Genomic DNA, 248,616 nt, shown 5'->3' with positions numbered 1-248,616 from the left:
TACATAAAGTTTAATATGGCCATACTACGAAATACTAGATAACTGTTAAAAGAAATGAAGTAGGTTTATAGAGACATGAGAAACTGACAGGAGAAAAATGTGTATTTGTGGTTACATTTGTATATTTATATAAACGTGTATTGGCATATGTGCATGTAGATGCATAGAAAGAGAACTCAGATCACACCTAACAGGACAGTTGTCAACTGGAAAAGAGTATGTGTTGGTGATTAGAAAGTGAATTTTCAAGTTTTATTGTGTCTACTTACATGTTTTTAAATCTTTAACAGTGAGAATTTATGAAGGTCTTCTGTAGTCTTAAAAAGGACCAAAAATAACTAACTTAATCAAAGATAGTAAACGGCCTCTTGAAAGAGCATTCCCTGAGGCCCTTGAATCTGCAGTAGGTCAAATATTTGAGTGCCCACTAGGTACCAGGTACCATGCTAGATGCAGAGATTATTATGAAAAAACAGACAAGAAAGGTGGGTCCCACCCCTATGGTGCTTGCAGTCTTAGTGGGCATTTTAGAAAGGAAAAAAGAAAGGCAACTTGAAAATGACAGGTAACATCAGTGCCTCACGGTTGGCAGACATTTTTCCTTTTACTTATGTGTGATCATGAGTTTGACTTTGCTGTATTCTTCACATTTGTGTTAATCACTGTAATTAATCTCCCAATAGCTCATTATGATACATTGAAATTACAGGTCAGAGCAATTTGAATCTGCATGTCCACTAATCTATTAAATCAGTGCAAGAGGCAGTGTCATGTAATAATCAAAAACACAAGTTTCTACAGTCAAATTGTGTAGGTCCAAATCATAGCTCTGCCACTTACTAGCCATGGGGTTTTGGGCCAAGTAATTTAACCTCTGCTTCAATTTCCTCATTTGTAAAGTGGGAATAATAATAGTAAACTCCTCATAGGATTGTTATGAGGACTAATTTAGTTCATACATGTAAGAGGCACAGAGCAATGCCAGCCACATACTATAGAAATGTTTGCTGTTCTGACTCATCGTATCCTTAATTTTAAAAGAGGTCTCAGGGATTGCCTCTTTTTTTAACTTTTTATTTTATATTGGAGTATAGTTGATTAACAATGTTGTGATAGTTGCAGGTATACAGCAAAGTGACTCAGTTACACATATACAGGTATCTGTGCTTTTTCTAATTTTTTTCCCATCTAGGCCATTACATATTATTGAGCAGAGTCCCCTGTGCTATACAGTAGGTCCTCAGTTGGTTATCCATTTTAAATATAGCAATGTGGACAGGTCAGGGATTGCCTGTCTTGAACTTACATATCTTTAAATCAAATTCCATGCCTAGAATTTACAAATTTATTAGAGAATTACAAGTTAGATACTAAATCTAAAGCACATTCAGGGACTTCCTTGGTGGTCCAGTGGGTAAGACTCCGTGGGGGGCCTGGGTTCAATCCCTGGTTGGGGAACTAGATCCCACATGCATGCCTCAACTAAGAATTTGCATGTTGCAACTAAAGATCCCACATGCCGCAACGGAGATCCCATGTGCTACAGCTAAGACCCAGCGCAGCCTAAATAAATAAATAATAAAAATAAATATTAAAAACGGTCCACATCCTAAGTAAATAAATAAAGCACATTCACTATAAACTGAAATGTGCTCTCTGAAAGTTATTTATTACAACAGATGTTCTATATTTCCCAGGCCTAGGCTATCAAAGGCAAATAATCATTTTGAAAAATTAAATATCCTTCTTTCTACTTTTCTTCATTCTTAACAGTACTTTCTGAAAGGCAAGCTTGGAACTAGAAGGGGAAGTATTGTGCTATTTTGAGAGCCTCAAAGAACTTTAGAACAGTTCCCTTCAGAATGTGCCTGCCCTCTGGCACCTTGCCGTTAACCCTTATACCCACAACTTAAGTACCAGTTTATTCTGTACCAAAACATAGTGAGTGTGTGTGTGTGTGTGTGTGTGTGTGTATAAAACAGTGCTAAGTTCTTGGTGAACTTGTTTCTTAATATACATTTAAAGTATGTTTCCTACAATAGAAAATCTATGGTAATAATTCACTAAAGGCATTTCTCTTAGTAATCTGTCAGAGTCCTATGTGTATCTGTCAAAAAGATACCTAATATGGTAATTCATATATTTCTTTACAAAATAATCTCTCACCTGGACAGCAGTCTGAGTCTTCCTAAACCTATCATGACAGATCTTTTCTTTGCATTGTCCACACCACTGAGTGAAGTTTCTCAAAACCTATCTGATCAGGGAATGCCCCACTTTAAGTCCATCAATGAATTCCATTGTCCTTGGCATGGAGTTTACACTTCATAGGATGGAATACAAGGCTTTTTCCAATCTGCAACAGAGAACATATGGCCTGCAAAGCCTAGAATGTTTACTGTCTAGTCCTTTACAGAAAAGATTTGCCAACCCCTGGTCTAGAATCATACAGTTATACAAAGTTTATTATGAAAAACAGCAAAGTCTCACCCACCCCCTCCCCCATTTTCCTGTCCCCAAAGGCAACCACTTCTATCTCTCTTAGTTGATTATTTTAATACTTACTTCCGTTTCTCTAAATAGCATAATGACAATATTCTTTAATTTTCAACTTTGGGAATTATATATTGTCTTCCCACTATGGGAGATGAGGATGTAACTATCTTTATCCCCTCACCCCACCATCCATATCTCTGCCATCCCACCCTTTTTCCAATATAGTTATATAATAATTTTGGTAGGTCAATATTCAGTGTTATGACTCTATTAACGCAACTCATAGTTGAGCCATGTAGTAGACTATGATATTTTTTCCATGCAAAGCTTTTTGTTTTTCCTGGCATAATTATTTTGGGTTTTTTTTAATGTTGTTTGCTTAGTTTTGTTTTTACCAATTCAACCTGAAAGTCTTCACCAATTGTCTAAATTTCCTCTCAGGATGTTCAGATGCCTGAGGTGCTCCATTAATTTCATCATCCTACAGACGGCTCCTAGAGCTTTCTAGCTCACTACCATCTGGACATTTTTATTAAGTTCAATATTCATTAAATGTTTTTCTTTGACATAGTAGTTATTTTTATTGTGCTTTTGAATGTGTTTTTCAATTCCCAAATGCATGGGGATTTTTGATTTATCATTCAAAATTGATATCTAACCCAATTTCATATGGTCAGAGATGATGGTCTGTGTGATATCGATTCTTTCAAATATTATGAGACTTCCTTTATATCCTAATTTGTAGCCTAATAAGTGGTGAAATGAGAAAATGGATGTAAGCCTGAAAAAAAAGAGGTGTTCTTTAAGTATTGAATGCAGAGTACTATGTTCATCAAATCAAACTTCTTAATTAGAGATACAATGAAGTTTTGTTTCAGCCTCCTGATTATTCCAAAAATCTGCCATTCAGCTGGGTTTTTGGATTCCTATACTCATGGATGATCAATGATTATGGGATCATGTAGGTTACCATCATACCTGATTCTGTGGATCCCAGGTTGCACTGAGCACTCCAGCCCTGTGCCTCCATAGTATTTATTTTGAAATTGTATGTTTGTATAACTGTATCCCCTGTCAGGCTATGTACTATTTTCCTATTATGGCTGTAATAAATTGCCACAAACTCAGTGGCTTAAAACAGCACGGATTTATTATCTTACAGCTGGGGAGATCAGAAGTCCGACATGAATCTCACCGTGCTAAAATCAAGGTCTTGGCCGGGCTGGTCCCTCCTGGAGACACTGAGGGGAGAATCCACTTTCCTGCCTTTTTTGGCTTCCATGCATTATTCCAGTCTCTTCTGCCATCACATCTACTAGTGACGCTGATTCTCCTGACTTCCCCTTCTAAGGACCCTTGCAATTACACTGGGCCCATTCAGACAATCCACGATAATCTCCCTTTCTCAAGAACCTTAACTTAATCACATCCACAGAGTCCCTTTAAACAGGTAAGGTAACATAATCATAGGTTATCATAAACATAGCTTTGGAAATTAGGACATAGACATATTTGGAAGTCTATTATTCACGTCTGTACATATAGTACATCTTTTCTGATAATTCCGATATCTGGATTTATCTGTATGTCTCTACTCTGTTGTTTGGTATGTGTGTGGGTTTTTTTTTTCCCCCCTCTTGGTTTTCCACCATTTGGTCTTGTTTCCTGATAAGGCTGATAAATTTTTTAGTGCATCCTTGTCTTTAAGTATGAAAACTTACAGAGATAAGTTGAGGATCTGGATGGTGTTATCTTCCTCCAGAGCGGATTACTATCTCTTCTGGAAGGTTATTAGAGTAGGGGCAGACTACTTTAACCCAGTCTAGACTGTTCTGATTCCAAACTGGGTTTTTGTCTTTGTGAGGGCTGGTCTATTTCTGTATCATCTTAATCCCAGGATGTAGCTCTGCAGGGGTACTGGGCAAGTCCTGCCAAACCTCTGCTTAGCTTTTCAACCTCGCAGCTGCTGCTTTCTGGTACTTACAAATCAGCAAATGCCTTGAGGTTCCCCTCTCTGGACCTTCTCTCCTGAATCTCGATTTCTCAAATCCTCACCTACCTAAGTCTCCAATGCCTTCAAAAAGATTTTTAGCGACAAAAGCAAAAATGGACAGATGAGACTACACCGAACTTAAAAGCCTATGCACGTTAAAGGAAACGATCAACAGAGTTAAAAAGCAACTTACGGAATGGGAGAAAATAATTGCAAATCATATCTGATAAGGGGTTAATATCCAGTATATACAAAGAGCTGCTACAATTCTACCATTTAAAAAAAAAAAAAAAGTGGGCTTCCCTGGTGGCACAGTGGTTGAGGGTCTGCCTGCCGATGCAGGGGACGCGGGTTCGTGCCCGGGAAGATCCCACATGCCGCGGAGCGGCTGGGCCCGTGAGCCATGGCCGCTGAGCCTGCGCGTCCAGAGCCTGTGCTCCGCACGGGAGAGGCCACGGCTGTGAGAGGCCCGCGTACCGCAGAAAAAAAAAAAAAAAAAATTCTAGAGATCTGTTACACAGCAATGCGAATATAGTTAACACTGCTTAACTGTACACTTAAAAACGTAAATTTTATGTTATGTGCTTTTTACCACAATTAAAAATTCTCCCCCCGGAAAGATTTTAAAATGTATTTTACCAGCTCTTCTAGTTGTTCTCGGCAAGAGGGTTGTTCTGACATAAGCCAGGCAGTCATAGCCAGAAGCCATGAAGGCTTTTCTATTTTTGTTTTTAATAAAGTTGTTTACTTCCCTGTTGCCATTCTTTTCCCCCTCTAGCTAATTCTTGACTTAGTAGTCAGAGCTTGATTTTTAAAATATAATCAGAGTATTCTACTCCTTTGTTTAAAAAACTATCAGTGGCTTCCAATTGTGCCTACAATAAAATACAGCATCTATAGGAAAAACCTGTCTACCTCGCCAGCATCCTCTCCAGGCTCTTTCTTTTTCACTCATTATGATCCAGCCACATTGGTCTTTTAGTTCCTCCAACAAACTGAGCTCTTTTTCACATGAAGGTCTGTACACATACTGTGCCCTCTTTTTGCCTGGAAAGTTCTACCCCCCACTGGCTATCTTCCAGTTATCTCTGATATCTCAGATTAAATATCACTTCCTTAGTGAGGACATCCCTGAATACACAAGCCCAAATAGGTACTTCTATTACATGAAATTCACTGTATACTTCTTTCCTTTGTAGCTCTCATCAAAACTTTGGATTATTTATTTGGGGGTTACTTGCTTAATCGTTGCTTATCTCTCCCACTAGATTATAAACTCTATAAACATCCATGTCTCTTTGATACAGTTCAATGCCAAGTATAGCGCTTGGTATACTATATATATTTATATATATTTGTTGAAAGAATAAACCAATAATTATTTTTTCAATTGCTCTATAATATTCATTTTACAGGAAAATTATTTCCTCTTAGTCAGGAGGTGGCATTGTTGGTTAAAGAATGTGTAAGTGGAAAAAAAAAATCACTTAATAAAGTGGCTTTTTAAATTAGTCACTTCTTCCACCAGTATTTAATCAGGACCTTCTCTGTTTGATACACCATAGTGACTAAAATCTTCCAAAGAGCCCAGTTGTCTGATAAGATACATTATTAAGATAATTTTAGTTAGGGAGTGGCAAAGTACAGTCAGCAGATCCACTATCTGCTTTTGTAAATAAAGTTTTTTTTGGAACACAGTCATGCCCATTTATTTGCATTTTTGTCTATGGCTACTTCACAATACAATGGCAGGGTTGAGTGGTTGCAACAGTGACCATATGGCCCACAAGCCTAAAATATCTATCTGGCCCTTTAAGAAAAAGTTTGCCAACCCTTGTTTTAACTCCAAAAGAGCAAAATGAACAATATACATATACACACATACATATATATGTTTTTCTACATAAGTTTTAGTTTACAGACTGGGTTGAAATAACCTAATTAAAAAAAATAACTACCTTAGAAAAATCTTACATATTAAATCTTACAAAAATCAACATATTAAAGTAATCCACAAAGATACTTCTGTGTCCTTCTCAAGAGGCACTGGTGGCAGCCTAAAGCAGTCACGTGAACCCACGTGCAGCTAATAACAAAAAGTAGACAAAATATAATAAAGATAACTTTTTAAAGATCTGAAAGACAATGAATTTAGGCAGAAACCACAGAATTTACTCAGCAACTGGTGATAATTATGAATCTGTGGCTTTTTACCTGACAGTGTCCCTCACCCCTTCAAATACAGGAGTGAAACACTGCAGTCTTTTTTTTTATATGTATATATGTTTATTTATTTATTTTTGGCTGTGTTGGGTCTTCGTTGCTGCGCGCGGGCTTTCTCTAGTTGCGGTGAGCAGGGGCTACTCTTCCTTGCGGAGCGTGGGCTTCTCATTGCGGTGGCTTCTCTTGTTATGGAGCATTGGCTCTAGGCACGCAGGCTTCAGTAGTTATGGCATGCGGGCTCAGTAGTTGTGGCTCACGGGCTCAGTAGTTGTGGCTCGCAGGCTCTAGAGCGCAGGCTCGGTAGTTGTGGTGCATGGGATTAGCTGCTCTACGGCATGTGGGATCTTCCCGGACCAGGGATCGAACCCATGTCCCCTGCATTGGCAGGAGAATTCTTAACCACTGCACCACCAGGGAAGTCCCAACACTGAAGTCTTATTGGCTCAAGGTGGTAGCAAACTAAGTTCAAGGTTGTTAGAAGAGAACCTAGAAACTTGGGAGGGAGTCCTGAAACAAAGGACCCACAGAAGGGAAAAGATCCAAAATCCAAATAAAAACTCTGTCAAAATCCTTGGCTGCATTCAACTACATGCACAGGACCTGCTGAAATATAGCAATAGCTGTCAGGAGTCCTTGGAAAACAATAACATTGGGTGAGAGGTGTGTTTGCTGCCCTCTGACAACATATATTCCCCAACAGATGTGCACCTCAGGCAGCAAAAGCTGAAGCCCTGTGGGTTTAAGATAGCAGAGAACAGAGACAGGGCTAGCAGAGAGAGTAGCTTGACATTTAGAAGGGAAAACTGATCATTAGGGGAACAGTGAAGAGGGTGAACCCCATAATCTGAGCAAAAACATTGGCCAAATCTTTGTTTAAATGGAGAACTAAGCAGAAATATAAGCTACTACACTCTACAGGGTTTGAGTCCAGGCAAATTCACTTCTTTCTAAATTAAAGCCACAATAATTTTCTTAAGAATGTAACAGAATCCAGAATGTCAGTGAACTTACTTTTTTTTTTTACAACAAGTGGTAAATTTTAACTGACTAAAATCTGACAGAATTAGAAAGAAAAATAGATAAAATAATTATAGTTGCAAATTTTAACATGTCCCTCTCAGTATTTGATATAACAAGGAGACAGAATATAGAACTGAAAAATACTCTTAACCAGCTTGTCTTGATTGATATTTATAAAACATTTCACCCCAAAACAGCAAAATAGACTTTTTTTCCAAGTATACAAGGAATACCCAGCAAGACAGGCCACATGCTAGGCCATAAAACAAGTCTCAGTACATTTAAATGGATTGAAATGTTACAGTTATATTCTCTGACCACAATGGAAAATTTCTAAATATTAGCATGAATCTCAAGGGCATTATGCTGAATGAAGAAAACCAGTCTAATAACTTACATACTACATGAGTCCATTTATTTGACATTCTTGAAAAGATAAAACAACAGGGATAGAGAACATGTCAGTGGTTATCAGCGTTCAGGGGTGGTTGGTAGACATGACTACAAAGGGATAGGGCAAGAATTTGCGGGGGGGTGTTAGGGGAATGGAACTATTCTGTATCCTGATTGTGGTGTTCCTTATACAAAATCTATACATATGCTAAAACTTATAGAACTGTATACCAAAAATAAAGTCAATTTTACTGTATGTTAATTTTAAAATGTAGTGGTGGGACTGGCCTTCTTGTGCATCTGGTTCTAGGATTCAAATGATGTCAGGTCTTGACTTTTCACTGTTTCTCTTCCATCTCTTGCAGATTTTGCTACATTCTTCAGGTTGCATATGCTAGCCCTTGGCAACTTCAGGCTCATATCAGCACAATGTCACATCTAGCAAAGGAGAGATAAAGAGCATGCTTAACTGATAGCTCAAAGAGAAGTCCCAGAATTGTCTTGTAGGCCTTGACTAGCCTTACTAGGATACTTTGCACATTTTTAACCAATCATTGTAATTAAGAGGGTGAGAGGGATGCCCTGATTGGCTTAGTGTAGATCATGTGCTCCACCCCTGGCTCCAAGGGGGTTTAGGGGAAGAGGTAACTTCATAGAAACCACATGGCCTAAGACAGGAGGAGAAACAGATCCTCACATGAAAACCAGAGTACTGTTATCCCAAGATGAGGGCTTAGATGGCGGGAGGCAAAAGCATTACATGGCCATTACATTAAACAGCCATTTGGTCATTTGCAGTCAAGCAGACCACACTGTCACTATTTGCCAGGTACTAGAGCAAATAATTATTTGATTATTACAGTAGGATGATTTTTTTTAAAAAAGATCACCATTTCAAAATTCCTTTTAGAACAATTTCATTATTTAGATGCTTCTTATGTTTAGGCTCCAGGATAAAAGAGCTTCTAAGATTTTAATAATCTATTACAGGTTCTCAGAGGAATTATGCAATTAACTGTTTTCTCTAATCAAAATGAAGATTATCAAAAGAGAGAAAAAACTGGGGGGGGAATTTGAAAGGTGATCAGTTTGAAGGGTGATGATTTAAACAAGAAATTCTCTTGGCAGGAATATGGTTTGGAGAACCTCAGGAGTGTGAGGGAAAGTTTTCTCTATCACCAAAGTTTGAGATTCACAGTGGTGTTAGGTGTATCCCTCATGATTTTTCTGTAGTCAGATAGATATCTCCACAGGAACTTCCCACAGGCATCTTATCCAATTCAGTTCGCCTACAAGTGAACTCATGAGCTTCCACTCCAAAACCTGCTTCTCATCCTGTATGCAGTCCATGTCTTAGTAAATGGTTTCATTTCCCACAGAAGCCCTCATTCTCCCTCCATCCGTCAGTCACAGGGTTCAGCTGACTTTAACAATGTCTTTCAAATTGATCCCTTCTGTCCTTCCCACTGTAATGGGGATGACTTGTTTGGCCTATTACAGTTTCTCCTAAACGGCCTCCGGTGTCACTTACCACCTTGCATGCTGTTAAGAAAAGCATTTTCCTAAAATGCAATGGAATTTCCTCCCTGTATTGCTTAACTATGCTTCAGTGAGGAAAAACACCCAGATGTTGAGTAGTTATCCTTGAACCGTGGGATTGATGATTTGATGTTTTTGTTCTTATACATTTTGGCATTTTACAATATTTAGTAATGAGCGGAAGAAAAAGATTCAATGCTTTCCATCACCTACTTAGCATGGTATACAGGCCCTATGAGACCCCACACCACCTCTCCATCTTGGCCTACTCCCCCTGACTCCAGTGAATACTCGTTGTAGACCAGTGGCTTACAAAATGAGCTTAATAAAGTCTCTTCCTGGAAGTGCCTTGGAGGTCACAGCAGGGGATTAAGGGCTCTCCTTCTCTCAGAGGATCCCCTTGCCCCTGTCTTTTATTTCTTAATGTATTGGGCTTTTTCATGATATTTCCTTTAAAAAATGTATTTTGCTTCTAAGTAAAGGTTTAAAAGTGGTTATCCCAGTTACCATCAAGAAAGCATTTTCTGATCTTACCGTGCTATTTCTCTCCTTCATAACTTTTACTTGCTGTTTCTTGTACCTCTGATGCTGTTTCCACCTTTATCTTTTGGTAAACTCTTCCCCTTCAAAACTTACCTTTTAGAGTGAGGGGGGTCAGAGTGGGCAGGGTGGTAAATCTTTTGTGAAATCCTCCCTTATGATGTGAAACTGAGCTAGTCACTCCTTTCTCTGTTCCTCAGCCTCTATCCAGTCACTAGATTCATTTATTTCTGTGTTCCATAAACATATATTCCATGTGTCAGGAACTATGCTAAGCTCCCCAATGCTAGGTTTTCCAGCTGTGCTGCTGGGGTCTTCAGGGGAGGGTAAGAAGGAAGCCCTGACTCACCATCTCAGGATCTCTTTTATTTCTTTCATGGATTGAGCCTCTGCCTAAGATTTCCATTCAGAAAGGTTTCTGCCACGAATAATAAGCAAATAAATAGTTTGAAAATCACAAAAAAAAAAAAAAAAAAGAACTATGCTGAGAACTGGGGTGCAAGGTTGATCAGCACACTGACTAGCCCTGAGTTAGGTCCTCCTGCTTTGTGTTTCCATAAAACTCTGTTTCATCTTTTATAGCACTGATCACACTTCGCTTCTTTGCCATTCCCAGCTGGACTATAAAACAGCGTGAGGGAAGCGAATCTTCTGTCTCGTCATCTATCCATGCCCACCAACTACCACAGAACCTAGAACATGGTAGGTGCTCAAAAATTATTTATTGAACCCTTGTCCTTAAAGTCGACACAAATTGGTGGGGGCAGACATGATGGAACAATATATTATTTATTTATTGCACAGAGATTACTGGTGGGAATATGAAAGTGGTGCTGGTCATTTCTACCCTAGCAGTTCTCCTATGATACAGTTTATTTCTTTGGGCCATTTTTCTGGCTGTCCCTGAAGGCTTTTGATTGAATGCAGGAAAATAAACAATTACAGAGGTTCTAGATGATCTTATCTTTCTACAGAAGAGATTGACCTTATTTTTTGGCAGGCAACTAAAGTAGGGCAGATCAGTTCATTACAGTGAGGGCTGAGCTCATGTGAGGCTGGGCTGCAGTCTTACAGCAGTTGCTCTACCTCTAGATTACACTCGGGGGATGCCTTCCAGGAGTATCAGTTGAGAGGGATGAGTTGTTTCCTGGATTACCTCATTCTGGCAGATGTTCAGCTCCAACTTCTGGGTACTGGAAACTCTGCTTTGCTTTTTAGCCATTTTCTGCTTTGTTCTATAGCCTCTAATCCATGTATCTTAAGAATCAGTACATACCTCAAACTGAAATCAAGTGTCAGGGGACTCCCCTGGGGGCACAGTGGTTAAGAATCCACCTGCCAATGCAGGGGACACGGGTTCAATCCCTGGTCCGGAAAGATCCCACATGCCGCGGAGCAACTAAGCCTGTGTGCGCCACAACTACTGAGCCTGTGCTCTAGAGCCTGGAAACCACAACTACTGCACCCACGTGCCACAACTACTGAAGCCCACTTGCCCTAGAGCCTGCACACTGCAACTACTGATCCCATGTGCTCTAGGGCCTGCGTGCCACAACTACTGAGCCCACGTGCCACAACTACTGAGTCCACACACTGCAACTACTGAAGCCCGTGCGCCTAGAGCCCATGCTATGCAAGAAGAAAAGCCACCGCAATGAGAAGCCCGTGCACCACAACGAAGAGTAGCCCCCGCTCGCTGCAACTAGAGAAAGGCTGCACGCAGCAACGAAGACCCAACGCAGCCAAAAAAGAAGCATAAATCAAGTGAGTGTCAGGAGCTAAGTTCACCTCTGTATCTCCCTTATTGCCAAGATCTTGACTCAAGTCCTGGCTGCTCAAACTCCATTTGTTCTCTGTACCGCCATGAGATTGCTGAAATCTGCTGGTTGCTCTGCCTTTTGGCCCCTACTCCAGTTCTTCCTGTTGTAGATTCCTCGGCCAGTGCTCTCAAGTATTTGTTTTATCATGAAGTTATTTTCACTTAAACAATAATCAAACATTAATAATAATACAAGTTCAAGAGTGTGTTAATTAAAATGAGAATTTATAAAGGAAACACCATTCTAAAAATGAATAATGTAGAGTATTCAGTAGAACAAATACAAAATAAATAAATACACACAGCTCTGTTTCCAAGTAGCAAAAATGGCTGCACATCAGTTTGAGTCAAATAAGCAACCAAACAAGAGTATGAAAACTCCTAGAACTTTATTCTAAAATCCTGAAGTTGACTATGAAAGTAAAATTTTTCTATGTTTAAAAAAGTTTATAAATTAGGGCTTCCCTGGTGGCTCACTGGTAAGAATCCGCCTGCCAATGTAGGGGACACGAGTTTGATCCCTGGTCCAGGAAGATCCCACATGCCGCGGAGCAACTAAGCCTATGCACCACAACTACTGAGCCTGCGCTCTAGAGCCTGTGTGCCACAACTGCTGAAGCCCACGCGCCTAGAGCCTGTGTCTTGCAACAAGAGAAGCCATGACAATGAGAAGCCCGCACACCGCAATGAAGAGTAGCTCCGGCTCACTGCAACTAGAGAAAGCCCACACACAGCAACAAAGACCCAATTCAGCCAAAAATAGAAACAAATAAATAAATTTATATTTTAAAATAGTTTATAAATTATATGACTTGCAGTTTCATAAAATTCTGAATGAATGCTCTATCCAGGACAAAATAGATCCCTGAGCAACATATCATATTTGAACAAGGCCCCTGAATGTCACAGATATCAGTCACAAAAGTAAACACTTATCCATGGCAGACTGAGTAAAGATTTCAGTGTGATATTCTAGAAGGTCAAGACTATAAATCACTTTTACTATACACAGCTCTACACACAGAGTTTTTTGTGGGAATTCTTGGGTTTCCACTTTGCACATCATCTATCACCTAATGTGTGAAGTCAGTTCAGACATATGCAAAAAGTTGTACAAGTTACTGTATTTACAAAAATGGCACAAAAGTGAATTCAACAGTCTATGCGTGTACATACTTCATTCACCTCTTCAACAAAAACAAAAAGATATTCTAACACTACAGAAGTGAAAAACACTAGGTACCATGGGCTCTCTTACATAAGCATTAGGGTCACACAAGGTTACACCAGAATAGGCAAATATTGCCCAGGAAAAATTCTATTTTTAAAAATGAAACAAGGTTAAGGCAAATCAAGTTCAGCTACAGGGACACAAGTCTTTCATACCTGCTTGAAATACGTGATGTCTTCTAATCTGTGGTCTTAAACTAATGTTTTACAAAATCCAAAAAGAAAAAGAGTAAAGTAACAATAGAGATTATATGAAATAAGAAAAATATTAAAAGTTTAAAATTAAGTGAAGAAACCCAAAACATTAACATCATAAAATTTGCTTATTACTTGTTAGAACTAGTTCTACACTAGAAAATAGGAAATATATACAGTTGTTTTCAGAAAATTACTTTATACTGCTCTGATGTGTCTTTTTCATTGGTGCATTATTTAATCCAAAAATTATACACATTCAAATTTTAAGATTATACCCCTTCAAGAAACAGCACATCTCACTGCTACCTATCAAGCTGTCCCAATGACATAGTGTATGAAAGGAAACAAATAGCTGAGAAGTAATATATTAAGAAGAAACAATAAAAATGAGAAGATTCCCAATTCAGTTCTTTTACTCAGCCAGACAGTTCACTAGCCACAGCAATGGTCTCTGTTTGGAAGTTCCCGTCGAGTGGGAGACATGGTCTCTAGACACCTATGTCTCATTTGAGGCTACAGTAGAAGTTGCTTGAGGGGCAAGATAGAGGCAGGGGATTAAGAGGTACAAACTACTGTGTACAAAATAAATAAACTACAAGCATATATTGTATGACACAGGGAATGTAGCCAGTAGTTTATAATAACTATAAATGGAGTGTAACCTTTAAAAATTGTGAATCACTTTTTTGTACACCTGAAACATATAATATTGTATATCAACTATACCTTGATAATAATAATAATAAAAGAAATTGCTTGATCTTAATTTTTTCTTTATCCATGTTGTAATTCTCAGAATTTTTTAAAAGGCTTTTTTGCAACTATTTCCTCAAGAGCTCTGCCCCCAGACTTTCTTCTCAGATGAAGATAGCTCGCTTTCAACTTTGCATCTTCATTTTTCTCTAGACTAGGCACTTTTTCTCTCATTTCCTTCATCTCAGCAAAGATGTCGTGGGAATGTCTGCAGATCCAGGGCTCCCTCATACACCTGACACTGGGAAAAGCAAAGAACATGCCATCTCTTCCAGTGACTTCCCCCTATCATTATTTAGAAGTGTATTTCATAATTTCCAAAGAAGTGGCGATTACACTAATTATCTTCTTGTTATTGATTTCTAGCTTCATTCCACTATAGCCAGAGTCAAACTCTATGACTTACATTCTTTATAGGCTAGCATACGGTGAATTTTTGAAAATACTTTGTATGTATTGAGAAAGAATGTGAGGCATCTCTCTCGAATGGTGAATCCTCTGGTTATCGCTGCCATCCTGGCCTTGGCGGTGCTGATTTCGAGACCCTCCGGAGCAGAGTTCCATGCGGGGGGATGTGTCGGAGTCCCTGGCTTGGCGCCCCGTGCTCTCAGGCCTCTGCGGGCCGCAGAGGGGCTCGATGATTGGGAATGGGGCTGGCAGGGGTACAGGCAGCCTGTGGTCGGTGACGACTCTGAAGGTCCAGTGTCTCGCAGTGACCTCTAAAACATGGTTTGCTATTCACTTGACCCAGAAAACACCACAAACTCATGCAAGTCAAGAGATTCAAATCTTCGTGTTCACTCTCAGAACACTTGTGAAACTGCTCAGGCCAGTAAGTGTATGCATATCCGTAAAGCCACCAAGTATCTGCAAGATGTCACTTTAAAGAAGCAATGTGTGCCATTCTGTCGTTACAATGGTGGAGCTGGTAGGTGTGCCCAGGCCAAACAGTGGAGCTGGACTCAGGTCGGTGGCCCAAAGAAAGTGCTGAATTTTTACTGCACATGCTCAAAAATGCAGAGAGTGATGCTGAACTCAAGGGCTTAGATGTAGAGCACATCCAGGTGAACAAAGCCCCCAGGATGCGGCGCAGGACTTAACAGAGCTCATGGTTGGATCAACCCATGCATGAGCTCTCCCTGCCACATTGAGATGATCCTTACTGAAAAAGAAGAGATTGTTCCTAAACCAGAAGAGGAGGTTGCCCAGAAGAAAAAGACATCCCAGAAGAAACAAAAACTTATGGCCTGGGAATAAATGCCGCAAAAAATAAATGCAAATAAAAGTTTAAAAAATAAATAAATAAACAAAAAGAATGCATATTTGGTAATTGGGTGCTTCTAGATGTTTTAATTAGGCCAAATGCATTAATCATCTCATTTAAATATTCTGTATCATTGCTAATATTTTGCCTGTTTCTATCAGTTATTAAGAGAAGTATGTTAAAAATCTTCAAGTATGAAGTAAGTCAAAGAGAAAGACAAATACCAAATGATATCATTTATATGTGGAATCTAAAATATGACACAAATGAACTTTTATGAAACAGAAACAGACTCACAGACATAGAGAACAGACTTGTGATTGCCATGGGGTAGGTGGAGGTGGGAGAGGGATGGAGTGGGAGTTTGGGGTTAGTAGATGCAAACTATTATATAGAGAATGGATAAACAACAAGGTCCTACTGTATAGCACAGGAAACTATGTTCAATATTCTGTGATAAACCATAATAGAAAAGAAAATTTAAAAAAAATATATATATATAAAACTGAATCACTTTGCTATACAGCAGAAATTAACATAACATTGTAAATCAACTATAGTTCAATAAAAAATTATTACAATGTTTAAAAAATCTTCAAGTATGGTTACAGGTTTGTCTATTTTTCCTTGAAGTTCTGTAATTTTTGCTTTATAAAATTTGAGGCTGTGTTATTAAGTGTATACAAACTTAGAATTTTTATCTTCCTGTCAGATTAACATTTTCTTTTGGTTAGTGTTTGAGTGTTTTTTTTAAAAATTGGCATCTTTATATTTTATGAGTGCTTTCGGAATCTTTATATTTTATGAGTCTCTCTCATCAGAGTTTTGTTTTTTAACCAACCCGATGATCTTTGTCTTTTCATTAAAACATTTAGTCCATTTTTGGGCTTCCCTGGTGGTGCAGTGGTTGAGAGTCCGCCTGCCGATGCAGGAAACACGGGTTCGTGCCCCGGTCCGGGCAGATCCCACATGCCGCGGAGCAGCTGGGCCCGTGAGCCATGGCCGCTGAGCCTGCGCGTCTGGAGCCTGTGCTCTGCAACGAGAGGGGCCACAACAGTGAGAGGCCCGCATACCGCAAAAAAACAAAACATTTAGTCCGTTTTCATTTACCGCAATTACTGGCTTAAATCTAACATCTTACTAATTTCCTTCTATTTTTCACGCATGTTCCTTTTTCTCTCCTTTCTTGCCTTCTTTTGGATTGAGTTTTTTATCATTTTATTGTCTTAATAGTTTTACACTCTATTAACTTGGTAGTTACATAGTAATAGTAATACATTGTATTACTACATTGTATTAATGTAGTAATTAATTAATTACTTAATTACTTAATTAATTAAGTAAGTAAGTAATTACTACGTTGTATTAATACATTGTATTACTATCCTTTTAGTGGTTGTACTAGAGATTATAATATGCATCCTTAACTTATTAAGTCTAACATAAATTAGTACTTTTATTATTTCCAAGACAATGCTGCAAGCTTAGAACCTTTAACTTAACCTTTTCTCCCTGAAAATCATATGCTATTGTTGTCATGTATTTTAATTATACATATTTTTGAACTCCATAGAACATTATTAGAAGCATTTTAGACAATATTAATTAAAACTTGTCCTTGTATTTACCCTCTCTAAAGCTCTTTATTCCTTCATTTCTGAGCTTCCATCTAGGATTATTATCTTTCTGCCTAAAGAATATTCCATTCCTCCCAGCCCTCCCAACTATCCAACACTTTTTAAAAATATTTATTTATTTGGCTGCACCAGTATCTTCATTGCAGCGTGTGGGATCTTTACTTGCGGCACGTGAACTCTTAGTTGCGGCATGTGGGATCTAGTTCCCTGACCAGGGATCGAACTTGGGTCCCCTGCATTGGGAGCACGGAGCCTTAGCCACTGGGCCACGAGGGAAGTCCCTATCTGACAATTTTTTATTGCTGTTTGTATATTTTCATGGATATATATATATATATCTTGTGGATATATATGTATCTACAAGATTTTATTATTATTGTTCATATGGTCAATGTTTACTTAAATTCACTCACATATTTGCCTTTTTTGTTGGTCTTTATTCCTTCCTGCATTTCCGGGCTTCCAAGTAGGTAATTTTCCTCCTGCTTGAAGGATACTTTAATATTCCCTTTATTGTATGTCTGCTGATGACAAAGTCTCTCAAGTTTTTGTTTCTGAAGTTTATTTCATCTCCATTTTTGCTAGCAAGAGAAGTCTAGGTTGGCAGGCAATTTTTGGTTTGTCAAACTCTCTAGTTGTATCTGGTCTAACCTCCAATTATCAAGAGGACTACATTTTTGGTTCTTAAAGATGAAAATCTTAGACATCATGCATATTTTCTTATATTTGGGTGAACATAAGCTCATTTTCTAAAGTTGGGAGTTGGAGTATATAACTATGGAATCTTCACTCAGGAAAAACCACAGTCCTTGCCCATCCTCCCTGGTTTAGAACAAATAAAATGAATATCAATATTTGGAAGTTTAAGAGATGCAAGAATTCACAAAAATGCAGTCAGAGAAATGGGGTGAATTGTCAAGGGGCAGTTCCTAAAGCAAAACCCTGGATGTTTGCTGCAATTCTCCAGGCTTTAAGAATGGTTCTTTTTCTAGAATGAATATGTATATATATGCAACTGAGTATAACTGAGTCACTTTGCTGTACAGAAGAAATTAACACAACATTGTAAATCAACTATACTTCAATTAAAAAATTTTTTTAAAGAGTGGTTCTTTTTCTTTCCTTCTTACCTTCTCAACAAGTATTTTCTAAGCTCTGCTTAGTGCTAAGTACTGTAAATCTTGATAAATAAGGCATGGAGTCAGCCTGCAAAGAGCTTCCAGTAGAGAAGATGACTGCTACATAAATAGTAGTAACAGACTGAGGCTTCATAGAGCTGCATAGACAAAAATCCTTCCTGGTTCAGAGGAGTGAAAGGTTACTTTGAGGAAGTAAGGAGCTTAGGGAGGAAAGAATCAGGAAAAATACCTGTAGGAGGCAGCATTTGAGCTATATCTTTAAGAAGAGAAGGAATTTGGTCATGCCTAGATGGTGACAAGTGACAGGTGGCAAGCTTTCCTGGGAAACGTTGTCCAGGAAGGAATAAGCAAGTACTATGGTCACGCTGAATTACACGTGCAAAAGAGCAGCGAGAAATAAGAGTAAGTGCCAAACTACAGACGGTCTTGAATGCCAGGCTAAGGAGTTCTGTTTGAGACAAGTGCTCAGCTAAAGCATGTCTTGAGCGTTTCTTCAGAGAGGTGAGGCAAAAAGCTGTCGGGTGTCTATCATCTATCAACCGATCTATTTGTCTATCATCTATCGGGACCAACTCTGTGCCAAGCCCTTTGCCAGGTGCTTTATACACAATCTCTCATTAAATCTTCTTGTCAGACTACGAGATAGGAATCAGGATACTTACGTCGCGAAGGTGCCCTCACCCGTTTATCTTTCGCGGCTCCACGCACTTGCCTGTTGTCTTCTCAGGACTGTGTTAAGGACATGACCTGGGGTGTCAGACTGACTTTTAAGGCAGATCCTTATGTACTTCAGAGTGTGTGAGTAACTGGGAGAAGATCCCACAGATAGTGAGACTGCACCGAGGCAGCCGCCAGAAGCTGTCGCTCAGGCTGGGCACCAGCGCTGCTCCGGGAGGCTGGAGCACGCCCCGCCCAGTCGTTCGGGATTGGCCGCGGGAGCCCTGACAGATGAGGGGGCGGGGCCGCGAGCTGCGTCCCGGGACTCGCCGGGGACTCCGAGGCCGCAGGCCGCGCCTAGGCTGAGCCGCCCCCGCGTGCCTCCCGCTTGCCTCCCGCGCCGCCCGCACGAGCGCTTCTTTCCAGCATGTTGTGGCAGGGCAACCAGGCACTCCGGCGCTTCTCCACCGGCCAGGTGAGTCCGGCCCCGGCGAGCGTCCCGGCTCTCACCCGGGGGCTGCTTTCCAGATCCGGAGAGGGCGGGCCGGGCAGCGGGGCTGAGGGAGGGCAGTGTTTACTTTGAGCAAAGTGTTTACTTTGCTAAAGGCCAGGACGACGTTTTTAAAACGGGGAGAGTGAAGAGAAGGGTCCGGGGAGGGTCCTGAATGGGGCTTGTCGAGCGAGCCATTGTCTTCTACCGGGACGGGGCTGAGGATGTCTGGCTGGGATTGACAGGGTGGAAACAGTCGCTCGGCAAGAGGGACAGAGTCGGTTCCCTTTCCGTTTTCATTTCAACTGTGAGATCCCTGCCTGGTTACGAGATGGAGCCGAGGTACAGGACCGAGACCACCTCCTGGAGGAGAGTGGTATCAAGTCAACCGGGTCCTCCTCCGCGGCCTGAGAGGTGTGAGCGCTCCCGACTGGCATGCAGGGCCCATTCAGATAATGGCACTCGGAGCCGGTGACCGCAAGCTCATTATTCCTGAGCCGCAGGCGGCAAGATTTCTAGGATCACCAGGCGCTGCAGAAGCAGCCACCCTGGAACATTAGTAAAGTATGGTGCAGAAACCTAGCCCTGGCCCAGCCCCACGCCTTGGAATTGCATCAGCCTCTCCAGAAACGGAACGAGGGAGGACACGTTGCATGGGGCGCTGCCTTCAGCACTTCAGGGGCCTGAGGAGAGATGCCTCCCTGCATCTAGGCAGACTCCAAGCTGTTTAAGGAAGAAAAAGTCCACCCCATGTACATCATCTCTTTTATAGGAAGTGCATGTTTGCTGTGTTAGAAAAGAATTTGCTTTTTGATTCCTCTTCTCTGCCAAAGTCATATGCGCATGTGTACATATCCAGATGTAAAAAACTTGGAGCAGAGAGAAGTCTTGAGTAGCATCAAGAACTGGCCCAAAGTTGCATAAATGGAAAAGCTTTTGTCCCCCAGACAGCCACAAGTGATGAGAATTCACTTTATCCCGTGCAGTCAGTTCTAGTTACTTGGGGAGTATTCACCTTTTTTTAAATAAGCAGAAAGAAACTTGCTCTGGCAGATATTTTGCTTGCTCTCCTATGCAGAGCTCTGGACTCCTCCTTAGCTTTCTCCTGCCACGTGGCACACGGGAATCTGGGTTGGATGGCACAGAGAACAAGGGGCTCGTGCATGTCTGTTTTATTGGCCTCCTCTGTCAACACCTTTCATTTAATTGTCTTTTTTTGGAGAGCAGAAGGGATTCCTGAAGGATGAAAAAAATGCCAATAATGGGGTTATATAAGATTTCAGTAATAAAAGATGAACATCCCAGGTGGCAAGTGGCATAAACAAAAACACTCTTGTGGGGAAGTGCCAGGTATGGTCAGGGGTCAGGGGCCTGAGTCTATCTCCAGGAATACATGTGGGAGAGCAGTGCCACATGGCTGGGAAGGAGGCAGGTTCTTCAATGGCCAAAGGAAGACATGGAATAATAAGTGAAGAATTTGGGACGTTTTACTCCATAGAAAATGGAGATTCATCCTTTGGACCGTGTTCCATAAGAATTGTTCAAAATCAGACATGGCTGGTGGGAGCATAAAATGGTACAGCTGCTTTGGAAAACCGACTTTTTTTTTAATAAAATTAAACATAAACCCATCAAATGACCCAGCAGTTGCCCTCATAGGTATTTACCCAAGAGAAATTAAAACTTATGTTCACACAAATACCTATTTATGGATGTTTACAAAGAGATTATTCATAATCACCAATTTAAATGTCTTTCAGCTGGTGGCAGGATAAGCAAACTGTGGTATATCCATCCATATAGTGGAATCTTACTCAGAAAAAAAAAGGAATGGACTACTGATATATACAACAACATGGATGAAACTCAAATATGTATGCTAAGTGTAAGAAGGCAGACTCAAAGGGCTGCATATGTATATGAGTCCATTTGTCTGACACATTGGAAAGAGTAAACCTAAAGTGATGGAAAAAAAGGCCAGGCTGGAGATAGGGGGAGGGATTGACAGCAAAGGGATGGGAGGGGATTTGGGGGAGTGATGGAACTGTTCTTTATCTTGATTGTAACTGGTTACATGACTGTGTGTTTGTCCAAACTGAAAGAATTTTGCATTGAAAATGGTGTGTTCATTGTATGTAAATTGTACCTTCGTATGAAAAAAATTTTTTTAAATCACACAGCGCTTTTGAGTTTGGTATTAAAGCAGAATGAAAGAGGAATGAAAAAAAAAATCTCTCAGAACTTAACAAAATCCAAGGAGGAAATTAGTTCATAACACTTCCTGATATAATTAATTTTTCCATTCTCTGTCTTAAAGAAATGGACTTAGAAATATTTAATGATCTCAGCTTAATGATATGACTGGATCTTATTAACTAGTGCAACTATATACAGCAATAAGACCCTTTGTCAATTAGTTATTATTGTCCACTTCCAGTATCTTGCCTGGCTCATTACTTCTTAATTTCTCCCGATGGTGGGAGCTACTTAGCCTTAATATTTATTTGGCACTCTGTTCTTTAGCTGTCATTTCCTCTGCCAGTGTCTGGGACAAGCCTGGCTGTTGCTCTGGATTCATAGCTTGGTTCCAGGACTTAAGGTTACTTTATGATCCAATTCAAGAGGCTGGACCCTCCCCTGCTTCTTGAAACCAAGTACTGGCTTTATACCCTAGTTCTAGCAACCAGGTCCTTAACTTGTTTCCTTATTGCCTGACCCTCAGCATTGGCATGTAATTTGATTTAGGACCTTCAGATTCAACTTCAAACCGTATTAAATTGTGTATTATGTACTGAGCACTTCATCTAAATCCTGAAGAAATAATAATAATAATAATAGGTATCATTGATATAAGACTTTGTATGCACCAGGCACTGTTATAAATGCTTTACAAATACTCATTTAGTCTTCATAACATCTCAATGAAGTGGGTACTATTATAATGCCCATTCTACAAATCAGGAAACTGAGACCCAGAGAAGTGACATAATTTTTTTAGAGTCTCACAGCCAAAAAGGATAAAACAATAAACAAGAGATAAATAGTCCCTGCTTTCAAGGAGTCCACAGATTAGTGGGACAAATGATTAAACTTGCCTTTAGGTAAAGGATAATAATGGAAGGGAAATACAAGTGGACAATAAAATATGAAAAGGCACTCAACCAAACTAGGGCAGGGACTACTCTTGTGCCTTCAGCTTAGGGATCCCAAACAACGCCCCCCCCCCACCCCCTGAGGCCAAACAGATAAGACAAAAGTAGCATTTGGGCTGGAAGGAGTGAAAGGCCACGTTCAGAGTTAAAGGGAGCAGCCCCTGCTCAGCTGCAGCCAACCGTTTCCGCATGGGAATGTTAACCATGGTTGACAAACCTCCTGATTTTTAAAGAGAAGTCAGAAATTCAGCCTGCTAATGTGAAACCTCCTAAAAATCTTATCACAGTTCTTCTGCAGATGCTCTGTGGGCCCAATAAAATCCTCTTTGCCAGGCCACTGATTGCAACCCCACCATGCACTGTGCCCAGAGCTTGGCAAATGCTCAAAACATGCTTGGTGAACAGATCTTGCGCACCATCAGGCACGATTTGGGGAACCATGTGCCAAATGGTCCATTAAGAGTTAGGCATCTCAGTGTCTCAGAAAAATTTATTTTGTTTTATTCTTTTGTGGGAAGGTCCTTTCTCCTTTCCAGTTCTCATTGGGAAAACTGCCAGTTCTCACAACTGCTCATGTGGACAGCTTTGACCTTATTTTACATCCTGCTCTGTTGGTTCTATTAAGGTAACATCTGCTTCACAAAAGGGCTTCGGATCAGCACAGACTCTTAGCACTGTGCCTTTAAGTTCTCCAGAGAAGACTGTGTGTATTTTTCTTTAAACCCTTGGAACATAATCAGAGTCCATATTAACTTGCTTCCTGAAGAATTTCACCAGGATGTGGATAGCCTGGGAATGCAATAGTTGATAGCTTAAGAAACAAAAGCTCTATTCCCTGCAAAGGCCTCTTCTAATGCAGAATGTTATCTCTAGAGAACCCCAAGATAACAGCACTTATCACCCGGATTTAGAAATGCTGTGGGTCATTTTATGCCCCCTTCTTCTTTCTCACCAATATAACAAGGCACTGATAGTGCCTTAAAGTATGTTCTCTGGTCATCAGCCTAACCCTTTAATGAATGGTGCTGTCTCCCATGTCAGGACCACCATGATATTCCCTTAGAAAGTCTGATGGAACTATTTCCCGTAACTGACCTGTCAAACTATCGCCAAATTTTCCTTTTAAAAAAGAAGGGGTGGGGGAACCATCAACATAGGAAAGCCATAGAAGCACATCTGCTGAAGTGAAACAGATCTGAGTTTGAATCCTTCCTCTGCCCCTTATTAGCCCTGTCCGTGGACAGGTTACTTAACTTCCCCGAGCCCTATGTTTTCTCATTTGTAAAATGGATCACAGTAAGGCTTAAAGACATATGATAAGGATTTGATACATTTTTTTTAATCAGTGAAAAAGGCTCAATACAGTGCCTGCCTTATGGTACACTCCCAGTAGGAAAGATCCATTATCATCATTTTTATTTACCTGGGCATTACTTGCGGTATAATAATGATACTAGTTGACATTTATTGAGCCTTTGTTATTGCCACACACTGCACTAATGCATTACATGCTTTATCCCACTAAATCCTCCTAACAACCTTATGAGATAGGTACTATTATTATTCAGATTTTAATTGATGAGGCTGAGCTCAAAGTAGCACAGCTGGTGTTACAGAAAAACAATGGCACTGGGGTAATGACTAGATTAGAATCTCAGAGCTGCCACTGAGTAGTGATTTGACTCCAGGCTGTATCTTTTTTTTTAATACCATGCATTTTCTTTCTTTTTTTTTAATAAATTTATTTATTTTATTTATATTTATTTTTGGCTGCGTTGGGTCTTTGCTGCTGCCCACGGGCTTCTCATTGCGGTGGCTTCTCTTGTTGCGGAGCACGGGCTCTAGGTGCGTGGGCTTCAGTAGTTGTGGTATGCTGGCTCAGTAGTTGTGGCACACGGGCTCAGTTGCTCTGCGACACGTGGGATCTTCCCAGACCAGGGCTTGAACCCGCGTCCCCTGCATTGGCAGGCGGATTCTTAACCACTGCGTCACCAGGGAAGCGCTTTCGTTCTTCTTTTTAATTCACTTATTTTATTTTATTTTTGGCTGCATTGGGTCCTCTCAGGGGTCACTCCTTGCCACGGCATGCGGGCCCCTCACTGCGGCGGCCCCTCCCGCTGCAGAGCATGGGCTCCAGGTGCACGGGCTTCAGCGGTTGTGGCGTGTGGTCTCAGTAGTTTTGGTGCACAGGCTTAGTTGCTCCACAGTATGTGGGATCCTCCCGGACCAGGGATGGAACCCGTGTCCCCTGCACTGGCAGGCGGACTCCCAACCACTGCGCCACCAGGGAAGCCCCAGGCTGTATCTTAACCTCTCTTTGTTTTAGTTTCTTCATCTGTAAAGCCATCTGTAAAATGGCTTATTAATGTCTGCCTCTTGGGAGTCATTGGGCAATCAAAATGAGGAAACACATATTAAATACCTGACACATACCAGGGTCTCGTTAAACTGTTTGCTACTACTTCCACCACTTTTTCCTTGACCCAAACTCCCCAGGGCAAAATCTTTTTTGTAGGGGGCGGACACACACTCTGTATAGCAGAGATTCGCAGACTTTAGTGTGCCTGTCAATCAATGGAGAGCTGTTCAAATGCAGCTTCCTGGGCTACTAAACTGCAGAGGCAGGATCCAAACTTCCTCATATGCTTTTGAGTTAGTGCCTGCTTCCTGATGGTCTGACTCAGTAGATCAGGGATGGGGCCCAGGAAACCACATTTTTAACATTTCCTCCCAGCTGATTCTGCCAACACGGGCAGTCAGCCCTCAGATCATACTTGGAAAAATAAGACTAAGGTGAAATATCCCAGTCCAGTTCTTTGGAATGATACTAACTCATTATAAATACTTAAAATCTTAAACTCTGAAATTTTTCTCACTGCTAGAAACTCACCTTTATAGTTTCAGTTTTACCACTAAGCTCAGAAAGTGTTTCAGTGAATGTAGAATTTCCGGAGATACTGACATGGTTTCTTTAAACACTGTCTTTCTGGGGCAGTGTTGACTCTGGAATTGAACTCCCAATAACCAGATGACAGCTGAGAGCACATTACAATTGAGTCAGCTCATCCTCTTGGCTCTTGTATGTTTTAAGACTAATAATTTTAGAAGTCTTAAAATATTTGGTGTTGGTAATGGTATGAGGTGAAGCCAAATTTTGTAAGATAGCCAACACGTCAGGTCAGTTCTATTTCAAGCAACAGCATTAATTATAGGATTTTAAGATAGAATACTTAGAGAACATTTTGATATTTTTGATGAGAGGAAATGAAATAGTCATCCATTATCTGCAGGCAAATTGTGCTGTTCTTACAGAGTTAATCTGTTTGTTTGCAAGAATCTATTAGATGTTGAAGCTCTAGGCTCTTTTGGGATAGAAGCTTTGGCTGGGCATGGAAAAGAATTTTTATACCAAAACCTTAATTGTTTAATTATCAGCTCACAGGGAAGATGTGAACCCCTATGCTTTTTTTTTTTTTTTTTTTTTGGCTGCATTGGGTCTTTGTTGCTGCACGCGGGCTTTTTCTAGTTGTGGCGAGCGGGGGCTACTCTTCATTGCGGTGCGCGGGCTTCTCATTGCGGTGGCTTCTCTTGTTGCGGAGCACGGGCTCTAGGTGCGTGGGCTTCAATAGTTGTGGCTCGTGGGCTTCAGTAGTTGTGGCTCGTGGGCTCTAGAGTGCAGGCTCAGTAGTTGTGGTGCACGGGCTTTGTTGCTCTGCGGCATGTGGGATCTTCCCAGACCAGGGCTTGAACCCATGTCCCCTGCATTGGCAGGCAGATTCTTAACCACTGCGCCACCAGGGAAGTCCCTGAACCTATAGGCTTTTAAGTTTATGCCTAAAAAGGGATGCCATCAATGCCCTTAAGAAAGTGGGAAATAAGGGAAAATTGTTTTCCTCATAGTCAGATTTTAACAGTGAGGCTTTACTAAGTTAGAATGACTTTCTGGAACATTAATGAATTCCATTTAGATTGAAGGAAAAATATTCTAAATCCAAATCCTGTGGAGACGTATTCTAACGTGGAGGAATGAAAGATGGAAAGAACTCTGGGGAGCTGGGGTTGGTTCTTTGCCAAGACGGGAAGCTCATAGGAGGTGGTGACCCTCTGATTACCTCTCCATGCACAATCCTGCAGCTAGCCTGCTTCACCTGGTGGCTCTTCATCACCATCTTAACAATCATCATGTCAACATGTTACCTTAAGCTTTGTGAAAAGGTTTCATCTTGGGAGAATTTACAGAAGGCATAATTGCTTAAAGACAGTCCTTAAAAACTTTAACTCCTTTAGTGCCACTCTTATCTATGTGGTGTTTATATTTATTGACAATCACTGCATTTTTGTGCATCAGTGTTAAAGTTCTAAAAAAGGAGATGGAAGAGATGGGCAGTAGTGGCTCATTTTATTTTTAAGTACCTTCGTGGGTTTTGGAGTCAGATGGCCCTGGATTCAAATCCTACCTCTCCCTTGTTTTGCTAGTATGACCTTGGAGATATACTTGATATTTCTAAGTCTTGGTTTCTTCATTCATAAAATGGCACAAAATGGGGAATAAGAAAACAGGATAGTTGTGAGGATTAAAATAAATGAAATTATGTGCAGCCCTCAATTCCTTATCTGAAATCTATGGGGCCAAATGTGGGGTTCAGAATCATTCACATTTGAGAAGATCAATATGGTATATAGGACCTTACGCACAATTTACAGCAGGGTCTGGGATAGTATCTGTAATGAAGCACATTGACTTTTTTTGTGTGTGTGTTACGTGGGGCTCTCACTGTTCTGGCCTCTCCCGTTGCGGAGCACAGGCTCCGGACGCGCAGGCTCAGCGGTCATGGCTCACGGGCCTAGCCGCTCCGCGGCATGTGGGATCTTCCCGGACCGGGGCATGAACCCGTGTCCCCTGCATCGGCAGACGGACTCTCAACCACTGCGCCACCAGGGAAGCCCCACATTGACTTTTCTGCAGCAAATTACAATATACTATAAGTAAAGACTGTAAGTGGCATTATCAGTGTAGGTCAAGTTTGAAGCCAAATGACTGCATTAACTTATAAGAAACCTACAAGGACTATAAAGAACATTTCATTAGTTCAGTCCACGTCTTAAGACCAAATGAGTTTATGCCACTTACCAAGGACTGTAGAATTCTGGACCGTGTGAAAAAAACACAGAATTGTCTAGTATATAGGAAAGCCTTTAAAACATTATTAAAGCTTTTACTTAAACAGTGCTTTGTGTCAGACACCGCATTAAGCCTAATGCATCTTGTCATCTACCTCAATCAGAATTGTGTGAGTTGGTGTTATTCCAGTTTTACAGATGAGGAGAATAAAAGGCAAATGGAAGTTAGTTACTTGCTAAAGGTCACACAACTAACAAGGGGTGGGTGACCCTAGGTTTGACCTCAGATAGTCTAGGATCTGCTTCTGACCCCTATGTTATACTAGATGTTAGCTCTTGGCATCTTTTGGAGGTGGGCATAAAAAATTGCAGGACATAAAAGCATTGTCAATATTGAAGTAGATCTTGCTCAGAATTACACCCCTTTTAACTATGAAACTTATGCTTGTTTGTTAACATCTGGCCTCATTTCATCAAGGAGTTGAAATGCCTTGTAAAAATATATGCAATCCCAATGATTATAATGAATAATCAAGGGAGTTAGAGCAAAGGGAAAATGAGGAATACTTAGGTGTGAAATTATTTTCACTACTACCTATATAGCATGTAGTCTGAGTTCAGTGTATGTCAATAACTATTTTACTGTGTAGATCTTTGAGCCTTTTGTAATGCCCAAGTCATCTTGTATGATTGAAAAAAAAGAGTGTTTATTATCCATATGTCTTCTATCCATACTAATACCTGTCACTGTTGAATTGCTTCACAGGTTTATTTCAAAAACAAGCTGAAGGTGGCACTTATTGGTCAGAGCCTCTTTGGACAAGAAGTCTACAGCCACCTCTGCAAAGAGGGCCACCGAGTTGTGGGAGTGTTCACAGTTCCAGATAAGGATGGAAAAGCTGACCCACTGGGTGAGTGTATCTTGGAACACCTGGATCAAGGACTGCACTGGCCTCCACTCTGCCTGTTGAAAGCCTTCTTAGGCCAAGTCTATTTGTGTGGCAGATACAGACTCAGAAACTCTCCCTTCTCTGTGGGCCTCAAGACAAAGATGCCGGCCCCTATTTTACTAAGTTTCTCCACTTACCTCCATGGTAATCACCAGGTCCCTCAGAGGAATTTCCAAGCATGTGTTTTTCCTGAATTACACTTGTGACTTTCCAAAGGTGCTATGGGACATCTAGAGTAATGTCTGTTGCAGAGGTGCCGATAGGAATGCAGGGAAGGCCACACCCAACAATAGCAATTGATGTGGGGTCATAAAGAATACATTTATCTCAGAACAAATTATAGCTATGACTGCTTGGTTATTAAGGTAGGTAAAGAAAATAGCCATCCTCAGAGCAAACCGACAGCGTGATTCTGATTTGCATGCTATAGTTATGTTGAGAAAGAGTGCAAGAAACAGTCTACAGGTAGGGAATAAGAACTAGCATCTAGAAATCGTGACTTATGACTTGAATCTTTATAAATCACTGGTATGATGCAATACATTGGTTGGAAAACAATATCTGTGATAACCCTAAAATTTTACTTTTCTTTCTTGGAGGAATCAGCTCTGGGGTTTATTCTAGTTCTTGTTACTGGGGTAGTTGGATGAAGGCAGTCAAAAGGTACAAACTTCCCATTATAAGATAAATAAGGACTAGGGATGTAGTGCATAGCATGATAAATATAATTCACACCGCTGTACGTTATATGTGAAAGTTGTTAAGAAAGTAAATTCCTAGAGTTCTCAGCACAGGGAAAAATTTGTTTCTTTTCCTTTAATTTTATATCTATCTGAGAGGATGAATGTTCACTAAACTTATTGTGATAATCATTTCATGATGTATGTAAGTCAAATCATTATGCTGTACACCTTAAACTTACACAGTGTTGTATATCAATTATATCTCAGTAAAACTGGAAGAAAAAAAAAGAGTCAAGCTAAAACAGAGTTGGGCCAAGAGCACATATGCACATGGATTTAACCACTTGATGTAGAAATTATCCGTGTTTCAGAAAAAGATTATCTCAACCTGGGAAATTCTGAGGGAATCTGCCTCGTGAATTCATACCTGGCTCCAAGGGCAGAAGGGGACAGATTCCCGTCGCTGGGACTACCTGTCTCATCATTATCTATTCCCACCAGCTTTGTGTATGGGATGTTTGGAAGGACTTACATTTGAGGTATCAGATTGGCTGTTGAATCAGGAGGACCTCAAATAATATTAGCTTAAATAAGAGAGAAGTCCCTTTCTCAAGTTTGGATTGACCATCACAGCTGTTGTGGCAGCCAGATATTTATCACAGTGAAGGCTCCTTCAGTTTGTTGTCTTGCCATTATTAACACTGGGCTTCCATCTCATGGTCCAAGGTAGTGGCTTCAGCCCCCACTATCAACTCTGCATTCCAGCAAGCAGAAAGGGCAAGATGGGAAGCAGAGGGCAAGCCTTTATTAAGCATAATCCAGAAGTTTTACATATTACTCCCACTTGTATCCTGTTGGCTAGAACTTAGTCATAGGCCAAATCTATTTGCAGAACAGACTGAGAAATACAGATTTTATTTGGGGTGGCCATGTGTTCAGCTAAAGTAGAGGAATCCTTGGTAAAGGAGGAAAGGGGCAACTAAGAGTCTCTACCATGTACAGTGAACTTCAGAAGAGTTGCAAGCATGTGACTCTTACACCTCCTTTCAGACTGTTTCCTGGGAAATGAACTTTTCCCTGGTGCCTGGTCCCAGCATATGGTTAACAGTGTATGTTCTAGAATCATGAAACTAGTTCTGACTCTGCCACTTGATAGCTGTGTGACCCTGGACAAGTCACTTAAACTCATTAAGCTTAGTTCAGTGATACCCATCTCACATGGATTAAATGAGATAATGTATGTAAACGGCTCAGCACGGCACCTGATTCATAAAAAGGATCAATAATGACAGCGGCGATTTTTGTTGTCAGTATAGTCAACTAGAGCAACAAAAAATAGTCCTGGGGCAGCCAAAAATCAATATGGGGGAGCAACACCTGAATGGCTCAAGTTTGTCTCAGTGGAGTGGATTTTTCAAATGAAGACTTCTAAGTCTCTTCCACCCCATTTTTCTTTCCCAGTCTAACCTTTCACAATTTTCTCCCAATTTCACCACTTTTTTTTTTTTTTTTTTGCGGTACACGGGCCTCTCACTTTTGTGGCCTCTCCCGTTGCAGAGCACAGGCTCCGGACGCGCAGGCTCAGTGGCCATGGCTCACGGGCCCAGCTGCTCCGCGGCATGTGGGATCTTCCCGGACCGGGACACGAACCCGTGTCCCCTGCATCGGCAGGCGGACTCTCAACCACTGCGCCACCAGGGAAGCCCTCACCACATTTTCTTCACCACCATTTACCCATTTTCCTATCATCTGACATTTTGTTTTGTTCACAGCTTTTTGAACATTTTAGGAACATTTACATTTTGTAAACATTATTATACTGGTCTCTCAGATTCTCCCAATTGGATTGACTAAAGCATCACCTTGAAGGCCAGGGCCATTTTAGGACTTGTTAGGCTTTGGCCTTTAGGCTTCATGGAGGCATCATCCCCTGCAGAGTCTATGAATGTTGATGATTAGATGGGGAGAAAGGAAAGGAAGCCCGAACATGCAGGTACAATGCCTTAGTTAAGACTTCTGGATATTGCCGAAAAGGTAGTTTCTTTGTGTTATTGATGGAGAATAAATATATATATACTTAATATATGTAAGGTATATAGTTAATAAAAGTGCTATTTTATTATGGAAAAAATGGGCTTGTGCTGTCTGTACTTTGGAGGGCCATTCCGTTTCACACAGAGGTAGGAAGGAGTCATTCCTTTCAGAAGGGACATTTCCTGAGCAAAGAGTCTGGGATCTGCTTCAGTACGGCAAACCCTTACGGGGAGCATGGATTCTCCACTCTTGGCCTCTCTCCTCCACTAACTTATTTTATGGGCGAATTTAGGAGAAGGAACTAGACAGACGCAGCTCAACTCAGCTACTTTTGAAACCACACTCCTCCTCAGATGGGACTCAAACCCAGCCACACCTCGGACTAGGGCTTGAATCACGATCCCTGACCTAGGAGGGGACTTGAACCCACTGTCTTTTCTTTTCATTGAAACCGCTTACCTAGTGTCAGGACTTACTGAAGCTCAGGTTCTTTTGTCTCAGCACAGAAAGAGTTCAGGGTGAGGCAAAGTGGCAGGCAAAGACTGAGTTTATTAGTATAGGAGGCTTGAGGGATACAAGCAGGCCGGCAAGGGAGTGCGGCCCCAAGAACAAAGAGGGCTACTTTTTTTTTTTTTTAATGTTTATTTATTTATTTGGCAGCACTGCTTGTGGCGCGGGGGATCTTCGTTGCTGAGTATGGGACCTTCGTTGCGGCATGCGGGATCTTTAGTCGTGGCATGCATGCAGGATCTAGTTCCCCTACCAGGGATCGAACCTGGGCCCCCTGCATTGGGAGCACGAGTCTTAACCACTGGACCACCAGGGAAGACCCCAGAGGGCTACGTTTTTATAGTCAAAGAAAAAATGGGAGGGGAGAAGACCACCTTCTTCTTCATTTTGTGTATATGTCAAGGCTTACATCATTAGTTCCTCCTTTGACCCTACATGGTCTAACCGGGACTGTCATGGTGCTATTTCATATGCATATTAGCAAAAGGGTGGTAACATATACTAAAATATGGTAATTTGTCTCAGGTTTGGGTATAATGTCCCCTTCCACCTAGTTTCTTTCCCCTTTCACCTGTTTACCTGTCTTGGCTACATGCAAGAATGCAGTTTTTCTCAGGGTCTGTTATCTCATAGACCTCCCAAGGCCGAATGCAGGCTTATATCTGTTTTTCTGTGGTATTGGCCTAAGTCAGTCTGTTTAGTTTCAAAATGTTCTGATTGTTGCTTAGCTGCCCGATGGTCTGGGCATTTTCTGGTTGGTGTCTAGCTTATGGTGATCTCCTGAAGTCTCTCTCTCTCTATCTTTCCCTAGTGGGATTTTAAGCTGTGTAACTATCTTATTCTATCCCTATCACTTTCTCCATTTATCTTTTGGGATCTGCCTGTTTGGCGGGGAGAGTGTGTTCCAGTCTACAGTTTTCCCTGTGATAAAAGGGACTTCCCCCCCAGGAAACAGGTATGGGAAGGGAATCAAGGTTTTCCATCTGTACCAGAGGCTACGTCTAATTGGGGTGGTGATGTTTTGGCACTTGACTCCAAATCCTAAGAAACAAACAATGTCCTTTAAATAGCTGTATCAGTAATAAATAGCTAATAAATAGTATTATAGCTAATAAATAGTAATAAATAGCTTAAATAGCTGTATCAGTAATAAAGGTACAATTTTTGATCTATAAAAGAAGCAGCTTCAGTTAAAATCTCAAAACGTTGTCTAGCCACAAACTTCTGAGTTGAATCATATTATGCCTTAACTATATAGATAAAAATCACATTAGAAAAATAGATGCATCTTGATAAAATTGTATCATGTCAAATCCTGGTCAGAATCTAAATTGTTCTTTATCATGTTTTATTTGTAAATGTTTCATGAAATTACAATGTGTGGATCCATAGTAATACAAAATTATGGCTAAAACTTTTTTGATGAAAATAATCTTCTCTTTCATGCTCAGCTTTGGCTGCAGAGAAAAATGGGACCCCTGTGTTCAAGTTCCCTAGATGGAGAGTCAAGGGCAAGACCATAAAGGAGGTGGCGGAGGCCTACAGATCTGTGGGTGCTGAGCTAAACGTGCTTCCCTTCTGCACGCAGTTCATCCCCATGGATGTAATTGACAGCCCTAAGCATGGTTCCATCATTTATCACCCATCTATCCTTCCCAGACACAGAGGAGCCTCTGCTATCAACTGGTGAGATTTTTTTAAATAACCAAGATGGGCCCATTCCCATTGCTTGTAATCTTTCTGTGTTTTACCTAGGTGATCAAGCAACTAGGTATGCTTGAACAATTGTCCCGATTGACTGCTACTGTTGCACAAACTCCCCTGAGATCTAGAGGTACTGCATAAGCCAGAACAGTGTTTCCCAAGAATAATCTATGGAGTATTGGCTCTATCAGATGTAACTAGGTATTGAGCAGGCAAAGGTCCTGTGGTTAGACGAGTTTGGTTTATGCTGGATTTCTTTATCTCAGGACTCAGAAATTTTAATATGTGCTTCAATGTGGGCATCATAATCTCCAAGAGGGAATCTGAGTACAAAGTGTTCCCACACTTGGCCGTAGAACTTTTTTTTGCATAGAATATCTCAAGTACATTTCAGGAAATGCTGAATTACCTGAAATTATCTTTCTCATGGTGTGACTTCCCCCATTCTACTTTAAGCCTCTTGAGGGGAAATAGGACTCTGGTCTAACATTTTTACTGCCGTATGTCCCAGTATCAAGAACGCTGCCTGGTATACTGTAGGTGCCCAGTCCTATAGGTATACTATACTGTGGGTCAAGGTGGGCCTTTCCCACCTTCTCTACCTTTTCTTCTTTACCTGCACATCTCCCAGCTGTCTCTTAGTGTCAAGTTATCAGATAGGCAGAAAATCTATACTTAGTTTAAATGTGGTAAAAAAAGCATTTCATTGTATTTTAAGGCCAATTACATGAATTGATTTCTTTTTTGCTCTTGTAAATAGTACTATAGTGGATATCTGTGTACTTAAACATGTATTTTTTCCTCAGTTCACATTGCTTGCACATGCAGAATCATTGGGTCAAAATACATGAATATTTTCAAGGCTCTTAGATAACACAATGCCAATTAATTCCTCAATATTGCTGAAAAGAGTGGTTGATTGACTGGTTGGTTGATTGATTTAGGTCTTGCTTGATTAGTAGCTCAGAGAGGTAAAAATGATTAGATGGAGAGCATGGCTGACCTACCCGTTCATACTCTGTCTATATTAGCCTGCTCTCTGATATTCTCTTATGTATGTATTTCCATATATCTGGCTTATTGTGTGTATTATAAGGTCTGTAGGGCCAGCATTTCCTCTTAGGCTAAACTTATAGAATACAAAATACAAATAGTTGAATTAATCAACCATCTTTTACCACAATTTATAGCTAATCTAGAACTAATTCTAGCTCTAAGTGACACTTGTACCTGAATTACACAACCTAAATTAATAATCAGTTCTCCTTTTCACATTGCACTGATCATCTTCTGTTTTATCTTCCATTATCTTATTCTGCCTAATACAGGGTCAGGTACAATGTAGGAACTGGACATGGGTGGGCAAAATTACTTGATGCTGCAGTAGAAAGCCGACACCTGGGAATCAGTGAGGGGTAGTACTGATGGTCTCTAATGGCTTTTTGAATAGACTATAAGTCATTAGTATGTGTTAACGAGAAAGACTACAGAGATGAGGTTGTATAAAGTAGCAGTACCATTAAGTTCTGCTTTTTTTGAGTGTTTACATCTCCCAGCTCTGCTGTAATTTTCACAATAGTTTCATTCACTGTCTATTTTCCATTGTAAACACCTTGTACTTTAATGTCACTAATTTATCACCTTATGATACAGTTAACCAACATTTTATGTTGAAACTCTTCTTTTCCCAGGACTCTAATCATGGGAGATAAGAAAGCTGGGTTTTCTGTTTTCTGGGCTGATGATGGTTTAGACACAGGACCAATCCTCCTCCAGAGGTCATGTGATGTCGAACCCAATGATACAGTGGATGCACTTTATAATCGATTTCTTTTTCCTGAAGGAATCAAGGCCATGGTCAGTATATTTATGCTATCAAGGAGAATTTAGTAACGCTTTAAAGTTTTTCTTTTATTGAGAATTTGCTCCTGTGAATTTGTACTAAAAATAAAAAGCCCCAAAATAAAATTAGATTTTATATTTGCCAGTAGGATGGTATTTTGAGGGTGGAAATCTGCACTTTAGAATTTCTTAGTCTATGAATCTGACTTGTTCTTCTGAGAACAGTGATCAAGTGGATAAAGTAGTAATCAAACTCCTTCATTCATTTTACCAAATATTTGAATCTCCAACCCTGTTTATAATGACTAATTGTAAAGAAGCGGCAGAATCTTAAGAAATTTTGATATGTAATTTGGGCTTTCTTCAAAAACATTTAAAATCAGTCTATGGGGCTTCCCTGGTGGCGCAGTGGTTGAGAGTCCGCCTGCCAATGCAGGGGACACGGGTTCGTGACCCAGTCCGGGAAGATCCCACATGCCGCGGAGCGGCTGGGCCTGTGAGCCATGGCCGCTGAGCCTGCGCATCCGGAGCCTGTGCTCCGCAATGGGAGAGGCCACAACAGTGAGAGGCCTGCTTACTGCAAAAAAAAAAAAAAAAAAAAAATCAGTCTATGTAAAAGGGTGAAATTTAACACTGCTTTATTTGTTCAGATATGCTCTGGATTAAAGGCTCAAAACATGTGCACCACAAAGAAAAAATACATTAACCTGTAAAAACATTGAAAGATAATTTCCACATCATTTAATGTCTTCTATAGTTTGGTATGGTAGAAGTACAACACAGAGATGGACAGTAAGATGATATAAAGAAGCAGCCATTGATTTAGGAGAGAGGAGAGCAGTGCTTTGTATCATTTAACGATTAAGAGAGTAGTTCTCGTTTTACCACTTATTTGCTGTATAATAGGCAGGTCACTTAGCCTCTTTAGCCTTGGTTTCCTCATCTATAAAATGTGGATAATACTGCCTGACTTACAGGGTTGTTGTGAAAATTAAATGACGTTTGTGTAAAGCATCTGGCACACATAGGTGCTCAAAATGATCATTATAATCAAAATAGTATTTTGTGTGTTCAGTAGCATTCGAGCAAGCCTGGATCCTGTACCTGGTGATATTATAGCCAGAAATAGGTGGAATGAATGAGCTGTAAACTTGGCCCTGTTCTCAGGTGGCTCCCACCACGTGCTCTTGTGGAGGTTGGAGTACTCAGCTGTGAGTACTTAGAGAGAAAACTGAGAACTTGAGCTCACATAGGTCTCCCAGTGAAGGAGAGAGGCTCTCAACTCAAGGTAAACATAAATATGGCATGGAAGGAGATGTAGGACACATCCCAAAGGCAATCAAACTCATGGACAGTTTTAATTGTTTTTTAATTCCAGGTGTCCTAAGCTAGAAAGCCAGTTGAATTCCTTAAATATGACTTTCTAGAATCATCATGATGAGCAGAAATAACCCACAATGACTTATTTTACAATTATATTCCTGAAATTTCCATTGAAACACCAAGGGGAGATTGAAATTTGCTCAAATAAAGGAGTCATTTTAAAAAGTACAGGATGGATATTGGCAGTAGATAGACCTGGATGCGGATCCTGCTTCTACCACCTGCAAGCTATCTCTGTGATCTTGAGCTAGTTGCTTTTCCTCGAGCTAGTAGCTTGAGGCTTTTTGCAGTCCTCAGTTTCCTCCTCTGTAAAACAGGACTAATAATACCCATGTTGTAGGACTGGTATGATGCTGCAAGGGATATTTTACATAAAGTAGCCACCACACTGCCTGGCATAATTATGGATCCAAAGAAATGGTAGTTATTTTTATCAAAGTCTGACTCTCTGGACAGATTGATTTATATGTAGTAATTCTGTTCAACAGAAACTTCAGTTAAACAGGCCATGTCATTGTTGACCACTGGGCTCTAACACAGTTAATATTTTTGGCTTTAGGTGGAAGCTGTCCAGCTCATAGCCGATGGAAAAGCTGCTCGTATGCCCCAGTCAGAAGAAGCTGCAACATATGAAGGTATCCAGAAAAAGGAAAACGCTGAGGTATTTATATCAACTCAGTAACACATCTCAGAGTTTATTGTCGTCCACCTTTAAGCAGTTCTCAGTTTACCATTTCCTACCAAAAGGTAAATCTCCAAGGGAGGCTGCTACCCCATCCCTACTCATGTCCGCCACTGATGGAGAGAAATGTTTCTATTGCCTTTGAGACTTGCAGCATTAGAAGTTCAACCTGTGCTTTGTGCATTTCTAGATCTCTTGGGATCAGTCTGCTGAAGCTTTACATAACTGGATCCGAGGTCATGATAAAGTCCCTGGAGCTTGGACAGAGATAAATGGACAGGTATGTTCTAGGAACCTTTTTCTTTTTTTGCATATAACCTTTGTAAGAGGTATTACACATAAGTCTAGTCTTCCTCTGGTTCTTCCTTTGGTTGTGAGGAGAGTCTGTGTTCTAGGTACACGTGACCAGCTAAAAGAGCTCTAGGTACACGTGACCACCTCCCTCTTTACTCCCCATGTATTGAGCATTTGGTGTGAAGCAGACACTAGGCACAGCCTCTGCTCTCAGGGCGACTGCAGTTTTATGGAGAAGGCAGAGAAGTGAATAAACACGCACAATGAAGTAGACAAATGATGTAACTGAGGCCCAGACTCAGGTGTCTTAGGAAAGGCTTTCTAGAAAAGCTGACTGTTTTGCTTGCACTTCGAGAAGAGGTCAACAGGTAGAGAATGAGTCAAAGAGTTAAAGACCCAGAGGTAGGAGAGCATATTACCTGGACAGGGACTCGCAGTAGAGTTCAGTGAAGTTGTAGCTCCAGGTGTGAGGATCAGGTGTGAGAGGCATGGGGAGGGATGCAGCAGGGGCGGGGGGCGGGGGGTGGGGGGGGCAGGAAAGGCCTTCTAATCCCTGTGGGATCTCCACTCAACTCAGCTTCTCAGGTTTCACCTCTTGTAGGAAGTCTCCTGACCTCACACGCCCAGCCTGGCGGGATTGGGCGTCCCTTCTCTCTGTTCCCGTAATGCCCTGCCTAGCTCTGACACAGCATATTATATACTATAAGCATCTCTTTATGTATCTATCCCTCTTACCCCTGTAGACTGTGAACCCCTCAGGGGCAAGAGCATCATGTTATTGTCTTGATACTCTCAGCACTTACACAGGGTTCTTAGTGCATATTAGGTGTCAGTAAAAGTATGTGGGATCAACGAAGGACCAAGGGAAGAGGTTTAGTGCAGTGCTTAAAGGGTGGGATTGGAGGGCATTATGGTAAGTGAAATAAGTCAGGCAGAGAAAGACAAATACTGTATGATATCACTTATATATGGAATCTAAAAAGTACAACAAACTAGTGAATGTAATATAAAAGAAGCAGACTCACAGATACAGAGAACAAATTAGTGGTTACCAGTGGGGAGAGAGAAAGGGCTGGGGGGCAAGATAGGAGTAGGGGATTAAGAGGTACAAACTATTATTTATAAATTAAGCTACAAGGATATATTGTACAACGCAGGGAATATAGCCAATATTTTATAAATATAAATGGAGTATAACCTTTAAAAATTGTGAGTCACTATATTGTACACCTGTAACTTTATATTATATATCAACTATACTTCAATAAAAAAATAAAGAATGCTACCATGGACATCCTTGCACATGTACCCTTGATCACATGGTTAGTACTGGGTGTATATCTTAGACTAGAGTGACATCATCATAGCATATGAATATATTTCACCACAACTGATAATACCCAGTTTTTCAAAGCAGATATACTCACACAAAAAAGTGTGGGATCTGAAACCAGAATGTTTCCATTAAAATTCTGGCTTTGCAACTATTTGCCATGTAACCTTTGGCAGGTTATTTAACCATTGGGTGCAGGTTATTTAACCAATGGGTGCCTTGGTTTCCTCATTGTAGAATGAGACTAATAATAGTGCCTCCTTTATAGGTTTGGGGTTGTTGTGAAGATGAAATGAGTTAATACACGTTAATTCATCGAAGTACTTAGTCCCTGGCATAGAATGAGTATTCAATAACTATTAAATATTATAGTGCTCAATAAATGATAGCTAATGGCCATAGAATTATAATAATAATTATAACAACAAATCAATTAGTATCCAGTTCTCTTAGTTACAGTCTGGATCCAGTCCTGTTTCCATAAACCGACACACAAAGCACCTGTACCTCCCATCGTACATCCCACTGCAATATAATAGTTTGTTTACTACTCTGCATCTGCCCTCCCTGATACCCCACCGACACCTCCACTTCCCCCACAAACCCTACCTTCAGGCTGCAAAGTCTGTGAGAGCTTTTATCTCATTCACCTTTGTGTCAACGTGCATAAATGATAAATGTATACTCGTGTCACCTGGATGTGCGGCATTTTTTTTAACTCTTCAATCACACATTCACAGACCGTCTCTTGCTTTGTGTCATTTCCATAGATGCTTGATATCATTGGGGGTGGGGGGGTCCCAAATTTTGTCATAGATGAGAATTGCAACTTCAGCTTTTTTGCCAGGACTGCTGCTCGCATACACCCTTGTAACCAGCCTCCACTTCCCCCTTTCAAAATCTGGGTTTGATCTCTTTATTAGGTGGTCACTTTCTACGGCTCATCATTACTGAATAGCTCCATCCCTCCTGGAGAACCACTGGAAATTAAAGGTGCCAGGAAGCCCGGTCTAGTTACCAAAAGCGGCCTTGTTCTTTTTGGTAACGATGGAAAAGCAGTGAGTGTTCAACATGGTTACCTCTAAAATAACTTTTTTGGTTTCCTTTGCTAAACCCAAGCTATTGAGGGACTAGCTTTCACAGGGTAGTCTGGCTTTGCAGTGGGATGTGGGAGCTCAAGGTGTCTGTGCTCCATTTCTCTCTGGGGATGAGCTGGCTCTAGGTACCTTGATGAGAAGAAGGCTTCTCAGGACGGGCCCCGAGGACCTGCACAGCCTGGTTCGTGATACAGTAGAAAGATCTTGGAGTTTAGTCAGGAAACAGGTCGTGAATCCCTGCTCTGCCACTTACTGGTCTTGGGCAGGACGCCTCTCCCCTCGGAGGCTCAGTTTCCGCATCTGTAAAACAGAGAGTAATCTTGTCTGTCTGCCTTCCCACTGGCAGAGTCTGGGAGGATCAGATGGTGTGGCCTTCTTCAGAGGCTCCCCCTTCTGCCTCACCAGGCAGGCGCCCACCCACTCTGCCAGTGCTTGGGAGCGTGGACTCTGGGCCTCTCTGGGCTCTTGGGCAGCTGCCCAGTAAAGAAAGCAAAGGGGCATTTGCAGCTCACAGACACTTTCTGATGGCTTACAGGATAGATCAGTTACTAAGATTGTAGGCTGCAGAGTCCATCTGGTCCTGGGCTGTAACCCCAGCTCTGTTACTCGCTGTGTGGCACTGGGCAAAGTACTTAATCTCATTGAGCCTCCATTTCCTCATCAGTAAAATGGGGATAATAAGGACACCTGCCTCCATCAGGATTTATGGGATTGAATAAGATACTTCAGCATATACGTACTTAGCACAGTGCATGCTGCAGAGTTAAGTGTTCCAAAGATGGCAGTAGTAGTGCTTGTACTAGTAGCAGTGGTAGTTACAGTAGGCTTTAGACCCAATACCTATATCCGAATGTCAATTTTGGGAGGGCTTATCATCCATTTTGAGATATACCTACCCGTAGACGTAACTTCCTCCTTTCTGCTGCCACGGCTGAAACACCATTTCAGTCCTTTTACACATGACGGTGAGTGCTTTTAATCCTTTTTTTTTTTTTTTCGGTACGTGGGCCTCTCACCGCTGTGGCCTCTCCCGTTGCAGAGCACAGGCTCTGGACGCCCAGGCTCAGCGGCCATGGCTCACGGGCCCAGCCGCTCTGCGGCATGTGGGATCTTCCCGGACCGGGGCACGAACCCGTGTCCCCTGCATCGGCAGGCGGACTCTCAACCACTGCGCCACCAGGGAAGCCCTAATCCATATTTTTATACTTGTCAAATAAGCTGCTTCTTATACCCATATAAGACTCCTCCCACCAGTCTCACTTTTGAATTGTCCTAATCCTCAATTCTTCTGCTTGTTTTGTTGTTATTTTATAGCTGATGGTGAGAAATCTGCAGTTTGAAGATGGAAAAATGATTCCTGCCTCTCAGTACTTTTCAGCGGGTGAGACATCAGTGGTGGAACTTACAGCCGAAGAGGTGAAGGTGGCAGAGACCATCAAGGTGAACACGGGAAGTTCTTAATGTTACTCTTATCTTGGAAAACGAAACCATTTTTGTTAACTGGTACCATTAATCCTCAAAGTAGTTGGGATGGAACTTTTATTTCCTCTTTTTCGTATTAGCTGCAAAAGGAAATCAGTGCCAAAATTTATATGCACATTTATTTGTCACTCACATAAATAATCCAAGGCAGTTCTAGGTTGGCCTGGGGGTTAGGGGTGAAGCTGGAACATGAAGGTTAGGGGTGGAGTCAAGCAGGAACCCAGGCTGGGCTATCTTCAAGGTCCTGCTGGGGGTCATCTCCATCCCAGACAGCCAAGAAGAGCACAAGAACACAGAGCACTGTGTCAAGGAGGTTTTTCATGGGACAAGTCTGGGAGTACAGGTCACTTATATTCATATTCACCGGCTAGAAGTCAGTCACACGGCCGCCTCTAACTTGAAGAGATGCTGAGAATTGTAATCAATCCAGGAAAAGAAGTAGGTTTGGTGAGAAGCTAACTAGTCTCTGCCACAGTGTTCTACATGGCAGCTCCCTCATAAAAGTTTCCCTTGTGCAGGTCATCTGGGCTGGAATTTTAAGCAACGTCCCTGTTATTGAAGATTCAACAGACTTCTTTAAATCTGGAGCAAGTTCAATGGATGTTGTCAGGTAAAACCACCACCTTACTGACTCATACCCCTCCACCAGGGATTTTGACTTTGACTTTGAAAATCAAATCAAAATCCTTTGTACTGGTTGTTATCACTCTATTGTACCCATCTACTGTATTTCTCTTTTCTTCATCTTTTTTGGTTTGTTTGTTTCCATGGTCAAATATATGTATTTGTTCCCTTCTCTTCGTTGCTAACCAGGAGTTATTTTCATATTTACTCTACACCTAGAAAGCAACCCTTCTAATTATTTGTTTCATTTAAAAATCTGTCTTCATATTTCTTAGTTGATTCTCCTCCAGTTAGCATTTAGAAGTTCTGAGTGAGAATGTTAAAAGGGATTTCCCTATACAGTCTCACCTAAAAGGATACCTTACACTGATTATGCTTACCCCTAATCTTTTTCTCCTATCTCCCTAAGTTACCCGGTATGATATATCTAGAATGAGGATTGCCAGACTTCTTGCAAGAGTAAGGGTAATCACTCTACAGTCAGAATTTCTCTACAGAGGTTGCAAACAAGTAGAAAGGGCTAGAGGACTAGAAAGCCACCCTCTGTGGCATGAAGAGCAGACCAGGATCCTAACAGTGGCGAGTCTTGCAGAGGTGCTTTTTCTTTGAGGGCCACACTATGGCCATTTACTAAATAAACAAGGTAAACTCCTCTTGACAATCCTTCATGTCGGCAAAGCAAGTGTTCTTGATGAACATTCTGTCTATTTATTTATTTATTCATTCATGTATTTAACAAAATTTATTGAACATTTATGACATCAGGAACAGTTTTTTGCACTGGGGATACAGTCATGAACAAGACAAACTCCCTTCATTCGTGGATCTTTTTTATTCCAATCATCAAAAACAATCCTCTCAAGAGCAAATATCATTACCAGAAGTTAAAAGTTTTGGTTCCTCAAGTTACAGATTTCTCAGCTATGGTTCATGAGTTCCCAGAACCTTCTCATTTGCTCAACTAAAGATTTCAACATTGTACTTTTAACACTAGTTTTTTGCTAACAAGATACTGCTGCAGGAGTTACCCATTTCCTGTTTGAGTGTCTGACTTACCATAATCATCTGATATTATTAGCTTGGACTACCAAGGCACCTCATCTCTCTTAGGGAATAAATGGCTGAGCAACCCCTGTGGTGAGCTTTCTAGTACACCTCTGTCTGGTACACCTTTGCTACTCAAGAAATGTCAAATTAGAGCTATGATTTGAAAAATTAACAGTGAAAAATCAAAGGGTTGAAAAGGACTTTACAAATTATATTAACCTTCCCGATGGTTCTATTTAGTACCTATCTTAGCCATGTAATACAAACAAATGTTTGTTTTATTGTTTCACAGGATCTAGAGAAAATATTCTATGGTATGACTTTGGTTTCTTATAATCGTCATAGTTCAGAAAATTTCCTTATTTCTTATTCCTTGAGTATTTTGAAAGGAAAGAAACTGATTTTATGTGCCCTTTATCATCTTGCTTGCAAGTAATTAAAATGTCTTTGCCTTGATTTCTTGTATTTCTAGTCATGTATAAAAAAAATTGCTGGGACTTCCCTGGCAGTCCAGTGGTTAAGACTACGCACTTCCAATGCAGGGGGTGCAGGTTCGATCCCTGGTCGGGGAACTAAGATCCCACATGCCATGCGATACAGCCAAAAATAAATAAAATTTTTTAAAAATAAATTAAAAGTTTAAAAATTGCCACTGTCCTTCAAGGCAGCTTTAAAATTTTTTTCTCCCAATCTTATCAATTTCTCTGATTATTATCATAGAAGATCTCATGGGATATAAATAGGCATGTGATATACGTCCTACTTCAAAGCACGTTAAATGTAATCACAGTCCCTCTAAACTCTTTTAAAAATGTCAGTAACATGAGCTGGTTCTTCCTTTCAGGCTGGTTGAAGAGATAAGACAGAAATGTGGAGGACTTCAGTTACAGAATGAGGATGTTTATATGGCCACCAAGTTTGAAGACTTCATCCAAAAAGTCGTGAGGAAACTGAGAGGAGAAGATCAAGAAGCGGAGCTAGTGGTGGATTATGTAAGCCTGTCCATGGTGTTGAAAACCTAAATCGTTAAGACCTTCCTACTATAAAAGAATGCTGTACCTTTCATCCATTTGTTTTTACATTTACAACCTTTTTAAAATGACAGTTTTATTGAGATTATAATTCAGGTACCATACATTTCACCCTTTTAAAATGTATAATTCAGGCTTCACTGGTGGCACAGTGGTTGAGTGTCCGCCTGCCAATGCAGGGGACGCGGATTCGTGCCCTGGTCCGGGAGGATCCCACGTGCCGCGGAGCGGCTGGGCCCGTGAGCCATGGCCGCTGAGCCTGAGCATCCGGAGCCTGTGCTCCACAACGGGAGAGGCCACAACAGTGAGAGTCCCGCGTACCGCAAAAAAAAAAAAATAAATAAATAAATAAAATAAAATAAAATGTATAATTCATTGTTTTTTAGTATTTCACCGAGTTGTACAACCATCACCACTAGCTGGTTATGGAACATTTTTATCACCTCCTACAAAGAAACCCTGTATCCCTTGGCAGTCATTCTCTGCTCTCCTCTCTAATTTACTTTCTGTTTCTATGGATTTGCCTATTCTAGACATTTCATATAAATGGAATTAGGTAATAAGTGGCCTCTTGCAGCTGGCTTCTTTCATTTAGCATAACGTGTTCAAGGTTCATCCGTATTGTAGAGTAGATTATCACTTCATCCCTTTTTCCTAGCCAAGTAATAGTCCATTGTGTGGATAAACTACATTTTGTTTATCCTTTCCTCAGTTGATGTACATTTGGACTGTTTCTATTTTGGGGCTATTATAAATAATGCTGTTATGAAAATTCAGGTATAAGTTTTTGTGTGAACATATGTTCTCAGTTCTCTTGGGTAAATATCTAGAAGTGGAATTGATGAGTCATATAGTAACTCTATGTTTAACTTTTTGAGGAACTGCCCATCTGCTTTCCAAAGTGACTACACCATTTTACAATGCCAGTAACAATGTAGGAAGCTTCTAATTTCTTCATGTCCTCACCAACATATGCTATTGTCTGTCTTTTCTCTTTCAGCTGTTCTAGCAGGTGTGAAGTGACATCTTGTTCTGGTTTTGATTTACATTTCCCTAATGACTAATGATAAACATCTTTTCATGTGCTTATTGGCCACTTGTATGTCTTCTTTGGAGAAATACCTATTCAAATATTTCACCTGTTTTGGGGTTTTTTTTTGTCATTGTTGTTGTTTCTTTTGTTTTGGTTTGGTTTGGTTTTTTTGGCCTCACCAAGCAGCTTGTAAGATCTTAGTTCCCTGACCAGGGATGGAACCCAGGCCGCTGGAAGTGAGGACACCCAGTCCTAACCACTGGACCACCAGGGAATTCCCTCAAATCCTTTGCTTCTTTTTTAACTGGGATATTTGTCTTTCTAATTTTTGAGTTGTAGGAGACCTTAGTATATTTTGGATACTAGACCCTAATCAGATTTATTATTTGTAAATATTTTGCCCCTTTCTGTGGGTTTTCTTTTCACTTTTCTGATAGTGTCCTTTCACACACAGAAGTTTTAAAATTTGATTAAGTCCAATTAATCTGTTTGTTCTTTTGCCACTTGGGCTTCTATATGTCTTGTTTTATGCCTTTTTTGCTCCTCTACTCCTTTACTGCTCTCTTTTTTGTTAAATGGATATTGTCTAGTATGCCAGTTTAATCTCTTTTGCTATATATTTTTATTTCCTTAATGGTTGCCTTGAGGATTTCAAGAGACGTTTTTCTTAAAACATCCTAGCTCAGATTAATACCAACTCAATACCAATAGTGTAGAAAAAATTTGCTACAGTATAGCTCTGCTCCCTACCCCCTTATTTGTGCTATTACTGTCATACAAATACATCTTTATACATTATAAACCCACCAACATAGTTTTATAATTATTGCTTTATGCAGTTGTCTTTCAAATCAGATAGAAGAAGAAAAGGGTTTAAAAACAAGAATACATTTATGCTGACTTATATTTACCTTTGTCAGTGTTCTTTATTTCTTCATGTAGATTTAAATTACTGTCTAGTGTCCTTCCATTTCTGCCAGAAGGACACTTTTTAGTACTTTTTGAAAGGCAGTGTGCTAGCAATGTTCATGTGCAAGCAATGTTCATGTGCTAGCAATGTGCTAGTTTCATTCGTTTGAGAATGACTTAATTTCTCCTTTGTTCTTGGAGGGTGTTTTTGCTGTATGTGGAATTTTCGGTTGACAGTCTCTTTCAGCACTATGAATATATCATCCTATTGCTTTCTGGCCTCCGTGGTTTCTGAGGATAAGTCATCTGTTAATTTTATTGAGGATCCCTTTTATGTGATGAGTTGCTCCTCCCTTGCGGCTTTCAAGATTCCCTCTTTGTCTTTGGCTCTTGACCATTTTTATATGACGTGTTTAAGATGGATCTCTGAGATATTTCTACTTGGAGTTTATTGAGCTTCTCGGACGTGCAGACTAATGTTTTTCATCAAATTTGGCACATTTTCAGCCGTTATTTCTTCAAATATTCTTTCTGCCCCTCTCCTCTTCTCCACTCATTCCTGGGACTCTCATTATGCATGTGTTGGTACATTTGATGGTGTCCTGCAGGCTTCTAAGGCTCTATTCATTTTTTAAAAATATTTATTTATTTTTAAAATTTATTTTGGCTGCGCTGGGTCTTCATTGCGGCACATGGGATCTTTAGTTGTGGCATGTGAACTCTTAGTTGCAGCATGCATGTGGGATCTAGCTCCCCAACCAAGGATTGAACCCGGGCCCCCTCCATTGGCAGTGCAGCATCTTACCCACTGGACCACCAGGGAAGTCCCTCTATTCATTTTTTAAATTCTTTTTCCTTCCTATTTTCAGACTGGATATCTCTATTGACCCATTGTCTGGCTTGCTAATTCTTTCTTCTGCCTGCTTGAATCTACTGTTGAACCTCTCCAGTGACTTGTAAAATTTCAGTTATTGCACATTGCTTTTTTATGGCTGAGTAGTATTCCATTGTTTATATGTATATGTATATATATATGCCGCATCTTCTTTATCCATTCATCTGTTGATGGACATTTAGGTTGTTTCCATGTCTTGGCTATGTAAGTAGTGCTGCTATGAACATTGGGGTGCGTGTATCTTCTCAAATTTAGAGTTTTATCTGGATATACGCCCAGGAGTGGGATTGCTGGATCATATGGCAACTCTATTTTTAGTTTTTTAAGGAACCTCCATACCGTTTTCCATAGTGACTGCACCAATATAATTCCCACCAACAGTGGAGGAGGGTTCCCTTTTCTCCACATCCTCTCCAGCATTTGTTATTTGTAGACTGTTTAATGATGGCCATTCTGACCCGTGTGAGGTGGTACCTGATTGTAGTTTTGATTTGTATTTCTCTAATACTTACTGGTGATGAGCAGCAAGCTACCCTCTTGCTATTTTTTGTTTCTTTTCTAGGCATCATCAATTTCTCTATGTAAAATAATTTCTGAAATCATTAAATTTCCTTTTTAATGCCTCATTGATGTGTGATCTTATGCCAATAATGCTCTTTCACATATATAATTTTAATTATGTCTCTTAATAACTGTATGAAGCAGGTATATTATCCCCATTTTATTGTTGAAAAAACTGAGATTTATAGAGGTTAATGGACTAATCTAAATTCACTTGCCAGCTAATAGTAGAGAGTACAATTTAAGCAACACATATGTAAGAGAGGGAAAGTGAAAATGGGGAAGAACACTGGAAAGAAAACTTAAAATGGCACCAGTGTAAAAGGAAACCTATTGACAGGCAATTTCAAAACTTTGAATGACAGTAGTTGGTGCACTCCACAGATGTTGCCACTAGATGGTGGTGTTTCCATTATCTTGAGGTCTTCTGAGTCATATTTCATCTCTATGAGGAAGAAAACAGATCTTTATAAAGCTCCCCCTAGAGTACTTCGGTCATCCCAGAAGCTGACCTCCCGTCTCAATGGCCAATCTAAGCATCATGAGGCCTAAATATTACACATGCTTGTCTCTTCTGGACAGTCAGCACTAGAATCCCATTGACTTAACGCCTCCCTCTGCATTAGTGAATAAGCTTCTTTATTGCTATTTGGTATCAAATGCATACGCACAGAAATCCATTGAATCTATTAATATAATTCTCTCTCTTAGGTTTCAAAGGAGGTCAATGAAATGACAGTAAAAATGCCACATCAGTGCTTCATAAATGGACAGTTCACAGATGCCGATGATGGAAAGACTTATGACACCATCAACCCAACAGATGGATCTGTGAGTAATTTCTTAGCGTGTGTAGTGACCACCGATCATGGATTTTTTTCATTTATACACTGTTATAAAACAGTCTTAAAAAGTTACTTATTCTATTACTCTGACCCTGAGCACTTAATATAAATGTACTTCATGCATTTCTTTCAACTATTCATTTCTGGTACTGGCCGCTGTTAACTACAGTAACCAACTTTAAAGAATGGATATTTATGATGAGTTTAGTTGGATCACTATGCCTATACACATCAGAAGCACAGTTCCACATAAAGCTATATGTGTGAAAAAAAATCTCAGACTTTGCAAGCTCGTGGTGAGAAATTCAGCTTCCCCAAGGCGAGAGAAGAAATACAGTTTCCTAAATGTGTCTTCTCATAGTGTGGTGTGACATGCGAAGTACTAAATTTTAGGCTCATAATTTTCATGTTAAAATTGTTTCTTTTTCTTTACTATATTACTGGAAGTATTGATTTTCCATCATAAAAATTCTTTGAATTTTATAGTATAATAATTAATCCCAAGAAACATAATTGCATATCTCCATATATAGATAACCTAGAACCTATTTTTTCCTACCTTGAAATAGACGATATGCAAAGTATCCTATGCCTCTTTGGTGGATGTTGATAAAGCAGTGGCAGCAGCCAAAGATGCTTTTGAAAATGGTGAATGGGGAAGAATGAATGCACGAGAAAGAGGAATATTGATGTACAGGTACGATTTTTAAGGACACCGCCTGTGGCCTTTGGATACTGACTAGATTGCCAAGATTTTAAGATTTTCTTCAAAACATTCTAGCATGCACCTGTTATATAGCACGTCTTTTGTTCCTTGCATCCTATAAAATCCCATATATATGAGTTCCTGATTTTCGTACTGTTGCTTGTTTCAGTCAGCGTCCCTGTACCAGAAGAAGTTTAGTAAAGGACTATGTATTTGTAAAGATGTGAGCAAAGTCAAGGGAATCTGTCAAAGGATAATGAAGCACCCAGGCAGGGGTAGAACAGGGGGCAGGTGCTCTTACTCCAAGGCCTGAAGGGACAGAGGAAGGAGCTGTTACTAGAATCAGGTAAGATCGATAGCTGTAGGAGAAGACCACACTACAGCGGGTTTGGGTAGAGGGACGCAGCATCTGCTGGTCTACAGCCCATCGCTGAGGCAACTGGAGGATTCATATCCCAGACCATTTTATTCTCCAGTTCGCCAGTCTCTTGGGGGTGCCTCCCACTGGCCCCTCATTAGCTATGCCCAGTGAGAGAGCACGGGAGCCAGTGATGTAGTCTATAAAGGTCATCCTCCAGGGATCACAGAGCAGGGTGGAGACGAGAGCACATGGAGAACATCCAGCACCCTGCTGTTTCCAAAGGGACATTTTAAGTCTACTTCATGTGTAGGGAGTAGAAGCAAGGAGGAAAAACACTAAGGCCTGGAAAGGGTATTATAAATCGGTAGCTGAGTATGCCAAGAGTAATCAGATTCGATCATAAATTCAGTTTTCTACTTACTAAAAGCCAAATAGCTGACTTTGTCCAAAGATTTCTTGGGACAGGATCTGAAAGAAACATTAGGGAGGAGGATTTCAAGCCTGCCTTTGGAATGGTCCAAAAGGAACATCTCAGAACCACTAAAGGAAGGAAGGAAAACAAATGGAAGAGGTGAACACAAAAGATGAACTTGGACTATTTCATAGTCATTAGACAGTCCTGTACTTATCTTCCCAAAGAAACTAGACACCAAACAGAAACCTGTTGCAGTGTTTATCATTCATTCCATGTTTTTCTGTCTTTGTCCTTTTCATCTAGTGTTGGAAATATTTCTGTCCCAACCAGAAATCCTCAAGTGTTCCTGGGTTCTCTAGGAGTGTGGTTTGCCCCCTAACATCTCCCAGTATATTCATGAACTATCCACATTCCCACTGTTTTCTGTCATTGATCTCCTTGGATTACTGTGGCTCAATCACTATTCCATGTTACTGCTTATACATCTATGATGCAAATGATACAGACTTCCAACACCCTCTGCTTCTTCATTATAGCTCTTAAAACAAATCATTAATGAAATTTTTTGTTGAATGTCTGTCTTCCCTACTAGACCATGTTCTCCATGAGGACAGAGACCTGGTTCATTTGTGTTCACCTCTGAGTTCTCAGCCCTTAGGATGACGCATTAAATGCAGTAGAGACTCAATATTTGTTGAATGAATTTCTTTATGCATACAGACTAGCAGACCTACTGGAAGAGAACCAAGAAGAGCTGGCGACCATTGAAGCCCTCGATTCAGGGGCTGTCTACACCTTGGCTCTGAAGACTCACATTGGAATGTCTGTGCAAACATTCAGGTATTTTGCTGGCTGGTGTGACAAAATTCAAGTAAGTGCAAATGTTGTTTGTCTCCATGTAGGTCATTCCAAGAGGAAAAGGGACGAATGTTTATTAGTCTGTAAAGACACTTTGTCAGAACCACCCCTTATGTAGGTTTTCTCATCTTATCCTTATAACAATCATCTGAGGGAGGTGGATGTCTATTAACTCTTATTACAGGTGAGGAAATTGAGGCTTGAGGACAATGAATGACTTACCTATGGTCACATAGCAAGTAAACCATAGAGCTAGGATTTGAACTCAAGATTTTCTGAACCTAAAATCTAATGCTCTTGAGAGCATCTAACAGTCTTGTTGGCATATAGAGAGAAGCCTGGTATCATGGAGGAATTGAAAACTCAAATACCTATAGAGGTCAGAGAGCTAACATAGATGGGCTATGCAGACTGGTTATAAGAACAAGATTTTAAAGACATGAGTTCAATAAAAATTTCCATTTCCTTTTTTCTACAAGAAAATAAATATTACATGTGTGATGATAAATGGCAACTATACGTGGCTTTGGTATTGGGATACAGAAGGGAAATAGGGCTTGCAGCAAACAAAAGAATGCATGCCACTCATAGACTCATGGTAACCATTGAAGCACGAGCCATCACAGCCACATTCCCAGCAGCAAGAAGGAAGTGGGGAAGAGGGAGAAAGGTAAAGGACTTTAAAAAGCATTCCGATCCTCCTATACCTTGTGCTTACATCTCCCACTGGCTGTCTCTGCTGAGGAGACTGGGAAACATAATATTTTATCTGGGCACATTGCCGCCAACACCATTAATACAGAGTCAGAGAGAACTGGTTCCAAGCCTCAGCTTTGACACTTACCAGCTATTGTTGTTAAAGTTATTTACCTCTCTGTGCCTTACTTTCCTCATCTGTAAAATGGTCACAATAATCCATACCTTGCAAGTTATGTTATGAGGATTAGAAACAAGTGTTTATATACTACAGGATTAAAGTCTGCACCATAGTAGGTCTTGCACATAAATGTCGTTTTTATTATTGTTCAGCCACAAAATCATACATATATAAGTATTTAGTAAGAGCAGTTCAAGTCCATCCTTCATCCTCAGTTATGAAATCCAAATTGCTGTGAAACCTGAAAATCGATTTGTTTGATTGGTTCAGACTCCTTTGGCGCCAAAACCTGACCTGAACCAAGATGAGTCTATAATCTCTATTCATATCACTTAGAGTGAATGTTCATATATTTCACTGAATAAATATTAATATGCTTGATTATGGGGGGCTTCCCCAGACCTTATTGGAGGTTATAGATATAATAACATTGTATAAGGTATATACATTATATTATGTTTCTAAAGTCAAAAAATTCTGAAACGCAAAACACACCTGGCCCCAAGGGTTTCAGATAAGAGACTGTACACTTACTTGTGTTAGTAACAGCAATAATATTTTATGTGGCAAAACAGATGTATAGCTTCCGTTAAAAGACTACTGTCATGAATCAGTTGGGATCAAATTTGGCTGCGTATAATAGAAAACCCAACTAAGAAGTTTGTTTTTATCTCACTTTCAAGAGTCCAAAGCAGGCACTCAAGTCCAGTGTGTGAGATAAAGATTCCTGCTCTTTCTTTGCCAGGGCGTCCTTACACCATATGATCTCTACCCTCATGGCTGCCTCTTGGTCTCATGATAACCACTGCAGTGCCAGCCTTTTTAGCAACATTCTGAGAAGGAAGAAGGAAAGAGTGAGAGTGAGGGGGAGAGTAAAAGAGCACTTGTCCAAGCTGAGTCAGCCTACTTTAAAGCGTGTTCCCCTTTCAGTGCTTTGTGCTTACGTCTTCCATTGGCCATCCCTATCTGCTGTGGAAACTGGGGAACGTAGTAGTTTATCTGGGCACGTTGCCATTCCCATTATTAATATAGGGTTTCTGTTACTAAGAACGGAGGGGAGAATGGATATTGCTCAGGCAGTTAACCTTCTCTGCCATGCCAAGAAATTGGGAATGGAGGCGATTAAATTAGAATTATGGTTTTTTTTTCCCTGTGTGTCAGTTCTTTTGAGAAAGACATAGCAGTTCCTTTTTAGGTGTAGATGTATTTCTCATCAATTGAACACTGCTTTTTTAATAGCAGCTAAGAAAAAGCAAGAGAGGCAGACGGAAAATGGATTCGTTAAGTTTACCCACTGAAATTAGTAAAACAGTATCAACCTTTTTCATTCTTCAGGGTTCTACAATTCCCATCAACCAGGCCCGTCCAAATCGCAATCTGACCTTCACCAGGAAGGAGCCACTTGGGTAAGACAAGGAGAGCGCTTCTGAGTGACTTGTGTTAGTTCGAGAGGACTGAGGATGTCTCTTTCTTCCCCGGCAGTGTCTGTGCTATTATCATCCCCTGGAACTACCCGCTGATGATGCTGGCGTGGAAGAGCGCCGCGTGCTTGGCAGCAGGCAACACTTTAGTGCTCAAGCCGGCGCAGGTAAGGCGCGCGGGGCAAGGTACAGCACCTCCTCCTCTCCCGTTTACTTAAAACCAGAGACGTACATTTACAAATATTATGTCTTTAAGCAAAAATGGGATCAAAAATCACAACATCATTTCATATATCATGGGCGTCTTTTCATATTAGTAAATATTCATTTTTAATAGCTACCCAGTGTATCCTATGAGGATTCCAAAATTTAGAACTTCCATGACAGTGGAAGCAGGCATAGTGTATGTCAGTGAAATCCATTAAATTTCTACAAACCAATTCAATTCTTGCAAAATGCCACATGCCCAGTAGTGATTTAGAGTAGCTATGACATATCAAAAGAAAAAGTTTTTTGCAGGCATTCAAATTTTCATTATCAAAAATATTGTAAAGTTATGCAAGATAACTTTACATGCAAAAACTTTACATGCATGCAAAAGAATGCAAAAGAATGTATATAATTGTGGCAGCTGTGTGGAAATATATACATGTGGAAAATGAGGAAATAATTTAAAAAATAATTCAGATGATAAGAGTTCTCAAAAACATCTTTTTAATGCTACAGTAGCTTTTCAAGAAAAAAATATGGTAGCCAACTTAACACCTGGCTGAGCATTTACTCCGGACAGTGCACATTGGTAGACATTCTGAGGTACCCACGTTGTGGAGAAAACTTGGTCTCTATTCAAGAAGAGTTTACAGTTTGTTACTTATGAACTATTCTTTTATTTCTTCTTTTAGGATTTAAAAAAAATACAATTTTGTTTGTCATAACTACATAGTCATGTGACCACAGCCATCTTGTTTTCCTCATTAAAAACAATTTCAGTAAAAAAAACAGGTATACATTCAAAAATTTTTTTAATTCAAAAGATACCAAGAGGTAGATAGTGAAAAGTCTCCATCTTATTCCCCCAGCCCACCAATTTACCTCCCAGAGGCCACCAATGTTATTGTTATTTATTAGTTTCTTAGGTATTACAGAAATATTATCTGTGTATACAAACATATTTTTTAAATTAAATGAATAAATAATTTTAAAAATATATTTTTTAACCAATTAAAAAACACACAGGAGGAGAAGGGGAAATGGGAAATTGCTAATCAACAGGCATAAAGTTTCAATTATGCAAGATGAGTAAGTTCTAGAAATCTGCTACACATCATTTTGCCTGTAGTTAACTATACTGTATTGTATACTTAACAATTTAAGAGGGTAAATGTCATGTTAAGTGTTCTAACCATAATACAATACAAAATTAAAATAAAATAAAATAGTAGCATTCTATACATACTACCAAAGGGGGAAAAATAACTTAAAAAAAAAATTTATTGAGCACTTAGTATGTGCCACATGCTGTGTTAAGCACTTTTTCTTTAATTTTTAAAAATTTTAAAATATGTATGTATGTATTTATGTATTTATTTATTTATGCCGTGCCGGGTCTTAGTTGCAGCATGCGGGATCTTTTATTTGCAGCATGCGGACTCTTAGTTGCGGCATGCATGCAGGGTCTAGTTCCCCAAATACAGATCGAACCCGGGCCCCCTGCATTGGGAGCTCAGAGTCTTACCCACTGGACCACCAGGGAAGTCCCCAAAACTTCTTTTTTTAAAACAGTTTCCAGTGTGTAGATAAACAATATTTTATTTAACCAATACCTAATTAATAGATATTGAGATTTTCCCATCTTTTTGCTGTTATAAACTATGTTGCAGTTAATAACCTTTTAAATATGGCATCATGCACATGTGCAATTATCTTTATAGGGTGGTATGTTCCTAATAGCAGAATCACTTAGTTAAAAGATACATGTGTTCGTGTGATAGCTGCTGGCTCATCCTTCCATGGGAATGGAACAGTTCACCAGCATTCTGTGTAAGTGCTGTTTCTCCCAAGCAGCAACACTCATTAAACAGCAAGAAGCTAGTAAAGTGAAGAGAGAAGGTAGATAACCTAGCCCAGTGGTGCTCAATCCTGGCTGCACATTAGAATCATCTGGAGTTCTCTTTTAAAAATACTGATATCTGGGCCCCATTGGCAGAGATTCTAATTTAATTGGTCTGGGTCAGAGGCCATGCATCGGTATTACTTAAAATCTTCACATTAGTTTCTAAGGTACAGTCAGGGTTGAGAACCACTGTATGGCATCCAGAGAGAGTGCTAAGCATTGGAAAACCCTAGTGATTACATAGAATGTTCAAAATTTACAAACATGTATTGAGTGCCCACTGTTTGCCAGGCATATTATCAGTGACAAAGACATAAAATTTCTGTTCCTGTGGAAATTGGTCTAACTCTATCTGCAATTTAAAACTGATAGTTTAATGATTGATTATAATTTTAATCCTGAGAATGAAAGACCCAAAGTTGCCATTGTTATGTGGGAGATATCTTTTTATTATGATATGAAACCATTGATAGCATTAAGGCCCTGTGGAAATGGCAGGAGGGCTGAATCAGTTGGCTTTCCCCCCTTTACCAGTAAGAAGTACAGATTCCCATGGTCTGAACTGGTCCAGGTCTGTCAGGCTCTAACACCTTTTTTAATTTAATATTTAATAATGACCTACTCGTGCCCAGAACACTGCTAAATGCTTTTGCATATATCATTTAAACCTGTAATCCTGCCATAATATAAACCTATATTCCTGTTGGTTAGCCAAATGGAAGAAAATCAATAAAATGAAAAGGGATGAGATAAAGATGAAACAATTTATTTTATTTATTAATGGCATAAAATCTTTTTATTCTTACTTTAAAAATCTTATCACTAATTTAGGATAGTTTTTAAAAAAGTCTTTCTAATCATGATGGCTTCATACTAAGGCATAATAATATACACTTTGGTCTAGGATTGTCTTTAACTATAGTAGGTATAAATCCACTATTTGAAATATCTTCTTGACAATTTCAAATATTTGGGCATTTGAAATTTCTTGTCAAGTCTAACTAGATTGCCATTTTTTTTAAACCTCACAATCTTATTGTCATGGACCTGTTACTAGAAGGAGGAAAAATGTTAACCCTGCTTTTTCTTGTTGTTTACTTGTATTTGCTCTATTAGTATTATTTATTATGCAGTTTCTATGTAGATTCTTTTTAAGTCACTTGATCATTTTATGAAGTTTGCATTAGTTAAAACAACAACATAGTCTATGAATCCATGCAACCTGGCCTTTAAACGTCAACACACGGCAATATTCTGAAAGCACAGGAGCAAGTGAGGAAACCACTGTTTTTCCCTTGGCCTTGTGAGCTCCTATTCTTTCCTAGGATACCACACGTACCTCTGTGACCAGTGACCATCTGACCTTCATTCAGACGGAGTGAGAGTACCATTATCCAGCCACATAATAAATGTTAGTTATGTTTGATTTATTTCACATCTTCTTCCGTTAAAATATACAAAATAAAATAGCTCTACTATTTTCTATTCACAGCTCAATTTTTGCCCATTCCATTTTTTGAGACCAAGGTAACCGAGTACTAATTTAAGACTTGATCAGCATTGCTTTTTAAGAGTGTAAAAATATGACTTCCATTTTGCTTCTGAGATATGCATTGCTGTAATAGATCTTTAAAATGAGATCCATAACTATACCAATTTTTTTGTAAAAAGAAAGGGAAAATAAGTATGTTTTCATTTGAGCAAAAAGAAACATACGAGGGATAAAGCGGAGACTAATTAGGTTGATTAACTACAAGACTTGGGCAGGATGTGGTGGAAAGGACTGGGGGTGGGAGGTGGTTGGCCAGGAGAACGACACTTCTCTGAATGTGCTCTTGTATAGTCCTCACTTTGGGAAGCATGTTTCCCATACTCAACAAGACAGCAAATGAACAAATAAAGAAAAGAAACACAATCAACGTAGATGAGGCCAAAATCGGATACAAAAAAATCAGTCAAGCCAAATTTCAAATGAACAACATCACCACGCCGAAGGGAGTGAGGAAGCACTCACCCGAGTAACTTGTGAATGACGCTTGCACTCTATGTCCTCAGACTAGAGGCAAAAACACTGAAAATAAGTATTGAAGTTAGTAGGCTTCTTTTTCACAGGGACATGGCTTAATAATTCTCAAATTACTTTCTGTACATTTTAGGATTAAGCAAACAAGTAAATATATTGTGGATATTGGGAGCTATGCTTTTCACTGTTGAAGAGAGTTACAGATATGAACAGGAAGAAGGATAGAATGAGCCCTCAACCCACTGTTGAGAGGTCTTTATGGAAATTTCATTTCATAGGTACGACTGATTCAATCATTGGCTGTCGGTGATTGAACTCAAACTTCAGTCCCTCTCCCCTGGTTTGGGGCTGAAAGTTCCAACTCTCTAACCATGGCCTGATCTTTCTGGCTACAAAAACCCATCCTGAAGCTACCTAAGGGGCTCCCAGCTACCAGCCATTTCATTAACATATGGAAGGCATTTTTCATTTGAGATTCCAAGGTTTTAGGAACTCTGGGCCAGGACCCAGAGACAAAGGCCAAATATATATTTCCCATTATATCACAGTTTTAAAATACTATTCTGCACTAAAAGAAACCTGGGCCTCTTGAAAAAATGGTTGGAACAGGGAAAATACAAGGTGTGCCTGGAACATCTTGTTGGGCCAAAAAGCAAGGAAATGCTCAAAGAATGATCGGGACATGTCAGAAAGGCAGAGGATCCACACAGGATCCATCAGCCAAAGCTGGAACAATTTGAACCTCAAAAAAATTAACAGTAGTAAAAGATTATAACCATTTGAATAAAGTAAGAATCCATGAGTTCACACTGATGTTAATTGATTAAATAGAACGGAAAGCTCTTATAGTGGAAAGCCAACTAATGAATATATGTAGAAGGAATGATGGAATTAGAAAATCACCACTTAGCAACCATCATCATAATGATTGATTCAGGCAGGAATCATCAATGGATACTAAAACTAGTGGAAATTTGAGGAGTAACTGAATATTTAAATAGCCTCAAAGTAGCTCCCTAAAAAATATTTATTAACTACAAAGAGTAAAGCCTCAAAGTAGCTCCCTTTCTTTTTACAGTAACTTACAGTGATAAAACCTGGCAGATCACCCTTACCAAAGGATCAAAGTTAACCTTTCCAACATTGGGACTATTCAACAGCATGTTCCTCTTGATATGATGCACTGAGGAGAATTCAGCATCACTCCTGTGGTGTTCTCGCCAAAAGTGCATAACCTGAATCTAATCACGTGGAAACAGCAAATCCAGACAAAAGGACATTGTACAAAATAACTGGTCTGTTTTTATCGAAAACGTCAGTGTAATGAAATATAAAAGAAAACTCAGAACCTCTTTCAGAGGAAGGGAAACTATAGACGTGGTAACTAAATGCAATGCATGATCTTGGATTTTCTTTTTCTGTAAAGCACATTATTGGGACCATTGGTGAAAACTGAAAAAGGAGTGTAAATTAGGTATTCTAGCAGTTGTTAATTTCCTGATTTTGGTGATTGTATTGTGGTTATGTAAAAGAATCCTTTGTTTTTAAGAAATGTACACAAAAGTATTTAGAGGTAAAGGGACACATCAAATTTTACTTCTTAAACAGTTCAAAAAACATTGGGAGAGAGAAAGAGGATAAAGCAAATGTAGTAAAATGTTAACATTTGAGGAATCTGGGTGATGGATACATAGGAATTGTTTGTACTATTTTTTGCAACTTTGCTGTAAGTCAGAAATTACGTCACAATAAAAGAAAAAATAAAATGAACTCTGGTACGGCCATAGCAGGAAAGCTGGGTGCTGATCTAAAGGACAGGACAGAATCTGAAGTAGGTAATTGCTGTCTGCTTCTGCTCAGGTCACGCCCTTGACTGCTTTGAAGTTTGCAGAGCTCTCTGTTAAAGCAGGCTTTCCAAAGGGGGTAATCAACATCATTCCAGGCTCAGGTAAGCCAGCAAGGACCCACTTTGCTGTAACTAATGAATGGTTCAAGGGTAGCTGAGTTTTCCCACTGGTGTTTTGTCCTGACTTATAACTATATTAAAACTAAATACAGTTTACCAAACAGTTAAGTATAAACATACTTACCATGTGCTAAAATCTGAAAGTGGAAATACAGTGGCAGATGAGTAGGGTGGGAGGGGTGGAAATTGTATGACATTGTAAAACCACCCTACGGTGGCCCATTTCAATTTTTTAAAATGGCTTTGGAAGATTAAAAACTCAAGGCATACCCATCTTTGGGGTACTGACAGTTGCATGGAGGATATTATTCAGATTTTTGTCACTTTGTTATTAGTACAGAAAGTGTAAAACTGAGATTTAAATGAGAGCTTAGAAATCTACTTCAATGAATTCAAAGCCACCTTTACCATAAAAACTCGATAATGTTTTAGTCTCTGTTTTATTCCGTAATTCCACAGGTGGCATAGCAGGACAGCGCCTTTCTGAACATCCTGATATCCGGAAACTCGGTTTCACTGGTTCCACTCTGATTGGCAAACAGATCATGAAGAGGTATTGGTTTTAGTGTGTTGATTTGCTAAAAATCCTGTAAAACCAGGTCTTTGGCTTTGTTTTTGCTTTTTTAAATAAGGTGCTTTTGGAGGGAGAAAAATAACATCGAATTTAGAAGAGAAATCTTACCACAGTAGGGTATTGAAATGTTTGAATACAATAAAATACTTTCCAAAGTGTAAAGCCCAGAGTCACCAAAACCAGAGTTGTACTGAAAGTTCTGATAGCTTTAACAGTCATTAAGCACAAAACATTTTCAGTACTAAAGCTGGAGCCCAAATTGGTTTTGGAGCATAAGTAAGAAATTGAAAAGACATATAAAAGACAAATCAAATCTGGATTATTTATAAAATTAATTCCTAAAAAGCAGTAACATTAGTTCAGAAAAATGCAAACCATCTAAATGTCCAAAATGTGGCAGTGGTTAAAGTTTGTTAATGTAATAGAATACTGTGCAGTCATGTAGAATTTTAATAACATTGGAGTGTTAAACGGTAAATAGAAAGAAAAATAAGGTATAAAATTGTATATATTGGGTAATCCTAACTATGTTAAATAAGACAAAGGCTGTGCTTTGATACAGATCAGAAATAAGTATATCAAAATTGTAAAAAAAAAAAAAAATAGTTGCTATTGAGCCATGGAGTAGAATTTTGTGATTTTTTTCCTTCTTTCTGAATTTTTAAGAGTATTTTTAAAGCACTTTAAATAACAATGCTTTTGCAAACAGGGAGAAATAAACAGTATACTTCTAAAAATTGATTTTTTTCCCCCGATGTGCCAGTAATCTGGTTAAAGGTTAAGTTCTTTGCCAGGTCTTTATGTAACCAAAATTCTTACACCTAAAGAATCTGAATTTACATATGATAATCTCTAATCATTTGACCACAGAATTTAAAAAGAAACCCGTTTCTATTACAAAAGATTTCTAATATTCACAGAGCTTACAGAATAGTGTAATGAACTCCTGTGTGCTCATCACCCAGCTTCAACTGTTATCACCATTCTACCATTCATGTTTTGTCTTTGAATACGTTTCTTAATATTTCTGAGGCTCAGTTATATTTCCCATGCTAAGTAGTAATTTATGGTTGAAGAAACAGAGAGAGAAACTGATAGACAAACTAAATGCTCATATTCCCTTTATTTTTCTCTAGCTGTGCTATGAGCAACTTGAAGAAAGTTTCCCTTGAACTTGGTGGCAAATCCCCACTTATAATATTCAGTGACTGTGAACTTGACAAGGCCGTACGAATGGTAAGAGTAGGTCAAGTCCACCTAACTAGGTGCCCACTTCGGAAACACATTCTACCTCCTTCTCATCAGGAACCTTAGAATGACGCTTGGTTGGGGTGTTTTTTTTTGGTTTTTTTTTTACTTAATTAGTTAATTGATTTTATTTTTGGCTGCGATGAGTCTTCGTTGCTGCACATGGGCTTTCTCTAGTTGCGGTGAGCGCTACTTTCCTTGCGGTGTGCGGGCTTCTCATTGTGGTGGTTTCTCTTGTTGCGGAGCACAGGCTCTAGGTGTGTGGGCTTCAGTAGTTGTGGTGTGCGGGCTCAGTAGTTGTGGCTCGCAGGCTCTATAGCACAGGCTTAGTAGTTGTGGTGCACGGGCCTAGTTGCTCCATGGCATGTGGGATCTTCCTGGACCAGGGCTCGAACCCATGTCCCCAGCATTGGCAGGCAGATTCTCAACCACTGCGCCACCAGGGAAGCCCAACGCTTGGTTCTATCTAATCATAAACAGAAACCATTCTCTTTATGTTTAGATTTGGGACTGCTCAGGGCACTTAATTTAAAAAAATAATGTCATTATAATTAAACGTGTTTTTGAAACTTGGAGGCCAGGTTTTTAAAACTGATGTAGAGATTTATAAAAGCAAAATTTGGGATAGAAATATTACATATAAATGTATAGAATAATCTAAATTTTCTTGCAACACAAAATCTGTTTTTAATCACTATGTCCTTCATGTTATGTACATTTTTTTTTAAGTACTCATGGACCAAAAGGGGGAAAGGAGAAGCAAAATTCCTAAAAATATCAAAACCAAGAACCTCCAAGCAACACTAACTTGGCCAAGGGCTTGTGTTTTTCTCTGTCTTCTCTGTGTTGTCTACTGTCTTCCAATAACATCTAATTCTCAGTGTGTGCAATTTTACCGCAATCTTGACTTCCCAAGCAATAACAGTATTTTCTCTTTTGCTGCCGAAGGGCATGGGAGCAGTATTTTTCAACAAAGGAGAGAACTGTATTGCAGCTGGTCGGTTGTTTGTGGAAGAATCCATCCATGATGAATTTGTGACGAGAGTGGTAAGCGTCTTCAAATTTGTTCTGTGATTTGTATAGAAATTGCCTTTACTTTAAAAGTACTTCTGGGATTATTAATGATAGTTATGATAGTGATGATAGTGCTATGGTTATATTTTTTAAAAAGAACACAATCCTTATCTTTTAGAAGTAGTTTCTGACATATTTACAGATTAGACTATGATATCTGGACTTTGCTTCAAAATAATCCAAAAGGGAAGGAAGTAAGTGGGGGAATAAATTGGTCATGAGTTGGCAGTTGTGGAAGCTGACTGATCGGTATGTGGAGTTTCATTATATTATTTACCTACTTTTATATGTTTATAATTTTTCTTTTAAAAAAAATTTTATTTATTTATTTATTTTTGGCTGCATTGGGTCTTCGTTGCTGCGCGTGGGCTTTCTGTAGTTGCAGTGAGCGGGGGCTACTCTTTGTTGTGGAGCACGGGCTTCTCACTGCGGTGGCTTCTCTTGTTGCAGAGCACAGGCTCTAGAGCGAAGGCTCAGCAGTTGTGGTGCATGGGCTCAGTTGCTCCGCGGCATGTGGGATCTTCCTGGACCAGGGCTCGAACCCGTGTCCCCTGCATTGGCAGGTGGATTCTTAACCACTGAGCCACCAGGGAAGTCCCTATGATTTTTCATAGTAAAAAGTTATAGGTCTATATTAGAAAACTTGATAAGGTATGCTTAAGGGCTATTACTACCTATACCTTGCTCTGCATTTATAGTATATTAGATCCTTGATATTTGTAGAAGATATACTCCTAGATTATTATAAATCCCTAAATTGGCTATGAGAGATTTACCACTAGATTCTTACAAATCCTGAATTTACAGTTAAATGATAGTATATAATTTCCTCCACTAAGATAGATAGACAGATACATATACATACATACGTACATACCCCCTGTAGTTGGGCATGATTCCATAAATATGAGACTAAACGTCATTCATAGAACTATTAAGATGAATTCTGTGGCTAAAATGAACTCTAAACATACTACACAGGGACTTCCACAGTGGCTCAGTGGTTAAGAATCTGCCTACCAATGCAGGGGACACGAGGTCGAGCCCTTGTCCAGGAAGATCCCACATTCCGGGCAACAGCTAAACCCGTGCACCACAACTACTGAGCCTGCGCTCTAGAGCCTGTGAGCCACAACTACTGAGCCCACGTGCCACAACTACTGAACCCTGCGCGCCTAGAGCCTGTGCTCCGCAACAGGAGAAGCCACCGCAATGAGAAGCCCGCGCACCACAGCAAAGAGTAGCACCCGCTCGCCGCAACTAGAGAAAGCCCGTGCACAGCAACGAAGACCCAACGCAGCCAAAAATAAAATTAATTAATTAATTTAAAAAAACCATACTACACTCTATCATTATTATGGTAATAGTAATCACGAATTTGTTTCTATTTAAAAAACCAGCACCCAGCCTTTTTTCCTTCAGAGCCAATTCCCCCATCCCACCCCGCAAGAAGCAAAGGCATCTTTCCTCATGAGAGTGGAAAACAAGGAAGTCATATGGAGAGGCAGATGGAGGGCAGTGGCTGCCTCATGAACATCCCCATAATTCAGTTTTGTGCCTTAGTAAAATGCAAGGTACAGCACTACATGTCATGGGCTTTCACAACAACTTGTTGAAATTTAAAATGCTGAGACCAGAAATGTCAAGGATTTGCTGTATCAGTCCATCAACAAACATGTTTTGCACACATATGAACAGTATTCATTTATTCATTCAGCACATATTTCTTGAGCACTTACTGAGGGATTATTGCCAGACCTAAACTCAAATTCATGGCCCTGTGGGGTCATGGTAACTCCCTTTCTTTCTCCTTAGTAGAATTGGACTTAACATCAGGAAACGCAGAAATAGATTAAGATAACCAAGGAGCACATATCAGTGATGAACATTCTTCGATAAAGATGGTTTTTCATTGGAACATTCTAGTATATCCTCTGGTGTGGCTGTACTGTGAGAATTTCACAAGGGCAGTCTTCCACATTTGGGGAAAGGAAAAAGACAACAATGTGGCCATTTTCGAAATTATTTTGCCATGAAGAGTGTAGGTATGCTGTATTAACAAAAATTCCAGAACATCAGGTTTGCTATTTTAATGAATTAGCATTCGGGATAATTTTAAAACTCAGTGGTTACAAGCTTGGGCTTTCAAGGCAAGAAAACTCTACAGTATTTAGTGGCTGTGTGCCCTTGGGCGAGTCACTTAGCCTTTCTGATCCTCGGTTTCCTCATATAAGATGGAAATAATAAATATCTACCTCCAGTGCTACTGAAGACTAAACGAGGACACATCTTTGAACAGCTTAGTACAACACCTATCACACAGTAGAAACTCGGTCAAGGGTATCCATTCTTATTATTAACAGTCAATTGTGTTTTGTGAACTGGGTGACGTACAGGTGGAAGAAATTAAAAAGATGAAAATTGGTGATCCACTTGACAGATCTACTGATCACGGGCCCCAAAATCATAAGGCCCATCTGGAAAAGCTCCTGCAGTACTGTGAAGCCGGAGTGAAAGAGGGGGCCACCTTGGTGTACGGAGGAAGACAAGTCCAAAGGCCAGGTAAGACCACCTCCATAGGAGGTGTGCTGGGGGCCTGGCTTCTTAAGTCGGAATAAATGGTAACAGTTTTCGTTGCAGCACCATCTTGCCTGAAAAGTAGTGTCATTTACGTTATGATAAGAATTACTTTCTAGATCCTGCTTGGCCACTTATAAGCTGTGACACCTTCAACAACAGTTCTTCTGAGCCTCAGTTGTAAAATGTGATGAAATGTGCATATCCTGCTTTACGAGGCCGTTAAAATCAAATAAAATGGACGTGACAGGCCCTTAGCAGCGTAAGTAAACAAGTGTAATGGATAAGGTGTTATTCAGGCACTGGTGATTTTCATTCCTGGCAACGTGAGATTAAATCTTAGCCAGCTTAGCCTGGGAAGGATTCATTCCTGTTGTCTAAGGTAGTAGTTGTTACAGAAGTATGTGAATGGCTCAATGTCATGATACCCAAAAGGAGAGAAAAACAAACAAACAACAACTGGAAAACCTCATGTTTTACTGTTGTAGGTAGATTGAGCACCAGCAGGACAGCTGGTTATGATGTGCCCCCTGTGGGATCCAGTGTGTAACACAGCATCGTCTATGAAGTATTCTTGCCAAAAATGTTTAACCATGAATTTAATCATGCCTTTAGGTCATATTTTCCATTTACAAGAAATACAGGGGATAGAGGAACAAATTAAATATCATCCCAAGGAAGCAATGACAAATCTGAAATGCATAAAATATTCTGCGGGACAACTGAACCAGTCTGTTTAACAAGTCAATGGCATGAAAAATAAGGGGCAGGGTAAAGGGGAGAAATATTCTAAAGTTAATGGACCCTTAAGCTATCTAACAACCGAATGCAGTATGGAACTTATTTGAATTCTGAATCAAACAAGTCAACTATAAAAAGATATTTTCCAGAAATCAGAAATTGAATACAAGTAGTGAATCATTATGGTGTACAGCTGAAACTAATATGTTCTATGTCATTGCATCTCAATTAAAAAACTGGAACTTAAAAAAAGGAATTGAAATATAAACTATGAATAAGGAATTGGCGTTAATTTTGTTAGGTGTGATAATGTATTGTGGTGTGTAATAACATGTCCTTGTTTTTTACAGGTTTGTACTGAAATACTTGTGGAGTATAAATTGTAATCTCTGGAATTTGCTTTAAGCTATTTCAGCAAGAAAAAAAAGAATCAAATATGGCAAAATATGCATAAAGATTTATTTTACTATTCATTATACTAGTTTCTCTACTTTTACATATGTTTGAAAGTTTTGTAATAAGGACATTAAAAATGTAATAACCTGGGAACGCTAACACCAAACAGGAAAATGAAAGTCTTCTTGGTTTTACTGACCCATAACGGAAGAAAAAAATTTATAATGTAATTAAACGAGAGAACTACTAATTGAAAATTACCCTTCAATTGATGTTATTTTCTTCTGTTTTTCAAATAGGCTTTTTTATGGAACCTACTGTCTTCACAGATGTGGAAGACCACATGTATCTTGCCAAAGAGGAATCCTTCGGGCCTATTATGGTCATTTCTAAATTCCAAAATGGGTATGTTCCTCAGGCATAATTTGACCGGATTGCCTAGATACTTTTCTTTTTTCTGTCATTGTGGTATGTACAGAGCATAAAATCAATGAACATATAATTTTCTACCGTAAGAATAATTGTCTTAATAATTAGAAGAGAATGCTAACCAATGTAGATTGTAATATATTTTTGCTCCTTAGTTTAAACTAATGGCTGACATTATGGGATGTTCGCTAAGTTTTAGTTTTTGTACAGTCAGCATTTGAAATGTCTCTGGAATAAGGTCAGTAACTGAGAATAACAGAACTGGTTTTCGCATTTACATTTCTAGGGAAGGCAGCATCTATGAAATCTGATTTTCCCAAAGAAAGAGTGTTTTCTCCATAGGGGATCATGCCCCCAAAAGCCTAATACTCAACTCTTTGTAGAAATGTCCACAATCACCATATAATCAACCGTGAATGACATACTGGTTTGTTATGGTGCCTGAAACTTTGATATGCTCAGTGTTTAGCATATCAAAGAGGGCCGTATGGTAACTGAGCTCATGTCAGAATATTTAACACAATAGAGACTCATGGTATACTGCACACAATTCTTCAGAATTCTGGCTTTAGTTTTCCTTTAACCAATGAGAAAACAGAATACAGAGTTCAGAAGGACTTCTTGGTCTTGAACAGACATACTGTGAGAGACCTTTGGGGACACTAAGCTGTAGCGAGTAACCTTTTGACATACTGATCCAAGGATGCCCTGTTACCGTCTTTTCCTTATTATAAGTTTCCCCATAGGATGGTCCTTGTGTTAAATATGCAGATATTAGAAGCCAGTTTTAGGGGATGTAAGCCTAGATAAGTCACTGTTCCTGTCCTCAAGGAGGTCACCATCTAATAGGGGAGACAGACAAGGAGACGGACAATTAACCCCAGAGGGCCTAGGTGGGAGGTGTAGTAGGTAGAGTCTGCACTGACCACCTCTGTGGGCTTGGGCCACTTAATTCCTCTATTAAGTTTCTCTATTTGTGCAGTTTATCTATTTGTGAAGTTGGGTTATTAATAGTATCTACCTTTTTGGGTCATTCTAAGTGTTAAATAAGTCAAGTGTTTGCTGTTGGTGACATTGCAGTCATTACGCTCATTATTATTCTAAAAGTGGGCAAGGTGTGCTGTGAAGCTACGTCATCTCAGTAGTCCTCAATGGGCAATGGCATACAGCCGTCTTTCGGCCTTAGTCCAGGCTGTAAGTATTCGCAGTGCAATCAGGTGCAATGCATCAAGTGTGAGAGTTTTAGCAGAGCCTCAGTCCTTTCCAAGTTAGAGTCCACATTTCTCATGAGAGTTGAAGATTGTGTATAGTCAGGATTACCTTTGAAAATCCCTTGGGAAGACACCACATTGAAGCCTATGCTGTCTCTCAAAGAATTCAGCACAACTAATTTTCGCTCCAGTTTTGGAAAAGAAATCGTGTTTCTTTGCCGGAGCCCCAGATAAAATCTTGGCTTACATTTGCTGGCCATGTTGCAGTTCATGCATTTTTTTAACATTAGTATGACACTCACAAAGATGAGATACTCACACTATGGCAGGCATGTTGGAACTGGACCCAACTGAGAGAAGAGCAGGTTCACGTCTGCACTTACTTGGTGTGTACACATACTGAGTCAAAAGGCAGGGAAGTCACCAGACCCATTTAAGGATGATTTACTACCCTTTTATTGGATGGGCATATTAACTGCGTTCACTCTCACGTGATGGTGCAACACCCTAGTATACAGAAAAGCAAGATGTTATCCCTGCCCTCGGGGAGGTTCCAGTCTAGTTGGAGGGTGAACACCAAATACACGAAAAGGTAAACCAAAATACTGAATTGGAGGAATATGTGCTACCCTATTATAGCTAACTTTCATTGAGCATTTCCTGTGCTTCAGACACTATTAGCTCATTTAATCCTCATGACAAGAAGACAGGTGCTATTATTATTATTTCCATTTTTTCACAAGAATAAACAAAAGCAGGGGAGATGAAGTGATTCACCCAAGGTCACCCAGGCAGTCTGGCTGTGGAGCCTTCTCACCGGGCCACTACACTACACTGCCTAAACAGTGGGATCTGGGAAGGCTTCAGGGTGAGGCATCGAGTGAATGAGCCTTGAAATGTGCATGTAAAATCTGAATAGATGGAGGGACACTGCGGGTGCTCTGAGAATATGTCTGTAAATGGAGCTCAAGGGAGAGGAAAACAAATGGGGTAATCATGAAGGAGAAGCAATGAAGAAGGCTGAAAAGATGACTTCAGATTTTAAAAGGTGTTTCATGATATATGTGAAAAATATAATACTAGAGTTGTAATATTTCATTGGGAGTTTCTTTTGGTGTAAGCCTGGAATATTTCATTTATAAAAATGTAAGCACATTGGCAGTAATGTTTTCCTGTTTCTAGCACGGAGGGGAAAAACATTAGAACAGAAAATGAAAGTGTTTTGCTTTTGCATTTAATGAGGTTTTATGTCTTCTAAAAACATCTTGCAGGGACATCGATGGAGTGTTGCAGCGAGCAAATAATACAGAGTACGGCTTGGCCTCAGGGGTTTTTACGAGAGACATAAATAAAGCTATGTATGTGAGTGAAAAGCTAGACGCAGGAACTGTTTTCATTAACACCTACAACAAGACGGATGTGGCAGCCCCTTTTGGTGGAGTTAAGCAATCTGGCTTTGGAAAAGACTTAGGTATGAATATGCCTTACCTTTCTACTGCACATCACAGAACAGTCTGCTTCATGCTTCATGCAACACTCTTGTATTGCTTTAAAGGGCATTTCCTACATGGCAGTTGGATCTGGGCTTTCAAGGGTACTCATTTTTTTCAAAGTTAAACATTTTTATTGAACATAACGTAAATATAGAAAAGTACTCAAATTGTGTGGAAAAGTGTTTCCTTTTAAAAAAGAAGATTCATGTTGAAAAGAAAACCCTGACAATATCTTCTAGCTAAAATATGTTAGGTTTGTTTTTTTTTTAACCTGACATTCAGCATGAACTTGGTTTAGACGTCATGGGACCAAGTGGAACCAAGAAAGGAAAATGGGTAGAAGGCAATAACCGGCTAGCCCCAAGAATAAATCCTGTCTCTGAGCCACCTGGCAGTCTTTCAGAGACAACATTGAAACTGGCAGAGTTTTCTGGGCATCTGGGAGCTCAGATTGAGAGTCTGCAGAGAGCCCAAAATGTAATTCACCGTGGGCAGTAACACTATCACATTTCCAGTTACAGCTTACTTTGAACACTAAATATGTACCAGGCCCTATTCTGATACTCTACCTGTAATAGCACGAGCAGTCCTCACAATAGCCATGGGAGTGTAGGTGCCATTATTATCTTTATTTTACAGACGGGAAAAATGGGGCTCAGAGATTTGGGGTAACTTGCCCAAAGTCAGCCAGACAGCCACTGGCAAAAAGAATGCAAAGCCAGACAGTTGGCTACGCAGCCCATGTTCTCACGCCCCATAGTCAGTCTGGCAGGTTGTTTCAAAAATTGAAATGCTTGTGATTTACTGCAGTTACAGTCTGCTAACATAAATTGGGTTAATTTGGGGTATTTTTACATTTTCTCTTTCCTGAAGACTTTTGGCAGTGTATTTGCAACAATAAAAGTGGCTCTCGTTTTAAATTCCATTGAGTTGAAGGTAAAGTCTTTTTTTTTTTTCATGTCTTCAATCTGGCTTTCATCCCTGGATCCAAAACACATGGGGAGATTTTCTTAGGGAAATTATTTTTATAAAGTGAGACAACAGTGTTCCACTTGTCTTTTGATAGAGAATGATCGACACACTTCATGTCTGTTTTATTATAAAACAGTAGACTTTGTCTAACAGTTTCTTCTCTCCTAATTTGAAACTCCCTCAGCCCAATGGTTCCCAGGTGCACATTGGATTAGAATCACCTGGGAGCTTTTAAAAAAAAGGAAAGATGCTGATCTAATTGGTCTGGGGTATGACCTGGGATCAGGAATTTTAAAAGCTCCCTAAGGTGATTCTAATTTAACATTAAGAAGCCTGGGTTCAGCTCAACTTCCAGAATCATATACTCATTAGTTTCACCTGTGGTATTCATGCCCTTTAACTGTTGTAGAAATCAATGATTGTGGTAGCTCAAAATAGGAACAGAATAGAAGTAGAAAGGCAGACCTATTTATTTTTTCCTGGATATGCCTCTGTGTCTCTAACATACTATGTAAGTCAGGAAAACTGCCTTTCCCTTAACTTTAAAATAAGATGAGACCAAATGATCTCAAACTTTCTTTGCTCTATTCTGCTTCATTTAATGTAATCAGAAGCATTTAATCTAATGCTCTATTCTGCTTCATTTAATGTAATCAGAAGGACAGTATCCTGATCACTTCTGTTCAGCCTAAACGGGCAAGGAATAGACGTGGACATTTGTCATCACGCTGGGAAATAAAGGAAGGGTTTGGGGTAGAAAGTGATAAGCCAACACTCTGGTCCTTAGAAGGCCTGGTAGCTGGTCTAAACCCTCGCTCCTCAAACTGTGCCCCACAAGCCTCAGCATCATCGGGGAGTGGTTAGAAACATATCATCTTGGGGCCTCTGCCGGACCTAATCCAATCAGAATCTACAGTGTCACAAGATCTGCAGGTGATTCACATGAAATTTAAAGCATGAGAAGCACTGCCTCAGCCCCATTCTATTCGCTTAGTGACTGATATGCCTGCACCTGTGTCCAAGATCTAGCGACATCACTTCCACCTGTGAACGTGGTCCATCGGCTGCTTTTCTCTTCCCTAGGTGAGGAAGCTCTAAACGAATATCTCAAAACCAAGACCGTGACGCTGGAATATTAGAGCAGTGGCGTCATCAGGAACCCCGCTCAGACAGCACCGCTCCGCAGCTCTCCACACTGAAGAAGCCGGGCTGTGCTGAGGAAGGAGGTGTCAGCCACCAGCCGAAAAAAACCACAAGGACCACAAAGAGGGTCGGGCCACGTGTCTAAGCATTTACACACGTTCCTGAGTATTTTCTAATACCCCTTTTATACCTTAAAATGATGTGTAGTTGTTGGGTTTTGACTATGTCATATACCACACATATTTCTAAAGTATCAACTGCTTTTGTTCCCCACCAAGACTAACCTCGTCATGGTTGTTCACCTTGCAGACGTCAATATCATGCAGTTATAGTACAGAAAGTGCATTGTTAGGAGCCCTTGTATAATATGTACAGGTTTTAACCTCTGAACCAGGCATATGGGGTTGTTAAAAAGATTTTCTGTAATTTTGCTCTCAAGGAAGAGTATATCCTCTAAGGAATTTGAAGGAAGTTCTTTTTTTTTTTTTTTTTTCTTTTTGGAAATAAGATACATCTTTGTGCCTTTGATGTTCTATTTTTCAACCCACTGTGATGAGTGACCAACCCAGAAACATTTCTTGAGTACCTACCAAGTACCAGGTACTATATTATGTCCTGAGGAGTATACAAAATTTAATGACATGATCTTTGGCCCCAAATAGTTTAAATTCTAGTCAATAGCTTTTAAAGTGCATTTTATAGTATGATGTATTATAAAGTAAATAGCTTTTGGAGGCTGATCTTGGTTCATACCATACCATCTTACTATCTATGTGACTTTGGGAAACTTATGCAACTTCTCAGAGCCTCAGTCTCCTTATATGTAAAATGGGGACAGTAGTGCCTCCCTCGGAAGCCTTAGAATGAAGATTCAATGCAATAATCTTAGTACAGCACCTTGCACTGGGCTTTGTTTGTGGTAAATCCTCAAATACTCAATAAAAGTTAAGTGCTTTCCCCGTCACTATTTTAAAAATATAGTGAGATATATTAGTTCAATGAATTAATTTCCCTACAGCCCTTTCCAGTAGTCATCAATTCCTATGCTGCTTTTCTCCTCCATTGTCCGATCCAGCACCTGATACAGCAGCACTGGAAAATACCATGTAGTGAAAAATGGTACAAGGAAAAGGGTGCTTTTCTTTCTACAGCTCATTCGTCCTTCTAGGACATTTGGTTTCCCATTCTCCTACCAATTGGTTCTGCTGCCCACTAGCTGGGTGATCTTGGGCAAATTAGTTACCTAATATCTCAAAGCCCAGATTTGGCATCTATAACACAGGGATAAAGTCCCTATCTCATTAGGTGTTGTAAGGATCCGGCGGGATAATATACATAACGCACTCAACAAGGTGTCTGGACCATTCTCTGTGCTCAAGAAAGAGGAATTATTACAACCCATGTAGTACTCACGTAATTGCTCATGTCAGACAAGAGTAGGTGGGTAGATTCTACCCATCCATGTATGACTAGAAGAAGGTGAGATCCTGAATTGAGTCTTTGGCAGGTGGTCAGAGCAATTAATTTCCATGAATCCTTTTAAAGTAAAATTTCAGTAAACATCTCTATCTCATTGGCTTTGAAGAAGCCCTTAGGGATTACTTGTTACTTCGGAAACTCAGCAGCTTAACGTCAGAAGAATGTAGGGAATCAGTAATCAATAAACAACAATAACAAAAATCAGGGGCAGAAAACATTCAATAGGAAGAATATCAGGTATGATCCTGGATGGTCAACAGAGCAAATTTTGCCTGTAAGCATTTTGTATTGTACCACAGCTCATTCAGAGCTCGGCACAGGTGAAATTCTAAATGTGGACCCAGCTGGGTTCAAACTGACAGTTCATATTTGAATAAAATGACAATGTTCTTAATAGAAAGGAACCACTTTTTAAATGCAGTGTTTTAACTGATTTCATGTGATTTAAAGTATCACTTTACCAGATATTTTAATGATAGATGAAATGGCAAACAAAAACCTGGCCATTTCTTCTAGAATGACTTTTACCCTCTAATATTACTCTCAGTAGCAGTGCTTTTAATAGTTTTGGGGCCATAAACCTCTTTGAGAATCTGATAAAAGCTAGATCTCCTCTGTCCCAAATTCACACGTACACACCTAGTTCTGCAAATATCTTCAAGAGATTCACAGACCTCCTAAAACCCACGCTTGACCTCCAGATTAAGAACTCCCTTTTCCCATAGCGAGTTCTAAAGTTCTCAGCGGCTTGAGTTTTTATATCCGCCTGCTGACCAGAATCAAAGGCTCCATGGAATTTATAAAATTACCAGTGAATCTGAATTGGAACGGTAACGATGCACAGCCTACTAGGTGATTTAATTAACACACTGAGTAATTAATTTATCACCATTTCTTCAGATCACTGATTTTGCTAATCTAAAGGACAAAGCTGTGATCTGTCCCCCAAACTGGGGAGTTGGGGAGGTGTAGACCCTTTTAAAAGTTGTTTTCCTTCCAAGTCCACTTCCTGATGCCTTTGCTAAAGTAGCCCCCTGCCCCCACCCACCCCCCTAGTCTTTTGCTCAAATACACCCTCCCTGGCCTCTCCTACCCCCCAACTTGGTTGTAAGTGTCTCTCCTCTATCCTCTCACTTGTCTGGAACATAGTACTTACCACTTGGTGCTGGAATTACTGGTCTTCCTAATTAGATATGAGCACCCCTCCCCCACCCCCAGGATTGGCATCTATCAATAACAACAGCTATCATTTATTGAGGGGCTGCTGTGCGCTAGTCACCATGCTAAGCCAACTTAATCTTCACAACATCTGAAAAGATGAATAAATCAAGGTGCTCTTTTTCCTGGCTCCACCACTACCAAGAGGTTATCGCCAGACTCTTGACTGGCTTTCCCGATTCCCCCCTGTGTGGCTCTCTTCAAAGCTTGAGTCAGATGGTGTCACTCCTCTGCTCAAAACCTTCTAATGGCCCCCATTTCACTTAGAATAAAGTCCAGTGTACTTACTGTGCAAAGTCCTATCAGTTCTGTTCCCAGCTACCTCTAACTTCATCTCCTATCAACTACCCTCTCATTCTCTTTAGCCACCCTGGCTGCCTTGATGTTCCTCCAACTGATCAAGCACACTCCTACCTCAGGGCCTTTGCACTTACTGCTCTTTCTTCTTAGTGGTGTGCTGGTAGATATTTAACAAGTGGCTCTCTGAAAGGAAAAGAAAACTCTGATTTGTAGCATTTGCTGATTTCTGTGTACAGATGCTCTCACCAAGGCGGATTTCAAGCTACCAACTTGACTTCACTGAACACAGAGTTGGGATGAGATGCGTGTAATTAGAACAAGTGTGGGCCAGCGCCAGCACACCACTGCCTCTTCCTCAAACTCTTTCCCCACACACCACCCTCAGCTGGTGGCTGCCTTACTTCCTCCAAGTCTCTGCTCAAACATCATCTTAGTAGAGATCCATTTGCTGACCACTCTTCCTAAAATAGCACATAGATCCCCACATTCACACCTCATCTGTCCTCATTCTTTAGTCTCCTTCTCCTGCATTATTATTGTAGCACTTACCACCACCTGGCGTAGTTCTTATCATCGATTTCTTCCCATTAGAACGTAAGCTTCATGAACAGGTGCTTCTTTCATTCAAGGACATATCTCCAGTGTCTTAACACGTAGGAGGAGCTCAATAAATATTTGCTTTCAAATGAAAGAGGTTAAGAAACCTGCCCAGATCACACAGCTATTCAGTGGCAGAACAGGCACTCAAGCAATGAAACTGGTAGTCTTAACCAAGCTAAGATGCTGTTACTGCCGATGCCTGAATCAGGCCCTCAGTAATGAATAGTAGGCAAATGTTAAATATTTGTCAAAGTAAAAAGCTAAGCAGAGTGAACATTAACTGCAAGAGCTTTTGTGGAAATGACTAGAGACAGGGCAAGGAACTAAACTGGTTCCCCCATACCTCCCTTCTAAGACAATAGAAACTATCAAGGGAAACCTGGGCTACAAGTAGATTATCAGACATGAGACATGATGGACAGGGTGGATTATTATTATTATACCTATTATGCAAATAACACCCAAGCGGATTTTTTAAATGATTAATACCTAATTTTGTAAAAATAATAAAATGGGAAGGTAAGATTCAACCATAAACTCTCCACAAATAACCACAGATGATATTTGAGATGTTCCAGATTTTTTCTATGAATACACTTTTTTTTAGAACTAGTATAATACTGTACATAACTTTACCTGCTTTTTTCAATTAACAATATGTAAGCATCTTTCTATGTCAATAAACATACCATTGCATATGTTCAGTGGCTTTAATTCAACTTGTTCTCTACTGTTGGACATTTGTATTTGCTTTCTATTTTAAATGTCACAATCTTAGATAGAAATTTGTGAACAAAACTGTTATTTGCTTAATTAGAATAAATTCCTAGAGGTGGAATCTGATTAAAAGGATATAGCAATCTGTAATCTTACCAACAGTTTCTCCAAAGTTTTGCCACCACTGTGCATTATTCTTTTTAAAAAAAATTTAATTAATTTATTGATTTATTTTTGGCTGCGTTGGGTCTTCGTTGCTGCACGCGGGCTTTCTCTAGTTGCGGTGAGCTGGGGCTACTCTTTGTTGTGGTGTGCGCGGGCTTCTCATTGCAATGGCTTCTCTCTTGTTGCAGAGCACCGGCTCTAGGTGCACGGGCTTCAGTAGTTGTGGCATGCAGGCTTCAGTAGTTGTGGCTCGCAGGCTCTAGAGCGCAGGCTCAGTAGTTGTGGCACACGGGCTTCGTTGCTCCACGGCATGTGGGATCTTCCCGGACCAGGGCTCGAACCCGTGTCCCCTGCACTGGCAGGCAGATTGTGAACCACTGCGCCACCAGGGAAGCCATGTGCATTATTCTTACAGCATCATAATACCTCACACTTACCAAACACTGTTCTAAGCATATGATGAGTATTAACTCATTAATTTCTTACTGAAACCTCATAAGGGAGATACTCTTATCCCCGTTTTACAGATGGAAAGTGGCTGGGCTGGGATCGATCCAGCTTCAGAGCCCATGCTTGTGGCATAGTGACTGGTAGGCCCACAATGGCAGGATGTGGCTGACTGAACTTAAAAGTTGGCTCCACCAGTTACCTATTGTAAGGCTTTAAAAAAATTTGCTTAGTGTCTCCCTTCCACTTTTTTTTTCTTAAATCTGTGAAGTAGGTACAAGAGAATATCTCATAAGATGGTGGCCTTTTTTTTTTTTTTTAACAAAAAGGAAATTTATTGTGTCACAAAACAAGAAATCCAGTGATAGTCTGGTCTAGTTATTTGATGCAGTAATTCAGTGATGTTCCTTGCTTCTCTTTGCTATCCTTGACATGCCGACTGTACCCTCAAGAGCTGGCTCCATTTATGGCCACTAGGCCAGAGTTCCAGGAATCATATCCAGTCACAAGATATCCATGTTCCAAAAGAAAGCAGCCATCCTTTCATGTACCTCTTTTTTAGAATGAGAAATCTTCTTTCCAAAAGCCTACTAACAAGACTTGGCTTGTGCCTCTTTGGGAAGGTTGTCACATGCCCATCCCCAAGCCAATCACTGGCAAGGATCTTCCATGAACATATGGTGAGGAATCAACCACAAAGATTCCACCATTAAACTTCTGGGAAAAGTCTACCAATCAAAAGATAGTAAACCTGTCTTTCTTTCCTCAGGACTGTGAACCACTGATGTTTAAGATGTATTACTTTATTGGCATCAAGAGGAAAAAAAAGTTTCACAAACATTTATCGTACATTCCGAGTGAAAGGCACCATGCCAAGCACTGAGGAAAATACAAATGGAAGACTCAACCTCTTTACTTGTCTTTCCTACCACAGTAGTGGACTCAGGCACAGGAATACGAGCTACTCTGCAAGGCAGTTTGTTTTATAAGTACCATATTTGATGCACAGTTAAAGTATTAGGAGAATAGATAGAGGAGATTCATTAAGAATATTTTTGCTTCAAAGACCATTACACCTAATTTTCTGATTTATGACTGTCAAAGAGCCATAGAAAGATAATACACAAGGTTGAAGAGAACATTTCATCAGCCTTAGCAGGAACAGAATTGTTCTCCAAATGGCGGCCATCACCTCACACCAAAGCATCAGGCAGAGAACCCACAGGGTCAGACCAACCAAAGCACAATGGTGATTTAATTTCCAAGAGACTGTAGAGCACACTGCTTACAAACAAAACAGCTTTTTAATTAAGGTATAACATACATAAAGTGCACCGATGTTAAATGTATAACTCGAGAAATTTTTGTGTGTGAGTGGCAGTAACTCTTAAACATAAAACACTCAGAATAGTGGCTGACACATAAAAAGGGCTCAGTTAAGTACTAGCTGTTGTTTGATCTGCCACTTTGAGAGGTAAAAAATACAACATTGGTTTCATTTGCATTTCTTTGAGAAATGGGACCGAACATTTTTTTCCTGTGAATTACCTGTTCAAGTCCTAAGGCCTTTTCACTATTGAGATACTAGTCTTTTTTTTTTTTACTAATTTGAAAGAGTCCATTATATAACACTCACTCTTGCCTTACAATGAAATTATTTTTCCCAATTTGTCCCTTGACTTTTAAATTTCTTTGCCACCCACTAGTTTTAAATATTTATGAATTTTATGCTTTTTTTTTTAATAATTCTACATTTTTTTTTCAATTTTATTTATTTTTTTTGGCTGCATTGGGTCTTCATTGCTGTGCACGGGCTTTCTCTAGTTAAGCTGAGTGGAGGGCTACTCTTCGTAGCAGTGCACAGGCTTCTCATTGCAATGGCTTCTCTTGTTGTGGAGCACGGACTCTAAGCATACAGGTTTTAGTAGCTGCAGCGCGTGGGCTCAGTAGTTGTGGCTCACAGGCTTAGCTGCTCTGCAACATGTGGTAACTTCCTGGACCAGGGATTGAACCTGTGTCCCCTGCATTGGCAGACGGATTCTTAACCACTGTGCCACTAGGGAAGTCCCTACATTTTTTGGTTTGAGGGCCTGTACCATTTTACATTCCCACCAGCAATTCACAAGGATTCCAATTTCTCCACATCCTAGTCAACAGTTGCTATTTTCTGTTTTGTTTATTTTTATAATAGCCATCCCAATGGATGTGGTAGTATCTCATTGTGGTTTTTATTTGCATTTCTCTAATGTCAATGATATAAAAGCACATCTTTTCATGTGCTTATTGGACATTTGTATTTCTTCTCTGGAGAAATGTCTATTCAAGTCCTTTGCCCATTTTTAAACTGGGTTTTTTGATGAGTTGTGGGAGTTCTTTATATATTCTGGATGTTAACCCCTTATCAGAGATATGATTTACATGATATAAACATTCTTAAATGATACACTAATTTAAAAGGGGGTGGCGGGGTGGGATGAACTGGGAGATTGGGATTGACATATATACACTATGTATAAAATGGATAACTAATAAGAACCTGCCGTACAAAAAATAAACAAATAAAATAAAATTCAACAACAACCAAAAAAGGGCTAGAGGGGACTTACTTCCCTGGCGCTCCAGTGGTTAAGACTCTGCACTCCCAATGCAGGGGGCCTGCGTTCAATCCCTGGTTGGGGAACTAAGATCCCGCATGCCGCACAGTATAGCCATGTTCCAGACAAAGTCACCAGCCTTGTGGAAATTCCATTCTAGTTCATATTTCGGAGCCCCCAAAACTCCAGGCTTTAGTTTAGTGGTATCATTCACTGGGAGGACGAAAACAGGGGATGATCTCTTTTTTTTTTTTTTCTTTAGGGGATGATCTGAAGAGGAAGAAATTGAGTTCCATTCACAGTCTAGTTCAGATGGCAGCCGAATGAATACTCAGTAATGGAAGACTTTAGGGAAACAGTTTCAAAAGCCAAATTGCAGAGGGCTGAAAAGTTAGGAGTTTAAGCAGATGGTATAGACTACTCTAAAGCAGCTTTGGGACAAATGACGGAAACAGATGGGATGGTTGGGGTGTGACAGAATGAGAGGTCTTGGTAGGTCAAGTGAAGTAATATGTTGCCATGAGAGTGTGGTGGAAGTATTCCTGGGATCCGGTGGGTAAAGTGAAGTCAAGAGGACCTAAGACCTAGACCAGTGATTCTCAAACTTGACTCTATGCTCTTTTCCTTTGTAATTTCAAGCTTTGATGTTCTGCTTTAAAAAAAAAAAAAAAAAAAACTTTGCCCAACTATGTTATTAAATATTCACCTATATTTTAGTATGAAACTTATAATTTCTTTATATTTAAACCTTTAAGACATACATAATTTATCTTAGTATCCAACGCTGTTTAAAAACAGCCATCCCTGACTCTGTATATTAAATAATTCAACCATTTTACACTTACTTAAAACGACATCCCTATCACATATTAAATTTTTGTTTTTCCTTTTCCTCCTATGTCATAAGAATGTCCAGAGGAACTGAATTTAGTTGACTTCTTTAACTGTATAGAATACCTAGTTGTATTATAGGAGAAGGTCATGGCAGGAGAGAAATATAATTCTACACACTAGTATATATTTCTAGACTGACTAGTCTCTTTCACTGACCATCAGACTATTTCTACTAGGCTTTGTATTTCCGGTGAAGGTACACTTTCATATCCACATGGATACCATGGCTTAAAATGCCCTGTACAGCCTCAATATACCTGTAAATTCATTTATCTACATCATTCGGTGCCTACTGTGTACCATGCACCAAGCTAAGGAGTGAACCAGACAAATGCAACTCTTCCCACAATGTGGCATAAATATTATCTAGTAGAAGACAATCCTTAAATATTCACACCAATAATTCATCACACCTGTGTTTGGTGCTACAAAGTACAGCATAATACCCTTTGCAGCTGAGAAGTCTCCTTTCCAAATCTGTTCACTTCTGCATACTTTGAGTGCACAGCCAATTTCCAATTCCCAATGAAAAATACCAGAAGGAACTTGGAGAATTATCTTCAGAGTATTTACAAGATGTCGTAGGCTAATGAGAGGAGTAGGAGAAAACAGTTAAAACAAACCCCTATAATATTAGGCAACAAAGTCCCATCAGCTCAATGCGCTTGGAGACAGTCCTTTAAATTCTCAGGTCTATATCCTGAGCAAAGCCAGTCCCATGGCAGATGAGATCCCAAACAAGTTAAATAAGATCAAGAATGTGGCAGAAAGGCAACTCCAATGCAGGATCATTTTGTCTTTTGAAAGAGAAAACCTGTTACTACCTTTTTATGTACTGTGCCCTATTTTCCTGGGGTGTCCCTATTCTCTACAATTAATAGGTTTCAAAACTGTGGGCAACTGGGAGGAATAATTTTAATAGCTGAAACAAACAAAAAAATTCCTTTATGAGAAAAAGAAAAAACAAAACCAAAAAAACCACAAATTTTTCCAACCGGCAAATTCTACATGCATTGAGAGGCTACAGAGTCACTGACAGTGATTAAACCACAGAGCACCAGTTTTCCAGCACAAACTGGAAAGGATTTTTTTTAAATTAAAGTAGATATGTCTGAGGGCATCTAAATATAAGTAATTCTTTTCTTTGTAAAAAATTTCTCCCTCGGGGTGGGATAGGGAGCGTGGAAGGGAGACGCGAGAGGGAGGGGATATGGGTATATATGTATACATATAGCTGATTCACTTTGTTATAGAGCAGAAACTAATACAACATTGTGAAGAAACTATACTCCAATAAAGATGTTAAAAAGTTCCCCCTCACTGGACCCATTTTGATGGTAACAAATAAATGTGACTTTATAATAACCTAAAAAAAAACCCAACCTAGGTTGTTTTATCCAAGAGGCCAATTTTTTTTTTTTTTTTTTTTTGCAGTACACGGGCCTCTCACTGTTGTGGCCTCTCCCGTTGCGGAGCACAGGCTCTGGACGCGCAGGCTCAGCGGCCAAGGCTCACGGGCCCAGCTGCTCCGCGCATGTGGGATCTTCCCAGACCAGGGCATGAACCTGTGTCCTCTGCCTCAGCAGGCGGACTCTCAACCACTGTGCCACCAGGGAAGCCCCAAGAGGCCAATTTAAAACAAAAACAAATGGGTAACTTGTATTTTTACTTTAAAATAAGTTTGAGATTTCTGAAGTCTATGCTGATGAAAGAAGATGCCAACAAATTCACTCATCACCATACATAAAGTTAAGCTTTCTAAACTAAATCTCTTTAGCATGAGATCAAAAACAGTCTGCTCTTAGAAGATGCCCAAATGCTATCTCTTCCAACTCTTTAAAAGCCAGCTTCTGTTTCTCCAAGAAGCAAAATACATTCAATATTGCAAAAAAGCACCACAGGTATCTGAAATGCAAAATAACCGGCAAGCCACATTCTTTTTCACAGAATTAGCAGGCATCTATCACCTGTTTCTCAGATTGTTTATTTCCCTGCTTCTTTTTTCTCACTGGCAGGATGGTCCAGAACCTCTATTTTGCCTTTTCCATCTTCTGAATGAGGAAGCTTAATGGTATCGATGGTAACTTCACCTTCAGAAGAAGTGCTATCATCTTCATCCTCAAATTCTGAACTGTCCTCTGAACAGTCTTGTGAATTCTCTTCTGAACTGTCCTCTTCTTTTGAATCAGACTGATTCATCTCAAACAAGGCCACATCCTGCAAAACACCACCATGTGGGAAATTTATTTCAGGGCAGTTCCCTAAAAAGTTACAGTAACAACTTTGGGAAGGGACCAACCTTTGGCCCAAGAGGCACGCAGGACAGAAAACATTCTTTTTTTTGGCTGTGCCACGTGGCTTGCAAGATCTTAGTTCCTTGACCAGGGCTCAAACCCAGGCCCTCAGCATTGAAAGCATGGGGCCCCAACCCCTGGACCGCTAGGGAATTCCCCCGGACAAGAAAAGTTCTTAATACAATATGGCACTATTATTCTTTCAGTTGCCAGAGTCCACCATAATGATTTATATTTACTGCAAGTCTAAAAAGTCCCCCACAACCGAATTCTATATATCCTGATTATATTCAACACAATTCACTCAACAAATATTAACAAGTATCAACATGAACCAGGTACCACACTAGTGGCTCAACAACAACAAAATCCTGGCCTTTGTGGAACTTATGTTTTTGAGGAGGAGTTGGCAAATCACGGCCTGCAGGGCAGACCCAGCCCACTGCCTGTTTTCGTGCAGCTCTGAGCTAAGAATGGTTTTTACACTTTTCAGTGGTAGAAAAAGCTAATCAAAAGAGTAATATTTCATGAAACATGAAAATTATATGAAATTCAAATTTCGGTGTCCATAAATAAAGCTTATAAAACTTGCCTATTCATTACATATCACCTGCAGCTGCTTAGACAGCGAAATGGCAGAAATGAGTAGTCACAATGGACACAGTAGGGCCCACAAAGCCTAATGTATTCACTATCTGGCCCCCAACAGAAAATGTTTGCTGACTTCTGTTCTAGTTGGGAAAGAAAGACAATAAACAATTACACAGAAAGCATAGTGTAGGGCAGTGAAAATTTAAAAAAATAAAAGCTAATAATAGAGCCACCGAGAAGGCCTCTCAAGGTGACAAGTGATGAGAGATGGAAGGAGTCAAGACGCAGGAATCTGGGGAGGGGCATTCTGCAAGGAGGGAAAAGGCCCGGAGCAAGGAGATGGAGACTGCAGTGCAGTCACTGAGGGTCCTTGGTGGGAGACAAGGTCAACCGAGAGCTGGAGGCAGGATCACACAGGCCCACGAAGGACTCTGAATTAATTAGAAACGTGATGGCAAGCCCCCTGGTTCCCAAACTGCAGGCCACACACACTGGGTGAAGAACAGACTCTGGGAAGAAAGGGTGGAAGCAGGAAGACTGGTTGGGAAATGACCAGGATAATCCAGAGGGGAGACCGTAATCACCTAGAGAAAGGGTGGTGGATGCCATGTGGAAATGGCTGGATTTTGGATGTGTTCTGGAGGTAGAGCTGCCAGATCTGCTGATGAATCAGATATGATTCTCAACAATGGTGTCAGTGCTGTCCAGACATGAGTGTCATACAGGGAATTCCAGTGTAGAAATAAGATATGAGCCTAAATTGAGAGACAGTTTTCACGTGTGGCTTATGTGATCAGTTATTCTGTTATACACATCATTTACTTTTGCATTCTCAATGAATCAGACTATGATTACCTCTTTGGGGCCTTAGATGGGAAAATAAGAAAAAAATCCAGTTAGAACACTTAGTAAATAAATGCTTCAAGATAACAAATGTACTATTTGACTTGAAAAAGGCCTTCCTCTGATGCTGAATTACTAAATTCCTAAACTTCACCCAGGGAAGCTTACTGACCTATGAGATCCTTAATCATCAAATGACCGAGTATCTATGCAGTACTGGAAACATGAGCTGACTTTGAAAGAAGGAAAAAAACACGCAGAATTAAAATTTTAAAGTTCTCTTTTTCAGGTGACGAGGCATACTGGTAATTTTACATTATGAAATGAAAACAAAGCGTAGTTACCATTTGTATAACTTTTCCGACAGTCTCGTCAATATTTTCAATATTGAAATGACCAGGTGGTGCAGCTGCCATTTCCTTCCTTAGCTTTTCATTTGCCTGAGCCATCTGTGGGAGAAAGCTCTGTACTTGGTCCAATACTAAGGAGGGAAAATATAGTTTATCAATATTTATGTTAGTATTTGGCCAAACTTCAAATTTTTAAATCCAGAATTTCCTGTAAAAACACTTCTAAATTTGACAGGAATAACAATAATTATAATAAAATCTTTCAAGTTCCTTCCATTTTACAAACTCCCATCCTCTCCTGAATTCTTAAAACGGTAGGACTACACAATCCTGCAATTATTTCTCAATGTTTTGTGTTTCTCGTATATGCCCAGGACTGGAAATTCCTAGAAGGCTGGCATTCCACAAACAGTAACTGAATAAGTAGGCAGTAGGACTTAATAGTTAAATGCACGAGGCTCCGAGGCTTTGGGGTCACGCCGACGATGATAATAGAACCCCAGTACCACCTCTTACTATCTGAGTTATCTTGGGCATGTTAATGAAGCAATGGCTGTTTTTACCTGCCCAACATCTGCTCCCCTTTCTTCTGATAATGTAACGATGACTTTCCTTTTAAGCTCTGTCACTCTTAGTCACTCTTGTCCCTACCCCATTCATGCCGACGTGTTCCACAACCTTGGCCACTATCATTTGGTTTAACGACACTGTGATCTGTCAGGCCAATCAGAGATCACCCTGGGACTCTGGTTGGAACTGTTGAGAGAAATATCCCTTCTTTCCAAGTAAATGACTAAGTGAGCTGCTGAATGTAAGCCTGGAGCTGCTGATAAACTGGCCCACCTGCCACCCGTCCTGGACGAGCTTGTTCTAGATGAAGTCAACACCTAGGAAAGCAGAACTAAGAGATACAGAGCAGAAGATCCCAGATGATGCCAAGCACCTGGATGCAGATGTACCTGAAATCACTGGGGTATTTTTCCCCAACAAAATGAGCCAACATCGTTTGGCTGAAGGCAATGTGAACTGGGTTTCAGTCATTTACAACCACAGAAGTCTAACTAATACGTTTAGTTTAATCAATCAAAACCTGTTTACTCACCTGTAAAACAGGGATGATAACTGAAAGGCACTATGGTAAGCACAGGGGAGTCAATAAACAAGGAATTTCTAATTTCTTTAGCTCTAAAAAGAGGCCCGGCACATAACTATGCACATCATGGGCTCTCAGAACTCCTTAAGTCACTGACACAACCACAGAACAGCTGACTGAAATGTCCAGAGTACGGAAGAGGAGAAGAAAGTCGAGGTGAAGGTCAAGAAATGGCCTTTAATTGTGAAACAGGACGGCTGGAAGGATTCCAGATGGCATACCCAACTTGGAAAAGAGTTTGGCAATTTTTTTCTTTATTAAAGAATACTTTTCATATGACCCACAAGTTCCACTCAGAGATATGTACCCCCCCAAAATAAAAACCTATGTCCACACAAAAGCTTGGATTTGAACGGGGAGCCGCCATGCAGGCATTTTAGCTGTTGTAGATTTAGTGCATACTATAGTTAAGTTCCCCTCTCGGAATACTCATCATTTCTTAGTTTATAGAAATGATAACTTCATGCATCATTTACATTGTTTTTACTACTTCTTGTCTTTCTTCTTTTTTTTTTTAAACATTCAGAGTGAATTACACAGCACCTGAGTATTACATGAATGCTACCTGAACAAAGTCTGAGTGGTCTACGAGTGTGCAGTACAGCAATATGACACAGTAATTAATGAAGAGAACTAGCCCTGTTATGTTATGAGTAACATTTACTATTTAAGTAATTATGTCCAATTTAATGGGATCTGATAGTGTTTTCCCACACATGAATATTGAATTCGGGACTCAGTAACCTCTAGAAAAATTTCCCATGGAGAGTAACAATAATTGGTTTTGATTTCCAAAAATCCATCCCACAAGGATTTTTTCTGGGCAAGGTTACCCTCTTAAAGCAGGGGAATAATGTATTATCCTTGTGCACTGAATTCACAACGTAATTCCCAAGTAAGACTTGCTCGGCTTCACCCTCTGTGGTTTGATATCTGACAACAAAGGCAGATACTGTCCCATCAAATAAGCGTTTAATTAGGCAGAATTTCACATCACAGAGGGTTCTTGAGAGAGAGAGAAAGGAAGAGAGAGAGAGGGAAGAGTACTTACGGGGACTCCTCTCTATTCGAACTGTTTGAAGAGTGGAATTCTTTCTGGAATTAGGCTTGGAGTTGATGAGCAACCTGTCCCATATACCTGCAAACACACACACTTCGTTTACTATAGCGTAAAGAAACAGGAGCCCATCAGCAAACTTTCCAAGACCACCCTCAAGCCCTCAGGTTTTGACCATTTGTTCCTCACTTCCCAACACATTTTTTAAAAAAAGAAGCACTCCAAGTTCCATTACAACATTTTAGTTCTGCACACAGATCTCCCCTTTCTTAAATCTGTCTCCTACATCTCTGCGTTACCAATGCCTGGTAATAAAAGAACACTGAACTGCACCTTTCTGGGTCAGAAACCCATCGATAACAAATGTGGGTCGGCAATGACAGAACACAAGAAGTGATACAAAGTACCATAAGGGTTAAGTGGAGCCAGAAATTGTTTACCAGCTGCATTATATTGGACAAATTACCTAAGCTTTCTGAGCATGAATTTCTTCATTTATAAAACATGCCTGCCAGATTAGTTCCCAACCTAGACAAAACAGCTCTTTAAACCTCCCCACTCCCAACTCCATCTATTCAGCCTTACATTCACAACTCCTCAAATCAACCCAACTCTCCAGCTCATCAGAGCTCAGAGAACAGGACTTGACTTTCAAAACCCAAGGCTTTGCGCACCGTGTTTCCAACACCTCGAAAATCTCTTCACTCTGGTGTAAAAATCCCGTTCACCCTCAGAGCAGCAGCTCAACATTCCTTGCTTACTACCTTAGACCTGGCAATTGGACTAGTGCAAAGAGCATGGGCTCTGGAGCCAGGCTGACTGGATTCAAATCTCAACTTTGCCACTTCCCAGCCACACCATCTCCAGCAAGTTACTCATCTGTGTGATACACCAGGTCTGAGTTTCCTCATCTATAAATGGCGATAACAAAGCCTTCTACACAGGGTGGTGGTGAGGATTAAATTAGTGAATTAATTCCTGGGTCAAAGCAGGCACTAAGAAAGCTTCGGCTATTATTATGACAACTTCTCTGGATGCTCTGGATTCTCATAGAATGTTTTCTTCAAAATAGTATTTAAGGAGAATATGCCCAAGACCTTAGGTGTATTCTTCTTCTCAGAAAAAAAAAAAAAGAAAAACAAATTCTATAGATACTACTACTTCTATTTTCCCAATGTAAAAACTGAGGCGTTGGGAATGTAAAGAACTCTCCTGAAGTTCCATAGCGAATAACTCGTGGGGCTGGGATTCGAATCCTTGCTTTTTAATTCTCTATTATGATGTCTGAAATCCTGTGCGGATTTCCTGTACCCGTCTTCCTCTAGAGAGAGGCACTAAGGGTGGCTCTGTGGGAATCTGCCGAGGAAGGGTGGTTAATACTCATCCGCTCCCCTTACCAGTCAACTGCTGGGACCCAGAGCCGACCATAAGGCCGTCCCCTTAGGGGAGGTGTCTTGCTGTGGCGCACATCAGTGGGCGCTCACCGCGGTGCGGGATACAGAAACCACGCCCAGGCCCGAGGCCGGGTGCGCGCCCCCAGCCGCCCGGTCCCACACCGAGTCCTGCGGCCACCCCGGGGGTCCCTCGGTGGGGCCGGGCCTGGGCAGGGAGCCGCCGACCGGTCCCCGGCTGCTCCGGCAGCGCCACCCCTGCCGCACGTGCGCGCCCCACGCCGCCGCCACCCGCCCGTCACCTCCGCGGCCGCCGCTGCCCGCCGTCAGCAGCTCCCTGGACACCGAGACCCCGGAGCCGTCCCGGGAAAACGAGGAACAGCTCGCGTCGGGCTGGGATTCTCCGTGGGCCTCCATGCTGCTCGCCCGTCTTCAGAGCAGCCCCTCCAGGTCCGGATGCCGGAAAAAGGCTGGGGAAGGGGGCGGGGCCAGGACTACAATTAGAGGAAAGTCGGAGGGGCGGGGCGAGGGCGGAGCGAGGGTGGCCTGCGGCGAGGGCGGCCCCTAGCGGAGTGAGTAGGCCATTCCTACCGTGGGAAAAGGAAGGAGGAGGGTCTGGGGACCCTGTGATTGGATGAAAGAGCTGGCAAGCCTGGCTTTTTAGCTAAACCGAAAGAGCGCACGGTAGGGTTGCCTTCCTTTTCTTTTTTTTTTGTTTTTAATTGTGGTTAAAAAAAAACACATAACACAGAATGTACCATCTTAACTGTTTTCAGGGGTACAGTTCAGAAGTGTTAACTCTACATTCTTATGTAACAGATCTGTAGAATTTTTTGCAAAACTGAAACTCTATATCCACTGAGCAACCTCCCCATTTCTCCCTGACAATCACCATTTTTTATTTTATTTTATTATTATTTTTTTTGCGGTACGCGGGCCTCTCACTGTTGTGGCCTCTCCCCTTTCAACCACAGCGCCACCAGGGAAACCCTGACAATCACCATTTTAACTTCTGTTTCTATGAGTTTAACTATTTCAGATACTTCATATAAGTGGAATCATACAATATTTGTCTTTTCGCAACTGGCAGATTTCACTTAGTATAATGTTCTCAAAGTTTATCCACGCTGTGGCAAGTAATAGTATTCCCTTCTTTTTAAAAGCTGAATAGGGGCTTCCCTGGTGGCGCAGTGGTTGAGAGTCAGCCTGACGATGGAAGGGACACGGGTTCGTGTCCCGGTCCGAGAAGATCCCACATGCTGCGGAGCGGCTGGGCCCGTGAGCCATGGCCGCGGAGCCTGCGCGTCCGGAGCCTGTGCTCCGCAGCGGGAGAGGCCACAACAGTGAGAGGCCCGCATACCGCAAAAAATGATAATAATAATAAAATAAAATAAAGGCTGAATAATAATCCATTCCATGCACATACCACATTTCCTTTACCCATTCGTCCCTTGATAGCTGGGTTGCTTCCTCCCGGATATTGTGAATAATGCTGCAATGAACATAGGTATGCAAATATATCTTTGAGGTACTGCTTTCAATTCTTTTGGATTTATACCCAGAAGTGTGATTACTGACTATATGGTAATTCTATTTTTAACTTTTTAAGAACTTTTGTACTGGTTTCCATAGTGACTGCACTATCTTATTCCCACCAGTAGGGCATAAGCGTTCCAATTTCTCCACATCCTCACTAATGCTTATTTTCTTTTTCTTTCTTTCTTTCTTCCTTTTTTTTTTTACAGTGGCCATCCTAGTCAGTGCGAGGTGATAACTCATTGTAGTTTTGATTTGCATTTCTCTAATGATGAGTGATGTTGAGCATCTTTTCATGTGTTCACTGATCGTTTGTATATCTACTTTGGAGAACTGTGTATTCACATCCATTGCCCATTTTAACTCAGATTGTATGAGTTATTTACATATTCTTATCAGATATATGATAATGTTTTGGAGACATAGACCATTATGAACATACAAGGACTCAGGAAATATTGTTCCCATACCCCTTTTAAAGAATTTACTAGAGAATACGATTCAGAAAATAATTGGAGAAATTCAACTTAAGTTTTGGTGGTGAGCATTTTACAGTAGAATTGGAGACAAACAGTGAGAATAAGGTTGAAAGAATAGTATTTAATTTATATAGGTTTTGATAATATGGATATAACACAAATATGAAAAATGGGGAGGAAGCAGAGACTATATATGAAGAGAAAAGCTGACTTTTAAAAAACTGGGACTAAAAGGGTAATACTTTAAGTTAGATGCTGGGGGTAAAGGAGAGAAGAGAAAGAGGAGATGACTTGCAAATTACAATATTGTTCATAGTGGGAAGACAATATAAAAAAGGGGGCGTACTGAATGGTATTGAGTAAAGATATTAGAACAAAATAAAAATATTCCTAAATACCCAAATTAATGAGATAGAAAGAGAGAGAGAAAGAAATAAAACAGACTTCATAGGAAAGACTTTATATGATTATGACAAAACTGAAGCAAAGCATATCAATTGTATCAATACATGCAATAGGGCTTAACTGACCTATAAAAAGAAAAGAATTTTCAGATTGGATAAAAAGTCAATATCCAACTCTATGCTGGATAGAAGAGACTTACCTAAAATATAAGATTAAAATGGTAAAAATAAAAGGATGGTGTTTTTAAAAATTTAAGTGTACCTGGTATATCTATAACCATTCTAAATAAAACCTAAATTTAAAAAAGGGTGGGGGGGATCAAAGCCACAATGAGATATCACCTCACACCTGATAGAATGGCTATTATGAAAAAGACAAGAAACAGCAAGTGTTGGAGAGGATGTGGAAAAAAGGGAACACTTGAACACTGTTTATGGAAATAAAAATCGGTGCAGCCACTGTGGAAAACAGTATGGAGGTTCCTCAGAAAATTAAAAATAGAACTATCATATAATCCACCAAGTTCACTTCTGGGTGTTTATCTGAAGGAAATGAAATCACTATCTCAAAAACATATCAGCACCTCCATATTTTGCAGCATTATTTCCAATAGCCAAGACATGGAAACAACCTAAGTGTCTATCAACAGGTGGATGGATAAAGAAAATGTGATACTTATATAAATTCAGCAATATAAAGAAGGAAATCTTCCCATTTGTAACAACGTGCATGGACCTCAAGGTTATTATGCTAAGCAAAATAAGTCAGACAGAGAAAGACAAATACTGTGTGTTCTCACTTATATGTGGAATGTAAAAAAAAAAAAACCAATAGAACACATAGGTACAGATTGGTGGTTGCCAGAGGATAGGCGTGGCAGTGGGTGAAATGGGTGAACTTCTAGTAAGATAACTAATTCCTGGAGATGTAATGTACAGCATGGTGACTATAGTTAACTATACTGTCTTGTATATTTGAAAGTTGCTAAGAGAATAGATCTTAAAAGTTCTCATCACAAGAAAAATAATTTTAGGTGTGTGAGGTGATGGATGTTAACTTATTCTGGTAATCATTTTGCAGTAATACATATATCAAATCATTATGTTCTACACCTAAAACTAATACAATGTTATATACCAATTATATCTCAATTTAAAAAAAGTAAACAGGGTCATGGCTTTATTATTAGACAAGCAAGAATTCAGCCTTGTTCCCCCTAAAGGAAACAAAAAGACACTTTATAATGCTAAATACTGCAATTTGCAAAGAGGAAACTATCATTAATATCCATGTGCCCAATAAAACAGCAACGAGTATTATAAAGCAAACTGAAAAGGAATGCAAAGATAAATAAGCAGAAACTAATAATTGGAAATTTTAACACGCTTTCATAACAGAATAGACCTAACTGGACAAAAAAATGTGTATGGATACAGAAGACCTAAACAAAATTGTAAACAAAGTAGATCTAATAAATGTAAACACTGAATCCTGATAATAGAGATTAAACTTTCTTCTAAATCACATGGAAAATTCACCAAATTGACATATTATAGTCCACAAAGAAAATGTCAATACATTCCAAAAATGTAAATGATATAAGGGGCCTTCTGTGATCACAATTCTATATAACTGGCAAATAATGACATTAAAAAAATCTCTTCCACCTAAAACTGTAAAAACACACTGCTAATCAATCCTTGCATCAAGAGGAACTAGTGAATGAAACTGTGCCCCCCAAAAGCTAAGTACTGAAAAAGTCAAGAAAATGACAAACCACTAGCTAACCTAAACCAAGATAGGGAGTGGAGGAAGGTTTGAAGGTATAAACATATGAAATAAAAGGTAATGGAACAATAACCATAAAATCAGAGGAAATATATAAAAACTTATAAACACTACTTTGCACAACTCTATGCAAATAAAACTGAAAACCTGTATGAAACCATTTGAAATGGTTAATGTTCCATAAATATATAATTTACAAAATTTCCCTAGAATCAATAGCAAGTCTAAAGAGAGCAATTTCTACAGACATTACAGAGAAGGTTTTCAGAGCTCCCACATAAAAACACCATGCCCAGTTGGTTTTACAAGGGGCTTTCTATCAAACTTTTAAAGATTAGATAAATCTAATGCTACTTAAACTATTTCAGAGTATGGGAAATAAAAGGAAATTTCCCAAGTTCTAAGAAATGAATATAGCATTGATACCCAAACTTCACAATGATTGTACAAAAAAGAAAATTAGGGACTTCCCTGGTGGTGCAGTGGTTAAGAATCCGCCTGCCAATGCAGGAGACATGGGTTCTAACCCTGGTCCGGGAAGATCCCACATGCCGTGGAGCAACTAAGCCTGTGCACCACAACTACTGAAGCCCGCGCACCTAGAACCCGTGCTCCGCATCAGGAGAAGCCACTGCAATGAGAAGCCCACGCACCGCAATGAAGAGTAGCCCCCGCTCACCGCAACTAGAGAAAGCCTGTGCACAGCAACGAAGACCCAATGCAGCCAAAAATAAATAAATAAAATAAATAAAGTTTAAAGAAAAGGAGAAGAAAATTATACACCTGGCTTAATTGGGTTTCCCTAGAAAGCCAATATAGAGACGAGGTTCAAGTGCTAGTAGCTTGGGAGTCAGAGGGGGAAAGAGAAACGAGGAAGGAAGGGAACCAATAATGTGTTACTATCAAGCAAATTGTGGCTAAGGGCAACTGGAACTTAATCCTGCTGGGGAATTCCCAGAGTCATCCTGGGTGAGCCTTGGTATTTATCCACCAGCTCATGTTAGTCATTGGTTGAGGGCTGCTCCAACGGGGTGCAAATTTCCCAGCATTTCTGGCCTGCTCCTTGCTCTCTAGTTAAGTGGGCTCCACTGGCCAGAGAAAATCTTCAGGCAAAGAGTTGTAAATGCTGGTCATTGAAAACTGGGCAGGTGTGTACACAAATAGTAAGTGCCAACGTGGTATGGGTGAGGCACTGACAGCCTTTACTCAAGACCAGTCTTAATTATGAATATTGATGCAACAAATTAAATATTAGCAAACAGAATCCAAGAGCACATTAAAAAATAGATGCCATATAAGAGATGCTGATTCCAGGAGCAATTAGTATATTTATTAAAATAGTATAGTCATTAATATAATATATCAGTTTAACAGAATTAAGAAGAAAAGTCACATAATCATCTCTATAGATGTTAAAAAGATATTTGACAAAATTCAACATTCAGTAAGATAAAAATTGATACCCATTATGCATGATAAAATGTGTATACCTCTGCCCCAAAATCAGCATTTAACTTAATGGGGAAATACAGGGCTTTCCTGCTGAAGTCTCCAGACAAAATACAAGGATGTTCAGAGTCTTCACTAGTACCTAAACACTGAATTGGCAATGTTAGCCAAAACAGTTACATAAGAGGAAACAGTGAGAAACAAGAATTCGAAAGCATGAAGTAAGACTATTTCTAGATGCAGATGTTATGATGGTATACCTGGGGGTGGAAGAGGGGGAAGCATCAGAAAAACTGCTACTAACAAGAGAATTTGGTAAAGTAGCAAGAAATAAAATAAACACACAAAAATGCCACCCAGTCTGAAAATATAGTGGAAGGGAAAACCCATTTATAAGAGGAATAAGATAAAATACCTCGTCATAAGCTTAACAAGAAATCTGCAAAAAATGTATGAAGAAAACCATAAAACATTCTGGAAATATAGAAAACAGATTTCAGTAAATGGAACGATATAACATAGATAATCCATGGTCTTGGATAGAAAGATTCAACGTCAAAACATGTCAATCTCCTAAAGTACACTATGAAATTTTCCCAATCCTAATATAAATACCAAAAGATATTTTTTTCTCTTTGAGAGATTATAAAGTTCATACAAAAAGACGAACAAACAGTAGCAGCAGGGAGACTCTGAAAAGGAAAAGCTATAGTGGGAAGGGGGAGCTACCCCTGGTAGATATTAAAAACATAAAGTCTGCATAATAATTAAAAACAGTATTGGTACACAAACAAAAGAGGGGACAAAAAAGAAAACTCAGAAGGAGATCCCAGAGCACTGGGAAATTTGGTGTAGATAAGGGGAGCATCTCAGATCAGTAGGGAGAAATGGGCTTTTTACTAAGTGGCAGTGGAACAAAAGAATAGCCATTTGGAAAAAAAAGGGAAATTTGCATCCATTCCACACGCTATGCAACCAAATAAATTCAAAATGTATTAAAGATTCAAATTTTAAAAATGAAACCTTCAAAGTACAGAGAGAGAGGGAGGGAGGGAGGGAGGGAGAAAACATTTTCTTTATAACTGGAATCAATGGGGAAATTTTTCTTAACTATCATTCAAAATATAGAAGCAGTAAGAGAAAAGATCCATGATCTGACTATATTAAAATTCAAACATAAACTTTATATAACAAAAATCAGCATAAGCAATGTAAAAAGGCAAATGACAAACTTGAAAACAAGATTTCCAACTTATCTCACTGGAAAGGGTCAATACTCATAACATTAAAAGCTTCTAAAACCTGAGAAGAAAAAGACCAATAACTCCACGGAAAAACGGGTTGGAGAAATGAACCAACAATTCACAGAAATAGAAATACAAATAATGCTCAAGCATATTTAAAAGAAAAGGTGCTCAAACTCATATTAAACAAACAAACACACAAGAGAAAATGACACTGGAGAACCATTTCTCATCTATCAGAGAGGCAAGAATAAAAAATTACAACATACCTACTGGCAAAGTTGTGGGGATCCAGGCATTGTCATACACTAATGTTGGGAATGCAAAATGGTCGAGTTGCTATGGGAAGGAATAGGCATTATCTAGTAAAATTACACATATGCATTTACCTTTATACCCAGAAATTCCTATCAATACTCTGGGAAAAAATTCAAGATAACATACACACTGTGGCACTATTTGCAATAGTAAAAATTAAAATAACCCAGATGTCTATCATTGAGGATCTAGTTGAATAAACACAAAATGGAATACTATGCAATGTAAAAGATGAGAAAAATATGTATATCCTGCTATGGAGTGATTTTCTGGGTATATTGATAAGTGAATAAAAAGCAAATTGCAAGAGTGTTTATAATATGCAGCCTTTTGTGTAATAAAATGAGGGAAATACCTATATATGTTTATATACATGCACACATACATACATATGCACATATACTTATGTATTCAAAAAGAAGCAATGGAGGATAAGCCAAAAAAGAATGAAATAGTTACCTATAGGGGAAAGGAAGAAACAGGGAAGGTATTAGACTTCTCCGAATGTGCTGTTTTATAGTTTTGTCTTCGGAATCATGTAAATACTTTATACTTTTAAAAAAATTAAATACAAAAGGAAAGAAAACCCACCCAAAACTGAAAACAGACTGAAATAACTGAATTTAACTATATATCAAGTTTGTGGCCTAACAACACAGAAAAGAATTATTTTAGGCGACTTTAAACCTCAATATTTGGATGGTACATCCTTAGTAAGATGTATCTTAAGGACAATGACAATAGCTACACACCCTCAGAGAAATCTAAAATTGTATTCAATCATCTTAATTTTTCATACTACTATTGGTATGGTTATTTTGAAACTGCTATGTAAATATTTTAGATAGAGCAAATAAGTAATTATATTAACACCATTTGCAGCTTAGATGTTTTGTTCAAGAGAAAAGAAATAAAAGCAAAACCCTCCTGTAATCTTAAATTTGAATTGGCAATATCTGTATAAATTCATGGTTTCCTTTTCTCTTTCTGAAAAACTACTTATTCCCTAGCTTGGTCCACTGGAAGGTCTAGAAACAATAGCAACCCACCATACAAGTATCCCTGAGCCCAGATCGTGCCTGTTAAATACCTTTCCCCACTAAAAGGAATAGAGCTTCTTAGATAAATGACTGATTTCAAGTCTGGGTCAGGAAATATAAACCTGGGACACCTGTGGAGCCAGAAAACAAGGAAGCTCTCAAACACTATTGGGGTCATGTCAAAAGGAATCTGGAACTAACTCCAGAAATTCCCACTAGCCCAAACTGACAAAATCTGGATCTGCCAACCATTCTGACATCACTAAAAGTGTGACCAACCAGTTTGTGCCCTGCTGCCTTAATGCATTAGGAAGTGCGCAGTACCACCTAATATGTTTTGTAAAATAATGACAACTCTTCTAAATCAAGCACCTGGTTCTAACTACCACTTTATAGGAAATATAAGGAAGAGAGGGATAAGTGAAACTACTCAAGGAAGCAATCAGCCTAATCTAGAATATGGGAAATTCTACAGGTTAAATTTCTGTTTTCTTCAAAGGGAAAATCATACAAAAAGAAGATGAACTGTTTTAAATTTTAAGATACTTAAAAGGCATATAAATGTAAGAGACTTGTTGGTTGACCTGCATATAGGTTATAGTTATTATCATGGGCAAAAGCTCTAATCATGAGAGAAGGGAAGCAGCCCCCGATTGCTGATTGGGTGTTACCTTAAAACTTTTCCAAGAAATTGGAATTAAGATTTGCTATCCAAAAGTTAAAATGTAAAACTAAACAACTTGGGTTGTGGGCCCGCCATTGAATTAGCTGAAACAATTAGGATGAGCCTAATTGGTTTAGGCAAATCAGGGCTTACCCCTCCAGCTGGGGGTAGGCGTGGCAATATCACCCAGAAGGCAGAGCTGCTGTTATACGGAGAGGGTGCAAAGGAAATTAGGGAGGCATCCACATGTTTACTGCAGCCAATAATATTTGGGATTTATTATTTTGAGAGTCTTTTCCTAAGAGGTAAATTTTACTCATTTTTTATCTTCAGCAGACTCACCAAACTGATTATTTATGTTGGTAACTTTTCAAGTTGCTATTACCTGACTATCAGGCCCATAGGAACAATTATCTACTTAATTTAATTATCCAGTTTTGCAAATCAAAACTATTTTATCTCTAGAGACATGGATATTTTAATGCTGAAAATTATGGTGTAATTACATTGCAAATAATTCATTTTGGTTAGCCTCATAATTCATCCATTTAATGCTACGGATAAAATCAAACATTTGTGTCAAAGAAATGCTTTATTTTCTAGCAACATAACATGTTCACGCAGGGGGAGGGAGTAGGGAGGCATGGGGAACAGGATTTTATTTCTAGTTCGGAAGAGTAGCCGCCTTAAATAAACTGGCTTAAACCTTGATTCTCTGCCTCACCTGCTGGAATTTAGAAAAGAATATTTTAAGGGTTGAATTTTGTATACAGTGCAAGGTGTCGTTTCTTTGTCAAAGTTCCATCCATAGTATGGAACAAATGAGATCTGTGTTAAATTCTGCTAAATATTAATGAACCAGAACTAACACCCATGAGTTAAATCCTGAGAGAGGACTGGAAGGAAACACTTTTTTTTAAAACATTGGTAAATTGTGTACAGTTTGTACTGTTCCCTTTTTCTCACCCTACACTACCTCTTCCATCTATCTTATGTTAAGAGCACTTTGCAGGTTTAGACATTCTGGTTATAAACTATGACAGGGCCCCCAAGTTGCCATCCATGACAGAGAGATCTCTATTATTTTAAAATGAATACTTTCATTTTCACAGAAGCTGTCTTCCTTTGAAGCTGCCCAAACAGACCACCTACACACTGGCTAGAAGTTCCTGATTTTTTTTTAGCCAAGAATACAGAAGGTATCAAAAGAGGGGTGGCTACAGAGAGCAGAAGCAGAACCAGCACGTTTTTGTATGGCTTTTACCTCTGCACTGGTGGGATGTTACCAAAATAACCCTTTATGTCCCTGTTCCCCCATCTCAATTTTTTGTCGCTTTTTGGGGGATAACATTTCTGATTTATAGACAAGTTGCAACAGTATTATAACCCCTGTAAACCGTTTACCCAGATTCAAAAATGGATATATTTTGTCCCATTTGTTTTTTGCTTTGTCATATTTTTCTCTTTCTCTCCCCACACCATACAACACAATCCTTTTTTTTGAATAATTCAAGAGCAAATTGTAGACTTCTTACTCTGTTTAACCTATAAATACATCAGTATATAAATCCTAAGGATATTTTCTTACATAACCAGAGTACAATGAACAAATCAGACAGTTTAACATGAATATAGTACCATTATGTAACCCCTTGTTTGTATTCAAACTTTAATTTTCTCAATACTGTCCTTTATAACTTTTTTTTTGCCAGTCGAGGATCCAACACAAGATCACGCGCTGCATTCAGTCCTCTCTATCAATCTGTGACAGTTTCTCAGTCATTTTTTCTTTTATGACTTTGACATTTTTGAAGAGGATAGACCAGAGATTTCATAGACTGTCCCTCAATTTGGGTCTCTCTCCTGTTTCTTTGCAATTAGACTCAAATTATATATTTTTCGCAAATAAACCACAGAGGTGATACTAGGTCCTTCTCAGTCCATTATATCAGGCAGCACATCATGTAGTTTTGTCTCATTACTGGTGATGTTAACTTTGATCACTTGGTTAAGGTGTTCGTGAAATTTCTGCACTGTCAAATTACTAGTTATTTATTTTCAATTAACAAGTATTTGTGGGGAGATATGTAAATATATTGTCTCATTAAACTTTCACTCCTTAATTTTTACATCTATTGATGATTTTCTATGTATTAGTTGGTATTCTACTGTGAGAAAGAGCTTTCTCTTCTCCTATTTACTTATCTATTCACTTATGTATACCTGTGTGACTCATGGATTTTTATTCTATTTAATGGGCTTTCATCCATTACTATTATAATTTATTTTAATACTAAAATTGTCCCAGCAGGAGCCCTTTCAATTTGCAAATCTCTCCTTTTTATGTATCCCCATCGTTCTTTGAGCATTTCCTTAATTTCTGGTACAAGTTATTGCAGATTCATTTTGTACTTTCCCTGTCCCAGCCCTGGAATTAACCTTTTCTCCAAGGAGCACTGGCTCCTTTTAATGTTGAGAATGATATTTAGAAAGTAAGATCTGAATGTGTTAGCTAGCTAGGTGTGTTAATTGCTAATTATGTGTCCTAGCTTTTAGGCCTTCCCATTGTAGAGGGCAAGGAAACACACACATACACTCTCTTATCCACAATATATCTATATTTACTTCTCTATTTATGTTTAAAAGCTTCAAGAATGAGAAGCTTGCAGCAACGTGCTGGAACCAGCATGAACCAGCTCAAGAAGGCTGATTACTAGCTATTTGTAATTTTGTGAGCTGGTTGTTGTCTGAAATCATCCAGGAGAGGATTTATACCATTGCAATTGACAAATGCTGCAAATCAAGTTTGTTTTTATTTTACCCCCCACCAAGAGAACCAGTTCAGCAGAGTACCACTGGAAATCTGACTTTCATTATTCTCAATATATTTATTCAAAATGCATTACGTGACAAAAGGGATCTAAGGTTGCTAATCAGCTGACTTTAAAATAGGGAGATAATCCTGGATTGTCTGGGTAGGCCCAATGTACTCACAAGTGTCCTTAAAAGTGGAAGAAGGTGGCAGAAAAGAGTCAAAGAGATGCGAGGATGGAAGGAGGGTCAGAGACATTGTGTACACTGCTGGCTTTGAAGAGATGGAAGGGGGCCACAAGCCAATCAATGAGGTCTGCCTCTAGAAGCTGGAAAAGGATTCTCCCCTAGAAGAGAGCCCCCAGAAGAAATGCAGCCCTGCTGACACCTTACTTTTGGTTCAGTGAGATTCATTTTGGACTTCTAACTTACAGAACTGTAAGATAACAAATGTTTTGTTTTAAGGCACTAAGTTTGTGGTAATTTGTCACAGCAGCAATGGAAAACAAATATGCATAGTATGTATATTTTTTCTGTCAAGGCTCTCTCTCTTTCAGCATAGTGTCAGTGAGATTCATCCATTTTGTTAAGTACATCCATAATTTGTTTCACTTCATTGTGGAGTAATTCTATTATTAACTTAGTTTTTCCATTCTCCTGTGATGAACTTTTGATTATTTCTAGTCTTAGACAACTATGACAAAGCTGCTATGAACAGTTTTTTAAAAAATTTATTTTATTGAAGTATAGTTGATTTACAATGCTGTGTTCATTTCTGCTGTACAGCAAAGTGATTGATTCAGTTATACATATATATTCTTTTTCATATTCTTTTCCATTATGGTTTATCACAGGATATTGAATATAGTTCCCTGTGCTATACAGTAGTATCTTGTTGTTTATCCATTCTATATATAATAGTTTGCATCTGCTAACCCCAGACTCCCACTCCATCCCTCCCTTACCCCACCTCCCCCTTGGCAACCACAAGTCAGTTCTCTAGATCTGTGAGTCCGTTTCTATGAATGGTTTTATACAGTCTTTTCGGGGTGGGGGAGATATATGAACATCCATTTAAGGGAATGGTCACAAATATTGGGTTTGGACTTCCCTGGTGGCACAGTGGTTAAGCATCCGCCTGCCAATGCAGGGGACACAGTTCGAGCCCTGGTCTGGGAAGATCTGACATGCCACAGAGCAACTAAGCCCATGCACCACAACTACTGAGCCTGCGTTCTAGAGCCCACAAGTCACAACTACTGAGCCTTCATGCCACAACTACTGAAGCTCGTGCACCTAGAGCCCGTGCTCCGCAACAAAAGAAGCCACCACAATGAGAAGCCCGCATACCACGATGAAGAGTAGCCTCCACTCGCTGCAACTAGAGAAGGCCCACGCGCAGCAATGAAGACCCAACACAGCCATAAATAAATAAATTAATAAAACAAACACAAATATTGGGTTTGCCAGGTCCTTAAACCAAACAGTATCAGCAAGGCCACATCCTCATCCCCAGAAGAGTAGTCAATACCCAGATGTCCCTGAAAAATATCTCAGCCATCAGCATCCAGTGTTACAGAAAACCTGTCTCCCAACAAAATCCGAAAAGTCAGATTCAAGAAGCCAGAATAACGCCATATATAATTACATTTTTAAATCTATTAAGGGACTTCCCTGGTGGCGCAGTTGTTAAGAATCCGCCTGCCAATGCAGGGTACATGGGTTCGAGCCCCGGTCTGGGAAGATCCCACATTCCTGGAGCAACTAAGCCCATACGTCACAACTATTGAGCCTGCACGCTAGAGCCCGCAAGCCACAACTACTGAGCCTGCGTGCCACAACTACTGAAGACCACGCGCCTAGAGCCTGTGCTCTGCAACAAGAGCCCGCACACTGCAATGAAGAGTAGCCCCCACTTGCTGCAACTAGAGAAAGCCCGTGCACAGCAATGAAGACCCAACACAGCCAAAAATAAATAAATAAATTTATTTTAAAAATTAAAAAAAATAAAATCTATTAATATTTCTGCTGGGAGTGGAACTGGAACAGAAAATCAAAATGCTGGTAGCAGCACCACTAAAAGTAAAGGAAGGTCAATTAAAATGTATTTATTTATTCACTTCAGGGTGAAAATTATTGAGTATCTGTTCAAGGCTAACAACAGTGTGCTAGTCTGAGATTTAAAAGCCCTGCTGACAACCTAGTAGAACGATGGACAGATAAGTAAACATTTCCAACGTGGTATTTTAATTAAGTGCCATGATCATGCCCTTCACTGGCCATCATGGAAGCGAAGAGCGAAGACCCTGAGTTCAGCTGGTGGGCGAAGACCCTGAGTTCAGCTGGTGGGTGCAGACTCGGGAAGGCTTATGGGAGAATGGAGTGTCCTAGTTAATGAGAACACCAAGCCCCGAAGCTGGGAGGCAGGAACCCATGGGCATGGTTGAGGAACGACAGGGCCCTGATGAGTATTCAAGGATAGCCGACCTCTGCTTTCTCAGAGACACGTTCTAAAGACACCAGGAATAGGGAACCCTTGAAACATTACCATGAGTTCTTGGAGGAAAACTCTCAATAGGGACCAATCAACAAGGTGTTCTAAAGGAGATACAAATGTCACACTGAAATTCTTCAATTCCTTAAAATCCCTGTCCCCCCTCTTTTTTGCATAAGTAGTTCCGTCTGCCTGGGATACTCTCCTTCCTTTCCTATCCTACCTCCTAAAATGGCTTTTAGTTGAACTATTGATCCTTTAGATTTCAGCTCACTATCACTTCTTCTTGTAAGTCTTCCCTGACTCCTGCCTGTCTTCCCTCCCCACAAACTTTGGAAGATACTGCTGCTTTGTACAACTGCAGCCCCTCAGACTCTCCCTCACAGCCCCAGATATTGTTGTAATTGTTTATTGAGTTGTGTGTCTTCCCTGACAAACAGTGGTAAACTCGGGAGTCTTATCATCCCCATTTTACAGCTGTGGAATCTGAGGCACACTGTAATGGCTCAGTTACTCACCCATAAAGTGGGAATAACAGCAGTACTTAACGTAGAGAGTTGTCACGAAGACTGGGTGAGTTCACTCCGACAAGGCGATTAGAACAGCGAGACCTCAACAGGTGACCTCATTCCTGTCTCCTGACTTTCTTCTCAGAGTCTCATTCAGTCCTCCACCGGGGATCCCGTTGAACCCTAAACCACTTCTCTGCTCAGAGCCCTTCAGTGGCTCCTGTCTCACCCAGAGTGAAAGCCAAAGACCTCACCATGGCCTACAAGCCTCGTGACCTGCCTCCAGCCACTGCTCTGCCTGCACCTGGGACCACTCTTCCCTTGATCACATCACTCCAGCCACACAGGACTCTGCTGTCTCTTGAACACAACAAACACACTTCTGTCTCAGGACCTTTGTGCTTGCTGTACTTCCCAGATAGCAGAGCTCTTCCCTCACTCCTTTCTGTTCAGACCTGCAAGACCTCCCTGGATCACCCTATAGACAGAAAGTCTCCCTTTCTGTCTGCACATCCCCACAACCTGCCCCCAAACTCTCCAACTCCTATGTTTTCTTTGTCTTCATAGTAGTTACCACCATATGGGATATACATTTGTCTATCAATATACATATACAAGCATATGTCTTTGTTTGTTGTCTTTCTCCACTTGAATGTGAACTCTGTAAGGCAGGAATTTGTTTATTTTGGTCACTGCTCTATTCCCAGAACACAGAACAGAGAGAGCATGGCATTAGGTAAGTGCTCAGTAAATATTTGTAAATGAATGAATGACTACTATTATTATTATTTGGCACATAGTAGGTCTACCATGACTACTTGTTGATTGAATGAACAAATGAATGTTCTAGAGATTCCTGGGAGGAGTGTTAATATTGTAGGATGCGGGGGAGGGGGAAGAAATGGGACATATGTCTGCAAACATGGGCTGCATGGGCTGCATGTCCTCTGAATCATGCTTTCCTCTAATCCTCTTTTCTTTATGAGTGTTTTATATGGTTTGTGGGACCACTTTTAAACAGTCCACAGGGTGGTTCTTGAACCTCAGTGATCATCAAAACTACCCGCAGAGATTCTTATTTAATTGGGGATTTAAGTAATTTTGAGCAAGGATTTAACCCTTAGTTTCCTCATCTGAAAAACGGCATTATAACACCGCCCTCACAGGGGGTGAGGATTAAATAAAATAACCTCTGTGAAGCATCTCACAAGTAGTAAATTTAGATTCCCTTTGCTTCTACTCATCTTCTCTAGAGGTTCAATTCTTACAAACAAGTCATATTCCCTGTTCTCTTAAAATTTAGCTTTATCTTCAGTCCAGATCTCTACTTTGAGTTCCAGATTTATTTTCCAAATATATACTCAGCATCTTCACTTGGATAGCTCATAGAGGCTGCAAACCCAGCATGTCCAAAGTAACTCAAAATGGTCCCCTTTAGCCTTCCTCCTCCAGATTCTCCCTCTCAGCAAGTAGGATAAGCTCAAGCCAGAAACCTGGGACTCATTTTTGGACACTTTTCTCTCCTTCACCTTCCACACACAGTCAAAGACCAAGCCTTTGCAGTTCTAACCCTGATCTACTTCTTTGACCCACTACCTCCTAAATCCCCATTGCCCACAAACGGGCCTTCACGCCTCCTCCATTGCTCCCTTCCTATTCCTGGTCCACACATATGACCAGCAATGTCTTTCATAAAGACAAATCTGACCATGTCCAAATGGACCCTCTCCAACTCTTCAGTGGCTTCCTTTTGTCTTTAGGAATAAATCCAAAGTCCTCAGCGCGGTCCTCAAGGCTCCTGCCGGCTTCTCCTGCAGAACGAGCCATCTCACTCTGGCCACAGTGGCCCTGACCCAAGGCCTCCACAGGTGAAACCCCTTCCTACCAAAGGGCTTTCAAATCCGCAGTTTCTGTAGCTTCAAGGGCACACTCCCCACCCCACCCCCTTCCCTTTGTTGCCAGGCCTCCTCCTCTTTATTCTTCAAGGCTCAGATTAAATGTCACTTCCTCAAAGAGATCTTTCTTATCCGCCAGAACAGACAGGTTCCTTTGTTACACACTTTCATAACTCCCAGCCTTTTCTCTAGCAATCATCCAACAGTGATTACTACATATCCTCAACTCTAAGTCACTTGCTTCACATTTAGGGTTGCCAGCTGTCAGGTAGAAGATGAACTAGTAATGTGGTGTTGCCTGCACACATCGGGACCTAACTTTTCAGAAGGGGGTAGCTCTTCGCCAGCTTCCACCCTGAGCTATTTTCAGGGTTGAAACTTAAATTTGGATTCCAACTCGAAGCTTAAAATAACTAAAAAAATATACTCTATGTTGTGGCATACAGAACGAAGGGTGCTGTATAAGCAGAAGGTTGCTACATACATGGCGACTAATGAAATTCAGGGCAATGGAAGCCATCAGCTCTCTGAGAAGAAATGTTGGTAGAATTTTCAAAGCCGGTAGAGGGTGGCCTCTCCTATGTATGCTTTGCGCAGAAATCTTGAAAGACTGCAGGACCCAGAGGAGGAACACATCCGTTTGGAACTTTTACTTCTGGCAAACTTTCAACAGCAGCTAATTACCTCTGAGTGATATGCAATTCAAAGCATTAAGAACAGAAACCACTTGAAAAGGCAGTCAAAACACTGTTTTTCCATATTCCTTCCAATTATACTTTCTTTCCTAATAATGATGTTCAGGGGTGAAGAACACTTGCATGGGCCATTATAAAAAGCATTACCCCAGATGGCCAAGACTGGTACAGAAGCACCCTGAAGGTGAAGGTCAAAACTCTGATGGCAAAGCAAAAGAAACAAACGGGATAAATGTACTCTCTGATATCCTTTAGCACCTGAAAATCTGCTACTAATTCATTGGAGTGACTTAGAGTTGGTGGAAGCTTTGATTTGAGGAAGTGTCATTTGCTGTGTAATTTTTTTAAATGACAGTCTCTCTTTTAGAAGAAGAGCCTGAGGACGGAAACCTTTGTTTGGGTCACTGGAATACCTTCGCGGCGTTGCCCATTACCTGCAAAAGATGCTCAGAAGATAGTTGTTAAATAAAATACACGAGTTCTCGGCTTTACGTTGCAAACTGTGGCTCACTTTTATATAGACTACAAAACAAACACGGGCAAGCTTGAAAAGTGTGGCATTCCAGACACCTCCACAGGGCCCATGCACTTTGCCTGTACACCTCTCTCCCACTGCTGGGAGCTGCCCTAAATCTCATTCTCCTGGGGGTCGCTCCCCTTCTCTCCTACCTCGGATCAAGCATGGCCCATTCTGCACTGCTCTTAAGAAAGGCTTACACAGTTTTAACCCCGGTCTGTGAGAAGGAAGTACGAAGACGGCCAGCAGGAGGTCCCTGGTCTGAGAACAGAAATCATGAGTCATAGATTTGGGGGCTCGGACCGAGGAGCAGCCAGCGATGTGGATGTGCGTGGGTCGGTGGGGATGGAGGGGGCTGACGAACAAGGAAGTCCACAGCCCTTCTCTGCTGAGTAGCATCCCTTGAAATATTCCCCTTTTGCTCTGCCCTATCGGGTTCTCGGCCCGGGTTCTCGGCCAGCGTTCGTCAGGTTGCGGCCAAAGGTCCGGGAGAAGGCGGCGCTCGCGCTCCCGATCGCCAACCCAGCGGCCACATCACCAGGCTCTCGCTTCCCCCGGGGCGGTGGCGCGGCTGCGCCTGCGCTGGGCGGCCGCGCGGGGGCGGGGCGGGCGGCTGGAAGCCCGCGGAGGGAGGGCGCCGGCTCCGGGGCTGTCACCGTGGGGCTGCGACGGCGCGAGGAGGCGCGCCAGAGGAAGGAGCCACGGCCGCTGGGCAGCCGCCGCCGCCGCCGCCGCGGGGGAACTAGGTGAATGCCCCTTCCGTCCCCTGCCACGGTGCCTCGGTCGCGTCTGAGGAGGCGGGGTCCCCTCTCCTCGCACCGCTTTCCGGGCAGGTTATAATGGAGGGAAAGTCTCGGCTTTGGCAGCGGCGCGGGGTTCGGGCGCATCCCAGGTACTGGAGGGAGGCTTGAGACCCGGCGGCCGGGGCGTAGGGAGGCCAGGGCAGGGGGAGCGGCCGAGCGGCGGGGCCCGCCCGAGCCGCCGTGTCCCCTCCGGGCCCGCAGGCAGCGCCCGAGCCCGGCCCGCCGCGGCAGCCCCACCTCGGGCGGGAGGGCTGGCCGGCCCTGGGGCGCCCGCAGCGGAGCCGGGCGGCCGTGGTGGGTTGTGCCCGGCCCTGACAGTGGACCGGACAGCGGGTGGTGGCTGAGTGATGGGTGGAAGGTGAGCACGGATGGAGACCCTGCGAGTCAGGCTGGGGCACACCCCAGATCCAAGGCTTCAGGGCTCACAATTGCTCCGTGTCACCGTGCTCTTTCATTCCTTTCTTTATATATGTGATATATATCTCAACTAAAAAACACCCCAAACGTTGATTCATAGAAAGAGAATACGTATATGTATGTAATACATTTGTAGGTATATTACATGTCTATGTAATTTCTTTCTGTAAATGAAGAATTTTTTTTAAAAATTGAGAAATAGTTCACATACCACAAAATTCATCCTTTTAAAGCGCGGCCTTTAGTGTTTTCACCGAGTTTTGCAACTATCACCACTATCACCACCATGCAGAACATTTTCATCACCCCAGAATGAAACCCTATACCCATTAAAAGTCACTCCTCATTCCCCCGTTATCCCACCCCCTGGCAACCACTAATCCCCTTTCCGTCTCTATGGATTTGCCTATTCTGTAAGTTTCATATAAGTGGAATCATACATTATGTGGCTTTTAGTGTCTGGCTTCCTTCACACAGCATAATGTTTTCAAGGTTTATCCATGTGTAGCATGTATCAGTACTTATTTTTTATGGCTGGATAGTATTCCATTGTATTGATGTACTACAATATCACATTTTGTTTATCCATTTTCAGTTGATGGACATTAAGGATGTTTCTACTTTTTGGCCATTGTGAATAATGCTGCTATGAACATTTGTGTACAAGTTTTTATGTGGGCATATGATTCCCATTCTTTTGGGTCTGTATATTTAACTTTTTCAGGAACTGTCAGACTTTTCCAAAGTAGTTGCACCATTTTACATTCTCATCAGTGTAGGAGGGTTCCAGGTTCTTCACATTCTCACCAACACTTGTTATTGACTATTTGCTAGTTTTTATTACATTCTGGTGAGTATGAAGTAGTGTTGATTTGCATTTCTTTATGACTAATTATGTTGAGCATCTTTTCATGTGCTTATTGGCCACTTGTGTATCTGCTTTGGAGAAATGTCTATTCAGATCTTTTGCCCATATTTTAATAGGGTTGTCTTTTTATTGTTGAATTATATTTTAAAAATTCTAGGTTTGGGGGACGAGTACTGACCGAAAAACCCAACCAACCTGATACCAAGCAACATAATGCTTCTACCTGGGGGAAGTGAATAAGTGCCGTTTAAGTCTGTCGGAATATGCTAACTGTCATTTCTTGGGTGCCTTACTGCCCCTTTACCTTTCTGGTATTTTGAGAAAAGCCACAAAAAGTGTGTTCATGACCAAAGTCAAGAGAGAACACACACAGCATTTCCATGTATTCTATGCTTGGTTTGGAAAGTCCCAGTCATCACTTTAATTACAAATAATTTATTTTGGTGGCTAGCTAAGCAAACTAATAAAAAAATAGCAAACACCAATTACTCAATTAAAATTTCATATACTTCTCAGGCAAAGTGGAAGATCTTATCATCCTAAGTGTGTGTAGTCTTTATTACAGCTATATTCATATTTGGGCGGCAAATAAGTATCTTTTATGGCGCTGAAGTTAAGAGCCACTTGCAGCTGAATGAATGCTACTTTGCCTATTCCGTGCTTAATTTCTGAGCGCACACGAATTCAGCATCAGCCTCAGGTCTTTCATACAAAAACCACTGAAAAAGACATGATGTTTACCTCCCAGGAATTCAAGCTCATTTTTCTTTTACTCTAATATGACTGTTCTAAAGTACACTACCAAATTTCAGAAACGTTATGGAAAATAAAATTAGAGATTTTCAAGTGGAATTAATGGATAAACAACTGATTCAAAGTGGGTGAAGAGCCGTCCAGTCCTGCTCTTCAACTACTAAACTTTAAACAATGGAAATGTTATTTAACCCCTTTATGCCTCATTGACCTCATTAGTAGAATGAGGTAATAATTGCAATATATAACCTGAGTATATGTTTTACCTAATAGAATGATTGTCAAACATACTGAAATTATAACCTATCCAACCTAATATTGATTGTAACTGACTTACCCAATGGATGACTAAATATCCTGTAGTTACAAATGCTTTCCCAAGTTGGCTTTCTCTGCCCCCTGGGGTTTTTAGTGTCACTTAAGGGCTGAAAGTTGGGGAAAATGTGGGAACAACTTTGGGGATGTGATCCCTGGGAAATGCTGATCAGAGCGGACCTGCCTCCTTTATGGGAGATTTTTAGGCACCCCTCATCTTTTCTCTGAAATTACTGTAGTTAGATTTCTATAGCTTAAAAATGTCTGTGTGTGTGTGTATAAAATAAAAAATATGTGTATCTCTAGTAGGCTGGCTAGACTGTCAGCCAGTTGTTTTATCTTAATGTGAACGAATTTAATCAGATTGCTTTCCTCCAGATCAGCTGCACTGAGGAAATGGGAGTTTTGACATGAGGAGGGATAGGAGACGTTAGTGGTATGGGATCATGGAACATTTTGGAGGTTTGGGGAAAACCTGGTCTATTTCTACAAGTGTGGGTGTTGAAAATGGAGATCTATGGGCAGCATAAAAGGTCTGGAAGATGAGAAAAGAGAAGCAAGAATGAGAAACAATTTGGAGGGGAAGGTTGTAGGACACAAAGATAGGTTCAACTTCTTTAGACATTTTTGCCCAAGAAAAATTCAAACGAGGAAAAGTGAAAGAAACCCTTTCCTCCTTCATTTCATTCCCTTCCCTTTTGTTCCACCTTGTTGCTCTGTGCTACTCTTCTCCTCAGACCCAGAAATCAGACTGGGATGACTGTTACTCCTCTTGGAGCTTTTCAGTTTGCTGATTACATCTCCTCTCTCCAGATTCTGCAAATTGAGATCAGATTCAAGAAGCCAGATGAGGATTATAGTACTATTAAAATATAATTTAATTTTCATTTCTGGTAAAGCTGGATTGGAGAATTTAGCTTAGACCCACACTTCCTCTGTTCCTTCTTAATTTATCTACCCACGTGATTCTATAGCACCTAAAAAACTGCAGGTCTCCCCTGCAGGCAGGGAAAGCCCTGTCTTGGGGAAATTTCCTCATGCGAGTCGGAAGGGAAAGGAGAACCTTCTCTTCTTGAAGACAGATAAATCCAAGAGCCAGTGAGAGCTCAGGGCTGGGGCCTGTCTGGAATATTGACCTTTAGTCTTATCTCAGCCATTAGATAAGTCACTTTGCTCTAGGAGGAACTGATAGAGTAGGGAGGAAGCAAGGTGTCCCTTTAATCCTGTTTTCTCCTACTTAGAGGAGTGAAAGTTCTCCTGTCCTTGCAGAGAGGCAAATAAGCAGCCATCCGCTCATCAGTTAAGTGCTTGTGGGTAATAGCGTTTTATAGGCTAGCTTAGGAACTTAATCACCATTTATATAATTGGAACTGAGAATATATTTTCCTTTGAACTGGCTAAACCTCTTAACAGTTTTTAAGTGGGTGCTCATTTCATTGTGCGGTTAAATATATAGATTATTCAAGTCCATTTCCTTACTTGCTTTACTCCTCATTGACTGAGTGCCTAATAAGTAACAGGCACTGGGCTAGGCTCTCAGGATTCAGCAGAGACCAAGAATGGGTCCTGATGCTTATGGAGTTTACAGCCTAGAAAGACAATTAGCACACATACAATTACAGTAAAGCTTAATGAATGTTAGAAAGCATAGAGTACTTCAGGAACACAGAGGAGGGGGAACTAATCTAAGAGGGTCAGGGAAGTGATGTTTAAGAGCTCAGGTCACAAAGTAGCATAGGAAGTAGCCAGAAAAAGGCAAGAAGGAGGATGAGCAAGAATGTTTCCGGCAAAAAGAATGTGTGGAAAGGCCAAGAAGTGAGAGAGAGAGAGTGTGGTATATACCAAGGTGGTATTTTTCAAGCTGCAGGCACCTAGGCACCTACCAGGAGATTGTAAAATTAATTTAGTGGTTGTGAACTGCATGTTTTTAAAAAGAAATAAAATAGAAAATAAGCGTGTCACACATAGATACTTTACTAGATTGTGATGTATAAAGTTTGAAAATCCCTACAATAAAGGAAACAGAGAAAAAGAACAGTATGACCACAGCCAAAGATCTTGGGTAGGTGGGAATGGTGATGCAAGATTTAGTTACCCTTTTTAAACATTTTGGCTTTATCTTAGAGGAAATGAGAAGCCATTGAAAAGGTTTAATCAGAGCCTGATTAGATTAATATTTTCTAAGGATCCCTTTGAATGCCTCGTTTTCCTCTACTCAAATATAAACTTTGCATTCCTCGGCCCAGTGTTACAGGTATTCCAAAGTCTGGTTCCGGTCTCTTTCTTCTAAAGAATATTTCTATTTTTGGTACTGGAACTTCTCGTTTCATAAAGATTCATGGTTTGCCAAAGTGCCTTTGCACCAAGAGGGAAAGATCTATGAGAGCAGGCCTTGCTTCTGTCTTGTTCACACTGAACGCCTGGCGTTTAGCATGGTGCCCCATGCCCAGTAGGCACTAGGCAAATCTTTGCTGATAGAGTCTAAATACCCTGACTATTAGAACTGTTACATAGTAGTAGAAGTGACCTTGATGTTTCTAGACTTGCTTTTGGAAAAAGAAAAAGGTTTTTTTTTGTTGTTGTTGTTTTACTTTTTATTTATTTACTTATTTATTTATTTTATTTTATTTTTGGATGTGTTGGGTCTTCGTTGCTGTACGCGGGCTTTCTCTAGTCGCGGTGAGTGGGGGCTACTCTTCGTTGCGGTGCGCAGGCTTCTCATTGTGGTGGCTTCTCTTGTTGTGGAGCACAGGCTCTAGGTGCACAGGCTTCAGTAGTTGTGGCACATGGGCTCAGTAGTTGTGGCTCGTGGGCTCTAGAGCGCAGGCTCAGTAGTTGTGGTGCACAGGCTTAGTTGCTCCGCGGCATGTGGGATCTTCCGGGCCAGGGCTCGAACCCGTGTCCCCCACATTGGCAGGTGGATTCCTAACCACTGCGCCACCAGGGAAGCCGGAAAAAGGTTTTTATTAGAAATTCTTTTTGCCCAGTTGGATTCATTAGTGATAGAACTCCATTCACTTATTTAACAAAAAGTTAATTTAACAAAAAGTACTTTTGTTATACTAAAACAGTAGTAGAGATAAGAAAAAGAACAACAGACTTTCTGACTCTTGGGTTTCTGCTTTCAAGAAGTACAGAACATTGCAGGCTGTTCACAGGAGGAGGCAATCGGGCAGCCATTTATATTTTGTTTGAACAGATAGGCATTCTCTGAGCACTCACCAAAAGGCAGTTTTATAAAGATGGCTGGGGACAAAGAGAATACATTGATTAAAATGTATCAATCATCTGCAGCCAATCCAGCCAACTGTGCTCTTTTCCCCATGGGGGCCTGGTGCGCAATGGTTGCAAACAGCAGCCTCCTCGGTAGTGTATGCAGCCTGTTGCCTGTATAGGTTGCCCTAAGGGGCCTCGAAGACAGCCCTTTCCAGTGGACATTAATGACTGGCATGCTGTCCCCAGTCTAGGCTCCAGACAGGTATGGGTGGTGCCTTTGGAAAGCCCCAGGGCACAGGGGTCAGGGTCCACATTGGCCACGTCATGATGTCCATCTGCACCAAGCTGCAGAACAAGGAACATGTGATTGAGGCCCACAGCAGGGCCAAGTTCAAGTTCCCTGGCCCCAGAAGATCCACATCTGCAAGAAGTGGGGATTTACAAAGTTTAATGCGGACAAATTTGAAAACATGGTGGCAGAAAAGCGGCTTCTCCCGGATGGCTGTGGAGTCGAATGCATCCCTCGTTGTGGCCCCCTGGATAGACGGCGGGCCCTGCACTCGCGAGAGCCTTGGCGCTGTCCCCTCCTTACTCACGCCCACCAATAAATCCTACTTTCTTGTCCAAGAAAAAAAAAATGTATCAATCATATGAGCTTAATGGAGAGGCAACAGAAAATAGATTTTGATCTTAGAAGTAAAAATAGAACATCCATATACCCAACAGAACTTACCATTAAGAATTTAGTGATGTCAGTTTGTTGCCAGAGAATGATTGTACTGTCACAGTACTGTGACTTCACAGAATTGGATAGTGAAACCCAACTGTGAAGGAAAATTGTTTCAGTGTATGGTTTTGATAAGTGGCAAGAGAAGTTATGAGAAATTCATGAAAGGTAGAGAGGCTTCAAGTTCTGTTTCAGATTTTTCTTTAATACATTTTTTGAGATATGGAAACTTTGCTAATTTGTTTTGTAAATTAGATTTTATATATCTTTTTTTTTTTTTTTTTTTTTTTTTTGCAGTATGAGGGCCTCTCACTGTTGTGGCCTCTCCCGTTGTGGAGCACAGGCTCCGGATGCGCAGGCTTAGCTGCCATGGCTCACGGGCTTATCTGCTCCATGGCATGTGGGATCTTCCCGGACCGGGGCACGAACCCGTGTCCCCTGCATCGGCAGGCGGACTCTCAACCACTGCACCACCAGGGAAGCCCTAGATTTTATATATCTTAAACATGCATGCTAGGATCAAATCTTGCTACTATAGGATGGCTTTTTAAAAACATTTATTTATTTATTTATTTTTGGCTGTGTTGGTTCTTGGTTGCTGCACACGGATTTTCTCTAGTTGTGGCGAGCGGGGGCTACTCTTTGTTGCGGTGCTCAGGCTTCTCATTGCGGTGGCTTCTCTTGCTGCGGAGCACGGGCTCTAGGCACGCGGGCTTCAGTAGTTGTGGCTCACGGGCTCCAGAGCACAGGCTCAGTAGTTGTGGCGGCCAGACTTAGTTGCTCCGCGGCATGTGGGATCTTCCCCGACCAGGGCTCGAACCTGTGTCCCCTGCATTGGCAGGCGGATTCTTAACGACTGCACCACCAGGGAAGTCCCTATAGGATGACTTTTAAAAAATACTAATTGAACTTAAATGGGAACCATTAACTTGTATAAATTTATCCTAAGAAAATCATTCTAAATATGAGAAAGTCTTATGCACAAAGATGTTCATTTTCATTGCAGTATAATTTAGTCAAGAAAATATCCTGCTATAAGGAAATGATTCATTAAAATGTGGCAATTCTCGGGGCATCCCTGGTGGCGCAGTGGTTGGGAGTCTGCCTGCTAATACGGGGGACACTGGTTTGAGCCCTGGTCTGGGAGGATCCCGCATGCCGCGGAGCAGCTGGGCCCGTGGGCCACAACTACTGAGCCTGCGCATCTGGAGCCTGTGCTCTGCAACAAGAGAGGCCGCGATAGTGAGAGGCCCGCGCACCGCGATGAATGGTGGCCCCCGCTTGCCACAACTAGAGAAAGCCCTGGCACAGAAACGAAGACCCAAAACTCAGTAAATTTTTTTTTTTTTTTTTTTTTTTTTTTTTTTTTTGCGTTACGCGGGCCTCTCACTGTTGTGGCCTCTCCCGTTGCGGAGCACAGGCTCCAGACGCGCAGGCTCAGCGGCCATGGCTCACGGGCCCAGCCGCTCCTCGGCATGTGGGATCTTCCCGGACCGGGGCACGAACCTGTGTCCCCTGCATCAGCAGGCGGACTCAACTACTGCGCCACCAGGGAAGCCCCATAAATAAATAATTTAATAAACTCCTACCCCCAACATCTTCTTTAAAAAAATAAATAAATGTGGCAATTCTCGTGAAGAAATTTAACCATTAAAAATGCTTTTTTAGATCAATGGTATCTTATTTCTTTTGAAATTAAAAAGTAAAAAGTGCTCAATATAAACAGAAGTTCAAATAATATAAAAAAAGGCAGGATTTAAAAAGTGAAAATAGTATTTCAAGTCCTTCCTTACCCTGCTCCCTCAACCTAGGCCAACCCAGTTCTCCAGAAGTCAGTGCTCTGAGCACTTTGGTATCTGTCCTTCCAGACCTTTTTCTAACCCAGTGGTTTTCAAACTGTGCTCCAAAGAGGGGCTTTGGGGGCTTCTCAATTAGGTAAGATGGGGACTGAGTGGGGCTTCAACCGGTACGGCTTTGCTTTTACCTGTTTTCTATATTGGGGTTTCGAGTAGGGTTTAATTTAAACAAAGCATTCCCCTGCATTAAAAATAAATGTTCAGAAACCTTTGGCCTAATTTAGAAAATGAAGTCCTAACCCTGCAGTCAGGAATTCCAGATCTTCCAGTTTACCGTTTTTTTGCTGCTTGGTGATACGGATCTTCTACTCAGACCTGCCTATCCATTTCCCCAGCAGTCGTCTGCCTGGTTGCCAGCCACCTCATTAGGACGTACTTCCCCTTCTTTTTCTCCATCTCTCTAAATGTTGTTATTTAAGGTTCAACTCGTCAATGTTTCGTTCACTCCTTTCAACATTTTTAGTGGACACCACCTACATTTTGACTAATACTGAGTGGGGAATATGCAGAATTTTGTATCAAAAGCTCACAGACTAGTAAAGAGCAACCTTCATGTAAATAAGTGCAATTATGTATTATAAAACAAGAGCGTTTGAGGGGCAGATACTAAAGATATAAGTGGTCTCTTCCTTCTACACCACATTATATGGCACTTATAAAAAGGGCAATTTATGGTATGGTTACATTTCTGGATCTTCAGTAAATAATTGCTCATTTATTTATTAACAGAAGATAAGGCAGAAGATAATTCACCTGTGAATTAGGGGGTGAGACTTGGGAGGGAGCTGTTTCCGTTCTTGAGCAATCAACTGTGTTCAAAAATAACTTGAATCCAACCTGCTAGATTCCGGTGTAGCGCATGGAGTTGGGAGGGAGCACTGAAGGACTTGTTCTGTAATCCTCGTCTCCGTGGCCACTCACACTGGTGTACAGGGAATGCCTGTCATTTCTGCTTTATCATTAGCTGGTAAGAAAGTTGTGAATTTGAGTCCTGTGTCTTTATTTTACTGACTTTGTAACTTGAGCATATTACTTAACCTCTCTGAGACTCAGTTTCCTGAACTGTAGTGTATGAACATGTCTACCTCCTAGGTTTTCAGAAAAGATTATACAAGTACATACAAGCAAAGTCTATTCTTTTTGCTTTCAGTGGTTTTGATGTTCTGTAGAATGGGTGATTGTTCTCCTTTCTTTGGGGTTTAAGTTTTTAAATATTTGGGAGGACTTATGGATTAGACTCTAGTTCTTTTTTTTTTTTTTGGCCACACCACATGGCTTGCAGGATCTTAGTTCCCCGACCAAGTATCAAACCCATGCCCCCTGCATTGGAAGCATGGAGCCCTAACCACTGGACATCCAGGGAATTCCCTAGACTTTAGTTTTTTGAAGAAGTGGGTTTTTTTTATTCTGAGAGTGGCTTTTTGATAAGCTATTCACATTCCTGGTAAGGTATGAATAAACAATATAGGAAAGTAATCAGGCCAAAGAACATTTAGTGGGGAAATAAATCTTTTTCATTATTAACCAGTATATTCTCCTGAGATTTAAAGCAGACTGTTATATCTATGATCAAGAAAGCAAAATTAATAGGTAGGCCCAGAGTCCAAAGCCTGGCCTATTTTCTTCATTTTATCTGCCACTTTCCTCTATCCTTTACATAACAAACAGTAAAGAATTTTTATGGTAATGTTCTAGTACTCTTTGGAAAAAAAAAAAAAAGTCAGAGAACTCTTGTCTGTCATTTCTGGATTATAGGTTTCAGAATAACCCCAGGCAAACTCATGATGGATTCTATCTGTAATATTTCTCGTTCTGGTTGAGCAGACTTAGTTCTCTAGTCTAGAATAAACCTTACACTAATGGTTTAAGGTAGTCTGTTTTACTTGTAAATTGTAAAAATGTTATTTAGATACCTTTTTAAAAGTAAAAAAGTACATTAGATATGATATTTAAATTTAACAGCAGTATTAGAGCTACTTCCTATTCCAGCTTTCATCTTCTTTTTTCCTTTTAAAACATTGTGGTTTCCTGAAGACCTGTGGTGTTCAGTATATATAGGTACCATTTGTTCTGTGTATATACTGGTCATTATAGATATACAGTATTTTATAGCATGCTAGCAGTTAAATGAAAAATAGGATGAGTGCAGTGTATACAATGTAAATATTAAACTTCAGTGTATTTTTTAAAGAAAGTAGGAACAAAACAGTTGATCTGAAAATTATAAGGTAGGGGTTTAATACAGCACTGTATAACATTTCTGTGATTCTGTGGTCTAGTCTGTTCCTTAGTAAGGGGAGAAAGAGGTGGAAAGTAGGTTTTGAGCCTTTTACAAAAATATATAATAATGAATAAGGATGATGGTAACTAGCTAATATTTATTGAAGGCTCAATACACTGTTCTAAGCACCTTACATGTATTAAGTCATTTAATTCTCACAGTAACCCAATGGAGGAGATATTTTTTCATGAGGAATCTAAAGTATAGAGGCATACGTCCCATAGCTAGTGAAAGTCAGAATTTAAGCCAAAGCAGTTTGACTTTAGAACCCAGCCTGTAAACTACTGTCAGTATCATTAGTGTGTTGACACTTCTTCACATTTAATTTTTTGGAAGCAAATCGTCTCTTTTAATTGAAGTGTGGAGATTTGCTGAATAAGTCACTTGAAATTCCCCCGTAAAACCACTCAATGCAAATCATGTTATCCATTTATTCATATAATGAAAGCATTGCATATATCTCGGGAAGCTTTGTACAGTTTCAAACACAGCATAAAGCATTTGCCAGTGATTCCACATGAATAATACAACTTTGAACAAGCAGTTAATATTCTCCGTTTCAAAATGTGTTTGACTGAAATCTGTGTGCTCAAGTCTGGGATTTTGATTGTGCATAGATTTTATCATCTGAGTTTAAACTCATATTATTCCTTGGAACAAAACCTATTCTTTTCTCAATCCCAGGAGGCAGTGCTTAATAGACAATGTAAGCATGTGTTTGAGCATTAGCAAGGGGGCACCAAAAGAGAGAAAAAAAATTAAATAATATTTTGAAATTTTTTTCAGTTTTTTTAAATATATATATTTCAGATTATTTTCCATTATGGGTTATTACAAGATATTGAATATAGTTCCCTGTGCTAAACAGTAAATCCTGTTGCTTATCTCTTTTATGTATAGTGGTTTGTATCTGTTAATCCCGTACTTCTAATTTATCCCTTCCCCTCCCTCCCTTTGCCCTTTGGTAACCATAATTTTGTTTTCTATGTCTGTGAGTCTGTTTCTATTTTGTATATAGATTCATTTGTATTATTTTTTAAGATTCCACATATAAGTGATATCATGTAATATTTGTCTTTCTCTGTCTGACTTAGTTTGATAATCTCTAGGTCCGTCCATGTTGCTGCAAATATTTCATTTGTTTTTATGGCTGAGTAATATTCCATTGTATATATATACCACTTTTTTATCCATTCATCTGTCAGTGGACATTTAGGTTGTTTCTATGTCTTGGCTCTTGTAAATAGTGCTGCTGTGAACACTGAGGTGAACTAGAGTTTTCATATTTTCTGGATATATGCTCAGGAGTGGTATTGCTGGGTCATATGGTGGTTCTGTTTTTAGTTTTTTAAAGGAACCTCCATAGTGTTTTCCATAGTGGCTGCACTAATTTACATTCCCACAAAAAAACACTGTAGGAGGGCTCCCTTTTCTCCACACCCTCTCCAGCCTTTATTATTTGTAGACTTTTTGGTTATGGCTGTTCTGACCAGTGTGAAATGATACCTCATTGTGGTTTTGATTTGCATTTCTCTAATATGTTGTTGAGCATTTTTTCATGTGCCTGTTGGCCATCTGTTAATGTTTTGTGACTTTTAAAGAAACAATGAAATAGTCTTTCTAGGAAAAGTTGTACCTTGTTGTGCCTCTTATTTTGTTTGGAGTTATTTTGAATTATATGTCATGGCTCATGGGGGAGAAACACTGTAGACTTGATGGCAGCCTGGCCCTTCCTTGGGACTTGGTGGCACAGATACAGTTGTTTATTCATGATCATCTAACAATATAAAATATAAATGAAATAATTGCTGTGAATACAGTGGAATGTTAGTTTTCTGGAAGTGTTTAGGATGTATTAATTGAATGAATGTTGCCTTTTAGTTGTGTTCCTACTGGGAAACCGTGGAGGGGGAGAAGTAGGAAAGAAGAAATTTTAGAGCCCCTGGGAGTTTTAGAAAGAGGAAATTTTAAGTAGCCATTAAAAATAACTTTGTAGGATACTGATAAGACACTCTTTTTTGATACTTTATGAAATGCAAAAAGCAGGATGCCAAACTGTGTGTAATATGAACCAATTTTTGTTTTAAACATAGATATAGAAAAAATATATCAACAATAAAGTTATCATATGCACTAATATATCATCAGTGATTATCTCTGGATGGTGGGTTTCCAGAATAAACAACTTTGTTTGTCCTTGATTTATTTGTTTATTTTGCATCGAACACATATCACTTCTGTGAAAAATAGAAAATAGAAATAAGAAAAAGAGAAAAAAGAGAAAAAAGAGAAAAACTCTATGCCAGTGGATGTTAGAAGCACCATTTCCAAATGAGCTGGGAAAGAAAGGTAGTCAGGATATTTTTATGAGCAAAGGCCAGTATGTGGCAACTAAGTTGTTTTGGGGTGACTTTGAGGGTAGTTTTAGTTTGAACTTCAAGTTGGACCTAGAGCCCTTGGGCTCCTTTTTTTTTTTTTTTTAACTGGTGTTTGAATTAAAAAGTACGTAGCTCTGACCAAAGGGTAGAGGAGAGACTTGATTGCAGAGAGTAAAGATACTGAAAGAGTTAGATCATTCTTTCAGTTTGATGCCAAAATAGTTGAGTAAGGTAACGCTGTGTACCTGTGGTTCACCTAATCTAATAGAGCCTCTTGCTGTGAGTTTGTGCACTTGCCCTGCCTTCACAGCTCTGTGTACCAGGGAGCAGTATTGAGGGAAAGTACAGTTTGGGAAGGGGGAAGATTGGTGTCATCTCCCTGGGTGGTACCATTGTGAAGGTGTCCCAGCGAGGGAAGGTGATGGTAGGCCACCACCTGAGGAAGACCTCCCTGGGTTTGGGAGCGGTCCTGTTTCGTCACCTAGTAGAAGGTAGTGTAATTCTATGTGGCCTGCTCAGCAGGGGGTAGCGTGCTGCTTCAACCTCAGGGATAGGGGAGGGAGAAGGGCCCCTGGAGGGGTAGAATGGCTCTGAGTAAATATTTGGAATGGGATCACCATGAAAATTATGGGGCACTCTTGGTCTTCAAATGTAGAAGAAAAATGTTAACCTTACACGTGGCAAATCATTTTTCCCTTTTCCTTTTCTTAGAAAGAAGATTTTTACTTTGACACGTGGTTATCCATTCTACACTTTACAATTCTGGAAGATTTTATATTCAGTTTTCACTTTAATTGTACGAAGAATAAAGTGTATATTTTAAGTTGGCGCTAGAAGTGCGTTTGCGTTTTAAAAATGGAATTCCCTTTAAGAGTATAAGGATGTATTAAGGCTAAAAGTATGAAAGTATACTTTTTGGTGAGTTCTGAATAATAATTTCTCTTCATTTGAAATGCTGAACTCCAGTTACCTAGTCTCTAAATTTAGGTATTTCAGATTTATAAGTGCCAGGGAAAACCAGTAAGGAAATGTATTATTTATGTTTTATTCTCATGTATACTACCTTTTACACAAAGGTGTTGAGTCACTTTATAAAAAATAACATTTACAAGAAATATTGGGTTTTAAAAAAATTATGAAACCACTACCAGAGAAAATAAAACTAGGAGTGTAACGTGAAGATGAATAAATTGATCATAGATGTGAGTTTCAGATGTAGCTGTAAGTTTCCTTGTTGCTGAAGTAAAATAAAAGGGTCGCTCAATCTTCAGTAAAGAAAAAGAAAAATACCAGTTTTCAGTAGCAAGGCTTTCTGTAGCTATAATTTCTAAGTAAAGTTTCATGTGACTCTATCTAGGGTGATTGATAAGGTGGTGATGTTCTCAGCAGTAGTTTGCAGGAAATTAAGGAATGTCAGTTGCAAGTTAATTGCAAGAGTGTGGTTAAGTAGTTTTTTTGAATAAGATCCATGTAAGAAATGTTTTAAAATGGGAGAAATATACTCTTTTGTCGTTTAAAAGCAGTTTCTCGGCTTCAAAACAGAGTTCTCTGATTTAGCTCCTTTGCTACCAACTATTCACCGAGTTGTTTCAAACAGTAGTACTAAGTGATATTTCTGGTCATTGTTTACTACCTGTATTATAAATCTGTATTGCTCTTAATCTAATCAGAATCTAGTTAAATGATTGGGTTTTTTTTTCAGTTGATTTGATAGGGGATAAATATAATCAAAGTTCATTCTACCAAGTATCAGTCAGTGCACTTGGTAGAATGAACTGTACTTTGTTTATGCAATACACTTAGTTCTTTGGACACACACTATATTTATTCTGTCAACATTTTCTCAATAAGCAGAAATGTTTCAATTGCGGATTTTGTTTTAGTTGATTCATTGGCTTGTCTTCGGTGTATCCTTCTTCCAAATAAATCATTCTTTTTAAAAAATTATGTTTTTAAGTGGGGTTGAGGGTTGTGATTCTGAAAACAAATCAGTTGTCTGGTTCTGGTTTCCTCTGGAACATTATTTGAGATGTATTGAGGATTTATTATACTGAAGATTTATTATACCCACTGATTCTTTCTCTGGGCTCAAACAAATTCTTTACAAATGTTTGGCTGTCTTTTAGGCCTATAGAAACTTTAGGATTGATAAATTTTATGATGTTACTCTGTTCTATCAGTGGGCAATCTTAGAAATGAGTGATTGTTTTATGGAGTCCTTTAGCTTTGGGATATCAGGAGCTGAATCATGCCCATGATTTCTCAAGCTTCTGTGTTTGTTAGAGAATATCAGGACTACCAAATCAAGAAAGCTTGACATCACTACCTAAATTACCTAAATGTTACCTAAATGAAACCTGTGTAAGTGCTTGAATTCAGTTTAATTAGACAGTTTCCAGTTTAAGCCAAAAAGTCAGCATTTTTTTTTCTAGGAGCTAACTCTATGCATTTCAACCAAAGCAAAAAAAGTGTGTGTGTGGGGGGGGGGGGGGATACGTTGATTCCACTTTAGAGGTGAGCCTTTTAATCGGGGAGGACAGTATTTGTGAGGTAGCAGTTATTTGGGTTTTTTTTGCGGTACGCAGGCCTCTCACTGTTGTGGCCTCTCCCGTTGCGGAGCACAGGCTCCGGACGCGCAGGCTCAGCGGCCATGGCTCATGGGCCCAGCCGCTTTGCGGCATGTGGGATCTTCCTGGACCGGGGCACGAACCCATGTCCCCTGCATCGGCAGGCGGATTCTCAACCACTGCGCCACCAGGGAAGCCCAAGTTTCATTCTTTAAATGAACGTAGTGGAAGAAAACTGAGCGGCCGTAAAGGCAGCCTGCGGTTTGAGTGCTGTAAAAAGCAAATTAAATAGACATAATCCTTCTGTGTGAACCTGCTATTCAATTAAGTACTTACTGGATATTATTCAAAAGAATGTACCAAAATTTTTTATAAAACAAGAAAATAATTTGTGCAATATTGGCTAAGGTCTAGCTAGTTTTGGCTGGCATGACCTCTCTGAAATCTGATTTAACTGACCACATAACACATCCTGTTTGGTGACTATCTACATCTTCATAACAAACAGAAACAGAAGACATATATTCAGAGGAAATGAAAGAAGCAGAATGGGGACTTCCCTGGTGGCACAGTGGTTAAGAATCCACCTGCCAATGCAGGGGACACGGGTTGAGCCCTGGGCCGGGAAGATACCACATGCTGCGGAGCAACTAAGCCCGTGTGCCACAACTACTGAAGCCCGCACGCCTAGAGCCCATGCTCCACAAGAGAAGTCACTGCAATGAGAAGCCCACGCACCGCAATGAAGAGTAGCTCCCACTTGCCGCAACTAGAGAAAGCCCACGCGCAGCAAAGAAGACCCAACGCAGCCAAAAATAAATAAACAAAATAAATAAATAAATTTTAAAAAAAGCAGAATGCACACTTGCAGAGTGGTGAAACTAAGAATACACAGTAACCATAAGCTGGCTTGACTTCTAGGTTATTGTGTGTGTGTGTGTGTGTGTGTGTGTGTGTGTGTGTGTGTGTGTGTGATAGTGCTGTGGTTTTATGTGTGCTTATACAAATGTAAAATACCCACCCCCCAACAAGTTCTGAGATTTTAGACTAAGTGCGATAATCTTTTTGTTGTTGTTATGGGAAGATAACAGTGTTAAACTTCCATTTATTGCCTCTCTTAGTAATGAGGCGTGACTTAGGCCTGCTAACTCACAGCTCTGATGAATTTTTCAAGTGTATTATTTAACCTTTGCAATGGAACAGAATGCCTCTTCCAGCACGATAGGCAGATTTTCTCCAAGATACTGATTTGGTAAATCAACACACATACAATACAATTCTTTTTCTTCTAAAAAGAAGCAATTATAGCATTAATGTTTTTTTTGTTTTCGTAACTACAGTTGAATTCATCAGGATTGTTTTGTATTAGTTTGTTTTCCTTTAAGTCAGTGGTTCCCTGACACAACTCTATAGATTAATGCTGGCCCATGACAAAGCTTTCACAGGGAGCATGAAGTGAGTTCTTGATAAATCTTAATGTGCTCAATGGAAAGGCTTTTAGTCCAAGATTTTGTCCTTTCTGCATTTTTATTTTTAAAGGAAAGATCATTTTTAAATTGGTAAAATTTGGGGGGAAATTTGGTTAATGAGATCTGAATGTTTGGAAAACACTGTTTTCAAACTCTTTAACCATAGACGGAATCCTTATGTGCTCATATATCAGAGAGATTCTCTTAAACTAAACTAGATGGGAATCTGTGGTTCAGATTCTTCTTTAAAATATTTACTTTTTTGGTTAGCTTTTGTTAGATCATGCTGTGGTGGTAAACAATTCCGCACTCTCAGTGGCTTTCATCAGCAAAGCTTTCTTTCTCGTGTTGCATGTTGCTTGTAGGTTGCTGCAGCTCTGTGTGTTATCTTTGTCCCAGGACCCAGTCTGAAGAAGCAGCACTTACCTAAGACATGTCATTCCCATGTCAGATGGAAAAGAAGCCATAGCTGAACTATTTCTGTTTGTAGATGTTGCTGCCATCATGAGTCAGATGCCCAAACCTGATGTCAGGGGATGTCAGGCAGTATAATCCTCCCATAGTCCCTGCAGGTAACATGGCAACAGGTGGAGAAAACAATCATCTTATAGGAGGGGAGCAATAAATGGGAGTAAGAAAATCTCTCACAATATCACTCATGTGACTGAAGCACTCATGTGATGTAATGAAAATGTTTAAAAAACAATAATAAACACGTATATACCATCAAGCCTAAAAAATACAACCACTACTTTTGGAGTTCCCTGTGTGCTTTTGTACTACTTCCCCAAATGTAACCATTCTCTTGAAATTTGTGCTTGCTTATCATCCCCTTCTTCATATATTCCATTGTGTGACTGTCCCGCCATTTATCTTTTTTCTTGAGTTAATTCCAGTTCTTTTGCTAGTGTGAAAATATTGCTAAGGATATTCTTTTATGTGTCTCCTGGTGTACAAAGCAAGAGTTGCTTCAGAGTATGTACTTAGGTGTGGAATTGCTGGAATGTGGGGCATATGCCTCTTCAGTTTTTTTCTGTGTTTTTTTTGTTGTTTTTTTTTTTCTTCGGTATGCGGGCCTCTCACTGTTGTGGCCTCTCCTGTTGCGGAGCACAGGCTCCGGACGTGCAGGCCCAGCGGCCATGGCTCACGGGCCCAGCCGCTCCGCGGCATGTGGAATCTTCCCGGACCGGGGCACAAACCCATGTCCCCTGCATCGGCAGGCAGACTCTCAACCACTCCGCCACCAGGGAAGCCCACCTCTTCAGTTTTAGTAGATAATACCAAATTGTTTTCCAACATGGTTGTAAAGTTTACACTTGCACTAGTGGTGTTGTATGTGTTACCAGTTCTCATGTCTTTGTTCACATTTGAAAGTCTGACAACATCTAATTTTTAGTCTAATGGGTGTAAATCAGATTCTTTTTTGAATGTTCAGGGAAGTGCTTCTCAAACTTCCATGTGTACATAAATCACTTGGAGATGCTATTAAAAGCACAAGTTGTGATTCAGTAGGTTGGGTTATGCATGGGAGCTGAGATCCTGCATTTCTCATAACCACCCAGGTGATACCAGTGCTGCTGCACCGTGGACCATACTTTGAGTAACAAGGGTTTAAGGCACTCGAATAGACTTGCCCCTGTGTTGGCTCCACATAACACCTAAAGAATCTTCGGAACAAAATTGCTACATAACAGCATCTGATGTAGCCACTCAATCTAGGGTTTTTGAATCATGCCTGATATTTTTATTGACCTTACATGACCTTCTTTTTCATGTAGTAATTTGGAAAAAAAAATCAAGCCACAATGTTAATCACTGTACCTGTTCTACCTGCTGCAGATGCTTTTTTTTTTTTTTTTGGAAACCTGTTTTGTGCAAACATTGGCCATTAGCAAATAAAGTAGTGGATTCCTTTTTCCTAGAGATTGCTTGCTTTATAACTTACAAAGAGAATTGAGAATTTAAACCTAAGCTAACCTAAAATTTTAAAGACACTGTTTATTTTCGGCTATGTTGGTACTAGATTAAAATTACCTATTAGGTAGCTAAAGAGTAACCCATAAATATCTCCACTGGTATTCTTTAACTTAAAGCACCTAAAACCAGGGGAAACTTTGCCCAGTTCTATTCACTTATTTTTTAAAATTTTTAGTTGTTTTTACTCATTCATGGATGAATAACAATATAGAGCAACCCAACCAACTTTTTATTTAGTGGCATATGTGTACATTACCTATTTTAAATCAACCACAAAATATTTTGATTGTAACCATTATTCAATGAGTTTCTAAGTGATTTCTTTAAAGGAAGAAAATTTAAGGAGTCTTTAAGGGAGATAATAGACCTTGTCAATATGCAAGCATTAGAATAACTGATCACTCATTAACTGGATAAAATGAAGGATAAATAAAAAGAAACACATTTTCCTCAGTGCAAGACGGTGGTATGTGGTCCGTGGCATGCACTGGTAGCAAGGTAATTCCTAGTACTTCCAAATTGCATTATTTAAAAAACAGATGTTAGGACAGAAACACCACTCAGACTAGCTTAAGCAGTGGAGATTTCTTGGCCCATATAATTGGGAAGAACAGAGATGGAACGGGCTTTAAATAAATGAGATAGACATTCTCATCGTGATGTCAGAACCCTCTCATCATCTCCTAGCTCTGATTCTCTGTTTCTCTGGATCCCTTTCTAACACACATGAGCTTTCCTCCAAGTGTTAGTGGTGGTGGTGGTGGTAGTGGTGGTAGAGGGAGCTTTTTGAGGAGGAAGACAGAGTGACAGCTTCAGAATTATTTCCTTCCAAAAGGAAGTGAGAAAACACCCTTCCAGAGGCCTTCCCCTCTGAAGTAGCCCTGCAAGTCGTTCACTCTTTGCTCTATCAACTGTTTCCTTCACTGCCTTTACCACAAATTATCTCATTTATTTGCTCACCTGATTGTTGTTCCTCCCCACTACAAGGAAGAATCCTTGAAGCAAGAATAGTGCCTCTTTTGTTAATGGGGCAGCCCCAGGATCTAGTAGCCATTCAGGAAATAATAAGCCAACAAATACGTGAAATTCCAGGGTAGGACTCAGGCCTGCTCCAGGCACTTGTCATTATGTGGTCTGGAGGGGAGGGGACTGTGATGCTAGGCCTACTAGAACCTCATGGAACAGGGCAGTGTGGTTTTACGTGGGAGATGGAAATACCATAAGCTGAAAAACTGGGGAAAGATGCTGAGGAAAACAACAATAAAAATGTGGTGTTTTGTTTGTTTGTTGTATGCTCTTTAAGCGTAGTTTCCCATTTCACACAACTGCCCAGTCTTGTTGTTCAAGGTTGTGCAGATCCTGCAGTGCCTGAAGGTGCTTGGCTGAGGGCGTGGAGGGGGGCTGAAATCCAGCCGGAAACTCCATTCCTGTGGCTTCCTTTTTCCGGGAGGTACTGTTTTAAATTTACCCAAAGGCTCTATCTGGTCTCTGTACACAGTGGCCCTGTGTACAGAATATCCACCTCTCCATCTAACTTTCTAAAGAAAGAATACTAGGGGCAAAAGTAAGAGCTGGATGTGTCTTCGCATCTGGATCCTGCTGGCCAACTCAGTGCAGACTATGTGCTTAACCATGTCCTGCAAATACTCTAAGAGAGATGACTTGTTTTGGGAAATTCCTCTCTTTTTAACCTTCTCCTCACTCCATTTTCCTATTTAGTGTTAGCTGGTCAATTTTCCTGAGCATGCTTTTTGAGCTGAATGGTGACTGAATGGTGATATACATATGGTCATCTCTCTTTATTGTTTATCTACATTTCTCTGCATTTCCATTTTGATTACCCTTATAATTCTGCTTCAAGGGGAAGAAGAAATTGCCTATATCCATCACTGGCCCTTCAGACTTGTCTTAAAGCTTTATCTCTTTGAGATTTGCTCTGTTTTTTTGTTTGATTAGAGATCTCTTTGGGGCAGTGAAATGCTCACTACTTAAAAAGAGGTGAATTGGGGCTTCCCTGGTGGCGCAGTGGTGGAGAGTCCGCCTGCCGATGCAGGGGACGCGGGTTCGTACCCTGGTCTAGGAAGATCCCACATGCCGTGGAGCGGCTGGGCCCGTGAGCCATGGCCACTGGGCCTGCACGTCCGGAGGCTGTGCTCCGCAACGGGAGGGGCCCCAACAGTGAGAGGCCCGCATACCGCAAAAAACAAACAAACAAACAAACAAAAAAGAGGTGAATTGGTTGAAGGAACAGAAACCCACTCAGTCTGACTCGTGTAAGGCTGCTGGAAATCTCATAAGTTCCAGACATACAGCTGAGCCCTTCTTACATGGAAAGTTCTCAGGCAGCTGTTCTGGCTTTCTTCCTCTTTGTGGACTGCTTGGGTTCTTCTTTGCTTCACTCCGGACATTGCTTCCATTCCTTTGATTTTCTTTAAACACTGCCTTTGTCTGCATACTGATCAGCCTGCAAGTGGCAAAGATGGCAACTAGTACTTAATCTCATCGGATTCTCTGCAGGTCCACAGGATGTCTGTACTGTAATCACTTGGGGAGCTTAAAAAAAAAAAAAAGGTTTATATGCCTCAAATATATTCTGAGTCAGTAGGTCCAGAGTCCTAGAATCTATATTTTAAGACTATTCCCCAGCAGGAATTCCCAGACCCCTCCATAATCACAAGAGGGAAGAAAGGAAAGTGAGTGAATGATGAAATAGATGAACCAGATCCTAGCATCCACTTGTCCCCAACATAGTCCCTTTTCTTTTTCCCTTTGCCATTCCTTGTTATTGATCTTCCTATCCAAGGAGAGGAGATCGATATTCTAAGAAATTGAAAACAAATATTGAAGAATAGAATGGTTTTCATTAAAAGCAGCAGTATTGTAGCAACAATTCTTAGCCTAGCTTGGTGGGTGGGCAGTCCAGTTAGGGAATGGGCCATCTATCCCTTATCAAATCAGAACCAGTTTGTTGATCTTGGATGCTTTTATAAATGTAAGACGGGGCTGGGATTCCTGAGAAACACCTGAGGCCTTAGACCCACCCTAATAACTTTGAAAACGTACGTACCTGTGGTGGCAGCTGTCCCAAGAGTCAGACTCTACCTGGGCAGGTGATGTATGACCTCACAACTTCAGTGCCTGTCACTCTCAAACCAGCTTACACAATGTGTCTGTGTCTTTAGTTCAGGATCTTTAGAGAGAATCTTGTCCATAACCAGCCAATCAGGAGCATACTCTGGGATTAAGGGTCAGAGCTGACTTTGAGAAGGGCATTAAGTGATAAGTGCATTGCAAGCTTTCTTTTGGTTGGCTTGCAAAATAGGATTAAATGAATATTTGTAATCCCTTTTCATTTTGGTTATTTCTTAGGTAACAGAGGGATTATATTCCTAAATCAACTATAATGAATTTTTTGTATGTCAGAAACTACAAATATGACATCAGCCTAATTTTACATGTGAAGTAAATGCCATGTACACTATTTAGGATATTTATCAAATAATTTCATGGCAAACATTATCATCGTTTCTTCATATTTTAATAACAAAATGTATATTATATTAAGTTGTAAATAAAGTAACACAGATTATTATTTAATATGTTTAAAATATAATGTCATATACTTTACCTTTGTTGTGCCTGCATATGTAAAGGGTTGTAGCAATTTGATTCTGAGACCTCAGTATAAGTAATGGAAGCCATTACTTTATTTAATAACTTTGTCTATTGTAGAATTTCGGAGACATTTGAAGACTTTACATGGGTATTAATTACATAAAGTATACGAAGATAAACATTTTTAACCGAGATAGAACACACAAAGAAGCTGTATACTACATTTCTGTGTACAAAGCAGTTATGTGTTAAGCCCAAAGGGTATAATGTCAGTACATTAGGGTTGGTTTAAGAACATGTGTTATTTTATACCTTTAATTATGAAGTATCAAGATAGTTAATCTGACTTTTAAAAATTATTTTATTTTGTTTTTCCAGATCCAATCCCTCTGTGGAACTTCTAAACATCTTCTGTTAGTGGAAACGTTGTTTTCTACACAATGAAGTCAACATCTTAATTTAAACCAGCATTCATGTGGTTCTGATTCATCTGCTATGGTTCATGAAGCTTGAGATCTAAGGCGTACAGGGTCTTTTGCGATGACAATATGACTAATAGTAAAGGAAGATCTATTACTAACAGAACAAGTGGTGGTCCAAGTAGTGGAGGAGGTTTTGTAGACTGGACTTTAAGTTTAAATACAATTCAATCTGATAAGTTTTTAAACTTACTGTTGAGTATGGTTCCGGTAATTTACCAGAAAAACCAGGAAGACAGGCACAAAAAAGGAAATAGCATTTGGCAAGATGGGTTATCAACTGCAGCACAAACTTTTAGTAATAGATCTGAACAACACATGGAATATCACAGTTTCTCAGAGCCATCTTTTCATGGCAACAGTGGGCACACGCCATCAAGCTGTAGCCAAAAGTATGATGACTACGCCAACTACAATTATTGTGATGGAAGGGAGGCTTCAGAAACTACGGCCATGTTACAAGATGAAGATGTATCTAGAGATGGTGATGAAGATGTCATTGTGGAAGCAAACCAGAAATTACCAAAGGAGTCCAGTGGTGTCATGGCACTGCAGATACTTGTGCCATTTTTGTTAGCTGGCTTTGGAACAGTCTCAGCTGGCATGGTTTTGGATATAGTCCAGGTGGGTTTTCATCTTTGTTTAACTTCACTGTCTTTGTTGTTTAAAGTGCTTTGTGTTGGTTACTAATTTCAAACATTATATTTAGATTTAATTTATCCCTTAGTTAAAATGAACTGATGCTGACTTTGGTGAAGAATCTGCTATTTCTGTTTTTTTGTTTGTTTTCCTTTAGAAGTTCTAAGAGAATTGTCTCATTCTGACCATAAAGTAACTTTTCATAAAATATTATATAGTAAAGTAATCCCCAATTGGGTAAATCAGCTAAATGAATAACTCAATAAATGTTATATTTAAATACATCCTTATTTTAAAAATAAAAATTAATATATGCTCATTAAAATGAATTCGGACAATGCAGAGGATTAAATAAAAGATAAGTCTTTCCTATTCCTCATCTCCAAACCAAAACTCTCTTCCCCTCCAGAGGTTACCATTGTTAAGAGTTTGCTGTATATAGTTGCAGACATTTTTCTATGCTTATATACATGCATATGTGCAGTCTTTTTTCAAAAATATAAATGAAATGCTATATATATTTTTCTGCAGCTTATTTGCATTGCTTATTAATGTATCTTGGACATCTTTCCAAATTAGTAACAAAGATATTCAGCATTTTAAAAAGAGTGCTTGAGGGCTTCCCTGGTGGCGCAGTGGTTGAGAGTCCGCCTGCCGATGCAGGGGACACGGGTTCGTGCCCCGGTCCGGGAAGATCCCACATGCCATGGAGCGGCTGAGCCCGTGAGCCATGGCCGCTGAGCCTGCGTGTCTGGAGCCTGTGCTCCGCAACGGGAGAGGCCACAACAGTGAGAGGCCCGCGTACCGCAAAAAAAAAAAAAAAAAAAAAGAGTGCTTGATATTTCCATTGTATATATACACCAAAATTTACTTATTCATTCTCCCATGCTGGTGCTATAACAGATATCCTTATAAATTTATCTTTACACACTCATACTAATTTTTTCATAGGATAGATTTTAAAAATGGGATTGCTGGGTATTAGGGCAGCTGTATGTGTTTAAAATTTTTATAGGTATTGTCAAATTGCCTTTCAAAAAGTTTGTACCAATTTGTAGTCCTGCCATCAGTATATAAGTACTTTTATCTATCCGTACCCTTATCAACATTGGATATTCTTGATCTTTTTCATTTTTGCCAATTGATAGGAAAATGTTATCATATTTTAATTAACATTCTTTAATTATTATTAATATCTTAGCATCTTTTCATGTGTTTATTGGCCATTCTTACCTTTTCTGTGACTATTTCTTATATACTTTTTTGTATCTTTTATCCATTTAAAAAATGGGTACATTACTTATTGACTTGTAGGAGTTCTTAATGTAGTATTATATAAAATTACAAAATTACCTATTATATAATTACCTTTCTAAGGCAGTAAATTGTTAAAAGGTGGCATTCTGTTACTATCAGTTTTCATTCATCAGTCAGAGAACGCTTGGCTCTGGGAAAGGGTTAGAAACATTATCCTCATGTGCCTTTGTCTTTCATTGTTTGCTCCCTAAAAGAAACCTCAGGTTATCTGTGACTCTAAGACACTTTTAAACAGATAACATTTTTATCTAAATGGAAAATGTACATAAATAGAAACATAATTTTTCCACCATCAGATGGAGAAAAGATATGAAAAGATATACTGTGTTAAGTATATTGAATTTTTGAATAGACTGTAATACTCTAGGGAGACCAAACCTATCTGTCCACTTGAAATATAATTGTTTCAAATTATTACCATAGTATCATAGCTGCAAAAATGAATATGCTGTTTCGGGTTGACTTTTTTTTTCTTCATATACCAGTTACTCTGAAGAAACACTCATCATTTAGCTATAGGATGATAACATCTATAGGAAAAATATGTTAGAGTATAGATTGTTAAGCAGAATATTTACGTAGTTCATTATGTACCTTCCTCTGGTGTGTGTTCACTTATTTCTTGTTGCTATTTGAGAGAAGAGCACATATGTAATTGGGAAAAGTTCCTTTTATGATTTTATGAACTTTAATACTGCTAGCCCTAAGGACTTTATAGTGTTAAACTTCAGTGTTAAAAATCATGAAGACATAATGTAAATGTTTTGAAAGATTTCATTTGAATGACGTTTTAAAAACTTTTAAATTGTGAAATTGAAAACATACAGGGTGAAAACAAACAGCTCAGTGAAAACAAAAACATACAGCTCAGTGAATTTTCATGACACAAACAACCATATAACCATCACCTGGGTCAAGAAGTAGACTCTTACCTATACTTCATTAGTGCTCCCTTCCAATAGCTTCCTTTTTTCCTCCATCACCAAAGATAATCAATAATCTGATTTTTATGAGAGCTTTTTTGTCTTTATAAGCATGTATTATTAAGCACCACTGCTTGGTTTTACTTAATTCTTTTCAGAATTTATCCAGTGGAAGTATAGAGTATATATTCTTTTATGTTTGGGTGTTTTTGGTCAACATTACGTAAGTTTTAGGAAACTGTTGTTCATTTATTTTTATTGCTGTGTTGTAATCCAGTGTATAAATACATCACAATTTATCCATTCTACTATTTTTTAAAATCCATTCTACTATTTTTTTAAGCCATTCTACTGTTGATGGACATTGGGCCTAATGGTGTTTCCAGGCTCTTGCTGTACGTGTGCATACATTTCTCTTGGGTATATATGTAGAAATGGAATCTCTAGGTCTTAGATTATGCAGATATTTAAATGTAGCATTTGTCAAATGGTTTTCCAAAGTGGTTGTACCAATTTACAGACTAATATAGCAGTATATGAGAGGTCCAGTGCTCTATATTATTATTTATACAAGGTATCAAAAGTCTTTTTAATTTCAGAAATTCTGGCATATGTGGGGTGGCATCTCATTGAGGTTTTAATTGGGATTTTCCTGATGACTAATGATGTTTACTGACCATTTGGATATCATTGGTGAAGTTTCTTTGCCCATTTTCTATTTGATCGTTTATCTTTGTCTTGATTTATAGGAGTTATTTGCATATTCTGGATGTAAGCCTTTTAGTTATATGTATTACAAAATTTTTTCCCCTTTGTGGCTTGCTTTTTTACTCTCTCAGTTGTGTGTTTGGATGACCAGAAGTTCTTAATTTTTACAGTCCCCTTTTCCCTACTTTTCTATGGTCTGTGCTTTTCGTCTCCTGTTTAAGAAATCATTCCATACCCTTTGAATTAAGATATTCTCTTATAATAGCTCCTTGAAGCTTTGTTTTGCCTTTTACATTTAGATTATTCCCTACTGGGAGTCGGTTTTTGTACAGAGTGTGAGGTAGAGGTTATATTTTTTCCTTTCCACATGGATTTCCAATTATCTCTGCACTGTTATATAACCAAAATATTTGTTATAAATATTTTCCCATTTATGTGTAGTCAACTTCTGTGCTCTCAATTCTGTTCCTTTGGTGTATTTATGTCTCTTGTCGTGAATGCCACACCATCATCATTACTCTAGTTTATAAATCTTGATATCTTAGAGAATGTTCTCTCTTTATTCTTCCTGAAGAGTGCTTTGGTTATTCTTTTCCCTTTGCATCACTATGTATGTTTTAGTATAAAACCTTGTCAGTTTTCAAAAAAAGTAGTAGCGATTGTGATTCAGATATAATAAGGGGGAGAATTGACTCTACACTGTTTAGTCTTCCAACACAGGTATGTGGAATAATAGCCTCCATTTATTTAGGTCATCTTTAATTCCCCTCATTGATGTTTTACAGTTTCTGAACACAGGTCTTTTACATTTTTAGTTGGGTTAGTTCTATTTATTTTGCTTCATATATCCCAGACTCAGAGCTAAAGAAGCCAGCAACCAAGAAATGCCAACAAGGGCAGACAAAATAAAACAAAACCAACAAAAGCCTGCTCTTTGTAGCTGAAGGACTAGGAAAGGGACACCCTAGCAAGACAAAACAGTTTTAGACAAAAACTGTTCTACTCTAGCCAAACACTAGGGAAAAAACCGTGGCCTCACCCACATCCACATCAGCAAAGGCCCAGTGGGGAGCCTGGAGGGCATTCTGCTAAGTGAAATAAGCCAGATAGAGAAAGACAAATATTGCATTGTATCACTTACATGTGGAATCTTAAAAAAAAAAGTCAAACTCATAAAAACAGAGAGTAGAATGGTGGTTGCCAGGGCCTGAGGGGGTGAGGGAAATGGGGAGAAGTTGGTGAAAGGGTACAAACTTTCAGTTAAGGTAAGTATGCTCCTAGAATCTAATGTACAGCATGGTGACTGTAGTTGATAATATTGTATTGTGTACTCAATATTTGCTAAGAGAGTAGATCTTAAGTATTCTCACCAAAAAAAAAAAAAAAAAGTAACTGTGAGGTGATAGATATGTTAATTAACTTGTTGGTGGAATTCCTTTCATAGTGTATATGTATATCAAGTCATCATACTGTACCCTTAAAATATATTACAATTCTATTTGTCAATTATACCTCAGTAAAGCTTAGAAAAAATGAGCAAAATATACCAAAAGCAAGCAGAAGAAAGGAAATAATAAATATAAAAGCAAAAATCAATGAAACTGAAGGCAGGAAAACAGTAGAAAAAAGTCAGTGAAACGAACATCTGGTTCTTTGAAAAGATCAATAAGTCTGACAATTTGTAGCAAGACTGACAATGAAAAAAAAGAAGACATAAATTCCCAAGATCAGAACGAAATAGGGGATATCACTACAGATCCTGTGGACATCAAAAGGATAGTACAGAAGTACTACAAACAACTCTGCACACGTAAATTTTACAACTTAAAGTGGGCCACTTCCTCAAAAAACACAATTACCACAATCCACCCGAAATGAAGTGGATAACTTGAATAGCTCTATACTTATTAAGGAAATTGAGTTCATAATTTTAAAAACTCCCAAAAAAGAAATCTTCAGACACAGATAGTTTTACCTGAAAATTCTACCACATGTTTAAAGCAGAGTCAACACTAATTCTACACAAGGTTTTCTGGAAGATAGAAGAGGAGGGAACACTTATCAATTCGTTTTAAGAAGCTGGTATTACCCAGATACCAAACCAAAGACAATGCAAAAAACAAACCAAAAAACCCAAAAAACCTACAGACCAATACTTCTCCTGAATATAGACCAAAAAAATCCTTAACAAACATTGGCAAATAGAATTTAGCAGCATAAAATGAATTATATACCATGAAAAATGAGGTTTATTCCAGGGATGCAAATCTTGTTCACTATTTGAAAATCAATATAATTCACCATATTAATAGGCTAAAGAAGAAAATCACATGACCATGTCAAATGATACAGAAAAAGCATTTGACAAAATTCAACACCCGTTTATGATAAAAAAAAAAACTCAAATAAATAGGAATAGAGTGGAACTTCCTCAACATTATACTTAATTTAATGATGAAATACCGAATGCGGTTTTCCCCTAAGATCAGGTACAAGGCAAGGATGTCCACACTCAATACCTTTATTCAGCATAGTGCAGTAAGTCAAGAAAAGGAAATAAAAGACATACAGATGGGAAAGGATGAAATAAAACTGTTCCTGTTTGCAGATGACATGATTGTCTACTAAGAAAATCCCAAGGAATCTACCAAAACAAAAACAAAAAACAACTCCAAGAACTGATAAATGAGTTCAGTAAGGCCCAGGATACACAATACATACAAAAAATAAATTTTATTTCTAGCAATGAGTATGTGGACATTGAAATTAAAAATACAATAACATTTACTCAAAAAACAAACACCTAGATGTAAATGTTAGAAAACACATACAGGATTTGTATGCTGAAAGCTACAAAACACTGATGAAAATAATCAAGGAAGATCTAAATAAATGGAGAGACTTGCCATATTCATGGCTTAGAAGACTCAACATAATAAAGATGTCAGTCCTCCCCAAACTGATACACGTTTAACAGAACTTTAAAAATCTCCACAAGATTTTTTAATAGAATAAATAATATTAAAATGTATACGCAAAGGGAAAGAAAATAGAATTTTCTTTTTAAAAATCAAAGTGGGAAGGATCAGTCTACTTGATTCCAAGCTTATTAAAATGACCACAGTAATCAAGACTGTGGTATTTGGTGGAGGGATAGACACGCTTAAACTTTTGACACCAAAAGTGTGATCCATAAAATGGAAAATGGATAAATTGGACTTTATCAAATAAAGATTTTGTTCTGTGAAAGACCTTGTTGAAAGGATGAAAAGCCAACTTACAGAGAGAAAGAAATTATTTGCAAACCACACATCTGGCAAAAGGCTAGAATAAAGAACTCTCGAAAGCTCAACATTTTAACAAAAACAGCCCAGTTAGAAAATTGGCAAAAAAAAAAAAAAAAAAGCATAGAGACGTTTCACAGAAGAATATGTACAGATGGCAAATAAACTTGAAAAGATATTTAGTATCTTTAGCCATTAGAGGAACGCAAATGAAAACCACAATGAAATATCACTGTGTACCTATCAGAATGATTATAATAAAAAATAGTGGTAGTATCAAATGCTGTTGAGCATGTAGAGAAAAGGTATCACTCATATATTGCTGTTGGGAATTTAGAATGACACAGCCGTTCTGGAAAACACTTTGACAGTTTCTTTAAAAAAAAAAAACCTATTAACTATCATACAACCTAGGACTTGCATTCCTGGGCATTTATTCCAGAGAATGAAGACTTACGCTAACACAACTCCTGTACGTGAATGTTTACAGCAGCCTTACTCATAATAGCCAAGAACTGGGATACACGCCAGAAGTCCTTCAACAGTCAAATGGTTTAACAAACTCTGGTAAATCCATATGATGGGATACCACTCAGCAACAAAAAGAATGAACTGTTGACACATGCAACAATCTAGATGAATCTCCAGAGAATTATGCTGAGTGGAAAAAGCAAATCTCAAAAGGTTATACATATAATATTCATTTATAAAAATTCTTAAATCAACATTTTATGGAAATGGAGAACAGATTAGCAGTTGCCAGGGATTAAGAAGGGCTGGGAGTGGAGAAAAGTGGACGTGGCTATAAAAGGGCAACAGGAGGAATCATTGTGGTGATGGAAATGTTCAGTATCTTGACTATATCAATATCAATATCCTGGTTGTGAGATTGTCCTAGAGTTTTGCGAGATATTAGCATTGGGGGAAACTGGATAAAGGATACATGGGATCTCTCTATTATTTTTAATAACTGCAAGTGAATCTATAATTATTTCAAAAAGTTTAATGAAAAACATAATGTATCTGGTAAAGCATATTTAAGCTGTATAAAACAATATATAAAGGAGAAAGAAGTCTCCTTTTTTTTTTTAACATCTTTATTGGAGTATAATTGCTTTACAATGGTGTGTTAGTTTCTGCTTTATAACAAAGTGAATCAGTTATACATATACATATGTTCCCATATCTCTTCCCTCTTGCATCTCCCTCCCTCCCACCCTCCCTATCCCACCCCTCTAGGTGGTCACAAAGCACTGAGCTGATCTCCATGTGCTCTGTGGCTGCTTCCCACTAGCTATCTATTTTATGTTTGGTAGTGTATATATGTCCATGCCACTCTCTCACTTTGTCACAGCTTACCCTTCCCCCTCCCCATGTCCTCAAGTCCATTCTCTAGTAGGTCTGTGTCTTTATTCCTGTCTTGCCCCTAGGTTCTTCATGACATTTTTTTTTCCTTAGAGTCGATATATATGTGTTAGCATATGGTATTTGTTTTTCTCTTTCTGACTTATTTCACTCTGTATGACAGACTCTAGGTCCATCCACCCCACTACAAATAACTCAATTTCGTTTCTTTTTATGGCTGAGTAATATTCCACGGTATATGTGTGCCACATCTTCTTTATCCATTCATATGTTGATGGACACTTAGGTTGCTTCCATGTCCTGGCTACTGTAAATAGAGCTGCAATGAACCTTTTGGTACATGACTCTTTTTGAATTATGGTTTTCTCTGGGTATATGCCCAATAGTGGGATTGCTGTCTCGTATGGTAGTTCTATTTTTAGTTTTTTAGGGAACCTCCATACTATTCTCCATAGTGGCTGTATCAATTTACATTCCCACCAACACTGCAGGACGGTTCCCTTTTCTCCACACCCTCTCCAGCATTTATTGTTTGTTGATTTTTTGATGATGGCCATTCTGACCAATGTGAAATGATATCTTATTATAGTTTTTTTGTTGTTTGTTTGCGGTACGCGGGTCCCTCACTGTTGTGGCCTCTCCCGTTGTGGAGCATAGGTTCCGGACATGCTGGCTCAGCGGCCATGGCTCACAGGCCTAGCCGCTCTGCGGCATGTGGGATCTTCCCGGATCGGAGCACGAACCCGTGTCTCCTGCATCGGCAGGCAGACTCTCAACCACTGCGCCACCAGGGAAGCCCCTCATTGTAGTTTTGATTTGCATTTCTCTAATGGTTAGTGATGTTGAGCATCCTTTCATGTGTTTGTTGGCAATCTGTGTATCTTCTTTGGAGAAATGTCTGTTTAGGTCTTCTGCCCATTTTTGGATTGGGTTGTTTGTTTTTTTGATATTGAACTGCATGAGCTGCTTGTAAATTTTGTAGATTAATCCTTTGGCAGTTGCTTCATTTGCAAATATTTTCTCCCATTCTGAGGGTTGTCTTTTGGTCTTATTTATGGTTTTCTTTGCTGTGCAAAAGCTTTTAAGTTTCATTAGGTCCCATATGTTTATTTTTGTTTTTATTTCCATTTCTCTGGGAGGTGGGTCAAAAGGATCTTGCTGTGATTTATGTCATAAAGTGTTCTGCCTATGTTTTCCTGTAAGAGTTTTATAGTGTCTGGCCTTACATTTAGGTCTTTAATCCATTTTGAGTTTATTTTCATGTATGGTGTCAGGGAGTGTTCTAATTTCATACTCTTACATCGACCTCTCCAGTTTTCCCAGCACCACTTATTGAAGAGGCTGTCTTTTCTCCACTGTATATTCTTGCCTCCTTTATCAAAGATAAGGTGACCATATGTGTGTGGGTTTATCTCTGGGCTTTCTATGCTGTTCCATTGATCTATATTTCTTTGTTTGTGCCAGTACCATACTGTCTTGATTACTGTAGCTTTGTAGTATGGTCTGAAGTCAGGGAGCCTGATTCCTCCAGCTCTGTTTTTCGTTCTCAAGATTGCTTTGGCTATTCGGGGTCTTTTGTGTTTCCATACAAATTTTGAAATTTTTTGTTCTAGTTCTGTGAAAAATGCCAGTGGTAGTTTGATAGGGATTACATTGAATCTGTAGATTGCTTTGGGCAGTATAGTCATTTTCACAATGTTGATTCTTCCAATCCAAGAACCTGATATATCTGTCCATCTATTTGTATCATCTTTAATTTCCTTCATCAGTGTCTTATAATTTTCTGCATACAGGTCTTTTGTCCCTTAGGTAGGTTTATTCCTAGATATTTTATTCTTTCTGTTGTAGTGGTAAATGGGAGTGTTTCCTCAATTTCACTTTCAGATTTTTCATCATTAGTGTATAGGAATGCTAGAGATTTCTGTCCATTAATTTTGTATCCTGCTGCTTCACCGAATTAATTGATTAGCTCTAGTAGTTTTCTGGTAGCATCTTTAGGATTCTCTATGTATAGTATCATGTCATCTGCAAAGAGTGACAGCTTTACGTCTTCTTCTCCAATTTGATCCTTTTATTTCTTTTTCTACTCTGATTGCTGTGGCTGAAACTTCCAAAACTATGCTGAATAAGAGTGGTGAGAGTGGGCACCCTTGTCCTGTTCCTGATCTTAGTGGAAATGCTTTCAGTCTTTCACCATTGAGGACAATGTTGGCTGTGGGTTTGTCATATATGGCCTTTATTATGTTGAGCAAAGTTCCCTCTATGCTTACTTTCTGCAGGGTTTTTATCATAAATGGGTGTTGAATTTTGTTGAAAGCTTTTTCTGCATCTATTGAGATGATCATATGGTTTTTCTCCTTCAGTTTGTTAATATGGTGTATCACATTGATTGATTTGCATATATTGAAGAATCCTTGCATTCCTGGAATAAACCCCACTTCATCATGGTGTCTGATCCTTTTAATGTGCTGTTGGATTCTGTTTGCTAGTATTTTGTTGAGGATTTTTGCATCTGTGTTTCTCAGTGATATTGGCCTGTAATTTTCTTTCTTTGTGACATCTTTGTCTTGTTTTGGTATCAGGGTGATGGTGGCCTGGTAGAATGAGTTTGGGAGTGTTCCTCCCTCTGCTATATTTTGGAAGAGTTTGAGAAGGGTGGGTGTTAGTTCTTCTCTAAATGTTTGATAGAATTCAACCTGTGAATTCAACCTGTGATGGCCTGTGAAGCCATCCGGTCCTGGGCTTTTTTTTTTTTTTTAAACATCTTTATTGGAGTATAATTGCTTTACAATGGTGTGTTAGTTTCTGCTTTACAACAAAATGAATCAGTTATATATATATATACATATGTTCCCATATTTCATCCCTCTTGCGTCTCCCTCCCTCCCACCCTCCCTATCCCACCCCTCCAGGCGATCACAAAGCACCGAGCTATCTCCCTGTGCTATGTGGCTGCTTCCCACTAGCTATCTACCTTACGTTTGGTAGTGTATATATGTCCATGCCTCTCTCTCGCTTTGTCACAGCTTACCCTTCCCCTCACCATATCTTCAAAGTCCATTCTCTAGTAGGTCTGTGTCTTTATTCCTGTCTTACCCCTAGGCTCTTCATGACATTTTTTTCCCCTTAAATTCCATATATATGTGTTAGCATATGGTATTTGTCTCTCTCTTTCTGACTTACTTCACTCTGTATGACAGACTCTAGGTCTATCCACCTCATTACAAATAGCTCAATTTCGTTTCTTTTTATGGCTGAGTAATATTCCATTGTATATATGTGCCATATCTTCTTTATCCATTCATCCGATGATGGACACTTAGGTTGTTTCCATCTCCAGGCTATTGTAAATAGAGCTGCAATGAACATTTTGGTACATGACTCTTTTTGAATTATGGTTTTCTCAGGGTATATGCCCAGTAGTGGGATTGCTGGGTCATATGGTAGTTCTATTTGTAGTTTTTTAAGGAACTTCCATACTGTTCTCGACAGTGGCTGTATCAATTTACATTCCCACCAACAGTGCAAGAGGGTTCCCTTTTCTCCACACCCTCTCCAGCATTTATTGTTTCTAGATTTTTTGATGATGGCCATTCTGAATGGTGTGAGATGATATATCATTGTAGTTTTGACTTGCATTTCTCTAATGATTAGTGATGTTCAGCATTCTTTCATGTGTTTGTTGGCAGTCCATATATCTTCTTTGGAGAAATGTCTATTTAGGTCTTCTGCCTGTTTTTGGACTGGAGTTTTTGTTTTTTTGTTATTAAACTGCATGAGCTGCTTATAAATTTTGGAGATTAATCCTTTGGCAGTTGCTTCATTTGCAAATAATTTCTCCCATTCTGAGGGTTGTCTTTTGGTCTTATTTATGGTTTCCTTTGCTGTGCAAAAGCTTTTAAGTTTCATTAAGTCCCATTTGTTTATTTTTGTTTTTATTTCCATTTCTCTAGGAGGTGGGGCAAAAAGGATCTTGCTGTGATTTATGCCATATAGTGTGCTGCCTACGTTTTCTTCTAAGAGTTTGAGAGTATCCGGCCTTACATTGAGGTCTTTAATCCATTTTGAGTTTATTTTTGTATATGGTGTTAGGGAGTGTTCTAATTTCATACTTTTACATGTACCTGTCCAGTTTTCCCAGCACCACTTATTGAAGAGGCTGTCCTTTCTCCACTGTACATTCCTGCCTCCTTTATCAAAGATAAGGTGACTGTATGTGTGTGGGTTTATCTCTGGGCTTTCTATCCTGTTCCACTGATCTATATTTCTGTGTTTGTGCCAGTACCATACTGTCTTGATTACTGTAGCTTTGTAGTATGGTCTGAAGTCAGGGAGCCTGATTCCTCCAGCTCCGTTTTTCGTTCTCAAGATTGCTTTGGCTATTCGGGGTCTTTTGTGTTTCCATACAAATTTTGAAATTTTTTGTTCTAGTTCTGTGAAAAATGCCAGTGGTAGTTTGATAGGGATTACATTGAATCTGTAGATTGCTTTGGGCAGTATAGTCATTTTCACAATGTTGATTCTTCCAATCCAAGAACATGGTATATGTCTCCATCTATTTGTATCGTCTTTAATTTCTTTCATCAGTGTCTTATAATTTTCTCTGTACAGGTCTTTTGTCTCCTTAGGTAGGTTTATTCCTAGATATTTTATTCTTTTTGTTGCAGTGGTAAATGGGAGTGTTTTCTTGATTTCACTTTCAGATTTTTCATCATTAGTGTATAGGAATGCCATAGATTTCTGTGCATTAATTTTGTACCCTGCTACTTTACCAAATTCATTGATTAGCTCTAGCAGTTTTCTGGTAGCATCTTTAGGATTCTCTATGTATAGTATCATGTCATCTGCAAACAGGGACAGCTTTACTTCTTCTTTTCCGATTTGGATTCCTTTTATTTCCTTTTCTTCTCTGATTGCTGCTAAAACTTCCAAAACTATGTTGAATAAGAGTGGTGAGAGTGGGCAACCTTGTCTTGTTCCTGATCTTAGTGGAAATGCTTTCAGTTTTTTACCATTGAGGACGATGTTGGCTGTGGGTTTGTCATTTGTGGCCTTTATTATGTTGAGCAAAGTTCCCTCTATGCCTCCTTTCTGCAGGGTTTTTATCATAAATGGGTGTTGAATTTTGTTGAAAGCTTTCTCTGCATCTATGGAGATGATCATATGGTTTTTCTCCTTCAATTTGTTAATATGGTGTATCACATTGATTGATTTGCATATATTGAAGAATCCTTGCATTCCTGGAATAAACCCCACTTGATCATGGTGTCTGATCCTTTTAATGTGCTGTTGGATTCTGTTTGCTAGTATTTTGTTGAGGATTTTTGTATCTATGTTCATCAGTGATATTGGCCTGTAGTTTTCTTCCTTTGTGACATCCTTGTCTTGTTTTGGTATCAGGGTGGTGGTGGCCTCATAGAATGAGTTTGGGAGTGTTCCTCCCTCTGCTATATTTGGAAGAGTTTGAGAAGGATAGGTGTTAGATCTTCTCTAAATGTTTGATAGAATTTGCCTGTGAAGCCATCTGGTCCTGGGCTTTTGTTGGTTTGAAGATTTTTAATCTCAGTCTCAATTTCAGTGCTTGTGATTGGTCTGTTCATATTTTCTATTTCTTCCTGATTCAGTCTTGGCAAGTTGTGCATTTCTAAGAATTTGTCCATTTCTTCCAGGTTGTCCATTATATTGGCATAGAGTTGCTTGTAGTAATCTCTTATGATCCTTTGTATTTCTGCAGTGTCAGTTGTTACTTCTCCTTCATTTCTAATTCTGTTGATTTGAGTCTCCTCCCTTTTGTTCTTGATGAGTCTGGCTAATAGTTTATCAATTTTGTTTATCTTCTCAAAGAACCAGCTTTTAGTTTTATTGATCTTTGCCATTGTTTCCTTCATTTCTTTTTCCTTTATTTCTGATCTGATCTTTATGATTTCTTTCCTTCTGCAAACTTTCGGGCTTTTTTTGTTCTTCTTTCTCTAATTGCTTTAGGTGTAAGGTTAGGTTGTTTATTTGAGTTGTTTCTTGTTTCTTAAGGTAGGACTGTATTGCTATAAACTTCCCTCTTAGAACTGCTTTTGCTGCATTCCATAGGTTTTGGGTCGTCGTGTTTTCATTGTCATTTGTTTCTAGGTATTTTTTGATTTCCTGTTTGAATTCTTCAGTGATCTCTTGGTTATTAAGTAGTGTATTGTTTAGCCTCCATGTGCTTGTATTTTTTACAGATTTTTTTCCTGTAATTGATATCTAGTCTTATAGCGTTGTGGTCCAAAAAGATACTTGATACGATTTCAATTTTCTTAAATTTACCAAGGCTTGATTTGTGACCCAAGATATGATCTGTCCTGGAGAATGTTTCATGAGCACTTTAGAAGAATATGTATTCTGTTGTTTTTGGATGGAATGTCGTATAAATAGCCATTAAATCCATCTTGTTTAATGTATCTTTTAAAGCTTGTGTTTCCTTATTTATTTTCATTTTGGATGATCTGTCCATTGGTGAAAGTGGGGTGTTTTAAAGTCCCCTACTGTGATTGTGTTACTGCTGATTTCCCCTTTTATGGCTCTTTGTATTTGCCTTATGTATTGAGGTGGTGCTCCTTTGTTGGGTGCATAAATATTTACAATTGTTATATCGTCTTCTTGGATCAATCCCTTGATCATTATGTAGTGTCCTTCTTTGTCTCTTGTAATAGTCTTTATTTTAAAGTCTATTTTGTCTGATATGAGAATTGCTACTCCAGCTTTCTTTTGATTTCCATTTGCATGGAATATCTTTTTCCATCCTCTCACTTTCAGTCTGTATGTGTCCCTAGGTCTGAAGTGGGTCTCTTGTAGACAGCATATATACGGGTCTTATTTTTGTATCCATTCAGCCAATCTGTGTCTTTTGGTGGGAGCATTTAGTTCATTTACATTTAAGGTAATTATTGATATGTATGTTCCTATTCCCATTTTCTTAATTGTTTTGGGTTTGTTATTGTAGGTCTTTTCCTTCTCTTGTGTTTCCTGCCTAGAGAAGTTCCTTTAGCATTTGTTGTAAAGCTGGTTTGGTGGTGCTGAATTCTCTTAGCTTTTGCTTCTCTGTAAAGGTTTTAATTTCTCCATCAAATCTGAATGAGATCCTTGCTGGGTAGAGTAATCTTGGTTGTAGGTTTTTCTCCTTCATCACTTTAAATATGTCCTGCCACTCCCTTCTCGCTTGCAGTTTCTGCTGAAAGATCAGCTGTTAACCTTATGGGGATTCCCTTGTGTGTTATTTGTTGTCTTTCCCTTGCTGCTTTTAATATTTTTTCTTTGTATTCAATTTTTGATAGTTTGATTAATATGTGTCTTGGCGTGTTTCTCCTTGGATTTATCCTGTATGGGACTCTCTGTGCTTCCTGGACTTGGTTAACTATTTCCTTTCCCATATTAGGGAAGTTTTCAACTATAATCTCTTCAAATATTTTCTCAGTCCCTTTCTTTTTCTCTTCTTCTTCTGGGACCCCTATAATTCGAATGTTGGTGTGTTTAATGTTGTCCCAGAGGTCTCTGAGACTGTCCTCAGTTCTTTTCATTCTTTTTTCTTTATTCTGCTCTGCAGTAGTTATTTCCACTATTTTATCTTCCCGGTTACTTATCCTTTCTTCAGTTATTCTGCTATTGATCCCTTCTAGAGAATTTTTAGTTTCATTTATTGTGTTGTTCATCATTGTTTGTTTGCTCTTTAGTTCTTCTAGGTCCTTGTTAAACGTTTCTTGTATTTTCTCTATTCTATTTCCAAGATTTTGGATCATCTTTACTATCATTATTCTGAATTCTTTTTCAGGTAGACTGCCTATTTCCTCTTCATTTGTTAGGTCTGGTGGGCTTTTACCTTGCTCCTTCATCTGCTGTGTGTTTTTCTGTCTTCTCATTTTGCTTATCTTACTGTGTTTGGGGTCTCCTTTTTTCAGGCTGCAAGTTTGTAGTTCCCGTTGTTTTTGGTGTCTGTCCCCAGTGGCTAAGGTTGGTTCAGTGGGTTGTGTAGGTTTCCTGGTGGAGGGGACTAGTGCCTGTGTTCTGGTGGATGAGGCTGGATCTTGTCTTTCTGGTGGGCAGGTCCACGTCTGGTGGTATGTTTTAGGGTGTCTGTGGCCTTATTATGATTTTAGGCAGCCTCTCTGCTAACGGATTGGGTTGTGTTCTTGTCTTGCTAGTTGTTTGGCATAGGGTGTCCAGCACTGTAGCTTGCTGGTCGTTGAGTGAAGCTGGATCTTGGCGTTGAGATGGAGATCTCTGGGAGATTTTCACCATTTGATATTATGTGGAGCTGGGAGGTCTCTTGTGGACCAGTGTCCTGAAGTTGGCTCTCCCACCTCAGAGGCAGAGCCCTGATGCCTGGCTGGAGCACCAAGAGCCTTTCATCCACATGGCTCAGAATAAAAGGAAGAAAAAATAGAAAGAAAGAAAGAGAGAAAGAGAGAGAGAGAGAGAAAGAAAAAGAAAGGAAATAAAGTTATTAAAATAAAAAATAATTATTAAGAAAAGAATTAAAAAAAAACAAACGGACGGACAGAACCCTAGGACAAATGGTAAAAGCAAAGCTATACAGACAAAATCACACACAGAAGCATACATATACACACTCACAAAAAGAGAAAAAGGGAAAAAATATATTTATCTTTGCTCCCAAAGTCCACCTCCTTAATTTGGGATGATTCGTTGTCTATTCAGGTATTCAACAGATGCAGGGTACATCAAGTTGATTGTGGAGATTTAATCCGCTGCTTCTGAGCCTACTGGGAGAAATTTCCCTTTCTCTTTGTTCGCACAGCTCCTGGGGTTTAACTTTGGATTTGGACCCATCTCTGCGTGTAGGTTGCCTGAGGGCATCAGTTCTTCGCTCAGACAGGACGGGGTTAAAGGAGCACCTGATTCGGGGCCTTTGGCTCACTCAGGCCGGGGGGAGGGAGGGGTACGGATGCGTGGCGAGCCTGCGGTGGCAGAGGCCAGCGTGATGTTGCACCAGCCTGAGGCGTGCCGTGTGTTCTCCCGGGGAAGTCGTCCCTGGATCACGGGACCCTGGCAGTGGCGGGCTGCATAGCCTCCCGGGAGGGGAGGTGTGGATAGTGACCGGTGCTCGCACACAGGCTTCTTGGTGGCGGCAGCAGCAGCCTTAGCGTCCCATGCCCGTCTCTGGTGTCCACGCTGATTCCCGCGGCTCGTGCCCGTCTCTGGAGCTCCTTGAAGCGGCGCTGTTAATCCCCTCTTCTCGCGCACCAGGTAACAAAGAGGGAAGAAAAAGTCTCTTGCCTCTTCGGCAGGTCCAGACCTTTTCTCTGACACCCTCCTGGCTAGCCGTGGTGCAGTAGCCCCTTCAGGCTGTGTTCACGCCGCCAACCCCAGTCCTCTCCCTGGGATCTGACCTCCAAAGCCCAAGCCTCAGCCCCGAGCCCCGCCCGCCCCGGCGGGTGAGCAGACAAGTCTCTCGGGCTGGGAGTGCCAGTCGGCACCGATCCTCTGTGTGGGAATCTCTCCGCTCTGCCCTCCACACCCCTGTTGCTGCGCTCTCCTCCGCAGCTCCGAAGCTTCCCCTCTCCGCCCCCCGCAGTCTCCGCCCGCGAAGGGACTTCCTAGTGTGTGGAAACCTTTCCTCCTTCACAGCTCGCTCCCCGAGGTGCAAGTCCCGTCCCTATTCTTTGTCTCTGTTTTTCCTTTTTTCTTTTGCCCTACCCAGGTACGTGGGGACTTTCTTATCTTTTGGGAGGTCTGAGGTCTTCTGCCCACGTTCAGTAGGTGTTCTGTAGGAGCTATTCCACATGTAGATGTATTTCTGATGTATTTTTGGAAAGGAAAGTGATCTCCGCGTCTTACTCTTCCACCATCTTGAAGCTCCCAGAAGTCTCCTTTTCTATGTGCCCTTCCCCTATTCCCTTCTTTAGAATTTACTGGTATTATTTTTTTCTGTCTCCTTCCACTGACATTAAATGCATGTACACTGAGATATATATATATATATATATATATATGCTAATATATATGTGTGTGTGTGTGTGTATTCACTAAAAAACACAAGCAAAAAGCATCCTATAATGCTGCTCTTCACCCTGCTCTTAATTTATCTTGGAGCTTCCTTATAGATACACACAGATTTACCAAATTCTTCTCTGGAGACCTCTATTGTTATGTTCTATTGCAAAGGTGTATCATTGTTTTTCTACCAAGTGAGCTAATGAAGGAGATTTAAAGTACCTCAGATCTTTTGTGATTATGAACAGTGATGAAGTTGACTCATTATATGTATGTGTTTGAACTCACATTCAACTTTATTTGTAGGATAAATTCCGTGAAGTAGAGTTTTGAGTTGAAAATTATGTGCATTTTACATTTGATAGATATTGCTGAATTCCCCCAAAGAAGTTAAACCAATAGTGTAATGGAGTGCTTATTTCCTTATACTCTTACCGACAGTATTATCCAACTTTCTGAACTTTACCAATCTCACAGAAGAAAATTGATCACCTTTTAATTTGCATTTTTAAAATTATGAGTGAGGTTGGTCACTGGGTCATATGTCTAAAAGTGAATGGGTTTAGTTTTTTAAAACTAGGTTAAAATGAGAAACAAATCTTCTCCAGCTCTGGGGTATATAAGTTTTTTTAAAATTGCATAAGCTTCTTTTACCAATTAGTTATTTTTAAACTTTTTCTGTTTATTTTTAAGTTAGGACTCTAAGGATGTATTCCTCAACTTGTTTATTCTTTTTTTTAAATTTAATTTTATTTATTTTTCTTTTTTTTTTAAGTTTCATTTTTGTTTGTCCTTTTGGACATTAATAGATTTTTAGGTTTCGAGTATAGGACATATGTAAGCAATCTGACATTATGTTTGAGGTATGGGTGCTTACGTAAGATTCTGGGTATTGACAGACGTCTAAAATTAGGTAAGATTAGAAGTTGATTTCCTGTAGGGAGGATTCTTGTGGAGAAGTTTAGCAGTGCATAATAGTCTACATAGCCTCAGAGGACATGTTTGTATTGTGGCAAAATTTATAAGTAGGTGTAATGTATTTGGGGCACTGGCTGCCTCAGCATCCCCTTTCTGGACTTTTTTTTTTTTTTTTTTGGCATTACCTCTTCCTGACAGGAAAATTAACTGATAATATATCTTGGTGTTATAGCTAATAAACCCTCAATATTGTTATTTATTACTATGTACAGTCATGGTCCTGAGCACAACTGTATGAGGTAGGTACACTTATGACCCTATTTTAGATGAATAAAGTAAAGCATAGTTTTGCTCAAGTCATACAGTAAAAGTAGTCGTATCAGAATTGCAACTCAGATATAATCTGATTCCAGAGCCCTTTTCTTTGACTAACGTGCTGTACTGTTTCTCACTATTCTCGTATTTCCCAAACTGTGTGTCTGGACACCCCAGGGTTGATGTGGGATATGTTAAATTTTTGAGGGAAACACAGTGACATCTCTTGGACACTCTACAGACCACTGACTCGAGGTGGTTCAACATATCAGCATTAGATCACACTCCATCTGACATACCTCTGCAAAGCTGCATTTTCAGCGGTGCTGGGAAAAAAAGCAAGTGTCACACAAAAATCAATACAGAACAAGAAATGAAGGCAGTAGTTTCCAAATTCCAAGGTTTGAGACGCTGTGCAGTGCCCAACAGATACACACATCCTGTTAGTAAGTACTTGTGGTAACATGACTTAAAAATATGATTTATTCTTTGAATTTATTTGTGTTATTTCTTCAAATGGCTACCAAATTGTTAGGAAATAAATACTTATTAAATTGTTTGGACCTAGCTACTTAGTAGGACTGTTAGATATTTCTTTTGGCCTAGGGTTGTCATGAAAACATTTCTGAGATACTACAGGTGCTGTGAGCTGAGAAAGTTTGAGAACTTCTGAAAGCCCACCTCTGCAGGTGTAGAGAGAAGAATGCAGAATTTATTGGGCATGAGGTTGGAAATCAATACGTGATCGTTCTTATTGTTATATCAATGCTAAGATGTGTTTTCATAGTAATTCTCACAGGAGCATTTGATTTGAATTGAACTTGGAAAGGGTGGTAGTAACCCAAAGGAATGCATCCCAACAGATCCAAAGTGGGATGGCAGTGACTGATAGAGAAATTTGGATATTCTGGTGTTTCTAAAATTGTGTAGGTAGGTGTCTTAATATTGTGACCTAGGTAATCCCAAATTATGTCTAATGTGATAAAAACAATACCTATCTCATAAATTTGTTGTGAAGATTAAATGATTAAACCTAGAACAGTGCCTGGCACTAACAAGCAATCAGTGAATGTTGACTGTTGTTAATATTTATTATTATTATTATCTGTTGTTATTCATCATCATCATCATCACCGTCATCTGTGGAGGATGCATATTCCAGTAGCACAGCAGAATTCTTACCTATCATAAAACATGGACAGAATTGTTTGTTAGTTTTTTGACATGTTAAGGAATCTGAGAGGCTACTGGACCCCGAGTGCTGTTTTTAGGCCCATCCTTAATTGACTTGAACCCTGGAGGGATTCCCTTGTAAAACTGTTAAACCAGGTTTTTACCAAAGACTGGTCTGATAAACATTTCCTAAAGCTTCTTTAGCCCTAGTTCTGCGCCTATTTGGAACAGCCTCTACGGAAACTTTGGGGACAAATTGAAATTTTCTTTCATTTATCTGATGGATTTGTCTTACTTTTCTCACCTGTCTTGGTGTTAGTGACAAGACTGTATTCTTGATATTTTTTGGCATAAATTAATATGCCTAGTCCCTAAAGTCTCCTTTGGGACAATCACCTCTTAATAACACTTGTAAAGTAGCATTTTGTGTTATTCAGTCATTTGTATGGTTTTTTCAGTTTATAAAGTACTTTAATATCTATTGTTTTCATTATTATGGTATTTCCTCATAGGCTAGACAGGGCAGGTAGTATCTTCATTTCATGGATGAAGAAACTGAGATCAGAATGGTAGGTAACTCCATCCAGGATCACACAGCCAGGTTATGACAGATCCGTGCCTAGAATAAGAAATTTTCTTATTTCCAATTTAGTACTCTTTTATGATCCTGTGCTCTGCAGCCTCTTGCCTCACACCCTAAAATGGGGAGCAGAACATGGGATGACTCAGAACTCCTGGGGTCAATTCTAGGTCCCATTTTTTGATCTTGGGAAAATCATTTTAACTTATTTGAATGCTTATTTCTCCATTTGTGAAACGAGCTAATAATATTACTGTAATATTCCTGTGGGTTGGTTGTAATTAGTGTTGGAACCAAGATTCAAATACAGGTTATCTGGTTCTTGAATCTGTGTTTTTAACCACTAGTTACACTGACTCTTGCCATCATAAAGAGGTACAGTAGACTGTAAGAGTAACAGAGTTGTGTAGCAAGCTAGATGTACTATGAGATATAGTGAGTGTATCAGCTATTACTTCCAACTCTAACTGAATTTCTAAAGTAACTCTCAAGGTTTTAGAACTCTGGAGAATGGCTTAAGCTAAATGTTCACTGATTAAATGACCTGTGTAGTTATTCAAAATGTAGATGCAACATCGGAAAAAAGGCTGAGATTTTTAGAAATCTTTATTCTAAAGTGTTTTTTAAAGGTTGTCAGAAAATTCTATTTTTTTGTTTTCTTACAGCACTGGGAGGTGTTCAAAAAAGTAACAGAAGTTTTCATTTTAGTTCCTGCACTTCTTGGTCTCAAAGGGAACTTGGAAATGACATTGGCATCCAGATTATCCACCGCAGTAAGTTTTTTCCTATACGTAAACATATACTGTTTTATCTGTACATAAACATATACTGTTTCTCTCTATTGAGGAGAACTTGCACCAGGAAAATAATTTTCTCCTCTGTCTACTGGTAAATTTCTGAACCTCAGGGCTATGCTAAGTAGTTATGCCTGTTAATCATGCCCTGAAAGCTCCCTGGGTTGTCTAATCTGGGGATTATAGGCTTTCCTTTTTCCTGAGAAGAAGTAGCATTCTTGCCCCCTTTCATTCCAGGGTGTTCTAGCAATTATCATCAGTGCTTAAAACATGGCGCAAGTCAGATATTGAGATTCTTTATGGTTCGATGGTTGGTAAATTGTTATTTAAACTTTTTGTGATTGTAAAAGTAATACATGTTTATTATACAAACTGCAGGAAAGGGACAAAAGTATCAAGAAGAAAATTTATAACAACCCCCCAATTATTTACCTAGACATAATTACTATTAATATTTTGATATAGATCCTTGTATACTTGGGCATCTCTACCCATGCATAGGTATATCATAATGTAGATACATACTGTATATTCTAAAAAAAAGAAGTGGAATCATATATATTCTCTTTTATAATCTGTGATATCCATTTGTAGATACATCATGATCATCTTTCCATATCAATAAATGTAGACCTATCTCATTATTTTTATTGGCTGTGTGTTTTTCTGTTGTATAGCTCTACCACGGTTTAATCCATCATCGTTATTGAATATATAGGTTCTTTTTAATGTTTTGCTGTTATAAACAATGTTGTAATGAATATTCTTATACATACAGTTTTACATTCTTTTCTTATTTCTTTTGGGCAAATTCTAGGGTTGTAATTACTGTACAGGAAAAAAAAAGTATACTTTTAAGGCTTTAGCCACATATTGCAGAATTGTCATCCATAAAGGTTAAACACTTTTGATAATACTGCCACCAGCAGGGTTCTGAGGTTTTTTAGTAGCCGAAAAGGACATTGTCTTTTCACTATAACATTCTTTGGGGGTTCACCATTGTGGAACCAAGTTATCATTAAAACCATGTAGCTAGTGAGGTTCACTTCAATGAGCCATCAGCCCACGGAACGTTAGCCAAAAATTAACTAAGTCATCATTACTAATTGCAGTGCTGTTAGTATATGAAGTTTGTTTCTTTCCTTAAAGAAGGTACAACAAATGAATCTATGAACTAGGAAAAAACATTTGTGTATCTAAAGGTAACCAAGATGTGGAAGCTGAACAACCATGTGGTTGATGGGAGCCCTCTTTCACTCCTCTTCCCCTCTCCCCATTTTTCCCCAGGCAGCTGTGAGTTCCCTAAGGTTTCTTGGGTGAAGCAGATGCTTGGAAAGGAAATGCATTAAATAATGTTTTATTAACATTATTATTGGCTTGCTCAATTAAGAGAAAATGCTACATATGCCCTATGGAAATTTCTAAGCCCTTTTCTTACATATAAAAGGTCATATAGCCATACTCTGCCCAGGCAATAATGAAGTATTGGATGTTAGTGAGCTCTCATAATGTGCCAGCACTGTGCTAACTGCTTAACAAGGATGTCTCTTAACAACCCTATGAGATAAACACTATTCCTGTTTTACAGAGGAGGAACTGTGGCTTTGAACAGTTGAGTGATGAAGGGTGAATCCTGAGAGCTATTTTATATTAGGTGGTTAGGGAAAACTTCTCCGAGAGGTGGTGTGTAAGCTGGAGCCTGAATAATAAAAGTGAGTCAGCCATATCAAAATCTTGGAAAAGACCATTCCAGGTTACATTGTATCTAATCAGTGTAATGATGTCAGTGTAATAATGTCAAATATTCATAAGCGTTCTGTACAGATTCACTTTCACAGTTGAGCCTGTGTAACTGTATGTCTATGTAGTAAACAGAGGCCCATGTAACCGTATATCTATGTAATTTAACATTAAACAACAAGCTTACAAATTAAAAAAAACTTCTAGGGACTTTCTTTTCCTGGTGGCGTAGTGGTTAGGAATCTACCTGCCAATGCAGGGGACACGGGTTCGAGCCCTGGTCTGGAAGATCCCACATGCCGCAGAGAAACTAAGCCCATGCACCACATCTACTGAGCCTGAGCTCTAGAGCCCACGAGCCACAACTACTGAGCCCCCATGCCACAACTACTGAAGCCCGTGCACCTAGAGCCCGTGCTCCGTAACAAAAAGAAGCCACCGCAATGAGAGGCCCGTGCACTGCAACGAAGAGTAGCCCCCGCTCGCCACAGCTAGGGAGAAAGCCTGCATGCAGCAACAGAGACTCAATGCAGCCCAAAATAAATAATTTTTTTTTAAATCTCTATCTTTCTGCCTTGGCAAATACAGTATATCCTTTGATGATCTGGAAGTCCAAGATCAAATTTAGAATTCTTGAACTTCTTGGGTTCTATTTTGGAACATAGTGATATGGAGAGAGCCAGCCCCTGGTCTGATGCCTGCCCCCTTCCTTCTCCACCCTTGGCCCTATGTCCTGCACTTTGAAAGACCTCACACATACCTCACACCTCACGTTCATCTATACCCCCAACAAACAGCCAGCCCTTGAGCGCTCCTTGCCTTGGGCATGCACCAGTGGTGGCATGGTCTACCTTCAGGAAGATTGGCTTCCGGAAGAGGCCATTGGGCTCTAGGCCATTTAGTCAGGGAGCTTTGTGATCCCAGGTATCTGGAGTGTGGCCTAGAAGGGGATGAGACACAGGCTTCGAGTGGGCACACTGCTTGGGCCCTATGCACTCTTCATCCTAAGGAATGGGGCATAGCTAAAGGAGGGCCAAAGTGGGGCCTTCTAAGCCATGGGTCTCAGAGCTGAAGTCCCTCTTACAGAATTAGAGAACTACCAATTCTAGATTCCAGGAGTGAAAACTTCTCTTGGCCTGAGGAAAATTATATGACATAGAAGAGATTTAGAAGCTTCCTTGTGATGTACTTCTGCAAGATATTAAAACAGGATGGAAAAGTTATATATTAAGAAGGGTTGCTTGAACAAAATAGCCGTAATATTATACTCTGAAGGTAGCAGTCACAGGACTTACTAATAACCAGTGGTTGCCTACAGAGAAAGCAGTTCTTTTATTGGAAGCTTCTTAAGTAACCAAATGGCTGTACCTTGAAGTATACAAGTATCTCTTACATGATATCTGTCCTATCATTCTACTCTTGAGACGATACTGAAATTAGTGTGAATGCAATAAAAGCTGAGATATAAATGGAAATCCACTACTTTTTGGTGTCTTGGAAGCCAGTCACATGGCTCCATTGTTACACTTTTAGATCCGAGGTTTAAATGCAAATTTTTCTCAAGTGATCATGTGAAGCAGTAAGTACATGTAAAAACATTAAAATTTTAAAATGTGTTAGGACAACACCCTTTGACTCATCTGAAAATATTTAGAAAGCATCATCATCAAGCAATATACAAAGTTTCAGTTTATGCAATTATTTCAATGAAATTGCATCATCACTATTAACCAAAATGTCAAACCTGGGAATTAAAGAGGATATAAGTCCTTTATCAATTATATTTATTTCCTAATATAATATTTAGGAAAGAAAGCCTAATAATTTGATAACACCATCATTCTCAGCAGTATCTAGACTGGCAAAAGTAGCCAAAAACATTCTTGATTGTTTAATGACTTCATTTGAAAGTGGGCATCTATATAGTATTACAAATATGAAGTATAGTGACCACAGGATCAATCTAGCAGCCCTCAGTGCTAAGAACTTATTTCTCAAAAATTTAATAATAAGATGGTAATAAGATTTTTTAAATTTGATTAAATTTCACATTTGTTCTAATCTCCTAGAAGTTCATCATATAATGGTGACATTTGGTGTCAGCTGAATATTGATTTTAACACTTGGCATCCAACTGGAATGTGTGTCTAGTATACCTCTAGCTTTTGTCTTCAAAAACAAAACAAAAACTTTTATGTAGTTTTATTAAGGTTTTCACAGTTAGTGAAATTACATGCATGTGTTCCATCTGCCATCTTTTCCCAGTGGTCTACCCTTGCATTGTGTTTTAAGAGCTGATGGGTTACCTAGATAGAACTCAATCCAAGAGTCTTTTTGACAGGAGAGGAGAATAAAGAAGAGGTCTTGAAAAACAAGAGTGGCAACATTTAAGGGAGAAGAAAGTTATTAGAATGAGAGTTAAAAGGTGGCTTTAGGTACATTTTATTAGAAAATGAACTTTGTTCTGATACATGTAGTTAGGCATACCAACACTTAAGCAACTTGATAACTTTGCCAGGAAAACTGAAATTTTGGCTAACTTACCTTGAAGAAAATATTTCTAAAAGCAACATTCTTGAGCATTACCCAACATTTGTTTAGATTCAAATAACAGATTAAACATGCCAGTCCATTTTGAAATAAGCCATGCTGTAGGGCATCTGGTTAAAAAAGAATATGCTGCAAGTTAAATTGTTTAATTTGATTACGTATTACCATTAAAGCTGAATTTAATCTTATTATTTGAACTTGATTTGTTGTGGTGCCTATATTTTATATTAGATATTTTTATCAAATGTCTGATTATATTTATTTGTCTGTTCATATTTAAGACAGGAGAACTCCAAAGCTGATTAGAAGCTCAGCTCAGCTCACTGCAGGGTCATCTAGCTGGACCTCTCTTTAGGGAGATGGGATGGAGTCGCTATTTTCCATAGGTCAAGAATTGGGTCACTGATTATAAGATATCTGAGCCGTAAACTAAAGGAATTACTCAGTTCTCTAAGCAATTAAAACACCATAAACTAGATGAATATACCATGTTATCATGGCTTGATGCCATGAGTTACTACTTTTCCATCTACTAATTTGTTTGCTTTTATTTTTTGAGGCTCTTTGAGATAAGAATGTCCCCTTTATTGCCAGGGCCAGAGACAGGACTGTTGTTGCTTTGTTATATTAGTGGTTCTCAAAATGTGTCCTTCTGAACAGCGGCATCAGCAACTTGTTAGAAGTGCAAGGTCCCAGCCCCGCTCCAAGGCTACTGAATCAGAAACTCTGGGGTGTGACTCAACATCTGTATTTTAACAATCTTTCCAGATGATTCTGATACACATCAAAGTTTGAGAACCACTGTTACATGAACAGCATGGAGGCCGATAGGGCTGGGACCAAGTGAGAGAGGGGGAAAATCACAGGGTGTGAGATCACCTGTGGGTCATTGTGAAGACGTGGGTCATTGTGTGAAATGGGAAGCCTTTGGAAGGTTTTGAACAGTTGAGTGATGTGATTTGATAGATATTTTTAACAGATGATTTTGACTGTTGTGTTGAGACAGAGCTATAAGAGGCCAAAGACCAAAGCAGGGAGGCAAGTTGAGAGTCTGTTGGAATAATACTGCAGTCCAGAGTTGAGGTTGGCTTGGATCAGGGTGGGGTAGTAACAGGGGATGTAGTGAGACAGAGTTGAAGTCCAGAACTCATTTTCAAAGAGAGTTGTCAGAATTGGCTGATTGATTAGCTGAAATTAAAGACCAGGAGTTGTCACTTGAAATTTTCTCTGGATCTGAGAGGGGTAAAAGTAACCCAATTAGAAGATGGAAAGCTAGTAACTTGTGGCATCAAGCTAAAATGACATGGTGTATTCATCTAGTTTGTGGTGTCTTAATTACTTAGAGAATTTGATCTCAAGTTTCCTAGGCAGAGTACTACCATTCTGATAGAGTGCTGGAGAATCATTGTCAGCTGTATTCCAGCTCCGATGCTCTATTTGCTATTAAAGCAATTCTGGGGTAATGACTTCTCAACAACAAAAACCCCAAAGCCTCACCTTCTCTGGCTGTTCTCTACTTGAAATTTTTATTACCCTTGACTTTGAGACCCCACACCCTCCTCACTCACCTCTTTCATGGTTTCTTCTTAGTTTACTTTTTTCTTTGCTCATCCTCTTGATTTGAGGTTTTCTTGAAGTTTCAGTACCTTTGTGTTACATGTTCTCCATCAGTAATTTCATGTCCTGGCACATTGCTGACTCTCAGATTTGTATCTCCGATCTCTTTCCTGTCCTCCGGAGCTGATTGCACCACTCTCTACCTTCAAAATTAAACTCATTATCTTCTCTCACTCTAACTGTGCTTTCTATCACTTTTGTCAGTTTATTAATGTTACCAATCACCTCCCCTCTATCTAGTTACTCTCTAGACTGTCAGTTCCACCTGTGAAATCCTCTTCCCTTTCCCTTATGCCCCACCTGCCACCACCTTAATTTAGTTGCCTATTGTCTCTAATTGGGATGCTGTAGCAGATTTCTAACTACTCCCTTGTGCCAGGGAGAAGGATGGATGAGTATAATTTTTTTTTAAACTTAAAACAAGCACAATTTGAAAGTCAGCTCTTTCATCTATGGTCAAAAGATAATTCTCTTAAAAATTTTACAATTTTTTTTCATTTGTGAAATTAGGAGTAAAAATCATTATAGCTATAGAAGGCCAGTCTATGATTACTTTAATCTTTTTGCTCCATTAAGGTCTTTTCTCATTTTTATGACTGTCTGCAGTAGAATCATGTTAAACAAGCTTATAGGATTTTAAGGAAGGCCTATAAAGATGGAGAACTTAAGACATAAGATATCAGATGCAGCCTACTTACCCAATCCTTTGAAGGTCAGTTGTATTTCAAATTTGTTATTCTATGAAGCTAAAGATTAGATGTTCACAGATAAAAAAGATATTCCAGTAAAGTATGTTTCCTGTTTTAACAAGGGAGATTTAATAATGACGAATCCAAATCAACTTTATCTCTCCCTCTTTTACTTCAGTCAAAATTTATTTCTAAAGGTATAATGATTAACTTGAATAATTTCTCCTAGATTTTTATCTTTTCAACAGTAGATATATGTTATAGTAGTATGTTATCTACTATGTTGTAGTCGATATTCTTACAGATATATAACAGTAGTATATAATTGAAAAATAAACCAGGTACAGTGACTCTATAAATTGCTGGGTTTAAGATCTGTTATCTGAGGTCTAAAATTTTCTGCTTCTCAATGCTAGATAGAAAAGAGTCAGGAATGATACTCACTGTCCTAATGACAGGATTTTTTAAAAAAGTCTTTAAAACTATTTTCCAGGAGTAAATTGCCTAGCACTTTTCCACTCTAGGCAAAAGTGATTTTTGTTGCCTCAAACCTTTATTCTCTGAAATTACTTTGAAACATTCTACCTTTTTAATTCATTAATTGAAAAAATATTTTTGAGCCCTTTCTATATGCCAAGCACTACTCCGTGTGCTAGGGACTCTGCGATAAACAAACCGGAAAATGTTCCTGCCTTCACTGAGCTCACATTCCAGTGGAGGCATGTGAAGTTGGAAACACCCTCTTTCCCTAATAATTTTACATTAGACTTCCCACTCAAACTGTGAAACTTCTAAAATAAAGAAAAAAATAGAGCCCCCAATAATGATGTTAATAACTATGGCATAATTTAGGTACCATCACAGTCTCAGTATTATTTCCTAAATTTGGCATAATTCTGAATTATATGTGTTCTTGTCATATCCTGATGATTAAATACAAATGAGATTGCATATTTCTATTGTTCTTAATTTTGAGGTATGTTTCTTAAGTTATGAATACCAACCCATAGTCATAGCTTTGTGGAGTGGAACTGCTTAAGTTTAATCTAGAACTGTTTCAATCAACTAGATATTTAGCTCTCTCCCTTCTTTGAAGCTTTATTGAGGTATAATTGACATACAAGAAACCACACAAATTCAGTCTTAATTTGATGAGTTTCAGTACACAGTATGTACCTGTGAAACCATCACCACAATCAAGACTGTGAACAGATGCATCACCCCTGTACATTCAGAAAGATATTAGGGTGTGTGTGTGTTTGTGTGTGTGTGTGTGTGCACGCACATGTTTTAGTATATTGTTTTATTATCAAATATTTCAAGGGTGTAAAATTCTAATAAAGTGGTTGAGTGAAACTTCCCAGAGAATAACATTTACAAAATCTGGATAATAAATTATTTGCAGGCAATGGAAGGTGATCAAAAGCAGGTAGAAACTAGAGTTTACCCTTAAAGACCATAACTACAGTGGGTAAGAGTTGCAAAGTTTGTGGCTTGTTTTGCTTGATGGAATTCCCCAATCCTTGGGTCTCATGTGGTAGAAAACCCACAGTCTTACCAGCTTGAGATGGCAAAGGTCAGGGAGTCTGGCAAATGAAAAAAAAGAAGAAAAGTAGGCAGAGATGTGAGAGAGTCCCATACTTGAAAGACAAACACACTGGCTAAAACTTATGAGTTTTTGCATTTTTGACTAAGTGCCTTCTGTTACTATGCCCAGCTATAGTGGCAGAAAATTGAAGTTTTGTTGGCTTGAATTACCAGATAACAGAGCTTGGAGGTGACAGAGCAGGTGGAAATTTATGGGGAAATCCCAGCAGCAGAGAACTGCAGAGAGGATGAGCCCCAAAATCTGAGTATTAATTCTCTCCAAATCTTTGGCTGACCATTAAACTACACAGGTGCCGGGGAGATCCCCAAAAGGCTGGACTAAAAGTTGGTAGCTGAAGGAACCAAGCAGAGATATGAGCTGCTCTACATTGTGGAAGAGACAACAGTTTGTAGTTTGAGTCTAGGCAAATTAACTGACTATTAGAAGGAAAATCCAGTTATCCTCAGAAGAACATAGCATTATCCAGAGTTATTATAACATATTATTACACTGTCTAGTTTTCTACTGAAATCACTAGATGTGGAAAGAAACACAAAAGTGTGATTCATATTCAGTCAATGGAAAGTGACTCAAATTGGGCCTGGATGTTGGATTTAACAAAATCTTCCAAAACAACTAGTAGAAATATGTTCAAAGAACTAAAGGGAAAAAATGTTCAAAGAATTAAACAAATGTGTGTTAATGAGTGAATGTGTCAGATTGGTGATAGCAGAAGAAAGAATTCATGAACTTGAAGATAGATCAATAGAAATTATTCAATATGAAAAATTTAGAGGAAAAAATTGAATAAATATAAATAAAGCCTTGGATATCTGACAATATAATGATGTTAAACATATATGTGATATATTGGTATACTAAATATGGTAAAATTTTAGTATTTGACAAAACCAGGTAGTGGGAATATAAATGTTATTTTTTAAAAGCATAAAAGCAATTACTGCTGAATGAAATTATCTTTTAAAAATTAAACTTTATTGAAGTATAATTTACATGTAATAATATATGCCCATATTAAGCGTACAGTTTGATGAATTTTGACAAATATATTAAATGTGTAACTATCACCACAAACAAGATATAGAATATTTCCCTAACCCCAAAAAGTTCCCTTATGCTCCTTTGCTGTTAATCCCACTGCCAGGTAATCCCTCTGGTCTCAGGTAATCACTGCCCTTTCAATCACTAGTTTAGGATTTCATATAAATAGTATCATAATTTTTCTCATTGATTATTCGAATAACAGTGTTTGCCAGGTTTCTCCATTATAAAGTTACATTTTACCTCTTGATATATTACTAAATAACCTGTAGGAAGGTACTTTGAGACTGCAGACATATCCTGTTACTTAACAAACTTTAGCCAATTATCTTAGCATATATTAATGATTTTTGTCTGAATCCATTTTTACATTGAAGGCTGCTGAATTGTCATTTTCTAACTGTTATTCCTTCTACATTTATTACTTAGCATTCTACTAAGGAAAAGATCTCCCTGTCTTTCTTATCTCCCTCTCTTCCTCCCTCCCTCTCTCTCCCTCCCTCCCTCTCTCTCCCTCCTCTCCCTTACCTCTATCTATCTATCTACCTATCTATCTATCTATCTATCCATCCATGCATCCATCCACCCACTCTCAGTATGGACTCAATAGACTCTTATTTTATTCAATGGGTCATAATCCATTACTGCTGTTATTCATTTTGATGCCCAGATTGTCTCAGATTTGGCTAGGGGGAAGCCCTTTCAAACTGGTTCCTGTGTTGTTTTGACATGCCCTTATTATGTTTTGAGTACTTTGTTACTTTCTGGCATAAGATATTCCAGGCTCATCTTATACTTCCCTGTCCCAGCCCTGGAACCAGCCATTTCTCTAAGGAGCCTGGTTTTAGTGGGGAATAGTATTTAGAGATTTTAGGCTTAAAGCTGAGTAGTTCCTTACTACTTCTAGATTCCACATTTATGGTATTTTCTTCTGTCATTTTAACTGATATTTTTAAAGGACTTTATCCTTATTTATTTTATGTGATAAAGTTTAACATCATAACTACCCAAGAAGTACCATTTTCACTAACACTAATATTTTACAGGACTGTTTGCATATTTCTAAATTTGATTTGTGGTCTTCATGAGAGAGGTCATTTAGTCAAATCTTCATACTTTGTGCAAGACTGCCAGTGTGTCCTTCTAGATAGATGAGAATCAACCTTAAAACTTCAGAAGAGCAGATTTTACAGCCTCTGGGGAAAACGTACCAATAACCAGTGGCTAACACTCAAGGATTATATGCATTTTATGCTCACTTCTCTAAAGGGAAACATTTTTTTCCTAAAAGCCTTTCCCCACTTTCTTCCCATTTCTTTGTTTCCCTTCTACTCCTTCCACTTTTTTTTATTCTTCCTGTTATTCTCTTCCAAATGTTTAGTGTCTTACTGGATATAGGCCATTTTTTAGCTACTCTCCAGTTCCTTATATTTTTAGAGTGGTCTTAGTTTATATTATGATTTTCATCTTAATACTCTTTGAATTTTAATGTTATTTATGTTGTAGGACCTACATTTAGACAAAAAGCTGAGATTATTTCTTTTTCTAGTTGCCAGTGTTTTAATTCACCAATTAATGTTTTTAAATAAAATTTCTCATTATACCAGTACTATTTTTTCAGTGATGAAAATTTGAAAAATTCTCTAAAGAACAAAGAAGAAAATAAAAATCATCCATAGACTCATCACCCAGAAATAACAATAGTTTTTTTTTTAATATACCTATTTTTTGAGCTCAGACGTAGAGGATGGACTTGAGGACATGGGGAGGGGGAAGGGTAAGCTGGGATGAAGCGAGAGAATAGCATTGACATATATACATTACCAAATGTAAAACAGATAGCTAGTGGGAAGCAGCCACATAGCACAGGGGGATCAGTTCAGGTGCTTTGTGACCACCTAGAGGGGTGGGATAGGGAGGGTGGGAGGGAGGCGCAAGAGGCAAGAGATATGGGGATATATGTATACATATAGCTGATTCACTTTGTTATACAGCAGAAACTAATGCAACATTGTAAAACAATTATACTCCAATAAAGATGTTTTTAAAAATTTAAAAATAAAGACTAATACTTCAACGGAGACTTTCAGTACCCTTGTTTCAAGTATTTACGTATTAAATGTACATTTTCTAGTATCAATTTTAGTAACTATATTTGTATATGTATAACTATATTTGTGTGTATATAACAATTATAATAACTATATTTGTATTTATATTTCAAAGTCATCTCAACCCACTTTTATCTTTAGCCCGGGTAGGACCCAAGATTTACTGAGATTTACCCAAGATTTACAAGATTTACAAATAACATACACATTTATGGAGGGGAAGGGTGTAGGGATTATAAAAAGTAGAGACTGCAGACTCCACCTAAAGGCATTCAGATTCAGAAAGTTAAAACCGCTGTATTGGCCAAACAGAGCACATCTTCAGGCTGTTGGCTATCTCAGCTCTACTCTTTCCTAGAAGACTAGTTAGTATATCTGCAGAAATTGTGGCCTGGTTTCTGATACTTTAAGATAGATGTAATTTAAATAAATCTGGATTGCACAGAAGTCTTTATCAGATCTTGCCCTAATGTGCTTTATCACCTTCCAAGTTCTTAGTTTCTCTAGCTGAGCACCATCAGGTCAACTAATCTAATAAAAATAGATCCAACAGTGCTTCCCTGGTGGCGCAGTGGTTGAGAGTCCGCCTGCCGATGCAGGGGACACGGGTTCGTGCCCTGGTCCGGGAGGATCCCACATGCCGCGGAGCGGCTGGGCCCGTGAGCCATGGCCGCTGAGCCTGTGCGTCTGGAGCCTGTGCTCCACAATGGGAGAGGCCACAACAGTGAGAGGCCCGCGTACTGCAAAAAAAAAAAAAAAGATCCAGCAAAGGCCTTTAGATAGAACATTCATGCTTCTCCCTTGCTACTCTGAAAAAATATAGATAGTTCACATTAATCCTAGGCTCTGGACAGTAGGGTGGGTTAGCCCGCGTCTTGGTGCAGTTTTTACAAGTTGGAGGCAACTAGGGTCAATTTTCTGTGTCTTGCCATACCCCACCCTAATGCCCATACCATAACTTTTTCCTAACTATGGAAATGGGTCAACATTTCTCTAGTTTTATTTTCTTTTTTAAATTCTTCTAAAAGTCTTTTCTTTGTAAAAAGTTACTGTTTGTGAATATATTCTACTTTTTAAATTTCACATCATAAATTATATTTCATAAATATGAAATATATTTTATTTCACATCATACATCAACTTGCTATTTATTATTTATCTTACACTAAAAGGATTACAGGTTCAGAGACTCCTAGACTGGAAGGGACTTAGAGATTGTGACCATCATCATTTATAATACAATTAACTGAATAGTGTGAAGTTGCTCTGTCAGTTGGGTTTGGTCGGGAAAACAGAGCCATGTCATGTATTGTGGTAATAAGGAGTTTAATAGACCAATCTGGGCTTACACAAATGTGGGAGAAGTTGAAGTAGGAGGATCAGAGAAACAACCTGAAGCACCAGAGTAGGGGAAGAAAGCCATGGGTGCGTTGTAGTGAAGAGATCTGGATGCTACTGTATCTGACCAATGAGACCTTCCAAAAATAATGGCCTTTCCTTCACTTCTGCCTTTCAAATCTTAGGCAAGTTCTTCTCACTGGCAGACTGTAAGATGAAGCTCTAGAGAAGGGGATTTTGAGGCATGTCACTGCAGGCATCACTGGTAGTGATGATAGCAAGTGAATCTGGCCCAGCTGCTTACCTAATTCATGGTGCTCATTCATTCTGTCATCTTCACCTTTCTTAATCTTTTCCTAGACCATGATGAATGTGTGTCTCCATTGATCATCAAGCAGTCGTGGAGTCTTGACATCTTGTACTTTTTCACAGAATCATTTTGATTGCTTCCTATACCTACAGGCATCTTTCTAAAAGTTATAAAAAAGTAATTTCTCTCATACCTATTTCTTGAACACTAAACCCGAGATAGGTCACTCTTTAAACATTGCTTGTACCTTGTTCACTAGAGCAGGGACTCAGGTTGCTAGAGCTGCAAACACATATTTTATCAATAATTTAGACTTTCAGACTTAGGAAGGAAATAATACAAGTAAAGGCACCAGGAATAATTATTCTGAAACACTGAGAAATCTTAATATGTGCATTTGCTTGATACTTTGAGACTACAGTCGAGAGTGAAGTTAGAGAATAGAATGTTTTCCAGATTGATACAGGAAGTGTTGATGTAGCACTTAACCTGTTGGTTTGAAGCCAGTGAACTAAACTCTAGTTTGTCCATGGTTAACTACCCATAAATAATTACCCTTATATATCTCCCACTTTACCCATTCATCTGTCTTCAGTGAACAACCATATAATGAATAATTGAAACCTGGCTTAGTATATTTTTAATGATTATTGCTTTCCAAATGTCTGCATTAGAAAAACTTATCAGTTTGGGATATACCTTTTTTGAATCCTAAGTGGTTGAGAAGTATGATTTAGCTTACAGAGCAATTGAATATGTGAATAATAATATTATTTTTTGGAGGCTCTTCTTTGATTTAGCCAACAGATGTATACATTTTAATAGTGAAGTACATTATCAAAATTCACATGTGAACTGAATGAATTTTTTATTGATAACAATTTTAGTCATGACTCAAATATAAATTATGTACATATGAATGATTTATTTATATCTGGGTTTTTTTGTCAATAATTCTTGAAATTACGTAAGTTTCATGATGTGGAATTAAACGCTAGCAGCTAAACATTATGTAATTATTTCTGTTAGGCCTCAGTAGACAAAATTTGGCATGTTAGTATGACACTTGATGTTAGTTGTAAAATAACATCAGAGGGCAGGTAGATAGTACTAACTGGCCCACTAGTTCTTATGAGCTAGTAATTAAGTTAAACATTTTTTTTTCCTAAACGTCCCAGGCAAGCTGAGTGTGAGATGCAAGACTTGTAGTGAATTTAAAATTATATTTAACGTGCACTGTGAGCTCATCCAGTATACTAAAGGATTATTTTTGGCTTTAAGACTTCATGTGCTGTTTAAGCAGAGTACAGAGCATGTGGATTATTCAGTGATACGTGAAACTGTCCATCTTAACAGGTAAATATTGGGAAGATGGATTCACCCATTGAAAAGTGGAACTTAATAATTGGCAACTTGGCTTTAAAACAGGTAAGTGATACATATATTTGTTTACAGATCTTGAGCTTTACCTGTAAGAATGCAATAAATGTTAGTGCTCTTAAGTCTACCATTTAATTGTTTCAGGGGACCTAAAATAATAATTGGGTACTATGAACAAGTGATAGAATAAATGGATACCCATGGCTTCTGAAAGTTTTCTTTTCCTAGAAACTGATCAGATTCTTCTAAATATGAAAAATGTATAACATGCAAAATATAGAATAAATATATGAAATCTCTTCTACCATAAGTATATAATAGAGCCAGAATTTTAGTTAATATCTGTACAAATAAATATTTAGCACTTCATGGCTTAGGTGCTGTTTTTCTACTTTGATTTTTTTAAAAGTAAATCCTCTATTTAATTAAACTCAGCTTTTTAAATATATTATGGTAAGATGTTTGTTTAAGCTGAATTTTCCTTAATTTGTTAATGTTATCAGTGTTAATATAAATGAGCACATTAAATTGTCAATTACATATACATGAATTATATATAGATTACCTACAGTTCTTTCTAATCTCAGGGGAATATCTCTTTCTCTCCCACTACCCTCACCTATCTCCAAGACACAAGACTGCAGCCCCCTAGCACCTCTTTAGCAAGTGCAAGCTTAGGAAATGCTCACTAATTTTAATGTTAGTTCAACTAGGACATAATGTTGAGAACATGTGGCAAACAATTTATTTCATGTAATGTTCAAAGACAAAGAAATAAAGGAAATTTTGGAATATAGGCTTTAAAAAAATATCTGTGCAACTACTTCTAAGATCACAGGGTTAGAAATAAGAAAATCTGGTATCTAATCTCAGCTCTAACATTAACTAGCTATATAACCTTTGTTAACGTAACCTTTCTGTGCTTAATTTTCCTCTTCTTTTCCACAGTATTGCACTAGAGACATGCATGATCCTTTTCAACTCAAAACTGTAGGAATCTATGCTGGAGTAATAACCAAAATATCTAACAACCAGTAGACAACTATAAATTAATATATACATTAAAATTTGAAAATATATTCCATTTTTTTCTTTAAATACCCTAAACTCTTACTAAGTTATATGAATTGTACTATAAATTATTCATCAAATTATTCTAATAATTTTCCATCTCTGCTTTTAATTTTTCCTTTCACTCTTAGTCTCCACCCTTCCCTTGTCATCCTCTCTCCCCACAACTGTTGGTCAGGATGGGAGCCAGTGATGGCCGGGGATTCACTGATCCTAGTTGCCACAGCCTGAAGTCTGTGTCTTTGTCTCACTCCACCAAGGATGCATGAGAAACAGGGAACCCCACACAGGCCCATCAGGACATAGTCGGTGCCAGCCAGTGAGGCAGCAACTGGTTGGAGCCCAGTTACCTGTGGACAGAAGCAGAGGGGAGAAGAAAACAAGGTCAGGTGGGGGGTGGTGGTTGTGCTATCTCTGAAGCTTTATCCGCTAAAGCTCATGAGGGAGTAGATGGCGTGGGGAGGGGCATGGGATGGGTTAGCAGTGTTCCTTCGACTAGAGGCTAGTTATGGAGGGTAGAGGTGGGGAGTGATGGAAAGGACAGAGGAGGCTTATGCTGGCATTAGCTGGGGTGTGTTCTTCTGACTATTAAATAGGATCCCAAGCAGATGATCTGTCACAGATTTCTTCACAATTGTACACAGTGGCCACCTCAACCTATCCATAAATTGTCATATAAAGCAAAGTTCCCAATCCCACTGAAGAATCATTACCTCACCAGTAGGGATGTGCCTTGCGCTCACATGTATTTATGGCTCCTGTTAACTTTCCCAGCTACTCCTTAACCCAGACTCTGCTCTTCTCTTGCGTACAACTGGGTATTTCCTTTGCAGGTTTACAGAATAGGACTTATTTATCTCAGGGGTGTGTGTGTGTGTGTGTGTGTGTGTGCGCGCGCACGCGCGCATATGCTGTAAGTCTTACATAGGCTCCCTAGCTCTGTATTTCATTTCCAAGAAGTAAAGCACTATATTTTATTTCTAAGAAAAACCTTGGAATCACAGTGCTAGAATTTAAATTATTGATTAATTTTATTTCTTTTACATACCATATTATGTACTAACGAGTAAGAGAATTCTGAAGTATCTTAGCAACTGGTACAACCATAATGGCGCTTACAGCTTGACTCTCAGCTCTGAATCTGCTGTAATGAAGGATGTGGGGCTGGAATCTAGGATATCTGGATTTGCTGGCCCAGGCTTTTCCATTAATTTGCTCTATGACAAGATCAGACTACTTGGGTTTTTCACCTGGAGCCCTGGGTTCCAGTACATGGATTGACTTCAGAGAGTCTGAGCACCCAGAAGTTCTACTCAAAATATTGAATGCATCTGTGTTTTCGTGGAGGGAAGAATCTATAACATTTTTGCCAAATTGTCAAAGGAGTCTGTGACACAAACACAGTTAAGAATCAGTGAACTGGAGATTCCTTCAGGGTTTCTTTTAGTTCTAGCATTCGACTAATAGGATTCTAAAAGTAGTTGCCTTTTTTTTTTCCTGAGGGTTGCTTTGTGCCACCACTGTGGGAAGTACTTTATATATTTATGTAATTCATTTAAATATCAAAATAACCCTTTCATGTTCGATATGATCATTATCATTTTTCAGATTAGGAGCTAAGGTTTCTATAGCACTAATCACAATTGTGATTATTTGTGAGGTTATTTTTTAATGTCTGTCCCTCCCATTGACCAAGAGCTCTGTGAGGGCAGGAAATAAATCTATTTTGACCACTGTTGTAGCCCAGCACTAAGCATAGCACCTTGTACATAGTAGATCCTAAATTAATTCTTGTTGGATTAATAAATTTAAATAGCTTGCCACAAGATTAAGTGGTATAGCTAGGAATCAAACTCTTATCATTTGATTGTAGAATCCAATCTTTTGCCAATACTGTGTCTAGAGTCAGACTTCAGTTATGTGGACTGGGTACTTTTCAGTCTTCAGGTTGGTATTTTTTTAGGTGATCTGTGGGTTACACCATCAAAGTCACTTAGGGTGCTTGTTAAAAATAGATTCCTAGATCCCATTCCGTACCTACTGCTGCCAGATCAGGGCACTTTGAGAACCCATCACCTTAGGGAATAGTAAAATAAAATACAGTAGCTTCTTCAAAAGGTAAGGCAGCTCAATTACCATATATAATACTTTCTTCTGACTCCTTGTATGCATATTTACATCATAAAATAAAAAATGCATTTTCAAAATGAATAATTCTGTTGGATTTTATTAAAACTTTTTTAAGGTTCAAGCAACAGTAGTTGGCTTTCTAGCAGCTGTGGCAGCAATTATATTGGGCTGGATTCCAGAGGGAAAATACTATCTTGATCATTCCATACTTTTGTGCTCTAGCAGTGTAGCAACTGCCTTCATTGCATCTCTTCTGCAGGGTAAGTAAATTTATAAATGTCTACTCTATAATATTTTACTTTCTAATTATTTATTTTCCATGTTAACTATTTTTATTTAAATGGTACTTGTTCATTATAAAAAACAGAGGAAAGTTATCTACAAACTTTTTAAATAGATTATTTCAGATATATTTATATATATTATACGTAATCCTTAGTATAGAGCAAGCTTTCTGAGGTTGTGTCCCAGCTTTAGGTCCCCTGGTGCAGCTCCCAGACAAGATCAGGAAAATAGTCTAGATATTCATTTGTTTCTGTAATTTAAATTAATTGAGAATCTCCTGTCTGGAAATCGTGCAGAGGATTTACCAGCTTGTCATTTGAGTAACAAGTATTCCAGGAATTCTGAGTTTTAAAAGCAGTCCCTCTGGGTTTCCCTGGTGGCACAGTGGTTAAGAATCCACCTGCCAATGCGGGGGACACTGGTTCGAGCCCTGGTCCAGGAACATCCCACATGCTGCGGAGCAACTAAGTCTGTGCGCCACAACTACTGAGCCTGCGCTCTAGAGCCCGCGCGCCACAGCTACTGAAGACTGTGCGCCTAGAGCCCATGCTCTGCAACAAGAGAAGCCACCGCAATGAGAAGCCCATGCACTACAACGAAGAGTAGCCCCGCTCACGGCAGCTAGAGAAAGCCCGCGTGCAGCAACGAAGACCCAACACAGCCAAAAATAAATAAATAAATATTTTTTTAAAAAAAAAGCAGTCCCTCTTGAAATTTTTTAAAGTTTCAGATTTCAAAAAAATTCCTTTACTGTTTCTGTGGCAATACAAGTATAACCATATGCTTAACACAGCATATTGTTGGCTATAGAACGTTAAAGAGCCAGAAGGTTTTAACGTTTAACTACATTATAATTTTTTTAGTTGGGATATCATTCTTTATATTGATTTATTAATATCAACTTTACACTAGAGAACTAACTTATTATGGAACAGTAATCATAAAGACTTGGTAATTTTTATTTTATAATTGCCATCTTCTCATTTTAGATTACCAGCAAGGTTAAAAATGGAACACTCTACTGTCAGGTGATCATACAACAAAGCTAACTTTTTCGGCTAGGTTCTGGTAATTTAGAAACTCTTATTAAAATTAAGACCTGACTACCAAAATATTTTCAAGCATTTTATTTTAGTACTTAAATTGTACCAGGGGTAGTTTCTTGTCTTTATAATAGAATTACTAGAATTGAATGGTGTTAACACTGGTGAAAGCATAGTGAAGTTATGCTATTGGGAAACTAATTTCTGGTAAAAAGAAAAAGTGTTAAAGCATTAGCACTCTGTTTCTTTAGGCTCATTTGCTTCTGTTTTCTCTCTAATATTGTTTCATTTAGAAAAAATTGTTTAAAACTTTTCAGACTAACAAGTATTTGTATTGCCTGTGATTTTTAAAACCATAAAAATTCAGATTTTTAAAATATATTTGTTAGCCTTCTTACTTTTAATAATGTGTGTTCTAATTTTATGATAATCTGACCTTTATATATGTAGAGCAGATATTATTGACCACCTTTTGTAGGTGAGAAAACTGACTTAGGCAAGGTGACTTGTCCAATTTCATCAGCTTGTTCACAGAAAAATCATAATTAAAACCCATTTCCTGCCTCCCAGCTCTTTCCACTGGTCCATGATGGCAAAATATTTGTTTTCCGCTGAAAAGTTATAGACAGAATTCTTTCATAGGAGAACTTTCCACATTGATCTTTAAATGTGCTGATTTTGAAAAAAAAAATTATATGATCACATCTTGACTGATTATTGTATAATATGTTTAAGTTTTTTTCCTGCTATTGTTTTTTTCTGTTTACAATGATATTATGGGAAAGGTAAGTCCATAGATTGAAAAAGCCTACAGAATATAAGACGTGAGACGTTGAACAAAAATTCTACTTTCAATAATTTGGCTTTACGGGGTATTAGAAAAAACAGTTACTTACAAGCTATGTGACCTTATGCAAGAATTTAAACCTACTCCTAGGACCTCAGTTTTATTATCTATAAAGTGAGTATGTTAGAATAAAATCATTTAGAGTCATTTTCAGTCTAAAAATGCAGTGAGATTCTGGTTTTTGTCTATAGCCATATTTAGGCTTCCATATTGATTTATGGTTAGCACATAAATGAACTAATCTTAAATATTCTCTGCCCTGCATTCTCTTAAATGTGTTGGCATGAGAAAATCTATATAATCGGGTATGGCTGTAATGCTATCATTTTTCTCCCATTTCTATATTCAAGAATATAAGGATTTAAAAGTATAAGTACACAGTCACATTTTCATCTTCTGTTGTTATAGGTTCATAGACAGAAACTTGGGGTTTAAAGAATATCCTTTACAAAGACTGCTTCTTGTATTCTGGCCTTCAGTGTTCAAAGTTTAATTACTTCCCTCTTCTTAATACTTCAACACTTTTTAATAATAAAATGAAGCAAGCATTTCTGGCTACCACTATGTAAACAAATCTGGTTTTGTTTGCCTTCTTCCCAATTGCTATGTGTATAAATATGACTCACCTATTTATTTATTTTAAATTTATTTATTTTTGGCTACATTGGGTCTTCGTTGTCGTGCGCAGGCTTCTCATTGCGGTCGCTTCTCTTGATGCGGAGCATGGGCTCTAGGTGCGCGAGCTTCAGTAGTTGTTGCTCTCAGGCTCAGTAGTTGTGGCACATGGGCTTCATTGCTCCGCGGCATGTGGGATCTTCCCAGACCAAGGCTTGCACCCGTGTCTCCTGCGTTGGCAGGTGGATTCTTAACCACTGTGCCACCAGGGAAGTCCTTAAGTATGACTCACCTTTCTTTGACATTTTCATACTTTATTTGAGGGTTAAAATAAAATCTTTGACTTTGATACACATGAATACATTACATCTAAGACATGCATGTTACTAAATTTGGAACTTTAATGTTATTTTACAGTAGCTCTTCAGGTCTCTAAATGCAGCATTGAACTTCTCAGATCTTTTGTGATCCCCACTTGGAATTTGTTGAAAGACATTTTGCCAAAGCATTCAAGTAAAATGTTTTGTTTGCTTTAGTCAGCTTATCTAAGCAGTCTAACCAGAAGTGATACACTGTTTGTCTAGCCTATGTATTTCAATATTTCGGGGGATTGATTTTCTTTAAATTATAGCAGAGAAAGTAATGAGCTTTATTTTTTTCTAGGAATAATAATGGTTGGGGTTATCGTTGGTTCAAAGAAGACTGGGATAAATCCCGATAATGTTGCTACACCCATTGCTGCTAGTTTTGGCGACCTTATAACTCTTGCCATATTAGCTTGGATAAGTCAGGGTTTGTACTCCTGTCTTGGTAAGTTGACTTGAAATTAACTGTAATGCATTATTCAGAGTCTCTTTAAATAAATATTGTTGCAGCAATGTCATGACTCCGTGGTGGCCTTCATCTGTGTTAGAACTGTAGTTGAGGCTGATTAGAACAATAACTGTTACTTGTTGTACACCTACTATGTGTTGTGGTTCTCACATATTTTTCTCTTCTTAAAGAGTTTAAAACTCAAAAGATAAGGATTATCATTTCTAATTTCAGATGAGAAAACTGAGGATCATAAAGGTTATGTGTGTTACCCACTGGTGGTAGGAAGGTTGAACACAGATCTGTCATAGTCTATGAATTCTGCCCTTTCCTCTGAATGTGTAGCCACTGATGGGTCAACCCACAGGATTCTGATATGTGTGTTGCACTGTTATCTCAAAACATAAGGTTATGCTGGAGTTTGAAATTTAGTGATTTTTCCACCTTTCAGAAACCAACGTGGCAATTAATACTAACAACCAAAAATCACCATGAAAATGAGCCTGAGTGCTGTGTGAATTTGGAGTCATCTTATATATGTGATTCCTGATAATAGTAATAGGGTATTTAGAGAATGTAATGGATTGTTTTAATGCAAATTTATACTGTGTGGCTATTGTCAATGTAGATGTATATGATTTGTGAGCATAGGTTTAGTGCTAAAAGTTGGTTGTAGTTTCATCTTTTTTGATGCCAAATTTTTAAAAAATTAAAAGAAAACAGAAACCCACAGTAATACAAAAAAAAAGAGTGAGAGAGACAGAGAGAAAGAGAGAGAGAGTTTATAAGCCAAGCCAGAAGCAAACATTTAATCACATATCCTCATATATTTTCATGGATTCTAGACAGATTTATGGTATACTTTAGAATAAATCTAAAGTATATTTGGTTTGTAGAAGTAAGAGTCTCAGATAAATGTTTTTGAACTAAAGAGAGGGCTTTAACCTGTCAAAGGCAGTCATTTTCTACTACTTTTGGAGATATCAAGAGAAGTTTCATGTAGTATATAAAATTACCATAAATTATTTAATGACATAAAAACAATACTCATTAAGAATTGATATGTATGTTAAAGGAAAATTCTCATATAGAAGATAAGATGTGTCTAGTTGAAGTAAGGTGGAAGACAGTAAATGATCAATGGCCCAAATGTAAGATCTTGTTCCCATAAAAAAGAAAAGTGTATTATTTGCAGACTTGGGTACTTAAATTACCATGATGTCAGCTGCCTGCCAAATACCAGGATGTCTCCACAAGTTGAAGCCATTGAAGAATGTTACCATAATAAATATGACAATTGTTATAATGATACAGACTATTACGATATTCCATAAGATAAATCAACTTCTGAGGAATTTATTTTTTAAAATTACATAAGTGATAAACTCCTTATAAAAGACTTAACATAATGTGTTATTCTCTAAAGCTTTCAATATTTTGAGTGTTACAGATGATATATTAGTAGTTTAACTAGATCAGGAAATTTGAAAAGTGAAATGTAATGAGACCATAATTTTGTAAAATAATTTTATTTTTAAATATTGCTTAGCCTTTTCTAGGCCTTTACTTGTCTTCTGAAAGTTGACTCAAAGTAATTCAAGATGAACTAATTAAAACAGGGTCTATTACATTTCGTCTGTATCATTTGTTTCCCTAAAATTATATTTTTTAATGGGCTACTGATTGATTCCTCAGTTAATTTAAAGGTGTTTCTGAAGTGCCAGTTTTGGATTTCTACAATAAAGTGTTTGCATTTTAAGCACTAGGGGGCCTCATAGGACCAGCAGTTGGAAGCCTCTTATTGGAGGTATTCTGAACACAGAGATTAGGCATGGGCATATTTAAATTCCAAGATCCCATTCATCCTGCTGAGTGGGATGCCTAGCTCTTGGAGACAGAGTTCAATTCCTGAACTATATTGGAAATACTTAGCTGTCTTTAGAGATAAAAAGAGGATTTCATGGCAGCCATACACTTTGGTTATAAATAGAGGCCATGGATTATGTGGCTCTCAAAGAATTGGACATTGAGAAAAGTCTCACTTAACTCCTCACGTAGAGCTTTGGATATTCAGAAATGACTGAACAGCTCCGCTGGCGTTCTGTTAGCTTCGGTACAAGCTCACTCTGCATTCATTCAGTGTGCTACCTTTCTTTCACTCCTGATAAAACGTGCTGATTTCTGATATCTGAAGTAAATATGGAATTTCCCCCCTTCTCACCTCTCCAGTTCTCCAAAAAAGAAGCAAAGCTTTGTTTATGGTTACTGACTTTATTTTTGTAAAGTCTTTTACAAAAGAGGAAGTCTTTATTGCTTAGTGAACAAGGTTAAAGTTTTAACTTGGCGTTCAGGCCTCCTGGAGTCTTCCTTCTCAAGCTCCTGCCTGCTCCTCCCTTTCTTGTACCTCTTGCCTTTCTTGTACTCCAGCCAAACTCGGCCATTTACTGATTCTCATATGCCACCTGTGATTTTTGTCTTTTCTTTCTTATGTCATTCCCCTCTTCCATGAAGGCCAGTCAGAATCCTCATTTTTCAAAACTAAATTCATATATTTCCCTAATCTTAGGTAATTTTTTCTCCTCTGAATTCCTATAGCACTTTATTGACACTTCTCTTAAGTCATTCTTTATATTTGGCCAGTCATTATAGCTTTTTAAGTAAATGTAGTATCTTCCCTTATGATGGTATAAGCCTCTTGAGGACAAAACTGTGTCTTTATTTTATTTATTTGTTTTGTTGACTCCATAGTGCCATATACATAGTGGATGTTAAATAAATAGCACTTCACCAAATGTTTTATTCCTTTTGAAAGCTATCCAATTAATGTGAATAGAAATTATTTAGGAAGTGGTATATGTATGGAAAATGAAGGAGAGTTATCCCTCTAAATGACTTTGCCACAGTACCTGTCCAATAACATAATAGATTGTAATGAAAAAATGATCCTTTCAATGAGGACATAGTATTAGGAAAATAGAGTATACTGCCTTAGCAGAAAGTATTTAGACATTAGTATCACCATAAAAAAATTAAAATGGCAACATGTGGCTAGAAAAAATCTATTTCAAATGAAAATAGAAGAGGAAGGACTTCCTTGGTAGTCCAGTGGTTAAGACTTCAACTTCCAATGCAGGGGACACAGGTTCAATCCCTGGTTGGGGAGCTAAGATCCCACATGACTCACAGCCCAAAAACCAAAACATAAAGCAGAAGCAATATTCTAACAAATTCAATAAAGACTTTAAAGAAAAAAATAGTCCATATCAAAAAAAAATCTTAAAAAAAAAAGAAAATAGAAGAGGAAATAGAAAGTCAGTTTAGAGAGTAATCTAAGCTCTAGATTATGATATGCTTAGGTATGACTTGTAGAGAAAGTATAAAGGCATTTATTCATCCATATGGTAATCTTTAAACATGTAGTTATTTTTAAAAACTATTATAAGGATCTAACGTTGGGCCAGTAACTGAAATACCTGTACACAATGATTGTTGCCTTTTCTTTTTCTTGTATGCATAATTTTAAGAGGATTTTAAAGACTCTTTTTCAATTTTTTATAACTACATGGCTATGTAATTCTTGTATGTACATGATATATACTGATTTGAAAAATTATCAGCTTTTCTCTCTTTAGGCAAGATCTGAGAAGCAAAATGTTGATTCATTTCTCATTCCTCAAGGTTAACTTTAAAAAGATGGCCTAAGAAGCAATAAGCTCTAAGAGCAATAACAGTCCGCCTCAGATTGTTACTTGGGTCCTGTGGAGACTAACAGGGATATTTACAAAACATTCTAGAGTATCACTGCCTTGATGTGGTGATGTAAGTAGAATGTAAAATTATCGTGCATGTCACTCTTCTACAGAGTTCTGTAGCACCGTATGATCTCAGTTTAGAGTGATTCCTAGAAGGTCAGTCTAGTGAGGAAATTCTGATGGTTATTATAAAGGGCATTTTAAAAAGTGTTTACAACTTTCCATGCCCATTGCTTTCTTGTTTGCACACAAACAGCTAATATATAAAAATGTCACTCATAGCAGCTACATATTTCAGAAGAATTTAGGGTGAAAATAATGAATGCTATTAATGAAATTATGTAACAGCAGTTACAAGATGCCACCAACAATCCAGATAAATGTGAAAGCCATGAATCAAAAAGATGGCAGTTATGTTTCGCAGTTAAGTGGAATCATAGCAGTTTGAACCACTTTAGCCGTGTTAATCCTTACCTTTCTGTAGTTTACCTGTATCATGGAATCAGTACCGAGGTACACAGACATTAATTAGGCTTAAAATTCTACAGTTTTATCTATAGTCCTGTATTCGTTTCCATTGCTGCTGTAACAAATTACCACAACCTTGTGGCTTAAAACAACAATAATTAATTTTTGTACAGTTCTGGAGGTCAAAGTCCAAAATGAGTTTGTTATTCAGGGCTAAAATGAAGGTGTCGGCAGGGCTTGTTCCTTCTGGAGGTTTCAGGGGGAATCGTTCCTTAACTTGTTTCATTTTCTGGTAGCCGCTAGCATTCCTTGGCTTGTAGCCACATTACTGATCTCTGCTTCTGTGGTCACATTATTTTGTCTTCTGTAGTCAAATTCCTGTCTACTTCTTGCCTATAAGTACACACCTGTGATTACTTTAGGGCTTACTCAAATAATCCAGGATAATCTCCCTATTTCAAAATCTTTGACTTAATCACATCTGCAAAGCCCCTTTTTGCCATATAAGGTAACATTCCCTGGTTCTGGAGATTAGGATGTGGATGTCTTTGAGGACCATTATTCATCCTACCACATTACACAAGATGATATCCCCAGAAATTAATACAAAATATTATTTTGACTAGGGTCATTTAAATGTATTAAAAAGGGTCATTTAATTTAGAAGGCAGACACTTTTAGGTTTTGATATTAATGCAGAAGTTCATGGTTGGCTTTTAATCAACCAGTTTCCCTCACTGATTGTGTCATAGTGGTTTTCTAAAAGTAATTCTTTAATTATCTATAAAACACCAATATATCCTAAAAAGAGGAATATTTTAGCACCTTTCTCTTTTTGTATATTTGTAATTTCCACCTAACTATTGGATTAGAATTTAGCCAGGGAAAAGGCAAGAGGGTCCTATACAATTAAACATACGATTTAATTTGGTGGGAGTGGGCATGTTAGATTTGCAGGAAATTGAGTACATTTGCAGTAAATCATTTTAGATATTTTGATTTTACCATGGTTTTCCCATTCTTTTTTTTTAATGTCAAAAAATTTTATTTGGAGATAATTTTAAACTTATAGAATAGTTGCAAAAATAAAATAGTACTAAAAACCCTGTATACCCTGTACCCATGTTCACCAAATGTTAACATTTTACTCCATTTACTTTATCTTTTATTCTGTCCATCTGTCTGTATGAATATATGTATGTTCTTTATCTTTTATAACATTGACATTTTTAAAGAGTATAGTACCCCCTCCTTTTTTTTCATTGTGGGAATTTAAAAAAATTGAGATATAATTCAATTACATCATACAATTCACCTTTTAAAAGTGCACAATTCAGTAGTATTAGCATAGTTATAAAACTGTGAAACCTATTATCTCATTCCAGAACATTTTCATCACCCCAAAAAGAAACTTTAGCAGTCACTCCCCATTCCACCCTCCCCCCAGCACTGGCAACCACTAATCTAGTTTCTGTCTTTGCCTATTTTAGACATTTTAAAAAATGGAATCATACAATATGTGACCTTTTATATCCAGTTTCCTTCAATTAGTACGTTTTCAAGGTTCATGCTTTAGCATAAATCAGTTCTGAATACCATGCAGTACTGAATAATATTTCATTGTATGGGTTAATAATATGGCTGAATAATATTCCATTGTATGGATATATCACATTTTGTTTATCCATTTACCATTAGTTGGACATTTGGGTTGCACCCACTTTTGGCTGTTATGAATAATGCTGCTTTGAACATTGTCGTACATGTTTTTGTGTGAACGTATGTTTTCAACTCTATTGGTATATACCTAGGAGTGGAATTTCTAGATCATATGATAACTCTTTAACTTTTTGAGGAACTGCCCACTCATTATTTTTTATTTCTTTCCTGAGAAATTTTTCCCCCTCTTTGACAGTCCAGGGCAATGATTCTGGAGTTAGGATGGTGAGCGTTTTCTTCAACTTAAGATGTCCTTCCAGAGATGTGATGTTGAGAATAAATTAAAAGCCTGGCATGGTGCTCCTCTCTTTACCTGAAGATGAAAATACTAAGACAACCTAGCAGAATAGTTCTTTTCAGTTGTGTTTAGTGGGTTTTAATGCTTTTAGTTTGCTGTTTGAGTCTATAAAGAGATTGTTGGTAACCTTAGTTGTTTTAGGAGGTAAGAATGCTTCCTAATTGGAATGTTATTTATCCCTATCTAATGGTTTAGCAAGGAGAACTGGAAATCCATCCAATAAAAGTTTCTTCATGTTTTAAAAAGCTATGGAGAAAATGACTCTATATGTAGCACTAGTTATGTCCCTTTAAATGGAAGGAAATATTTAAATGAATTTTGTTAGCATAATTATTTTGAAGATGTGTTGGCAAATCCAGCTAAAGCCATGAGTGTAAAATTTGTTTGGGTATTATTTTAATATTTATAGTAATTGTTCCTACCTAATTTGAAAAAAATTGAGTTTCTATTTAATTTAAACATCTTAATCATAGGTGAGGAGATCTTTAAATATGTTAAAATGATAAAATATAAAATTCAGTCCAAGAGAAGGGTGTGAATAACAGTTGAAGAATTTTGTGAGACGTCAGAAAAATTTAGTAACATTTAACTTAAATCTAAGGCTGTAGGCTACAAAGACTGTGAGATCAACTCTGTGTTTAAGTTATGAATTCCCTACCATACAAAATGTGTATTAGAGTCCTTGAGAAAAATGTAGGAATGTCCTGGCTGTGATGTCTGACAATAATAAAAGCTCGATCAGCTAAAATGATATTACCAAAAATGTCTTGGGATGATGCAACTGTTTCAAGAATGGGTAGGCAACTTTTAACCCTAGGGAGATTTAGAACTAAGTATAAAAATATTTGAGAATCAAATTTATGGTATGAATGATTTTATGGTAAAGAGGCAGTACACATTTTTAAATATACTTGTTACTTAGCCCATTACAGTAACATGCCAGTCTTCTGATTCCATTTTTAAAGTAATGATTATGTAATTAATTTATTCTTGTGATTGTTAAATAGAAATCTTACCAAATTTATATACATTGCATGAATATTTATGAAAACATAAGACTCACCGTATTTGTACATATAATTTATTAGATTTAGAAAGGTTACTTTAAGTACTAGGAAACTTTTGTGAGATAAGTGAAATGTCTAAAGTAAATAGAATATTTCCTGGTATTTAACTAGGTTTATAAATGCAACCAAATATAATTTCAAACTCTTAAAAATAATTTTTGATTGGATGTTAGACATAGTGAATGTAATGTTAAGTGCTTGACTGTTTTTTCCTTACAGAGTATTTGTTCTGCTTTTTGCTTTTTTTAAAAGATTGAAGTATAGTTAATTTACAGTGTTGTGTTAGTTTCAAGTGTACAGCAAAGTGATTGTTATACATATACATACATACATATATATATATATATATATATATATATATATATATATATATATATACTCTTTTTCAGATTCTTTTCCATTATAGGTTATTACAAGATATTGAGTATAGTTTCCAGTGCTATACAGTAGGTCTTTGTTGTTTGCCTGTTTTATATATAATAGTGTGTATATGTTAATCCCAAACTCCTAATTTATCTCTCCCCCCATCCCCCCACCCCTCCCCCCTCCATCCCCTTTGGTAACCATAAGTTTGTTTCCTGTGTCTGTGAGTCTATTTATGTTTTGTAAATAAGTTCATTTGTATCATTGTTTTAGATTCCACATATAAGTGATATTGTATGATATTTGTCTTTCTCTGACTTACTTCACTTAGTATAATAATCTCTAGATCCATCCATGTTGCTGCAAATGACATTATTTCATTCTTTTTATGGTTGAATAATATTCCATTGCATATCTTCTTTATCCATTCATCTGTTGATGGACATTTAGGTTGATTCCATGTCTTGGCTATTGTCAATAGTGCTGCAATGAACATTGAGGGTGCATGTACCTGTTCAAATTATGGTTTTCTCCGGATATATGCCCAGGAGTGGGATTGCTGGATCATGTGGTAACTCTATTTTTAGTTTTTTAAGGAACCTCCATACTGTTCTCTATAGTGGCTGTACCAATTTACATTCCCACCAACAGTGTAGGAGGGTTCCTTTTTCTCCACACCCTCTCCAGCATTTATTATTTGTAGACTTTTTCATAATGACCATTCTGACTGGTGTGAGGTGATAACTCATTGTAGTTTTGATTTGCATTTCTCTAATAATTAGCGATGTTGGGCATTTTTTCATGTGCCTGTTGACCATTTGTATGTCTTCTTTGGAGAAATGTTTATTTAGGTCTTCTAACTATATTTTGATTGGGTTGTTTGTTTTTTGGATATTAAGCTATATGAGCTGTTTGTATATTTTGGAAATTAATCCCTTGTCAGTCACATCATTTGCAAATATTTTCTCCCATTCTGTGGGTTGTCTTTTTGTTTTGTTTATGGTTTCCTTTGCTGTGCAAAACCTTTTAAATTTAATAGGTCCCATTTGTTTATTTTTGTTTTTGTTTCCATTACTCTAGGAGACAGATCCAAAAAAATATTGCTGCAATTTATGTCAAAGAGTGTTCTGCCTACATTTTCCTCTAGGAGATTTATAGTATCCAGTCTTACATTTAGGTCTTTAATCCATTTGAGTTTGTTTTTGTATGTGGTGTTAGAGAATGTTCTAATTTCATTCTTTTACATGTAACTGTCCACTTTTCCCAGCACCACTTATTGAAGAGACTGTCTCTTCTCTATTGTATGTTCTTGCCTCCTTTGTTGTAAATTAATTGACCATAAGTGCATGGTTTTATTTCTGGGCTTTCTATTCTGTTCCATTGATCTATATGTCTGTTTTTGTGCTGGAACCATACTTTTTTGATTACTGTAGCTTTGTAGTATAGTCTGAAGTCAGGGAGTGTGATTTTTCCAGCTTTGTTCTTCTTTCTCAGGACTGCTTTGGCTATTTGGGGTCTTTTCTGTTTCCATACAAATTAAAAAAAATTTTGTTCTAGTTCTGTGGAAAATGCTATTGGTAATTTGATAGGGATTGTGTTGAATCTGTAGATTGCCTTGGGTGGCATGCTCATTTTAACAGTATTGATTCTTCCAATCCAAGAATACAGTATATCTTTCCATCTGTTTGTGTCGTCTTCGGTTTCTTTCATCAGCATCTTATAGTTTTCATGGACTTTTTTCTTGTAGGCAGCTGTTTGTGGATTAGTTTGAGCCTTACAGGGCTTGGTTTTAAGCTTCACTGGACTAGATCTAGCTGTGATCATATAGTGGCTAGTACCCTGCATTGTGGAATAGATCTAGAGTAGACATTACAATAGGGCTAGCCCTACTACTAAGAAGTATCCCTTCTCTGGTCTCCACTGAATGTTCTCAGTTTTCAAAGAGGCGCTCCTATCTAGGGGGTTAGATCTCAAATGACTTCTAGCCCTTTGTACACTCTGGGAATTTTTTTAGTTTACAAATCCCCAATTGTCTTGGCTTAGCCTTGTGGAATTCACCCTATGCATGCATGGCTTGGTATTCAGTTTGCAAGCTCCCTCTCTAATAGCTTCCTCTTCTCCAGTATTCTTCCCTGTAAATTCCTGCTGCCTTAGACTCACTCTGCTGAAATTCTCCCTTCCTGAGCTGTGGTCTGGAATGTGCCTTTAGTCAGAAAGCTCAGGCTATTGTAGGGCTTATCTCATTTCTTTCCCCTCTCTCAGGGATCACAGTCCTGCAATACCAGTTCTCAGTGTCTGAAAACACTTTACTATCTGTCTATCTACATATATTTATAAATCTTCTAGTAATTTCCAAAAGCACATTTCAGATTTTGCTCAGAGATGGCATACATCATGTCCACAAAGCTAGACAAATAGCCAAGCCCAAAGTCAATAAGCTTTCCTAAACTCTCTCTATAGGAAAGCATTAACAAGAATGGGGAGAGAATGAATAATTATGATCAAGTAAGGCAATCTACCACAGAGAGGTATAAAAAAATATCCTGGCACTCTGTTATCTGAGTATATCACAAATAGAAAGATGCTAATAACAATGGCAATGATGATTATGTTGCTAGTAAGTGTTCCGTAAATGTTAGCTATGTGCCTGGGTGCTATTCTAGTTAAATTACATGTGTTAATTCTCTTAAGACTCACAATAACCCAATGAAATAGTTATAATAATTTTTACCATTTTATAGATAAGGAAATTTAAATTTATAGAAGTTAAATTTCTTCTTTTTAAATTTTATTTATTTTTTTATACAGGAGGTTCTTACTAGTGATCTATTTTATACAATATTAGTGTATATATGTCAATCCCAATCTCCCAATTCACCCCATACCACCAGCCCCCGCCACTTTCCCCTCTTGGTGTCCATACGTTTGTTCTCTACATCTGTGTCTCTATTTCTGCCCTGCAAACCAGTTCATCTGTACCATTTTTCTAGGTTCCACATATATGCGTTAATATACGATATTTGTTTTTCTTTTTAGAAGTTAAATTTCTCGTCCAAGGTAAGTTGTAACATCAGATGTGAAACTAAGTAGTCTGGCCAAACTCTGGTTTGCATATTTTTGCATATTAAAGGTTCTGAGTAATTTTGCAGTGGAGAAATCTGTTTATTAAACCTAGTATTTCAATTTCATTTTGGATATTGGAACACTATTCAGAATTAGGAGGATATCTATTATCAATCCATTGGCCAATATTCCATGGAATGCTTGTGCTATAAGATCCTGATGGGTAAAAACAATGTCCTATTAGACTTTATAGTTTGGAGTTAAGAGCACTAACTTCAGTGTCAGACAGATGCCATTTTCTCCCAATTCTTGCTATTTCTTAGTGGTGTTCTTAAGCTCCTAAGCCTCAGTTTCTTCATAAGGTAGGAATGAGTTTCTACCTCATACTTCTGAGGACAATTAAGTGAGACAATGAACATAAAGCATTTAGCACAATATTTGGAAAATGGTAGGAGCCAAGTAATGTTAGATTTTTTACTGTTGTTACTCTTGTTATTATTACTGTTGTTGTTCACATCTAGGTCACATAACTATTTCAATAAATGTTGAATTAATGTGTTAGCTTTCAGTTACATTATTTAACATTTTTACCTTATCTATAGTTTTCAATTTGTTTGAAATTTATAGAAAGTATATAGCATGAGTATGTTTGATAACATATCTTCTGGTAAACTTTTAATACTTACATTTGCTATATGGTTATAAGAGAGATTGAAATGTTGTCTCTTTTTGAATTTTAGAGACCTATTACTACATTCCTCCATTAGTTGGTGTCTTTTTCTTGGCTCTAACTCCTATCTGGATTATAATAGCTGCCAAACATCCAGCCACAAGGACGGTTCTGCACTCAGGCTGGGAGCCTGTGATAACAGCTATGGTTATAAGTAGGTTAGTATTAAAGTGTGTGTTTGTGCGTGCATGTGGGGGGCAGTTATTCTATATGCATGTATCTATGTATATATTAAAACAAACCAATTGCCTGTTTTTATTTCTTAGGTCAATCATTTTATACAGTCGGTTCTTTATTATCCCAAGTAATAGGGATATAGTGACAAGAGTTATTGAAATCAGTGGATGTATGGAACCTCATTTGCTACCAGTTTCAAACTTTTCCCCAACCAAATCCTTACCAGATTGATGATTAAAATTTAGTGGTGTTTGTCTTTGTCTGTGTGAGTTTTAACCTGACAAGGACATTACTTATTTTGAACAGTAAGTGCTCAGATAAGTATCAGAAAACCTTAGAAATGTACATACCATTTGACTACGCCACTTCTAGGACTCCGACAGGACTTAAAGATATAATTATGGATCTATGCAAGTGATTAAGTTGTAAGAATCTTCATCACAGTGGAATTTTTAATAACAAAAAAGAGAGAGAGAACACCTTAGATGTCTAGCAATCAGATGTTGATTGAATAAATTGTGGCACAGTCACAAAATGGAATATTAGTCAGCCATCAAGAGTAGCATTGCAACATTCCTTTGATGTGGAAGGGTGTTCATTATACATTTGGTGAAAGGAGAAAGCTAGAAAAGAATATGAATTTCCTATTAAAGATGGTAGATTGACACGTTTATCTTCTTCCTTATTGAAGCTATTAAAATGACAGTAAAAGAATAAAAAAGCTATACAACCACAAAAACAGAAGGGGAGCAGAGAGGACAGTAGGTGAAAGATTTACCAAAATCAGTAAGATAGGAATCGGTTCTATGGTTGTTAACTGAACTATCAGAATGAAAAAAGCTAAAACCTAACTGCCTGCAGGACAAGGGGACACCGATAAGAAGCAAGCTGAACTGAGCCTCAGAAACCCCAAAAGGTGGAGGATTTAGAGACACTAAGAACTTCTGAAAGCTGAAATGAAGGGGATTGGTTGAAAGTTAAAGTAAGAAGCAATTAGAACCTAAAAGCCCTTTGCTAGCTTGACCACCCAGGTGACTGCCCCCTCCCATTCTATAGAAGACAGGAATTAACCCTGGAGAGGGTAAATCATAGATCCTCTGGATTTAGAATCACCTGCACCAGTGAGGCTGTGGATTAAACACTGTATAAAAAAACAAGAATTAAGGAAAAGTCTACATGCTGAACAATGAAAACCCGATCCCACTTCCTTTTCTTTTCTCATAGAATGCTGGCACTCTGGCTTTTACCCCCAGGCAAAAAATTAGATAATTCCTTTCTGGGAAAACTCATCAGCTCAAAAGAAAAACCTGCAAAAACTGACCCTGTGGATCCTTTAGTGAAAGAGCTACATGCCCATCTGATCATTCTTCAGTGAGGCCTGCCTGCTGACAAGTTCTGCCCTTGTGCACAGAGAGCTCCAGATATGCTTTGCAGTATCCCTTAAGGAGGACAGACAGTAAACGGTCGCCAGACATTTGGTTAAGGCTTTTAACATGACAGAGACAAAAAACAAAAAACAAAAACGTTCCCCCAAAATTGCAGGCATAGTTGAAAAGTCTCCAAAAACGATCACCAGTATCCTCAGAGAAATTAGAGCAGTTATGGCATCTATAATGTAAGAACAGAATTTTCTAATAAGGAGGATTTGAAAAATTGGAAGAGCTCTTGGGAATATAAAAATGTATAAATAGTAGAAACAAAAAGAATCAGAAGAAAAATCTTGAGGGTAGAGTTGAGGAACTATCCTGGAAAGTAGACCAGAAAGCAAAGAGGTGGACAGTTGGAGCAAACAATAAGGAGAGGAAATTATCAAAGAAATAATACAAGAAAATTCCCCAGAATTGAAGAACATGGGCTTCCAGATTTAAAAGGCCCCCTGAGTACCTCACACAATGAGTAGGAGGGACCCCAAGCAAAGCACATTATCATAAATCCCAAAAGCTTCCAGAGAGAAAAGTCCAGTTGCATATAAGGGATTGGGAATTGGAATGATGTCCAGCTGCAACACCAAGTGATTACCTCACAATTCTGAGGGAAAATTGTTTTGAACATAAAACGTGCTCACTGTATCAAGCAAACATAAGCGTGGACTCAAGAAGCTTTCAGACATGCAGGATCTCAAAAAATTTATTTCCCGTATACCCTCTCATATAAAAGTTGAGAGAAGATGTCTATCAAAATGAGGAAATAATCAAGAAATAAGATGACACGGGAATGAGGAAACCTGTGACAACATGTGGTTCATTTTTCTATGATGTAGATTGTGTTTTCCTGGAGGATTTGGTCAACAGGATCCCATGAAATGTTGGGACCTGGTCATAGTACATAAACCAAGACCCATCGTGGGGAGGTGAAGGGAAGGTACAGAATGACAGCTGAGCATCAGACCTATAGAGCAACTGTCCAGGTTGGCAAGACAGTGACCTTAAGAAGGAATGTCTCTAAGGGAAAAAAAAGGAACTGATTGGTTACCTAATGAGTATGTATTCAGAGGCCATTCATTAACTTTGTTCCAAATTTGATTCTGAATTAGTAATAAGTACCTAAAAAAATTAAGAAAAATATGAAACAAGGCAAAACAGTACAAATGGGGAGATCTCAACACACTTTGTGGCCCAGTTGTGAATAATGATTTCACTGTTAAAATAAAGTAAAACCTAAATATTTCACCAAAAATTATAATATAACCAGATTGGCAGGATAGAGGAAGGAAGGGAATTGTGAAGGGACTAATGTGGGGAGGGAAGGGTAAGAGAGACTAAATGCTCACCTGCCATAGTGGACGTCATTAGGTAGATGTCTAAAATTAAAAATCAAGAAATAGTATAAACATGCTGTTTAGAAATAGAGGATTAAATGCCAGAAGAAACAGTTAAAGAAGTTAAAAAGAATTGCTAGTGGAGAGCAGGATGTGTTGTTAGGGCTAGGGGCTATTTTATAAGCTTTGTGGTACTTTCGCCTTTTAAATGATGCATGTATGTTTGTTTGATAAAAATCAAATTTAATACAAGTGAAGAAAACTACTTTTACAATTTGAGTTTTTATTTTTAAAAATATACATGTTTTGGACTTCCCTCGTGGCTCAATGGTTAAGAATCCGCCTGCCAATGCAGGGGACACAAGTTCGAGCCCTGGTCTGGGAAGATCCTGCATGCCACGGAGCAACTAAGCCCGTGCGCCACAACTACTGAGCTTGCGCTCTAGAGCCCGCGAGCCACAACTACTGAGCCCCCGTGCCACAACTACTGAAGCTCGTGAACCTGGAGCCCGTGCTCCACAGCAAGAGAAGCCACTACAATGAGAAGCCCGCACACCGCAATGAAGAGTAGCCCCCGCTCACCTCAACTAGAGAAAGCCTGCGTGCAGCAACAAAGACCCAACACAGCCAAAAATAAATAAATTTATTTAAAAATATATATATATATGTTTTAAAATGTCTGGGAGGCTATATATCAACATGGTAACAGTATAACCCTGAATGATGTAACTGTGGTTGATTTTTTTTTTTTTTTTTTGCGGTACGCGGGCCTCTCACTGTTGTGGCCTCTCCCGTCACGGAGCACAGGCTCCGGATGCGCAGGCTCAGCGGCCATAGCTCACGGGCCCAGCAGCTCCACGGCATGTGGGATCTTCCTGGACTGGGGCACGAACCCGTGTCCCCTGCATCGGCAGGAGGACTCTCAACCACTGCGCCACCAGGGAAGCCCTATGGTTGATTTTTATTTTCTTCTTTTTGTTTGTATTTTCTAATTTTTCTATGATAAGTTTTTATCACCTGGGTAATAAAAATATTTAAAAATGTATTTTAGCAAGTGTTCATGTTATATACACAGCATGATCTGTGTGTTTTGGCATGGAGATTTATTCTTTGACATATAACTAGTTTATTCTATGAAATACATAGTTTTTTAAATTACGTAGTAAAATATTTCTAAGGATGACTGTTTTTGGACTTTATAGTATACCTTTTAATGGGAACTCCTAGCAGTTTAGGCATATTTAGCCATTCATTTATATTATTAGAGAATTAAAATAGTAAAGATTTAATAATTTCCTAATATTAACTATCAGGTAGTGGTAAGAACATTTGATCTGATAGTTGACCATCAACCCTGTTCTCTGACAGCATATAGTTCATTTTTCTGTAATGTGAATTGCATTTTCCTGGAAGATTTGGCAACAGGATCCCATGAAATACTGGGACTGACACTGTTTTATAGTACGTAGACCAACAGACTGAAGTTAACCAATTGTTAATGGTCTTGGAAACAAACAAACAAAAAATCTCCAAGCTCCATTGAGACACTGAGAGTGTATATCTTGCCACTGTATAGCTGTATGTTATTTTTCCAGACCTCTGTTCTTCAGATCAGCTCTTTCTATGGCTGCAACTCATTGTTTTAATTTACCAATGGTCAGACACTATAATCTACTATATCTAGTTTTAACACAATAAAAGTCATCTCTTTAATGGCTTGCTTACTTCAAATATGAAAAGATACTCTTTAAACCTTCTTTTAAATTATAAGGGTAATAAATGCACATGGTTTTTAAAAAACTAATAAGTACAGAAGGATACAAAATGACCATGAGTCTCCTGTCAGTGTCACCTGTAGGGGTGGACATTGTTAATAATTTCTTACATGTCCTTCCAGACATTTTAATGCACTTACAGTCTATGCTTTTTTCCTTTTTACGTGTAACCTATGTAAACACGTAGACCAGAAGGAGAGCCCTGAAACGTGGGGCTACAGCTTATGCCATGTTCTGTTTTCACCATTTTGCTTTTGACAGTGATTTTTACTTTGAATATTTTTTCTTTTTATTCAATTTTTCAAATGTCTAAATATTTTATGTTTAAAAGTAGGGGTGTTTGTATATCAAGAACAACTTCCAATTAGTCCATTTCCTTTCCTCTTCCCTAAATTATATGCTTTTGTTTCTTTCAGCATCGGGGGCCTTATTCTGGACACAACTGTATCTGATCCAAACTTGGCTGGGATTGTTGTCTACACACCAGTTATTAATGGTAAGAATTGGATACCCTGTTTCATAACGATATCCTATCTCTCCATATCCTTAGGTACAAACAGGAACCTTTGGGTTCAGATTTTAAGAGGTCTGTCTTCCCATTCTATCCATTTGATTTTCAATCCCAGGTTGTTGCTCATGGTGGAAACTACACTGTATGTTCTCAGTATGCAGAACACATTTTTGAAAAGAACTCTCACTTAATCTTATCTCTAGGTATTAGTTTGAGAATCAGACATACCTGATTTTTAAGATTCCTGTGGCAAAATAGGATATTCCAATTCTATATTATCATTAACTTTGGGCTGACCTGCTTACTTATGCTGCTGTGTTGCTGTCCCTGTCAATTTTTGTGGATAAATTAGAGTTAGCTAGGTTTAAGCACTGCTGGAGTCAATTCACTCCATTAAAATCTTATCACTCCTCTGTTGATCCCTTTCAAATCTGCCTTATATTTTTTCTTATCTATAAAATGGGAATTATAATACTTAAATTCACAGGGGTTTTTATATAAATTCCATTTAAAAAGACAGATTTAATCCAGTCCTACTGGCTTTTAGGCTGGCATTCACTAAATTGGATTTTGGTATAGCCTAAGCCAATATAATTTAAAATAATGCTACCTGGGGAAAACTGTATCACAGGATATATGACACATTTAATATAAATTACTTTTGTATATTTATGAATAAGGAAATATGTTATACAAAGGCAACTTCTCTAAAATCTAATTTCATATCTACAATTTTTACTGAACATTTTAATTTTGGGGTACCTGAACAAATTTCCCCTAGAGATGCCCCTCCCAGTTTTCCTGGTAGCACCATTCTCCCCATCACCTGCCCTTAACATCATGGACCCATTTGATTCAACCTGGCTCTTTCATCCTCTTTGAATAGATAATGACCAAGTCTTGTCTATTTGTACATTAACATAATTCACTTGTTCATTTATTTATATAACAAGTATGTCTTACTACTGTAGTCTACTAATGTCTCAGTTCAACCATCATTCAAGTAATAAAGTAGGCTTCCTGACTCACTCCCTATTCAATGCAAGTTGAACGTCACTAGTAGATGGGTCTACCTTAAACATCGTTTTTATTGCATTAGTTTTAAGCTGATGAACTTGACAGTGGTTTCCTCCTGCCTGTCAAATCAAATTAGAACTCTTCTGCCTAGCTATCAAGACTCTCTCTATATGCTCTTGGACGCACACAACTTTATCCTTTATCATTGCGATTTGCTTCTTGCATTGTGGCCATACAGAGATCTAATTTTCACTGCCTGGAATAACTATCACTTTCTTTCCCCCTGTCCGAATCCTCTCAGTGACTATTACTTGATGAATTCACTAGCATGAATATTACCCAACAATGACTGTTAGAACTGTATTGCCCAGCATCTCAGTGAGAAATTTAACTTAAATTACAACCCCGTTATTAGTAAGATTTTAGTGAGTATCTCTGTTATTTTGCCTGTTACGAGAAACAGTTTGCTAAAGTGCCCTCATTGGAAGTCTGTGCATGGCATGGCATAGTGGTAAAATCTTTTTTCTGTCTCAGTAAGTAAACCTCTTAGTTGGGTATCACAGTGAACACATTTTATGTTACATTATGCTCTTTAAAAACATTGATTGAGAAGATTCACTCCATGCTTCTCAAAAAAGTTGTAACTTCTGAGAACTGAATTTCGTTTTAAGTGTGCTGAGACGTACTATTTAAAAGACCCCTCCCTGTTTTATCACCATCGTCATCATCTGCTATTTTTTCCATATTTATTTACTTATTTATTATTTATTAATTTATTTTGGCTGCACTGGGTCTTCGTTGCAGCGTGCAGGATCTTTAGTTGCGGCATGTGGGCTTCTTAGTTGAGGCATGCGGACTTTCTTTAGTTGCTGCATGCGAACTCTTAGTTGTGGCATGCATGCGGGATCTAGTTTCCCACCAGGGACCGAACCCAGGCCCCCTGCATTGGGAGCGCAGAGTCTTACCCACTGTACCACCAGGGAAGTCCCCATCATTTGCTATTTAGTGAGTACGTACTCTGTGGCAGATTACTTTTAGTTCTTTTATGCATGTTATTTAATCCTCAAATAAAGATAAGGTCTCATATCTAGCAAATGGTGTTTAAACCCAGATCTGCTTGATATCCCAAAGCCTGTGACTTCTTTCCTTCAAAATGAACAGCTACTAATTTATCTGTTATATTAGATACGGGAATACACACTTTGTTTAAAGTAAGGCGTATCTGTGTTGATACTGTGATGAGGGTATCTTTTAATGCTTATTAACATCTCTCAGAACCAGTAACATTTTTAAAAAATATATTTCATGTAACAATAGTTCTTGAGGTGTTGAAAAGTGAGTTCTGTGGTCAGCTAAGTTTTGGAAACATTAGGTTAAAAAGATTTCTTTTCCACAGGATGCTGTGAGTCTCCCCTTCTGGAACTTTTGTTAGAGAGGGGTTGGAATTTCTGGATCTAATCTTCTTTCTAAACCCTAGACCATACTTTGAGAACTACTGATCTAGGTCTTATTATATCCTTATCACCTACTTTCAAATAATAATATACCACTTTATATAAAGGATAAGAACCTTATATTAGTATACTTGGATTTTCACTCTTTCTTATGGGCTCTTTTTGTCATACATTTTACTTTGCTATAAATCCTATAACATTATTTTTGCTTTAAACAAGTATTTTTTAAAAAGATAAAAAATGAGGGGGTGGTATCTTGTACATTTCCCCAGATTTTTCACACTTTCAGCACTCTTCTTTCCTTTGTGTAGATTCAGATTTCCATCTGGCACTGCCTTCCATCTTCCAGAAGAAGCACCTTTAATGTGTCTTACAGGGCAGCTCTGCAGAGAAAACAGAGGCTTTAGGCAGGTGTCTCCCAGCTTCCTTCTCCTTCCTTTCCCTTCAGCTCTAACAGTGTCTACTCTTAACCTTTTTCACTCCATCTCAGAAGAAGAGCAGACTCTTTTATCTAAGACCATTACACCTCCAATGGGATCCTTACTCTCAGTTATCTTAACTTTTCCTGTACCTTCCATACCTTCCTCTCTTCCATCTTTCCTCTTTTATTTTTCATCTTTCCTCTTTAGTTTACAATTGTACTCGACTCTTTCGTTCTAAATCACCTTTCCCACAGTGTTCTGCCTTCTCAAGCTTCTGTTTTCTCCCTTCTACTCTTTACAACCAAACTTTTCAAAGTGTAGCCTGTACTTGTAAAATTTCTTACAATGTCTTCCATCCCTCTCACTCTACATAACTTTTTTTACTGAGCTCCACAGTGACCCCCTAATTACTTTATCCAGTAACTTGTTTTCAGTCTTCATTCTGTTCAGCTGTTTGATACTAGTTAATCTGCCCTTTTGCAACTCTCCCAATTCTCCTCCCATTCTCTGAAAATTCTTCTCCATTTTCCTTCACTAACTCCTCCTTTCTAACTGCCTCTTTAAGTATGTGTATTCTTCCAGACTCTGTTCTTGATCATATTCTATTCTCACTTTTCACCTTCTTTATGAGGGATATTGTCTAGTTCAGAGGTTTTCAAAGTGTGGTCCCCAGACTAGCAGCATCACCTGGGATCTTGTTAGAAATGCAGATTCTCAGGCCCCAGCCCAGACCTCCCATGTCAGAAAGTCTAGTGTAGAACCCAGCAATTGATTCTGACACATGCAAATGTTTGAGAACCATTTGTCTTAGTTATGTGACTTCAGCTCTCTATCCCCTGTCTCGACCTTCATTCACTTCCAGATCCATACTTTAAACAGATATTTCCACACGGAAGATCCAAAGCTCCAAATTGAACTCATTATCTTCCCCCCAAACCTGCTCTTCCTTCCGGGTTTCCTGTCAGTTAGTGGTATTATTATCTACACAAACAAAACATCCCAAAATCACACACTCCCTTTCTCTAAATGCTCTCTCTTTTCATCTGCTCTTGAAATACCTTCTGAGTTAGTCTCAACCCTTTGTCTCCCCGTGCTCCCTGGTTTTTGTTCATTCATCTTCCCTGGGTACATCTGCATAAATTGTCTCCCTGCCTCTACTATCACCCAGTGTAACCTGTCTATCCTCCATACTGCTGTTAGAGTTAGCTTCCCGATCAACAAAGCTGATCCTGTCCCTTGCTTACTTAAAGATCACAGTTAAGTTTCCTGGAGATAAAGTACAAATTATCTAGCGTAATATACTCAGTAAGCCCAATCTGCCCTAAAATCACCCTCTCTAATCTCATTTCTCCACCACTCCACCAATTCTTAAAACTCTCATCTTGTTGAGTTTTTGTTGCTTTCTCAAAAAGATCATGTCATTTCTCTATACCATTCCTTTGTACCCGATGTTCCCTCTGTCTCACTTCCCTTCTTTTACTTACCAAATTCTGCTCATTCATTCAGACCCAATTAAAATGTCACCTCTTCTGCAAAATAGTTCCCTTTGGGAATTCCCTGCCAGTCCAGTGGTCAGGACTCTGCACTTTCACTGCCGAGGGCATGGGTTTGATCCCCAGTTGGGGACCTAAGATACCGCAAGCCATGCGGCATGGCCAAAAAAAAAAAAAAAGGTTCTCTTTTCTATGCTTCCACAGCATACTTTTAACATACATAATTATTTTATATGATGATTCTTTTTTGTATGACTCTCTAGTGCCTAGAGATAGTGCCTAGCATGTTAGGATTTGGTAATTGCTGGATGAATAAATGCATGAGTTTAAGGAACATGCTTTGTTTTGCTGCAAAGTACATGTCACCGAATTTGAAGTTATCTTATTAAATAACACAACTTAGATTATACCCGAAACATTTCATATACTTAGGAACTGGTGAAGTGCATTAAAAAAAGGCAAAAATAAATAAATAAATAGAAAAATGGTTCTTACTATTTGTATAAAAAACTAGCAGTGATGGCAACGTTTATTACTTTCCTTAACAATTTCTCCTGCGTGTAACCATAGAAATTGGTTTCTCAGCATTTCCTCCTCTTTGGTATATTCTACAAGCTTTTTAGATAGGAGTGAATATTTATAAATTTATTTATTTATTTATTTTTGGCTGCATTGGGTCTTTGTTGCTGCACGCGGGCTTTCTCTAGTTGCATCGAGTGGGTGCTACTCTTCGTTGTGGTGTGTGGGCTTCTCATTGAGGTGGCTTCTCTTGTTGAGGAGCACGGGCTCTAGGTGCGTGGGCTTCAGTAGTTGTGGCTCACAGACTCAGTAGTTGCGGCTTGCGGGCTCAGTAGTTGTGGCACACGGGCTCTAGAGCGCAGGCTCGGTAGTTGTGGCACACAGGCTTAGTTGCTCCGCGGCATGTGGGATCTTCCTGGACCAGGGATCGAACCCTTGTCCCCTGCATTGGCAGGTGGATTCTTAACCACTGTGCCACCAGGAATGCCCGGAGTGAATATTTAGATAGGAGCTCTTTAGACACTGAAAGAAGTTAGCAATCCCAGGAGTGAATATTTTGTGGACAGAAAGAGTTGAGCTAGAGATCAATTGGTTAGAAGAGGGATGAGCTCAGTTAGTGTAGCCAGGGGAAATGATTCAGAAGGAACCATTTCTTCAGTGTTTTGGAAGGCATTTGAGAGTTCAGTTTTTGTTGAGTAGAAGCAATGGCTAAATAAATGAAGGTATAGCCTTAGATAGAATGTTATGAACAATCAAAATTTAAAAATTACATTTCACATAACAACAAAGATGAATTTTAGGAACTTAATATATGTGAATTATCCCATTTCTATAAAGTTCAAAAGCATGTTTAGGAATACACATACATGTGGTCATAACATAGAAAACAAGAGAATGAAAAACACAATTCAAGATAGTTACTCTGATTGACGAGGAAGGACATGGGATTGGGGAAGGCACATAGGGTACTTCAAATGTAAAAATTATGCTGTATTCCTTTTCTTAAATTGGGTGATGGGTACATGGGTGTTTTTGCAATATGGTTATTTATAGCTTATGTGTATTTTATAAATATTATTTCTGTATCTATTAAATATTTAGTACAAAATAAAAATCCTGGAAGTAGCACTTTTAGATTTCTTATTAAATGGTTGACTATGAAAAGAAAAGAATTAGAATAACAGCTAGGTGTCCAAATGAAGAATTTCCAAGGTAGGAGGGATATAGGTATGTTTATTGACAAGGAGGCAAAGGAATAATAGAAAAGGAAAGATGGAGGATGCATAAGAGATGGTGAAGAAGGAAAGGGCAAAGTCCACAGAATGATGGGCTACAAAGTAGCCTTGGAAAGAAAGGATACCCCTTATTACTTCAATGTGGTAAGAAAAGGAGTCCTGAAGAGAGACTAAGGTGAAGGGCCTTACCTATAATGACATTCTCAGTTGTCCCAAGAAGGTAGATAGATTTCCCAACCTGTTTCATGTCATGACACACACAGAAAATTGTAATATTAGATGGCACACTATGGAGAAGAAGGAGGCCACTTGGAACCAGAGGCAACCAGCCTGCCCCTGCAGAGCTTCGAAGGTCAGTATCTTGACACAGCTGTAAACTATTCAAGGCATCCTGGTTTGGGAAGTTCCGATCGAGGCAGTGTTTCTCAACCTTTTTTTCATTATGACCCTCTGAGGGAACCATTTAAAACATTTTTTCCCCTAAATGTTCCCACCCATGAAATTTTAATATCACAGATATCCAGTTTATCCATTTCTATACTGTATGTATATCCGTGCTTTATACATAAAATGAGTGAAAAATTTTTTTCTCCCCCCAAGAACAAATTTTTGTCCCCACTAAGAATGCATGATCTAGGGTAAGGGAAGCAGAAAATTTGGAGACCTCGTAAGTCACTCATCAGGTTGCCGACACGTACATTGGAAGGAAGTGGTAGAGGTGAATGTGCCTGCCCTCATTTAGAGGAAAGGGTCTTCACTCTGAGGGGCTTACATGTATTTCTTCTTAAAAAAAAAAAAAATGGAAGACACATCTCCACTATCCCTTTGCATTTCTTGAAACTAAAAGAGCAGTTCCTGTGTGTGAGTTCTGATAAGGAGTCATGAAAGGAGGAGAGGTGAAAATGCAGAGATGTGTGGAGATGGCCAAAATATGTAGGTATATATGGAAGATACTAGATCTGCTGTGCTGTTGATTATAAGGCTTTGCTTTTGAACAAAATGAACTTTTATTTCAGGTTCCCTTAGGAATGCCCAAAAGAATTATTGACATAATTTGAAATATATTCTATGGTGTGAAATCTGTTCTGTGCTAAACATTTGCTGGAAACATATATTTCTAAATTTAATAAAACATGAAGTTGGATTTTAAAGCAGTCCTTTGATGAACCTTCTGAATTTGTTCATACTATCAAACTTTCTGTTATCAGTGGAGCTCATTCTAGCAATAAGGCACTTAGAAATTAGGTCTTATGGATACTGAAAGCTCTCACTAATTAGTATGTTGAAAATCTGTTTTTTATTAATGTTATTAATTTATGTGACAATCTTTAAAAGCTCTCTACTAGCTCTAGTAGTGCAGTTAGTCTGTGAGGAATTTAAGTAATTTAAAAGAAATGCTGGGGGCTTCCCTTGTGGCACAGTGGTTGAGTCCGCCTGCCGATGCAGGGGAGCCTGTGCTCTGCAACGGGAGAGGCCACAACAGTGAGAGGCCCGCGTACCGCTAAAAAAAAAAGAAATGCTGATAGACTTGCTCTTAATAGAAATGTAGAGTATGTTGTGATAGCGAGAAAGCATTTCTGACATTAAGGGAAGCTATTCAAGGTAATAATTCTGCTATAGTTTAAAAATATAACCGGTGATCATGATGAGATCATGATGGGGTTTTAACTTAATGAGGGGTTAAAACTTTAATAAGTTTCTATACTAGTTATGTTAATTATTTTGTCTTTCACATGATGCCTTTAATCTACTTGGAACTGATTTTTGTGTATAGTATGAGAATAGGGGTCCAATTTCATGGTATTTTTTTGGCATATTAATAACTGTCTTGGTACTATTTATTGAAAAATCTATACCACTCTTTATTGATCTGCAGTACTTCTTTTGTATATCACAGATTTCAAGTGTATGCGTGCGTGTGTGCATGTGTAGTTACCAGGTTAAAAAAGTACCCCTCGGGCTTCCCTGGTGGCGCAGTGGTTGAGAGTCCGCCTGCTGATGCAGGGGACACGGGTTCGTGCCCCGGTCCGGGAAGATCCCACATGCCGCGGAGCGGCTGGGCCCGTGAGCTATGGCCGCTGAGCCTGCGCGTCCGGAGCCTGTGCTCCGCAACGGGAGAGGTCACAGCAGTGAGAGGCTCGCGTACCGCAAAAACAACAACAACAACAACAACAACAACAAAGTACCCCTCAATTCCTGGTTTGCTAAGAGTTTTTAATAATAAATAATAAAATGATGAATTTTATCAACTTTTCTGCATTTATTCATATAATCATATTATTTTTCCCTTCATTTATTTGTTAATGTACCGTATTATATTTTCAATTATTAAATCAGCCTTATATTCCTAGCATAAATGCAGTTTTGTTGTGGTGTATTACACATTTAACATTTTGCTGGGTTTGGCTTGCCAACAGTTTGATATCTTTTTTACATTTATTTTTATTCATAAGATTGGCTTATAATTTTCCTTTTTCATATTGTCATTGTTGGATTTTGAACTCAGAGTTATGCTAGTCTCATTATGTGAGTTAGATATACTTACTCATACACTTTATACTGTAAAGTAATGTAAGATTTTGTAATCTATTCTTTTTATTATTATTTGTTACTTAAATATTTGGTAGAACTCACTTGAAAATAACAACAACAACAAAGCAAACAACTTATGTGGACCTGGTGATTTTTTGAAGAAGATTTAAAATTTTAGATTTAATTTCTTTAGTCATAGAATGATTCAGATTTTGTATTTCTTCTTGAGTTAATTTTGTTAAGTTATATATATTTTAGAATATTTTCCCATTTAAATTGTCAAGTTTACTGGCATAAAGTTGTTCATAATCTTATTTTTAAGATATTGGTAGTAATTGGAATTATGGCTTCCTTTTTCTTCCTGTTGTTTGTCCCTACTCTCTTTTTCTTTTCAGATAACTGATATGTAGCTTTATTGATCTTCTCACTTTTTTCTCTTTCATTACTTTTCTTATTCAAGTTTGTGTTTATATTTCTGTCTTTTCCAACTTCTTGAGATGGATGCTTAGGTCAGTAAGTCTTCCTTCTTTTTTAAGTATGTGCGTTTAAGACTTTTAAGTGTGCTTCTCACTACTGCTTAAGCTGCACCCCACCTGCTTTTGTATGTAATATTTAATTTCCATTCAAATACAAATGTTTAAAATTTTCTATTATGATGTCTTCTTTAATTCACAAGTTATTTAAAGGCATGTTCTCTCAGTTTCCAGATAGTGAAGGCATCAGGCCCTGAAGGTTTTTTTTCATGAATAAGTTTTTAACTATGAATTCAATTTCCTCAATATAGGGTTTCTCAATCCTGACACTCGTGATATTTGGGGCCAGATAATTTCATATTGTGGGGTGTGGGATCCTGTGCACTGTGGGTTGTTTAGCAACATCTCAGGCCTCTGCCCATTTGATGCCAATGAAACATCCCAAATTACGACAGCCAAAAATGTCTCCAGATGTTGCCAAATCTCTTTTTTTTGGATTGGGGGTCGATTATTGGTGGCAAAATCACCCCCAGCTGAGAACTACTGCTTCATAGATATAGGGCTATTCATGTTATCTATTTCTTGCCAAGTGAGTTTTTACAGTTTGTATATTTCAAGGAATTTAAAAATTTCACCCAAGCTATTATTTTTTGGCATAAAGCTGTTCATGGTATAACCATATTATTCTTTTAATCCTGCATAGTCTGTAGTAATGACTCCTCTTTCATTCTTAATATTGAAATTTGTGTCTTCTTTTATTCTTGATCTATTCAAAGAAGCAGCTTTTGGTTTCATTTCTTTTCTCTATTGTTTCTGTTTTCTATTTCATTGATTTATGCTCTTATACTTCTTATTCCTTCTTTATGCTTCCTTTCAGTTTAATTTTTTATTTTTTTTTTAGGTTCTTAAGATGGGAACCTTAGATCATTGATAATAGATCATCTTTTCTAATATAAGATTTAATGCTGTGAACTTCTAAGGACGGCTTTATGTGCAGTACTCATCTCAATATGTTGTGTGCACAAATCTCAATATGTTGCGTTTTCATTTTCATTAAATCCAGAATATTTTAAAATTTCCTTTGTGATTTCTCTTTTGACCTGTGGGTTATTTAGAAGTGTATCGTTGCTTTCCAGCATTTGGGGGAATTCTCAGATATCTATCTTTTCTGTTGTAGCCAGAAAACGTACGTTATGTGTTGCAGTGTTTTCAAATTGATTGAGACTTGTTTTATGGCTCATAGTATGGTCTATCTGCGTGAATGTTCCATGTGTGTATTTGTAAAGAATATGTATTCTGCTTTTGTTGGGTGTTGTGTTCTATAAATGTCCTGTAGATCAAGTTGGTTGTTATTATTGTTCAAATCTCCTGTATAGTTTTGATTTTTAAAAAATCTGTGTATTCTACCAGTTAATAAGAGAAGAGTGATAAAGTCTCCAAGTATAAATACCAACTTGTCTGGTTTTTGTTTGTTTGTTTGTTTTTCAGTTTCATCCGTTTTTCCTGTGGGTATTTGGAAGATCTATTTTTAGGTGCAACTACATTTAGGATTGTTATGTCTTTTTCATGAGTTGACCTCCTCAGCCATTATTCAATGTTTGTTTTTCTCTCTGGTAATATCCCCTGTTATAAAGTCTTTTCTTTCATCTTTCTGATATTGATATAGCCACTCTAGCTTTCTTTCCCCTGGTGTTTATATGGTATATCTTTTTCTGTGCCTTTACTTTTAACCTATTTATGTTCCCATCTTTTAATAATGCATATTGTAACCTCTTTCCCACTAGATCCTTTAACATATTAATCATAGTAATTTTAAAGTTCTTGTCAGATAGTTTCAACACCTGAGTCCTGAGTCTGGTCCTATTGACTTCTTAACTCCTGACAGTAGTCTGTTTTCTTTATTGCTTTTTACTGTCTCAGAAATTTTTTATCAAATGCTGGACATTGTGTATAAAAGAACATTGGAGATTGAGATAAATATTATTTACGCCTTAAAGGCAGGCTTTTTCTTCTATTAGGTCATTAGTATGGAGGACTGTGTGAGTCTCATCAGTAGTTGAGCCGGGTCTGGTTTTTGTGGTTGTTATAGTTACCTTCAGTGCACCACTGACTTCAGATTTATCAATGAGCGCCTGCTACCTTATGCTCAGTGTGAAGCTTGGAGCGCTGTATGCCTGGAGCATGAAAGGCTTAACTGTCTGTGCTCTTGCTTCTCTTCTCACAGTAGGTTGTTGATGCTTGTTACATGGTGCAAGGCATGGGATGGGATTTGGGATTCTCTTGCACTAGTCTCAATCTTAGGCAGTTCCTATACACTTGGTCCACAGAGGTGAGGCCTTCTCAGTGTTTCTTAAGACCAATCAATTACTCAGATTGGTCTTAAGCAGGAAGATTTCCTTCCACTTCTCCAGCAGTAGACAGCTTTTGCTTCTACTCTTCCTCCAGTGGCAGTTGATCTTTGCCTGGTGTCGGGTAGCTGGAGTGTTTCCTTCATCACCTCAAGCAGCTTTTGTTTCATATGAGAGAGGGAGTCAGAAATGGATGTGATTTCTTGCTGTGTGCCACCAAGGTCGGCTCTCTCAAGTGTTCTGTCCTACCTCAGTCTGTCTCACAAGTGCCCAGGGGAGGCTTGCAGAAATAGTTGACCCGTGAATGTAGACTCCCCTTGTGTCTAGGGTTCCCAGGTGTTCTAGATGGTTATGTTAGCCCACACTCAGCATTAAAGAATTTGAAATTTTCAGTTGTTTCCTTCCTACTTGCTTTTATGACTACTACCTCTTCCTCCCCATAATCTGTCAAAGGAGAAAGAGTTTGGGTGTCCTAACTTACCTTGGGGGCACTTAACCACCCTTTGGAATTCATTTCACTTCTAGGCATCAACTCCCCTTCCTCTGAGTATATGAGAAGATAATCTAGGTTAAAAGATGACTTTCTTGAGTAATTTTTTCAGTGTCTTATACCCATTTCTTTAGTAACCTGAGAGACATGTATCAAGCCTTGTCTATTTGAATAAATCTAGCTTGTTTTCCCTGTCATTAAGATGATAAACATGGAATATCTTGTTACCTAGTTTTATATCTTGGTTGTGATAGTAATTTTTAAAAATTAGTTACTCTGCTTTCAGACCAAACAGTGAGTTAGATTTGAAAAAATAATGAATGAGTCTTTCACAGCAGTGATTTTATGTCTTTGGAATATCTACCTCAGCATTTAATAAATCAACATTTCAGAAGAGTTCTTTGTTTGTTTATTTTCTTGGCCCAGGATGTGACATAAAGAGGCTTGTATTCAGTTGAATGTATGCACATTATTTAAAATATGAAGATAATGTGACATAAAGAGGCTTGTATTCAGTTGAATGTATGCACATTATTTAAAATATGAAGATAACTACCTTGTTTGTTTTTCCTTATGTTTCAGGTATTGGTGGTAATTTGGTAGCCATTCAGGCTAGCAGGATTTCTACTTACCTCCATTTACACAGCATTCCAGGAGAACTGCCCGATGAACCCAAAGGTGGTTACTACCCATTTAGAACTTTTTTTGGTCCAGGTAGGTGCTTGTGGATTCTTGCATATTTTATTTCAGGAACTATTGCTCTCTATGAGTATAGGCAGGCAACATTTGTTGAATACATATTTTGTTTGTGAATATTGCATAGTTTTCCATTTCTGAGAGCTAAATAGATTTTAAATACTAGAATAGATTGTATTCACTAAATCTCAGTGAACAACAACAACAAAAACAATTTGGATCAATTCTGCAGTTGCTGAGGAGCTTTATATAGTTTTTCTCTTTCTCTGGGATATCTTGCTTTAGGAGTCAGGAAAGAGGAACCTTGTGCATATAAGAAAGCACTGTTAGGTGATTTAGGGAGACAGATATACCATCTGTCTTTTGTATATTAATCTTTTGGACCTTTCTAAATGTAGGCATTTGATTCCAAACAAGCAGAATGAGAGGGGATAACCTCAGTTACAAGGACATTATTTTGTCCCAGGCGTATGATATCCAAAAAACTAAACCACAATTTTAAATTCTTGACAGTTTTTTTTTCTGATGAAAATAAATGTAATGTAATAAATGTAACTTTTGAATGAGGATCAGAAATGCCCAGTCTTTTAATTGCAGTGAAAGAATTCTAAAGGAAAAATAAAATTAAAACATTTCATAACCAAAGGTCCTCTATTAGAAGATCATGAGATGTCATTTAGTCATTAAAATGGTCAATAAAAAGGAATTAAATGATGTAGGGAAAAAAACCACATTTCAGTACTTTAAGAACTTCATATTTTTTCTTTTGTCTTTCCTTTGTTTTTATAATAGATATTATAGTTTGACCAGTGTTTTTCATAGCATGTTTTTATCAACCACCTTTTATTTAATTAATATATAACATATAGGGAGAATTTTTAAAAATTAAGTGAATTGTAAATAGTTAAAATTTATTTTTAGCAACTGAATTTTATGTGATTCTATGCACTATTGTAACTAGAAGTAATCCTCAAATTTTAACAACTGTGACCTATTATTCACCAAAATATGATTTTAACAACTTTTACATTTTATATTACAGGAGTAAATAATAAGTCTGCTCAAGTTCTACTGCTTTTAGTGATACCTGGGCATTTAATTTTCCTCTACACTATTCATTTGATGAAAAGTGGTCACACTTCTTTAACTATAATCTTCGTAGTAGTATACTTATTTGCTGCTGTGTTACAGGTAAGAGTTGAAACCTCTTGCAATCTCTTTTATGCTCAGATTGATGTAAAAGTGTAACTGTAAATCTAAAGGCATAAGAAATATTTTAACATTTCAAAAATCAGCTGAATGCCTTCATATTGATTTGATCTTCTTAAAACCAATAACTTTTAATAGATTTGATCAATAGAACCGTTGAATTTCCTGTTTCCTAGATTCTGTGTCTTCCCTTTTATTTGTTCTCTTTTGTATGAACACATCTTCAGATAAATTCCTGAGAAAGACTGCTGCATAGGAGAAAAATTTTTGAGTCTTTGCATTTTGTAAAATGCTTTTACATGAATAGCTTGACTGGATATAGAATTGTTTCTTTTAGAATTTTGAAGGCATTGCTTCCTTGCTTTTTAACTTCTCCTACTACCATTGAAAAGAACAACACATGCCATTCTCACTGCTGATCTCATGGTACAGAACTACTTTTATCTTTCTAGAAGCTTCTAGAAAGAAAATCTTCTCTTTTTCCCTATTGTTCTTAAATTTCTTCTGGTATTTATCTATAAGTTTTAAAGTAATATGCCTAAATTTCTAGTTCATGATTAATCTTCTTTAGACTTTTGCTAATAAAAGTTGAGGGTTTGGGGGCTGTTATAATGCCACATCTTTCCCATGTGGTTATATAACAGTTTTTGGTTAAATTAGTAGTCAGTGTTTCTATTATTGGGTCTATCTAAACATTGTTTACTATAGAGCCAGATAATGTATTATATTTCCTTTTTGTGTATTTTACTTTTCTTTGGGTTAATAATCACATCTTTTTCCATTTGCCTCATTTTCCATAAACCCATCCTAAATTTTTTTTCCAACTGTTGCAGCTTTATTTTGGCTTCTTAGCCATGGCTTCTTGCTAAGCTTTGTAGGATTTGGTACCTCCTACAGTGAGAAATCCTAATTTAAGAGATGCATTCAAATAATTCTTTGAAAAGATAACATTTGAATTTGGCCTTCAGGGGGTTTGTAGGAGTGGAGCTGGAGGGTAAGTATGTGGAAAGAAACTGCATTGATGATAATTATGTTAATGAAATTAACTGACATTTACTGTGTTTCCTGTATGACCAGCATTGTTCTAAGTGCTTTACATGTACAGATTTACTTCATTCTCACAAATACTCTCTGAGATTTGTCCTCCTGGTATAAATCAGTGATTTTTAAAGTGAAGTACGTGCAAAACAATGTATTGTGTGCAGAAAGAGAAGATTAAAACTTCTATTTATATATGTCTACCTCATTTGTTTAAAATGTCTATTTTCTCCTATTTTTATGATTGCTTTACAATAAACATTAGCACAGTGTTACGTAAGTATACTCATTTATATTGAAAGGGCTGCATAAGCTAAAACTTTTGGAGGTTACTGAGTAAAAGCATGGAGATGAGAAAGCACAGAGCTTATGCCAGAAAGAGCAAGTAATTCATACAGAGGATATAACTAAAAGAAGAGAAGATGAGGTTAAGAAGGTAGATTAGGGCCAATGTAGAAAGGCTTTAAATGCCAGGCAGAGGAGACAAGAATCCGCTCATAAAATAACAAAAACCCTTATGACTTAATTGATATTTTTAACTTTTCTATAATGCTTTATAGCACCCAAGATTTTGTTAAAAGTCACTTATCAAATCATTCATTCATTCATTCAATAAACCTTCATTCTACTAGGTGCAGGGATGGGTTTTAAATCCCAGGATGAATAAATTCAGACCCTATCCTCAAGGACTCATAGCCTGGAGGGAAGACTACTACATAAACAAATAACTATATTATGTTGTAATAGAATATAAACGCTGGGAATAGCTACGTGTAATTTGCTGTCAGAGCTTGGAAGAAAAAGCAGCTAATTCCACCTCGGGAGTTATATTTTTCTACTATTCAGTAGGGACAACAGTTACTTCAAATGCATTTTTACTACTGGCTATCTTTATTGCTACATATGATATGGTCATTTATTATAATTTATGTTCTCCATGTGTGTAAAAGATGCATTCCTCAATCCTATGGGAAATATTTAAGAGACTATTCTTTGGTCTGTTTGTAAGCATGCCATTTTTATTGCAAGTTCCTATTTGTAACTTTACCTCTTCACTTCATGGATGGATTTGATGTTTATGTTTATGGTTCTGTGCCAACATACTATCATGCATCATTTCTCTTAAGTTCATGAAGGATATAAGAAATTATTCTGAATTCATAAAAATATTAGATTTCAACCTTATGCTCACAGTATTCCTATATGTCTTTTGTTAACCTCTGACCAGTAAAGTTTGAAAAACTAGAGTTGAGGAGAGTAATTATTAATCTCTCTGTGTCTCAGTTACCTCCTCTATAAAGTGGGAGGGATACAGACAGTCCGACTTAACGATTTTTCAACTTTATGATGTGCAAAAGCGATAACGCATTCAGTAGGAACCGTACTTCGAATTTTGAATTTTGATCGTTTCCTGGGCTAGTGATATTCGGTATGATGCTCTCTTATGATGCTGGGCAGTGGCAGCGAGCCACAGCTCCCAGTCAGCCACGTGCTCATGAGGGCAACCAACTGATAAACCGATCCACTTAAGACCATTCTGTACCCAACCATTCTGTTTTTAACTTTCAGTACAGGATTCAGTAAACTACATGAGCTATTCAGCACTTTATTATAGAATAGGTTTTGTATTAGATGGTTTTGCCCATCTAACTGTAGGATAATGTTAGTGTTCTGAGCATGTTTAAGGCAGGCTAGGCTGAGCTACAATATTCAGTAGGGTAGTTGTATTAAGTGCATATTCGACTTACAGTATTTTCAGCTTATCATGGTTTTTTGGGATGTAACCTCATCATAAGTCAAGGAAGATCTATAGTGTTACCTACCTCATAGTCACTTTTGAGCATTAAATGAATTAATTACATAAAGCTTGCTTCATAGTAGATGCTATATGCGTGTTAGCTGACACTATTGTTGCTGTTGTTTTAACATGGAATTGTAAATGGTGAGCCATTAATCTCTGAATAACAGTTGGATTTTTTTTAATTTTATAGTATTGACTGAATTTTCTTGTGTGTCTTTTACAACTTTCATTTTTATGGGTTTTAGTTTTTATTTTCTCCCTAAGAATCAGATAATCTGCCAGAGTGGATCTTTGTTTTTGCACCTGACATTGTGCATTATTTCAATGCAGTAGCTTAGAATGAGATTGTAAATTGTCAAATCAAATCTTCATGCTCTGAGACTAACATATATAACGCATACATGAGCACACACATTCACACATCTCTTTAGAGACTGAGGTTGAGATAAAAAATCTTGACCTTTCCCTGCCTACTTCACTCAGTCCAAAGATGGACAGAATAAACAAGCACTTTTTTTTTAAGAGTTTTTTCTTTTTGATGTGGACCATTTTTTAAAGTCTTTATTGAATTTGTTACAATATTGCTTCCGTTTTATGTTTTTTTTGGGTTTCTTTGGCCATGAGGCATGTGGGATCTTAGTTTTCCGACAAGGGATCGACCCGCACCCTCAGCATTGGAAGACGAAGTCTCAACCACTGGACTGCCAGGGAAGTCCCTAAATATGTACTTTTTAAAGACAAAGACTCCTTCACCACTTAAGACTCATCTTTTAATATCCTTTACTTGACTGACTTCCTTTTTGGATGTGGATTAAATTTATATTCAAAACCTTGGTTTAAGTCCCAGCCCTTATTCAAATATTTCAGTCCACACCAGTCTTCCCGTCACTAGACTCTATATTTTGATTGAATATTATATAGTAAAATTTTCTAATGCCTGTTTAATTTCTCTCCGCCTAGATTCCTACCTCCTTGAGGGGAGAGACCAAGACTTTTTTCTTTTGGTATTCTCCACAAGACATTATAGAGTCGTTGTTTTTTGAATTCTTGATAGTTCACTCTCTTCCCAGACTAACGTTCTTTAAGGAAATTTCCCCACACCACCTAATTTCCCCAACCAACTGAATGAAGGAAATCCATTTGGAAGAAACTTTATATTGAATTTATTATAATGACATCATGACAGTTCTTTGCAGTATTTTTGCATTTACTCAGATGTCATCTTCCTGGAAGCCTTTCTTGAATACCTAATTTGGTGCCTTTATTCTCTGTTCCCATGGTACCTTGTGAATACCATTATCCTAGCTTTTCTACTTCACATTAACATAATCTGTTCCTGTGTCTGTCTCACCCATTCTAGAGAAAGGGTCTTTGTTTTACACATTTTTTTAATCTCTAGCACCCAGCCCCATTCCTAGTGCTCAGTGAGTATTTGTTAAACTGAATGACTGTATCTTGCTAGCTGTGTCACCCCCTTCAGGAAGAAGAAAGTTTACAACTGTATTTAGGTACTAGAAATTCCAGAAAAACTGAAAAATCTGAATTTTCTTCTCTTGCTCAAATTTTCTCTCTTTCACTGACCTAGGTATTTAAAATTAAAAAAAAAAAAGAAAGGAAATAAAAGGCAATGAAAAGTAAAACACAAAATACCACAAATTGTATCAGGATTCAGTCAAAATTACAAGGATTTACTGAAATGTTTAGAGATGACATGACTTGATATCCAGGGAAAGTGCAAGTTTGGCTTTAGATAAAGGGAATTGGAAATGAGTTGAAAATTGATGAAGATGAAGGATGGAATGTGAGACTGCTGTGGGGATAATGTGTAGTATTCTGTGTACTTTTGTGTATGTTTGAATTTTTACATAGTAAGGAGTTTTTTAAATTAAGGTTTTTCAGAGCATTGTTTTTTTTGCGGTACGCGGGCCTCTCACTGTCGTGGCCTCTCCTGTTGCAGAGCACAGGCTCCGGACGCGCAGGCTCAGCGGCCATGGCTCACGGGCCCAGCCGCTCCACTGCATGTGGGATCTTCCCGGACTGGGGCACGAACCCGTGTCCCCTGCATCGGCAGGCGGACTCTCAACCACGGCACCACCAGGGAAGCCCTTTCAGAGCATATTGACTTCCTAATTTTGGTCCTGTAGCTGACTATTTCTTACTTAAAATGAAAAGTAAAAAGTAAACTTGAGTTTGAAATTGTTTGAGACTTAGAATAGTCGAGTTCATGTCTTGTTCATCTTAAGTGCACACTGACTCCGTTTTTTGAAGCTATTTTTTAAATTTAAAAATCTCCTTACATGTCACACATTTCATTGTTTAGGTATTTATTATGTGTCTTGAAATTAGAAGGAACCTAACAAATGTGTTTTCATTGTGTCATTAAGTCCACTGAACCACAGTCAGTAGGTGTGATGGATTACACTCTTACTCCTGTTCCTGCCCGGTGCCCAAGAGCAGTCAGAGTAGTTGGAATATGTCAAGGCTGGAGTAATGTGCAAAAGGCATCCATATTTCGTACACCACCAACCACACTGCATTTTAAGGGTTTTCTTTTCAACATTAAGGATGGGTCAGCACCAAGCTGACCATGCTGATTACCCATTCTTCCTTCTGTGCCATCAGTCAGCATTTGTGAGACTGCTAGCTGTGGCTAAGGGTACAGTCACTGGCTTTAGAACAGAAGTTTTCATCTGTGTCAACAAATTAGCCCACTGAACCCACAACTTTGATTTCACAGAACCAGAGTATACTTTCTTCTACAAACTTAGACATCTCTAAGACATCTTGGGTTCTTTCTCTCTAAGCAGTCATTTCCTCTGCCTTCACGTCTTTCTTATTCAGATGCTCTATTGACTGCTCAAAACCTGTTAATCTGTGATATCAAAAGCGTAATAAGGAATTCCAGGCTGTGATGGACCTTGTTGGCCTTCCTTCTAAGATGTACAGAAGGGGCTTCCCTGGTGGCGCAGTGGTAGAGAGTCCGCCTGCCGGTGCAGGGGACACGGGTTCGTGCCCCGGTCCGGGAAGATCCCACATGCCGCGGAGCGGCTGGGCCCGTGAGCCATGGCCGCTGAGCCTGCGCGTCTGGAGCCTGTGCTCCGCAACGGGAGAGGCCACAACAGTGAGAGGCCCGTGTACCGGGAAAAAAGTAAGATATACAGAAGGGAATTTTGATATCTTCCTCAGGGTTTTCTGTTTCTAATTCTTTTATTTGCCTTGTTCCCTGCAGTTTTTTTCAAGGACATAGTACCTGGACCGCATAATAAACCTGAGAAGGTACAATGATAACTATCAATCAAATAAGCAGACTGATGATCTCTTGAGCAAAGAAGGAACAGCAGTACATTGTCGTTCATTTCCCTACTTAATTTAAACCCTCTGCTAGTTCTCCTTTGTGTTTGAATTGCTAAATATGCTTCCTTTGTCTGTGAAGAGATAAAAGCTTAAACTTTGGATGACATAACCTACAAAAGGCAAAAAGATAGGCACGTATGGAGTATAGTAATTTTTTTTCTGCTATAAAATATTTCAGTGGGAAAGAAAAATGAGACTTTTCTAGCCCTAGAGGCCTACTAAATTCCAACAAAGTGTTCGTTAATATAATTCATAAAGAATGACTCAAAAACACTTCTAAATGAAAATTTTAATTCCCTCTTTTAGGCACTGATTGTTTCATATAGAAAATTAGGTTACTAAGAACTTTTCTAAACTTCTAGCAGCACCAAATTCCATGGGAAATTCATGTGAAAGCTTGTGGAAAACCTGGCTGTATCTGTTTTTTAATTGGGAGAGACAAAGTGGCTCCCTTAAATGGTGGAATGACAAATTCTCATTGCGTAAAATTAAAAATATAAATATCGGGATTTTGTCAACTGTATAGTGCACATTATCTTGCTAGTCTCTGTACAAAAGAAATAGAAGATATTGTCCCTGCCCTTTAGGATCTTCTCTTGGCTGTGGGAGATGAGACTTAAATGCAAAAAATAATTAGAGAGGAGCCTAAATAAGACTTACCTCCTTATAACAGTAAGTTATAAGCATCTTCCTGTGTAACTTCAGAATCACACTTTGTGCTTATGCCTGGATTTCATTGTTTAAAAGTGCTTTAATAGGTTTTTTTTTTTTGGAGGGGAGGATCAGAATATATACTGTAGCTGATGAGAAACTTGAATTAATATCAATAAATATGAAACTGCTCTTAGCAAAATAGTAATACTTATACTTCTTACTAATATAATTTTGAAAGCAGAAGTCTCCTTAGTTTTTATTACTGCCTTTCAGTAGGCAGTGTTTGTTTTTTCATTTTATACTTATGTGCAAATTGCACCATCTTAACATTTCCCAACGAGTTCGTGTTCTTAAGAAAAATTATTGTCAGCAAAGCCCAAGCCAAACTTAAATGAGCAAATGAGTGACCCTCATAACAAAATTAATAATCTGGGTATTGAATATGAATTTCCTAAGAAGTGTTTCTGTTTTATAAATAATAGTTCGTGGTTGTTTTGAAACCTATGCTTGTACCATGAACACACCCACAGCACAAATAGTGCAAATTAAGAGCGAACAGCTTCCATTTCTCATCTAGTAGAACATGCTTGGGGCAGAAATATGGTCCACGTACTTGCTAACAGAAGCATTGGCAACATCTTAGTTCTGAAGTCACATTCACATGACTCAGTGTCATTATTTTAACTACAAAGACATACAAATAAATGTTTTCACAGAAGAAAAATATTTATAAGCCTTATAAATCATCACATACAAAGGACAAAGTGGAAAAGAGGGAAGATAAGATCCAATATGCAGAACATTGTAGAAAGATCACAGAGCTCTTTAGAGGCAGAGCTGGGTCTGAATTCCTGCTCTGCTGCTGAATTTCTGCTTGCTTATCAGTCAAGTTTCCTAACATCTCTGGCCTTATTTTTTTCCCTACCTCAGAGGATAGTAATGAGAACTAAGCTAATGTATATAAAGTACTTGGTAGAGTTGCTGGAATGTAAAAAGTTTCCAGTAATGGTAGTAGCTGCAGTTTATCATCATTATTGTTGTAGACATTATTTTTGTCTTCCTCTCATTTTTGGAGCTGGTTATTCAGTGCGCTAAGGCCTTTTTCACCTCCTCACCCTTCACCTTCCTTTTGACCCCTGTTCTTTACTGCAGGACTCTTTTTCCTGCTCCTCTCATGAGTGCCCTAAGCTTCAGATACCACCCTTTCATTGCTAACTCCCAAACTGGTATCTCCAGTCTGGCTTCCTATTCTACATCTCCAGTTAAATGTTGAAATGTTGTTTCAAATTTAACATGTCCAAAACTAATTTATTTCTCTCATAATCTTTCCCACATCAGTAGGGGTGGTGGACAAGAAGCCGCAAGTGCACAGAGAACTAGGCCAGGCTTAGGTACACAAAGATCCCCTAAATCTCTCAGCCCTCAGCATCTGACCCTGTAAAGTTCCTCCAGGATGGGGAGAGCCTTGCTCGCATAGACTTTATATCTCATGTGTATTGCTGGTGTCCAAATCCTGCCCATCTCAGTCATTGCCATTACCTTGTTACTGGTGAGTCCAGGCAGTGTAATAGAAAGACTCCTAGATATTTCTGGGTTCTAAGTCTGGTCCCTTCCTAAGTCCCTAACTTTGTCTAAGTCACAGCCCTGCTCTGTGGCTTGGTTTCCTCACTTGTAACACAAGGGTGAAGATACTAACACTAAGGTAACCATATAATTTTAGTCCAAACCAGGACACTTTTGAGAATGAAAGGGAGCTGTTAATAATTATGATTAGAGTCACAAGCATACCATGACTATCTGGGGCAAACCAGGAAGTAGAGTGGCCCTAGCTATCACTCAGATCCCTTCCTGCATTTCTAATAGTTGACTTTGTGAATTCCCACTCCTACAGTAAAGATGATTTGTTACAAAGCATTGTTGTACATAATTAATAATGTATATGCTAATATTAACATTATTTGGCAACTAAAACAGTTTTTAATATTAAAATCTTTAATTGCTGCTAAGGTAATATTAAGTTAAATTGGCTTTTATGGGTTAGCCAGAGAACCCAGGCAATATATAAATGTTGTTTTCCTTAAAAATTGTATTTCAAGTCCAAACAGCTAATTTTGAATTAGTCTTTTTAAGTTAGAAGCTATCTATTTTTACATTTGTTCAGCCTAAAACAGTCTCTTTCAGGTTCCTGGGTGCCCTCTGTGTTCTAATATCTCTGTATTTTACCTAGAAGTCTGTATTTGCCTCTTTCTGCCATAATTTGACTTTTGTTATTTTATAGTGTTCAGCTTTATCTCCTCTTGATCTGCAACTTTTGAGAGGGAAAGAGTACTGGCTCTCTTATATTAAAAGCCGGCTTATCTCCTTATCCCCTAAATTGTTCATTCTGAAAATTTTCCGTCTCTGACAGATCCCTTCTTGAGGTTTGGTGTTCTGAGCCACTTTTTCAGTATATATATTTAAGAGTTTCCAAAATGGTGATAGCAAATATTTATATAGCATTCATTCTGAGCCATGCACTGTTCTAGGTACTTTACATGTATGAACTCACTGAGTACTTAACACAGCCCAATGAGGTAAGTTATACTATTAGTTCCCACTTACACGTGAGGCACTCGACCTGGAGAGAAGTTGAGTAGCTGGTCCAGGTCCACTCAGCAAGCTGGAGTCCAGATCCAATCTACAATCCTAACCACTTGTGTTTTACAAGAACAAGTTGGACATTTTGTTTTGCTCTTAGGGAGGGTCATAGTTTTCAGGATGGCAGTTCTTGGAGGCTTAAAGCTGCCTCTTCTCTCTGGTTTCATTAGATCTTCATATTTCTTCCAGCCAGGTGTTCTGCCTCCAAATTGCATTCGTTCCACAGAGTTTATATGGAACCTGTGCCTACTGAATTCAAGTAGGAGTCCAGTCAAGGACGTGAATAGGTCCTGAGAGAAGGACTAAGTGCTTCGGAAGTTCAGTAGTGGGAGAGTATATTTCTAGGGAGGGAGGGAACCTTTATAACGGATAAAATTTTGTTTTGTGGAATCCACAGAAAATGCCACTTCAGCAAAAAGGAAGTAGCATTAAGTAACTGAGAAGACTCAGGGTATTTACAGAAATACTAAGAAAATTTCCAGAGCATAGGGTTTATGAAAGGGAGTGATAGAAAATAAGGTTGAAAACTACAGATTGTGACAAGATCATGAAGGGTCTTGCAGACCAGACTGAAGAGTTCATTTTATTCTATAGAACGATGATTTTCAACATTTTTCCCACTCCCAACAAACTTGAGAGATCTGACACATTCCTCTGATGCAGTGTCACATAATGTGGAAGGGCTTGAGCTTTGATTTCCACCACTCACTGCCACCACTCACTGCCTGTGTCACCTTGATCAAGGTAGTCTCTCATCTGTTTTCTCAGCTGTAAAAAGAGGCTAAGAATAGATCTGCTTTGTGGGTTGTTATAAGGATAAAATGAGATAATGTATGTAAGGTGCTATTATTGTCTTATCATTTTAATATCATCATCTCTAATAGCTGTGGATTACTGGGGCAGTGAGTCTTTTAGGGTATCACTGAGTGGGTCAGATCCTGTGGAATCTAGCATTGAGTCTCTACCATGATTCTAATACTCGACTCAATCCTTGGAGTCATTCTTCTATGTAAGGAAAATGTAGCCATGTGGTGGTAACGTGGCCATAATTGGAATCCCAGGATACCCACCCAATAGCTGAGCAAGTTAATTGGCTTAGCCTTGGGCAAGTTACTTAATTCCTTGGGGGGTCTTATTGTTCTTGCCTGTAAAATGAGGATAATGATTCCTCTTTGCACAGCAGGTATAATACCTGGCACATAGTAGGCCCCTATTAAATGGTGTGGTTATGTCTTTTCTTTTATTACGACATTGAGTCAAATCCTATTCCCGGATGGCATCTCAAAGGAAAGAGCTAAGCAACCAGGAGATTTTAACAGGTTGCCTGACTTCACTCACATTTTTTCCTCATTTCTCAGGATTTAAGTCCACCAGATTCCAACGGGAAAGTAAGGATCTCTTTATTCTTTCTGTGACTGTTCTGCCTCTGTCTCGTAATTGGTTTCTGTCTGTCAGCTTGGGTTGAATGGAAAGTGTGAAGAGAATGATAAAGGAAATGTAAAGGGAGGACCTACAGTTCTAAGAATTATTTTTCTAGTTGTAAAAATAGCTACTTTAACTTTGGGAGTTGATTAATATGGTGAAGGAAGGAAGTTGAAACAGGTGATTTTTTGAGATTCCTTTTTAGCCCTGGGATTGTCTTTTTGTGATACAATAGTGTGTTATGCTATTGTAGCTTAGGTTGTAGGGTCTTAAAATTGATACACTTTCCTAAATCCATATTTATGATTAATTCTCTGGACAGGTATGATTGGGCTCCAGGCCAGTAAGCACAGAAGATGAAATGATTGCCTGCCTCATTGGAGGCACGGCATGCCAGAGCCCTGTGGAGCAAGGCATTGAGAAAGGGAGCTTTTTTTCCATCCTGTCTAGCCTGACAAGGACGCAGTTAGGACCAGGGAAGCCGAGTCCTCTTTTTCTAGCGTGCTGGTTAGGATGTTACTGCCTGTGCTCCGAGTTCTGCTGCAATTGCAGACATGACTTAGAGGAATTTTCACATCATCTGGGAAAAAAAAAAAAAAAAATCTTATAACACAGCTATGTGAAAGCACTTACTTGGAAAGCATAAAAACTATTTTTCAAGAAATTTGCCAGAATAAAATCTTGGTTGATTGTGACCCCAGAATATTCAGCCAGAAAATACTGACTTGAATGATTCGATAATTTAAATTTTTTTGCTATTTAAAAACATAGATGTTTAGCTCCATACTTCTTTTTTATTTTAAAGCTAAATGTCTGTGTTAGTTCCGCGTAACAAGGCTAATCTAAGTTGTGATTTTTTTGTACCATCTAGGGAAATGTGTAAAAGCAAAAGGTCTCTAAAGATTTTTGCATTTATTAAAAGGGGTGTTTAAAGGGTGTCAAAAGATGATGAGACCATCATTCAATATGCAAAGTAAATAAACAAAATTGAATTTATTGCTCACTGTTGTAAAGGATCAGGGGAAATCTCTCCAAGCAGCGCAAATTACTGATCATTTGAGGGTTTTAGGGATGCCTGGAGTTCAGGGATGGGCAGATATTCAAAAGCTTGAGTAGGCCTATGTCATCTGTAGAGATGTGGATACTTGGGTGTGACTACTGTTGTTAGTTGGTCCTCAGAGGCGTATTTATTAGACCAGATGTGTTCCTAATTGCCTACTTCAGAAGCAAGGACTATCATTGATCGGCTGCCTTCTAAATGCATTCAGTAAGGCAAGTTGTTTATTGATTGAATGAATTTAAAATCAGTTCTGGTGGCTTCTTGTTACCATGGCTAAAGATCAGTCTTTTCCTGGGAGTGTGGGAACTTCTTACTTTCTCAGTCTCCACTCTTGTTCCTCACTCAGTCAAAGCTGCAGGATTTCATTAAGGATTGTCCAGACCTTCACCTCTGTTGTTGATTCTTCTTGAAGATGGGGTATCTGATTTTCAGTTTGAGTCCATCAGTGTAATTCCTTTTGGGAGGAGGGGTCTTTGAATTATTTATTAAAACATCTGATGGGACAGTGGCTGGGTTGAAACATTTGAGACACTGGACAATAAACATTAAGTGTGAGATAAAGAATAATTAGAAGTATTGTAAGAAGGGAGTGGAATATATTTCACTACCATAACCTAAGATTTTTCAGGCCTAACCAAGAAAACATGTCCTAATGATTCCCTAGGTAGCCAGACTGCCTTTTCTTTTAGCTTAGATACAGATTGTTTTATTTCATCTGTAACATTAATTCAGGTATAATATGAAGTGTTGGCAATGGTTCTGGTTGGCCAAAAGAAAGTCCAAAACCATTCTTTTATCTGTAACCATAACTTAGGTGTCTTAGGTGGAAGCTGTCTACTTTGTGTGCTCATCTCTTTGCTCTGAGAATCTTCGGTTAATAATCGACCTCCGTGAGTCATCTGCTTTGGGAAGTGCTCTGGAGAACTTCAGTTGAGGTTCCCTGTGGTGTTACTTTCCAGCTCTGCTGAAGATCTCTTCCGTTTTTCTCCCAGAGGACAGCAGACTGTGTTGCCAGTTCAGGCGCATTCAGGGATTATGTTTTATTCATCATCTTAGACTCAGCATTCAGCCCCTGCCTGGTACAGTAAATATTTATAAAATGAATATTCAGCTTTATATTATTCTTGGATTATTTTTGGCATTTCAATTATATTTCTTCATTTAGATTCTGATCTCACTGAAAGCAATAACCGTGTCTTATTCTTCTCTAAATGCTCCAGAAAGCTTATCACAGTGTTTTCTATGTTAGATAAAAATAAATATTTGTTAAATTGGATTCCAGATATATTGAGTGTACTTTGTTTGGGTGATAGGGCAAATATTTGACAAGATTTCTCATCTAAAAGAGAGAATAAATCTGATGGAGAGGTGAAACATATACATAAAACAATTTGAAGATGATGCTTTTTTAAAACGTAATATTACATGTTTAACAAGTACAAACAAAATATTCTATAAATGACTACTTAACAGTAGGTTTTTTAAACATCTTAACCACTTAAACAGAATGCTTAACTTTATTATTTTTAATGGATTTTTAAAAATTTTGATTTTGGAGTATACTTGATTTACAATATTATGTTAGTTTCAGGTGTACAACAAAGTGATTCAATTATACATTTACATATATCTATTCTTTTTCAGATTTTTTCCCCATAGATGTTATTAGAATATTGAGTAGAGTTTCCTGTGCTGTACAGTAGTCCTTGTTGATTATCTATTTTATATATAGTAGTGTGTATATGTTAATCCCAACCTCCTAATTTGTCCTTCCCCTTTGGTAACCATAAGTTTATTTTCTGATTCTGTGAGTCTGTTTCTACTTTTTGAAAATAAGTTCATTTGTATCATTTTTTAAGATTCCACATATTAGTGATATCATATGATATTTTTCTTTCTCTGTTTGTCTTATTTCACTTAGTATGATAATCTCTAGGTCCATCCATGTTGCTGCAAATGGCATTATTTCATTCTTTTTTATGACTGAGTAATATTCCATTGTATATATGTCCCACATCTTCTTTACCATTCATCTGTCGATGGACATTTAGGTTGTTTCTATTGTAAATAGTGCTGCAGTGAACATTGGGGTGCTTGTATCTGATCGGATTATGTTTTTCTCCAGATATATGCTCAGGAGTGGGATTGCTGGATCATATGGTAGCTCTATTTTTAGTTTTTAAAGGAACCTCCATACTGTTCTCCATAGTGGCTGTACCAATTTACATTCTCACCAACAGTGTAGGAGGGTTCCTTTTTCTCCACATCCTCTCCAGCATTTATTGTTTGTAGACTTTTTGATGATGGCCGTTCTGACTGGTGTGAGGTGATAACCTCATTGTAGTTTCAATTTGCATTTCTCTAATAATTAGTGATGTTGAGCATCTTTTCATGTGCTTCTTGGAGAAGCATCTTTTCATGTGCTTCTTGGAGAAGCACATGTGTCTTCCTTGGAGAAATGTCTATTTGGATCTTCTCCCCATTTTCTGATTGGGTTGTTTCCTTCTTGATATTGAGCTGCATGGCTGTTCGTACATTTTGGAGACTAATCCCTTATAAGTTGCATGACTGCAAATATTTTCTCCCATTCTGTGGGTTGTCTTTTCATTTTGTTTATGGTTTCCTTTGCTGTGCAAAAGCTTTTCAGTTTAATTAGGTCCCATTTGTTTATTTTGTTTTTATTTCCATTCCTGTAGGAGATGGATCCAAAAAAATATTGCTACAATTTATGTCAAAGAGTGTTCTGCTTATGTTTTCCTCTAGGAGTTTTATAGTATCTGGCCTTACATTTAGGTCTTTAATCCATTTTGAGTTTATTTTTGTGTATGGTGTTAGAAAATGTTCTAATTTCATTCTTTTACATATAGTTGTCCAGTTTTCCCAGCACCATTTATTGAAGAGACTGTTTTTTCTCCATTGTATATTTGTACCTCCTTTGTTTAGATTAATTGACCATAGGTGCGTGGGTTTATTTCTGGTCTTTCTATACTGTTCCATTGATCTAAATATCTGTTTTTGTGCCAGTACCATATTGTTCTGATGACTGTAGCTTTGTAGTATAGTCTGAAGTCAGGAAACCTGATTCCTCCAGCTCCATTTTTCTTTCTCAAGATTGCTTTGTCTAGGGCTTCCCTGGTGGCACAGTGGTTGAGAGTCCGCCTGCCGATGCAGGGGACACGGGTTTGTGCCCCGGACAGGGAAGATCCCACATGCCGCAGAGTGGCTGAGCCCATGAGCCATGGCTGCTGAGCCTGTGCATCCGGAACCTGTGCTCCGCAACGAGAGAGGCCACAACAGTGAGAGGCCCGCGTACCACAGAAAAAAAAAAAAAAGATTGCTTTGTCTATTCGGGGTCTTTTTTTTTTTTTTTTTTTTTTTGGTACCAGGGAAGCCCTATTCGGGGTCTTTTATATGTCCATACAAGTTTAAAAATTTTTTGTTCTAGCTCTATGAAAAATGACATTGGTAGTTTGATAGGGATTGCATTGAATCTGAAGGTTGCCTTGGGTAGTATAGTCATTTTGACAATATTGATTCCTCTAAGCAATCCAAGAACATGATATATCTTTCCTTCTGTTTGTGTCATCTTCGATTTCTTTCATCAGCATCTTAGTGTTCAGAGTACGGGTCTTTTGCATCCTGAGGTAGGTTTATTCCTAGGTATTTTATTCTTTTTGATCAGAATGCTAAACTTTAACGTTATTTTAAAAAGTAAAGTTTCACAATGAAATAAAATGTATTTCACAATGAATAGGGCAAGGGTAATGAATGATCTACACCTTTATGCAACAGTATATTCACAACAATATTGTGAATCCCACAAACCTAAGGTTGAAGCCAGACACAAAAAGAGCACATAATACGTGATTGCATTTATATTAAGTATAGAAATAGGCATTAAGAGCTTAAAAAAAAAATGTAAAGGAAGGTTGATAACTAACTTCTGCCAGAGTAGAACTGAGGCAAAGTAGGGAACAGTAACTTTTGGTGGGTGATCAGATTCTTTTTCTTCCTCTGCCCCATTTGACAACCCACTGTTCTTAAATGGCTCATTTAGAAGAACAATATGAACTAATATTTATGATGTCTATTAACTGCCAGACAATATGTATTTTATTCACATTATTTCATATAATCCTTTGAGCAGTCCTCTGAGATATGTATTGTCTTCCCTACTTCTCAAGTGACAAATATAAAAACTGAAAGCGTTAAAAATTTACCCAAGTAATAGAAGTAGTTAAGTAGTAGATAAAATTTGAACTTAGATTTGTATTACTTCAAAGACTTTGTTATGTCTACTCCATCACAGGATAAGTAAAAGGGTCAAGAACTTAACCTGGTAATTTCATTAGTGGAGGATAATGGGAAGAGGCTCTATACTAGGGCAGGGATCAGCAAACTTTTTCTGTAATGGGCCAGGTAAGCAACATTTTAGGCCTTGCGGGCCATATGGTCTCTGTCACAAGTACTCAAATCTGCCAAGACAGCACAAAAGCAGCCATAAACAATATGTAAATAAATGAACATGGCTGTGTCCCCAAAAAACTTTACTTATGGACACTGAAAATTGGATTTCGTATCATGTTCACAGGTTACAAAATCCTATTCTTCCTTTGATTTTTTTCAACCATTTAAAAATGTAAAAATCGTTCTTAGCTTATGGGCCATGCAGGTGGTGGGCCCAATTTGGCCTACAGGCTGTAGTTTGCTGACTCCTGCTCTAGGCTGTTGCTGGGAAGAAAACTCTACCAGAGTCCTTGTATATATTTAGGCATTCCCTTTCTAAACAGGTTCAAAAGCTCAACAGATATTTGTCAAACCCCTCCTGTGTGCTCCACTGCTACTTGACATACAAAGATGACCTCTCCAACCTACAAAAACAATTTAAAGGAAAATAACATTAAGATATAATTTACATACAGTCAAATACACCCATGTAAAGTGTGGAGTTTGATGAGTCTTGACATATGTGTTCAACCATATAACCACCACCACAGTCAATGTATAGAACGTTACCTTCACCCCCAAGAAGCTCCCTCCTGCTTCTCTGCAGTCAGTTCCCATCCATCCCTGGCTCTAGGCAGCCACTGATCAGTTCTCTGTCACCATAAATTAGGTTTCCCTTTTCTAGAATTTCATATAAATGAACCTAAGTATGTACTCTTTGTTGTTTCCTTGTTTTACTCAGCATATATTTTTGGAATTTATCCATATTGTTACATGTATTAGTAATTTGTTTCATTTTTGCTCCTTAGCATTCTATTGGATGAGTATATCCAAGTCTCTGTACAAGTCTCTGTATAGACATATGTTTTTATTTTCCTTGGGTAAATACCCAGAAGTAGAATTACTGGATCGCGTGGAAGATGCTTGTTTAACTTTATAAGAAACTGCCAAGCTGTTTTCCAAAGTGATTATACCATCTGCCTTACCATTAGCTTGAGAGTTTCATGTGCCTCACATCCTCACCATCACTTAATATTGTCAGTCTTTTTACCTTCACCCATTCCCATGGGTGTATTGGTGGTAATCTCATGGTGATCATAATTTCCAGCTACCTGATGACTAATAGTATGGAGTATCTTTTCATGGATTTATTGGCCATTCATGCTTTCTTCTGTGAAGTTCAAATCTTAGGTCCATTTTTTTAATTGGTATTGAGTTTTAAGAGTTCTTTATATATTCTGGATACAAGTCCTTTGTCAGATATAGGCATTGGAAATACTTTCTCCCAATCTGTGCACTGTCATTTCATTTTCTTAATCATGTATTTTAATAGCAGAAGTTTCAATTTTAATGAAGTTCAGTTTATCAATTTTTTCTTTATGGTTAGTGCTTTTTGTGTCCTAAGAAATGTTTGCCAATCCCTAGAGTTTTAGGGATATTTTCTTTTAGAAATATTCTGGTTTTAGCTTTTATTTGTATCTCTGATCCATTTTGAGTTAATTTTTGTATATGGCGTGAAATACAGATTGAGGTTTATATTTTTCCATGTGAATACCCAGCTGTTGCAGCACCATTTTTTGGGAAAACTGTCCTCCTCACCTTCAGTGACCTTAGTATGTTTGTTGAAAACCAATTTACTATATGTGGGTCTATTTCTAAATTGTATTCTTTTCCATAGATTTATATGTCTATTCTTTTGCTGCTCGTCTCTTTTAAGCCTTAACTTTTCTAAAAAATTTTTAATTGCAAACTCTCTTCTTTATGTAGATCTCAGCTCACTTTCATGAGTATTTGTACTTTTACAGGTATAAATATGCCAAACAATCAAATCTAATGTAGATGTGTTTCTCTCTGTGATTCCAAATCAACATCCTTTTATTCTCTACGCTTAGCATAGAGTTCTTAGTGCGCTAGCATTTCAACAGCAGCAGTAATTATATTTATGAATCCTTGTCTGATACTGTATCTCAAACCTTACAGAAGTCCAGGTTGATCATATCTGGGTTTTCACACTTGTCACTTCTCGTAGCTGCTGCTTCTAAAATGTTAATTAGTTAAGCATGCTCCTTGCCTTTGTACATCCAGTTCTATTCTCTGCTCTTCTCCATATTCTGTCTCTAACTAATGACTGTAGACCCTTCTAATAGCAAGAAAAGATTGATTTTCTAGGTTTCAAATATCTCAGTTATTTCTTTGCCCCTTACTTTTATCCCCTCCCATAAAAATAAATTGTCTTCTTTTCAGGGTTTGTTTACTTATGTCAAAGAAGTTCAGAGCTGTATTTCTGACTCTTTTCCTTTTACCTACAATTAAAATTTTTTTCAGGTAGTTTCATTTTCTAGCAATATCCATTACTAAATTCCTATAGATGTCAAAGTTATCCTTTTAAATCTGTTCTCTGAGATGATATCTCACCTAGTAAAGGGAAAAAACAGACCTCCATGCTGAGCTTAGACAAGGAAGTGGTTTTTGGTCTTGTTTTATGGGGATTTTTTTTTTAGTTTATTGAGTTTTGTTTCTTATCATAAAGCAACACATGTTCATCATTGTAAAATTGTCCATAATCCCCATACTCAAGACCACCACCACAAATATTTTGGTGTGCTACTTCAAAAAATTATTTCTCAAATTTGAGTAATATATTAGAAAGGCATTCAATAAATAGTTTTAAATGAATGAATATTCTTTTTTCCAGTGAAATGTTCTGCTGGGCAACAAAGTCTTCCTACTTGAAAAGGGATGGTGTTAGAAGCAGAGCCATCTTTGGGCTACAGGCAGAGGGTGAAGAGGGAACACCTAAGTTGTTCAGGGCCTGATCTCTGCTGATTGCATCTTTCCTTAATATTCTATGGATATTAACAGCATTAAAGTAATTTTATTTAGCATGTAAGAGATAGTCAATAAATGTTAGTTTCCTCTAGCAGTTTGTATATGTTTTATTTCCATCTTTTTTGCTTATTATTACTAAACTAAGAAACGTCTTCAGTTTGACTTTCTTCTTGATTTTCAGGTTGTCATTTCACAATACTAAGTGACATTGGCTATCACTGGTTCTTTGCATGATTGGAACAGAATGACATGGTCACATGAGGGAGGATCACTAGGCCAGGGTTAATGAACTCCCAGCCAAAAATTATTGTATTTAAGAAAAAAATTTTTTTTTTGGCCACGCCACACGGCTTGCAGGATCTTAGTCCCCTGACCAGGGATCGAACCTGTGCCCCTTGCAGAGGAAGTGTGAAGTCCTAACCACTGGACCACCAGGGAATTCCCTTTAAAAATTTTTAATTGCATATTAAATATTGAATAGGTAAACAATAATGACATGTACAAGGTATAAAGAGTAATAATACAGTGACCACCAGGACACTCACCAGTCAGCTTAAGAATTATAACACTACCAATACCCTAGTACCTATACCTTCTAAAGCTACCTATCTGCTCCTCCCTCCTCCCCAAAGCAAACTATTGATTCAGAATTGTATGGCTAAAAAGTTTTTGCTCTTCCCTATGATTATGCGTTTATTTGGATACCTAAAAATATATGGTTTTAGTTTTGCGTGGTTTTGAAATTTATAAATGGAACCAATGAATTTGTGTTTAAGTGGCTTTCTTCTTTTGCTCAGCATTGTATGTGAGATTCATTCATATGGGTAACTGTTGTTCATCTATTTTAGTTATATAGTATTCCACTGTATAAATATTCCATGATTTTTTCATCTTTTCTTCTTTTAATGGACTTTTAGGTTGTTTGTAGTTTTTTGCTATTCAAAATCAAGACTGTGAGTATTGTTACATTGTCTCCTGAACAAATTCTGAGGGTTTCTTTCAGACAGAAAGTCTTAACCATTTTTGTGCCATGGACTCCTTGGGAAGTTTGGTGATTATTAGGGACTCCTCGAAATAAGGTTTGTTTGTTTCCTACCTTCCCCCTCCTGCCACCTCACAAAAATAATTCAGGCCAAAGAAAAGACATTTTATCTGTATATCAGGAGTAGACTGAATTCCTGTTGACTGATAATCCTAAATTCTTAGCTGACATTTAAATATTAGATTTTAATGAGTAGCATTAGCAGTCTGGAAACTGGATTAGGGAAGCATATTTTTATAGGGAAACTGAATTCAGCTTTTGTAAGGCTTAGGAAGAAATGTACTAATTTGCTGTTCCTGGTGTTTATTTGTATCATATTTCTAAGCACTCCTCTCCCAAAGAAATCATCTTTCATCACATGATACACAAGGCTGTTACTGGCAATGGGGCATTGAAGGGATGCTAGTAGATGGGAATGTTGATTCTAGCTCAGAGAAGGAGCTGGCCGAGAGAATCAATCATCCAAAGCAAATATATATTCGTGTGTTTTATATATTTATTTAAATTCCAAGTAATACATCTAGAACATGCATAATTAGCTGGGGCAACAAAGTTGCCTTTTAAGGAGGTATATTTACCCAAAGAAGTTGTGCATATTTCATAAAAAACAAACAGACCATGTAAAATACAGTCTACGCTTGGTTAGATTTTTGATGTGTTTTCCCAGTAAAAAGAATACATTCCTTAAATAATCATTTAGTTTGAAAATAAAGCATGTTTCATTAAGAAGTATCTGATACTTACTGTGCTTTTAATAATTCATTTATACAGTGTTCCAAGGAAACACTGATATCCTTGTTAACTTGTAAAAAAATTAATAAATTTAAACCTGCTTGACCTTTAAGTCATCACAATACCTTTAAAAAGAAATTGCATGGGAAGGGAACTTAAATTAAATTATGAGACTAAGAATGTGGGAGGGATGGAGGAAGAAATGCAGAGATAAGGAGAGCAATCACTATGTGGTTTATGACCACAGATTTCTTACCCTTGTACTTTAGAGCTAAAACAGACTGTGGAGACATCAATTCATCCATTTATTTTTAACATCTTTATTGGAATATAATTGCTTTACAATGGTGTGTTAGTTTCTGCTTTATAACAAAGTGAATCAGCTATACATATACACATATCCCTATATCTCCTCCCTCTTGCGTCTCCCTCCCACCCTCCCTATCCCACCCCTCTAGGTGGTCACAAAGCACCGAGCTGATCTCCCTGTGCTATGCAGCTGCTTCCCACTAGCTATCGATTTTACATTTGGTAGTATATATAAGCCCATGCCACTCTCTCACTTCGTCCCAGCTTACCCTTCCCCCTCCCTATGTCCTCAAGTCCATTCTCTACGTCTGTGTCTTTATTCCTGTCCTGCCCCTAGGTTCTTCAGAACCCTTTTTTATTTCTTTCTTAGATTCCATGTATATATGTTAGCATACGGTATTTGTTTTTTACTTCGTGACTTACTTCACTCTGTATGACAGACTCTAGGTCCATCCACCTCACTACAAATAACTCAATTTCGTTTCTTTTTATGGCTGAGTAATATTCCATTGTATATATGTACCACATCTTCTTTATCCATTCATGTGTCAGTGGACACTTAGGTTGCTTCCACGTCCTGGCTATTGTAAATAGTGCTGCAAAGAACATTGTGGTACCTGACTCTTTTTGAATTATGGCTTTCTCAGGGAATATGCCCAGTAGTGGGATGGCTGGGTCGTATGGTAGTTCTGTTTTTTTAAGGAACCTCCATACTATTCTCTATAGTGGCTGTATCAGTTTACATTCTCACCAACAGTGCAAGAGTGTTCCCTTTTCTCCACACCCTCTCCAGCATTTATTGTTTGTAGATTTTTTTGATGATGACTCTTCTGACTGGTGTGAGGTGATACTTCATTGTAGTTTTGGTTTGCATTTCTCTAATGATTAGTGATGTTGAGCATTCTTTCATGTGTTTGTTGGCAATCTGTATATCTTCTTTGGAGAAATGTCTATTTAGGTCTTCTGCCCATTTTTGGATTGGATTGTTTGTCTTTTGATATTGAGCTGCATGAGCTGCTTGAAATTTTGGAGATTAATCCTTTGTCAGTTGCTTCATTTGCAAATATATTCTCCCATTCTGAGGGTTGTCTTTTCATCCTGTTTATAGTTTCCTTTGCTGTGCAAAAGCTTTTAAGTTTCGTTAGGTCCCATTTGTTTATTTTTGTTTTTATTTCCATTCCTCTAGGAGGTAGGTCAAAAAGGATCTTGCTGTGATTTATGTCATAGAGTGTTCTGCCTATGTTTTCCTCTAAGAGTTTTATAGCGTCTGGCCTTACATTTAGATCTTTAATCCATTTTGAGTTTATTTTTGTGTATGGTATTAGGAAGTGTTCTAATTTCATTCTTTTACATGTAGCTGTCCAGTCTTCCCAGCATCACTTATTGAAGAGGCTGTCTTTTCTCCATTGTATGTTCTTGCCTCCTTTATCAAAGATAAGGTGACCGTATGTGTGTGGGTTTATCTCTGGGCTTTCTATCCTGTTCCATTGATCTATATTTCATTTTTTGTGCCAGTACCATACTGTCTTGATTACTGTAGCTTTGAGTATAGTCTGAAGTCAGGGAGCCCGATTCCTCCAGCTTTGTTTTTCTTTCTCAAGATTGCTTTGGCTATTCAGGGTCTTTTATGTTTCCATACAAATTGTGAAATTTTTTGTTCTAGTTTGGTGAAAAATGCCATTGGTAGTTTGATAGGGATTCCACTGAATCTATAGATTGCTTTGGGTAGTATAGTCATTTTCACAATGTTGATTTTTTCAATCCAAGAACATGGTATATCTCTCCATCTGTTTCTATCATCTTTAATTTCTCTCATCAGTGTCTTATAGTTTTCTGCATACAGGTCTTTTCTCTCCTTAGGTAGGTTTATTCCTAGGTATTTTATTCTTTTTGTTGCAATGGTAAATGGGAGTGTTTCCTTAATTTCTCTTTCAGATTTTTCCTTATTAGTGTATAGGAATTCAAGAGATTTCTGAGCATTCATTTTGTATCCTGCTACTTTGCCAAATTCATTGATTAGCTCTAGTAGTTTTCTGGTGACATCTTTAGGATTACCTATGTTTAGCATCATGTCATCTGCAAAAAGTGACAGCTTTACTTCTTCTTTTCTGATTTGGATTCCTTTATTTCCTTTTTTACTCTGATTGCTGTGGCTAAAACTTCCAAAACTATGTTGAATAATAGTGGTGAGAGTGGGCAACCGTGTCTTATACCTGTTCTTCGTGGAAATAGTTTCAGATTTTCACCACTGAGAATGATGTTGGCTGTGGGTTTGTCATATATGGCCTTTATTATGTTTAGGTAAGTTCCCTCTGTGCCTACTTTCTGGAGGGTTTTTATCATAAATGGGTGTTGAATTTTGTCAGAAGCTTTTTCTGCATCTATTGAGATGATCATATGGTTTTTCTCCTTCAATTTGTTAATATGGTGTATCACGTTGATTGATTTGCGTATATTGAAGAATCCTTGCATTCCTGGGATAAACCCCACTTGATCATGGTGTATGATCCTTTTAATGTGCTGCTGGATTCTGTTTGCTAGTATTTTGTTGAGGATTTTTGCTTCTGTGTTCATCAGTTATATTGGCCTGTAGTTTGCTTTCTTTGTGACATCTTTGTCTGGTTTTGGTATCAGGGTGATGGTGGCCTCGTAGAATGAGTTTGGGAGTGTTCCTCCCTCTGCTATATTTTGGAAGAGCTTGAGAAGAATAGGTGTTAGCTGTTCTCTAAATGTTTGATAGAATTTACCTGTGAAGCCATCTGGTCCAGGGCTTTTGTTTGTTGGAAAATTTTTAATCACAGTCTCAATTTCAGTGCTTGTGATTGGTCTGTTTATATTTTCTATTTCTTCCTGATTCAGTCTCAGAACGTTGTGCTTTTCTAAGAATTTGTCCATTTCTTCCAGGTTGTCCATTTTATTGGCATATAGTTGTTTGTAGTAATCTCTTATGATCCTTTGTATTTCTGCAGTGTCAGTTGTTACTTCTGCTTTTTCATTTCTAACTCTATTGATTTGAGTCTTCTCCCTTTTGTTGTTGATGAGTCTGGCTAATGGTTTATCAATTTTGTTTATCTTCTCAAAGAACCAGCTTTTTGTTTTATCGTTCTTTGCTATTGTTTTCTTCATTTGTTTTTCATTTATTTCTGATCTGATCTTTTTTTTTTTTTTTTTTTTGCGGTACACAGGCCTCTCACTGTTGTGGCCTCTCCCTTTGCGGAGCACAGGCTCCGGACGTGCGGGCCCAGGCGCTCCGTGGCATGTGGGATCTTCCCGGACCGGGGCACGAACCCGTGTCCCCTGCATCGGCAGGTGAACTCTCAACCACTGAGCCACCAGGGAAGCCCTGATCTGATCTTTATGATTTCTTTCCTTCTGCTAACTTGGGGTTTTTTGGTTCTTCCTTCTCTAATTGCTTTAGGTGTAAGGTTAGGTTGTTTATTTGAGATGTTTCTTGTTTCTTGAGGTAGGCTTGTATTGCTATAAACTTCCCTCTTAGAACTGCTTTTGCTGCATCCCATAGGTTTTGGGTCGTCATGTTTTCATTGTCATTTGTTTCTAGGTATTTTTTGATTTCCTCTTTGATTTCTTCAGTAATCTCTTGGTTATTAAGTAGTGTATTGTTTAGCCTCCATGTGTTTGTATTTTTTACAGGTATGTTTCCTGTAACTGATATATAGTCTCATAGCATTGTGGTCGGAAAAGATACTTGATACTATTTCGATTTTCTTAAATTTACCAAGGCTTGATTTGTGACCCGAGATATGATTGATCCTGGTGAATGTTCCATGAGCACTTCAGAGGAAAGTGTAATCTGCTGCTTTTGGATGGAATGTCCTATAAATATCAATTAAGTCCATTTTGTTTAATGTATCATTTAAAGCTTGTGTTTCCTTATTTATTTTCATTTTGGATGATCTGTCCATTGGTGAAAGTGGGGTGCTAAAGTCCCCTACCATGATTGTGTTACTGTCGATTTCCCCTTTTATGGCTGTTAGCATTTGCCTTATGTACTGAGGTGCTCCTATGTTGGGTGCATAAATATTTACAATTGTTATATCTTCTTCTTGGATTCATCCCTTGATCATTATGTAGTATCCTTCTTTGTCTCTTGTAATAGCCTTTATTTTAAAGCCTATTTTCTCTGATATGAGAATTGCTACTCCAGCTTTCTTTTGATTTCCATTTGCGTGGAATATCTTTTTCCATCCCCTCACTTTCAGTCTGTATGTGTCCCTAGGTCTGAAGTGGGTCTCTTGTAGATAGCATATATATGGGTCATGTTTTTATGTCCATTCAGCCAGTCTGTGTCTTTTGGTTGGAGCATTTAATCGTTCATCTGTCAGTGGACATTTAGGTTGTTTCCACGTCTTGGCTATTGTGAATAGTGCCGCTGTGAACATAGGGGTTCATGTATCTTTTTTTTTTTTTGCAGTACGCGGGCCTCTCACTGCTGTGGCCTCTCCTGTTGCGGAGCACAGGCTCCGGACGCGCAGGCTCAGCGGCCATGGCTCGCGGGCCCAGCTGCTCCGCGGCATGTGGGATCTTCCCGGACTGGGGTGCAAACCCGTGTCCCCTGCATCGGCAGGTGGACTCTCAACCACTGCACCACCAGGGAAGCCCTATCCTTAATTTTTTTCAAGTGTTCCGTCACAACTGTCACCCACCTATAATTAGTCCCTTCCCCCAACTCTGTTATTTCAGATAATTTACCAATTTGCCTTTATCCTGGGACTTCATTTCCAGAGCCGTCCACCCTCTAGCTCTGTCTGGACTCTGTCGCCAGCCCACTGCACAGCTCTTCCCCTGGAGGTTTCCCTCACTTTCTCTTAGGTTGGCACTTCTATTTTCTGGATCTCAGGTCTTTCTCTTTCTTGGTTCTCTCCTTCATTTTGCATCAAAACATTTTCAAGAAAGTTCCAAAGAGAACATGGGAGAATTTTTCTGAGTGCCTGCATGTCTTAAGTTGACTGTAGTTTACCCTCAACGCTCAGTTGATAGATTGGGCAGAGACTCATAGACTGGAAATACTCTTCTCTCAGGTTTTGAAGGTATTGCTCCCTTTTCTACTAGTGCAGCTGTTGAAAAGTCAGATTCTTGTTATATATGACCTGGTTTCTTTGAATTCATAGCAAATAGTTATTATGTTCTATGTGTCCAGCACTGTTCTAAGTGCTCTGCCCTGTTTAATGCTCATCTCGTCATCTCTGTGAGAGAGGGACTGTCTTCCCTATTGTACAGGAAGGCAACTGAGGCATGGAGAGGTTAAGTAGCTTGGAGGTGGGAGAAGGCTGTTGACCGGGCACTTTACTGTTGGAGGATCTGGGGTAGTTGGCCATTTCACGGGGAGCCCTCCAAGTTTGAACATCTAGCCTCCTCTCTGGGGAGTTATACTCCCGCCTGCCTCTGTTCTTGGAACAAAATAAAGGTCTGAAAGAATCCCACTGTTAACTGTGCAGACTTCCAGTTCATCCTCATCCTCTGCCAGTACCTCGTAGTGTCTGGGATCCTTGAGACCTGAGTCATTCCCATTCAGTTTCTCTAGAATACATCCCTTTATTCTCCCACCTGGGCAAGGCAGTTGAAAGAATGATGAGAGATTGCAGACATTTGCTTACTCCATTCACAGACTTTTATTTTTTTATAGTCAAAACTTTTATATTTAGAATTAGCCAGCTGGACACAGTTTGAATGATCCCAGTTTTGTTGGCAACATCCAAAGCATCATAGTCAGGAGCCAGTCAAACATATGCCTTCTTCTCTCAGTCAGGCCTGATCAGGGTGTTGACCTTAGCCACGTCAGCGTCACAGAGCTTCTTCACAGCCTGTTTAATTTGGTGCTTGTTGGCCTTGACGTCCACAGTGAACCCCAGCGTGTTATTGTCTTCTGTTTTCTTCATGGCTGACTCGGTGGTGAGGGGCAACTTGCTGATGGCGTAGTGGTCAAGCTTGTTTCTCCCAGGGGCGCTCTTCTGAGGATATGTGGGCTGCTTCCTGAGCCACAGTGTTTTGGGCCCTCAGAAGGCGGATGACATCCAGATCTTTTTTTGTTTCTGTGGATGCCTTTCAACACTGCTTTCTTGGCCTTCAAAGCCTTTGTTTTGGCTTCAGCTTTGGGAGGTCAGGGGCTTCCTTCTTCCCCTGCGGCGCCATCTTCGTGAAAAGTCATTCACAGACTTTAAAATAATCCTTTGGTGTTAGCCTCAGCGCTACTTGGTCCTTACAAGTCCAAGCTTGTCATGGATTCTACAGGGCACACTTACTGCCTTCCTTTCTCAGGCATCTCCCGGGTAGGTATTTAAGTAGTAGCCCGGGCAGCCCTGGTCAGTGAGTTGCCGCTGCCCCAGCTGCTTACACTTTGTATTACGAAACACAAATGTACAGGAAATGATAGGAAATAAGATAACCATGTAATTACCACCCAGCTTTATCAACCATTAGCAAATTATTTAAGCAACTATTTCAAAATGCTCAATAAAAATACATCATACCTATGGTTGGTCCTAGATATCCCTTCCTGGTCTTATTTCATTCTCTTCCTAGCAGTTATTAGCATTCTAAATTGGTATGTATCGTTGCCATGCATGTTTTTATACTATTGCTACAGATGTGTGTATCTATAAATAACGTATTGTTTTTAATATTTATAAACCTTATTGGAATCATTTATTTATACTGCTTTTTTCATTCAGCCTTACGCTTTTGAGACATACTCATATTAATTCATGTAGCTCTTTTTCATTCATTTTATTTATTTATTTTTCAAATATTTATTTATTTGGTTGCACCAGATGTTAGTTGCAGCAGGCAGGCTCCTTAGTGGTGGCTTGCCAGCTCCTTAGTTGCAGCACATGGGCTCCTTAGTTGCGGCAGGCAGGCTCCTTAGTTGCAGCTCCAGGGCTCCTTAGTTGGAGCTTGCCAGCTTCTTAGTTGTGGCATGAGAACTCTTAGTTGCGGCATGCATGTGGGATCCAGTTCCATGACCAGGGGTCGAACCTGTGCCCCCTGCATTGGGAGCGCAGAGTCTTATCCACTATGCCACCAGGGAAGTCCCTCTTTTTCATTCATTTTAGCTTCTATATAAGTGTTCAGTTGTATGACCTAAGAGTTAACTTAGCCCTTCTTGTTTCAATAGACATTTCAGGTTATTTCCAATTTTCGGCTTTTACAGCAGTGATGCAGTGAATATCCTTGCACATCTCTCTTAGTATGCATGCATACAGTACACCAGGATATTGGTCTTCCTGGTCCTTGGGTAGCCACATGGGACCTGGGCCCAGCAGAGCCCCTTAGGCTAGCCTCCTTTAGCCTACATAGTTTTATCCTTTTAGGGTTGCAAGAGGGAAAAAAATCATTGTTTCTAGTGGAATTGCTGAACTAAGGAGCTGCACATCTTCACACTTAACACGCAGTGCCACATTGCTCTCCAAAGTATTAATAATTGTGCATGTTGCCAATGTGGAGTTCTTTTTTACCAAGACAATGTACTTCACTGATGGATGAGAACTTGGGCTTTAGTGTTAGACTAAACTTGAGTGGATGAGTTTGAGCCTGACTCCCTGTGAGCTGCGTGATCTTGGGCAGACTTCTTATACTCTATAAATGCCTTTGTTTCCTCATACCTCAAAGAGGGATAGTAAAAATCGATAGCATTTTACAGAGATGTTTTGAAAATTAAATCAGTTCATACACGTTAACCTCTTTGAATACCGCATGGCCCCATAAAGGGCCATTTCAAAAACAATGTTCACTATTATTGTTGTTTAAAAGGTGATTTCTGTCAGTCAGATGGATATGAAATGGAGTTTAGTGTGGTTTTAATGTACATGCCCATATTATTAGTGAGGTTGGGCATCTTTTCATATGTTTATTAGAGCTTTAGGTTTCCTCTTCTATTCTGTTGAATTGTTTCTTTTTCTAATGAACTGTAGGAGTTCTCTGGATATTCTCTTAGTATTTGAATACTAATTTTTTTGTCAGTTATGTGTAGTGAAGAGATTTTTTTCCAAGCCTGGGGCATGATTTTTAACTTTTATTTATGGTATTTATTGAACCACAGGAATCTTTAATGTAAGTTATAAACAGTTCCTTTAATATATTATGCATTTTATTTATGAAATCATTCCCTACATCAAGGTCTTAAAGACCTTCTCTTACATTTTCTTATAAAACTTTTTGAGTATTGCTTTTTTTTTGGTAAGATATGCCTAGGCAGATATTGTTTTTATTTTTTAATAAATTTATTTATTTATCTATTTTTGGCTGCGTTGAGTCTTCATTGCTGCACACGGGCTTTCTCTAGTTGCGGTGAGCGGGGGCTACTCTTCGTTCCATTGCACGGGCTTCTCATTATGGTGGCTTCTCTTACTGCAGAGCCCGGGCTTTAGGTGCGCTGGCTCAGTAGTTGTGGCTTGTGGGCTCTAGAGCACAGGCTCAGTAGTTGTGGTGCATGGGCTTAGTTGCTCCACGACATGTGGGATCTTCCCAGACCAGGGCTCGAACCTGTGTCCCCTGCATTAGCAGGTGGATTCTTAACCACTGTGCTACAAGGGAAGTCCAAGTATTGCTTTTTATATTTGTCTTTACCTGGAATTTATCTGGGAGTATGAGGTAAGGATGCCATTTTAGTTCTATTTTGTGTTTGTGGACCATATGGTCTCTGTCCCAACTACATAATTCTGTCATCGTAGTACTAAAACAGGTTTCTTACCCTCTCTGACTCACCTTCTCCAAGTGAACGTTAGAGACGATAACAGTACCTACTTAATAAGAAGGTTGTGAGGATTAAATAATAGACTAAATACACAATAAGTAAGCAAACGGGTAGAGTTGTGTTCCAATAAAATTTTATTTACAAAAAACAGGCAGCAGGTTGAATTTGGCCCATGGCCAACCCCCATTCTAGACAAATCTCCCATTCAGTGTAAATGTTATACCACGAATTAGTAAATTATATATCACATATGTATGATGTATGTTATATAAATTTATATAAATATACTCATATTATTAATATATAAATACATAATGTTATAAAAAATATACAATATGGATTTATTTGTTTGTATTTTCTGCCAATCCCAGAAAAAATAGCTACCCTCATTCTCTTTAAAAATTTTGTTTCCTCCAGCACATATTACTCACACAATCAAAAAATCTCTTTATTGAACCTTCATATACTCCAGTAATACAGAGTTTACTACATAATTTGTTACATATATAGACAGCCCAAATTGCTTTTTTTTTTTTAAGTTGTTTTGGTAACTTTTACCCTTTACCCTAAAACTCTACCCTATGACACTGTGTGTTATAAGCCAGTGTCTCCTGACACAATAACCTTCTTAAGTTTACATCTCCTGCCCTCCTTGCCCAGGACAAACAGTTCTTGTTCTCATAGGAGTCTCTTATATGAATGACCTTGTCTCCCGCTGATTTTTATGCCCTCAATCAGATATCAAGGGTCTACTTTATGAACTAGTCACTCTGCTAGGTGCTGGAAGCACAGGGGTGAACAAGTTCCTAACACACTGCCGAGTTGTGGCCTGACCCATCCAGGGTCCAGTGGGTGACACTCTCTCGGTCTGTACACTATGCTTTTATTAATGTAACTTGAGACTGTGCTGCCTTTTTACGTTTCTCTTCATCTTCCTAAACTGAGGCTCTTATTAATTATCTCAAAGCAAGTGTGGCAGATATGAGGCCCGTTTTGGTTTTGTTCTCCTCAAATGAGGAAATTGAGGGTTAATGGTAAGAAGCTTGCCCAGAGTCATATAGCTGATAAATGGCCAAAGTGGAAATCAAATCCAGATCTTATGACTTCCAAATCCAGGATTATTTCTAACATTCCATGCTTCCTCCACACGCAAAACAGATTGTCCTGAAGAACAGGACAATATGATTCCAAAACAGTCTTTGCCATGAAACATTAAGGAAGAACCAGCCTCATACAAAAGAAAACAGGACTTAAAGTACAACCTCTCTCTCTGACTGATGTCCAAAGACATGTGAAGTTCCCTCCTTTGGATTAAGTATATGGCTCTCAGCTTGGACAAGCCACCGTCCTTCCTGATAAAGGTGTCAGAGCTAAACCACAGCACAGAAGTTTGGAACCCAAGGCAGACACCTCACCTTCATGGCCTACTTGTCAGAGTAGTAAAAGGTCACAGGCCCTGGGCTCGGCTAGACCTAGGCGGGCTTCCTCCTATACGTACCAGTGTTCTCACTACCACAAATAGCAAAGTAATAGCAATGACACAGTTAAAATCAACTAATGGCAGACGTCTGTTGAAAGTGTATTGTGTGCCAGGCACTGAATTACTCAGTCTATTATTTAATCCTCACAACATGCTCATGAGAGTAGATGCCATTATCATCTCTAATGTTCATTTAGAGACATAAAGAGGTTAAGTAACTTGCCTATAGTTAGCCAGCAGGTATAGAAATATGCTCTTAAGCAGTATCCTGTATTTGCCAACTTGTCCCAAACCAGTGAATAGTAACCTCTCTAATCCCAAATCCCTTTTAATACTTTAGGTGTTTGAAAACTAGAGAATCCTCTTACTCTAAATGGATGAAAGAAAAAAATCATTTATCTGATCCCAAAATTCAAAGCATTACAAAGGTCTTAATATTCCTGATATCCTAGAAAATACTTACTTATATCACCTTAGTGTTTGAATAGCCCTTTGAAATATTTTGACCCTACCTATCTATAAATATATCTGTATCTGTATCAACAAGTCATTCCTCAGTGCCCTTACCTTCTGGTGACTGTTCTTACCATTGAAACGAAGTTTTCCTTGACAAGCCACCAATGGCCTTATAATTAGTAAGTAAATGGTTGGCTCTCCATCTTTATTTTATTTGATTGTACCTGCAATAGGAGAATGTTATTCCTTATTTTTATTTCCTTCTTCGTATGTCTTCTTCCTTCTTCACAGATTTATCATATAGGAAGAAGTTGAAACAACAGTGGTTTGGCAAAATGTACAATACTATTAAATATAAGGAACATGGTGGTTTGGTGAAGGCTAGAAGAAAATGAGAAGATATATGTGACAAGTTGAAGAAAAATATTAATTGCAGCAATACATAGTATTTTTCTTGTGAAAAGAAAATGTTGCTGTCAATTAACTCTTTCTTCTTTTCCAGTGAGGTTCTTGACTTAGACGCATTCTGTTCCCTTCAGAGAGCAGTGGCTTAGGCTTATGGCCGTGTTTACTGGGCTAGGACTGTCCAGGCGACAGGAGTAATCTTTGGTGCTCTCTTCTAGGTATTTACCTTGCTGTGGATTGCTGACTGGATGGTCCATCATTTCTGGAGGAAAGGAAAGGACCCGGATAGCTTCTCCATCCCCTATCTGACGGCACTGGGTGATCTGCTCGGGACAGCCTTGTTAGCCTTAAGTTTTCATTTTCTTTGGCTTATCGGAGATCGAGATGGAGATGTCGGAGACTAATAAATCCTACAAACCGCTCTCAAGTTACCAAGAAGGAAAACACAAAGACAACCACTTATAGCTCTTTTTCAAAAATTTTATTTCGGTAGTTTGTCTTCTGCGAGGGTAATCTTCAGTTGGCCCTGATTCCATTAAATGGCCTTAACATTTTATTTTTAAAGAATTTGTGCTGAAACCAGAATGAACAGTATTTGTGCTGCTTTTCATAGAATAAATGATAATTTGACATAGACATAGACTCAAGCTCTGAAATAAATAGGAAAGAATATAAGATGTTTACAATGAATAATTTTAAAACCACAGACGTAGCAGAAATGTAATGTATTACTGTTTAACTCATAATGCCACGTTAAAGGAAACAGAGTTCTGGTTTAGCCTTTCTTGTCTCACAGATGTGTTGTACTGCAAAGCAGACTTTAAAATGAAAGGAGTCCAACCAGGCTTGTAATAGTTCTAACTATGCCCACCTCTCTGCCAGCTGAGGATCCAGTTACCAATTACTTTGCTCCTAACCTGACCTCAATATGTTCTGCTGAGTATGAGATAAACTCACTTTTACCTGTTTTTATGAATCCCTGTGCTGATGCTAATTTAATTTCAACTCTGCAAGTTCTCGGCAGGCTACCCTTTAAACACAGAATGGCCTTTAATGAAAGCAATGGGTCATTTTTTTTTTTTTTTTTTTTTGGCCATGCCATGTGGCATGCGGGCTCTTAGTTGCCCAACCAAGGATCGAACCCGTGCTCAGAGTGCTAACCACTGGACCGCCAGGGACGTCCCATCAGTGGGTCATTTTTGATCATTGATTTGTTGAAAGAATGTTGATCTTTTTCTGAAGACTTAATAGTCCAAAATAAGATAACCTGAGCTGTGTTTGTAGAAACAAGATGGTGTGAGAAATCGTGCGTGCTTGTGTGTGTGTGTGTGTGTGTGTGTGTGTGTGTGTGGTGTGAAAGAGAGACAGAAGCTTTTGATGGAGAGCTAAATCTTTGCTAAAAATTGTTGATAGCAAAGATCATAGTGGGATATTAGCATTCTGTGGTTATTCTTTAGCGCGTTTTATTGGTATGCTTTTGTCATGCGGTGCAAAAATTTTGCTACTGGCCAGAATTTAGTGTTTGTTACCTACCTTATAATTAATACTTTCTTTTCATTAAAAAAAACTGTACCATTTAATATAACCAAGCTATCATAAGATTTAGAATGAGCAAATGATTCATTCGCTCCTCTTAAGAACTCGATTGAAACTGGTAGGCTTACCATTTTAAAGGAGAAATCGGTGGGGTTACTTTGGTTATTTTTCATGCCTGTGCACATCATCTGTTTGCACAGGCTGATTTCTACGTGGGGGACTATCAGGTACACTGCTATGTTTCTCAAATATTTTTCTAAAACTCTGATTATATTCTGAACACTTGACCAACACCTTAGTCATTCAATAGGTAAGCATTTTTATATTACATATAGTTCATTTTTTTAAAAATGCAGTGGAATCTCTCAAGACTGTCAGATATTTAATAATTTAACTGATAAAGGGAAGAAGAAATGCACATCGACTTTGATCGTGTGGTTTAAGTTGTCAATTAGTGTTAACATTATATAAGTAGTAGGTTGTTTATAAATATATTGGGGGAAGTGTTCCTATTAAGCTCTTTAAAATAAGGGGACTGTGGTTTAGAGTTATATATTTTTGCTTATTTTGAAACTTTATTCCACTCTTCTGCCTTATAATGAAGCTGCTGAGGCAGAGAACTGAACTAATTATAGAATTTCTCCTTTGGAGAGTTATATTGTCACATAGTGAACATTCTTATAAAAGAAAGAATGATTAAGTTGATGAATATTTAGCTGCAAAATTTTTTATTTTTAAAATATCCATGAATAATTTCTTTGATTTTTTTGTAAAGCATTTGTAAATTACTTATTTACATTTGGGCTATATGATTCAGAAGGATTTATGTTTCCCAGTGATTTCTATTTTCATTTTTTTAACCTAAACAAGTGCACAGCAAACCACATTTTTAAAGCATTTACCAACAACTTTAGTGCATTACATATTCCAGAACACATTCAAATACATGTATTATTTAGTACTCACAACAGTACATGTGAAATAGGTCAGGTAGATATTCCTATCTCTATTTTACAGCAGAAGAAACTGAAAATCAGAGAAGGTACATTTTTAATGTTGCACAGCTACAGAGTACCCACATTGTGATTAAGTACAGGTCTCCAGTCTCCTAAGCCAGTGCTATTTCTGTGACCCTCCAAATGTACCAAGAGTACCTAACTCATTAACTGAGAGGAAATCAACTAGAGAAACAGGATTTTCTAAAGTAGAATAGAGTATTGCTACATCTCTCCAATTTCAGACAGGGAAATCTTCATTTAATATATCTTGATGGTAAGTATAGCCAACTCTAAATTATTCAAGTTCCTAAGACCAAGGAAATCAAAGATAAATGAATACTTTGGAAGAAAAAACAATACCTTATTTCATAGACTATTTAATTGCCACCACCCTTCCCAGATCTAGCCATTTTCCATGAGATGCTAATAGATAACTAGGATGACTGATATGAGTTCTGTCCCCTCTCTCTTTTGCTACCCAATCTTGGTTATAGCAACAAAATGTCTAAAAGACATGTAATGGGAAAAAAAATAAAGACATGGAAAAATCAGTCACCAATCAGCTGAATTAATTTATAAAAGAGGTTTAAATTCCTTTTAAAAAATTTTACCGGTTTTTTGAAAGCCTTCACATAAGTATGGAACCAATAAGATAACTTTGCCTACCCACAAAAATCATTTATTATCAGTCTTACATACAGCGAATTCACAATATTTATTTTTATACAACGTAAGTTTGCTTTCTGAATTTCTTCCCTTCACGAATTTATCAGGCACTTTATTTAAATACAGATAGTCTTTTCAAAGACATTTTTTATTTTTCCCACAATCATTTTTTTCTTTAAAAAATAAAGTTTCTTAGAACCTAATACAATAGAAACTGATGGTAATGTATCTTCTGGGAGACATCAAAAATTCCACGACGTAGACTATCAATGATGTAGCCAAGTGAAGTACATTTTGAAGGGCCTTTCAGTAATTGGGCTTCCTTGCCTTATAATATAGCTCTAGTTTAGTATACCCATTTATAAAAGGCATCTGCCATCCCTGAATTGTTGTAAACCAAATAATAAAATTTAAGATGTATTTACCCAGCCTTGTACTTCTTGATAAACCAGATGAACACTGAGCCTGTGTGGAACTCACCCAGAAGAGACTGTGTGGTCCGTGTATATACGTTGTGTTTATGAGCATAATAAATTGGGCTTTGACCATACCTAGAGCTCCACTCCATTGCTTTACCACTTTTTCACTGTTAGGTTCTGTCCTCATTATTCAGCTTAGGTTCCTTGGCCCATCAACCAGTACATCCTCAACTGCCTCCTTCATACTTATTGGACAGCTCTGGTTAAATACAGCTCTCTGCCTATCCTTTGCCTACATTTGAACAGCTGAATATGGTTCATGAAGAACCCATGACTGCTAGGACAGATCTTTACATTCATAACCTCAGACATCAAGTTAACCCTCAACTGCCCAGCAGCCTCCTCTATTTCTCTAATCACTTCACTCTCTGGGAGATCAGGCTTTTGTCCCCGCCACTTTACTGAAAGTACCCCCGTCAGGGTCATCAGCAGTCTCCATGTTGCAAATCCAGAGATCAGTTCTCAATAAAAATCCTCATCTTACTCAGCCTCTAAAGGTATATGACAGAGTCTCCTTCCTCCTTGAAATACTTTCTTCACTTGGCTTACAAAAACATCTGCCTTTTGCTTTCTTTTCTGCACTGCTGGAAGCCTCCTCTCTGTCTTGCTGGTGGTTCCTCCACTTCTCAATCTCCAAGTGTTGGAATGACCTACAGCTCAGTTTTTATTACCATTTCTCTATTTTTTATCCCTAGGTGACCTCACCTATCTCATTGTTTCAAATGCCATCTATACCTATTATTCCTAAATTTCTCAGTCTAGACTCTCACCCGAGTTCCACATTTGTATTTCCATACTAAACAACCAGTGGATCACTGAAGAAATCACAGAGGAAATCAAAAAATGCTTAGAGACAAATGAAAATGAAAACACAATGATCCAAAACCTACGGGATGCAGCAAAAGCAGTTCTAAAAGGAAAGTTTATAGCAATACAATCTTACCTTAGGAAACAAGAAAAACATAACCTTACACCTAAAGCAACTACAGAAAGAAGAACAAACAAAACCCAGAGTTAGTAGAAGGAAAGAAATCATAAATATCAGAGCAGAAATAAATGAAATAGAAATGAAGAAAACAATAGAAAAGGTCAATGAAACTAAAAGCTGGTTCTTTGAAAAAATAAAGTTGATAAACCTTTAGCCAGACTCATGAAGAAAAAAAATGGAGATGGCTTAAATCAATAAAATTAGAAATGAAAAAGGAGAAATTACAACTGAAACCACAGAAATACAAGGGATCATAAGAGACTACTGCAAGCAGCTTTGTGCCAATAAAATAGACAACCTGGAAGAAATGGACAAGTTCTTAGAAAGGTACAATCTTCCAAGACTGAACCAGGAAGAAATAGAAAATATGAACAGACCAATCACAAGCACTGAAATTGAAACTGATTTTAAAAACTTCCAACAAAAGTCCAGGACCGGATGGCTTCACAGGTGAATTCTATCAAACATTTAGAGAAGAGTTAACCCCTATCCTTCTGAAACTATTCCAAAAAGTTACAGGGGAACACTCCAAAACTCATTCTATTAGGCCACCATCACCCTGATACCAAAACCAGACAAAGATACCATAAAAAAAGAAAATTACAGGCCAATATCACTGATGAACATAGATGCAAAAATCCTCAACAAAATACTACCAAACCGAATCCAACAATACATTAAAATGATCATACACCATGATCAACTGGGATTTTATTTTAAAGACTTTTTTTTATGTGGACAATTTTTAAAGTTTTTATTGAATTTGTTACAATATTGCTTCTGTTTTATGTTTTGGGTTTTTGGCCATGAGGCATGTGGGATCTTAGCTCCCCAACCAGGGATCGAACCCACACCCCCTGCATTAGAAGGTGAAGTCTTAACCACTGGACCACCAAGGAAGTCCTGATGAAGTAGGATCAGGACAAGTGGGCTTTATCCCAGGGATGCAAGTATTCTTCAATATCAGCAAATCAATCAGTGTGATACACCACATTAACAAACTGAAGAATAAAAACCATATGATCATCTCAACAGATGCAGAAAAAGCTTTTGACAAAATTCAACACCCATTTATGATAAAAACTCTCCAGAGTTTTTATCTCCAGGTTTTATCATACCTCAACATAATAAAGGCCATATAAGACAAACCCACAGCTAACATCATACGCAACGGTGAAAAGTTGAAAGCATTTCCTCTAAGAGCAGGAACAAGACAAGGATGTCTACTCTGCACCACTTTTATTCAACATAGTTTTGGAAGTCCTGGCCACAGCAATCAGAGAAGAAAAAAGGAATCCAAATCGGAAAAGAAGAAGTAAAACTGTCACTGTTTGCAGATGACATGATACTATACATAGAGAATCCTAAAGATGCTATCAGAAAACTACTAGAGCTCATCAATGACTTTGGTAAGGTTGCAGGATACAAAATTAATACACAGAAATTTCTTGCATTTCTATACACTAACAATGAAAGCTCAGAAAGAGAAATTAAGGAAACACATTTGTATTTCCAAATGCCTGCTGAACAACTCCACTTGACTACTAGGTATCTTAAACATTTGAACAACAGTATCAACCTCTTTGACCTAATTGACATGTATAGACCACTATTCCAACAACTACAGAATACACATTAAGGGCTAATCTTAATATATAAAGAACTTCTGTAAATCAGGAAGAAAAAGACCAACAACCCAATAGTATAATACCCAAAGACAGATTGTTCATCGTAAAAACCAAATAGATGCTCAATAATTGCTCAAAATAAAAGAAGTGCTAATTAAAACCACACTGGGACTTCCCTGGTGGTCCAGTGGTTAAGACTCTGCACTTCCACTACAGGGGGCATGGGTTCCATCCCTGGTCAGGGAAGATCCCACATGCCGCACAGCATGGCCAAAAAAATAAATAAAAAATAAAATAAATACATTTAAAAAAATTTCTTCAACTGGACAACCTGTTTACTTCCCCAGGGCATTTGCCTGTGCTGCACCCATATCTTTGAAAGCTCTTCCCCTCACTCTTCCCAAGCTAATCCCTTAAAAAAAAGAAAAGAAAACCACCCTAGATACCACTTCTTACCTATCAAATTGGCAAAAATACAAAGTCAGAGCATTCTCTTGGCAAGGCTGTAGGGAAACAGACAAAATTGTTAGTGATAAATGATAACTTTACCATGATAAGATGATAACTCTGTACAGGGGAGTCTGGCCATATCTACTAAAATTACAGATGCACTTACCATTTGACCCTATAGTCCCACCATCAGACCCAGGCAAGTGAAGCCCCTGCCCTGAGCCCTCTGCCACGTGCAGTGATTATAAAGGTATGGCCAGTGGGCTGAATCCAGTTCACTGCCTATTTTTGTAAATAGTTTTATTAGATTGTTGCCATGCCCATTTGCTTACTGTAACCAAATATTTTTGGCTGCTTTTCCTCTATAACAGCAGAATTGAGTAGCTGACAAAGAGATCAAACAACCTGCAAAACCGAAAGTATTTACTCTCTGGGCCTTACGCACAAAAAAGTTCACCCACCCCTGCTTCCTCAGATTTTACTTATAAGTCCCCCTCCGGTACCTGGGACTAGCCGAGATCAGCAGTGCCATCCGGGTAGGCTGCCCAACCTGAATCTGGTCCTGTATGGGCTCCAGTTGCCAGAAGCAGACAGTCCTTGGACTTGAACCTCAGATCTCCTTCGTCAGCATTCTGACTGCAGCATCATTTCTGGCCTAGAGCGTCCAAATGTGGGGAGGTGGTGGCAGGCATCCTTTACTCTCTGCCCCCACTGCTTGCAGCCAGGAGGGTCTCCCCACCCTCCTACAGGCTCCATGCTGTATGTCAGGCAGTCCTCCAGGGGTGGCCACTGCTTTCTCCCCAGAAGGCTCCACAATTGGCCCTTCCAATGGGTGTCCTTTCTTGCCTCCAGTTGATGTGGTACTGCCATGCTCTCCCAGGTCAGTCTTAAATTGTACTGGACAGACATTCACTGTGTGGATGGGACCATTCTTCTCAATATGCTCCTAGGCTCTCGCCTAGGCTCCCCACTGGTGACTGTGTGAAAGGCAGGGGTTGTTAACAAAACATCCAACGACACTTGTTGAAGATGGTGATGTGTCGTCTTGACTCAGGCCCATCGTGATAGATACAGGGACAACTGCAGTGGGATTTTACAGTGAGGGAGAGAGGTGGGGCTCAACTCCAAATACAGCACAAGCAAAAGAGCAGGGTGGGTGTGAGTGGATGGAAAATTACTACGAGGAAACATCAGGAATAAGAGCAATTCTGGCTAAACTGACCTAACGGGATTCTTTGCTGAAGACAGGCCAGGGTGATCAAACACTGCCTGGGAGAAGGTGGAGGATGAAGAACCCATCAGATATCGAGAGTGATCAGATATCAAGGGTAAGGGGTTCTGGTTAAACTGACTTAGAGTTCTTGCTAAAACTGTGTTTTACAAGGAAGTGCATAGATGGACCTAGGAGAAGTTTCCAGAGCCTGACAAAAATTTGAATCTTTGTCAGGGTGCAGTCAACACTGAAAGAAATCACACCTAGAAATGCAGTAACCACAGCCTAAGGGTTCAAGAGACGGCATGGTTGGAAAACGTCTTGTTCTGCATTTACACTATAGAATTCCAAATGGCAAATTTTATATGATCAGAAAACAAATTATCGTTCACGGTTTCCTGCACACCTCTGGTAAGACGAGTGTTTGTGGCTGCCATTAGCAAAGCACGAGAACGACCTTTGAGAAAGCTGTTGGAAGTCCATATTCACTGGGGTAAGATGGATGATGCGGCAACACGAGGAATGTCGTAAACAGCAGTAAATAAATGGTATTAGGGAACTGCAGAGGCCAGAAAATCTATACTGTTTCCACACAAATAGGTCCTGAAGAGCCAGAGCATTGCAAGTAATAACAGTTTTACTCTCTTTATCTTCACAGTGGGAGACATTAGCCAGGAATGACACATTTGATGATAAAGAACACAGAAGATGGTGCCAGGACCCTATGAAGAATCTTTGCATTCATTGAACAATCAACAAAGATGTAAGTACCTCTTTTCTACTCATTATACCAAATTTTCATCGATATATCTATACTTCACATGGGCCCAAGACTTTTGTAAAATGTTTAAAATTCAAATTGCTTATGAGGTCCAGGGCCTTGCAAAGCTTTTCCTGGAGCCCCACACACCCTAGAGGTCATGCGACATCCAATTTTTGGAATCTAAATACAGATATTCCCAAATATCTGTGTAATGGTGTACTTCAAAGTTATTCATTGTAGCTTTGTTTATAATAGCAAAGGAAAACAACTCAGGGTCCTGGTGGAATAAATTGTGGTACAATCACACCATTGAACATAGCACAACTGGGAGACAAGAGGAGTGAGAATTATCTCTACAAACTGATAGGGGGAGACATCCAGGAGAAAGAATGAGGTGAAAAAAGCAAGGCATGGAAAAGTGTATAAAATATTCTCCTTTTTTGTAAGAATGAGGGAAATAAGGATAAATATTTGAGAAAGAAACATTGGAAGGGAAAAAGGGGGCGGGGGAATTGTTACCTATGGGGACAAAGCAATAGGGTGCTCAGGGACAGGGACAGGAGCAAGACTTGTCAGTGCATACCTTTTGTGTCATTTTGATTTTTGAACCGTGTGGGTATTACTTCTTCAAAAAATAATGCAGGGCTTCCCTCGTGGCACAGTGGTTGAGAGTCCGCCTGCCGATGCAGGGGACGCGGGTTCTTGCCCCGGTCCGGGAAGATCCCACATGCCGCGGAGCGGCTGGGACCGTAAGCCATGGCCGCTGAGCCTGCGCGTCCGGAGCCTGTGCTCCGCAACGGGAGAGGCCCCAACAGTGAGAGGCCCGTGTACCGCAAAAAAAAAAAATAATAATAATAATAACGCAAAATTTTTACCTGAAAAATATATTCTTTGACCTACTGTTCCCACTTCTAGAAATCTGTTCTAAGCGAATAATCAGAATGTACATTGCAGCAATTTTCAGCTTGAAATTTCTCATTTGCAAACAGCCTAAAAGTTAAAAAAAGATTAAATACAGTTATCTGTTATACAGTATGATACTGTATAACATACTATATCTATACATATAATTCACTGTATATGAATTCAATGAATTCATATTTGAAAAATCCTTTGATGAGTTAGAGAAATATTTGTGACAATGTGCGACCAGCACTGTGTACAAAATGACTGATGGAATGATTCCAATTTTTAAAATCATCAAAATATTTTAAATGTTTTTTCCTCTGGATGAGATGATTACAGATACTTTTTTCATTTTAGAACTCTTCTGGATTGTCCAAATTTTCACTATTTTTTGAATTCCTTCATAATTATTACTTTTCTAGACAATCAATTCCTATCTCTAATGAGTATTTAGTCATTGTTCAGGCTCTTAAAAAGAAGAAAAAAAAAGATCATGGGCTGTCAGGTGCAAAGAGGAAATGACAAGGAAGAGGAGAAGCCTGCTGTCCAGAGAGTTGGCGACTCTGTCCTCTCTCCTGTCAAGTTGCCATGTCTCTGTTCCTGCCCCCTCTCCCTCACCATTTCCTCTCTGCTTTGCACCTGACACCCCATGACCTTTTCTCTTTCCTCATCTTCTTTGACCTCTGGGCTACATCTCAGGTGTGCCAAGATTTTCTTACTTGTGACTTTGGTTTCCTAGGTATAATGACAGGCAGGAAATAAGCAGCTTTACCCCTTCCTAGCTGTGTGTCAGTGGGCCACATCACTCATCCTAGCCTTTTAATTCAACAAATATTTGAATCTACCTAGCCGATTGATTCAATTTAACTCAAATATTTATTGAGCACCTCTTTTATGCTAGGCATTATTCTAGGACCTGGGGCACATTGGTAAACAACTCAGATAATAAAGTCTGTATGGGAGCTATATTCTAGAGTGGAGATTGAAAATCAGTCAGATGATGATGATATCAGTAGAGCAGAGGGAAGCAGAGTACCTTCCATGAGATGTTCAGAGAAGCCCTCTGTAGGGCTTTGAGCTACAATCTGTGTTTCTAGAAAGGGCCACATGTGAAAACCTACGGAGGCTTGGCATTTCAGACAAAGGAAATGCAAATGCAAAGTCATTGAGGAGAGAAGGAGCTTGATCTACTCTAGAAACTGATGGAAGGCTAGTGTCTAACTAGACGACATGCTGCTTTTTTTAAAGTACTTTACATTTTATAATTTTTTCAAAATATTTCTATAACTTTTTAAAATTAATTTTTATTGGAGTCTAGTTGCTTTGTAATGTTGTGTTAGCTTCTACTGCACAGCAAAATGAATCAGCCACATATATACATATATCCCCTCCCTTTTGGATTTCCCTTCTATTTAGGTCACCACAGAGCATTAAGTAGAGTTCCCTGTGCTACACAGTATGTTCCCCTCTGTTGTCTATTTTGTACATAGTATCAATAGTGTATATGTGTCAATCCCAATCTCCCGATTCCTCCCACCCCACCCCTTACCCCCTTGGTATCCATAAATTTGTCCTCTACGTCTGTGTCTCTATTTCTGCTTGGCAAATAAGGTTAGACGACATGCTTCTTAAGAAGAGGAACCACGTCGTACTTTTCCTTCATTCTCCAAAGCACTGTGTATGAGTGCATACACAATTACATATTGTTTGGTAACGGTGAGCAATTTTCTAGCATGTTCAGAGCATATATGATTGTGATTCAAGAGAAATTCTTTTAACTATGGTAGATTTAAATTTCGTTTAAATTCAGAGATTGACTTACAGCTAAAGTCTTCCATCACTTAGCTAACCCAGACCGAAAGATGGAGTGCTATATTTACCTGTGGGTGTTGTTGACAGGGAGCATGGAAACGCCCTCTGGCCTGGGCTGTGTTGTCATGTTTCTCTTTTCAGTATATATCTGACATCAGAATCTCCATTTTAATAAACATTACACTAACTTTGGAGCCATATTGAGCTCCTAATTTGGTATTCTATCCCTCATTAAACCTATTTTCGATGATTCAAATAGTTACCAAAAATGCATTTTTTCAACGGAGGGGCTCTATCTGTGTTGTATTAATTATTGGCCACCTCATTGTTATACAGGAATCATTACTCATCATTAAACTTATTTTTAACTTTTTAAATTTGTGCACTTTTTTATTGTGGTAAAATATACATAACATAAAATTTAGCATTTTAACCGTTTTTAGCGCACAGTTCTGTGGCATTAAGTACATTAAGTTCATTCACATTGCTGTATACCCGTCACCACTATCCATCTCCAGAACTTTTCCATCATCCCCCATTATCAAATTTAAAAATATGTTTTAATCCCGTTGTTACCATCCATAGAACATTTACCTAAAGATGCCCATGTAGAGGGAGCAGTTGGACTGTAAATCATCACTGCAATTTGCCTTTATGACTTTTCACTTAGGATGCATATTTGGAGCCAACATACATTTTATCCATAGATCTTAGTACCAGCAACTTCTAAATCTGAAATCACACAGAGCCTCTATTTGTCTCTAGTTTCAGCTGCTCTGGATGAAGATATCCTGTCTCTTTGAGGTATATTTTCCGTCATTTCCAAAAGGACTTTTGTGAACACCACATTTTAAGTCAGACCGCTCCAAACACACTCTACACACGTGGAAAACTCTTCCAGGCATTTTCACGCGGTGCAGTGGCAAACACACCAGGAACTTCATTACCTTCTTATGGATGGTAATGGCTCAGTGTGTCGACACAAATAATCAGTAACCAAACAACAATAGGAACAGAAGAGAGTTTTATTTGAGCCAAACTGAGGACTATAGCCTGGGAGACAGCCTCTCAGATAACTCTGAGGAACTGCTCTAGAGAAGCATGGTTTTCAGCACCGTTTTATATCTTGTCAGAACAAAGAACATCAAACAAGTCAAGGATACCTTCCTTCAAGGTTTCAAAAAAAAAAAAAAATCAGCACGTACACAGTGAGTCAGTATGGCCTTGGCACCCAAGAAGGGAATCATCATCAAAGGAGGACCAGAATTGGCATCCCCGGAAGGGAGGCATTTAGTCATTATTTTTAACATGGACATTCTTTACTTCTGGTCCATGTACCCTTTTCTTTAGTGATTAAAGCAGATGTACAGTGTATGTATGATAGGCCATAAGCAGGCTGTTTTCGTTAGCATAAAATTCAAGTTAGCTCATGTATAAGCCAGAATGACTCCCCCAGACTTCAATATGTGAACATTTCTCCCATTAAGTGTCAGCATATAATTAGACCTCAATAAACAGTCACTATCAGTGAGTTCACCAGAAAGCCAGCTGATTTACCAAAAAAGCACAGCTCTGAAACAACATGGACCTGGGTTCTAATCTCAGTTCCACCCTTATGCAACCATGGGACTGACTTTAGGCAAATCAACCTCTTTGAGGATCAGTTTCCTTCTTCATAAAACAGTGATGATAACTACCTTACAGATTTCACAAAGATTAGGAATAAAGTTTGTATATTATAAGGGCTGAATGAAAAGTAATTATTGGGAGACAATGTTTTCCACAATGGTTTCAGTTAAATAGATCCACTTCTCTGTTTGGTGTGTTCTAGAGATGTGAATGCTGGGTTTGAATCCTGCCCCTGAATGAGCAGCTCAACCTCGGCAGTTCATTTAACCTCCAAGACTCAAGTTTCTCATTCATCAGAAGGGGGTAGAATGTCAATCCCAATTTCCAAATTCATAGAGGAGAAATATTTTGCATTTTGGTTCACAAAAGAAGACTTGGAGAACATTGAAGAAAGATATTTGTTATATATGGATTTCAATGGCTTTATTAATGCACAATTTTCATAAAAATAAATTGTACCTACTTAAAATATAAAAAGAAGAAGGGAGTAGTGATTCCTACCTCATGAGGTGGTTGGAAAAATTTAAAAGATCAGGTGTCTGGAATGAAATAGCAG

General features: G+C 38.6%; 3 protein-coding genes and 2 pseudogenes across 9 annotated transcripts; 3 read left to right on the top strand and 2 right to left on the bottom strand.

Annotated features, from left to right (window-relative positions):
- The first annotated feature begins 14,930 nt into the window (after positions 1-14,930).
- On the top strand, positions 14,931-15,461 carry LOC309969280 (large ribosomal subunit protein uL22-like; annotated as a pseudogene). The gene has a single exon. The product of its transcript is annotated as a large ribosomal subunit protein uL22-like (transcript).
- A 3,833-nt stretch (positions 15,462-19,294) lies between these two features.
- On the top strand, positions 19,295-71,877 carry ALDH1L2 (aldehyde dehydrogenase 1 family member L2). Its single transcript, XM_082850308.1, has 23 exons — positions 19,295-19,376; positions 28,431-28,575; positions 33,293-33,527; positions 35,237-35,402; positions 37,330-37,431; positions 37,643-37,732; positions 40,003-40,137; positions 41,491-41,616; positions 42,177-42,268; positions 44,174-44,321; positions 48,470-48,589; positions 49,173-49,300; positions 50,806-50,956; positions 53,156-53,226; positions 53,303-53,408; positions 59,238-59,325; positions 59,803-59,896; positions 61,054-61,153; positions 62,114-62,212; positions 64,636-64,801; positions 66,253-66,358; positions 68,865-69,064; positions 71,142-71,877. Exons 1-23 carry the CDS (start codon positions 19,329-19,331, stop codon positions 71,195-71,197), a joined length of 2,772 nt encoding a protein of 923 aa, XP_082706434.1. The 5' UTR covers positions 19,295-19,328; the 3' UTR covers positions 71,198-71,877.
- A 7,026-nt stretch (positions 71,878-78,903) lies between these two features.
- NOPCHAP1 (NOP protein chaperone 1) lies at positions 78,904-87,716 on the bottom strand. Its single transcript, XM_082851216.1, has 4 exons — positions 87,597-87,716; positions 85,898-85,984; positions 83,688-83,824; positions 78,904-81,832 (listed from the first exon to the last, which is right to left on the bottom strand). The coding sequence occupies exons 1-4, from the start codon at positions 87,709-87,711 to the stop codon at positions 81,599-81,601; spliced, it is 573 nt and encodes a 190-aa protein (XP_082707342.1). The 5' UTR covers positions 87,712-87,716; the 3' UTR covers positions 78,904-81,598.
- An 18,075-nt stretch (positions 87,717-105,791) lies between these two features.
- SLC41A2 (solute carrier family 41 member 2) lies at positions 105,792-238,620 on the top strand. 5 transcript variants are annotated; one of them, XM_082850779.1, is made up of 12 exons: positions 118,682-119,243; positions 119,464-119,670; positions 128,759-129,483; positions 150,731-150,838; positions 165,221-165,292; positions 168,561-168,705; positions 171,899-172,045; positions 183,519-183,666; positions 188,635-188,714; positions 201,295-201,426; positions 202,451-202,599; positions 235,211-238,620. In XM_082850779.1, the coding sequence occupies exons 3-12, from the start codon at positions 128,929-128,931 to the stop codon at positions 235,394-235,396; spliced, it is 1,722 nt and encodes a 573-aa protein (XP_082706905.1). In that variant the 5' UTR covers positions 118,682-119,243; positions 119,464-119,670; positions 128,759-128,928; the 3' UTR covers positions 235,397-238,620. The 5 variants fall into 5 exon arrangements, with proteins under 5 accessions (XP_082706906.1, XP_082706904.1, XP_082706902.1 ...); XM_082850780.1 differs by lacking the exons at positions 118,682-119,243; positions 119,464-119,670 and adding an exon at positions 105,792-105,884; XM_082850778.1 differs by lacking the exons at positions 118,682-119,243; positions 119,464-119,670 and adding an exon at positions 105,884-105,971.
- On the bottom strand, positions 228,434-235,194 carry LOC309969156 (large ribosomal subunit protein uL23-like; annotated as a pseudogene). Its single transcript has one exon. The product of its transcript is annotated as a large ribosomal subunit protein uL23-like (transcript).
- Positions 238,621-248,616: the final 9,996 nt, after the last annotated feature.

The sequence above is a fragment of the Leucopleurus acutus genome (genome assembly GCF_964270905.1).
Source record: "Leucopleurus acutus genome assembly, chromosome: 11".
Taxonomy (NCBI): domain Eukaryota; kingdom Metazoa; phylum Chordata; class Mammalia; order Artiodactyla; family Delphinidae; genus Leucopleurus; species Leucopleurus acutus.
The sequence above is the reverse complement of the archived record's forward strand: the minus strand, read 5'-3'. Positions and strand labels throughout refer to the sequence as shown.

What these genes read in the sequence shown, in the direction of transcription:
- ALDH1L2 (XM_082850308.1), top strand. Translation starts at nt 19,329, where the DNA reads ATGTTGTGGCAGGGCAACCAGGCACTCCGGCGCTTCTCCACCGGCCAG. An exon ending in GGCGCTTCTCCACCGGCCAG is followed by an intron (nt 19,377 to 28,430) that starts GTGAGTCCGGCC and finishes ATTGCTTCACAG; the next exon opens with GTTTATTTCAAAAACAAGCT. An exon ending in ATTTCTAAATTCCAAAATGG is followed by an intron (nt 66,359 to 68,864) that starts GTATGTTCCTCA and finishes AACATCTTGCAG; the next exon opens with GGACATCGATGGAGTGTTGC.
- NOPCHAP1 (XM_082851216.1), bottom strand. Translation starts at nt 87,711, where the DNA reads ATGGAGGCCCACGGAGAATCCCAGCCCGACGCGAGCTGTTCCTCGTTT. An exon ending in GGGCAGCGGCGGCCGCGGAG is followed by an intron (nt 85,985 to 87,596) that starts GTGACGGGCGGG and finishes GTGTGTTTGCAG; the next exon opens with GTATATGGGACAGGTTGCTC. An exon ending in TCGAATAGAGAGGAGTCCCC is followed by an intron (nt 83,825 to 85,897) that starts GTAAGTACTCTT and finishes TTCCCTCCTTAG; the next exon opens with TATTGGACCAAGTACAGAGC.
- SLC41A2 (XM_082850780.1), top strand. Translation starts at nt 128,929, where the DNA reads ATGACTAATAGTAAAGGAAGATCTATTACTAACAGAACAAGTGGTGGT. An exon ending in GCAACTTGGCTTTAAAACAG is followed by an intron (nt 165,293 to 168,560) that starts GTAAGTGATACA and finishes AACTTTTTTAAG; the next exon opens with GTTCAAGCAACAGTAGTTGG. An exon ending in CATTGCATCTCTTCTGCAGG is followed by an intron (nt 168,706 to 171,898) that starts GTAAGTAAATTT and finishes ATTTTTTTCTAG; the next exon opens with GAATAATAATGGTTGGGGTT.